Source organism: Zalophus californianus, chromosome 13 (genome assembly GCF_009762305.2).
Source record: "Zalophus californianus isolate mZalCal1 chromosome 13, mZalCal1.pri.v2, whole genome shotgun sequence".
Classification (NCBI taxonomy): Eukaryota; Metazoa; Chordata; class Mammalia; order Carnivora; family Otariidae; genus Zalophus; species Zalophus californianus.
Window position 1 is genome coordinate 67,245,354 of NC_045607.1, and position 288,358 is coordinate 67,533,711.

General features: G+C 45.5%; 1 protein-coding gene and 2 pseudogenes across 7 annotated transcripts; 2 read left to right on the forward strand and 1 right to left on the reverse strand.

The window, feature by feature from the left end:
• Positions 1 to 1,042, forward strand: part of LOC113934569 — a 1,630-nt pseudogene extending 588 nt beyond the window's left edge.
• Positions 1,043 to 14,079: 13,037 nt separating this feature from the next.
• Positions 14,080 to 15,933, forward strand: LOC118356178 (annotated as a pseudogene).
• Positions 15,934 to 38,020: 22,087 nt separating this feature from the next.
• DAPK1 (death associated protein kinase 1) lies at positions 38,021 to 213,851 on the reverse strand. Of its 7 annotated transcripts, none has more exons than XM_027615129.1 (27): positions 213,736 to 213,851; positions 212,270 to 212,439; positions 120,881 to 121,102; positions 93,059 to 93,197; positions 91,125 to 91,254; positions 90,896 to 90,944; positions 90,781 to 90,807; positions 90,132 to 90,284; positions 89,720 to 89,765; positions 88,484 to 88,573; positions 86,970 to 87,062; positions 84,448 to 84,567; positions 83,904 to 84,002; positions 82,996 to 83,094; positions 81,580 to 81,678; positions 80,440 to 80,637; positions 78,955 to 79,152; positions 73,824 to 73,922; positions 67,184 to 67,261; positions 56,506 to 56,728; positions 51,323 to 51,511; positions 48,962 to 49,159; positions 47,840 to 47,978; positions 46,438 to 46,558; positions 42,888 to 43,076; positions 39,325 to 40,553; positions 38,021 to 38,850 (listed from the first exon to the last, which is right to left on the reverse strand). In XM_027615129.1, the coding sequence occupies exons 2-27, from the start codon at positions 212,329 to 212,331 to the stop codon at positions 38,817 to 38,819; spliced, it is 4,323 nt and encodes a 1,440-aa protein (XP_027470930.1). In that variant the 5' UTR covers positions 212,332 to 212,439; positions 213,736 to 213,851; the 3' UTR covers positions 38,021 to 38,816. The 7 variants fall into 7 exon arrangements, with proteins under 7 accessions (XP_027470930.1, XP_027470927.1, XP_027470926.1 ...); XM_027615126.1 differs by lacking the exon at positions 213,736 to 213,851 and adding an exon at positions 213,558 to 213,652; XM_027615125.1 differs by lacking the exon at positions 213,736 to 213,851 and adding an exon at positions 213,265 to 213,536.
• Between the last annotated feature and the right edge of the window lie 74,507 nt (positions 213,852 to 288,358).

A 288,358-nucleotide genomic window follows, 5' to 3' on the forward strand; every position in this document is an offset into this window, starting at 1 on the left:
AGACCTGCAAGCTTCAGTATCAGATACGGCACAACAACCATCTGAAGAGCAAAGCAAGTCTCTTGAAAAACGAAAAAAAAAAAAAAAAAGAATCGCTGTTTCATGTGCAGGAAGAAAGTGGGACTTACTGGGTTTGAATGCCGGTGTGGAAATGTTTACTGTGGTGTACACCGTTACTCAGATGTACACAATTGCTCTTACAATTACAAAGCTGATGCTGCTGAGAAAATCAGAAAAGAAAATCCAGTAGTTGTTGGTGAAAAGATCCAGAAGATTTGAACTCCTGCTGGAATACAAAATCCTTTGACCATCTGCAAACTAAAAATTGACTTGAGGTTTTCTTCCCTAGTCATTGGGAATGTAGAACAATGTATCTTGCATAGACCTTCTAATCATGCATGTCATCAGAAGAATAGATTTTTGTTTTTGTTTTGAAAATGACTCTGAACATTTATTTCCATTGCAGTTTCTGTGGCTGAAAAGGCTTAAGTAAACTTTACAAGTATTATCCTTTTAAGATCATTTTAATTTTAGTTGAGTGCAGAGGGCTTTTATAACAAACGTGGAGAAATTTTGGAGGGCCGTGATTTTTCCAGTATTAAACATGCATGCATTGATCTTGCAGTTTATTTTCTCATTGTGTGTATACATAGCTTTTCTCTGCAGCACGATCTCTGTCGATGGCGCCCCTCAGGGCACAACCAGTTACCAGTCACTGAATGTATCTTCATCCTTATGGCTGCTTCTGGGTTTTCATTAACAAAGGTTCTACATATGTTAGCATATAGTTTCTTTGCACCCACTATTTATGTCTGAATCATTTGTCACAAGAGAGTGTGTGCTGATGAGATTCTAAGTTTGTGTGTTTTTAAATTTTTTTGAGCGAGGGAAGGAAAAGCTGTAAGCATTTCATTGCCGACTGCAGGTTTCTTTCAGATTACGTTCATTGGTCTGTGTGTATACAATATGAAGAATGATCTGAAGTAATTGTGCTGTATTTATGTTTACCCACCAGTCTTTGATTAAATAAAAAGGAAAACCATAAAAAAAATACTGACTTTTCCCCATGTATATTCTTACCTTCCTTGTCCAAGATTAATTGACTATATAAGTATGGATTTCTTTTTGGGCTTTCTATCTGGTTTCACTGATTTATGTGACTATTTTTGTGTCAGTACCATATTAATGTCGTTACTATACATTTGTAGCATATCTTGAAATCTGGAATTGTGATACCTCCAGCTTTGTTCTTTCTTACGATTGCTTTTGCTATTTAGGGTCTTTTGTGGTTCTATATAAATTTTAGGATTATTTGTTCTAGTTCTGTGAAAAATACTAGATATTTTGATAGGGATTGCATTAAATCTACAGATTGCTTTGGGTATTATGAACATTTTAACAATATTAATTCTTCAGTGCATGAGTATGGCATATCGTTCCACTCGTTTGTATTGTCTTCAGTTTCTTTCATCAGTGTTTTATAGTTTTCAGAGTACAGGTCTTTCACCTCCTTGGTTAATTTTTTTCCTAGGTGTTTCATTTTCTTTTTTGGTACAATTGTAAATGGGATTGTTTTCTTAATTTCTTTTACGCTACTTCATTATTAGTGCACAGAAATGTCACAGATTCGTGTATATTAATTTTGTATCCTATGACTTTACAGAATTTATTAGTTCTAATAGTTTTTTGGTGGAGTCTTTAGAGTTTTCTAAATATAGTATCATGTCATTTGCAAATAGTGACAGTTTTACTTCTTCCTTACCAATCTGAATGCCTTCTATTTCTTTTTCTTATCTGACTGCTATGCCTAGGACTTCTGGTACAATGTTGAATAAAGTGGCAAGATTGGACATCCTTGTCTTGTTCCTCATCTTAGAGGAAAATCTTTCAGTTCTTAACTGAGTGTGATGTTAGCTGTGGGTATGTCATATCCGGCCTTTATTATGATGAGGTATGTTCCCTCATAACCTACTTTATTGCAGTTTTTTTTTTACAAGTACAAGCTGTAGAATTTTGTGACATGTCAAGTTTTCTCATCTACTGACTTATCTTAAATGCTCATTGAGGGGCACCTGGGTGGCTCAGTCAGTTAAGCATCTGCCTTCGGCTCAGATCATGATCCCGGGGTCCTGAGATCGAGCCCCACATGGGGCTCCCTGCTCAGTGGGGAGCCTGCCTCTCCCTCTCCCTCTGTCCCTCTCCCTGCTTGTGCTCTCTTGCTCTCTCTCTCTCAAATAAATAAATAAAATCTTTTCTAAAAATTTTCATTGAATTAACAATGCTCATTAATCAGTTTCTCATGGTCGATGTCCTTCTTTGCCTGGTTTGAGGGTCTGAGTTTCTGTGAAGACTCCCCTCACTGAAGATGCAGCCTCACTAGGACTCTGCGCTCTTCTCTGTGTGAGGCTCCCCTGCCTTCCGGCTCAGGTTCCCACTTCTCCAGCGTCCTCACATCCCCGGACCTGGGAGCCAGCCATCCAGCCAGGGCCCTGTCCACCTTGGCACTGGGAAACTACTGGGGGACCTTATCAGTCAACACAGGCTGTAAATAGTGAGGACCCCACTAAAAACTCTTTCATGTACAGAACACTCATGAAAAACAGGTTATCTTGTGGAATGTTCTGATTTGTGGCTTTATCTAATTGCTTTCTCCTGGTGGCATTTAATTTATCCCTCCATAAAGCAGAGAAAAGTGGAATAAAAGCTTGATTAGATTTCCATTCATCATTTTGTCAAGAACATTATCCTGAAGATAAGAAATAAAAATAAATGTTACTATCTCTGCCCCCAAAGGCTGCAGCATAAAGCTGGTATCCAATGAAAAGTAGCTTTTCATTTTACTGATGCCTGAACCCTGAGAGCCCTACTGTGTGCCAGTGGTTCCCACACTTTGGGATGTTCATGGAATAGCAAAATTTCTTGAAGAACATGGGGGACTGACACTTTGCTTTGCAAAGTAAGGCCACTTAGAGCAAAAACTGCCCAACATTATCACGAGTCACTCCAAAAAAAATTTAAATATATCATAATGCCAACAACAACAACAACAACAAAAAAAAAAACAAAAACAAAAAGAAAGGAGAGTAAAAGAGAAAGAAAAAGGATAGAAAGAAAGTTAAAAAAAAGAAAATTAAGAAAGAGTCTTAGAATAATGGACATTATTTCAATTGAATAATTTAATCTTAAAAAAATATCCATTGATCCTTATTTCTCCATTTCACTAGAGTAATAACTAGTTCATTGTGGGCAGTGTGGCTTTGGCTTTAAAGTTATTGCTATTTCGTTTGTCCAGAAGCCTTTGCTCTGTTTTGTTTATAGGAGTGAGGGGCAAGCCCCATAGGCCTCTTCCATTGAAATATTTCATGGCCATGTGAATTCCATCCCCTGACACTACAAAACTCACCCCGTGTTCCACAGGCAGGGCGTCGCTTTGGGAAGCACCGTGACTCTAGCTGCTCTGGAAACACGGTCACAGATCTCAGTGGTCGGAGGAAAGCTGGAGTCAGACCATGAAACAATGTCAGTGGGTCTCTGCTCCTACACACCCAGGGACAGAGAATGGGAAGAAGAAGTTTTAATTCATGAGTGTGCTGACACTTGGACCTGAACTTCCCATCCCCGTCCTGCCTCCGGGTTACGTAGAAACCTGGATTCCTCATCCACAGTCACCATGTAAACTTGTGTTAACACAAATATGATGCCGCTGTGGATTCCCTCATCTCCTGAGGACAACACAGGGAAGACAAGGGATCGGGAGTCAGCATGTCCTAGGTGCCCACCCAGCTTCCCAGGAGTTTCTGGCATTTGGAAAGACCGTGTGTCTCTCTACAAAGTCTGGATTTTTATTGAAAGCCAGGAGCTCAAGAATCTGATTTTGCGCATTAAATCCTGAATATTTGACTCTTGTATTTTCATTTTTCCTTTATTACTCCTGACACTTCCCAAGGTAATGGATGCTTCTGGATGAATCAAGGCGGGTTGCATATAAGAAGGTCAATAAAAAATGAACATAAACCTTCCAAAAATATCATCCGTATCACAATTGAATTTGAGGGGCTGGGAGGAGAGGAGAGTGGGAACTTAGTGTTTCATGGGGACAGAGTTCAGTTTGAGATGAGGAATGTTCTGGAGATGAATGGTGGTGAGGGTTTCACAACAATGTGAATGCACTAAATGAAAATGGTTAAAAGGGTCAATTTTGTTACGTGTATTTTACTACAGTGAAATGAAATTCAGCTTGCTTCCCAGTGAGCAGGTGAGTGTGGGAAGCTGTCTCACCCCCTGCTGAAAAAAGCACAAGAAACCAGTTGGGCACAATGGCAAAGGGTCATCTCAGGAGGGCAGTGCTGACCACCTGGGAGACTGGAGGGAGATCAAGGCGTGTCCAGCTCCCTGGTACTGTCGTGTGTGCGTGACCACCGGCCGGGAGCTTCTGCGGCCCCACCTGTCTGGATCATGAGCTCTGTGCAAGCCGGGGTGGAGCAGGCTGTGTGTCTTATCTGCAGCGGCGTATTTCCTTTTGACCCCTGCAAACACTTGTGCACTGTGTAGACTGTCCCAAGGTGCCTGGAGGAGGGCACTGTGGGGTCACACTTCACCAGCATTCAACCAAACCCTGTGCTCCTGGGGGCCGGGCTCTCCTCCTGTTCAGGTGATCATTGACAGCAAACCCTGACTGTTCAGTAACAGTATTTGGCACAGCCTGGGTTGGATTTGTGCCCAACTGCTTGGATTCCTCTGAGATCACTGAGTGCTCCACTCTGCAAATTATGGGGCATCAGCTGAGAACAGTTCCCCTTTGCAACAGGAATGCACACAACTCAGGTGGAGGAGAGTGGGGCGTGGGGAAGGAGTTCCCCAGCCAGGATGCAGGAACCCGAAACTGAGCACACATGGCTGACGCGGAAAATATGTCTTAACCCATTTGAGAGACTATAATATTTTCTTTTTTTGTTTCTCAACCTTCATCTGTTTTAGTGGCTGAGTAGGATTGGAAGTTAAGTTGAGTCCACTGGAACTGAAGGATGAGCCTAAGGAGAAACTGTAAACCTCAGTTCCCCAGTTTTCAGCAACCCTCTGCATTTCTTTCCAGTTCTGGGATGTAATTAGCCCCTTTCAGATTCAACCATGATTATAACCCTGCCCTTGGGAATAATTATTGTCCACAGTGCCCAGAACTATCATATCCCTTTACCCTTCTTAAAATAACTGACTGGGAGCCACCCTGCTAAATCTAGTCTCTTGCATTCTTCAGGGAGCCTTTCTTGCTCCCCATGGTTGTGCAAGGGTCCTGAGGTCTTAGGAACAGTCTGTGTTTGTGGCCCTCGGTCATCCCAGAATCTGTGACCTGCTCCCCTCTTTGCTAAAGCTGTGCCTGAGAATTTTCCAGAGTCCACCCTCTCTCGACCAGCCTCGTATAGCATGAGTGCAAGCAGGCTACTGCCCTCAGCTTTTGAGAAACCCTGCCCCTCTCCCAGGGTTGGGGACACTCTTCTCCCCTCTTCTTCCCACTCCATAGGCAATGGACGCTTCATTCCTTGAATACAGCGACCTTATGGGAGGTTTTCAGATTGGACCCTGAGATTAGGAAACCTTATCTTCTCTCTTCAAAGCTTGGCCCTCAGGACCCTTGTGGACTCAGGAATTACGTTTGCGATGTCAAAGGCGAACGGTGACTCTTTCCTCTTTGCATTTCTGCTGTTCAAATTCCGATCTTTAAGACAAGGAAATCTCTAACTGTAGAGGGAACAAGTTCCTAGAAAAGGAACACAAACAAGAAAAGAACACTAACATTTTCATTAATTATCACTCCCCTTGTGTCACACGTGACACAGATCTGCAGGTGGCTACAGGACCCCCTTTGGCATCTGATACAGTCTCCCCTCCCGGAGCAACCCCCCCACCCTAGGACCTGCTCTCGAAGAAATAACTCAAACATGGGGGTCTTCTGCTGGAAGAGGGTGGTGGTTCCTGAAGGGGGAAGAGAGAATCTCCCCAGAAGTCAGTGCACAGTCACAGATAAGGAAACGCTTTCCAGAAATGTTTAAATGGACACAGTGGCAGAGGGGAGGGACTGTGCCTGGGGTAATGACTTTGGGGACAGGTTTGGAGAGGCATGTAGTCCCTTGGACTGCAGTATAAAACATTAACTATTGTCCTTCGCAATTCTTTCCCATTATCTTTGTTGACAGCCAGCCTTCAGTCCGGGGTCTGGCACTGTTCTGCAACACTACGTGCTGCCTTGTCTGGAGTTAACAGCTCCTGAGACCAATTCCTGGCTCCCTGCATACTGGCTAAAGAAGTTCCCAAACCTCTCTAAGCTTCAGTTCGTTCACCTGTAAGATGAGATAAGGGTTATTACGGTGCTCAAAGGCCATCAGTCAAAGCATAGTGTTCCCGAGTGAGCCATAAATCCCAGTTGTCTACTGGTTTTAAGAGATTATGGATACTGTCTTTTTTTTTCTCTTTAATTTCGCTTACCAGAACTTTCTAAAATTTTCATAATGATTACCTGTTTTTTTTTTTTTTTTATTAAAAAAACTAAGGAGTAACAGAAGAAATTGCCAAAAGGACAATGGCCAAGATCCCTCTAAGAATCCTTAAAAACAGCCACTACCAAGTTGTTCATGAAAGCTCTAACGGGAGGAGACAAGTCAGGGCAATGATGCATTACTGTCCCAACCCCAGGGGCACCATATAAACAACATGTGACATGATTGCTCACGAGCCAGGTAACTGTTCACTCATGTATGCTGGCAAGCCCAGTTTGCCAGGACCAATTGGAGAGTGAATCCACTAAAGTGGAGAAAGTCATTTTTGACTTGCCTATTATGTTTCTGAGAACATGCAAGAGAAGAGGGGGAAGAACACCAGCTTCCCAGATGGATCACCCATGAGCAAGGCTCACTAAGGTGAGTCCAGGAGGCAGCGTTGCATTTTGCTTGAAAATCTCCCCTCAGTTGAACCATTTCAGTGCATCGTGCACATCTGGGGGCTCAACAAGCAGGGAACACAGGGCAGAAAGCCATGATGATGGAAGCTGGTTTGGTTGAGAGACTCCAAGGTCACCTTAGTCCTTTACTCTCAACCGACATTGAGCACAGAGCACCCGTGAGAGCGTGTTGGAATGGCTCCAGCTGAGAGTTGTGGCCTCGTGACCCTAATCCTCTGTCCATCTCTGCTGGGTCCTGTGACCTCAGGTGCTCGGCCCTCCCTAGACCTCAAGGCCTTGTCACATGTTCTGTTATTTTCCTGTGTTGTCTGACAATTCTGACAAATCTTCAGTGATATATCTTAAGATATGACCCCAACAAGGGTGTTTTGATGATAAGGGCCCTCTTAAATTCCAGAACATCATTAAGAATAATAGTATAGCTACATGCTAGAGATTATATGCTGACCACCATGTAATTTATCTTCTATAATCTTTTCAATACTTTCAGAAGTAATCATATTAAATCCAAATGTCACTTCAACTGAGTACCCAAACTGGTTCTTAACACAGAACCTAATTGCAGTTTCAACCTATCCCACAAAGGTAATATTAACCTGTCAGCCAGGAAGTTTTCATTCTGGTCCAGTGAGTCTGCCACTTAGGTCCTCTCCATCCCTCAAAGAGGTGAGGTGGAAACCTTGCTTTGTCCCCTGGAAAGAGGCATTGCCTAGAAAGAGGCAAAGAAAGAGTCCTTTTCTTTGGCTAATAACTCTCTGGCCACCGCCTTCTTCTATAAAAGCCTTCCATGTTGTACATCTCCTGGGAACGCCTCTACCAGCTCCACGGGGCCCTGCCTGATCCATGAAGTATTTCATAAAGCCACTTAGATCTCCAAATTTACTTGGTTGAATTGTGTTATTTACCAGGAGAAGAATTTCCTCTGCCCCTTAAGGTCCTTCAAGTTGGACTAAGAATCTAATTGATCCAAGGCAGATTTACAGGAGAACATCAAATTTAGTTTTGTACATACAGGGAACCCATATAGGCATGAAATCCTAAAGACAGGCAGGCAACACAGGGCTCACAGGACATCCAGAGATAAGGAGAGGGGTCAGGGCTGGGGATGCAAAGACGAGGGAGACTGTTAGCCGGCCGGCGAGAGGAGATGTTGGAAAGCAAAGTTTGTCCTGTTGTACAGGTTAGTTTCTCGGGTAAGGAGGAATCTGTTAATGCCCTCTTCCTGCTAAGGCAGGCAGGTGAGGGAGAGGTAAAGAGTTTTTCCTAAATCAGCTGGGTTTTGGTTGCTTTTAACTCAAAAACAATCTTTCTGCCAAAGTGGCCCATCTTAAGGCAGCCTGCTCTTGGCCCCTACACAATTAAAAAAATTTACTCCAAAACTTGGTATTTAATCTACTTGTATTTGCAGTTATGTGCAGATTACTTATAAAAATCTTATTAAGCATTAGACAAAATCAATTTTATCCTAAGCTATTATGTTTTTTTAATTAGTGAAAGATCTTATTCTTATAAGAATCTTATTCTTAATCTTATAACAACTTATTTGGCTAGTAAACCCAGGTAAAATAAAAGTCTTTTTACTGTTGATAACTCTAAAGATGTGTTCGTGTTAGTTAAACCATCAACCTTAAAGTAGCATTTATATCAAATAATTTTCTAGATCATGTGAACTTGAAAAGCACTTGGGTTAGTTTTTACCTTTTGGAGTTTTAGAATGCCCCATGGTTACTGTCACTTGCCTTCAAACCAACTAAATAGAGGTCTTTACAAGTTAATTTTGGCAATGCCATCCGAAGGTAGAAGCATTTACAACACATCTGTAGATGCCCATGAACATACAGAGAGTTGCAGATGTTATATCTTCTATTGTAAAATTACTGTCATGAAATTGGTACAAAACACACTAGTTTTGGGGCATCTGGCTGGCTCAGTCGGTAGAGCATGTGGCTCTTGATCTAGGGTTTGTGAGTTCCGGCTCCATGTTAGTAATAGAGAGTACTTAAAATATAAAATCTTAAGAAACAACAACAACTAACTTTTATGTTTGGATCTGTTTTTATTTTTCTGGTAGATGGAATAAATTAAGGTTATTTGTCTACAGGGCTAAAGCTTTTTTTGTTTTTGTCTTCTTTGTGGAGAAGACACTTAAGATTTGTATTTGTTGTTGGCAAAACGAGTTTTAAATGGCCTTGTCTTCCATGTTTGGTTGGTAAGAATAATCTCCCTGGAATCTGCATTGTGAAGAGATGAGCCACATAAGGAGTTCCTGGAAAAAATGAGTAGAACACTGAATGTTTATATTTTGAAGGCACGGGGAAAAAATACAAGCACTTTCTAGAAGGACTTTTGATCTCTTTGGGCTAGAACTTTTACAATACTTATAAGCCTTTTGAGATAAATAAGGGAGGTTTAGGGATTGGCAAAAAGGACTGGCGTTCTTTGAATTGTTTTTGCAACCACTCTGTCCTGTAAAGACTAGATTTATAAAACAAGGACATCTGTTTTTAGTTTCTCAAAGAATGGACTTCTTGCTTTAATAATATAAAAGGACTGATGCACCCATCCACCTGTGAGAAAGCCTTCCTCTGAGTAAATTTTGCTTAACAGAAAAGGCCTAAAAATTTAAAAGAGAAAAACGAGAACTAAAAAAATTCTATCAGGCTCTAAATATCAGCTTTTAGTTTGGCCAAATTTTTTATTATAGTTATTAAAATTTTGAAAAATACATTGTCAAATCTTAGCCAGGAAAAACAGTAACACTTTCAGGCAATATTAAACAACATCATGGGCCCAAAAGACATCCTTCAAGAAGGTGTAAACAGTACTATTTTTACAAGATGTAGAACCACTCCCACAGATAGCCCAAGAGAGAGCTGAGGCCGCTGGAAAGCCAAGTCACATTTTTAGGATGTAAAACCAGAGGGATGCGAGGAAACAGTAATTCCAAGAGAAAAAGATCCATAACCAATGGGTCTGGACTTGGAAAGGAAGGGATAATGTGAATTTTTGTTTCTCTCTCTCACCTGGGCTCAGGAGGAATTGATTTAAAAATGAAACAAACAAAGAAACAAACTCTGGGGACCCTGCCCAGGTTGGAGAAATGCTTTACTCTGGCCCTCAGTTCAGTCCTTGACCAAGGATGACAGGCATCTTGGGAGGATCACCTGTCACCTCAGGCAGTTTCCTGTGAGGTGTAAAGGCACCTGAGACAGGAAAGTAGCAGAAGGAACACTCGGGGAAGGGAGGATGGAGGAGCTGTTGGAGACAAGTCAGTCTTATGGACTTTGGTCTTTTTTTGTTTTTTAAGATTTTATTTATTTATTCATGAGAGACAGAGAGAGAGGAAGAGGGAGAAGCAGGCTCCCCACGGAGCAGGGAGCCCGACACGGGACTCATCCCAGAACCCCGGGCTCAAGACCTGAGCTAAAGGCAGACGCTTAACCATCTGAACCACCCAGGCGCCGGTACAGACTTTGGTCTTAAGCACCTCTCGTGTTTCTAATTTTTCAGTACCTTTTTGTAATGAATTTTTCAATGTGACTATTTTGGAATGTTGAAGGCTTTTGGAGACTTCTTCATATTAATTAAAGTAGGCATCCCATTCTGTGTATTTAGATTGGGAACCCTGACTTTCATACACTTCTTAAATGAACAATCCTGTCTAACTGGAATATTCCCCATAATGGACACTGTAATTCTAGGTTATTTTTAATAAAATTTTTTTAATCTTGCTAGATATCTGTACCTTCTGGGACTATAGTTCTTAGGCAGAAAATAAGCAGGTGTGCCAGAAGGTAGCATGCCTGCCTAAAATTTAAGGATCCCAGTAGCTAAGGCTTTGGGTTTCATGGAGCCGAGCTAATACCTAAGAAGGAGGTGTCATGGGGTGAGGACTGTGTCATGTTTCACAGGGCACCAAGTTGCAAGGATATTTTCTTGAGGCTGACAGGTGACCTAGAGTCCATCGAACCTGCTCTGTGACCATCTTATCCTAACTCGGGAGTCTGTTTGAGATGGCCAGAGTTCTAGTAGCCTTTAAAATGCTCAACCCATGCCCATCAATTTGTGAGTCTTTTTGGCTTCCAAGATCCTGCTAGCAATAACCGTTATGAACACAAAATAAGACAAACAAACATGTACCTTCATATATCAGCAGAACTGCATCCTGGCACTTGGAAGGCCCTGTGAGCACCACTACCCATTCCCTTGGGGAGCTTGCTGAGGTTTTCCACATGGGGAATGTGGCCTGAAAGGCCTGGGTTGGCTCAGGGCAGACCCTTCTGTCAGCTCAGTGGGGCTCCGGGCAAACATGCCAACACCATTGGGCTCCTGGCATAACCTTCTGCAGCTCAAGCTGACACGCCCTGTAAAGGAAAGCCAATTAGATCCAGAGTTTCGAGGCAAAAATAGAGACAAAACAGAACTCTGACCCAGAGGAGCTTACCCCCAGTGCTGGGCAAGGGGGAGAAGACCCAGAACTCAAGGGTTCGTGGGCACCACCCCTGTGTTTTCCTTGTCCCGAATGCTGCCGGGAGTTTACTCCACATCTGGTCCTGCCGCCAAATCAAAATTCAGCCAAGGAAATTTGAAGATCTCATTGGCTTTATGAGAGGATTCATGAACAAGGCAGCATGCCATCTAGCAAGTAGAAGGGAACTCAGCTGAGCTAAACAAAAGAAAGGCTTTAAAAGGCAGAGAAAAAACATAAAAAGAAGAAAGGACTCTATTTGCAAGGAATGCATTGTTTGGAGCAGGTGGCCCTGCTCAGGGGAGCAGAAGGGTCTCTCAGTCAATTCCCCAGATGGACCAGGAAATTCCATGTTGGCTCTTTCAAGGTTACATTGCTGGGAGTTGAACCTGAAGTTCGGTTAGGTATTAAGTCTTGGTTTCCTGAATTGGGGCCTTAACCTACGTGACACCAATTTGGGCCTGTGGATTTCTTTCTCACAGCCCTCACAAGAAAGCAGTATGGAATGAGCCCTCCTCTATGCTAATGCCTGACATATTTTAGTGCATTCAGTCCACAAGACTCCTCTGAGGAAAACTGAATCACTGTCCCACGTTCTCAGTTCTCTATGGGCTGATGGCCCTGGGGAGCCTGCCCGGGGCCCCCAGCCCAGAGCTGCAGAATGTCCGTGTTGGCCCCGCTCCAACTCCCAGCCTCTGTATGGAATCCCTTTGACCCCTGCCCTCCCTGAGCAGAGAAGTGCTGGAGACCTGGTGAGAGGTCTCTACTCTCTGCTGTGAACTCCCACCAGCATAGAACATTCCCTGGGGGCCTCACTGGACAGCTCAGCTGTTACCAACCTCGTCATATAGCTTCCCGTGCGCCGCCTTCCACCGGGACCAGTGCGCATCTAAGCTCTGGTCGGGTTGTGGAGCAGCTGTGGTTATTCCCAAGCAAAGGGCAGCCAGGAAGAGAGAAGGATGCATGTTCCAAAACCCAGGAAGGGAAAACACATGAGTTTCTGATTAGACCAAACCACCCGAAAAGCCATGCTCCTTTCTTCTGTGATGTTAGAGCCACTAAGGTGGAGTACAGACATGGACTTTAACCTCCCGAGGGTTTCCAAGGGGCGGTGGAGGAAGGCTGAGGGTGTGGCATGTGCAGGGGGCCCGCTGCCCTGCTCCCCGCCCTGCAACCCGCCTGCAGCTTCTGGGGCATGTGAACAGGAACACGTAGCACTACCATCCTGTAGCCCGGCCGGTGGGGTGTACGATGGGGCCGAGCCTGAGGACAGTACCTCCAGGGAGCCCTGAACCTCTGACCCAAAATGTGGTGGCCAAACTGGTTTGGGGACTGGCCCCGTCCCTCAGGACCGGCCTTGGCTTCACCTGTGGCAGTTACAGCTATGCTGACCCAGTCACAAGTGAAAGTCTAGGGGTCTCCCAGGTTGGGTGAGGGTCCCAGGCTTTGCATGGAAGGCCCCGGTTTTCCCAGGGCCAGCCCTACCCCCTACGTGTCTACACTGTGATTAACTACACCTGCCTGTGTGCAGAACTTCTGCCTCTGGGCCTACTGGCAGGTGGCAAGGCACCTGGACAAGTGGCACGTGATCAGTTGACCCGGAGGAGGGGAAGCTGGGGGACCAGGGAGAGTGCTGAGGGGAGATCCATACCTTCTCTGGGGACCCAGATCAACTGATTACCCCAAATTCATGCTCTGGCAAGTGGCTCATGAATAGAAGTCACAGGGAAGCCCAAGTAGGTTTTCAGCCTCAGCCTGCATGTCCTTCAGTCCTAGAATTGTGGGTTAAAATCTCCCTGAGGATTGAGAACACCGTAATCTAGTCTAGTGGTCCCTGATTATTCCAGACAAAGGTGGAGGCAAGTGGAGGAAACAGAGCCCACAGACAGATTTATTAGCACTGTTTCAGGATGGGATGCCTCTGGGTTTTGGAAGAATCTGGAGTGGCCTGGCAATCCCCAGACACTTGCCCAAGTCCATGGAAAGAAAGGGGACACACGGAGTGGTGTCCAGGGAAGCCATGGTATTCTGTAATTCTCCTCTCCAGTCTCCATTAGGCAGAGATTCTTCTTCCTTCCCAAAGTCAACAGAAAAGCTTTATTTCCAGAAAAATGTGGTTTAATAAAATGAGGAAAGGTGGAATGTAGAAACTGCTTTTTCCTCCCCACTCTCTGCATAATGGATTATTATTTTCCTCAGTATCCAAGGTCCTTTTCTTGAGATTTAATTTAAATAAGTTTAAGAAAGATGTTATTTTAAACAAAAAAGTATTCATCAGGAGACCATGATTTTGCCCTCTGAAGATCAGTTTTGCTCTCCACACGTCTAGACAGTGGGTCACAGCCTCCTTCTCCAGGCCCACGCCCGTGAGACTCCCCCCTCCCCTCTGTGATCCTGCTCACGGGATCTATGCTGGTGGGAGTTCACAGCAGAGAGTAGCTGCTCCAGGCCGCTCTAACCAAGGCAGTAAGCGAGGCACCGGGACTGCACGACGGTGGGGGCCTATGTCCTGCTGCGCGGTTGCTGGAGAGCAGCTCCCGGAGCGTCAGCCCAGCCCTGGTCAAGGTTTCCCCTCCTCTCTGTCAGCACATCCATTTGGTGCAGGTGAGTTGGTTTTAAATAGAAATAAAGATGATAGTTTGTTTTTCTGCAGAATGAAAAAGGATGGAGGAGAGCAGTGTGGGCGAAGAATATGAAAATGATTGAACGGCACAATCAGGAATTCAGTCAAGGGAAACACAGCTTCACGATGGCGATGAACGCCTTTGGTGACCTGGTGAGTGTGGCAGGATTGCTGAGTGTTTCATGCGTCCTTCCTCAGTACTTTGCCAAAAAATCTCATGCTTGTCAACATTCTATTTCCTTTTCCTTGAAGACCAGTGAAGAATTCAGGCAGGTGATGAATGGTCTTCAAATACAGAAGCATGAGGAAGGGAACGAGTTCCAAGCACCTCCCTTTGCTGAGACCCCCTCCTCTGTGGACTGGAGAAAGGCTACGTAACCCCTGTGAAGGATCAGGTGAGACGGTATTCAGCAGGTCACCCTCAGGAGTGAAGGTGAAAGGAATCAGTGTCCTTGCTGTGGTCGGCTGAGAAACGTGTACAGTTGTCTGTGTTTTAAGAGAGTTTTCACATGTGTGGGCTGTTGTCAAATCTTGCTATTGGTTTTGTAGCCTGAGAGCTTTTTAATTTGGTTTCAGGGTTTTTGTGGCTTGTGTTAGGCTTTTCATGCAACAGGTGCCCTCCAAGGACAAATGTTCCGGAAAACTGGCAAACGTTGTTGCATTGAGTGAGCAGAACCTGGTGGACTGCTGTCTGTCTAAAGGCCAGGAGGGCTGTAGCAGTGGCCTGATGGTAACACCTTCTCCCAGTATGTGAAGGACAGCAGAAGCCTGGACTCAGAGGAAACCTATCCATACCGTGCACAGGTAAATGGAGCTCCTTATCTTATTATCAAAGTTGAACATTTTCAGGGAAAAGAGATATCATATTTACTATTCACATTCTAGATTGTAGCCTTTGTATCTGCAAACTCTGAGAACTGTCATTGAAATGTATTAGTCTTGCACAGTTCTCTGCTTCCATCCTTACCACATTGCTGTTCCTGCGGCTATGATATGCGCTGATATGCATACTGTCCCATATATAGTACAGATGTCTCCAGAATGAAAAATTTCTCAGGGACAGGTAGACCAAGAATTTCTTATTTAAATAGAAGCCTGCAAGAGGAGCGGAGTTAAGGTGGTGGAGGAGTAGGGGGACTGTAAGTTGGTCTCATCCCTCGAATACAACTAGATAGTTATCATTCTGAAGACTCAAGAAATCAATTGGAGATCTGAGAAAACAGATGCTGCAAGTCTATAAGTAGACAAGCGACCACTGTTTGCAAGGTAGGAGGCATGGAGACAGGAATCCAGGGTGGTATTCAGAGGATAGGGCGGAGGGGAGGGAGGTGGCTTAAGGAGGCTACTGGAGCAGAGCGCAAAATCGGGACTTCTTAGAAGTGCGGGACGTCCCTGGCTTAAAAAGCTCAGGTGGGGAAGCGGGACAGAATCGCAGGTGGAACAGCGTGGTCTCAGGATCCCCGGGGTCACAAGAAGAATGGGGCTGACAGTGCAGCAGAATTCTGAGCCATCAGGGCGGGGAAGCCGGCTGCAAACAGGGAGTCCAGGCTCCAGCATTCAGCTGTCTGTTGCCATAAACTGGGAACCGTGGCTGGTGGGGGCGACCGCTCTCTGAGCAGGGGCCCAGCAAGGGGCCCAACTGGGGTGAGACTCCCCTCCCTCCCCCGGAGGAGAGGCTCAGGTGTGCACTGTAGGAGTCCTGTGCCTGAGATAGAAATACTCAGTCACAGGCTGAGTGAGCACAGAGTTCTGATGGAAACCAGGGACACAAGAGTGATTGTTTGCTTTTCTGTGAGGGCTCACTGAAGAGTGAGGGGTGTGAACTTTGAGCTCCCTGGCTAGAGATCAGGGTGCCCCCGTTGCCCGCTCCCCGCCCCCCATCAGTGGTGAAAGCCTGCAGGGAGCAAAACAGCGCCGCCTTAGTGGAGTCTGGAGCCGCTTACACTGAACCCTGCCTCCCCAGTGCCCGGGAGAAGCATTGCCACTAGGGCAAGTGCACCTGAGAATCAGAGCAACAGGCCCTTCCCCAAGAAGACCAGCAGGAACAAATGGCTAGCACCAAGTTTATGCATCATAGAGAACTGCAAAGCTTCAGCTCCTCAGGGAAGTAGTATATAGCATTCTTTGAATTTTTGTTCTTTAGTCTTTTAGTATTAATGTTTCAGTTATTTTCTTATTTTCTCAATTATTTTTTATTTTTTTAAATTTTCATATATACTTTATATATGTAATTTTTTGTTTCATTTTATTTTATTTTATTTATATATATATTTTCTTTCTTATTTTGGGATCTAGTTTCTTTTAACAAGCAGACCAAAATATACCCAGTATACAGTGTTTTGGTTTTTTTCTGTTGTTGTTGTTACTGTTTTTTTTCTCTTCCTTCTTTTCTTTTCTGGACAAATGACAAGATGGACAAATTCACCCCAAAAGAAAGAATAGGAAGTAGTACTCACTGCCAGGGACTTAATACGGACATAAGTAAGATGTTTGAACTGGAATTTAAAACAGTGATTATAAAGATACTAGCTGGACTTGAAAAAAGCATAGAAGACTCTAGAGAATCCCTTACTGTAGAGATAAAAGAACTAAAATCTAGTGAGACTGGAATTAAAAATGCCATTACTGATATGCAGTCCCAAGTGCAAGGATGAACAAAGCAGAAGAGCCATTCAGTGATATAGAAGATAAAATGATGGAAAGTAATGAAGCTGAAAAGAAGAGGGAAAGGAAACTATTAAATCACAAAGGTAGACTTAGAGAACTCAGCAATTCCATAAAGTGAAATAATATCCATATTATAGGAGTCCCAGAAGATGAAAAGTGGGGAAAAGGGGCAGAAAGTTTATTTGAACAAATTATCGCTGAGAACTTCCCTAATCTGGGGAAGGAAACAGACATTTAGGTCCAAGAGGCACAGAGAATGCCCCTCAAAAATCAACAGAAATAGGGGAACACCTTGACATAGTATAGTGAAAATTGAAAACTACAAAGATAAAGAGAAAATCCTGGAAGAAGCTCAGGACAAGAGGTCCTTAACCTACAAGGGTAGTCACATAAGGCTGGTAGGAGATCTGTCCACAGAGACCAAGCACGCCAGAAAGACAGCATGATATATTCAACATGCTAAATGGGAAAAATATGCAGCCAAGAATATATTATCCAGCAAGGCTGTCATGCAGAATAAAAGGAGAGAGAAAGAATTTCCCAGACAAAGGAAAACAAAAGGAATTTGTGAACGCTGAAACAGGCCTGCAGGAAATACTAAAGGGGATCCCGTGAGTGGAGAGAGAGCCCCAAAGTAAACAAAGATCAGAAAGGAACAGAGAAACTCTACAGGAGCAGCGACTTTACAGGTAATACAATGGCACTAAATTCACATTTTTCAATAATTACCCTGAATGTAAATGGACTAAATGCTCCAATCAAAAGACATAAGATGTCAGAATGGATAAGAAAAAAAGACCCATCGATATGCTGCTTACAAGAGACTCATTTTAGACCCAAAGACACCTGCAGATTGAGAGTGAAGGAGGAGAGAACTATTTATCTTGCCAATGGACATCAAAAGAAAGTTGGAGTAGCAATCCTTATATCAGACAAACTAGACTTTAAACCAAAGACTGTAATAAGAGGTGAAGAAGGATACTATATCATAATAAAGGGCTCTATCCAACAAAAAGATCTAATAATTGTAAATATTTATGCCCCTACTTGGGAGCAGTCAAATATATGTCAATTAATAAAAAAATTAAAGAAACTAATTGATAACAATACAATAAAAGTAGGGGACTTTAACACCCCACTCACAGCAATGGACAGATCATCTAAGCAGAAGATCAGCAAGGGAACAAGGGCTTTGAATGACACACTGGGGAGCACCTGGGTGGCTCAGTCGGTTGGGCATCTGCCTTTGGCTCAGGTCATGATCCCAGGGTCCTGGGATCGAGCCCCACATCGGGCTCCCTGCTCAGCCAGGAGTTGGCTCTCTCTCTCTCTTTTTTTAATAAAGATTTTATTTATTTATTTGACAGAGACAGAGAAAGCGAGAGCAGGAACACAAGCAGGGGGAGTGGGAGAGGGAGAAGCAGGCTTCCTGCTGAGCAGGGAGACCGATGTGGGGCTCGATCCCAGGACTCTGGGATCATGACCTGAGCCAAAGGCAGCCGCTTAATGACTGAGCCACCCAGGAGCCTGTGAATAAATAAAATCTTTTAAAAAAAATGACACATTGGACCAGATAGACTTCAGAAATATATTGAGAGCATTTCATCCTAAAGCAGCAGAATACACATTCTTCTCAAGTGCACAGGAACATTTTCCAGAATAGATCACATACTGGGTCACAAATGAGGTCTCACCTGGTACCAAAAGATTCAGATCATATTATGCATATTTTCAGACCACAATGCTATGAAATTTGAAGTCAACCACAAAAAGAAATTTGAAAGGACCACAAATATTTGGAGGTTAAAGAACATCCTACTAAAGAATGAATGGGTCAATCAGAAATTTAAAGAAGAATTAAAAAAATACATGGCAGCAAATGAAAATGAAAACACAACAGTTTAAAACCTTTGGAATGTAGCAAAGGTAGTCCTTAGCAGGAAGTATACAGCAACACAGGACTTCCTCAGGAAGCAAGAAAAGTCTCAAATACACAACCTAACCTTACACCTAAAGGGGCTGGAAAAAGAACAGCAAATAAAGCCTAAATCCAGCAGGAGAAGAGAAATAATAAAGATCAGGGCAGAAGTCAATGATATAGAAATAAAAAAAAATAGTAGAACAGATCAACGAAGCTAGGAGCTGGTTCTTTGAAAGAATTCATAAGACCAAGGGGTGCCTGGGTGGCTCAGTCGGTTATGTCCAGGTCATGATCCCAGGGTCCTGGAATTGAGCCTTGTGTCAGGCCCCCTGCTCAGCAGGAAGTCTGCTTTTTCCTCTCCTTCTGCCCCTCCCCCACTCATGTGCGCGCGCACGCGCTCTCTCTCTCAAATAAATAAATAAAATCTTAAAAAATAAAAGAATTAATAAGATTGATAAGCCCTTAGCCTGATTTATCAAAAAGAAAAGAGAAAGGACCCAAATAAATAAAACCATGAATGAAAGAGGAGAGATCACAGCCAACACCAAAGAAATACAAACAATTCTAAGAGAATATTATGAGCAGTTATATGCCAACAAATTAGGCAATCTGGAAGAAATGGACAAATTCCTAGAAACATGTAAACTACCAAAAACTGAACAGACCCATAACCAGCAAAGAAATTGAGTCAGTAATCAAATATCTCCCAACAAACAAAAGTCCAGGGGTGGATGGTTTCCCAGGGAAATTCTACCAAACATTAAAAGAAGAATGAATATCTATTCTTCTGAAGCTGTTTCAAAAAATAAAAATGAAAGGAAAACTTCCAAACTCATTCTATGAGGCCAGCATTACCTTGATCCCAAAACCAGACAGGGGAATTACAGGACCAATATCCCTGATGAATATGGATGCAAAAATTCTCACCAAGATACTAGCTAATAGGATCCAACAGTACATTAAAAGGATTATTCACCATGACCAAGTGGAATTTGTTCCTGGGCTTCAGGTGTGGTTCAGCATCCACAAATCAATCAATGTGACATACCACATTAGTAAAAGAAAGGATAAGAACCATATGATCCTCTCAAAAGATGCAGAAAAAGCACTTGAAAAAAGACCAGAATCATTTTCTGATAAAAACCCTCCATCATGTAGGGATAGAAGGAATATACCTCAATACCATAAAAGCTATATACAAAAGACCCACAGCGAATATCATCTTCAATGGGGAAAAACTGAGAGCTTTCGCCCTAAGGTCAGGAACACGACAGGGATGTCCACTCTCACCACTGTTGTTCAACATAGTACTAGAAGTCCTAGCCTCAGCAATCAGACAACAAAAAGAAATAATCCAAATCAGCAAAGAAAAAGTCAACTTTCCCTCTTCTCAGATGACATGATACTCTATGTGAAAAACCTAAAATACTCTACCCCAAAGTTGCATACAGGAATTCAGCAAAGTCACAGGATATAAAATCAATGCACAGAAGTCTGTTGCATTTCTATACAGTAGCAATGAAACAGCAGAAAGAGAAATCAATTGCACCAAAACCATAACATACCTAGGAATAAACCTAACCAAAGAGGTAAAAGATCTGTACTCTGAAAACTATAGAACACTTATGAAAGAAACTGAGGAAGGTCACAAAGAAATGGAAAAACACTCCATGCTCGAGAATTGGAAGAATAAATATTGTAAAATGTCTATGCTACCTAAAGCAATCTATACAATCGATGCAATCCCTATCAAAATACCACCAGCATTTTTTACAGAGCTGGATCAAACAATCCTAAAATTTGTATGGAACCAGAAAAGACCCCGAAGAGCCCAAGAAATGTTGAAAAAGAAAACCAAACCTGGAGGCATCACAATGCCGGACTTCCAGCTCTATTACAAAGCTGTCGTCATCAAGACAGTGTGGTACTGGCACAAAAACAGACACATAGATCAGTGGAAAAAATGAAGAGTGATATTCTTCTGGTCATGGATATTCAAGAAGAGAAAGAGATACTCTTCTGTCCAAGATTCTTCCAATTGGACTAAGAATTAAATTTACACGAGACATTAGTAGGAGGAAAAAAACCCAGTTTTATTATGTGCACACAGAGGCAAAATAATGAAATTGAGACCTAAAGAAATGACCGAGGCCGGCGCATTTTGTACGTTTTAGATGAAGAGACAAAAATTTGTGAGGAATTAAGAGGATAAAGAAAACAGAGGTTTGGAAGCTTTAATTAATAAGGAATACAAGTGGAGTTTGGGGCTGAAGTTGTAGATGAGTAAAACAGTAACAAGGTTTGTTTCTATAGCTTTTCTTGGCTTTGGAGTTCCATCTCTGGTGATAAGAATGTCTTCTTACTTCTTGGTATAGGGAGGTTACTGTTCATCTGGGTGATTTATTTTCTCCTTTTAGAGGAAGGTCCTTGTACTGGTTTTTCCCAAGAAGCTTCAATTAAAAATGCTCACTATGCCATTGGGTCATATTTTGGGCGCCCTGCCCTTGGTCCCTGCAATATTATATCTTGCTGTCCATCCATCTCTCATACTCAGTCCACCAGGTGATCACATGGCAGGAACCAAGACCAGTTCGGGTTCTTTTGCATTACCTAGGTGTTGACAAGGCCAACAGTCCAATGGATTAGTTAATGCGCCAGGGTTTGGTAAACTGGCACAAGGGAATGTTCGGCCTATGCATGACCTGTTGAAAAGAGAAGGTTAGCAAAACAAGAAAGGAGCCCATAGTGGGAACTTGAGAAGAGAAGCAGCATAGGTTGAGATAAGCACTCTCTAATCAGCCTTGTATTAAATGAGTTTTAAATGTGGGAAAAATATTAAAAATAAAGTGATTTTTCTTTTTTTTTTAACATCAGAAATCTTGATAAGAAAAAGGTGGAGTAGGTGAAAGAGAAATTTCTTGACCTGTGATCCTGGGAAAAGCTGTTCTCATTATTGCAGGCCAGAAAAGAGGTGGAGAGATGCTCAGGAGAGACCCGTGTCAAGACATGAGACAGACCCATGTCAGCAGGACAGACCTCTGGTTTCATACACAGAAAATGTGGTCCTTCTGGCGGCCTAATGCAGCTGTTTCAGAAGTTTCAATGGTGAAGACTAAAGACTTTACTAAAAAACCTTCCACTTTTCTGAAGATCCTTAAGAGCTCATGCTTTAGAACTGTGTTTCCCAAACTAGCATGCCTCAGAATCACCTGGAAGCTTTCCGGAGGCCCAGAGTTGCTGACTCCATAGGTCTGGTTGGGGGAGCAGTGGGGGAGACAAGAATTTGTACTTCTAACAAGATCCCAGAGGATGCTGATGTTGCTGGTCCACTTTGAGAATCTGCTACAGGGCCTGGTTCTCAGAATCCATATGTGGCAGGAATTAGAAATAAGGCCAATTTATTGAACACGTCTAAGTCAAATAAAAATGTAATTAGTTGTAAAAAAAAAAGCTATTAGAAACAATGCAAGACTGTGAAAATAAGGACAAATTATTAGAGGGAACATGACACTTTTAAAGAAGGGTAAGGTTTCGTTTTACGGTGAAATCATTAGGATATTACTCACCAAGGGCAGATGGCCCCATATTCCGTGACAGTGTTGAGAAGGACATTGTTCTGATTCCTATTTACATAATCACCAGTGTGTCTTCATAATTTTAAAGGTATTTCCTTCACCTCCATTACTTTGCAATTCTCTGGAATTTTCTGCTCAGCAGGGAATCTCTATGCGATATTTCTGGACTGGACTTTTAGCCAAAATCCACTGGCATCTAGAGAGAACAAAGCATCTAATTAAACAGCAGAAGTAGCTGTGCTAGAAAACAGAGAGTGGGGAATCGAATGGCTCAGAAGCAGTGAGGCCAATAGTTCGCATTTAACCCTTGCACACCGAGCACCACACTCCTTGGGTATAACGGCTATGGGAAAGTGAGTTTGGAGCCTCAGCCTGTCACATTCATCATAGCTATTTGCCATGGTCTGTGGAGCTGCATCCATCTGGCTCTTCTGATTTGAAAAGAGTTGATTGAAGTCTGCCCACTCGCCTCTCCTTCCAAGCTCCTGTCACATCTGCCGTCCATAGTGATGTTAGGGTCCAGAGCCAGCCCCAGTGCTTGTCCAGAATTCTCCCCCATCCCTGAAGGCTTTGCTGTGAAGTCAGAACCCCAGATGAGGGTGGGGAAAGAACGGAGTGTGCCTCCTGTCCTCCCCCCTCCCCAACTCAGCTCCTCACAGCCGAGCCCAGAAGTTTGCTACTCGTTTTTCCAAACTAATCAGATTTGATTAAGTTGCCTTTTAGAGCACAAGTAATTTCTGTCACAAGGCAAAATTTCACACATGGGAGGGGCAGCCTGTTCATGAGCCCTCTGTCCTGGTCTATGGGACTCTGGGTAAGGGGCTCGGGGGCTCGGGGGTGAAATGCAGAGCCCATGCCCCTTTGTCCGGGGCAGCCACCCTCCTCCCCACTAACCAGCCTCAGGCAGCAATGTGACCCCAGTGTGGCCAGAGCTTCCAATTTCAAACAGGAAGCCAAATATCCAACTATTTGGGGGAAAACTGTTGAGTTTTGAATGTTGGCAGCCAATCCAGTTTTCTCCCCCCCCCCCCCCCACGTTATGTCTCTGAGCCTCAGGTCACTTCTCTCTGAAGTGAGTTTATGGCACAACCTCATAACATTGTGAGAATCCAGTGAGATGACACGTGGACAGGACCTGAACCCAGGTCAGCAGCCTCCCCAGGGGACCCGCTGTGCCTCTGTGCTGACCGAAGCTGGGGCAGCTCCTTTGGTCCAGAGCCGACATCCTCCTGACAGAATCTTCCGTCATTGACCAAGTCTCCCTAAGTAGGGGCTGGAGGACGCTGCTACACATCATCACAGTTATGGATAATCCCCACCCCCAAGGCATGTTTTATTAAGAATCTGCTTCCAGAATCTTCGAGTTGGAGAAAATTGACCAGAAGGAAGATGAATGGAGAAGTAACTTCTGAGGGGTGAGGGTTGAGCAGCAAATAACATTTCTCTCTCCCGGGAGCCATGTGTCACTTGATGTGTGGCTGGTTATGTGTAGCTCCTGAGTTCCTGGGGCATAATCTTCTTCATATTTATGAGGACTTACAAAAATTCCACATCACAGATCTAAATAGATTTCCTTGTCTGTCTCTCATTGTCAACTTCTGTCCGTCTGTCTGTCTCTCTCTCTCTCTCTCACACACACACACACACACACACACACACACACACACACACACACACACATGGTCTCATTCCCTGCCCCCAGCCCCAGTGGTTTAGACAGGAGGGACCTTAAAATACAGCAGGGGAGAGCTGGCTCCCTTTAGCGGGGTGACCAGGAACTGCAGGGGAAGTTCACTGAACTAGAAACACTGGCCTGGTCCATACACGGAGGCTGACCCTAATCATTCAGTTTGGAAAACTACTGCCTTCAGAGGAGGTGCAACCCATCTTACAGCTCTAAACTGAGCCAAAATTACGGAAGACAATGGAAGAAATGCCTTTACTCAGAGTTCTAAGTGTCATCACTGAGCACTGGCTGCAGAACCAGATGTGTCATGAATTGCCAACTGTGAGACACTGGGCAGCCCATGTGGCCCCTCAAGGCTTCAGCAAAATGTGGAGAAAATACCCTGTAGGCTGTCATGTGGATTCAATGAGGTGTCATGCGTACCATATTTTGTCCCGTGACTGTCACACTCTCAGGGCTCAGTAAGGGTTAGCAATATGTGTGAGCAACCCTATTGTCATAGATCCACTTCGGTTATTATTTCTTCCCCAAGGACCAATTCTTCTCTTGTGTTCAGAAAAGATAAGTGGAAAGGGGCATGTTAATCTCAGCCAACTGTCCCCCATTCTCGACAAATGTTTCCCAGATACCCTTCCTCATGGAGAGGAGGATCACATAGAAACACAAACTGTAATACCACCATTTTCAATGTGAGGGACAGATAAGACACGATTGTATTAGGAAGAGAAGTGAGTCTTACCCACAAAAGTGAAACCGCTAAGGAAAATCTTTGAGAGGCTATATCTTTATTTCCCCAAAATGGATTTCCCTCACTCAGGGGGATTCCGGAGAAACAACATCCCAGATGGCAGAATTTCCTCATGCTCACTGTACGTAGCTCTCCCTGGGAATGGAGAGGCACCCTCAGTTTTGAGTGTGAATCTCCCGAAATCTGTCTGTAGAAGGTGGGGGAAAACAGCAAAGTCTCCCTCCCAAAGAGGCTCCGTGTGAGTGCACCATCCCATCCTGAAGCCTCATTAAGGAGCCTTCCAAAACCGCCAACCAACACTGCGATGCACAGGGATGGTGCTTCCACGGGAACCCAATTTTGCTAATCTCTGCTCTCGAGGTACTGGGTGAGCCCAGCTTCTTTCTTCCAAGAAGAAAGCCTAAGTGGAAGGGCCCACCCTGGGACCAATATTGGGTCTGTGCAATCTGGAACCTGTGCTCGTCCAAGCTCGTTGTGTCTCCAAGGGCTGAGTCCCCCAGTAGAACACGACACCATTGTGTTGGATTGGCACATTTGCCATTTGGAGCTTTGCCACTGTGACCGTGATTTCGGTGAGGCCCTGGCCTTGCTACTGCTGGGCGATCTGCGAGTGCAGACCAAGAAGGGGGTGGACACAGGGCCCACAGCTGGGCTAGACACCTAAAGCCAACAGGGCAGTGAGATCAGGTCAACACAGCCAAAACCCAACACAAAGCCACCACTCACCCTAGACCTTGACACAGGCCAGCACAAAAGCCAGCACCTCGCGGAGAGACAGGGCCCGGGGCGGGGGCGCCTACCTGCGGGCTTGGATGCCAGGGGTGAGGGCAGGAACCTGGTGCAGTTGGTGGAGGAGAGTCTGGGCCGGCGTCTCCTGAAGAAACTTCTCAGCAGCCCACACTTGAGAGACTCCACCAGGGTGGTTTTCCCAGAGCCCGAGTGGCCAAACAGCTTCAGTTTGATTCTGGATTGGAGGTTCTGCGTGGGGCGCAGTTGATGGAGGAAGAGTCCCCGGTGAGCATCCTAAAGGCAGATGAAAAGGGGAGAATTCGTCACAGAACAAGAGAAGCCTCTGAGCAAACTGTCAACGCGGGTTCTCGCAGTTTGGAACTCTCGCCGTGTCCTTCCTGATCTGAGATTTCCTTGTGAGGAGAAGTTTTAAGAGCTGACAAGGCACTTTCAAACGTGCAGTGAACGCAGTGCTCTTAACTGCGGTCTCGTCCTGTGCATCTCAGCGCTTATTTTGTAACTGAAGTCTGTACCCTGGCCTACGATTCTTACCCATGGTGCAGATAGGTTTTGGTCTGTCCCATTGTATCTACAAAGGAAAAAAAATTCATGTAAAGTACAAATAACACGCAATTCCCTGTTTTAGCCATTTTAAAGTGGACCGAAGCTCCGAGGCGTGACTACATGTACAGTGTGTGCCACCAGCCCGGCTCTCTGGTTCCGGAGCATTTCCATCACCTAAGGAAGCCCCGCAGCCACCCGCGGTCACTGCTCCTTCCCTGCCAGTCCTGGCAATCACCAGTCTGCTCTCTGTCACCAGGGATGTGCCCAGGTCTGTGGCATTTTGTGCACAAGGAAGGATGGGGCAACTCCTGTGAAGCTGTTGCTTTAAAAGGGGACCCGGGGCGGCCTGTGAGACGGGCCCGGGGCACCTGCTCCCCTGCGTGGAGGGGTCCTGCTCCCCCCGGCACTGTGATGGCACCGGATGCTGAGAAGGAGGGCATCATGAGGTACAAACACAAATGCTGCGGCGGGGCCGGGGGCCTGATAACCTTCCCGCTGCCCTCTCTCAGCCCTACAGGGAGAAGCAGGAGATTCACAGATTCACTCACTCATCAACCAGCATTTATGGAGGGCCCCCATGGACTAAAAGCACAATGCATGGAATGGGAAGGTATAGACGGCCCAGATCCGCGTCCTGAGGACACACAGACATGTGAGCGCTGACACCAAACATAACAAGAATGCTTTGGATGGTGTGGGCAGGTGCTCTGTGCACGCAGAGATGCCACCTCGAGGCTGCACAGTGGTGCATCACTCCCACTCTCCTGGCTCAATGCAGCCTCATTTCCCACCCCCAGCTTTCTCCTGGCTCCAAAACAGGGGCCCACTGGAGCTGTGGGGTGCAGTCTCAGGGGGATTCCTTCTGTGACCCAGGATGGTCCCACTGCTCCAACCTGTTGACTTCCATGCATCCAGGGGACCCCTCCTGCTGGGATCCCTCCGGGAACATTCCTCCCCCGGAGGCTCTGGCCCAGGTGGGGTTCTCCATTGTGACCCCACCAGACTGTAGGGTGATGTGGGACGCTCTCCCCCTCCCGACTGGGAGCCAACTGCAGGGAGAGACGGTGTCCCCAGCACCTGGCAGGGAGAGGCTCAATAAAGAGGTGCGCTGGAAATGACTAGACTCAGGGGGACCCTGCAGGAGCCTCTCAGAGGGAACTGTCTGCTCTGAGTCTCCTGTGACCTCAGGCCTGGCAGACACTGCGTCCACGTGCAAACTCGGGGAGGGGGCTTCCCTGCTGCTCTCTTCCCGCTGAGCCACTGTGGCTTCCTCCACCGACCACCCGGCAAGCTCACCTGTCAGACACAGCTCTGCTGAAGGCTCCCTGTCCTCCCCCAGTTGCTGTGTGCGACTGTGACCGCCCTTCTCCACGCCGCAACACTGCCCCCTGGTGGGCATGCTGGCAATGGGCGGCTACTTTTTCAGTTCCTGGGGTTAGGGGTGCTCCTGGATGTGGGTGCTGCCTGTTCAAACAGGTTCACAGAGTGTCCTGCATAGTGACAATTGCCTGGGTCCACCTGACCTCTGAGTGTCTGCTGAGCATTTATATAAGAGAAAAACCTAATGTTTATGATCATCTGACCTTGGGATTTAACTGCATTTTCCATGTGACACACAGGTTTTGCGGGCCGGGGAGCACTGAGGGTTAATACTGCCGACCAGGCTGAAAGAAAGGGGTCACTCGCTCGATTTCTCCCGGATGCCGGCTACTGCTGCCGATAAGCCTTTGACCCCCTGAAGCAAATCTGCCTCCCTTCATTCTAGGTTAACTCTCAAGGCTAACCCTTCCTCTCCCTTCCCTTTAAATCAGGCACGGCTCCCACCTCCCCTGCACGGGAAGCATCAGAACTAAAGTCACCCCATCCTGTGAGCATCACCTTCCACGAGTGTCTCACCGAGTAGATCACAACATTCGCCACCTATTTTGTGATGCACAGCTTACTAACACACTAATGCTTCTTTTGAGTGAAGCCTCTGTCTCCTTCTCCTGGGACAGGGGAGAGGCAGAAAACCTGCTTCCGGCTGTGATCCAACTGCTGGGTCCCGGGTGCACTGTGCAATTTTAATTGGCTTGTGGCTCTTTTCTGCTTCGTGCCCCGTTGATCTTGGCACTTGACCTTGGACACCACGTCTGTCCTGTGTGCAGGACTGAGGGTGTGTTTGTCCCCTCTGCCTGAGCCCCTCAGGCCCTTGCGCTCTGCGGACACTTGAGGCATGGTAACCATGGGACACTGCTGCTGTCCCAGCGTGCTTCCGGAAGCTTCTCTGGCCCACGGCTGGCTTGTTCCTGGCAACTGAGGGGCCTCATGCCTATGCCTTGCTCAGCATTGCCCTCGACTGAGTACAGTTCACTCCTATGAATTCCACGCAGGGTAGCGGGGGCCAGAAGCCGCTGACAAGGTGTTTGCCTGTTTTCCTGGATCAGCCCCAGAACAGAGGCAGCCTGGGACAAAGACACACATCATTTTCACCCAAAGTCCATAGTTCACATTGGAGTTCACACTTGATGTTGCACATTCTATAAATTTGAGAAATGTATAATGATGATGACACATATACACCATTATATTATCATACAGAAGAGTTCCACTGCCTTAAAAATCATTTATGCTCTGCTTATAAACCCTACTTTCCTTCCAACCCTTGTCTAAATTCATTATTTTAGTGTTTCCATAGTTTTGCTTATTCTAGAAAGTCACATAACTGGAATCCTATGTAATGTAGTGTCATTGGATTGGCCTCTTTTACTTAGTAAAGTGTATTTAAGTTTCTCTATGTCTTTTCATTGCTCGATGGACCATTTCTCTTTAGCCCGGATGCTATTCCATTGTCAGATTATAGCAGTTTGTTTCTCCATTCACCTACTGAAGGCCATGCTGGTTGTCTCCATGTTTTCTCATTCATGAATAAAGCGGCTAGAAGCATCCACCTGCAAGCTTTGTGGATGGAAGTGTTCAGGTCATTTGAGTAAATACCAAGGAGCGTGACAGCTGGACCATATGGTAAGGACGTGTTTAGTTTTGTAAGAAACCGCCTGTCTACCAGGTGCTATGGCATTTTACGTTCCCAGCAGCAACAAATGGGAGCTCCTGTTGCTCCACATCCTTGTCAGCATTTCATGTTGTCAGTGTTTTAGATTTTGGCCATTTGAATGTGTGTAGTGGTATCTCATTGATGTTTTCATTAGCAACTTCCTAATGACATATGACGTGGAGCATCTTTTCATATACTTCTTTGCCATCTATGTGTCTTCTTTGCTGAGGGATCTGTGAAGGTCTTTGTCCATTATTTAACAGAGTGTTTGTTTCCCTATGGTTCAGTTGAGGGGTTTTAGTATACCTGGATGCCAATCCCTTATCAGATATGTCTTGTGAAAACATTTTCTCCCAGTCTGTGGCTCTTCTTCTCTGTCTCGTAACACTGTCTTTCACAGAGTAGAAGTTTTTAATTTCAATGACGCCGTGGTTATGAATTCTTTCTTTCATGCTTGTGCTTTTGGTGTTGTATCTAAAATGTCATCACCATACTTAGTGTCATCTAGATTTTCTCTTATCTTATATTCATGACATTTTATAGTTTCACATTTTCCTTTGGGCATATGATACATTTTGAGTTAATTTTTGTCTAGGATGGAAGGCTTGTGTCCAGATTCAATTTTTGCACGTAGTTACCTAGTGGTTCCAGCATGGATTGTTGAAGTGACTGTCTCTTTCTCTTGTATTATCTTTGCTTCTTTGTCAATGATCAGTTGACTATATTAATGGAGCTGTTTATGAGCTCTCTTATATTCCATTGATGATTGGTCTTTCACCAACGCCATTCTGTCTTGATTACTGTAGCTTGTCGTAAGTCATCAAGTTGAGTAGCATCACTCCTCCTACTTTGTTTTTTCATCAAAATTGCATTGGCTACTCTGTCTTTAGTCTCTTGATACAAACTTTAAAATCAGTTTATCAATACCCATAGAAGAACTTATATAGAATCTATAGATTATATTGGGAAGAATTGACATATTGACTTTACTGAGTGTTCTTATTGATGACCATGGGATATTTCTCCATTTACTTAGTTCTTCTCTGATTACTGTCAGCAGCATTTTCTGGTTTTCACCATAGAGATCCTGCACATATTTTGTTAGATTTATACCTACATATTTTACTTTTGTGAGTGTTAATGTAAATGACATTGTGCTTTTAATTTGAAAAATCCATGTGTTTATTACTAGGAGGAAAGTAATTGGCTACAAAGTTGCTGTAATCACTTATTATTTCAGGTTTTTTTTGTTGATTCTTTTACATTCTTACATAGGCAATGATGTCATGTGTGAGCAAAGACCGTCTATTTCTTCCTTCGCCTTCTGTGCAGATTTATTTCTGTTCCTGGTGTTGCTGTATTAGTGAGGACATCTCGTACACCGCTGAAAAAGCGTGGTGAGAGTGGATATCTCTGCCTTGTTGCTGATCTAAGCATGAGTGTTTCTGCTTTCCAGCCAGTAAGTACGAAGTCAGCTGTCCTGTGTACAGATGTCCTTCATTAAGTAGAGGAGATGCCCCTCCATTCCATTCCACTTGCCTTTTGTTGGGAGTTAGCATTATTTTGAAACTTTCTTCGACTTCCCCTCTCTGTTTCTTGCATGTTTTCACCTTTTCCATGAGAGCACATACCTGATTACTCACAGTGGCTTTGAAGTAATTTTGGAATGCAGGTGAGGCTCAGTGGGGTGAGGCCCGGAGCTGACGAGCGAGAAAGAATTCTTGAGACATCTTTGGTGCAAATGGTGGTCTTAGTAAAGCATGGGGACAGGACCCGTGGGCAGAAGGAGCTGCTGCACCAGGGTTGTGAGGGGTGGCTGATTATATACTTGGGAGTTGGGGGAGGTAAGGAAAAGGGAGGTTTTCAAAAGAACTTTCATATGCTAAAGAGGACCTACAAGATACTGGAGGCCTTGTCTTGGTCAAGTTAAGGTTGTTTTTCCCTCTAGCAAGGCATTAAGAAAGTTGGGAGCTTCCTGAAGGAATGTCATGCATATCCCACCCAGGAGTGTGTGTGTATGTGGGGGGCGGTGGGTTGCTGGGTGTCAGCTTGTGCTTTGTCCTCAGCTAGGCTCCTGGTCCCTCATCAGCTTCATATATCGGATCAGGTATGTCTAACATGCCTGCCACAGCTGAGTCTGGTTCCCAGACTTGCTTACTCATACCCTTCAGACTGTGCTCATTCCAACCAATATTGGCTTGTAAATTGCTTTTGAAGTCGAACATGATGTCCTGGGTAAAGGGACCTGCTGTGAGTAGGTTTTGAGTAGTGAGGTGGAAAGATGTGGGGGGAGGGGAAGCATTCCAGAGTCCTGTGATTCAGGCTCAGGCTTCTATTGAGGCTGTGCCCCTCAAGAGAAGGGGCTGTGAAATGCACAATGGCTCTGTCACCCCCCTCCCCACCTTCACCCCCCTTAGGTGAGACAAGATGGCTGGGGGAGGTTGGAGTTGGGTATTTTTCATCCCCCAGTTTGGTTGGGCCCTGCTACAAACTTGATAGCTTAGGCTCTGGGAAAATAGTTTCTCCCGAGGGCCGGCTTTGTTAAAAAGTGCACGGTGTTCTGGCAGACTTCAGAATTACCATTTATCCCTTCTCCCCTCCAAAGCAGGGGGATGTTTTTCAGATATTCACTGTGAGAATCTAATAGAATTCCTGGAGGGAAACGTCACAAAACCGGGCAGTGGGGGTGGGGACTGCTCTCCTATGACTGGACCCTGTAAAGTTTTCATTCGGACTGCTCCAAATTTCCCGCAGTTTGTCAGCGACAGTTAGTGTCCCTGAGCTAGTCCTGCTTCCCGGGGAGCTGTTGCTCCTGGGTGCCCGCCCCCGCAAGGCTTGACTCTCTGGCCTCTCTGCACTTCCAACTTTGAGGGGACAGGTTTGCCCTGGACCTTACTTTCCAGATGAATGCAGGAAGAATTGTGAGATTTACAGTTTGTTTAGATTTTTCACTGGTCAGGCCAAATGATAACATCCAAGCTCCTTACATGTTGCACTAGAAACCAGAAGGCTCTGCTTATAATTATTAAGAACAGAATTAAGAGTCCAAAGGCAAGCATTTGTTTTTTGCTCCTTCCTGTACTAGAGTTTCCCTTTAATGCTGTGTGATTAGCAATCTATTGCTCTTTCTGGATGTGGAGGAAGAAGAAAGGGTGTAGAAATCAGGAGAGGACAATTCTTCTGACATCTCAACATCCCGCCCCACTGTTGGATCCAGGGTGTGTGCAGGGGCTGTGCCGGGGGAGCAGTAATAGAACAAAGGTTCTGGAATTCTGACCGGAGCTACTAGGCAGTCTCACTGAAGGCAGTCTTGTGGGCACATCATCCCTTGCTATGATCCCTCCATGTCCATCTGTCCCGTAGCTGTGGTCCGGGTCCTCCCCCTATTTCTCTAGGTTGGGGGCCGATGACTTCGAGTCAAAAGCCATGACTCTGAGACAAACCCTGTGTGGCGGAGACTCGTGAGGACAGCACCGGAAGCTGCCCAGGGGGAACATGAGCCCAGAGGGAGGGAAGAGCACCACGCGCCCCGTTCTCCTGTCCCCAAACCCGGCACAAAAATGCTGCACTTAAGGGGCCCGGCACGCTTTCGACCCCACTTGAAAGAATAAATGACAATAACTTTGGAAATGTGAACTATGAAATATTTTTAATGTAGTCCTGGAGACAAGAGGCCATGGAGCAGCTCTTTGTAATGCTTTTATTCCCTCACTCATTACCAGAAAGAGAAGGTGGTGAACATTTGTAAGGTTCAGGGAAAAGTGAGGGAGTGTGAAGGATATATGAATATAGATATTTGGCGTATTTCACACATGTGAATAGACTTGTCAAGACTCATCTGTGTGTAAGATATGGACATTCTACTTCAATGGAAAGTGTACCACCATGAAAAGAAGATGGAACCTAGATTCTTCCACATGGAAAATCTTTGGGAACATTTCTCATAATTCAGTTTTTTGCTCTGGAAACAAAATTAATATATCCTCTCCCTCTCTCACGCATACTTGGGGAAAATAGATCAGATGATGTATATTGATTCCCTTTTAGAGATGAACAATGAATATGGTGTCATTAGCTTCTCAGAGAGGAGCTTTTCAAAGCAAATAGCTGCAGAAAAGTACTCTTCGGTGAATCTTCTGCTTTTCATCCAACCTGGAAAAGAAGTCAGCACATGCAGAACACAATCTGAAATGATGTTTGAATTTGTGCTTGTATGATACAGAAGCTATAACTTTGGGGTGTTCTATGATAGAGGGCTAACAAGTTGGGGGCCACAAAAGCAAAACAGAGTTCTTGACCATGAAAGCCTGGAATGGCAGGAAGGTGTGGGGTCAGTGGCCCAAATCCCTGTGGCCACTCCCACCCTGCTCCACCTTTTGCCACAGAAGCCTTCCACTGTCTTTGGCCTTATGGGCCAGAATGAGACTGGGGCCAAAACCAAGCAGAGTAGGGCAAGTTCCTGGGACTCGGGGGAATTGAGGAACACAGGTTTTCTTTCTTTTTTTAAAATTTTATTTATTTGAGAGAGAGAGGGAGAGAGCGAGAGAGCACAAGTGGGGGAGGGGCAGAGGCAGAGGGAGAGGGATGAGCAGACCCCCCACTGAGCGGGGAGCCAGATGCCGGGCTCCATCGCAGGACCCTGAGATCACCACCCAGGTGCCCCAGCAGGTTTTCTATAATTGGAGAAATCCTGTCACAGTCTTCTCACTGGACAGAAAGGACAGAAAGCTAATCCTGTGGAACTTTCTGGTCTCTAATCTTTCGTTTCTCATTCCCACCGCCCTCGATGCCTCATTAATTGCTTCCCTCCCCTGGAAGATTGTCCCTGCTATGTTTAGTACTCACTTCCTGCCCATTGATACCAACATTGGCTGTTGGTTCTAGAGTTGAAGGGTGCAGGACTTGGAGGTGCTCCTTTGAACAGCTCAGATTTTCCATGGGGGGCTTTGACCTTGCCCGGTCCATTGGGATTTCCCTAATGGGGAGTGTGAGAGAAATACTAAGATAGTCCCTCCTTTCTCAGCACAGAGAGGCAGAGAGATGAGCAACAGAGAGAGGTGGCATGCCTGTAGCCCCTGCCTGGCTGAAGAGGCAAGGAAGCTGGACTCTGGCCCTTCTGCTGCCTGGAACACAGTCCCAGCCACGATGGTGCCGCATGACCCTGTTACTCATGGAGGAATCAGAAAAGGAGCCTTGGGGATGTTGGCTCCAGAGCTGGAAGAACTGGGTGCTCCACCCTGTCTGAATCGGCCACCAGGCTGGGCCTCGGTGAGAGTGGCTGTCACAGCCTCTGGCACCAGGTGAGGCATTAGGCTCTGCATACAAACACCTGCTGTGAACTGTGAGCTGTCCTGCCCCCTGCCAAAGTCAGCCCTTTGATGCTTGCCAGCATCTTGCTGGGTAATACACTAACACCAGAAGAGCTCAATGACCCAGTGGGCATAATGGGACCTAGGCTGAACCTGGAGGCAAGAATCAAGGACATTATCAAAACCCAGAGCTTGAAGAAATGGAGCCTTGTCTGAAAGACCAGACAAATTCCTCCATGTGCTGGGACTCTAGCCCATGGGGGGTTCTTCTTGCTTCTCCAACCTCCTCCCACAAAGGCGCTGGTGTTGACAGGCTTTGTTAAAAAGTGGATTCACTCTCGATTTGGTCTGGCAAACTGGACTTGCCAACAAATATGAGTGAATAGTTGCCTTAAAATTTCAGTGGGTTGAATGCAGGTGAAATGTGACCCCATGGCGCCATCCTCTAGGCACCCTGGGACAGTCTACACAGTGCACAAGTGTTTGCAGGGGACAGACAGGAAATACACTGCTGTGGATAAGATACACAGCCCGCTCCACCCCGGCTTGCTCAGAGCTCATGATCCAGACAGGTGGGGCCGCAGAAGCTCCCGGCCGGTGGTCACACTCACACGACAGTACCAGGGAGCTGGACATGCCTTGATCTCCCTCAAGTCTCCCAGGTGGTCAGCACTGCCCTCCTGAGATGACCCTCCGCCATTGTGCCCAACTTCTTTCTTCCTTCCTTCCTTCCTTCCTTCCTTCCTTCCCTTCTTCCTTTCTTTTTTCAACTTGTTTCTTGTTCTTTTTCCAGGAGGGGGCAAGACAACTTCCCACACTCACCTGCTCACTGGGAAGCAAGCTGAATTCCTTTTCATCGTGGTAAAAGACACATAACAAAATTGACCCCTTTAACCATTTTCATTTAGTGCATTCATGTTGTTGTGCAACCATCACCACCATCCACTTCCAGAACGTTCCTTATCTCAGACCAAACTCTGTGAAACACTAACTCCTTAAAATTGTGGTAAGAGAGACATAGCCCAGGATTGTTCATTTGAGCCGCATTTCCCTGCACAGCGCTGGGCACCATCACCTCCCTCCATCCCCAGAGCGTTTCCATCTTCCAAGACTGGAACTGTCCTTTTACTCTTCAGGAAGGCCTTCCACTTCCAGACTCGGATCTGCGGATGTCCCTCTGGGTTACAGCCTGGCTGCCATCATCGGCCGGTTACGGGGGATCAGCCAGGCCGGCCCTTCCCTTGGGACCGGCTTCTCCACGGTCGCAGCAGGAGGGCCGAGGGGCCAAGGGCGGCTCACCCGGCGGGGTGAGGTGCCTCTTGGGCACATTGATTGTGATAAACAAAAGTTGCTCGAGAGACACTCAGACACTCCCCCACACCCCCGCCGAGAGCAGGGGAGAACTCTCCCTGTGGAGGGTGCCCTCCCTGTACCCAGAGACAGAGACGGGCTCGGCACCAGAGACGGGAGCTCCGGAGCCCAGCACGTTGGGTAAACAACCCTGTTCCCTGGTCCTCATGTCCGTCCCAGCCCACATTCTGTGCAGAATTCCTTCCTGAGTGAAGCTCCCGGAGTTAGGTTTTCCCGGTCCTGTCAATTCCCCACAGATCCGTTGTCTCTCTGCCTAAAACGTCTGAAAAACGGCAGCCTCGGTCACTTCCGTGCGCTCCATCTCATTACTGGGCCTCGCCGCGCACGTGAGAGAACTTCGGTTTTCTCTCCTGTTCATCTGTCTCATGCCAATTTAGTTCTTAGTCCAGCGGGAAGACCTGGAGGGTAGAGAAGAATTTTCCCTTCCCTTCAGGGCTCAATAAGACCCGCGAGGACTCGGGACATGGTGGGGACGATCCATTTCATCATTTTGAGGAATCCTATAGTTGTAATTATACCCCTTTCTGCCCTTTCTGCAAACTGTCCACCAGAATTCCCACCCACGGTTCTGATTCCTTTTCCAACGTGGGGAATCCAAATTTCTGAACCAATCAGAACCAACAAAACCCCTTTAGCCCTCTATAAAAGTTTTGGGTCAGGCATCACAGGGCAGCCCAAGGGTGACTTTGTACGCCGGGCAGCACCGCCCAGAGGGGATGAGAAGCCTGTTCCCGAGTGCACCTTACGGCAACACTAAGAAAAAGATCCCATGAGGCTTGTCTTTGTGGCTCCCAGGACCTTGCGCCATCTGAGTCTCTCTGTGGCAACAGGAGGGGAGCCGTGTTCTGGTTTCTTCCCTCCTGCAGGAGGCGGAGCCAGCTGCCCAGGATGGGACTTTGCCAGACACTTCCAGCCTCACCTGAGGTCATGCTCTCAAGACCCCCAAAGCCCCCCAGGATGCTCCCCATGATCTTTCCCAGGATGGGGCAGGGAGCTCCGTGGTCCTTAAGCAATTCAGATTTGGATTGTAATGATTCCCATTATGGCTTCAACGTTTCGGGAGCCCAGGTGGCCACGTCCTTCGGAACATGTGCCAATCCCGGCACCCGCATCAAAGACAGGACAGACTCCCGCAGTCCTTTGCTTTTCTTTGCCCAGCATCCTCCCTCCACCCCTTTCCCCTGTTAAGACAACTCCCTTCTTAGGGAGAATGGCTCCTTTCCCTACCAGAACCCAGGGTCCCTGGGGCCAGACCGTCGCGGACTCCACCACCCCACCCTCCATGTTCTGAGCAGGGCTGCTCCGGGACCCATGCGGGACCAGATCCTCTCTGGGATTTACATACAGACCCTGCCAGAGACCAACGCTCTGGGCCCCAGCGTCCTGGTGCCGCTTCCCTCCCCTGTGACGCTCCCTTTGAAGCAGGAGAGAGTGAAGTGACACAAGACAGCGGAGTCCCCTCTTGTGAGGCAACCACAGCTTCAGTCTCAGTGCTGCCCTTTCCAGGCATGTCTCCGTGTGGCTTTTAGTTTTGTTTCATTTATGTTTCTTTTTCTCATTATAACATAGACTGTGTTTATTATGGGCAGTTTGGGCAAAACAGAAGTGGACTGTATTCCCAGCCCCACGGAGAAAATCGTTACCATTTTAGTCTTTTCCTTCAAATTCTTTTTCTTTCGTTTAAAACCTTGAGATTTTACTAAATGCAGGTGTTTTTTTTTTTTTTTTAAGATTTTATTTATTTGTTAGAGAGAGAGAGCACAAGCAGGGGGAGCAGCCGGCAGAAGGAGAAGCAGGCTTCCTGCTGAGCAAGGAGCCCGACATGGGACTCAATCCCAGGATCCTGGGATCATGACCTGAGCTGAAGGCAGACGCTTAACCATCTGAGCCACCCAGGCGCCCTCTAAATGCAGGTTTTGTCACTGAGCGCTACCACGCAGGTCAAAGCTGATTTCCAGCGGGGCCGGGGCTCTGAGAGGAAGGAAGGGCGGGAGCTGGGCATTTTGTGTGGGAGGTTTGCTCTCGCTCCTGCGGGCCGTTCCCCGCACGTCTGTACAGACGGAGAAGGCTCCCCGGGTGCCCGCGCGGGGCCCTCCAGGATTCCGTGTGTGTTTGGGTCACGCAAGGACAACGGAAGGGGCTCCCTTCTTTTGAGTGAGAATAAATGTGAAAACCCTCTGGGCTCTTCCCACTTCCCTGCACTATTCCCAATTTTAGTGACAACACCCCCCAGAGAAGCTGGTGTTTCCATACGGGGGTTCAGGTTCACGGACCTTCTGGACTTCAGTGTGGTTTGCCTGCTCTGTGGGGTACTGCTGGGTGAAAACCAAGCAGAGAAAAAGGAATTCTTTTGAATGAAAGACTAACAATCGAATGCAACAAGCAATAGTTTATTTATATTAAAAAAAGGGAAAAGAAAAAAAGAGAACAGAAAAGAAAACCCAACATCTTTTTACTACATTGTATAGATTAAGTAAAAATACCTGTATTCATATATATGTATATACATACTCCATATATATATACACATATACACACATATACACACATGTAATGTAACATTAAAATTACATGCTTCCCAAGACAGAAGAATTAGGACACGTTCCCTCATATCAACTTAATACTCTATCACAATTTAAAATCACTGCAAGGAGACTGGCTCCCTTCATCTTGTTAGACTTCAAGTACATGAAGTTATGGAACCAGGATCTAAATGTGAAAATCATCTACTGTGCACCTGTGACAACGGGCTGTCACACGTCACGGGTCAGGGGTGTTCTGAGTTCTCCCACAGGCCTTCCTCACCTACAGCTGTGTCATCTTCTACCTGAGATGCGCGGGAATGAGGCAAGCGGACAGTGTGCAGGTGCCGCGTGGACGCGCACATTGACGTTTAAACAAGAACAACAAAGACATGTCTTTCCGTGAAAACAACACTGGCTGTAAAATGACTCTAGAGGAGGATTCCTCCCTCCCCTTTCCTTGCCAAGTGAAACACAAAAATTACTGGGGGGAAAAAAAAACTCAGGGTGAAGCACCTCTGGCGATGATCAGCAGACAGCAAGGGACAGAGAGGGAGCGTCTCCTTCGCGACAGCTCCTGGCTGACCTGGATGGTCTCAAACACACCCTCTTCTGCAAAGGCACTCACATGTTGTCTGTTTATCAGTCATACAGCGGGATTCCACACATAGGAGTCTTTCCTACAAATATCAAAGAGAGAAGCTGAGGACATGGTCTAACAAGGCAAAGAGGGTAACAAATACACATTTGGATAAATGTGTGCTTTTTTTTTTCTTTAAAGGACAATCCGTACAGTAGTTTAAAAAATTTCATTGAAAGTTAGGAATTCCAGTAAAATTATCAGCAAGAAGCAAGGTGCTGGAGATAAGAGTGGATCCAGAACGCAGAGCGGAGGGACACTAGTTTCTCAAATGGCCAAAGGACAGGGTTATGTATGGTCTGCTCTGAAACTAGAAAGACCATTCACATACAGTGGAGGGTGTGAGTGGGAGGGAGGTAGTGACAGAGAAATTGGTAAAGCAGGAGGGAGGGTGGCGTCCTTCACTATGTGGGCACAGGGAGGATGCACCCTGAATTTCCGATGGGAAAGAGGGGCCACGTCCCCCTGGTCTGCAGTCCAAAGAGACCCTGCCCAAGCCAAAGGCTGCCCTCACCGGGACACGACGGAGCTAATGGAATTATAGGATGTGCCGCTGTTGCAGCTTGAGTCATAGGCCTCCTGGCCATTGCCGTCGAGGTTGATCTTGAACACGGAGGACGCCTTCAGTAGAAAGTCCGCCGCGTCCCGACGCCCCAGCTCCCGCAGTTTGGACATGAGGATGCCCACCGTGCTTTCGGGGTAGGAGGCCCATTCCCGGAGCAGGGCGTGGACCGGGCTTGGGAGGAACTCCTTGGGAGCCCCGTTATTGGTGTTGTACTTCGCCACAAGGTCCGGGAGACCCAAGTTCATGGCGAGAAGGCACCAGTCCTTTCCCATGGGATCAGGGGGGTCCAGGAGACGACATAGTTTCCTCCGGGTCAGGAGGTTCAGATCTGAGGCATGGATGTCCATCCCTAGGCTGGCCTGCGAGTACACATCGTGACACCCAAAGCACATGATGCTGCTGAAGCTCTCTTTGTACCCACCCATGGTGTTCGTCAGTGAGGTCTCCTTCAGGGTCTGCGCCCGGAAGAAGTCCCGCGGCTGGTAGATCATGACGGGCTCATGGTGCTCCCGCAGCTGCTGGGGGCTCAGGTAATGCTTCACCGTCAGCAGCCCCGGGAGCGTGGTGGCCATGACGTTCTCCATGGTGCTGCACACGGAGTCCAGCAGGAGGCAGCACTTGATCTTGTCCGTCTCCAGCCCTCGCACCTGTACCTCAATGCCCTGGCCGTGGTTGACGAGAAGCACCAGCAGCTCGGCCCCACGGTTGGCAATCTTGCAGCCGTTCACCCACAGGCGGATGTCTGCGTCGCCCTCGGAGCTCTGCTGGTGGATCCACCGGCAGAGGTTCACCTGGACCTTGTGAAAGATGCCGCACGGGAAGGGGGTGAGGTACTCCACGGGGACAATGCGCACGCCGCCGTAGACCCTCCCCTCGTCCTCCTCGTCCGTCCAGGAGCGGTGGAGGTTGTCTGTCTTGATCAGGGCAGGGATGTCCACCATGGTCCCGCTGCTCATGTCCCGGGCGCAGATGTCCATGGCATCGAGGATCTGCAGCAGCTCCTCCACGTCACTGTCGGGCACCAGGCGCTGGACGTCCTCCACGGTGTAGCGGCCCCGGTAGTGGTGCAGGGCCCGTGGGGTCTCCACGGAGAGCAGCTTCCCCAGGACATTGGTGCAGAGCCAGCGGGGGTCCAGGAGTAACACGTCCTGGACCGTTTCACTCTGCATGATGTTGATCTGCCAGAAGGGACAACAGGAGGTCACACATGGGGACCGAGATGGCCAGATGCACCAGCTGTTCAGAGCGCTAGAGGACCCGAGCAATGATAAAATCTGTGCACATGTTGCAAAAACTGACCCAGAGCATTGATGTGGACGGATCTCGGAAATCCAACACAGACCCAAAACAGCAGCTTGAGAAGGTTGTGAGAGAAACTGAAAAGCCTCCCTTTGACAATTTAAAAAAAAAAGGTCAATGTAATGAATGAAAGACAAAAAAGAGAGAGAGGCGGTGGCCAAATGCAATGAGTAAATTTTGACTGGATTCTACATCCCCAAATAAACACATGAATGAATAAAAACAGCTACGAAAGAAATGACTGGGGTAAGTGGCAAACACTCAAATGAGGACCATATATTCAACAATACTATTACATCAATGCTATGTTTCTGCAACATAATTAATTATATTGTGGTAACGTGGGTGACTCCATCCTTAGCCCTCTGTCTTGTTCACGTCCACTCTCAGACGCCTTCAGCTACGTGGTGTCCAGAGACTCCTGGAGATTAATATACGAACCTGAGAAACAGCCACCAAGGCCAAGGGAAGCTTGCTTTGGCCCTTTGTAAATTTGTCAAAGATAAAAAAGTCTCTTCCCTTCCTCACACACACACGTGGTGCTGCGAGACCTAATTCAATGTTAGATGTCAGTGAGGGGCACGTGGACCCTTTGCTCTCACTGCACTGCCCTTCTGTGCATCCCCCTGTGCTATAAAATCCGTAGACAACAGTCCAGACTTTGTGGAGAACCGCAGTGCGGTTGGGTCGTTGCCTGCCCCATCTCCCCTGCTCGTAAGCTACCCCGAATAAAAATGTGTAAACTATAAGGAGTCGCCTGCTTCATTTCTTTGATCTCAATTCGGGGACTACTTTACTGTCCCTCCTCCACCCTGTACTAGTGGGAGAGGACCCCACGGCTTAGGAGCTACAGGCTAAATTATTTGGGGGTGAAATGTCCTACTTGCAAAATAAATAAATAAATAAATAGAAGAGAGAGAGAGAGAAAGCCAATGGAGCAAAGCGTCAGTCAGGGAAGACAGACTGAGACACTGGCCCCACCGGAGACTTTGTGCGGTGAGGGGTCCCGGAGCAGAAACAGGCACCGGGACAACCGGTGACATGTGCCTACGAGCTTCGTTACCAGCGGTTAGTAACAGGACTGGGGGAGGGGCTGGTGGCCGAGCAGAGCGGGGGCACCTGACAGATGTCCCTTCCTTACTCCTACCATCAGATCGTCACTTACTCACTCACTAAAGTCTCAAGGGCAAGGAGAATGAAGAATAAAGTGGATTATACCCTTGATCTAGAAATTGCTGGTCAGATACCAGAAGGCAAGAGAATACTGGGCCAATGGAGTGAGTTTATTATTCTGGTTAATCTTAGCTTGGATCCCAGTCCTTGGATTTAGTCACTTTAAAGTACGGCCAGAGGGGCCTGTAGATTACCGGTAGTCTCAGCGGAGTTCAGAGGCTCCTGCTCTCACTGCTTGATGCTCTAGTTTTCAGGGTCACTGGATTCAGTTGTAATGTCAAGCCTATCTGATCCACACAAACGGGCCTCGCGTCAGGGGGGCACTGAGACTGCACAGGAAGCTTCTGTTGTCTAAAATTCTCAGAACCGCCTCTGGGTTTTCATGTTCGGAACTGCTCTTCGTGGCCCAGCCTAGCCTCAACTGTCCCCTGATGTCACAGGACGGAGGAACAGGAAGGCAAGGCCCCCTCTCTGGGGACAGGCAGAGGGGAGAATTAGAACAGCATTCCCAAGCCGCACCCCAGCGCTGAATGCCATACAAGCGGGAGCAAAGATCCCCATTTATTGGTCATTTCTGGGGACACTGCTTGCTGGGTTGTGGTGTCTCCGGACATCCTCTCGTCACTGCCCTTTCTTGATCATCTGTGAACCTGAAAGTCTGTTTGGAGCACATAACAGCCCATGCCAAGCTGCATCCAGAGGCTGCAGGAATCACAGCTAAGCACCAGGTGCCCCAGGAGGAGAGAAGAGAGGCCCGGTGGCCCCGTGCGGTGGGAACTGTGCTCCCTAACTCATACAAGCTGGAAAACGAACAAATCCGAACACAACCAGGGGACAGCTCTAGGGGGTAATGGGGGAGCCGAGAACTGCAGGTCAGAAAATCACCTGGGCCTCTGTGGGATGGCCCCGTGTCTGGATAGATTATGGGTAGTTGGGCACTTTCCACTCTGCCTCTCCAGGCTCAAAGCACCTTCCGAGCGGGGACAGAAACACATCCGTGGGGCCCCTCCCACACCCCCGCCTGGGCTGCAGCCCCCTACCTCGCCAGCACTGTGCAGCTGCTGGGCTATGCGCCTGAGGTCTCCCTCTCTGGCCAGTGGGTTCAGCTGGTCTTGCACATCGTACACGAACTGCTGCAGCGACATGAGCTGGTTGGGCCCGTTGAGCTTCCTCCAGGAAGGCAGCGTGGACATGATTTTCTCACACAGGTGGGTCATCGGAGGGCATACCTAAAACATGCAGGATAGGACAGGTCAACCTGCGGCCGAGGGTCTCCCTCGGAGAAGCCCAGGTAGAGAGGATGGCGCTCTTTTCTGCATCGTTGCAAGAAATACTCGGGCGAGTTAGTGCTTTTTTGTTGAGCATACTGGGCCAGTTCCTTTTTTTAAAGTGCTGCCTCTCCGGAAACCCATTTACAAGTGTGAAATGGTATGGATGCTTCCATTTCTATTGCTAACAGTTAAACAGTTGGTGAGGCTTTGCAACAATGCTTTTGGAATAGCGACTCAACCATAGTGCTCCTTTAACCCCTAATGCTGTGTTCCCTCCCTCCCTCCCCTGGAGCGACTCTTTCAGCCAGAAGATGGTCACTTTATGAGCAAAGGGAGAGGAAAAGAGATGAACTGTGTCGTTAGCAATACTGCAGTGGGTTTTTATCAGTAAATTCGGTATTCGTGGGACTGCTGTGGACATACAGTTTAAATTAGACTAATTCTTGGTCATGGGCTTGAAGTGGATTTCTTTAAAAAATTTAAAAAATATCTCTAAAAAATTTTATTGGAGTATAGTTGACCCGCAATGTTACGTGAGTTTCAGGGGTGCGACGTGGGGACTGGACCACACAAGTGTAGCGACTTCGGTCACCACACACTAGTACGATACTATTGATTATACTCCCTATGCTGTGTCTTTTATTCCTGTGACTTATGCCTTCCACAGCTGGAAGGCTGTATCTCCCACCCCCTTTCACCATTTTGCCTATCCCCCCATTCCCCTTGAAATAGGTTTTTCATCTTTTAATTTGATTAAATAAATCATTTCGGGACAGACTCCGATAATCCGCACACCATCCTAATTTAAAAACAACACCAGCCATACATTGCTGGTGTAGGTCTGGGAAGGACCCCAGCCCCTCCCCACCAGGGGGCGTCAGGGCCTCTGAAGCTTATTCAACTTAAGATATTTTATTAATAACATTTAGAGACTCAAAGTCAGCTTTTGTGAACATTCTTAAGGAATAATAGAAATGACTCAGCAGAGCCTAATTTAGCTCTTGATGGAGCTTTATAAAGGCGAGCAAAGATAGTATTTGCTTAGAGTGGTTCATGGTCATGTAAGAAGCAGGAAGCAGGGGAAGCCTGTATTTATTCCATACTGCTCTGTACCAGAGGCATCACACATGTCTCTTTTAATCCTCGGAACAACTCCTAGAGGGAAATGTTGTCCTTTTTATAGATAATGAAATTGAAGTTTCTGAACAATTGAGTAGCTCACTTCGGGTCACCCTGCTGATAGGTGGCAGAATTAGAATTTGAGCACAAGGCCTGTCTGGTTGCAAAGTCAAATGCTCTTTTCACCAGTCTGCCTTGTTCGAATAGCTTTCCTATGTGAATGAGATTTATGTCACTTGCCCAGAAGTGATTTCATGGGATTTGGCCATAAAAAAGGAAAGAAAATATAATGAGCATAGGGAAGGCCCCCAAGTTTATTTCCTCTCTTTCTTTGTGTGGAAGATCAGGAAGTGAACTGGTGAATCCCTCACAAATACCTATTTCATACTTAATTATAGGTTTTGTGGGAGCATGTAAAAAATTTATAGGACCTTTGACTTGGAGGTAAACTAGGCCACCTCCCTTATGTCACAGAGGAGGAAACCAAGCTCGATCGCTGCCCACTGGTCTCTGTGATCGGGTTCCTCTGAGCCCCCTCGGACTACTCCCCACTCACTGACTGTGCCTTACTGGGGCCCCCATCAGAAGGCAAAGACTGGGCTTTAGGAAAGTCCGGAGTTTTCCTGAAGATTCCTACAGCACATCTGGAACCGGAGCCTGGTGTTGTGAATGGGGGCATGTCCCAGCTGGGAAGCAGCAAGCTCTAACTGGAGGGGCCACCCGCCACCAGGGGAGGGAAAGACACACGCTCCTCATTCCCACCCAGGCTGGGGCAGCAGGAACTTTCCAGGAAGCATTCTGCCCTTGGGATGTTTACCCTTTTGTGTCAGCTGGAGAGAACTTTTCGAATATTATAGAGTAGCAGCCTTTTAGGGGTTAGAGGCACTGAGAATATTTTTTCCAGTCTATTTTACCTTTTAACTTTGTTCGTGGAATTTATTTGCCAGAAAATAAATTTTAGCTTTTATGTTGTCAAATAGATACACTTTCTTTGAAAACTCCTATATTGCCTAAAAGGTCTTCCGAAGCAGTACCAAATTATTTTAAAAACACATTCAAGATATTGCGGTTTTTTTCTTCTTCTTTTTCACATTTAATAGTTTTAATCCACCTAGAATTTCTTTTTGGGATTCGCAGTGAGTAGAACTCAATCTCATTTCATTCTAGACTAATAGCTAGTTGTGTCAGGTCATGGATGAAATAACATTTTCCCCCAAATTGAAATAACATCTTTTTTTTCCTACTGAATATTTGTAGATGTTGTGATTTACTTCTACACTAACTTATTCCACTTATTGATTTTTTTGATTTTGGATTTATTAACTACACAGCCCTTATAATACGTTTTATTTAGTCTTCCACTGAAATTTTAAAATGAAAAACCCAACCCAATTGTCTCATTCCCATAAGATATGTGCTGGAACTGTACTAACTCTAAGAGGCGCCCCTCTTTTTTTTACATTTATTTATTTATGGAAGCACCTGGGTGACTCAGTTGGTTAAGCGGCTAACTTCGGCTCAGGTCATGGGTCCTGGGACCAAGCCCTGCATCAGGCTCCCTGCTCAGCAGGGAGCTTGTTCTGTCCCTCCCCCCCGTTCATGCAAGTGTGCGTGCACTCGCGCTCTCTCTCTCTCTCTCTGTCGGTCTTAAATAAATACATAAATAAAATCTTAAAAAAATAAATTTATTTATTTTAGAGAGAGAGAAAGAGAGCACATGCACAAGGGTGGGGGGAGGGCAGAGGGAGAGAATCCTCAAGCAGACCCCGGGCTGAGTGTGGAGCCTGATGCGGGGCTAGATCTCATGACCCATGAGATCAAGACCTGAACCGAAACCAAGTTCGGACACTTAACTGACTGAGCCACGCAGATGCTCCTCCGCATTTTCTAAATATTGCACAATAAGTCACTTCTGGGTAGCTTCTGTGATTTGTAAAAGGCCATGTTACTGAAACTGTCAGAATCCCATATGCCCTAAGGTGCCCCTGCGCCCACAGCCCCCCTCATCTCCAGGCCACCTCCTTGTTCTCACCCTTCCTTCTTCCTCCCAGAGCAATGGGACACAAACACGGCCATGCAGCTGCCTCGTCCTGGGGCCCCTGAGGACTGAACCTGACCTGAGGACAGCACGAAGCAGCCGGCTCCAGGGTGACCGGATGGTCTGGGCAAACGTGGGCCTGCAGCCTCCCAGCTCACTCACCGACACAATCTGGCTCCGGATGTCTTGCAGGTGACTTCGAAGGACCTTCATGTCCTTAGAGCCCGAAGCGCCGGCATCCAGAACGAACAGCTTGTTTGAAATGTGAAGATCGTTCCCAAACCTAAGGGAAGAGCAGCGGCCTCCTCAGGGTGCTGTGGTCCTACCAGGTATCCCCCCAGATGGCAGCCTCCTGCTGGCCTGAAGCCAGAAAGTTCTCATGACCTTGCAAAGGCCGCCCCTCCCCACCGGCTGCTGGCTTCTGTCATGTGACACGGGTGCGAGGGGTAGGGACCCACACGCTCCGAGTCCCGCGGATGGCAGCGGCGGACAGGTGAGGGGCGGCTCCAGTCCCACAAAATGGCAGGGACACAGTATGGGAAGATTTTAGGTCCCCTGACGCAGGACAGATGAGGCCTGTGCCCTTCCCTTGCACGCTAGGATGGACACCATTGCAGGGTGACAGCGTAAGAGCAGACAATGGGCCTGACAGCCACAGCTTCGATGGAAAATATTAGTGCGAGCCCTCTTTTTCCTATCAGGAGGACCACAGGAAGTGTCGGCAGCCGATCAATCGAGAATTCGCATTACTGGCAGATTACATAGAGCTGCAGCTTCAAAGTTTTTTTGACAGATGCTACGTAAAAATACATATTTCTACACTGTGACCTGTGTGCACGTCCACACTGATCCATGAACCATAAGTTTCACAGAAATACGTGCCAGGAAGGTCACGCTGGTATTTCTCCCTCCAGGCCTTCCCACTTTCCAGACCAGGTCAGGACCCCCAAGTCATGAGCCCCTAAGGAGCAGCGACTTCGACGGTGAGCAATTCTGCTCAGTGGTAAGAAGACAGTCATCAGACCCGAGGTTAAAGCAACAGAAAGAACTGAGGTCTACATCAACCGTGGTGACAACCGTTGATGACACTGTGTTATATGACAGACATTCGCTAAGGGTTGAACTTAAACATTTTGGGGTGAGAAACATTCTCACCAAAAACTAATAAAAGAAATAAGGAGAAAGGGGAGAGGGATGGAAGGTGATGGTTGTGATAACTAGCTAAATGGGCGCCACGGACGTCAAATCACCACGATGTGGACGTTAAGTATCTGATAATGTTACCTGTCAACTAGAGCTGCCTCCAGAAAGTGGAAGTCAATGCATGAAACCCCTACCAGAAGCTCCCCCTGGGCAGTGGTACCAGGAGGTGAGGAAAGAAGTGCATAGTTTGTTGTCTTTTATCCCGTGCTCTTTACTTCTGTTGCATCTGTTATGTTTTCAATGTTTTGATAAAAATAAAAACGATACCACAAAAGCCAACCAAGCAAAGGAGGCCTCCAGTCCCTTCCTCTGGTGTCCGTGAGCTCTGCGGGATGGCCCCTGCCACCAGCGACACCCTCACCTGTTCCTGATCTCCTTGAGCAAGGACGTGTCCTTGTCATATCCGAACTCGCCTCCAGCCGGCCGAGGCACGTTCATGATGTCGGCGTGGGTGGCCACCAGGACGACGTGCAGTGGGTTCTTCAGCTTGCCGCCGAAGGCTGGGGGCAGAAAGCAGGCGTGTCACAGGTGGGTCCTCCTTCCTGGCTGCCTCGAGTCCCCGGGGGAGGGGGGCCGTGCTGGCCGGCCTCTGGATGTGCAGCCTGCCCACCGTGCGGGCTCACCCCGAGAAGGCCCAGTCCTGGCCAACATCAGGGTGAGCCTGTCTCCTGGGTTCAGGCCACAGAACACGAGGGAGCTTCTCAGCTCTTCCTCCAAGGGGGCCCTGCTTGCATGGTGAGGGGAAATCGAACTCTGGGCAGGTGCACCCTTTACAAGACAAAGAAAGCCCTCTGAATGCAGCGACACCCAGAAATGGCCGAGCGGATGTCCTGCGGTGCACACAGACAGAGAGCCTCTCCTCAGGGGAGTGTTTAGGAAGAAAACATCAAAAAGAATGAGAAAGAAAGAGGCAGAGGAGAGGTACCCTGAGAGGATTAAGTCCAATTATTTGATTATTCTATAATTTTTGAAGAAAAAAAATGGATAGCCCAGTGTCCACCATGGAAGGCTGCTCCTTTTTGTTTTGTACACAAAGGAACAAAAGTGTATTCCACGCTGTCTTCTGCTCTAGGAATAAAGTTAAGATAATACGTTCACTCAGTATGGTCCCGTCCGCTCTTGACAGAACGACAGAATGGAGGAGGGCTCATTCTGCTTATTCATCACATACCATTAGGTAGAGGCACAGAGGCCATCAAAGGACGAATTCCACTCCCACCCAACCAAAGTGACCCCAGCTCTAACGTGTAGGGAGAGAGTGAGAAACGGTTCCCAAGGAATTGCTCAGACTTGGTCTCTGAGGCAGGAAAATGTGATCCTGTAATAACTCCTTGCGAACAAAGGCAACAGCTGGGCCTCAGGAATCGTCCAGTGTGTGACTCTCATCACAGGAAGGACAGACCAGGGGGGCCTCACCGTTAGCCCAGAGCTGTAGATCCGCCCAGCGGGAAGGGCACTCATGCACCGGGGCATGCTAGCTTACCGATGGGCTCTTCAACTGGCACAAGAGACTTCAGGAAATTCAGCCAGAAGATCACTTGGTTCAACTGGATCTCGTAGGGTTCTTCCAGACTGAAAACAATGACGTGGATGGATGTGGGGTCGTTTGCGGCAAAGTAGTCATAACAGCAGAAGTATACAGGATTTCCAGAGAATTCCCACACGCTGAAATCACCGACTCCTACAGAGAGAAGAAAGATTACTATCTGAAACACCACCAGCAAATGCCAATCACAGTTTTTCTTAGCACTTTAGGGACTGCCTAGAGAAAGAGTGTTATCCATAGCATCCACCTGTTTATCTGTGCGTCTTCAAGACACACACACCCCCCCCTTTCCCCACACGAATGACCCCACACAAGGAAAGAGTCAGAGCCAACTGGTGACTTTGGGTTCCCCATCAACAAACTCACACCGTCAGAGAACGTATGTTAGTAAGATTCCCTAATCTTCAAATAGGTATAAATTCTTTTTGGAACATGACAGGGGATACAATGTTGAATGTAAAAGTCCCTAAGATATGTAATTTAATTTTGGTTCAATAATGACTACATTCACCTGCCGCAGGTGAGTAAGCGACCTGCTCAGGTAAGTCAGAAGTGAGCAGGCTGTCTGCACAGGTGAAAGATGCAAAAGTTGATTAGCAGTTCTGCATCTGAAGGAGGGGGATGGAACTGTGAGGAGGTGGGGTCCATAAGCTCACCCAGTGTGGGGGGCAGTAGAAGGGTCTAGCAGGGTAGAAGGCTGTGTGCCCTAGTGTTGGGGGGGCAGTTGCGTCCTCATACCTGAGCAGTGGGTATGGAGGGTCTTCTTGGAGGTGTCTGTGAGTGAGGCTCTGATTCTAGTTCCTAAGGCACCTAGAGCCTCCCAGTGACCAACCAGACATGTGGGCACCCCCAGCCCTACACGGCCACATTCCAGCAGGACGGTGACCACCCATGCACTGGCCTCTGGGGCAACCACGCAGGACCGCTTATGTTGTAGGATTTCAAGCTCCTTTTCACTAATTCTTCCCCTCGGTGCTTATTTGGGTCAGAAATTCTGCAGTCAACAGTTAATTCTGGAAGATCCAAGGACTCTTCTGGAGCTTCCTCTTGGAGCACAGGCACCGCCGGGGACAGGACTTTCTTTAAGAGTCTGGCAGCTGAGGCGTTAGCGGGAAGGGTTCTGGAGCAAAGGCATGGGTCCCCTGGCACGGGGAGAACTGGGAGCACTGGGAGCCAGACTTGGGGCGGGGGAGGGCCCGGGGAGGAGCCGGGTCAGTGAGGGGTGCTGAGGACAGGCTGCACGCCACCTCCACTCCGGGATCTCAGAGAACACTCAGCGTTTAAAAGGGAAAATGCCCATGGACTTAAATTCCACTTCACTGGATCCAGTGGTTCTCCTAGTGGGGCTCCCAGACCAACAGCAGCAGCAACACCTGGGAACCCCCCTGACCTGCCGCATCAGCAGCTCTGGGGGCAGGGCGGCAGTCTGTGTCTTCACAGGCCCCGCAGGGGACCCACCTGCACACTGAAGATGAAGAGCCACAGCTCGGGGTGACACACACTGACATCTATTGTTCACGGGGTTCACGGTGATAACGGATTCCTATGTGAAGATGCCCCCGATTGGCATTTTCTGAGCGCCTCCCCTGTGCCAGACACCCTGCCAGGCGCTCGAATCAGCCCATAAGGTCCTCACAGATGGGTCTCAAAGAAATCGCTTTATCCCTGCTCTAAACTTCGCCTCCACAAGGCAGGGGCTGGTGTTCAAGTGCCGTGGGACAACTGGGGACCCCGGGAGCTCCAGGGGCTGGGGGGGAGCGACACACGGGACACAGCGGTTGCTGGAGAAAGTAACCTTCCCTGGTAACATCTGAAGCTTCACCCCCTTGGAAATGTTTGAGGGCAAAGAACACACGTGAAATTTTGCCTGTGGAGAAAATCGCCCGTGCCTGCAGCATAGCATCAGCCACGAGTGTCGATGTATTCAAGAATAACTCTTCTCACGCTTGCATGAGTGAGATCTGCTAGCGGGATTGTATTTTATGAGGTTTCCAATCCAAGTGTATGATTTGCTCTGCCTAGAGAACGATTTACTCAACAGTCATGTATTAAGCGCCTACTGAGTGCCTGGGGCTTTGCTAGGTGCCCGGGAGGGCAGGGGGTTTAGTTTCACTAGTTAGGGGTATTAACCAGCCTGGCCTCACTGGGTCACTCCCAAGGTCGCTTTGTGCGGCTCTTCCTCCATCCTTGTGGGGCTGTGACAGGTGCAGGGGGACAGGCTCCCGCAGGGGGATGACTCACAGTCCTGGTGAAGGGAAACAGGAGGTGCTCCCCTGTGGGGTGGGCGGGCTACTGTACCGTTCAGATAAGCGTTCTGGATGTCGATGGCCTTAGTGGACTGGTCGTCAGCTGCACAGTGCGGGTGCTGGGGTGGGGCCACCAGCACCTCCAGGGTCCCTCGGGTGAGGCCCGGCTCGAACATCATGCTGCGGCTCCTCACACTCACGTGCTCACAGCCCGGGTACAGGTTGCTGATGCTCACAGACACTGCAGGTGGACAGGAGGTGGTGAGACCAGGGCAGCCTGTGTGCCTGCTCCCCTCCCGCCTGGCCCACGCCCTGTCCCTTCCCGGGACACTCTCGTCCCAGCCCCTGCTGCTTCGGGCACGGGTGCTGTGTGGCAGTGGGTCAGGGATGCTGCCCTGATTCTTCCTGTCTGCTGCACCTTCCGTAGCCCTTTCCTGCGCTGCTCGGTGCCCCAGAGGCCGACCCTGCTCATCTCCGGGGCACCCCTGTCACTTGGCATCTGGTTGGGGTCAGCCAGCGGGAGGCACTGGACAGGCTGGGCGGGGCGAGGAGAAGGCCCAGGTACTTCCTCCCTCCTCACTGCTTCTCTGACACCAGTCGTGTGTCCATGACTCTAGACTCCCCCCGCGCCCCTGCGGGCGGCTTCACCCCTGGGCTCCAGTTTTCTCAAGAACAGGATCTTCCTTTTGTCCTTCCGCCCCAGGGAGGAAATGGCTTCCTTCTGTCCCAGGCCTTGGATGCTTCACCGCGTCTGGGATGTTCCCCTGACTTTTGCCCATGACACTGTCCTTCCATTACTGTCCCCACCTGGACCCTGACTGATGCAGATGAAGTGATCCCACTCTGGTCCATGAGATTGTGTCAGGTTGACTGCAAAAGGATTCTACCCAGTAGCAGGTCAGCTTGTCCAGGGAGAGCTGACAGGATCTGATAAATGGCAGGCATTCCCGAACCTCACGGAGTTCTCATTAGGACAGAGCGTGCGTTCAGTCTCATAAAAATAATAATTTCACAGGGAGACCCTGAAATCATAGCGGCAAATCGTGGATTTTGCTGACTGCTGACCCCTAGTGGTGACAAGCGGCAGGCCCGGTGGAGGTGCCACCCCTGCCCCTGAGCTCCTCTCTGGGGACAGCAGGCCGCCTCCCCTGCAGCGCTCCCCCGGACACCCGCTCCCCCTCTGCTCCGGGCATGTCCTTCCTGCTGCAGCCCCACAGTGCGCCAGCCACGACCCTCCACTGGCCACAGAGCGCGGATGTGTGTGGCCGCAGGACAAGCGGCGGGGGGAACCCCTGCCCCCGGGGCCCGGAGTGGCTGCACAGGGAGGCAGCCAGCGTCCACACGGGTCCCCCAGCTCCTGTGTCCTGCCCGGTGGCTCAGCCCTTCTCGTCCTGCATTTTCAGGAGACGACAGGGCCATGGGCCTATGTCTAAGGCACAACCAGGGCCTGCTGTCAGAGTGATAGAAATGTGCCGCCGGGGGCATCTGTCCCGGGAAAGGAGCCGGTCCGGGCCATTCTCGCGGGGCTCAGCGGGACCAGAGCTGTGACGTGGGCGGGAGCAGAGCACGGCCCCACAGGCCCTGGCAGAGCCACAGGGCAGTGACCGTGTGGCTGTGTTTGGAACCAGCCCTCCTTCCCTGGAGGCCACAGCTACCCCATCCATCCTACCCCTCCCAACCCCATCTCCCCGGGGAGGCTCTCATGGCATCTCCTATGCGCCATGGTCTGCTTTCCTGAGGACCGCCTTAATACTGCTCCGGGAGCAGCAGGAGGTGACCGGTGAGCCGGCCGCTCTGGACTGGCAGGCTCCACATGGTGCTGCCTCCAGCCGGGCGCCCCCTCAGCCCAGGGCATGTGTGCCCCTCGGTGGGCCAGACAAGGACCTGCTACACGGCCTGCAGGCACAGCTCCCGGCTCTTCCCCGACCTCAGGCAGGACTACATTTAACTGGGGCTGAGTCTTGTCGCTTCAGGGACTGTTTGGAAGGAGACTCTCCCCGTCCCTTGGAGCAGACTGGCCACCTGGGCATGAAGCCACACGGGCCCCTGTGGGGTTTCCCATCCCTCCCCTGCTTGCCTAGGCCCTCCAAGACCACCGGGCTCTTGGCCTCAGATCTGGGACTGAATTCCACCTCTGGGATAGACTGGGGGTACCTTAGCCCAGGGTCACACACTCCAGTGCATCCCTGAGATGTCGTTTCTGTCACAGGACAAAATTTCACACATGCGGTGGGCAGCCTGCTTCTGAGCCCCATGGCCTGGTCTATGGGACTCTGGGTGAGGGGCTGGGGGGCAGAGGGGGTGAAATGCAGAGCCCGTGCCCCTCTGTCCGGGGCAGCCACCCTCCTCCCCACTAACCAGCCTCAGACAGCAATGTGACCCCAGTGTGGCTGAAGTTTCCCATTTTCCACAAGAAACCCAATACCAGCTTTTCAGTGGCATCTTCTGAGGTGTGAATGTTGGCTGCTGATCCTCTTTCCCCACCCCCACCCCTACCCCCCTGCACACAACACACAGCCTGGGCCCTGGGTTTCAGCCTCGGCCTGAGGCAGACACACGTTATGTCTCTGAGCCCCGGGTCACTTCTCTCTGATGTGGGTTATGACACAACCTCATAACATCGTGAGAATCCAGTGAGATGACACGTGTGTGGGACCTGAACCCAGGTCAGCACAGACCGTGTCAACCACACGCGTTGCCTTCCCCGCTTCCTGGCTTCCAGGCTTTACTGCAGTTTCCCCAGAGAGCAGCCACTTTGCCAGCTGCACATCCTTTTGGTGTACCCTTGGCCTTCTCTTGGGTCTTTCTGGCACTTGTCACTTTCTTTGGTCTTGCGAATCCCCGAGGGGACTTCCTTTTACACAAGTGACCATGGAGAGCAGAGCTGTGCCTCCCGAAAGAACAAGGCCATCTGCTCCCAGGAGAAGGGAGTACATTTTGAGAGGTTGCTCCTTCTGGCAGCAAAGCCAGCATCCTCGGGTATGCTGGGAGACCAGGAAGATTCTGGAACGGACTCACGTGGGACACAAGAGAGAGCAGTGTTTACTTCCTAACAGTCCTGTCGGGGAAGCCCGGCCCCACTAACCTGTTATCTTGACAGAAATTTGAGGGTTCGGCCTGGAGATGCAGCTCCGAACCAAGGGTGCCGAGAGAACAAGAGAAGCAGCCTCCCGGGGGGACCCACTGTGTCTCTGTGCTGACTGCAGCTGGGGCGGCTTCTTTGGTCCAGAGTGGACATCGTCTGGACAGAATCTTCTGTCACTGAGTCCCATGACCAAGTCTCCCTAAGCCCTGGCTGAAGCCCCTACACTCGTGACCTTGGCTGATGATCTGGGTCTGATAATCTGGCCTTCCTGAGCCACATTTTATCAAGAATCTACTTCTAGATTCTTCCAGATGTGCAAGATGAATGGAGACATTACTTCTGAGGGGTGAGGGTTGAGCAGGAGATAAAATCTGTCTGTGGCCGGTTCAGTTTAGCTCATGGGTTCCTGGGGCATAATCTTCATGGCCAATGAGGACTTAGAGAAATTCCAGATCAGAAATCTAAGTAGATCTCTTTGTCTCTCTCTCTCTCTCTCTCTCTCCCTTTCCCTCCCTCCCTCCCTCTCTCTCTCATACACACACACACACACACACACACAAACACACACACACACACACACTCAGCAACACTGGCCTGATCCACACACAGAGGCTGAACCTGATCATCAAGTCTGGAAGACTGCTGGCTTCAGAGAAGGTGAAACCCATCTTGTATCTCCAAACTAAGCCACAATTATGGATGACAATGGACACCGTGTGCCTGAAAACGCCCTGACCACAGCTGGAGTTGTAAGCATCGTCACTAAGCACTGGCTTATGAGTGAGACACGTCATGAATTCCCAGCTGGGTGACCCTGGGCAGCCCCCTGAACCCCTCTAGGCACCAGGAAAATGCCGGGGAGATGCCCTCTAGGCTGCTGTGTGGATTCAGGGAGGTGTCACACGTATCACATTTTGTCCAGTTCCTGGCACCCTGTGCTCAGAAAGTACTCGCACTATGTGTTAGCAACACTGTACTCATACTAATTATAAATCCACTGTGGTTATTTTATCTTTACCTGGTTCAGAGAAAAGAAGTTGAAAGGGGCACATAACTCTCAGTCCACTGCTGTTCAGAGAAAAGAAGTTGAAAGGGGCACATAACTCTCAGTCAAGTGTCCCTCAGCCCCAAGGCTGCTCCTCAGACACCCTCCCTCATGGAGAGAGGGAATCACAGAGAAACAAAACTTCACAATCACTGTTTTCAATGTGGGGAACCGACAGGACACCTTGTAATACCATGTAGAGAAAACGAATCCTTGCACAAAATTGAGACTGAGGAAACTCTTTGGAGGGTTATATTCTTATCTTTGCAAAATGGAATTCCCTCACTCGGGGGGACTGGGGAGAAACAACCTCCCAGATGGCACAATTCCTAGTGTTCTCTGTGGTGCTTCTCCCTAGGGGTGCAGGGGGCCGGGGAAGGACAGGCACACTGCAGTTCTGGACGTGAATCCACCCATCACCGTGCCTAAGAAGGTGGGGGGAAGACAGCAAAGCCCATCTCCCAGTCAGGCTCCACGTGAGTGGATGGACCAACCATGACATCATTAGGGCCCCTTTCAAAACCACCAACCAACACTGAGATGCACAGAAATGCAATCGGATTTTCTTGCTGTGTTCTCCAGTTACTATGTGTGCCCAGCATTCCAAGAAGTAAGCCTAAGGGGGACAACCCACCCTGGGGCCAATATTCCATGTGTAAGGTCTGCAACCTGTATCTGTCCATGTGAGTTTTGTCTTCAAAGGCTTAATACCCTGGTCGGCCACTGTTATCCATGTAGCAGATACGTTTGATCCCGTCCCAACGTATCTAAAATAAATTCATGTAAAGTGCACATAATGTACAATTCACCATATTACTCATTTTAGAGTAGAACACAACAGCATTCTGTGATGGGCACATTTGCAATTTGGATCTTTGTGTGATTTCAGTGAGGCCCTGGCCTTGCTATTGCTGGGCCATCTGCAAGTGTAGGCCAAGAAGGGGGTGGACACAGGGTCCACACCTAAAGCTAACAAGACAGTGAGATCTGGTCACCACAGGCCAGGTAACCAACACAAAGCCCCCACTCACCCTAGACCTTGACACAGGCCAGCACAAAAGCCAGCACCTCGCGGAGAGACAGGGCCCGGGGCGGGAGCACCTACCTGCGGGCTTGGATGCCAGGGGAGAGGGCGGGAACCTGGTGCAGTTGGTGGAGGAGAGTCTGGGCCGGCGTCTCCTGAAGAAACTTCTCAGCAGCCCACACTTGAGAGACTCCACCAGGGTGGTTTTCCCAGAGCCCGAGTGGCCAAACAGCTTCAGTTTGATTCTGGATTGGAGGTTCTGCGTGGGGCGCAGTTGCTGGATGAAGAGTCCCCGGTGAGCATCCTAAAGGCAGATGAAAAGGGGAGAATTCGTCACAGAACAAGAGAAGGCTCTGAGCAAACTGTCAACGCGGGTTCTCGCACTTTGGAACTCTCGCCGTGTCCTTCCTGATCTGAGATTTCCTTGTGAGGAGAAGTTTTAAGAGCGGACAAGGCACTTTCAAACATGCAGTGAACGCAGTGCTCTTAACTGCGGTCACGTCCTGTGCATCTCAGCGCTTATTTTGTAACTGAAGTCTGTACCCTGGCCTACGATTCTTACCCATGGTGCAGATAGGTTTTGGTCTGTCCCATTGTATCTACAAAGGAAAAAAAATTCATGTAAAGTACAAATAACACGCAATTCCCTGTTTTAGCCATTTTAAAGTGGACCGAAGCTCCGAGGCGTGACTACATGTACAGTGTGTGCCACCAGCCCGGCTCTCTGGTTCCGGAGCATTTCCATCACCTAAGGAAGCCCCGCAGCCACCCGCGGTCACTGCTCCTTCCCTGCCAGTCCTGGCAATCACCAGTCTGCTCTCTGTCACCAGGGATGTGCCCAGGTCCGTGGCATTTTGTGCACAAGGAAGGATGGAGCAACTCCTGTGAAGCTGTTGCTTTAAAAGGGGACCCGGGGCGGCCTGTGAGACGGGCCCGGGGCACCTGCTCCCCTGCGTGGAGGGGTCCTGCTCCCCCCGGCACTGTGATGGCACCGGATGCTGAGAAGGAGGGCATCATGAGGTACAAACACAAATGCTGCGGCGGGGCCGGGGGCCTGATAACCTTCCCGCTGCCCTCTCTCTCTCAGCCCTACAGGGAGAAGCAGGAGAGTCACAGATTCACTCACTCATCAACCAGCATTTATGGAGGGCCCCCATGGACTAAAAGCACAACGCATGGAATGGGAAGGTCTAGACCCGGCCCAGATCCGCGTCCTGAGGACACACAGACATGTGAGCGCTGACACCAAACATAACAAGAATGCTTTGGATGGTGTGGGCAGGTGCTCTGTGCATGCAGAGATGCCACCTCGAGGCTGCACAGTGGTGCATCACTCCCACTCTCCTGGCTCAATGCAACCTCACAAGCAGCCTCATTTCCCACCCCCAGCTTTCTCCTGGCTCCAAAACAGGGGCCCACTGGAGCTGTGGGGTGCAGTCTCAGGGGGATTCCTTCTGTGACCCACTGCTCCAACCTGTTGACTTCCATGCATCCAGGGGACCCCTCCTGCTGGGATCCCTCCGGGAACATTCCTCCCCCGGAGGCTCTGGCCCAGGTGGGGTTCTCCATTGTGACCCCACCAGACTGTAGGGTGATGTGGGACGCTCTCCCCCTCCCGACTGGGAGCCAACTGCAGGGAGAGACGGTGTCCCCAGCACCTGGCAGGGAGAGGCTCAATAAAGAGGTGCGCTGGAAATGACTAGACTCAGGGGGACCCTGCAGGAGCCTCTCAGAGGGAACTGTCTGCTCTGAGTCTCCTGTGACCTCAGGCCTGGCAGACACTGCGTCCACGTGCAAACTCGGGGAGGCGGCTTCCCTGCTGCTCTCTTCCCGCTGAGCCACTGTGGCTTCCTCCACCGACCACCCGGCAAGCTCACCTGTCAGACACAGCTCTGCTGAAGGCTCCCTGTCCTCCCCCAGTTGCTGTGTGCGACTGTGACCGCCCTTCTCCACGCCGCAACACTGCCCCCTGGTGGGCATGCTGGCAATGGGCGGCTACTTTTTCAGTTCCTGGGGTTAGGGGTGCTCCTGGATGTGGGTGCTGCCTGTTCAAACAGGTTCACAGAGTGTCCTGCATAGTGACAATTGCCTGGGTCCACCTGACCTCTGAGTGTCTGCTGAGCATTTATATAAGAGAAAAACCTAATGTTTATGATCATCTGACCTTAGGATTTAACTGCATGTTCAATGTGACACACAGGTTTTGCGGGCCGGGGAGCACTGAGGGTTAATACTGCTGACCAGGCTGAAAGAAAGGGGTCACTCGCTCGATTTCTCCCGGATGCCGGCTACTGCTGCCGATAAGCCTTTGACCCCCTGAAGCAAATCTGCCTCCTTTCATTCTAGGTTAACTCTCAAGGCTAACCCTTCCTCTCCCTTCCCTTTAAATCAGGCACAGCTCCCACCTCCCCTGCACGGGAAGCATCAGAACTAAAGTCACCCCATCCTGTGAGCATCACCTTCCACGAGTGTCTCACCGAGTAGATCACAACATTCGCCACCTATTTTGTGATGCACAGCTTACTAACACACTAATGCTTCTTTTGAGTGAAGCCTCTGTCTCCTTCTCCTGGGACAGGGGAGAGGCAGAAAACCTGCTTCCGGCTGTGATCCAACTGCTGGGTCCCGGGTGCACTGTGCAATTTTAATTGGCTTGTGGCTCTTTTCTGCTTCGTGCCCCGTTGATCTTGGCACTTGACCTTGGACACCACGTCTGTCCTGTGTGCAGGACTGAGGGTGTGTTTGTCCCCTCTGCCTGAGCCCCTCAGGCCCTTGCGCTCTGCGGACACTTGAGGCATGGTAACCATGGGACACTGCTGCTGTCCCAGCGTGCTTCCGGAAGCTTCTCTGGCCCACGGCTGGCTTGTTCCTGGCAACTGAGGGGCCTCATGCCTATGCCTTGCTCAGCATTGCCCTCGACTGAGTACAGTTCACTCCTATGAATTCCACGCAGGGTAGCGGGGGCCAGAAGCCGCTGACAAGGTGTTTGCCTGTTTTCCTGGATCAGCCCCAGAACAGAGGCAGGTGGGGATGAAGATTCTCCTTTTGTCCTAACTGTAGTTGAGGTGGTCTGTGTCAAGGTTCTGAACTTGGGCCTTGTCCTTGGTCACGTTAGTTCAGTCTTAGCAAGAATCCTGCTCGGTCAGTTTAGTAAAAATCCTGCTCCCTCCTATGTGATGAAATTCCTCACCCCTCTCTGATATCTGATCCCCTGGCCTGCCTTCAGCAAGAATCCTGTTGAGTAGCTGTATTGTGACCTTTAACACTCCTATTTTCCTGCTGCCTCAACATCCCCACAAACAGGCTTTGAGCAGTGGCCCAGGCATAGCAGGGCGATAAGGTGAGCCACGCCTCAAGTTTACCCCCAGATTTAACCCAGTGACACTCAAATGCTCCCAGTAACATTCCTGTAGATGATCCCCATCCTGTGGCCTTGTTGGGGAATGACTCATCCACCCTTCACCTTCTCTTTGGGAGATGAGTCTGGAAGCGGTTCTCTCCATCAAGCTGGACAGATCTGCCATAAGGCAAGAAAGCAAAACAGGAGTCTTCTCCTTTCTAAGGAGACCTAACCTGGTTCTGCAGGATGATCCCTCCTCCTGCTCACTGAGAGCCTTGGAGAATCTGAACACAACCGATTTTGATTTAGAAGTATAAAATAAGGTCCTGAAATCTCTCCCCCACTGCAGGTGGGTGGCACATTTTCTCTCATCACCACTAGGTGGCGGCACAGGGACTAGAGTGGGCCCAGACCAGTGTCCTGGGGAAGGCCGCAGCATCAACCTGACCATGTGTGCTCTCCAAGGGTGACTGGGCCTTTGATGCACAGAAGGTCTCAGGAAGATGGTGAGTGGCTCCAGGCTAGCTCTGAGGGCGGCAGAATACTGATTTCTTTGGAGGGAGCCCACAAGTCCATCCGGGGTCTCTATCTACCAGGAGCTCCAAGACCACCTGTGTCCCGGCGGGCCACAAAGCCCCACCTGATCCGGCCCTCCCAGCAGTAACACCTGGGGAGTGAGGAGCTGGGACCATGGTGTTTCCTAAATTCCGGCTCCTGCACTGAAACAGTCTCCTGTGTGTCCCCCGCTCCCCAGGCAGGCAGGTGTGGCTAGCAGCAGGGGTGAGGCCTGGGGTGGCCCTGGCTGTGGGCCTCTCGCAGGCCAGCCTGCCAGGCTTGGGAAGAGGAAGGGAAAGCAGCAGGGAACCTGAGGAATCAGAATTCTAACCCAGTGCCGCCCTCCAGGGGGTCAGAAAGTATATTTGTGTAAGTGGGAGGCAGGATATGTACTATTTCCCTGTTTATTCCCTTTAATCTTATACTTTAAATATTTACCCAGAGATGGGGGCCTCTGTTTGCGTTCCTGCCCATGGCTCATGAAGTAACTGAGCCTGGAGAGCCCATCCAAGCGCCCTCAGATCTCGCCTGGCCACCACGATCACCTTCTTCTACCTGATGTCTTGGGCAGTCAGAGGGAAAGTCCCAAAATTGAGTCAGATTTTGCTCCCACCTGCTGAACACAGCCGGACCAAGCCCACTCTCCTGACCTAGGTTTGTAAAGCCGCCTACCTCTCTGATCAGGCACCTCTCTGATCAGGCACTGCTCTCCCCCAGACCACCTTGCTCAAGCCCCAGTGCAGACCCCTCCCCCTTCCTTTTGGTCTGGTTCCTGGGACACACCCAGCTCTCTATTGCCCCAGGCCCTTTGCACTCACTATTCCCTCTGCTATTCCCAGCCTCTCCTCTGGCTGCCTCACCTCTCCAATATTTCCTTGTTGGTTTAAATGTCACCAGCAAAGAGGTGTCCCCTGAGCAGTGGATGAAAAAACCCCCACCTCCCTTCTCTTATTTCACCCTGTTTGGATCCGTGCACATCCAGCAGGGGCCGCAATCCTCTGTGAAGGGCCAGGTGGTCTCTCCTGTGACTGCCATGTACCCAGAAACCAGCCAGTGATAGACAGTAGGAAATCAGGGGTATGGCTGTGTTCCAATGAAGTTTTGTTTACAAAAACAGGTGGTGGGCTGACTACGGCTCTCAGGCCATTGTCTGTCAACCCCTGAACTTACCCCATCTGGCATTTTTCTTACTTGTTTATAGCCCGAGTCTTGCCTCTTGCTCACTGTGGTCTCTCCCATGCCTAGAACAGTTCTTAGCATATCTAGACACTGAATCTCTTTTAAATGAACATTATCGGGTAACAGCATTGCTCTTTAACACCCTGGTGAATCCTGGCTTCTAGTTAACTTTCTTCCTGTACCTTTAGCTTTCAGCTTCACTTTCTCATCAGCAAAGATGACTAAACATCAACAGATGGACAGGAAGACCATGAGCAATCTGGCAAAGCCAGGTAAGAGCATGGGGAGGTGACATGGCTTTCCCCTGTGGCAGGATGCAGTCAGACCCAGCAGGGGAGGGGCAGCAACTCTTAATTATGCAAATGTAGCTTACTTGTGCTGAATTTGAAATTCTGGGCAAACTCCACACTTCCTCCTAGTTTCCAAAGTATTCTCAGGCACCTTTCTTCACTGTCTCATCTTAGGCATAAGAAAAGCAACTATTTTAAAATCAGCTTATGGAAATATAACTGGAAGGAAAATCGAGCCCCCAGTGTGAGGGCACGGAGCACGCAGCAGTTGGGAAGAGACCCCTGTGGTGGGCTCTGCAGGACCGGACCAGAGGCTCCCGCACACCACCGCCCCCAGTCACTTCGTGGGGAAGAGGGTCAGAGCAGACCTTGCCCGGCTCAGGCCTGCCCCGTGTTCTTCCTGCCCCCACAAGTTCTGGCCTCGGCCACCCTCACCCCCCATCCTGCCCAGAGGCCCTGGCTGCAAGGTCTCCTCTCCCCAAGGTCAGCCCCCCCTCCCCCGCTAAGGACCCAAGGAGCCGCTCCCTCTGCTCTGGCCAGTGCTCTGCTGCCCCCTGCAGGTGAATGAGATGACTGCGGTTGTATTTCTGAAACAGCAAGTCCCATGGCTTCTCTAGAGCACCTTCTTTAAAAATACGTTCCCAGGCTCCTCAACTGATTAGAGGTGCAAACAAGGCGGCGTTTCTGTTGCTAATCTAGCCCACTTGCAAACCTATGGAATGACAAGGCAATTTAAGTCCCCCCCCCAACTCTACAGACACAGACTTCTCCCCAGGAATGTGTTCAGGATCCACATGAGGGGGTCTAACAGAGGGTGGCTCCCCCAGGGGTGTCAAGAAATATGTAAGAACAGTTTCTGATTTCACAATGAGTGGGGGAGGGGGTGCTATGACATGAGCTGCTTGGGGGGTCCGCAAGGCCTGCAAGAAGAGGAAGTCCCACCCATCCCGAAATGCCCGCCCCATCCTCGAGAGAAACAGGGGGAACATCAAGGAGGAAATGACATGGGAAGGACATGGGGACCAGACGCTCCTAAGTAGAAACTGCCCTCTTCCTTTGCCCTCTCCGGCCTCACTGGTTGTGACCACTCTCCTCCGCCCCGTGACGTGAACTGCAACAGCCCTCGAGGGAACGACCGCGGCAAACAAACTCGCGGGTCTCAGGAGCTTCTGAACAGAGCAGGCCCTGGCGAGCCCGGGAAGCAGATCGGGGCTCACCACACAGCCAGTGAGCCCAGCTCCGGGGAAGGAGCCCCCGTGCCCATGGCTGGAGAGGAATCAGCACAGATGCCCTGAGCCCACTGAAGGGCCCAGGAAGCAGACATTTCTACTTCAGGACTGAATCTGGGCGCTGCACTAATTCGCATCTGCTTAGCCTCAGGCAGTCCGGCTTTCCTGCAGAACCAGCTCCATCTTCGGGATGTTGTAAAATGACAGCACCTGCCATTGACGACTGAATGATGGCTGTTGCTAACCATGGCTCTCCAGGGTGACCTGCCACAGCTGCCCAGGGCCTTGTGGGCACGCCCAAATCTGCTCCCGGGCACGGGACCACAGGGAAATCTTTGTTTCCCCAGGACTCTGGGAGTGGTTTGCAGGATTCCAACAAGAGCCAACACAGGGTGCTTACGGCGTGCAGACACTGTTCTAAAGACATCATCTACATCACCGCCATACTATAAGGGAGCACTATAAGCACGCCCTTTGAGAAACAGGAAACTGAGGCACGGAGCTGCTAGACAGTAGCAGCACTGGGATTTGAGCCAGAGCCATCTGACTCCCGAGTCTGTGCACTCAGCCATCACTTTATATTTTGCCTCTCAAAGCAAAGATGAGAGAGGAAGCTTTCTGTGGATTCGAGGCACCAACAGGAATGATGTCCTTTGCTCACAGGAATTAAAATGATTTTTCTTTGCCTTGACCTTTCCTTAGAGAACAATCCCAGGATAATGGTTTCATACTAGACACTGGAATATTCTCTCTCCCATCCTTCTTTTAAAAATCTAGGCACCAAAATACAAAGTTGCCAATCGGTGAGAGAGAATAAAGGAAATCTGAAACTGGGACAGTGCGAGAGCCCACATACCTCAATTTAAAGATTCTTGACTGGAAAACAGCTAGCCACCTCCCCTGGGCGCAGGGGGTCAGAGTAGCACCACACAAGCTTCTCTGGTGTTTGTATTTCCAATTACAAAAGCAACACAAGCACAGGGCAGGGAATCTGGGATCAGATGAAGGGAGAAAGCACCTTTAACCCCATCAATCTGATCCCACCTTGGCTGTCACATCAGGGCCTGTCCTTCCTGTCGTCTGCCTGGGCTTTACTGTTTCAGACCCACTGGCTTTGCAGCCAGCCTGGCAAATCCACTTTTAAATAAAAGAATGGACCTCTCCTGAGGGGAAGACGGGCAGATAAACACAGCACAGCCTGAGGAAAAGCTGTGTCATTCTGCCCAAGGATGATGTTTCCCCGGTGACCCATCAGACGAGTGGGGCCCACAGTCTGCCATTGATTTCTGCTTAAAAATGAGTGGCTTCACCTTCCCAGGGTCAGGGTTCTGTGAGAAGTCTCTGAGATGGTGAGCAGCACTCCGAGCCAAGAAAGATCTGCCAGATGCTTCATTGTGAGAAGCATGCTGGTTGGGACTGCTGAGCCCACACACACAGCAGGGGCGACCCTGGGGCTCAGATTCGGGTGGTGGCACCGATGGGATGTGGGTCACAAACGTCCTCTGTGGAATGTGAGAAACCCAAGAATCCCTGACCCAGCATGTGTGTCCACTCGTAAGGTGTTCAGCCTAATGAAATCGCTCCCTCCCCCAGTGGACTAATAACAGAAAAACTGCATCCTCATCGAGCCGTCGGGAAGGCCAGATTTGATGTCAGGTTCTTTTCACTGTAGGTGGACACTATCACGAGTAATTGACTTAAAACTGCCCTTATATATGTGACATGTAGCCTATAAACATAAGGCTCTATGGGGGCACCTGGGCGGCTCAGTCGGTTAAATGTCTGACTCTTGATTTTGGCATAGGTCATGATCCCAGGGTCTTGAGATAGAGCCCTCTCCTCCCCATCAGACTCCACACTCAGCAGTGAGTCAGCTTCTCTCCTCCCTCTGCCCTTCCCTCTGCTCACATGAGCATTCTCTCTCTCAAATAAATAAATAAATAAACTAAATAAAATAAAATAAACATAAGGCTCTGCCCTCAAATGCAGGGCACCTTGCTATAAAATCCACCCAAAGTCAAAAGTTGCAAACACTTGAGCCAATGTGGCCCGTTGCAGGGTTGCACACTGCTCCATTCTTCCATGTGCTGGCAGACGTACTGCTTCAAGATAAGAGAATTTAAAGATTAGGAGACTTTATGTGAAAGTTCCTTGTTGATTTGCTGACAGTGACTCTCAGGCTCCGCCCCCTCTCATGTTGCTTGTAAACAAAAACACTTCCCCCTTGTTTTTCTCGTCCAAATTCTCCTCCACAGTGAGAGTGTGCGGCAGTGAAGAGTGGGAGAACACTAAGTCCACAGTGAATGCACACATTCCCTGCAAGAACGTGTGTGTAAGGCGAGGGACATTTTTTCCAGCCTGTTCTCTTCCTGGAATTTCCAGAAGGAAGGGCACATTGAATCCCTGCCTTTGTGGCCAGTCCGTAGACTCTGAATCACAAAGGTGTGAAGATACATTATCTCCAAGCTCAACTCCAGGCACTGGGAAAGCACCTATTCCCACCCACGTCCCCTCCCCCACCACAGCCAGACCCTGGGACCACTAGGAAAATTCAGACTTTCTGTAGCTGGGGAGGTTAAGAGGCGATCATCCCTCCCAGGGCACTTTCCAGTTTATATGGCAGGACCTCTGTGGGATACCTCGAGCTGATTTTGGACAGTGCCTTTCCACTAAGCACTGTAATCGACTGGATTGTATTTTTATTTCTCAAAAGTTTGTTTTTGAAAAATTGTTACATGATTATGGTCCTTGAACAATACAGGCATTATGAGTGTTGAACCCCTACGCAGTTGAAAATCCAGATGTATCTCTGACTCCCCCAAAACTTGACTACTAACAATCTACTGTTGACCAGAAGCCTTCCTGATAACATAAACAGGCGATTAACACGTATTTTGTATGTTGATATGGACTATAGACTGTATTCTTATATTCAGGTAAGTTAGAGAAAAGGAAACATTAGTAAGAAAATCAGAAGGAAGAGACAATAGGTTTACAGCACTGTACCGTCCTTATTGAAAAATATTTGCAGAGAGGCAGACCTGCAGAGTTCAAACCTCTGTTGCAGGAGGCTCACGTGCATAGTACCAAACTTGGAAAAAATGCAGTCATGTTAAATGCAGGAAATTACACTAGCAAAGTCCCAAAACACCGCTGTTAATATTTTCTTTTTATGCACTTTTTAAAAACACAGGCGGGATTATAATGTACATATATATAATTTATCTTCTGCTTTGAAGCCCTAGAATATCCTAAGCATTAAACTCTTCTTGCTAAAACCTCTTCAAAAATATTTTAGTGGTCAAAAACAGTTCTATCCTATAGATGTACAGCAATTTGCTAGACATTATTGTTGCTCATCTGATGTTTCTGATTTTTATTACTATATTATAAATAACACTGCAATGAACATCTGTGTGCATAAAACACTATTTCCTGCATTTTTTTCATTTCTTAGGATAGAGTCCTAGACATGGAGTTCCTACCTTAAAGGGTGTGACTGTTTTGAACACTCCTGATACACACTGTTATGATGCATTTACTTTTGTCCTGTGTCCTTAAACCTTAGAGCAACAGTGTTTCCTAGACCAGAGCATATCGTGTGATGTCTTGGAGTGCAAAACATTAAGAAAGAAAGAAGCAGGGATGCCTGGGTGGCTCAGTTGGTTAAGCGACTGCCTTCGGCTCAGCTCATGATCCTGGAGTCCTGGGATCGAGTCCCACATTGGGCTCCCTGCTCAGCAAGGAGTCTGCTTCTCCCTCTGACCCTCTTCCCTCTCGTGCTCTCTCTCATTCTCTCTCTCTCAAATAAATAAATAAAATCTTAAAAAAAAAAAAAAGAAAGAAGGAAGCAGTCAGCTTTCTCATTTCCTGTCTACTTTATGGGAAGAGTTATTACAGAAGGGGTGGGAGGAGGGAAACCAGGCACAGAAACTGTAAGGAGGCCAAATGATTTCCAAGTCCAAACACAGAAGAAGAAACTGATAGGTAGCTGATGCATTTACGCTAACTGTATGCAAACCACAGGGCAGGGAGAGATGCCCTTCCTACAGCCTGTGTGTCCAAAGCCTCATTTTGTTCATCTCATTGTTTACCAGAAAAAAAAAACAAAACAGACGTTTTCATAGAAAACAGAGCATTTCAGACTGATAAAAGGAATTTCTCACCTTTCGGAGTCTTGCAAGCAGACCTGCTACATGTTCGTGCTGTTCTGATTTAGCAAGCTCTTCTGCTGTCTTCCCATCCTGTTGGAGAACAATGGTTAGTGTCTTTCCTTCACAGGAGAGCTGTTTGTTCCATGCACTGGTTCTGCTGTCAGAGGCAGAAACAAGAGTTAACAGGCCTTAGAAACAAAAAAGGTGGACAGAGGGTCCTGGATTCTTTTTCTTTCTGCACGGTCCTTATTTCATTTCCTTATTGGTTGCCCAGGGAAGGAAGGTGAGAATTAGAAAACAATTGTGCACTGGTGTGTTGAACTCCATCGGTGAGACGTCTCAGACCCACAGACTTTCATCACATCTGGCACCTCGTTGGTGGGAGGATTACCCCAAATGCTGAACCTCTCTCCAATAAACCAGACAATGGAAGACTTTCATAGATGCCAAATTCTAGTTAGTGCTAGCTAATGTCTTCAAATCCTTCCATGGACAAACCTGAGCACTCATATAGGAGGCTAGTTACTGGTAATTACTGTGCATTTCGAAGAAAAGCCTTAGTTTTACCGACAATTTTGATCTAAAGATTTTCAGTGAATAATAAGAGGAGGAAATCAGAGTTCACAGCACCTTTTAATTGGAGAATTTTCATAAGGCTGCAGTTTCACAGTGAGCAAATTCATTTCCATTTCTGTGCCAGCAATAAGCAGGACCCTGGCTAACACGTATTGAGTACCTCCTAATCTCATGCGCCTGGTCCAGTTGTCTGTGCTTTGTGCACATGAACCCTCGGAGTCCCTCGGGGGAGGTGGGGACTATGGCTGTTCATGTGCCACCAAGGAGGAAACAGAGGCTTAGGGACTGTTCTGCTACAGTTTTAAAGTCATTACAAATTTGAAGTAGAAAAGGCGAGAAGCAATTTTCGTGCAAATAAAAGCAATCTCTTTTCAACAAGATTAAGAAGCATTTTGGATCCATCTCTCACTCAGGGTTTATCAGTACCAGTTAAAGCTCCATTCCCGTGGAAGCTCAGAGATGCCCGAGTCTGATTAGCAGCACAGCTTCCAACCTCTCCACTCAAGTCATCATCCGAGCCATGCGTGGGGTTTCCTGAGACTAGTGTTTCTCAACATTGGCACTGTTGACATTTTGGACCAGATAATTCTCTACTGTGTGGGGCTGTCCTGTGCACTGCAGGGTGATGAGTGCATCTCTCTCTGGTCCCTGCAAGGATCGCCTTCCCCAACTCGTGACAACTCAAAGTGTCTTCAGACATTGCCAAGGGTTCCCTGGGTGGCGCGAAATCACCCCAGTGGAGAACCACTGCCTTAGGTTGAAGCTGGAAGCTCACATGAGTGCTCCGGGGAGGAGGCTTTACAGTCATGCTGCCCATCTCGCTCTCTCTTAGGGTCCCCAGATGTCTCCAGGGGGCAGGGGAGGGCTTCTAGTTTGCTCTGGGGAGAATCAGGGATCTTGTCAGACACCACATCCCAAGCAGGGATTCGTGCCAAACTGCCTGGATCCTTACTGACATGATAAGAAAAGGCCTCAGGTTAGCCATTCCCAAACCTCCCCACACACTGGAACCCCGGGGTCTCTAAGATCTCCTGCGGGCTGCACGCGCCCACTCCCTTCCGGATGCTCTGCTTCCCTGAGTCTGGGCGTGGCCTGGACACTGCGGTTGTAAGCGCTCCCGGTGATTCCGGCATGCAGCCAAATTTGGGGACCACTGTCCTGGTTGGAAGAAATCTGAGCCTTGACTAAAGTGTCTGTCTTTTGGGGTCTTCTGGCCACAGCATTTCTCTCGGAGACCCGGGATCGGCACGTTACACGGGCAGAGGACCCTCAGTGACAAAGGTTACTGTCCACCATAGAGCCTTTCAAATGACAGGAAAACCACCATCAACCAAATGTCCTACAGTTATGCAGCGCTTTACAGTTTGCAAAACACTTGGCCCTAAGAGACACTACTCAGGCTCCCAAAAGAAAGGCCTGCCAGTGTCATGGAAAGTTTGACCTTTGGAATCAGAAGGACGAGGTTTATGTGCTGAATCTGCCCCTCACCAGCTGTGTGGTCAGTCACTGGGCCTCCTGGAACCTGGGCTTCATCTGTAAAGGTGGAAACCGGGACCCTCACCACACAGGAACTTGAAGCAGATTAGGGAACACCAAATGAAAAGAACCAACAGTGTACTGGTCATGGAAAAGGGAGGCAGCAATAATTACTAATAAAAGAGCTAAGAATTCCCCCAAACTCCCTGCGTTTCTAGGAGGGAACGGGGTGGGAGCTGGATGTTTGCATTCTGGCCTTGCCCTACCCTGTGCCCCTGAGCCAGGTGCTAATTCCCACAAGCAATTCTGACACGCAGTGTCCTCCTGGTTACAAACAACGGTCTGGGAGGGCCTCATTGAAAAGATGATGTATGAGTCAAAACCTGAAGGAGAAGAGAAAGCAAGCCATTTGGATACCTGTGAAGAAAGGCAAGTGCAAAGGCCCTGAGGCAGCAGGATGACTGTCATGTTTGAACAGTTTCAAAGAAGCTCATATAGCTCATGTGGTGCGGGGGCGGGGGGGTCAAAGGGAAGAGATGGAATAAGAGATGGGGTCAGGTAGGCAATGTGAGGGGCCAATCTTTAAGGGAGCCCCCCTCCTAAGGACTTCTAACTTGATGGAGGGTCTGAGCGGAGGAGGGACATGATCTGACTTATATATTTCAATGGAGTCACACAAGCTGCTGCCTGAGGAACAGACTGGGCAGGTGAGGTTAGAAGCCAGGAAACCAGTTACAAATTGCACATGATCATGGCCAAGGGCTCACAGCCTCATGGGGGATCAGCAGTCAATTCCAACAGAGCAAGAAAGGGGAGCAAATCATAACTGCTAGAGGGGGCTGAGAAAGAGGAGGCTGTCTGGGGCTCCAGCCGAGTACTGAAAGATGAGAAGGAGCTAGTGTTCCAGAATCTTCCTGCCACTAATGTCATCTGTGACTACGTGCCTGGGTGCCTGCTATTAGGCATTAAAAGTCTCTCACACGGAAGGAAGGAGCACATCACGTCTTACGGCAGGGGTGTGTGTGTGCAGGCACTCTGTGCAGGGGAGGGAGGGAGGAGAAACAGAGGAGCCTCCAGACAGAAGAAGAGCATATGCCAATTCGGTGAGCTGGGCGCCAGCGAAGGGCTTCCCAGGACCTTCAAAGAGCTCTCTTCTGCCAGGTACAGCTGAGGGGGACCGGGGTGAAGGGCGAGGCTGGGCACAGAGGGTGCCAGGCAGCGGAGGTTGGAGTTCATCGGCTTTTCCAGAACCACAGATGTGGTGATGGAATGGAACTGTCAGGAAGGCCACAGCTACAATCAAGGGACCAGATCTGAGGCTGAGCTGGTCCTGGGAGAAACACACACTGAGGTCCTTAACCAGGCAGAGGCCAGAGTGCTATGAGACCAAGAAGAATCTGGGATGAGGCCCCCGGGAGGATGCAGGGGAGAGGCAAGCAGAGCTTCTCCGTCCCTGGACCTGGCGACTCTGCAGAGGTCCGACACTGACAGAGAAGGTCGGGGAGGAGGAGGAGGATGAACGTGGAGGTCTGGCCCTCCGAAGCTGGCGCCCACCAGAGGGCATGCGAGGGGGCGCTCCGGGGCAAGCGGGGCTGGAGCCAAGGACGTGGGCCTGAGGCCAGGGGCAGCCGCAGGCCACGGTGGTCAGAGGGCAAGGGCGGAGGGATGGACATGGGGCTGGAGGAGGTGAGCAGAGGCAGGAGGAGAGGCAGGACCAAGTGGGTTTTCTTACCCAAGGCAGGAGGGAGGGGCAGGAAGTGCAAGTCTTGGAGAGACAGCTCATGCACCAGGATTCGGAAAAGCTGCTGCCTCTTAGGTGTGGGGGACAATGAAGACAGGCAGGGGCATGGTTACCCCAAAAGTCAGAGCGGGGTTACACGGTGCGGAAGGAGATGCAGCGACTGAGTCAGGCTCCGGGGGGCTTTTGGGGTGACCTCGAAAATTCTATTTCTTGACCTTTGAGTGGGTTATAAAGGTGCCAATCTTATAATAATTCAGTGAGCTTTACTTTTGTTCATGTGCTTTGTAAAAAAAAAAAAATCTGTGTTTTATCTTATTATAAAAAAGTTTTGAAGGCAAGAGCTACCAAGAGGTGACTGGAGACTTGGCAGAGAGCAAAGCGTCCAGGAGGGACTGTGCGGAGGCAGAGGGGGCGGCAGTCCAGGAAAAAGAGAGCAGGACTTTCAGAGGCTTTTCCAAGTAATTGGGGCTGAGACCAGAATGGGACGGCAAGCGACCGCTAGGGGGCGCCGCAGGGTCGCGAGCTGGGGTTCAGGACGCGGGACTCGGTCCTCTCAGGCGGCGGGGAGAACAGCACAGGAAAGGGGCGGGCACTGTTTCTGCCAGTAAGGAGGCGGCCCCTCCCCACCCGTGGCTACTCGGTGCTTGAAAGGTGGCCCAGGTTAAGATGCCTGTGGGTGTACAACACACACCGCATTTCCAAGACAGTACAAACCGAAGAATGGGAAATATCTCGATAGTTTTAAAACACTGATTGCAGGTCGAAATGATAACATTTTGCATGATTTGAGCTAAACAAAATATATTCCTGAAATTAACTTCTTCGTTTCTTTCCTTTTTGGATGTGGCTTCTAGAACATTTAGAATGGCACCCGCTGCACGTGTGATGGCTCTGTTGGAGATGTCAGCTCGCAGCACGGGGTCTGGTGATCATACCGCCCCCTGCTGGACACCTGGGAGGCTTCCCCTGCTCTATCTAAGAGTGAGACCTCGGTCTCCACCGCACCTGCCTTGGAGGCTGGGCCAATCGGGTCCTGCTGTACATTTACTGCGGTGGCTCATAAGAGCCCCGTTAGACTGGAAGTTTCCTGAGGGAGGGGAGCTCATCCGCCCAGGCCCCGCTATGTTCCTGGGTCTCAGCCGAGCCTGGTGCACAGTATGTGCCCAGTATTTGGGGACTGAAGAAACGAGGGAGGCTGGTGAGTGGACTCCCAGGTGCCAGGGAGGCACAGTCGTAAGCAGAGGATGAACGAGGAGATACACCTGAGGGCCGGCTGGAGGGGAAGATCCCTGGCGGGAAGTAAGGAAACAGCTGCTGTGGGCAAGGGCAAAGGGAGAGGACCCAGGGCTCAACAGAGGTCGTGGGGTGGCACCAACCACCCAGCAGAGGCCAAGGGCCACACGTTTTACTGTCCCCAACCTGACTGTGGGGTTTGGCAGAATCAGCATCTGGTATCCTCAGAGCCATCCCTGACAGTTTATTTTTTATGAGGCAACATTGGTGACAAAAAAAAAAAAAAATATATATATATATATATATACATATATGTACACATATGTATACTTTTCCTCATAAAAATGCATAGAAATTCTGCACTGTGGAGTAATTGAACTGAATGCCAAGACATGGCTGGGCAGGGTTTGATAATGGCACATCAGGCCTAGAAGCCCATGCATGGCCATGTGGGGTTTTGTGATGGGTGGGGAGGTGCCCTAAGAAAGGGACAATCCCATCTACAGCACTGGCATTCCCTGGGCTTGCAGAAAAGCCCAGCTCAGGGCTCAACACTACAGAGAATGGGCCCAGTACTTGTGGGGACAGAAGCCATCAAAGGAACATCAGTGCATTCAGGGAGGCAATGTCCTCCACCAGGGGTCACCAAACATTTTCTGTAAAGGGCCAGAGAGTAGATACTCTGGGCTCTGTAGGCCATAGGATCTCTGTTGCAACTGCTCAACTCCGCCTTACAGCATGCAGTGGCTATAAATACGTAAATAATGAGCATGGCTGGGTCCCAATAAAACGTTGTTTACAGAAACAAGCGGGCTGGATTTGGCCTGTGGCCCCTAGTTTGCCAACCCCGCATGCCTCTCCAGGAAATGAGGCCTCCCTTACAGCCTCAGGGCCCTGATTTTCCCAAAATTGGCTGCCATATTTTAGAACTCCAATGGCTCTCCTTGGACAAACACTTTATGTCAGCAAAGCACTAGTGAGTTTCAGGAGTCTCCCACATAACAAGAGTGGGAGACTCAACCCACCATTAGGCCAGAAGCAAGTCAAATGATAATATTTCACTGTAAGCAGTAAAATGACTACCTTATCTCATTAGCCCCGGATTTTTCCTCTTTGGTATTTCCCGAATTGTAAATCAAGCAGGGCGGTACCTGGTGTGGAATGGGGAGTGGGGAGGCCAGGGGAACTGAAGCATCTCCTGTAAAATCATTATGCGGGCCTAAGAGCCAAGCCAGATTTCTTAAACAGGAGAGAACAGCTCTCCTAAGCGGTTCCCCACCCCACCCTCACCCCAGGATCCTCCAGAGCCCTGTAGGGGAGGGGGAGCATTGAGGAAAGGAAAACACACATGTCTAACCACACACCCCAAGACGCTATTGTGGAACGCGGGCCACGGCAGCGCGGGCCACGAAATGCGCAGGGGAGGCGGCAGGGTGAGCCCTCACCCTGGCTCTGTTGTGGGCAACTGTTTCCCTAACTGCAGTGCAAGAGCAAAGCTTCAGAGCGGCTTGTCTGGCTTGTCTGCAGAGATGCAGTTGCCAAGAGATACCTTTCCCCGCATGCCCTCGAGGCCTGAGACGTTTTCTCTTGCTTTCTCTGGCTTTCTCCAGCCAGAAGGTGACTCACCGAGGTCAGGGCCTCCACGTTGGCGCCCGCCAGACAGAGGTAGCGGACCACGTCCAGAATCCCGTTGTTGGCCGCAAGGTGCAGAGGCGTTCGGCCGTACTGGAAGACACAAAAAAGCCCAAAGAGAGTCCTTCTCACCATCGATGCTGAGGCCGGCCCTGACTGAGAGTCTACCCCACGGGCCAGCGCTGTGTGAGGGATCTGGGATCCCCCTGAAGACGCAGGAGGCGTGGGCTCCCTTCTCCAGAAACTCGCCCTCTCCTGAGGGACGCCAGCCTGGCAGAACGGGTGCAAGCATTTTCCAGTGAAAAGAGTAACTTGGAAATAAAACTCTAAGGGATTTAAGGGTAGGAGGCTTATAACTAAATCAAGTCTCCCGCTGTGCGGGCAAAAAGGAGGCATGAGTCAGGGCTCTTACAAAGGGTCCCAAAGTTCCAGAAAGATCTGCACCACAGTTCAAATATAGACACTGCAAGGGACAAAGGAATAGAACAACAGCTACTGAAGTCACTCTAAGGAGGTGACACTGCAAGGCCATGTCCACCAGGCTCCCTGTTGTTTATGTCTGTGGTTCCCAAACTGTGTGCCCAGGCACTTCAGGGCATTGCAGTGAATTCATGGGCTACTGAGGAATATTTTACATTTTTGATGGCACCAGCAGGTTCAGACACGAAGTGAACTACTAGCTCCAGGCAGTTCAGGCTCTCAGCATGAGATTGCACTGCCTTCCCTTGGATGTCAGCACAAAGGGTGTTTGGAGGTTCCTGTGACAAGAGACCAGTATCTTGAGGACATCAGGGTAGAACGGGAAGGGAAGTAAGGGTGGTAGCGTCCAACCAAGGTCTCAGGGGCTGTGAGGCGCCCGACAAGCACACACACCCCATCAGCACGCCATTGCGGTTATGAAAGACGGAAATAAAAATATTCACTTTCTTTCCATTTGTGTGGATCATTTTTTCCCACAGGTACTGAGTCGTTAGGACATAAATTCTTACTAGGTCATTTGGACCAAACCACTTAATAAACAGAGAGGTTAGGTATTTCTTTTGCCCTGGAGGAACCACAATAAAAGTTCTGAGACCCTAGGACAAGAGAGGCTGAGGAAGTTCAGGTACCAGGCTTAGGCTGTTTATTTGCAATTGTAAGCTTTTGTTCTGAAGTTAACATATGCTGATTTAGAATATGCAAAGGACAGGGCGGGATGGGCTGGAAAACAGAAGTGCTCCTTTCCTTCTGTCCAGTGCCCCGGGTTCCCTCCTCAGAGCAGGTCCTGCTGATGATCCCTTTGGTGCCTTTCCTTCCAAGCTTTTAGCTCTGAACCCGTAAAAGGAAACAAATAATTTGAAAAGTCGGGGCAGGATCATACTCCACTTTATACGTTCACCTAACAACAGTACACGGCAGACACTTTGCCATGCCTGTCACTAAATCTACTGCGTCCTTTCCGATACCTGAATAATACGAGGCGTGTGGATATGTCATAATTCACTCAGCCAGCCCTCTGAGGACAGACACTTAAGGTGGTTCCATTCCTTGCCCTTATAAATAATGCTGCAATGGGCACACATGTCTACGTTTTGTTTACTGTCATCTAGAAAGCTTTAGAGAGCAGATATGAAAATTTCAAATACCCTAGAAATGAAGTGAGAAGAAAAAGAGGAGACTGTAAAGATGCGATGAAGTGTTTGGATTTATGTGGAAGGAATGGAAGCTTGGCAGTGGGAGGTATCGCTTTACGGAAGGGAAGAAGGACAACAAAGAAAAAGGACTAGGAAGTTGATGCTTTTGAAGGCTCCAACCTTTGAGAGAACCAAACCCAAACTCCTGAGCGTTGGAGTCAAGGTCTTGCGCCATCTGGGCCCAAGATTCCCTTCCACCTGCATTTTCTCTCTGTGCCCCATTGCCTGCCTCCCTAAATACCTACACCCCATGTCAGCTGCAGGTGCATCCAGACAGTCGTCCCCAAACATACACGAACACTTCCCTCAGTCGGAAACACACGCTCCCCTCTTCTTCATCCAGCAAAGCCCTAAATGTCTCCGAAAAGCTCTCCCGGTTTCTCTAATGTGCCAAGGTCCGCGTTGCCATACACCTGTCTGCTTTCACAGCAGAGACTGTAACAGGGGACATGGCTGGAGCGAAAAGCAGCCTGAGGGCAAGAGCCATTCCCTCTGCCATCCACAAGCCCCTCAGACCTCACCGGGCACAGTGCCGCCAGAGAAAGGCGTTAATACACACTTGGCTGGCACAGCATTCTCACTCATGCACTTGGATATGCATGCGTGTGTGCGTGCATCCATGTGTGCATGTGTGTATGCACGTGTGCCCATCTGTGTATGTGAGTATGTGCATGCGCGTGTACATGCATCTGTTTGCATGTGTGCCCATGTGTGTATGCGAGCGTGTGCATGTATATGCATCTGTTTGCATGTGTGCCCATGTGTATGCGAGCATGTGCGTGTGTGCATGTATATGCATCTGTCTGTTTGCATGTGTGCCCATCTGTGTATGCGAGTATGTGTGTGTATGCATGTATATGCATCTGTTGCATGTGTGCATATCTGTTTATGTGCGTCCTTCTGTGTGTTTGGGTGCATGTGTTTGTGCTGGTCTGTGTGCATGTGTGCACATATGTGTGCATCTGTGTGTGCATGTGTGTGCACGTGTATGTGTGTATGAGCACAACATGCCTTCTGAAAGCCATCCCAGAGGAAGAAGGGTAAAGGTCCATAGGCTCTGTGCCACCCAGCTCTTTCCTACCTGTGCTCCCCAACACAGCCCATTTACACAGCTACTCTCCTGATTTTCCCACAGGATGAATGAAGACTGAGAAATATCTATTTCACTTTGATGAGCATCAAAGATAGGGACAAATTCCTGTCACATACTGAGGACAAGGGTAGGATCTGAATGGCCACTTTTATCTCTGGGGGAATTGAATCCAGGTAGGGAAAAGGCCAGACACACCACGAGAAAGGAGTGACCGTCTGCCTGTGGGACATGGGCTGTCATGTGCCATGTTCATTTGGACAGTTGCCTTCGAGGGTGAGGCCAAATAAAGCCAGATGTGCTTTCCAAGCAAATAACGCCTTCCTCTTACTAATACACATCATTCAAGCTCCTCTAGAGCTCCATCATTTTCCTAAAACAAAAAACTAAAAAAGAAGGGAAAAAAAAAACCAAAGATGTTCCCAGTCATCTGAAGAAGGCGTCACGGTGCGCTGAGCCCCTGAGACACCAACGGCAGCCCAGGGAGCTTGTCTGCAGGTCCAAGCGTGCAGAGTTGCTTAACAGCAGCTGCTGCTCTGGACAGGTTCCAGATAACCACCTGAACTAGGCTACGGATTCCAGGAGGATGACACTGTGGAGCTTCAGCTGAGCTCAAGTCCATGACCAGATCACCTACTGAATGCCCTCTCTGAGTGGCTGTGTTGCTATATACAGTAAAAACAAATCTAAGGGGGCAAATCTGAATTCCCATCCGCAGCATCAAAAATGGAAAGGCTTTCCCATTCAATAAGCCAGTTGTTTTTAAATACGAAAGTCTAGGATTATCTTGCTAGGTATTTTATTTTATTTTTTTAAAGATTTATTTATTTGAGAGAGTGTGTGTGCGAGAGCAGGGACGAGGGGGAGGGAGAGAGAATCCTCAAGCAGACTCTGCACTGAGCACCGAGCCCGCCACAGGGCTTAATCCCATGACCGAGAGATCATGACCTGAGCTGAAATCCAGCGTCGGCTGCTTAACTGACTGAGCCACCCAGGCGCCCCTCTTGCTGGGTATTTTAAAGGGCATATTTAGCAAGTGCACTGTTTGCACTTAGGCATGGGGTGAGCACCCATTCCTTTCTTTAACTTAGTGCAAAGTACTTCCACCTTCCCAGGGGACAGCTCATCTCAGATGCTGTGCACATAGTAGCAAGCTGTGCATGCTATGGCCAACTCCAAAGGTATTCAAATAAGTGCCACAGTGTTCCTTGAAGCCACTCTTTATTTGTTTAAAGACTCCTGGAAGGAAAGCCAAGTTCTTGATGCTGCTTAATATTACATTTGGCTTTCCCTTTAAGCCACTTACCTAACTGACTTGGCAGGATTAGAATGGGATAAACGAAGAAAGCAACCATCATGGCAGCTAATGGCTAAGACCTACGATGTTGTGTTTTCAAATTTCCAGAATGCGGAGATTGCCAATTTCAATTTTCATTAGAATTAAACACATAATAGGCGAGAGGAGTAATTTTTTGTAGGAGTATAATTTTCCTGCTGTTTCAGATATTAATTCTCTTACCTCAAATAAATCATAATAAAATTCTGCTAGCTTCATGTCTGCCATTTATAAACAAACACTTCCCACATTCAAAAATTTAATGCTACCTGGACTTTCTTTTTAACACAATCACAAAAGAATAGTGTTTGCCTTTCATACAGTTACACGGCTGAAACCACAGGAATATCCCAACTCTTCTGTCTTATTTGGTAAGGAAAATCTAGATGGTGCTCAGGGAAAAGGGAAGGTGTTTGCTAAACTTCTAGAAGTCAACATCTGGGGTTTTTGGAGCATGTAATTATTTATTTCCATTTCTTTATTTGCCAAATGATAGTATTCCCTTGGTCTTACCAAATTTATTTAGCACAAAAAAGGGTTGTGAATGCTTGACCATAAAACTCTCAATGGGTGAAGCTAAGAACAGAAATCTGGTTCTCAGATTCTCAATGAGGTGTTTTCCTGAAGACTTAGTGCTCCAGAAAGATGCTCTCATTTGACCCATGTTCTGGGATTCCTCTACAAGAGGTCACACACACACACACACACACACACACACACACACACACACACACACACATACACACACTCCCTTTTTCTCTCCCCCTCTCTCGACGTTCGTAAGCGACAACCTGGCTAGGTAGGAAGTACTTATTAATGTAATAATTTTCTGTTACTTCAGGACGTTATTCAAAAGCCAAATGTAAAATATAGCGTTAAGTGGAGAGTCCTATACGACGGAATAGGTTCCCATGAGTAACAAAGACTTTGAACAACGACGAGACGCAAAGAGAAGGCTGGCCCAAACCCAGAGGCAGGTGGGTGGACGCACATGCTGGTCTCTGCAGAGATCCCCGCCGGCATTACCTTGTTGGAGATATCCAAGTTGCAGCTGGCTTCACAGAGGGCCACCACAATAGGCACGTTGCCATCTTTGCAGGCCACGTGGAGGGGGGTGTTGCCGTGCCTGTCTTGGAAGTCGACAGAACATCCCTGGCTGATGAGAGTCTGGATGACCTCCATCTGACACCGTCTCACGGCAAGATGAAGAGCGATGTGTCCATCCTGCAAGAAGCACCAGGGGCCGTGAGCACATTCCCTTGGGCATGCGGGCCTGGCTGCTCACCTTTCCAGCTGCCACTGGGGCAAGATGAATTGGTAACTGCATTGCTAGTGCAAAGCCCAAAGGAGGCTTACAACACAGACTTTCCTCCTGGTGGGTGGGTGAGAGGCGTCGTGCACCCCACTCTGAATAACCACAGACTAAGCTGACCCTCAGCCTGACTAATCCGGGCGTGGACAGTACAATCAGATAGAAACAGCCAACACTTCTTCTTGTCCCTGACTTTATAGAACTTAAGTAATTGTTGGTACTTCAATGGCCTGTTTTATCAAGCACTTGAAAACCACTTTTAAAAACATTTGCTCAGCAGTCTTTACTAACTTCCTAAGCAGAAAGACTATTCTTTTATCTTACCCTGGGAGAAACTGAGGAAAAAAACATGGAAAGTGATGTGCTCAAGGGCTGTCGTATATATTAGGGGCAAATATAACATGCTGAACCCAGGCATCCCAAAAAGACCAGCCTGATAATTCCCTCCACTTGTTACCGATTCCCTGGCGAACAGACATGTTGAGTTCCCTGAGCCAGGGAGGGATTTTGGGGACATGTCTGTGTGGGGACTCCGGGCTGTGACAACCAAAAAAGGTCTTCAGCCATTACAAAATGTCTCCTGGGGGCAAGCTTGCTCCCAGTTGAGAACCACCTCTCTGTACTAAGAAAATACTCCACAAACGGCAGTTGCTAACTTAACTACATGTAGCGTCCCTAATCTTACTATACAGAGTAACATCACAGCCTCACGTAAGTACAAACTCACAATAAAAATAGGTTATGCTGAATTTGCATCATTAATAAAAGAAAAACTGGTCTAGAATGGCAATGATGAGACAAATAAAGGTGGGTTTTGTCTTTTTACAAAAGAGCTGGTGATGAAAGTAAATAAACTACCTATTTCTTTGTTTATCTATGAAGTAATAGTGAGTTGCCAATTTTCTCCTAACCGAAGATAGTCTTAGGCTCACTGTACCTGCTCCAAAGCGAAAAAGGCTAAACATAAAATAGATACCTGAGTCATGTGACTGTAAAGTGTTATATACCCCGAATGAATATTAATTATTAAACAGGATCTAGAAAAGGCCATAGAAATTCTGAAACAGGGAAGACAAAGATCACTGTAATTTGCTACATTCGAGTTTGTTATTTTAGGTAAATTAACGGAGGAGGCTTGTGGTCCCGCCAGCCCCCTAGATCACCTGCTGGGGAGTGTGATACGTTTCCCCACAAAGCACCTTGTCGGAGGCATTAAGGTCGGCTCCGTGTTCCGACAGACACTCCACGATGTCGTGGTAGCCCCGGGCAGAGGCTGTCAGGAGGGGCGTCTCTCCTTCTCGGTTCTTAATGTTCACATTGCAGCCGGCTTCGCAAAGGGCTTTGGCCACAGAATAATAGCCGTGCCAGGCAGCACAGTGCAGGGGGGTTTCTTCTTCCTGGCCAAAGAGATACACACATAGAGGAGACGGACACAACACACGAGTGCGCACACGCTGAGTTCCAGCCATCGTCGGCAGCCACGTCCCGGAGCACGGAGAAGAAAGCTCGTGGCCCCTGGAGCAAAATGTTCATCTGCAATAATGGATGTGGGTCTGACGTCTCTCCTTCATTAGTCTTCTTGCCTTCCACACTTGTGTGTTGGACAGATTCGGTTTTCCCTGCAGGTTACTAACTGACTTCCAGGAGCCCCCTGGAACCGTCAGCTCGGCCCATCTGAATGAGGGAGCCCCGGTGTGGGTAGGTTCCTAGCATCTTTCTTGTGAAAGTGCCTTCACTCACTTCATCTGAGACTCCTCACAGTAGGAGAGCACTTATCCAAGCAAGCATTCCTGCAACTCTCTTAACCCCTCAAGATGTCTGTCATGGATGTATCATAAAGATGAGTCACATAATTTACTGTTGCTCTGGCAAAGAAGTGCTGAGATAATCGGGCATTAACAAGTCACTGGAAGGACTGGCGGCCAGGTCTATAGGACTGTAAGGCCTGTATATTCACCATCAACATCATTAGACATGTATGTCTGTCTACAAGAGGTTGTTACATTGTAGTGCTTACGCACGACTCAGGGAACAGACTGTGTGGGTTTGAGCCCCGGCTCCACCATTTAGGAGCTGTGTGAGCTTGGGCAAGTCACTGACCCTCTCTGTGCCTCAGTCTTCTCTTCTCTAAAATGAGGATGATAATAGTAGCAACCCACTGGTAGCGCTGTCCAGAGGAATAAATGAATGAATGAATGAATGAACGCTAGTCTTTCTGGTTCGAGGCTGCCCTCTAAAATCAGAGCAGAAAACCCAAAGGACCCGACTATATCAATCGGCTATGTGCACATCCACGCAGCAAGCAAGCAAATGGAAGGACATCGACTACCATGACCCACCTTGTCCTGGAAATTGGGATTACAGCCAAAGCTGCACAGTAACTGAACCACATCGGCGTGGCCATAACGAGCTGCCACATGAAGGGCTGTCTCTCCAGACTGTAAAAGAAAGAGCCAAATTCAGCAGACTGTGGAAACTAAATGCACAGGACTGGAGGCCACATCCCACGCATGCCTGGCTCCAGGTCTTCCCCTTTGGGGCCCCCACCACCCTCAGGCCAGAGTCCCCTTTGGTGACTGGGCCCAGGACCCTGGGGTAGGATGTGTCCCACATAGCTAGTGTTAAACCCACACACATAGCTCATCCTGTTTGTCACAAAACCTCCTAAGCAAGAATGCTTTCCCTTTCTGTGATGGCGGTTCTCAGTCCTCTTTATATATTGATGCTCATAGCCATGTGATTTCTTTTTAAAAAACACAAAACTCCCTTTTTAATAGTACGTTATTTAAACAGTTTTATTTATGAGCAAGTTTCTGATTTCACTGTCTATGTTTAGAATGTTATTTCTTACATTCTCAGAGATTCTAAAAAACATCACTGTTAGCCCACAATCGCATTCTGTGAATTTGTAATACGTGCAATTTCCTCAGGATATTTTACTTATAACTGCCCAAAACTTGTGAGTATAAACGGATTTAAAACAAGATATTTGATGCTACCTGGCCCAAAACTGCCATAATATATATGTGTGTATGTGTGTGTATGTGTGTGTCTTTTGACGTGAGCATCATCCCTTAGATACAGAGCAGTGCACAGTCCATACAACTGTATGCAGCAGTCCTGACTGAACATGACAAACCAGGCTACAAGTATCAGGAGCGGAGCGGGGTTGCACAGTAGAATGCATAATGGATGAGGAGGTACGAATGCTACGTATGTGTTCCAGCCCTGCCAATGAACTCACAGGACTGTTGGGTGAACCGAATGAAGTAACAGATACATGAAAGTAAGGTTATCCTGCTAAATCAATAATTTTTATATCTTTGCTCCCAAAAACCTTATTTTCCATGCAGTCTCGTGAATCGTTCTAGTGCCCGTGCTTGTAAGATCTGCACTGGCAGCTACTTCAGAGAGGAGGAAGAGGAGAAAGGTACGTACACACGGCAATTCAATAAAAGAATCAGGACTCGGGTCTGTTTCTGGTCGTCTGTCTAGCAGAACCTTGAGTTTCCATGTCAGGGGGAAGAAAATTCACTGCTTGCATATTATGCCAACTACCTGGCAGATTTCAGCTCACTGCAGATTTTAATATTAGACCAAGCCAGCAGCAGAAAGAAACTTCTAAATTAAATTCTCTGCAGGAAGATTTTGATCATGAGCCCTTTTGCTTTGGGTCCTGATGCATATGGCAGGTCAACACTCATATGCAGCCTCTTATCACTTCCCACGGTCCCTAAGAAAAGAAATGGCCTTACCTTGTCTTTAACATCCAAAGGGCACTTGTTCTCATTGAGAAATTTCAGGGTATCGACGTGGCCATGCCGAGAGGCCCAGTAGATGGCATTGGATCCGCCCTGTATAAAAGCCAACGTGGAGTCACATTTCCAGATCCAAATGCATGCGTCACTCAGACTCACTCTATTTTCCTTCGCAGGTGACAGCAACTTCAAAAGAGCAACTTCCAAAAGGAATAAACTCCTGTTTTATTTTTTAGTTTTGCCAAAAAGACCAAGGTTACGTAAGATGTTAACAATCTGGGAAGCTCTCTGTCCTATCTTTGCAACTTTCTTGGTAAATCCAGAATTATTTCAAAATGACATTTTTCTTTTCTTAAAACCTTCGTTTCAATTTCTGGTTAGAACTTGCTTAAGAATCAGATCCAGTCCACTTACAGTTTTGTTGAAAATCTACAGAAGCTGATGGCAGACCCACTGTAATGACTATTCGCTGTTAAACAATTGTGTCTATCCTTCCGATGTGACCTATACCTCAAAGCGTATGTACTGTCCTTACTTTGTTGCCCTAATAAACATGGAGGCAAATTATTTCTGATGAGATTAATTAATCTCATCATTAATGAAAATTTTGCCAAATGTGACATCTAAAACCGCTGTTGAGTAAACGTGATTAGTCAGGAGTGAATCTGGGGTAGTGCACAAGGTTGATGCCCAGCAACAGAGCCAAGGGGAAGGGAAGTGTTTGCCTTTTTCTTTATAACACAGGTTAGATTGGACCAGCCTGTTAGGCGCACTTCATCCTCCTTTATAGGAAACGGAGAAATGAAGTCAGGGGCCCATGTTATTCTTCTCTGTTACCTCTAACATAAAGAAACAGTTGGAAATACTTGAAAGCTAATTCAGTGGCAATAAAACAAAATTCGGACCTTATCCTGGACATCGATTCTTGAGCCTCTTTTAATGAGCAACTGTAGTATTTGAATATTCCCACAGCCAGCAGCAATCAGTAACGGAGGCGTCCCATGCTGGAAGAGGCAAGAAAGAAAATTTGTTTCAGGTTTGGTGGGAAAGGGAAAGCAACTATCACTGTGGTCCCACGCCACACAGCTTCCTATGCTCGCCAGACACACATCTCTGCTGCATCACAGGAATGGGGAGAGCCAGGAGAATACACAGCCCTTCTCTGCTGGATTCACAGTCAAAGGTGACATGTGCCTTTGCAGGAGGAGCACATTTACAATGTCATGATTAGAGGTGCTTGCGGGGGGCGGCATGAAGAAAGGCCCTCAGTGCCCTTGACCTCATTTCTAACTCAATTCACTCTCAACACAGAAGTGATTTCCCCACAGGCTGGCATTTGTAACAGCCAGGGGGAATAGAGAAGTAGAGGGATCCTCTCCACCTCGGACTTGGAGGTGTACAGTCACAGTGACGCCCCCGCCCCCTCCCCCTGTTAGAACAGCATCAGACCTTGTTGGGTTGGTTAACGTCGTAGTTGGACAATGAGCCCAGGAGGTGCTGCAGGCCCGGGACGTTGTCGTCATTGATGGCATGGATGATGGCTTTCATCACAAAGGAGTCCTCCTCATCCTTGAGAGGGACCGTGAAGAGGGAAAAAGAGTTAGCTTGCTGGCCATGATCCTCTTATCGACATAAGAGAAATCAATGCTCATCTGTCAAGAGAAGCATTCGGAGGAAAGTAAGCCACTTCCTCCCCAAATCCACTTGGTCATGAAGGGAAGCAGGAGGTTTCTTTTGGCTCCTGCCATGTTGGAAATTAACACCGCCTTCTGTTTACCTGCCTTCATGTCACTTGCATTATAACCCACATAGCACACAGCTTTCAAGACTCAGATTTAGAACAACGACTGATAACCAACTACCCTCTGTGTATATCTTAGCAATCTTTCAAAATATATAGTCCCCAAACCATGTAGAATATAGCAGGCATAACCCAGACTCTTAAAAACCAAAGAACCAAGGAAATGATACCTCTGATTTCTACAGTCTTTTTTTTTAAGATTTTAGTTTATTTTTAAGTAGGCTCTACCCCCAATGTGGGGCTTCAACTCACAACCCCAAGATCAAGAGCCATACACTCTACTGACTGAGCCAGCCAGGCGCCCCTGAATTCTATATTCTTAATTTGTAATTCATTCAATTATACAATTGTTATTTTCTAAACACAGGAATTTCTTTCTTCTCTAGGTATAGAATCACATGGCATTCTCTGAAACCTGGTCACAACTAACACACACACATATATAAAGACCCTGAGGGGAAGAAGTATGAAAATAAAGGTCAGAAAAAGGAAACAGATGCATTTCTCATTACAAAGAGAAAATAACTAGAGAATATTAACAACAACTTCGTTAAATCTTTGACACTTTGTCAAAGTTTTCTTATAATAATAAGATATTTACCAAATATGGCACATTAAAACTAAGGAATAAGCCAGAAAAATCCCAAACAAAATCTCTGCACTTACAGGGGTATGGCTTCTAATATTTCAAATCTGGAAAAGCATATCTACAGAGGCTGAGTCTCTGCTTTTGGGGCAGAATGGAGAAAGCATTTCTCTGCACTCTGCTTTCTCTTCTCTATGGATCTGAATCCAGACAAACTTCATGAGGGTTTTAATAATATTCGTACAGGGCCCATGTTAAGAATGTCACTGGTTTTGCTTTTCCATCACAATTCAAGTTGATGACTAAGAGACATTTGCATGAAAGTGACAGTCAAGAGAAATGGGGTGAATGGGAAGAAGAAGCAGATTGTTGCCACAGGACATCAGGACGATGAGGGAACCTGAGTTGAGGGAGGGGTCATCCCACCTGGAGCCCCCCACACCCCAAAGCCCTCTCCTACCCTAAACTTTGCATTGGACACTTAGATTTTCCCCTAAGTGATTATTCAAGATGATTTTAATTTATAACATTTAATTGTTCTCATCTTACTTAGATTAATAGTTTTTGTCTTGTCCCTGGTTCCACCGTTACCCTCAAACAATTCCCGAACCCGAACTTTCTCTTCCACCCCCTCCTTCTCCGACCTTGCCTTTCTCCCACTCCTATTTTCTTCTTAACACTTCCTATCTCTTTTTACTCTACAAGGCTACGCCTGGAGTCTCAGTGAAGCAACTAGCGTCAGGGGGAAAAGAAGAGCTGGTGTCTGCTGACGTGTGACCCTGCCCATGGAGTCCCTGGAGCGCTTGGGAAAAACTCACTATGTAGTAGTCCCGGGAGCAGGCTGGTTCTCACAGAACCACCCTTTCTGCCTTCTCTGAAGTTCCCTCTACCTCCACGGCTCCCAAAGCCCTGCTGTCAGGGGAGAGTCTTAGTGAGTTCAGATGTGTCCAGTCATATCTGAAGAATTAATCTGTGATTAGGTTTCAGTGTGGATTATGGGAAAAAAATTATGGAGTTGTTCTCAAGGGTGTTACACATGCAATACAATGTCAACAGAGGAAGTGGGTTTAGCCATCTGGTCTACCACCAACTCCCCCAGCAAGCCCCACAGTATTTGCCCTAATTTGTGTGTGTGTGTGTGTGTGTGTGTGTGTGTGTGTGTGTGTGTGTTGGCAGGAGGAGTGTCTGCCCATTTTGTACTATTACGACCCAGTATTTTCCAAGGTAAGTGGCAATAGAGGACTCTCATTTTATTCATGAAAATTAGAATAAACTCTTTCTTCTTCTGCTGGCCAGTCACTCCTCAAACGGTGAGTGTGGGAGGGATGGGGTGGCGGGTGGGAGTGTTAGAGGTGGTGGGTGGGAGTGGGTGTAGTGCCAATACAAACAAAGAGAAAAAGAACAAGAGAAGCAACAGAGAACATCAAATCAGCCACCCAGCTCCCTCCCTCGAGCGGAGGAAGAACAGGCTTGACATTTCCGGGACTTCACGTTTTCTGGGTTGTTGAACAAATCAAACAACCTGAACATTTGAAATACACAGTGCTAAGAAAGAATCTCACCAAGGCAAACAGGTTTGCTTACCAGAGTATCATCGCTTCTGGCAACACTCATGTTACTTCTGGACAAGAACGACCTGGATAATCTTTGGCACAGTGATATCAAGCGAACGGATTGCTTTAAAAAAAAGGCAAAAACAAAAAACAAAAAACAAACAAAAAAACACAAACATAAGATGGAGGGGGAGAGGAAGAAAGAGCGCTTATATAAGGATACGCAAATTAGTGCAAATGGCAAAGTCTCTGAGATAGCATTCACTGCTGACGGCATGTTCTTTAGGGGTGGGAGGTCCTATAAGCAGGTTGGATCATATTTGCTTAAAGAAATTTCTAAAGTCTTATAAGTCAAGACAACAGGATAGAGCTTCTCCTTCCACATTTCATTATTAACTACACAATTGCATAGCCTTCATCCCTTCTCTTAATATGTTCCTCTCCACTTTCTGAGCAGTGGAATCTTACCCTAACAAACCCCTTGCACATCCCCACTCAGAGAAGCATGGTATGCAAGGGTCTTGTCCTGTGTCCTTGTGCCCAGGCAAGCTGGTAATGGTAGCAGTGTGACTCTCAAAATTCATACAGTTGTTGAAAACAAACAGTGGGGAACTCCCTAGCCTATAGGACAAAAATACCCCTGCATTTACTCTCAACAGCAACAATAAATAATTGTGTATGTGTGTGTGTGTGTGTGAAAAGGAGAGAAAAAAAGAGAGAAACTTATGGTGGTTCTCTCTACATTTTAAGCCTATTCTCAGGGCTTCCTTCAGACTGTTAAGTCTTACGTAACCTAGTGCTGTGGTCCTCCTCAGCCCTCTCACGTCACCCCGAACCTGATGGGTGTGAAAATGAGGTACATTTCTGGCCCGATGCTCAGAGACATAGCAAGTACCTGCTTCCTCTGGGCTTCGCATGACCCTGGGCATAGGAAGACATCCTGTCGTCTTGTTAACCTTGAATTTTTATTTGTTCAAGGTTGACTGGAATGCCTTTTATTTTTTTATTTTTTTATTTTTTTTGACTGGAATGGCTTTTAGAGCCATGCCCCACACAGCCCCTGCAGAGGCCATCCACACTGTTGAAAAAGTACAACAGACCACACTGCAAATGCTCATGGCCCTGCCCCACTCCCATCTCCACCATTCACAGACCAAGGCTGGATTTACACAAGTTCTGCTATAAACACAATTCCATGCTGCTTACCACGAAGAACAGATTTATTTAAAATGCGGCTTGTTGCATTTAGGAAAAGACTGCACTATAATTTTGTTGTGCTGATTTAAAAATTTGCCTTGGGAATGGTTTTGATTTTTTAAAAAAATTCAAAATTACATATGAAAATCAGAGCTAAAGAGGATTGAAATATTATTTTTGCTTATCTTTTGAAACTAGCCTAACAGTGCAGAAAACTATAGAGTAAATTTAAACAGACCAAAAAAGGATGCACTTTTGTATGGCCAGTATCAGAAGAGATGAGACTGGCCAGAGGCAGTGCCGCAGAGGAAAGAAATTGGTTAATCCTTCCCTGTCAAACACTCTTACTTTCCACTTTTTCCGGGCTGCGAACTTCTTGAACTTCTCCATGTTGACTGCCGACGCCTTTCTACTAAGTGCTTGCTGGGTATCTTTAGGCTACAATCAAAGTCCAAGAAAGCAAATTTAGAGCACTCAAATGATGGAAATGTGTGCCATGACAACTTTTGGAAACCTCTAATTATTTGGGATGCACACAGACTCACCTTGCCGAAACAACAAAACAAGTTGGGATAATATGCAAGAGCTAGGAACCTAGTCTCCGGAGGTCAACTCTTGTGGCTAAGGGTTTGATAAAATCCACAAAGACTGGATCTTGGGAAAAGTTGAAGAGTTGAGCTTGGACCAGGCTGAATGTCAACTTCCCACACTGAGAGTTTGGGAATGGCAAGATTCATGTGATGAGGCATGTGAACTTAACATCATCAAGTAATTTAGAGTGGGTAGGGGACTCAGAGGTTAGCAAATCTGGCCTGTCTGACAGCATTAGAATCCCCTGTACTGCATCTTTTTAGGAGGCCATTAGCTCTACTGCCAAGAGAAGGAGACACTATTGCCTCCTCAGGGAGCCCAGGCAACTGCTAGGAGCTCACACAGCAGAACTCTCTGGATGCCCAAAACCTACTTCAGCAATGCAAGTTGTTACACTGCAATCCCCTTTACCAGTTTCATGATTTTATTCTGTAACTGCCATATTCCCCACCCTCAGTCCTTTCTGCTCTAGCTGAACCAACTTCAGTTCTTTAACCCAAATGCCAATGGGTGTCTCAGGGAATGCAGAGGTATATAATATGCCAGGGGGCGGCCACAGGCTCAGGCACCTAGGCAGCTGTGCAGGGTTTGGAAGCCTTACAGAATGAGGGCTCAGTATTGGTAGACCTTCAGATTTTACAACAGACACTGGAAATCCAGGGTTGATATGATATTTATGCTGGAAATCAATTCCAAAAAATTTAAAATATTCTCTGGGCCACCATCCGACAGGTCAAACCAAAAATAGCTGTAGAGTAGCCTTGACCTTCAACTCCCCGTTTAGAATCCTGCATTGTGACAGCTCACTCTTCTCCACCTCCATGACCATTAGGATACTCTCATCTGTGAGCCGTCTTGAAATACAGCACCAATATCAAAAACAATACTGCAGACGTGATCTGTGGTGAGACCCCATGGTAACTAGTAATACCCTAGGGCAAATGCATTCCAGGATGCCCTATAATACCAAACCAATCACAACAGGCAACTTACCTTGATCCAGGGATGCTGCAAACTATCTTGAATTGTCATTCTCTTCCTTTGCAGGGGGAGGGGAAAGAAAAAAAATGCTGTGACCATAGAAGCAAACACTAAGGTTGTTTCCATGCCGGCTGGGCCTACTAAGCAGATGCTCTGGAAAATGCAGTTCAGGGCCTGCTTCATGGAAGAAAGCTGGAAAGAACGTTGGTCTTTCTTCGACTATTTTACTGTATCTGCAGGGACTGACTGAGCAGGGCCAAAGGGCCCTGCCTGCATTTTCTGAAGCATTCCACATGGCATGCTTTCCCTTGCCACGCAGAACCAACCAGGCTCTTGTAAATGTGGCTGCATGCACAATCCAGGTACCGCTCCTGGTCCAGCTGAAGCCACAGCCGGGAACCCTTCAGGAATAAGGGACACTCACTTTGGATCCTTGACAAGGAGTCTTCTTATGAAATCTTTGGCTAGGGCACTGGTATTACTGAAGTATTCTTCCTCAAATTCGTAGTTGACGGCCGATACGTTTGCTAACGTTTCTTGCTTAGAGTCTCCAAGAAATGGGGAGGCCCCACTTAGGCTGTTAATAAAGTGGGGTGCAGAACGTGAATAATTACCTCCTGGGTTGTCATGTAATTCCTATAATAGCTAATAAGGGGAGTGAGGCATCAGATTATAATCTGGTGCTTGGGCAGTTAGTTCAGAATCCAATTATATTTTATAGGGCATTTAACTGTCATGCAGAAAAGCTCCAGCTTAATGCCTAGGATGCATTTAAAAAGTTAACTTGGAACAGCATCTAGTAGTTAAAAAAACACCCCTTTCCTATTTTCTCAGCAGTGATGGATAGCCATGCTTGCTTTCAGCGATTATGCGGCAGTTTCTGATGACTCACTGGGAATTAGAAGAACATGTTTAATTAGTATAAACTAAACGTGTTCTGGGGGTGTAAAATGAATATGTTTACATAAAAAGCATGCATAAACTGAAGAGATCAACATGACACATAGATGGTTAATAAGACATATGGTCTCAAAGAAAGAGGAAAAATATGAGACATGGATTTTGATACTTACAGAATATAGGTTATTACCCCAATACTCCTAGACACAAAAACAAAACCAGAAGCAAATGTCAGAAGAATAGTAAAATAAATCAGAAAGATGACAGCATCAAGGGCATGCTCCTTACCACATATCTGCCTCAAGACCAAGAGGTTCATAGTTGACTATCTCAGGAGCTAAGAGGAAATAAACACATGCTTAGTTTTGAAAGAAAGTGAGTCAACAGATTCTATCATCAGGTATAAACTAGAAATATGTACCAGGAAAACAGATGATGTTACAGCAGGGAACATTCTGTCAGTATAATTCATTATATTTATGAGAAATAAATGAGCACAGGAGTAAAAAAACCTTACCAACAAACTCTGGTGTCCCAAATATGTTTTTGAATTCATTTCCAAAGTCAATTTTATGGGCCAACCCAAAATCAATGATCTTGATCCGAGGTTTAGGGACATTTCTATCCAAAAGCATTATGTTTTCGGGCTTAGAAAAAAAAAAAAAGAGAGAGAAATAGTACACCAGTGTTCACAACAGTGTATTCATATAACCAAAAGGTGGAAACAACCTAATGTCCATCAACTGATCAGTGGATAAACAAAAGGTGGTATATATGTATATATGTACACACACACACACACACCTATATTAGAATATTATTCAGCCACAGAAAGGAAGTAAATTCTGACACATGCTACAACATGGATGTACGTGGAAACCTTCTGCTAACTGAAGTAAGTCAGACAAAAAAGGACAAATACTATGATTTCACCTATCAGAAGGACCTAGGATAGGCAAATCCATAGGGACAGAAAGTAGAAATGTGGGTGCTAGCAGCTGCGGGAGGAGGGATGAAGAGCTAGGGTTTAATGGATACAGAGTTTCAGTTTGGGAAGATCAATTCGTTCTAGAGATGGACTGTGGTGATGGTTGTACAACGGTGTGAATATACTTAGGTGTGGATATACTTAACGCCACTGAACTGTATTAAAATGGTTATTTTTATGCTATGTTTACTTTACCACAATAAAAAAAAAGGGCTATAATGTATTATGCTGAAGACAAAGTCGCAGAATTGTTCTCCCCTGAAAAAAAACCACCAAAACTAGGGATGAAAGGGTAGTTGCAAGAGAACACCAGGAAAAAGAAATGTCTTGGTCTAGGTTCTCCCAGGAGCAGACCCGTGACAGGGATTCAGGTGCAAGTGGCTTATGTGGGAGGGGCCTCCAGGGAATACTTGGTGGGGGATGGGGAGACAGGAAGCAGAAGGAAGGAAACCCACACAAGGTATCTTGTCAAGGTGCGGGGGACTGGAGGGCAATCGCTTTGGGGAATGTCAGGAGGAGCAGCACTGAGTTTTCCAACTGAAGCAGGAGGGAGTCGGGATATTTATCCACCATCTCCCCATCCTCCATTGCTAAGAGTGGCTTCTGTGGGCATTTCCTCTGGCATCTGCAGCTCCCAGGCCCAGAAACCAGACGTCAGGCAGAGAGCCACAAGTGCGTGTGTTAGTGAGTATTGGGGGGATCCAGATAGGGTCTCGACAGCTCTGCTACCATAAATATGGAGAAAGTCCTCCCTCCTCTGAAGTCTCATCCTAGCACCAATGATCTGAATCATTCACTTGACAATTGATCATACACTGCTTTGTGATCACTTCTCAGTACCTTGGATTATATCTTGAATCTTGTATCATCATTGCATGTTGCTTGTGTATATGTATACGCCTTCCCTTCCTAAAGAGGCCATAACTTCTCTGACAGTTACAAGTATGACATGCCTTTTTATCTCCCACAGTGCTTTGCCTCCAGGCAGGCAGAGACCCCAATTAGCCAATCTCAGAGTTTGTCTTGATCGATTGCCGGTGACAGAGTCAGGCGTTTGCATCAAGAGGGAGAGGAGAGATCAAGATATCTTCCTCCTTACATGCCCTACAGCTACAGGGGCTGGAAACTGGGCAGCCAGTGGCCACTCTAGGCTGAAAACACCCCATAACCAACAGCAGCCCCCTTGCTTAGGGAACCAGCTGGTAAAACCCTTTGATTCTTCCCCAAGGATTCCTGAATGTAATCATTCATCTTCAGGCTCTATCCCACAAAAGGTTCGGAATCCTTGAGTAGGTATGCACTATATACCTGCTGATTTATCTTCCTAATTCCATCTGTTACACCCATACAGGATAAAAAGAAAAATGTATGTCTTTCAGATGCCCCAATTTTTCTTAACAAACAACCAACCAATGCTGTGATTTGCATAACCTTCTCGCCAGCTTACACTCAGCAAAACATACCTTAAGATCAAAATGGGCAATCTGAAGGGAGTGCAGGTAGTAAACACCATTAAGAATTTGTTTGAGAAACTCGGTTGCTTCCTCTTCAGTCAGAGATTCCTTTTCAGCCAAGAAGTCAAACAGCTCGCCGCCTGCAACTCTGAAAACCAGGGAGCAGAGGTTACTGGGGACAGTTTGGTTTCCCTTGTGTAGACCACTGGTGTGCTCAAATTTCAGGCAAGAGAACGGCATAAGAACAAGATGGAACTAAGCGAGGAATCAGAATTCTCCATGTTTCTCACCAGTAGATGGGAATTCTGCCTTTAGGTACATTTGTGCTGGAAAGCACCTGGGTACCAACCTCCTCGTGTGCTACGTTCACGGGTGAGGGCAGGGAGCAGAGGTGTGATGGGGGGAGGAATGTATCTTTAAAACATCTTACTTACACATACATACAGGTGAAGTCTTAACTCACTGATTTAAAAACAAAACAAGGGCGCCTGGGTGGCTCAGTTGGTTGAGCGACTGCCTTCGGCTCAGGTCATGATCCTGGAGTCCCGGGATCGAGTCCCGCATCGGGCTCCCTGCTCGGCGGGGAGTCTGCTTCTCCCTCTGACCCTCTTCCCTCTCGTGCTCTCTCTCTCTCATTCTCTCTCTCTCAAATAAACAAATAAAATCTTTAAAAAAATAAATAAAAAAATAAAAACAAAACAAAATGATAAGCCAGCTTTGTGCAGAATTCATAGAACATATCTTCCTCGTGCAGAGTGTGCCTGGAAAGTTCATAATCTGTGCACTAATCCATTCTTTTAAGCCCCAAATCACAACATATGGCCTACAAGGGCTTTCTTATTGTTGTTTTGTATCTGTTTACATATAAACCCTTATATATTTATAAAAAATCACATTTAGTAATGAATTTAACTAATACCTTCCTTAGTAAGAATAAACATACGCAAATTTGAAATGCACGAGGGTTGTTTAGGGATTTATGAGTCAGTCTCCCTGGCCAAATTGTAAACCCCTGATGGACAGAGGTCAGCGCACGGCTGTCCCCTGGGGCTCACACAGTGCCAGCCACACAGCAAGAGCTCAAAACTTTATTAGCCGGTGGATAAGCAAACAAACTCCCTGAAGAAATCCACAGCAGTAATTAATGGCAAATAACAGGGAACTTTTAATAAGAGTTTTTATAAGTTCATCTTTTCTCAAGTTTAACCGTACATTCACAACATAATAATTAACTGCAATTATGCACATAAATGCTGTGTTCATTATCTTTCTTTTGGCAAGACAGCTCCATAAACATACCTACCACTTCCACATCCAGAAAAGAAAACCGGTACTTATGAGATTAAACTCTAATGACAAGAAAGCCAACATCTTCAAGAAAGGGGTCAGATCCTGCCCCTTCACTCTCTAAGTTGTTTTTCTTAGCCTGGCCCCAGGTCCACTAGCATCAGGATTACTTGGGGTCTTTTAAAAATGCAGATTCTGGACCTCCATTCCAGCCTGCTGCCTGAGAGTTTCCGAGAGTGGGGACCGAGAAACGCAGAATATCTAACCAGTGCCCCAGGTGATCCTTAGCACACTCAAAAGTGAGGACCATTTTTCGAAGTTTTAACTGCATTCTCCTGATGCACGGCATCCCTCTGATATTTAGCATTTGGATGTTTATCTGGAAGGCAAGGTGACTCCTGGGACCTGAGCAGAGGACTCATACAGACCTGCCACGGGCCCCAGAGCATGAGCCAGCCATGAAGGCCAGGAGCCCCGCCTGCACTGCAGAGGTCTACAGGTGGCACCGACACTCCCACAGTAGGGGCCTCCCTGCCTGTACCCTGGGGCCCTGCTGCCCTCCCCTCTCCACGGAGCCCTTGGCCATGAATTCTGCACTGGGTGCCCACCACGCCTCACTTTTCCATCTTCTTATTCCTCTTAAAACCAACAAAACAGGAGACGGATTCCTTCAACTCCAGGGGGGGAAAGAGAGGGAAAAATGGGAAATGATGAACCAAGTAATTTTGAGAACGATGCTCTATCATCTAGGTGCTTCCTTATCTCTGTCCGGCACCGCCGTGGGCCGTGGGGTGGGGTAAGGTCCAGAGTTGGTGGCACCAGGTACACACCTTAACTCTGCAGCTGGAAGCTTACTCCTTCAGTCTGGGCCTCATTTGCTCACCAGACAGGTATCATAGGACTTAGTCCTTTGAGGATTTGCCCAACGGAAGGTAATATACATGAAGAAGCTAGCAAGTCCGGCAGGAGGCTGAGGTCAGTAAGCGGTATGGGTGCCATTTGAAGGAGGGTCACCACCGTTCCTGTCGAATGCCCTGCCACCTGCCCTAGGGGTCCAACACGAAAACCCCCTTCCTGTCCTGCTTCTCCTCCCCTCTCCCGGCCCCTCCATTGTCTGGCCCAACCACTGTGCTCCCGGGAAGGGGGTGCTACTGGGACTGTGAGGGCCGGCCCAGCCTTGCCTCGCCCTGTCCCGCCTTCAGGGGCGTCCCCACTCCCACTCGCTCACACAGACCACTTGTGCCTCTGGACACATCGGAAGTTTCCTGACAGTGAGAACTGGCTGGGGGTTGGAGGCCTGGAGATGGGGTGAACCTGCTAGTACTCAAAACCGCAGTGCAGGGCGGGGGCCTGGGTCCCACTGAGGCTCCAGGCCAGGCCTTTGTTCCTTTGCTCTTAGGAAGCTTTCCCCACCTCACATTGGACGTGAGCTTCCTTTGGGTCAGTGAAGAGCAACCCGTTTCCTTCTCCTGAGGGCTCTAGGCTCTGTGGGGCAGGACAGCAGGGGCTGAGGAGACCCCAGTTCAAATCCTCCCCCATTACCCAACCTTGCTGAGCCTGGGATTGCTCTTCTGTAAGATAAGGGACAATCGCACACCACAGAGTTGTTCTGAGGTGCCAGGGCATGGAGAGCCCTTGGCGCTCAATAAATACTGTTTTTCTTCTCATCTGGTTTCAAACTGAAAGCCCTCCCACGGCGGCAGTGGTGTGCTGGTCCACGTTTAACAATGAGCTCTCTGGGGTTGGGGGTGGGGACAAGGCCCAGTCCATTCCATTCCCAAGGTGTCCAGTTCCTCTCATGGCCATTTCAAGCCACCCCAGGGATGATGGTGACCACGGGGTTGGGAGGCACGAAGAGCTCTGTGACCTGGACGAGCCAGCTACCGGCCCGCTGAGGCATTCCGTATTGTCCAAGGATGGCGCCACAGCATGTCCTGCCACACGCTCTCCTGAGCTGTGATCGTGCCTCTGGGGCTCCGCCACCTTGAATCTCAGCAGATCCTGCGGCCGCTCTGACCAATGACACAGCAGTGACTCTGCGCCGGCTTCAGTGTGGGTCTTCGTAGGCCTGTGGCTACCACATGCTGAAGCCCTCACGAAGAAGTGTGATGATCCAAAAACCACCTCATGCGGTAAGAAGAAACCCTGGAAGATGGGACGCCCCATAAACAGAGAAAGCCGAGGAGCATTAAGCAAGGAAGACATCTTGGAAGTGGATCCTCCAGGCCAGCTGACGCCATGGAAGACAGACTGTCCATCTGAGCCCTTCTAGAATTCCTGACTCATAAAATCATGTGCAAAATAAAATGGTCATTTCAATCTGCTTTGGTGGACACGGTGAGCACCACCCATGCTCCCCGTGGAGGAAGGACCTGCTAGCTGACTACTGCGGGGACACCAGAGCTTGCCTCTGCGGCAAGCTGCTGCCCAAGGTCATGCCCAGGGGCTGCTGAGCATAGGAACGTAAAGCTGGGCTGAACAAACGTCTATGAAGGGCTAGATATAATAAAGATTTCAGGTTTTGGGGGCCGTAGAGCTCGGCCACAACTACTCAACTCTGCCCGAGTAAGGTGAGAGCAGCCTCAGACAATATGTAAATGAAGAGGTGTGGCTGGTCCAATAAAACTTTATTTATAAAAATAGGTGGCCACTTGGATTTGGCTCACAGGCTATAGTTTGCCTACCCTGACATAAAGGTCAGGTCATCTCAACCTGGGGCAACTCTAAGGGTCCTTCAGAACTTTCTGCTGGGCCAGCTGGGGTTGTCACTGAGCTGCAAGGCAGCACGGCCTCTTCTGCACACAACTGCTCCTTCCCCTCCGTTCCATGTCTTGATCCTAACGGCAGTTCTTAATAAACGTCTTGCACACTCTTCTCCATCTCAAAGTCTGCTTCCTTGGGAACCTATCCTGCCTCCCACCAGATTTGGGGGTAGTTTGTTACACAGCAATAGACGACCAGAACAATATCTTGAACTAGGTCTGTTCACTTCGTTCGGCCAACAGAAACCAGGTTTGCCTTTCCCTGGGCCTGCTCACCTCCTGCCCTATTCAGTCTTCCTGTCTTGAGCAGCTCAACTCCCACAGTGCTTCCTGACCACATTAGTGAGAGCCAGGAACAACCCTGGAGCCCCCAGAGTGAAGGAGAGTGAGGGACCAGCCTGCAAAGTGGCGGTGCCTGACCAAGACTGAGGAAGGAGGCACGAATCATCTCTGATATCTCCGTCACCCTTCTCCAGGCACTGTTCAAACCTCATGGTGTTCATGATAAGGTCCATGCTGTGGCTCATCCAGGGAATCATTCAGCTGCTGGGCTTCAGCAGTGTTGGGAAGGCCCCCATCTCACTGTGCCTGGACCCATCACAGGCTTCGTGGTGCCCTGAAGGCCATTACAAATATATACATTCTCCTTCACACCAGTACGGGAAGGCAGATGTTCTAGCCATCAATTTTAAATATAGCTCATCAAATATTTAGTCATTAATCAAGGCAATCAACACTAAATGACTTCAGTGAAGGTTTGGAGGCATGATAAGCATCATTGGATAATTTACCCCTTTTGCTCCCCAAATCTCAGAAGGCTGAAAGTGACTGGAGGATTTTTTTCCGTATACATGCTTAGAACCAGAACGCAAATGCTTACGATGTTGTTGGCGAACAGCAGGATAATGTTAATAAGATCAGTCAAAACCTTGGTATTTCCACCCTTTGTTCCAAATTTTACATTTTGCTTAGGAGGAGGAAGATTGATGGGGAGAGAGAGATGAGCAATCTGTGCAGCAAATTGAGAAAGCAACTCTAACCTCCTTTATTAGATCTTTGACTCAGAGTGTTTGAAATTATAGCATTATCATGGAAATGGTGTGAAATGCATGCTAATAAGCATTGCTGTGTTCACCAAGAAAGCTGGAAAGTAGGAAGGTTCCTTCTCCTCCTCATGCCTTCCTCTACCGCCAATGCGTCCCCTAAAAGGTAACCGTCACGGAATGTAGTTAGGATACATTAGAATTTTAAAAACAAAGGGGGCCTTCAGAGTGACAGAGACATGATTACAGAATTCCAATTTCTAAATTATAACACTATTCAGGGTTCCTGAATTTGGCTAGTAATTGTCCAAGATACAGCAGGACGTGTTCTGGACTCGATCTGGTCATAAGCTAAACTGTAAGGGACTCTTGGCTACAAGCTAACTACACCTGATGTGGTATCTCAAGGCAAATGCTATGATTCATCAGTGTTGGGCTGGTTTCCCCATTTGGTGAATGGGGAGCCACTGGAACAATTCAGGGCACACTCTCGGGGTCCTGGCCTGCTACCACACCGGCCCTGGGAGGTGGCACGGCAAGAGGGAGGGCTGGAGGGACCTTAGCACACAGGCCCCCAACCCTGGCTCTGGCCCTAGGCTGTGGGGGACTTGGAGGAAAGTATGGAGCTCCCAGCACTTCTCTGAGCCTTAACTTTGCCATCTGTAAAATGAGAGGGCTGAACAATTGGGCCAAGTGACTCTCTGACCTTCCTGTGCATTGTAACTGGGGGAATATGGCAAAAATACAATTTCCTAGAATCTGCTTCCTACTTCTTTCAGGCCTCACCTCTGTAATATCCTGTACTATCCTCCGCTCACTCTCTCCCCTCTCTCTTTGGCTACCTGAACACTAATGACCCAGCAGAGGACCCCAAGGGGGACCAGGGGCAGCAGAGATATTAAGAAGAAAGAATACGGATCCCTGAGTCACTGTCTGGAGGACAGCCATCCAACCTGCAACATCCACATTGTACTTTGAGTGAGAGATAAATCCTACTACGTTAAGCCACTGGTATTTTGCAGTTGTGTTCCATCATTTCTAAATACAAATCTATTTAATCAGAAGTAAGAATACAATGTATTTTTTAAATTAAAATTAGAGGAAAGCAACCAATGCAAAGCACAGAGTATGCTAACTATTCTAGTTATCTAGTGCTGGGCAACACATCTCCCCAGAACTTAGTGCCTTTAAGCATGATAATCATTTTCTTATCTCCTGCGGTTTCTACGGATCCGGAATCCGGGAAGGCTTAGCTGGGGAGGTCCAGCTTCAGGTCTGTCACAGGGGTGGTAATCCGACAGGAGCTGCAGCACAGGGATGCTGGACTGCCTGGGGGACTGTCTGGACACCTGTCTCCACGTAAACTCAGGGCTCCATGCGGCCTCTCCACCGGGGCCAGTTTGGGCTTCCTCACAGCATGGCGGACTCAAGACAAGGAGACTGCTGACCTGGAAGTTCCGGTCTCCAGGACCAGTGTCCCGGCAAGCAGGGTGGAAGCTGCTTCAGCAGCCATACAGCACTAAAAGCAAGTCAAAAGCTCCTCTGGATTCTAGAGGCGGGGGTTTAGAATTCATCTCTTGATGGGGGAACTTCAAGGCTCTAGACAGCATGGAGGACAGGAGAGGATGTTGCAGTCATCTTTGGAAAATATGTCACATTACCTATGACTGATGAACTGAAATTCTAGATCTTACTTCACCTAAATGTATATTTTATGGGGAGGAGGTATAGTAGTTGTATCAATTTGCTAGGACCACACCAACAAACGGGGTGGCCCAACTAACAGAAATTATTTGTCTCAAGTTCTGTTGGCTCCAAGTCCAAAACCAAGGTGTTGGCAGCACTGTGTTCCCTCTGAACCCTCTAGAGGGATCTTCCTTGCTTCTCCTAGCTCTTAGCAGTGTGCCAACAACCTCTGGCGTCCTTGGTCTGGAGAAGCACCACTCACTCCAGGCCTCAGCCCTCACACGGCCTTCTCTCTACGCATGTCTGTGTCTGTGCCTCAATTTCCCCTCTTATAAGGACACCAGCCCGACCGGATGGGCACCCACCCTAGTGGCTTCATTGTCCCTTGACGACATCCATGAAGGTGCTATTTTCAAAGAAGGTCACATTCTGAGGTGCTAGAGGTTGGGACTTCAACATATCTCTTTTTTTTTTTTTTCCAGGGGGTGGGTACAATCCAACCCCTAATAGGCAGCAGCTGCTCATAGGCTGCAAGCAAAACGTTACAGGATGGCTAGAGCAAGTGAGACTCGGTGAGGGTATTTAGAATCCGCTAATATTTTTTATTAGCCTTACTTTCAGATTCTCCTAGGAAGGAAGGGTTCCTTCACGCACTGTTACAAAAACTTTTAATCCAAGTCTGAAAAATGTGGGGGGAGAAATGCATATCTGGTCCTGTCCCAACGTAATCCCCCCAACACTCTTGAGATGTGGTGGACCTCTCCTGGAGGACGTGATGTGAAGGTCAAGGGCAAGTGCCCAGCCACTTCCTGCCTCTACTGTCTTCACTCCCTGCAGAATGTTCTTTCTTGTTAATCTAGAGGAAGCCCTGGAGGGTTTTCACACTCTCACCTCTCACATTCCAACTGAATTCCCCTGGGTAACTGAGGACTTTGGGGAATGCAAAACTGAAGCTGGGAATCCGAAGGGAAAGGTGAACACAATATCCTCCTTCTCGATTTTGCGAAATAGGTGTGGATTTAAGGCCTGTGGTAGACTGGGGGCCTGAGAACACCATTCTCTGCTTATATACCATGTTGCCCCCGAGGTACCTTATAAATAGCATCAAAGGAGTTCCTAATCTTCACACCTCCTCTGAATTAGCCCTGCCTCCTTTGAATCCAAAACATAAGCTGTATCTGAAAATACATTTTCTGTTTTCACCTCAAATTCAAGTTCAAGGAACAACTTAAAAGGAGTTCTGGGGATTCTCACAGAACAACATGCCTGACACTCAAAATTCACTGGGGGGGAGGGAGTGATCTTTCACTCTACCCACAGAGGTGGCGCCAAAAGCAGGGAGGAACCTTCTGAGGGTTTCTAGAATGAAATCCCTATGGGAAGAACATCACTCCAAGGGTAAAAGGCGTTGGAGGCAGGCATTCTGGGTTTCGATCTGGGCTCTGTGATGTCAGATGGGTTAAGTTACTTCGAGAGACAGCTTCTTTGTCTATAAAATGGGGATAATAATACCTACTGTTCATTATTACTACTAGGGATGAAAGGTGAAAAATATGACTTAGGATATGAGCATCTGGCACCTGGCACTTGGATTAATATTACAGGCAGCTGTCCCTGACCTCCACTCCACTTAGTCACGGGTGTCTGGGTGAGGAAAACCCATGGGCTACCCTCTGTGTCTCCCGTCCAGACACCTGCTTATGGGGTGGGATTCTGACGTGGCCGTGAGGCTACTCACTGTGGTTAAAAAATAGAGTTTCGGGGCACCTGGGTGGCTCAGTCATTGAGCGTCTGCCTTCGGCTCACATTATGACCCCAGGGCCCTGGGATCGAGCCCCACATTGGGCTCCCTGCTCCGCGGGAAGCCTGCTTCTCCCTCTCCCACTCCCCCTGCTCGTGTTCCTTCTCTCGCTGTCAAATAAATAAATAAAATATTTTTAAAAAACCAAAAAAAGCAGGGTTTCCCTGAAATGAGACATTCCCGAGGCCACAAACCTGGGGAAGAGGTGGGTTCTTAGACATTTAAGTTGGAAGGTGGGCCTCGGCTCCGTTTCCTTGGGTCTGGACACAGAGGAGTCCAGATGTACTTGAGGGCAGCGAGGGGGACAATGGGAGAAAGTGCGTGCTGAGGGGGGAGGTGGGTGCAGGGAAGCAGGAAGAAGTGCTGGCAGTCCCACCCCAGCACCATCCGCTCACTGTGACTATTTCTCTTCTTTAACATGGTCCCATCTAGACAGTGCAACAAGAGATTTCAGACAAAGTGGCTCCTTGCTTAGTCAAGAGCAGGAAGGGAATACCAAGGCCTGTGTGGAGGTGAGAGAGGCGATGAGGGACAGTCCTCAAGGGAAGTTCAGTCTCATGGGACAAAGTGACCCCCACACCCGGACACTGCCCTGCCCCGCCATGCAGCCCCCCCACATGGCCAACCTAGCAGGTGCGTGCTCACCCAGGGAGCTGGCACATTCTCTTACAGAAGCCACTCCATTTGGGCAGAACGGAACTTTAACTTGGTCTCTCTCTTTTTTTTTTTTTTTTAAGATTGATTTATTTGAGAGAGGGAGAGAGAGAGAGAAAGAGCGTGAGCACGGTGCAGGGGGCGGGAGGAGAGGCAGAGGGAGAGGGAGAGTCTCAAGTAGACTCTACGCTGAGTGCGGAGCCCAGTGCAGGGCTCGGTCTCACGACCCTGAGATCACGACTTGAGCCAAAACCAAGAACAGGACACTCAACCGACAGAGCCACCGCCAGGTGGCCCTTTAACTTGGTCTCTTAAAAATATTATAGAAGAAATACATAAATATATTCTCCTTAAGAAAAATTAAAACAGCATATATAAAACTGAAGTCCCTTCTGACTATTGCCCTCCTCTCCAGTCCGGGCCCTCTCCCTCTCCACCTCCTCCGAAGTATACACTACTTTGAATATGCTGAGTAGCCCCCCAGAACTTTCTCTGTATGTTCTGTGAACTACACAGCACTACATTTTAAGGACATAAATGGTATCAGAGTATATGCTCATCATTCTGCAATTTGCTACCTCACTTTGGCAATGCTCGTTGGTACGGAGCTCTTGCGTTCTCCTTTTATGTGCTGCCCAACAGCCATGGGGATGTCAGACCCGTGTTTACTTGGCCATTCCCTGGCTCATGGGCTTTATGTTTTTTCTAATTTTTCACAATCACAAACTACGAAGCAATGATTTTTTTTTTGTGTGTGTACCTGCCTCCTAAAGATGTTAAGAGTTTTTCTAGACCCTCAGATGCATAGCCTGATTTGGAATTTCTAGGTCATAGGATATGCTTGTTTTTATTTTATTTATTTTTAAAGATTTTATTTATTTATTTGAGAGAGAGTGTGCAGAGCAAGCGAGAGAGAGCATGAGCGGGGCGGGGGCGCAGAGAGAAAAGCAGATCCCCTGCTGAGCAGGGAGCCCGACACGAGGCTCGATCCCAGGACCCCAGGATCATGACCTGAGCCGAAGGCAGATGCTTAACCGACTGAGCCACCCAGGGATATGCTTGTTTTTAGTCTCGGTTTATGTTCCTCCAGCTGTAGCTGGTGAAAGTGATGCAGCTTGTATAATACCAAGCACACAACACCTGTGCTTAGTATTATTACTTTGGGCCAATCCAATGGATGACATTAATGACTCACTGCCATACCCTACATGTCCCTGCTAGCAGGGAGACAGACAGCTGCTCTTTCAGATTGAAAGACTGCTCATTTTTCACGTTGATCAGCCTTTTGTATCTGCGTGAGTGTAAACTGTCCATACTCTCTGCCCATTTTCCTACTGGACTGTCAACTGATTCTTAATTTTACTCAACTAGTAAGTGTTCCATCGTCCTCTCGACTCTAAACCTCGATCTCTTCTAGATTCCCAGTGTTTTCTCCCAATCTGTCATTTGTCTTCTAACTTTGCTTGAAGTGATGCTTTAAACAAGTTCTAAATTTGGATGCACTCAAACTTATCACTCTTTGCAGAAATCAAGATTTTCGAAACCAAATGTGCAGACAATGAAACAGCAGGTGGAGCTTAGCAGCTAGGGAGCCAGGGCAAGTCCTCATCTTTCTGCGTTTGCAGATTTTAACTAGGACTGCCTGTGAGCCCAGAGAGGCGGGTGGAATTTCAAAGGCTTTTCCAGCACTGATGTTCCTCCCCAAACCCATGTGTGTCCCTAGCCTGGGAGCTCCCTGAGGGGCAGCATGCCATGCTGTCGATCCCCTGAGCAACTTACGTGCATCTCCTCCCCACTCTGCCTGGAGTGACATCAAGTTGGAACTGGAAACTGGCCATGGTGGGATTTGTACCATAGAAACAGACAAACATTACAAATCAAGGCTTCCCTTGCCTGGAGAGCCGGCTGTTACACATTTTTTTCCCAGCACACCACAGATCTATAGCATCCTCGGCTCTGCCACCTGCCTGCATAACCTTCAGCTGTGAGCCGCTATTCCCCACGGACGACTCTAGTCAGAAAAGTCCTTCTCATGTAGACCGGAAATCTAGCTATGGTAACACAGGTTCCGATTCTGCCTTCTAGAACAGGGGTCAAGGAACTTTTCTGTCAGAGGCTTTGTGGACTATTTGGTCTCTGTTGCAACTTCTCGACTCTGCTATATAGTCTTCTTGATTTTTCCTTCAACCGTTTAAAAATGTAGAGCCATTTTTTTTCTCCTCCAGAGCTGTGCATAAATAGGCAGCAGACTTTGGCCCAGTGGCTGCAGTTTGCCAAGCTCTGCTCAGGAACAACATGGTCACAGAACACAAGACACTGTGACCTACACATCTTCGTTCCCAAATCTAAAGATGGGTCTTATACACCCCTGGGTCTTTTGTTTTCAAGCCTAAGATTCTGCTGGGGTTGCTCCTAAAGTCAATTCCAAATCCAAGTGAAGTGATTTAGGAATGTTTCTAGAATGTGCTTTCCTGGGCATCTGTAGCTATGGTGAGGTTGATACACAGGCCCAGTTAATGGCAGGAAAAGGTACAGAAGTCTGGAATGAGGTCAGTCAGGCACTCTGGCCAACTCAGGAGTGTCACAGAATCCATAATAAGCGGAACACAGGGACTCTACCCACGTACTAGCTGTGTGATCCAGGGTAAGGGACTTCACCTTTCTGGGCGTCTGGTAGAATAAAGATGGCTGCAAATTCTTACACGACCCACTGAGAGCTGGTCTCTTTCTCCTCACCTTGGACCCGGGCAGGCTCTGTGTCTGCTTGACCAACAGGAGATGGAAGAAGTGATGCCGTGTCAGTCTTAAGACGCTGCGAGCTTCTATTTCCTGTTTGGAATACTTGGCCTAGGAACCCAGCTACCATGCTATGGGTGACCCCAAGCGGCGCTGGGGGTGGTGCACACCGAGCGGAGCCAGCACCCCTGCCTGAACTCCCAGCCGACAGCCAGCACCACCCTGCCGCTCCGGTGAGGGAGCTGCCTTGGAAGGGGACCATCCAGCCCCACGCAGTAGCCCAGCTGATGCTCCAGGGAGCAGAGATGAGCTGGCACGATCCATGCCCACATCGTAGATCCACGATCAAAACAAACGGCCGTTGCAATTTTAAGTCATTAAGCTTTGGAGTGGTTTGTTATAAAGCAAAAGACACCGAGAAGGGTGCCTTCAGAACCCTACCTCCTTGGGCTTCTGTGAGGATTAAATGACATGCCATTTATAATGTACTCAGCTCAATGCCTGGCACATAAAATGTCCTCCATGAATGGCAATTATTCAGACAAAATACAGTTGCTTGAGTTCCCTTCCAGGTATACGGGAAACGGTTCACCTCCTTATCTTACGGGTTTTGCTTTTCAGACCAAGCTTTCTAAAGAGGCTGATGTTTCTTGTGGCTTCTTCATTAAACGAGATGAAATGAAAAGCACTTAGCACAGAGCAGGGCATACCGTAGTTGCTCAGGAAACATCAAAAATCCTTCTGCTTTGATGTCCAAAAACCTCCACAGAAGCCCCAACTTGTCTCAAACCTCCACTCCCAACCCACCTCCAGTCCACCATGTAACCCCTCCATCTGGGCGGCTCTGTCTGATCCTCAAACTCTCCAAGAACTACAAATTTTATTTCAGTTCCTTTGTATCCTGGCAGACATGGGGCTTCCATGATTCAAGGGGGACAGACAGTTGCCCTTGGCAAGAAAGCCTGAAATGGTGTTGAATAACAAATAAGAGAGTGGGTCTATATGCTTTTGGGGATGTATGCTTTGTGTGTGAGGGACCAAACCCATGACTTCTGCCGGCTGTGGCAGGAAAAGGAAGGTTCCAATCTTGTAGAAAGACCCACATTTTGGAATTAAGTCGGGATCTCCAAGGTCCCTTGCTTCAAAAATTTGGTCTTCTATCATCATGAGGGACTAATCCGTGAAGCTGGATCAAAGCATGGCCTCTATTGGAAAATGCAGATTTTAAAGCAATCACTTTCATTCACTGATGAAAGAGCAGAATCAGGACTATTTTTTTTAGTACCCGAGACAGAAGGAGAATGCTGCGTTGGTAACGAAAAAATGCATCAGGATTTATCAATACCAGCAGGCAGGAGCAGACTGCATTTCCCAGCTGTGAAGAAGGTGCTGGGGGCTGTGGCCACAGCCGAATGAGCAACTGTGCTCCAGTCGGAGTGCTTCCCTGACAGGATTATCCACCCCTCGCTTAAATGACAGCATGCTCAGATTCAAGGCCGGAATAATGGAGCCAGAGTGTGCTGAGGCAGATTTTCAAACAGGAGGCTGTGGTTTTCAGCTAGACAAGGTACTAAAAAAAACAAAACAACCCCCCCCAAAAAAACCACTTTTTTTAATTGAAGAATTTTTATGAGGAATATAATGAGGCATTTATAAAATAAGCCAACAAACCAAAAACAATTTTGTTTCTCTTCCTCTTTCAGGGAACAGGATCGACTTGCCCTCTGCCCACTGACTAGATCAAAATGATTGCAACTCGTGAAAACAAGCTGTTGGTCCGGAGACGTGGTTGATTAGCGTGAACTCTCTGGAGAAGAAAATGCTGATGGTTGTTTTTTGGGTGATTGGGCAATGGGGTGACATGTCACACCTACAGGATATCTCATGTAGGTGGTCATCACTCCTACGGTGAATTACCGCGTGCCACAGCTCCCTCCCCACTCCCCCAACTCTGAGCACTTGCTTGTTTTCTCATTCCCTACTTGCAGTTTTGTTTCCATACTGAATAGAGAGAGAAGCGACATGGGAAAGAGGAACGGATAGATGAGAGAGCATACAAGTATGCCAAAGTGATAAAACCAGTTTACAGCTTCCAGAAAACTTCTAGAAACAAACAAAAACAATGGAGTCCATCAGTTAAGGAAGGGAAGGAGGAGAGAAGTGGAAGACCACAGGCGTGAAAACCTTTGTAGAAAAGGGCTCAGTGTGCTTCCCAAATAATTCCATGAAAGCAAAGGATGCCCTTGAAGAGAGGTAATAATGTGCAAGAAAGGACCGTGTTGGGAGCGGTGTGGACGCTTGCAGAATCTCAGGTTTCTGGGTTTGAGCGATGAGGAGCCACCCAGGCCTCCGTTCTGATGGGGGTGGTGGGGAAGAAGAAAGGGAGGGTAGAGCGGGAGAGTCAGCAGTGTCCACGCCAGGTGCAATTACAAGCAAATTCAGACAGGAGAAAACAGATGCTGGCATGCCAGAGAGGGGGTGCAGGGTCAGAGTAGACCCTTAACACAAGTGCAAGAAATGCAGTGTGGACTTAGAAACTCAAGCACAAGGCCTATCCCCCACTGACCAACATCCTGAGGACCTCAGACAGTCACGGGCCCTACATTTCAGGAGAGATGTGGATTCTGGAGAACATTCGGGAAATGCCACACTAACAATGAAGGTGATACGCACAAGGCTGACTGTAAAGACGGTCCCGTCCTTGGGACGTTTACGGTGGCCAGGAGATGCAGGAATGCTGGGCACACTTGGCCTCGGGGAGGGAGGAATCCCTGGCTGGGCTGGTGCAGGCAGGGAGCCCAGGAGACAGGCCACACGTGGCCTTCTGGTATGGTGTCCCAGAGTTCAGTGGCCGAGCCTGCCGACCTAGGTACCACAAATAGGGTACAAGCGTGCAGAGGTGCAGGGGCCCCAACCCTCGGGGGGCTGGCTAGCGCCCAGAGGTGCCTGGCTGGACCTTCAGGGTGGCCATCTCCAGACACAAAGAGCCTCAGCTGTCTATCCGCCCCCGCCCCATGCTCTGAACAAATGACCACGTGCAAGGCACACTGGCATGACATGACAAGGGATGAGAAGCACTGTCATGGGCAAGACGCTGGGGATGTGGGTGGGAGATGAAAGGCTGAGGGAGAAACCAGTTCCACTTCCAATTGGTCCACACAGATTGCTTGCATAAAGGGAAATCAACTCAACAGCATATACCCATCCTCTTTTTACTTAAATGGCTTCAATCCAAGCTTTGGAGACCCAGAGAAATCATGAGGCCAATCAAAATGGGGGCAAATGGAAAAGCGGGGGCAGCCAGACATCTCTTAAGCCTGGTCACTGTAACAGCTGCTGGAACCAAAGGCCAGTGGGAAGTCCACCAAGCCGGTACAGCCATAGATGGAGGCTTATTCCAAAATCAATCAGTCCCATCTAGTTGAAAACAAGGTATGGCTATTACCTACGGAAGCACAGGGACCCAGCGCTCCTCCCACTCCTGGACTGGGTTTATCCTCTCTGACAATCCAGCCCAAAGGCCTCAAACGAAAGCTGCTGATTGTTGTTAACGATGTGGAAACCCCAGGATGTCAGATCAGGGGTTCCTGAGCCACCTCCCAAGACACGGAAAGCTGTGACTGAAAACGGGCTTAAAGCAGAGTGGTCCTTCCCTTGCGCCCGGGGATGGCTTTGAGGAGGAGGAGGAGGCAGAGTTGGAAGAGGAAGAGGTGGGAAAGGTGAAAGAGAGGACATTCGCTCAGCAGGTAGAGAAGTTATCAGACCACCTCCTGCCTCAGTTTCCCTCCAGGAGCACTAAAGGTTCTAGCCACTGGCAGAAGCCAGGCACGGAGGTGAGTGCCTCCTACTGAACACCTTGGCGGAGGGGGGAGCCTGGAACCCCGCTCTCTGGGAAGAGGAGGCAGAGAGCAGAGAGCCGCCCCCACCTGAGGCCTCTAAGAAAGATGGAGCTGAGATCTGCATCTCTTTTTCAACGGCATAGTCAGCCTGGGACCATACCAGGGTTTGAGCAAGGTCGGCTCTATAAGGAATGCTACGCTGGGCAAAGGTGACTTCTGATCGTCTGATGAGCTCGCCTCCTCTTCTCTTCTTTTTTTTTTTTCTTTTCCGTTTGCATAGATGTTGATTGAGTCCCTGCCATGGGATGGTCATCATACTAGATGCCAGTGACAATCTGACATCCAGCATCATGATGCCAGGCACATAGTAGGTTCTCCGTTCCTGTCCCTCCGAACCCCTCCAGCTATCCTTCCCGTCTACCCCTTCTTCATCGCAGGCACCCCGCTCACACAGATGGCCCAGAGCTCTCGGGCCCAACGTGGTAATCAGGCAGCACGACAAACTGTTCTGTTCTCAGGAGAGAGGCTACTTTCAGCAGATCACGAATGATGCAGAACTTGCAGCTTCGTTCCCTCTCGTCATTCCCACTCCCTTTACTCTACCCCTCACTGCTGTTCATCAGGATTTCCCGGTTGGCCTCCTTGACTAAATCCAACTTCAACCACTTTTACCGGGCATGGACTGTGTGCGAGTATTCACGCCCTCCTCCAGAGGGAGGTGAGACAGAGGCGGAGAGACAAATAAGTAAAATGCTGGCATAGCCCCTGAAAAGCTCACAGTCCCCTGCAGGAGAAATACACATAGACATTTAAAATACAGTACGGTAAGTGTTATAATCAACATACTTCTAAAAGGTGATGAAAACACACATTAAGGAAACAATTAAATCTAACTGGGGTAGGTGGGTAAGCCAAAGAGAGAGAGGATAATGTGTGAGCTGGGCTTTGAGAGATGAGAAGGAGTTCTCCAGGTGGGCAAGGTTTGGGATGTCAGGCAGAGGTGAAACATAAACAATGGGTTGGGGGTAAGAACATGGAATAATCTAGTAAAGGCAAGAGCTTCTCTGTGGGTTGAGCATCAGGGGCAGAGGTGAAAGGCGTGGAGGAGAAATGGTTGGATATAAGGAGGAGGCTGGACATGGATTTAAACATCCTACACCATTCTGTGGATCATGGCCTCATTCTGTGGGAAGTAGGGAGCCATCAGAGACGTCTTCTAAAGTTCTACTGAGATAAAACTCACCATACAACTGACTCTCTTCAAGTGTACAGTTCAGTGGTTTTTAGTGTATTAACAGAGTTGTGCAACTATCACCACCATCTAATTTTAGAACATTTTCACCATCTCAAAAGAAACCTGGTGCCCATTAGTAGCCACTCCCATTCTCCGTCACCACCACCCTGTCTGCCCTTGTTAACCACTAATTTATTTTGTGTCTCTACAAATTGGCCTATTCTGGACATTTCATATAAATCCAGTCATATGACATATGGTCTTCTGAGACTGGCTTCTTTCACTTAGCATAACATTTCCAAGGTTCCTCGATGTTGTAGTGAGTATTTGTACCTTATTCTTTTTTATGGCCTCATAAGAGTCCACTGTATGGATAGACCACACTTTGTTTATCCATTCATCGGTTGAAAGACATTGGGTTGTTTCTACTTTTTGGCTATTGTAGTCTGGGATTTATTCCTTACCCTCTTGAAGACTTAGTCAACAGTAGGTTTCCTGAAGCCCAAGCAAGCAGATCAGCAACTCAAGAATAAAAACATCTATATCAGGGGTCAACTGGCTCTTGAGACACCCATGACCCTTGCCTTACATCATGATGTTCTTCTTGCTCTACTTGGACTCTCACACATTTATTGGACCACAGTCCTAAGTGCTGTTGTGTGCCAGAGGCGGCCACGGTCTTGCCCTCAAAGAAACATATCGAGTGGGACAAATACACACACGCAGCTATTAATACCAAAACTGCCACAAAGCCATCCGGCTTCCTGGACTTCCATTATTCCCATAGCTACACTAGAACATGTTCTGCCTTTTCCCAGCATCATGGAAATGCTAAGAAATGAGGGGCAAGAACAACATGGCTGCTGGAGAAGCAGCGCTGGAGAAACAGAAAGGTCCTCCAAGTCCAAGTTAGTGGCCAAAAGCTACAACGTCACTGCTTGGAAATTGCGAGGAGCAAATACAGCTAGCTCTAGATCCACTGAAAGTTGAAAATCACTGCCCTGGGGGTAACGGTCAAGGTGACTGGCCTAGCTCTAGATGAGGAGGAGAGTGAGTGGGGCAGGCTTGGAGAGCCCTCAGTGCTCCAAGGGGATCTTCTCTATGTCCTTCACCGCCCCCACCACCTCCAAAGATGACAGCATTTAAAAGATGGGCAGTGGGCCTTATAGGCTAAGTCCTATAGGGGCTTGGCAGAATTTTAGGACCCAGACAAAAAAACTTCCTCCCCGAAAAGCTATTGTCTGAGAATCAGAATCCCCCACTCCTGGATCTGGACAGGAACAACCCAGCTTCCTGAATCTGCAGGCTGGTGACGATAATCTGGGGCTGCAACCAAGGATTGAATAAGGTACGACCAGGCAGGGGCCCCACAGCGGCTGACCCAAAGAGTCAAGTGAAGCTCAGCTTCCCTCTCTTCTCCAAGAAAAGCCTCTCTCGTCCTTCACCTACATCCTCTTTCTCCAGACAGTTGGTGAAGATCCACACCAAACTGGAAGGACCTTAGAAGAAGTGAACGTTCTACCCTATGTTTCTGAAGCAATCAGTTCGACTTGAATTTCCCCATCCGAATATTGGGTGAAAAAAGCCACGGACAGCTCTGTCACCAAGGGAAGTCCAGGTCCGGAAGCCCATGTCTCACGTCTAACTTTGTCCACACAGCAACATTTGGGTCACACGGCGGCCATGCGTGGGAACTGCATTGGTTCACAGATGGCAGATGAAACTGGCATCTGAGGATGGCATGTGCAAATACCGACCACCACGCCCCCGGAGTCCTGCAGCCCCTCATCTGCAGTTACAGTGACTCTGACTGCATTAAAAACAAGTCCCATTCATGGAAAGAAAAGGAGCCACTAAACATGAGAAGGTCAGGTAATATTCGGTTACTTAGAAATATAAATTAGGAGAAAAAAAGCAAATACCAAGTTGTTTCAGAAGTATTTCCCTTTGTTTTTAAGCAACATTTTGCAATGACATGAGGCAGAAAGGAGGCTCTAAGAGGCTCAAGGATGATCGGGAGCAGTTGCTATGCCTGCCGTAGACACTGCCACCCAGGTCCTGGAGTTGGGGTGCTCTCCCTTTTGGGGATGAGTCCCCCCAGGCTACTGTCTCCAAGCTGAACCCAACCACCATCCCAGAATTCTGAGCACAGTGGGTGCCATACGACTAGCAGGGAGGAAAGCCAGGTGCAAGGTCTGGGCTGAGCCTGGAGCACCGAAATGGCAGCCCTTGGCCTGGGAGGGACCTGGGCTCTGGATGCAGAGAGAAAACCAAGCAGGACAGGGAGCCTGTGACCCGTCCCTGGGATGGCCCAAGCCACACAGAGAAGAAACCGGGCCCGCAGGAAGACGGAACAGGACAAGAGAGGAGATCAGAATGTCTGAGGGGCCAGTGAAGCCACAATCCCACAGAATTCCCCTCTGTTACATCCTCTCGAAGTGTTGGTTAGGGGAGGGGGTGACCAAGGCAGGAAGAGTAAGAAGATTTCACGCCATGGGCTTCCAAGAGGAAGGGCGAACCGTTCCCGGGGATGTGGATTACCCCAGAGTGTCATAAAGTAGTCTGTGGTCCCTGGGGAGGGGTCCACGAAGAGCCAGCCTGTCAGTGGGGCTACGGACGTCCGTTATTCCGGCTGGCAGGCCGTGGTGCTACCCATCTACCAGACCTCAGCGGCCACAGGTCTTTCTTGGAGGTAAGCAAAGATTGCAAATACCGATTAACTCACGCATACAGCACAGAGAACACCAAGCCAGATACTCAGATAACGAATATGTGATTAAAAAAAAAAAAAAACCAACACATCTTTGAGCTCAGATGCCACATGTAGTTTTTATAATTTCCATTTTCCCAAATTTTCTAAGACCTTCCGGCAACCAAATACCCCACTTACATGAGCGAAAATGCCCACTGAATAAACACTAAGGGAACACTTTTCAACGGCGCTGGCAAGAAGTGAGAGTGTGGGGGGAGATGTATGTACAGGGTTTTGTTTCTGGAGAGAGCGCCAGAATGGAAGAGAACCTATTTTATGTGATTTCGTTCTGTCGTGAAAGGTAAGGCTGCCGCCAAATGCACTTTGGTTCTCTGCTCTTGCCTAACAGCAGATATCTGAGGAGCAAGGTGCCAAAAGTGCAACCCAGCACAGTTCTCGAAATTACCTCTCTAAATAAAACCAAAAGTTCAAAAAGTCAAAAGAGCTGGCGTGAGCTCAGAGAAGAGGGAACAAAGGTAGCCAGGGGGAAAAGGGAAAAAAAAAAAAAAGCACTGAAGAAATCTGAGTGTGCTTTTGTGTCTTGTGAGGACCCGGAGAGGAGTGGAGCCAAGAGCAGGGGTGGGGGTGTGGGTTGGGTGGGGGGCTTGTAGGCCCCCCAGCATCAGAGACACCTCACTTACCAGCATCACACATGTCCCTATAACTGCAATCTGCTTCACACAACTTTGCCCCGTTTAAGGTAGCTCGAGACTATCACTCCAATCACTGCATTTTCTCCTTGAAAAGCTCTTGTGATTCTAGACCCTCTAACATCAATGTGGCATGAATTCATCCCCACAGACACCGTGCTGATACATGATGGAAAAATTCATCTCACCTTGGCTATGAAAGAGAGAGGGAGGCAACTTCTAACAATGATCCTGACTAAAGTGACCTAAGATTGCACAAATGTTTGAATATAACTCAGTGGTTGTTTGCAATGAGCAAACTGAATCCCAGCAATTATTAACCTGGCCAGAGTCAAAAAGTAAGCTCCTAAGGGGAGTTGTTATTCCAAAGGTATAGACTTTCAGTTTTGAAAGATGAAAAGGTTCTGGAGATCTACTGTACAACAGTGTGCAAACAACACACTGTACACCAAAAAGTGGTTCAGAGGGTCAATTTCATGTGTTTTTTTACCACAGTAAGAAAATAAGTAAATAAAATTTACATTTCTAAATTGAAAAAATATTAATAACAGAATGCCTTAGTCATTCCATGCCCTGCGCTTGGCTACAACCACAGTATACTAATTAAACTGAATTTCCTATCACAAAAAGAGAGAGCAAGTGAGTGCACAAGCGAAGAAAAGGGCTACTCTGATTTCAGGATCTGCTCTAAGTTCCAAGCAGAACAAATAAGGAGAAAAATGTAAGACTGGAAAACCCAAAGAGGTTTGATTTCCCTGTCACATCCCACCGTGTCACTACTTACATGGCAATGAGAGCATTTTTACTTGATAAATCTTCACATGATAACTTTCAGATAGGTGATTCAAAGCTAAAGAGATGACTATCCCAAAGCAGGGGGGGATGGCGTCATGTCTGCTCCTGCCTTCAGTTAAGACCTTGCCACCTCTTCTGCCCAGGCCTTCAGCAGAGAGTAAGATTTACGCATCACATCGTGGCTCAGTTGCCTGGCGGAGCTGCCGTAATCAGGTATTTTGTTCCAGTTCTGACTTGTTTACAGAACTTTAGACTAGCATGTGAGTGGGCTCCCAGTCTAGGAAGTACAGTTTTCTATTCAACTAGCACTTGTGTATTAGTTTGCCAGGGCTGCCTTAACAAAGTACACATATCGAGCGGTTTAAAACAACAAACACTGACTGCCTCACAGAGGTGCTGAAGGCCATAGTCAAGGTGCTGGTGGTCTTGGTTCCTCCTGAAGGCTCTGAGGGAGAAGCCGCACCATGCCTCTCTCCTTGTAGCTTATAGACGACACATCATTCCAATCCCCCATCTTCACACGGCCTCCTCCTTATGATGGCACCAGCCAGAGTGGATTAGGGGCCCGCCTCACTCCAAAACAACCTCATCTTAATGAAACCCATCTGCACAGATCCTGTTTCCAAATAAGGTTACATTTTGAGGTCCTGGGAGTTAGGATTTCAACATATCTTGCCGGGAGGGCCACAAGTCAACCATAACAGCTTCTCAGAAGACGATCACCAGACCACCATCAGCAGCAGCATCTGTGGAATTTGTTTAAAATGCCAATTCTTGGGTGCCACTCAGACCCACCAAATAAGAAACTCCGGAAGTACAGCCAAGTAATGTCCACTTTCATAAGCCTTCCAGGAGATTCTGATGCATGCTGAAGTTTGAGAACCACTGTGTTAAACCATACTATACATTAAAAAAAATCACTTTCCACGCTAAGTGTGCGTCTTGCCCTTCTGGGCTGTCTGCAACTGTATTTATCACACACTGCTTCTCCCACAGCAGTCATCAACTAATACTTACTGCTATAATAAAACAGACTGGAGTCTCAGGTCTCTGCAGGTATGGCCTTCAGATAGGTTTTATTTTTTTCTGTTTATGAATACTATGAACTGCCAATGTTGAAAGCCTAGATTACAGACTTTTCTTGGAAAAAATTACAAGATTTGGCAACACTAGATCCAAATTTGCACATGGCAGCAATCAACTGATTGGTCTGATGTGGGCCATCGGGATTCCAGCTGAGCCCCAGTCCCCACCGCTCCCCGATGCCTCCCCAACCCTGAGGGCTTCATGCAGACCACACCTGCTCACTTACATCACCTCTCTGACCCCTGCGGCTGTTGGGCTTGAACCATGTCTGGACAGAGGAGAGTTAGAGAGAAAAATGCATCACTATCTACAGCCTAAAATACGTAGTTATTTCTAAGCAGGAAGTTTCAAGAATGGAATTCTAGAAGCTGGTGGCTCTGATTAGCACTGACTTTAAGTTCTGAGAGCTTACCTTCGCTTTCTACGAGGTAACAGGTTATGAAATGGGTCAAGTTAATGACCTCAAGGTTTTGTCGTGGCTTGCCCATGGGACAATGCGCAGGTGAGTGACAGCAGAGCCAGAGGAGAGTTCCGGATTGGCATGGCTTCATGAGGGAACAGTGGGACGGGGAAGACATGAAGTCGTGATCAGACATCACGTACGCCTCCTCTGTGTGCATGCTGTGCTGAGCTGCAACAGCAGATCAGCTGGGAAACAAACGATTCTTTCCCAGTAGAACAGGTTTGCGGGGTGGGGGACTTCATTCTTTAAAGCTACTTTCAAGGCTTACAAAATTCTTAAAGGGCAGATCCTAGACTAGGATTTGATAACTTTGCCTTTGACACAGACACCAGGTAGTTTCTTCAAAGGACAGAGAAGACGCCATTTCCGTAGCCCGCCCAGGTCATGGGAGGCAGTTGGTGACAAAGGGAACGGAGTGGTGGCTTGGGGGGTCTTCACCTCAGCTCTAAGGCTGGGCCTGGAGTCTGTCGGTGACAGCTCACACATATAAGTGGGAGTCAGGCACAAATTTTCAAGGAGGGGAACACGTTTCATCAGAAAGCCTGAAGGAAGCTCTACTTACCAGGGAGTTCATCCCAAAGCAATAAATCAGACAAGTATATCCACTGAAAGATTACTGAACCCAGGGATTCAGAGAAGTGGCCACTATACCATCATAGGGTTATTTTCTCACAAATTCATACATTTGAATCTCTCCTGAACCACCACTATGCCTCAGCATTCTTTTCTTAAAAAAAGATTTATTTGTTTATTTATCAGAGAGAGAGAGAACATGAGGGGGCAGCAGGCAGAGGGAGAAGCAAGCTCCCTGCTGAACAGGGAGCCTGATGTGGGACTCGATCCCAGGACCCTGGAATCATCACCTGAGCCGAAGGCAGAAGCTTAACCAACTGAGCCACCCAGGCGTCCCTGCCTCAGCATTCTTAAGAAAGAAAAGAAGAGATGGAATGTGTCACTGGTGACTAATCTTCCCTTTAAAGCTAACAGAACTTCGAACAATAATTTCTTCCAAGACGAAGATGACTATCTCTCCCAGGCAGACCTAATATTTTCAATTGTCTATTAAAAATTAAAACACCTCTGTATACATATACCACATCTTCTTTATCCATGCATCTGTTGATGGACATCTAGGGTCTTCCCATAGTTTGGCTATTATGGAATATTATGCAGCCACCAAAAAAATGAAATCTTGCCATTTGCAACGACGTGGATGGAACTAGAGGGTATTATGCTAAGCGAAATAAGTCAATCAGAGAAAGACAAGTATATGATCTCACTGATATGAGGAATTCGAGAAACAAGACAGAGGATCATAGGGGAAGGGAGGGAAAAATGAAACAAGACGAAACCAGAGAGGGAGAAAAACTGTAAGAGACTCTTAATCTCAGGAAACAAACTGAGGGTTGCTGGAGGGGAGGGGGTGGGAGGGATGGGGTGGCTGGTGATGGACACTGGGGAGGGTATGTGCTATGGTGAGCGCTGTGAATTGTTTAAGACTGATGAATCACAGACCTATACCCCTGAAACAAATAATACATTATGTTAATAAAAAAATTAAAACACCTTTTCATGGCAAAGTAATTATACACCAATGGGACACGCTTGTGATGTCTAAACAAGGATATACTTTCCCTCTGACTGTATCAGTCAGGGGTCTCCAGAGAAACAGAACCAATAGGAGGTACGTGTACATATGTGGAGAGAGCAGGGATTCATTCTAAGGAACTGGCTCACATAATCATAGAGGCTGACAAGTCTCCAGATCTGCAGGGTGAGTGGGCTGAACCTGGCTAGAGACCCAGGAGAGCTGATGGTTCAGTGCAGTCCTAAGGCAGGAAAAAGCCAACGTCCTAGACTCCAAGGCCATCTGGTAAGAGGAAATCCCTCTTATTAGGGGTAAGGTTCCATTTTATTCTACTGGGGCCCTCAACTGATTGGATGAGGCCCACCCACCCTGGGGAAGGTGATCTGTTTTATTCAGTCTGATTCAAACGTTAATCTCATTCAGAAACACCCTCACAAACACAACCTGGAATAATGTTGGATCGAACGTCTGGACACCCCCAATGACACATAAACATCACCATCACAACTCCCCACATGCCCGGTGGTTGACAAGACAGAGACAATCAGCTCAAGGGGTGCTGGAAGCTGTGAAGGGCAAACACTCACGGAGGAGAAAGATGTGGCTGACCCCATGGGGAAGGGACATCTTCTCGGGTCTCTCTTGTTCCTTCCATCTAAAGGCCATTCTCGGTGGGCTCCCTCAACCTTTAATCAAGGTCACCACGCAATGCACGATGAAGGCTGCATACCACTCTGCATCTCCCAGAACAGCTACAGTTCTAGTGCTGACCCTGTCAAATACCGACACTTCCAAGTGCTGGTGGGGCACCTGGACCTCCCAGCCTTTGCTGGAGGGACCGCTATCCTGTGCGGCCGATTCAGGAAACCGCTCAACAGTTTCTCATAAAATTACACATGCAGTTACACACTCATGGGTATTCATCTAAAATAAATGAAAACTTGGGGCTCCTGGGTGGCTCCGTTGGCTCAGCCTCTGACTCTTGGGTTTTGGCTCAGGTCATGATCTCAGGGTTGTGGGATCGAGCCCCGTGTTGGGCTCTGCACTTGGTGGGGACTTTGTTTCAGATTCTCTCTCCCTCTCAAAAAAAAAAAAAGAAAGAAATCAGAACTCGAGATTGAACAAAAGCCTGTAAGTGAATGTTTATAGCAGCTTTATTCATGATCACCAAATACTAGAAATAACCCAAATGTCCTTTGGGGGTAAGTGGACAAACACAAATCCATGTAGCAGGATCCCACTCAACAATAAAAAGGAGCGAAACACACATGTATGAATATCAAAAGTAATATGCTGAGTGAAAGAAGCCAGTCTCAAAAGGCTGAATATTGTATCATTCTATTTATAGGACATTTTTGAGAAGACAGAAGAACTTAGCGGTTGCGAGGAGGTAGGGGGCCGAAGGTGTGTGTGACTATAAAGCAACGAGACAAGGGAGCTGGGGGGGAGGGGATGGGACTATTCTGAATCCTGGTTTAAACGTGTGTTAACGTCCTGAGACTTGCACACCCCTCCTCCAGCATCAGATTAACTACATATTTTAAAAAATTGTAAAAATCAAGTGGATAAAAAAATAGTTGTATGTCACCCAATTGACGCACAGGATAAATGGACCTAAGGGGAAATGTCTATGGTATGGGGTCAGGCATCAGCAGCTGAGTCCTGAACATGCCCAGGCAAGGGGGAGCCAGAAGGGCAGGAAGGCACAGGCGTCACCCTACAGATCGGGGTATAATGAGGATAAGCGACATTCCTGAGTCACTGGGCACAACCTAATAATTCTCTGAAAAGGCAAAACAGCTGTGATCTGTAACATTTCTTCCCCAGGAATTTTGTATTCATTAGCCTCTTACAACAGCCTTAAGACAGGAAATGCAGGCTTATGGACAGTAAAGGATTGGCCTGGATTTTGATCTTGGTTCTGTCTGGTTTGCAAGTCGCCACATAAAGCAAGGATTACACTGTGACACGTCTCTTTCCTTGGCTGTACCCCAGCAAGCCCCTTAATCCCCTGTGCTCTTAAAGCCCGGCTCTTCCTGAAAGCAGGGGTTCTCAATGGGGAGAAGGGGGTGTTCTGCCCCCAGAGGACACGTGGCCTTGTCTGGAGACAGTTTTAGTTGTCACAGCCCGTGGGAAGGGTGCCACCAGCATCTAGGGGTAGAAGCCAGAGATGCTGCTAAATTATCACACAAGGCACAGGATGGCCCCTGAACAAAGAATTATCCAGCCCCAATGTCTCTAGGGCAGAGGTTGAGAACCTTCTGGTTTAAAGGGAGGAAGGAAAGATGTCCACGAATCAGACACTGTGCTAGGTACCGTCCAGTTCTCAAGTCACTTATTTCCTCCAAGACCCTGCGGGGGTAGTTATCATAACCCCAATTTATAATTAAGCAAGTTGCTGCTCAGACCCATAAAAAAAGTACCCACAACCCCATGAGAGACAAGAAGCTGTGGGCACCCTCAGGCCCCTGTGAGGGCAAAGCCCAGAGTGCCTGCAGTGTGGGGCCCCTGGGGCTAGGCTGGGCCCTCCATAAAGCCCCCTTCACTTCCTTCCATCCCATCTGGTCTCAAAAATCATCTCCTAACCCTAAGAGATCTGCAAACACAGGGAGCTGTTTGGCTGGCAGAAGAGCAGATCTGAATTCCGGAGGCCCCAGGAAACAAGCAGGGCCTATCAATGCTTAAGAACCACCCAGGACTGGTGTGTCACCCTGGCTTCTTCTGCTCCATCCGTGGTTCCTGCCCTCAAGGCCCTGATGCCTCCCCTCCATCCCCACAGCCCAGAGGCAGCCCCAGCCAGGTGCTCCTGGGGAGCTTCCTCTCCTCCCCGCCAGCCGGCTTCTTTGCGAGGGGTGGGATGCTCAGACAGGGGCCTGGGGACAGAGAGACGCATCACAGAACAACACGCTACAGTCCGTTGCCCGTAACCACATCCGACAGGCAGGGCCTGCCCAAGAAAATAAGCGAACGGCTTTAAAAACAAGTCCTATTCACCTCTGAGTGATGCTGGTTCAATTTTACGCTCTCATGTAATTAGAGCTGACAATTCCAACAGCTGAGAATGGAGGTGGGGCGTTAAGATGGAGGCAGGAGGAAGAGAAGTAGAAAAACCGAGGGAAGGCAGAGGAACAGCGAGAGGAGAAAAAGAACATAAGCTTAAAGTTGACCAGACAGCTCAGGAATCAGATGACGTCATGACAAAGGAAGAGGAGCCCCAAGATTTGGGGACCCTCTTCCAAGTCGGGTGGCACTACATTCATGGAAGCCGCTCTTCAGCATCATTCTAGAGAACCTCAGGCGGGTCTTGGGCAGGCAGCACGCGGTTGTTCTCGGATTTGGCAAAGCAGAGTTAATTCCTGTCCCGCCACAGGGCAGCCGTGGGCTGACCTCAACGGCCCTGAACCCCCAACCCCGTGCCTCCCCGGCCCCACCACAGCCACGCGGACAGCACTCACAGTTCTAAGATCAGGATGACATCCGTCTTGTTCTCGTAAACCTCATGTAGGGTGATGACGTTGGGGTGCTGGATCTCCTTCAGGATGCTGACCTCCCGCTCGATGTCCTCGCGGCTCACGCCCCGGCGGCTGGATTTCGTCCTCCTTTTCTTGATAAACTTGGCGGCATACTGTAGACCGGTGCTTTTCTCCCGGCATTTCTTCACGACTGCAAACTGCCCACTGCAGACAGAGGATGAGAGGTTACAGGTCATTTACACATTTCTTTATTGCTCCCTACAAAACCCAGGATTTGAGCACAGATGTGGCAAGGATGTGGCATGGTACGAGCAAGGAGGGGCCATGGAATGGTGAGTAGGAAAGTCCGTAGTGTGGGAAATTAACAAATCAAGCAGGGTTATTTCTTATTACATTTCCATTTCACTAAACCTGTTTCTTTAAGAATAATGTTGCAAGCAATACAGATAATCTTGTCTTGAAGAATATTTTATTGAAGGGGGAATGATGCCTCCATTTCTGTGCTTCTTCCTCCCTCCCATTTCAGACTCTGGGATAGCAGGAAGGAGCTCCCCAACCCAACCTCCTCCTGACAAGCCTTTCTCCTGTATGTCCAGGGAAAACAAGGGATCAAGATGAGCGAACTGAGAAAAATACATAGAGCCCTGCTTTCGATGACCTATTTCTAGCACCAATACTTATCGATTTAAACATCCAGAATTTAAAAAAAGCTATGTATTTTGTTCACACCTCAGGGACTGGTTAGCCATATACACTTGACATTTGTTGGTGGCTTCTCCGGCATCACCTCCTTCTCTCCTTTCTAGGGATCCTGCACTTCTGAGGAAGCTGACTCCACACCCCACCCACAGATATGCACCTTGTGACCTAGGCTAAGCCAGTGTACTGTATCTTCCTGGCTCCAGTGACAAGCACATGACCTAAGTAAGACCTTTTGGAGAATGCAGAGACAAAGACCTTTTCTGAGACTCTTCTCTCTTCTGGATGTGAACACTTAACTACATGACCCCAGTCGCTGCTTCCAGCCATCGTGGGACCAGGGAGAGGTCCACTCTTGGTTTAAAGCCAACCATTGCAGAGGCAGAGCCAGTAGAAGAAAAGGAACCAGGTTTGTGGTAACACTGTGAAATGGCTGGATCAACCCTAGCCTGAAAGCCATCTGCCTTTGGATTTTTCAGCAACAGAAGCCAATAAATTCCCTTTACTCCTAAAGCCAGTTTGATTTGGGCTTTCAATTTCTTGCAGAGGAAAAGCATCCTCTACATCCTATGCCACGGCATGGAACCCAGAGCCTCCTACCTATACATGAAAGAATAACAGAACTTAACACTAAATGATAAAATGAATACATAAGCAGGGAAAGTCTTGAGAGGTCAGTAAGCTACCCTGAAAGTAAGTGAAACACAATACAAAGGACCCTTCCTGTATTAATGCTGGCACCTCGCTTCTTCCCCAGAGCCCAAAGCAGGCTGGATCCACCCATCACAGGATCTGTATATTTCTTGGCAGATGCTGGAGAACTGCTATATAGAGAATTATCACAGTTATTTTTATAGCTTTATTCTCACATGAAGACAAAAGGGGGAGAGAAAATCAAATGAACAGTAACATTTCAATGTTAAACAATGGATACTTGAATACATTACTCATTTATGTTAGCAGCAGAGGTCAGTGAAGAAAAACACATAGTAAATTTCTTTGGCACTGCCAAATTTTCGCAGGACAGGTTATTAAGACTCTCTTTCCCCCTCCAGCAGAGTAGAGAGGCTGAAGATAAATCACACCAGAACAATAACACCAATTGCCTGTAAACTCACGACCTTAAAGAGCCATGGGATCTGTTATGACTGTATTACAACATTTTCCGTTTTTTTTCTGCAGAGCAAAGAATTGGGCTTTTTCTCTCTTGGAAGGTGGAATTGGGCAGCAGAGATGGGGCTTATGGGGAAGGAAAACAGCCTGACTATAGAACAAAGTTAGCTACTACTTTGCAGAGTCTGATGAAGCGGTACTTACATTCCCCCTTCTCACAAAGAGGGTATCATGTCCCAGCTGAGAGCTCCCAAGGGGTCCCAGGATGCCAGGTGGGGCAGTGCCCTGGTCCAACCCAGGACCTCCGACCCACACACAACCCATGCTTCCAGGGGCTGGGCCCATGAATGCCTGTCAGGCAAGCACTGTAACTTTTCTCAGGGCTGTAAAGATTCAAGGCAGACTCAATGGTTTGAATCATATTGCTTTAAACAACAAAACCAAAAAGCTAGGAGAGACTCAAAGAACATAAAAGTACGCCTAAATTCAAAGACTATCCCAAACTGTTTTTCCTGCCAAATGTTCCTTGCTGACCTTTCCCCTTTTAATTATGGGAAGGTGAAAGCATCAAGGCCCACCCATCCTAGCGGCTGGGCCAACGGGAGGCCCTGCACACCCTGTTCGTCAAGGCCAGGAGTTTGTGCACAGGCCCAAGCTGACTGCATTGCCCACATTTGCAGTGAAACATCTGGAACCCACTCCTTCATCAGTCAGTCGACCTCACTCACACTCCCGGGTCCCCACGAGGGGAAAGCAGGCAGGAATAAGGGCCTGCAGGTGGGATAGAACCCCCTGCCCAGGAGATGTGTTTCTAATGCCCATGGTTGTGGCTAATGTCCTGACTAACGTTGGCTGCAGATGGTCGAGAAGGTGTAGACTAATTTCAAGGGCCACTTTTCTAGACCCATCTCAATGCTATCTTTAAAGACATCTTTCCTATTTATCTCTGACTATCCAACATCTGCCCCACCTCCTTGCTCCGACCAGTGCTCTTTCCTGCACCTGAATCCACCAAGCACCTCAGATGTTTTCTGCCTATTTCTTGCCCATTTCCACTCCTCCCAAGACTGCAGCTCCATGAGGACAGAGGCCTGTCAGGCAGATCTCTCATCCCCCGAGGCACGGGATGCAGGGCTCCTCCAGGAGCCCATGCATGATGCCTATGCGTGGCTCCTGACTTCTGGATCCTAAAAACCAGAGGTGTTAACTGAAGACACTTCACTGTAATTCCGTAGCTCTGTGTGGGGCTGAGGGCACAGGCTGCCTGTTGGAGCTGGTGCCCTGCCCCACCTACTAGCTACATAACTGGGGGCTTACAACCTCCTTGACCACTCTCTGCCTCAGTTTCCTTATCTGCCAAGTGGGTAGACAGTGCTTACCTGGGAGGGTTCTTGGGGTGGAAAGGATAGATTAAATGAGCTAATAATACATGGAAAGTGACTGGAACAGCACCTAGCAGTATTATGTCTTCAACGACTATTCGCTATTACTCATCTTCGGCAATGGGAGTCACCGTCACGAGCTTACAGTCTGTGCGTCAAAGCTCAAAGTGCGGCAGTAGGCCTCCAAAGTATCAACCTCTCAAAACTGCCAGGGGAAAAGAGCCCTAAGAAGAAAAAACTGCAACAGGGCTGTAGTGTGTTTAAGTGTGTAAAACTCAAGCCAACCCTGGCACCTGGCTTCAACTTTCAAACATGACATCCCTGCCCCCGCCCTGCTGGCTGGGCTGGTGGTGAATTGCTGCTCCCATCCTTTCCTTCCTGAGCAGCTGGTCCTCGGCCCCCCAGCTCCCTCACACCCATGTCGGGGGGCCATGTCCTCTTTCACGATCCCCCTCCCCCAGTAATAACAACTGAAAAAAAATTATTTAGGCTTTTTGGGGCAAGAGCTTCTAAATCATGGGATCCCAGAGAAACAATCCAATACTGCTGCTAGGGTGAGCTCATTCAGGGCAGGGAGGAAAGTAAGTGCCCACCAAGAAGCAGGGCCACCATCGCCACGCATGGGGGGCGGGGTGGGGGCTGCCTGAGCTCCAGCCTCCATCCTGTTACAAACACCGGAGGCTCCCCAGTGACAGACACTCCCATGGACAGCGGCAGCGATGGTCCACGGAGGGGGGAATGCAGCTTCATCCCTGGAAAATAGAAAACGCACTGTATACCGGCACATTTAAAGGGACAAAACAGAATACACATGACCTTCACTTTTTGCAGGATCCATATCTGCAAATTCACCTACCCCCTAAAGTGTACTTGTAACTTCATAATCAACATTGGCAGTGCTGTCATGGTCATTTGAGGATCCAAGTCACCTGAGGTGCACATGCCCAGCTGACACCGGTCAAGGCGACACTCTGCCTTCTACGTCAGCTTCCGGAGAGTAAACAAATGTCCTTTAAAGAGTCCATTTAGTGACAGGCTTTTTTCATTTTTGCTTTTTTTGGTGATTTCACTATTTAAAATAGCCCCCAAAGGGTGAAGTCCAGTGCTCATAAGTACAGAGGCTGTTATGGACTTGTGGAGAAAACAAGTAATGAATAGATAAGCTTTGTTTGGGCAGGGCTATCAGAGCTGTTGGCCACGAGTCCAATGTTAAGGAATCAAGGATGTGTATTACATAAGACCCTTTAAACAGAAACATACATGAAACAAGGTTATGCACTGATCTGATGATGGAAATGTTATAAACAGAGGCTCATAGAAACTTAACCCTGTATTTTCTCTAGAACTAATGGTCCAGTATTCACTAATTCAATGTTTGCAGTGAAATCATAGAACATAACTACACCACAAATAATGAGAATCGATTGTTGTTTTTTAAAAATGTACTCATGTTTTCTGTCACCTAATAACTGACAGAACAGTTTGTTGGACTAGGTACAGCCAGCCAAGTTCATTTTGACACAGAAACTTTCAAGTAAATGTAATAAACACGTATTAACCACTAATGGCCAGATCTATACAAAGCCAAGGAGACACATCCCACTTTAAGGAGTTTTATACTAACAAAATTTTTTTTGATTCAAAAATAATCATAAATGTTATCAAAAAAAGAAAACTTTGGATAAAAGGAGCAAAACTTCATAAAGAACAACCTGCCACCTAATGTCTGTCTAACTCATTGATCTAATCAGATCACCTTGTAGTCACTCAATGAACTGTAACCAGAATTCTATGCAAGGAGTTTTACACATATGACCTTCTTCAGTATCACAACGCTATGAGATTCACAACACCTTCAACTCTTCCATCAATGAAAAAAACCAAGCCTTAGATTTTTTTTCTCGTTGCTTCAAATCTTTCCTGCAAGTAAATTCCACCCTTGAGAAGTGAATCCCAAGCGCATTTGCCTCCAATGCTCCAGTCACTGAATCCCGTTGCTGTCCCAGCCCTATGTCCATTTTGTCTGAAATACAAGCCACACCCCTGTGAAGTTACAGACGGGTTTAGGAATCATTTCAGGAAAAAGCTTTGTGAGGCGGAGGCACAGAGAAGAGGGCTGTGGTTGAATGCAGTTGGGCAGTATTGCCTTCTCCTGCCCACTGAAAACTCAGGAAGTGTTTTAACTAATTAAAACCACTGTGTCACCATGCTCTGAAGTTCACTGCAATAAAGAGTAAGTCATGTTTGTGTGTGTGCTTCCGAAGCACTATACTAACAATTAGAAAGAGCCACAAGAGATTCTCAAGGTCGGCGCACAAGGATGGCATGCACACATTTGTGAAGCATGTGGGCTTTTATAGGTCCATTATATTTCTTAATGCATTACAAGTAAAGCTGTTGAATGAACTCTGTTTAATCCAGTAGGATTTTATTTTCAAATTCATTTATTTGTGGGACTTTTGTTCACTTGGGGAAAGATGGGATGAAGGTACAGTGTCAGAGGTGTTGCATTCAGAACGGAGGAAGAGCAATCTGACTGAACGTAACAATGTGTTGTACCTTTGTGCTGGCACCTAACCTAGGGGCTAAAATTTTCATTGCTGACCTTGATCTAGACACCACGTTGGAATAAGCTCCCACCCGGGAAGGTGGGTGCCAATTCAAAAAAAGGGGGCTAAGACAGTATACCATTTTTTTCGTTGATTTTAAATGTCTCTTCCCAGCATATATAAGTTAAAAAATTATTTATGGTAACTATTTATTGTTATGAATTCCCTATATTAATGCTGGAAACAGATCTGGCTTCAAATGATAAGCTCCATCTCTCCCTCCTCCTAAACCTTTGCAATAAGGTTTCTAATTAAAGCAAAATAATTCCTACTTTTGAATTCATGTATCAACCTTTGGCACAATTTGAGTGCTGGTTATGGGCCATTTATTTTTCTTGAAGATCTGCACTGAAAGAGTATCAGTGGCTTGAATCCTGCCCGAACACTGGAATTACAAGTCTTAAGTAAGAGATGAGGTGACAGAAATGATTTTTCAAGGATGAATTCACATTGACGGCAGGGCAAATGACCCCAAAGGTTTTACAGACTAATGGGAGAGACAAGCACATAACACCATAGTATGGGATGGGCCATAAAAAGGACACGGCCACTGTGAAGCACCCCAGGGGACAGCATGAGGTCAGGGGACCCAGGCTGTCCTGAAGGTTGAACGCCAGCTGGGAGGTGAAGAAAGTGTGTGGAGGAACGGTGTCCAGGAGGAGAGAGTGGGAGCCGACCTGGAGAGGCATGGAAGAGCTGCTTTGTATTTCTGAGAAGAGGGAGTGGTGGAGAACGGTGAGGGCCGGCCCACAAACAGGGCCCTGCCCAGTATGGAGCAATGACAACCCCAACTTGGCCAACAATGTGGGCACGCAGTGACCTCCCTGAGCCTCAGTTTCCCCATCTGTGTGAGAATGATGCCAACATAAAATAGGCCATGCATGTGTGCTGGGTTCTCTAAGCACATGGAGCTCACGTAAGGGATGAAAATTAACAAGCTGTCTCAGCTTGGTACTTCTCAAAGAAGCACAGGGGACAGTGTGTTTCAGTGGCTGAAAAGCAGCATCAAATTTCTGCAACAACTGTGAAAGCTCCGTATTAAGTCTCTACACTTTTTCCCCCCATTAGGACCCAACCATTTTGGATGAAACCTATTTGATTTGTCCCCTTTGGTCCCCAAAAGACCTTATGGCTTTACTTAGATGCTGAAGTTTTAGTCTGCGGCTAAGTGAGGGGAAGCAAACCATCCTTTGCAAAGATGGCCTCAGTCACTTGTCTTCCAGCTCACATGCTCTCCCGCAGTGTGACCTCATCTCTCCCAACATGACGTGGACTCTCATCCCGGTCTCCTGGAATCTGAGCCTTATTTGACCAACAGAACGTGGCAAAAGTGATTCTGGGACTTCTACCTGGTTCTTGGGGCACACGTTCTTGGGCGCTCCCTCTTGGAACCCCGCCACCAGCCTGGGAGAAGCCTGAGCTGTGTGGAGGTATCCCCATCCACAGCTCCCTCCAAGCGAACAGCAGCTTTAACAGGTCAGCCAGGCGAGTGGACCTTAACATCTCGCCCATCAAGTCTTCAGATGGCTCCAGCCCCAGCCGACAGCGTCGTGCCACCTCGTGAAAGACCCCAAGCAGGAACGCTCGGGCAACCCACGGAAGCATGACAGAGGATGGTAAACTGCTGCTTTGTACTTCCCCACTTGGGGGTGGTCAATGGACAGGTAGAACAGCCACGGAAATATCTGGGATGGTGGGTTTGACCCAAGACCTGGGAAGCTGTGTAGGGGAAGGATTCAATACGGAGGGTGAGAGGCCAGCAGGTGACCAGGGGCACAAGCCGGCATGATGGGAGGGCATGGGAAGGAGCAAGAATGCCCAGGCCATCTTGAATGTAGCCTCTCTGCCCCGCCCCCCGCCCCCGGGGCTGCATCCACATGTGGGGCTCATGTTTCAGGTTCTTTGCTCCTCATCTTGGCAGCAGTTCCCTATCTTTCAAGGAAAGCTCTGCAGCAGTTAGGAGGGATCTCTGTGTCAGAACCAAAACCGAAAACAAACCCCAAAGGCTCGCACTGAAATGCTTTCACAGATCCCTGGCTGAGCTGTGCTCGCCACTCGTCTCCAGGTTACCTTCTCCGGGCACTGTGGGGAAGCCGGTCCCCACCCTGAAACACAACACCCGCCGCCCCAACAGGACTCCATGAACACGCTGCTACCTAATCCTCACTCTGACTGGTCCTCACGCCCAGGGCATTCCCACGGCGACAGTGACGCCGAGGAGGAAGCACTTCAGCCCACCCAGTGCAAGCCTCCCCTCCCATCCCCAGCCACCAGCACAAGGAATTCAGCAGACGATGAAGGCTAACCCCTCCGGGGACTGGGAACTTGAGCACCAAGTTCAATTCCCTTGGAAGGCTTCCGTGGTGCAACCCACACTCCAAACTGCCTCTCTCTGCCCTTTGAGAAGCTACACACGACAGGAGGGCAAAACACCTTTTACAAAAACACCAAAGCCAGTGATGATGATGATGATGATGATGATGATGATGATGATGATTAAAAACACATAACCCCTCAAAAATGATTTTAAACTGCTACCAAACTCAGTCAAAATGGCACATGATTGGTGGCTCAGTCGGTTAAGCATCCCACTCTTGATTTCAGCTCAGGTCATGATCTCAGGGTCATAAGTTCAAGCCCTGCGTCAGGCTGTGTGCTGGGCGTGGAGCCTACTGAGGATTCTCTCTCTCTCCTGCCCCTCCCCCCTAAAATAAAAATAAATAATCAAAAAATTGGCACCTGATCTGAAGAAGAAGGGTTCCCCCACCAATAAGAAAGTAGCGCAGGTTGCCAGGGTATGGACAACGAGAGGCAGGGTTTACCAAGGGCATAAACACCAGCCTGTCACCCTGGGAACCAGAACAACACACGCGAGTCAGGAGTGAGATGCCGAGTGAGAAGTGCTGCCCAAGGGCGGCTGGGAGACGCTGGAGCAGCACGCTGTGGGGAAGAACTGAGCAGAGAGTGGACCCCTTGGGGAGAGCAGCCTCCTGGAGGACAGGACCGCACAGAGAAGTCCACGCCCAGGAGAAGACAGCAAAAGCCAGGACCCAAGGCAAGGGTGGGCAAGGATCTGTCTTCTCACACAAGTACGGTGTTGCCAGTGGGTCAAAGAAACCAAACACACAGAGCATCAGGAAGCTCGAACAGCCTCATTACAATTAAGGAATTAGCAAACCCCAGCAGGTGAGGACTCAGAAATAAGGATGATTAGAAAGGTAGCAGTACGTGCCTTTGCTCATTCCACTTGTCCCTGGGCTAGCTCTTTGGACGGGGACGGTCTGAGACGTATCTGGAAGTGCATTTCCCAAATAAACAAATGCTACTTGGAGAAAGGGTGTCATGGGTCAAGGAAGTTTAGGGAAAAGTCACACAGGTCTCTGTACGCAGGACTCAGCAGACTCTGCCTTCTCCAAGAGAAGGGACAGCATTCAGTGTTTCAGAGGGTTTCGGTTATTAACCACAAAACCCTTTTCTGATTTTTGATTTTTTTTTTTGCTTGTTTTTTGTTTTTTTTTTTTTGTCATGGAGCGTTTTGAGATTTTGAAATCCAGGTTTTTTTTTTAGGAAAGTCTGCTTTAGTCTTCTCTCCCAGTTAAATTCTTCTTCAGAGCTGGGGCTGGACTCTGTATGCCCAGTTTCCCTTTAATTTCCAACCCAGAACTGCATTTTGAGGTTACTGCCTAAGGCACACCCCCTCCGGGTGCAGCTGGGTGGAGTTGAGTGCAGGGCTGGCACTGGGAGGGTTGAGACCCTTCCGGACTCTGGCCCATTAGAAGGGTGGGGACCAACTGAGTCAGGCCAGGGAGAGGAAGCTACCTGCTGTCTTAGGAGAGAGTGCTCCTCTGCCTCTTTCTGGCTATTGGTCTGGCTGCTTAGAGGAGATGGGGACGTGCACGATGGTCTTAGTCCTGACACAAGCCCAGTACCACTTGAGACTAAGTTTTCTTTTCTTTCAGATGGTCAGCTGGGTCGGGTATTGTGGATAGGAACTGAGAGCCGGCAGGGTAGGTGTGGAGAGAGGAGAACCCAAGGCAGAGTGCAGTACTATTTGCTGGTCGGTTCACAGGAGAACTCTTGAGCCCTACTGCCGCCTGGGACCACGAGAGCCACCACTGAAAGCATGTGGCAATGATGAGAAGGAGCCCGGACCCTCAAACCCCTTAGAGTGAGTCCTCAGCAGCCTCCTGGGCACTTGACTTATGCAAGTGTAGAAGCAACATTGCCATCTTGTTCTGGGGGGATGGGGGGACAGTTCCTTTGGTTACTGTCACTTGTGGCCATATCTAATCTTGCCTGATGCAGACATTGTGATGACTTCAGAAATTTACAACCCACAGGGCTTAACAAGACATTTCCATGTAACAGATCTGCAAGTGCTATATATGAGGGATGGAGGTGTGCAGAGTGAGTGGGGGTCCTGTGCTAGCTGAGGGCTGGGAGCAACTCCACCCACCCCACTCAGCACCACCTGGGCTACCGAAATCAGGGCTGGGCACAGAACACGTGCTTGGTGTCTGGTTTTTTTTTTGTTTTTGTTTTTTTTAAGCCAAAGGGAAAGGAAAAAAGAAAACAAGTATTGGAAAAGTGTCATTTGATGCAATCTAAAGAGGACCTTCAACAGACAGATAAAACAAACAACAATACTCCAAATATTTTTCTCCAAATATACCAAGTCCCACGTTGGAATCCGGACTGCCCTTTGAGTCCAGTATTACGGAGAGTACAAGGCCCTTATAAGGAAGGGTGTCACACCAGGATCAGCCCTCCCATTTAACCAATGGTGATCTCGACAGGTGACTGCAGATCTGGGCTTCCTGCCCCAAGACTGTGTTTGAAACATGGGGGAGGGGGGTTGGGTTGCCCAGCTGAAACTCAGACAGGTAAGTCCCTTGTTCACTCATTCCGACTTCAGCATGCTATCCCTTGGGCCAATCCCATTATGTGATCATCCTGATTTTGTCATATCATCCCCTTTCAGCTTCTGGGCTAAAGTTAACTGGGTCATAAGGTAGGATCTGTCCTCCACTCAGCAAGCTGCTCTCAGGGGAAAAGAGCTGAAAAAGAGAGCAGGAGGTTCATATAACTTCATGGGGCAAGGGAAGACAAACAGGAGTTGAGCTGAAGTCCCTTATCCCATGACCAAAAAAGAAAGTCAGATTCATTCAAGGTGCGGAGATTCAAGATGGGGAAAACTAGTCAAAGGTAACAAGAAAGGTAAAGTTGAGCCAAGTCTAATGGGTACACATAATCATGCAAATACTACACCGAGCTGCATAGATTCAGTGAAGCTTCTAGAAACTGTGTGATAATCCTCCCTGATATGTACTCTGCCCGGTTCTGGAACGTGAGAGGCACTTCACAAAGATGCTTGGATGTTTGCACATCTCAGCTTAGGTAGAAATACTATTTGCTTGTGTGTTTTCATGGGCAAGTTTGGTATATGTGCTGTTAAGGCGAGCACATCATGGGCAGATTTGGGACCCTCCGCCATGCTTTGTCACTGGAAGGATTAACTCCACCTTATCCCAAGAAGCCAGGTCTACACTGAAGGGTTTGGACCTGAGTGCCTCTGGAAGAAATGCAAATATGCTTGGTGTGACGTGGCTTCCAGCGCATTCTGATGACCGATGTGCTTGGGAGGCACCATACACAGGCCCGTCTGGCTCTGGAGACTGAATACAACTGAGGGGAGGGGCTTCTTCACGGTTCTTCTTCCCAGGGCTTGCAAGAATCACGGTCCCAGGTCTCAACAAGGCAGCTCGTGGTTATCCGGCCATCAGCCAGGCCGGGAGGAGTCCTTTACACGGTGCTTCTGGCCAAGTCCTTTCCCGTGATGCCTACAGATCCACCACCTTGGCTCCAAATCAGGTGGGGACTCACTTCACAGAGGAAGTGTGGGGAGAGGAGAAAACAGGTAGAGAACCGAGGGGGTCACCTCAGGCCAGGCAAGGGACTGGCTGGCAGGGTAAGTCACTACTGGAGTTACCTGAAGAAAGAGCCACGCAGATAAAACCGAAAGATGATAAGTTAAAGAGAAACCCAAGCTCCCGGGAAGTCTGAGTCTTCCCTCGGTGGAAGCAGAAGTCCCTGGAAGCCTGCCATGTGGGCTGGCCTCACCCCTGTGACCAGACCTGAGCAAACCTGCAGATTATCGTCAGAGGCAGGGGAGGGCTGTGAATCCCTCGGCTGGGAGACAGAGCACCCAGATGACGTGACTCCTCCCCGGAAGTGGGACTTCTGAGGAGAGGGTGGTACCAACCAGGTCTTAGGTCAAACACTAGAGAAAGTGAAAAGCACCTCGGGTGCCTGAGGGATGAAAGTGAGACCGCCCAAAGCAGGGACTGCACACCCAACCTCCTTTTTGTGGGGCGTCACTTCCTAAGAAACTGTGGAGTCTGAGTTCAGGGAGAGTCGGAGTGATCAGCCCCAGAGCTTCAGAAGCTTTATCTGATGGAAACACAACTTTCTGGTGGGAGAGGCGGGCGGGAGAGGCATCTCGGCAGAGAAGGGGCGCCGACCTCTACAAAGGCCCCTGTCAAGGTGTGGTGGGAAGCCCTTCTGCTTGTGGGTGCCCACTTCCTCAGCTGCAGGGTGGGGGGTGGAGGGCCCCCGCACTCCTCGCCACCCGGACGGCCTCTGACTGTGCAAAGCTGAGTGAGGCCAAAACTCCTTCCCCGAGGGCCACATGGTCCTGCCACTGGGATCAAGGGCTTGTGCTTACCTGCCCTCACATGGAAACACCTAGGCCAGGCAGGCCACCCCATTTACATCCACCACAACTCCCAGGCAGACAATAAGGCTCAAAAGAAACCAGGGCTACAGGCCCAGGGCAGCGAAGAATCGAACACACACTCGTGATGCCCCAAGGCAGGTGCACCACCTCAGGCGCACCACCTCAGGCTGCTTGATTAGGTTTTCCACTCTAGGTGCTGCCTTCCACGGCTTCTAGATCAACCCCCGAAGTGAGGGCCACTGGTCTCCAGCACCGTTAGGTGGCTTCATGGTGATGCTGAACTCTGGGAGGGAGGTGGTGGCTAAAAAGCTGTAGGAAGCCAACACATGGGATTTGCAGCTTGTTTTCCACTGAACAGGCGAGTGACTGGCACAGAAATAGAGCCCGTGTTTCCAGCTACTTCACAATTTGTCTGGCACTTATAAGGGATACGCTACCAGTGACCCTGTTTAGAACTACAAAGAAGTAACACTAGAAGAACCAGCTTACCAAATGTGAGTTTTAATCCCCTTCCTAACACTCTACCAATAGATTAGCTTTCCCAAAAAGCTAATGTTCGTATCATACCTGTACATAGGATTCTTTCTGAAAATTAACACCCAGGAACCTAATATGGTGCATTCAATAAAATTTTTTAATTAATACAGTTGACCCTGAACAACATGGGTTAGGGCAGCGACCCCCCACGCAGTTGAAAATCTAAGTATTAACTTTGACTCTCCAAAAACTTAACTACCAATAGCCTACTGCTGACCAGGCCTTAGATAACATACACAGTCAATTCTCACATTTTGGGAATATTATATGTATTATATACCGTATTCTTATAATAAAGCTAGAAAAAAGAAAATGTTATTAAGAAAATCATCAGGAAGAGAAAATATATTTACAGTGCTGCACTGTACTTACTGGGGGAAAAAAACCCATGCATAATGGGACCCACAGAGTTCAAATCCATGTTGTGTAAGGCTCAGCTGTCCCTGTTGACTCTATGACCTTATGGGTCACCCTAAAACTATATGCTGACTACCTATCTGTTTAAATGTTTCCATTGACCCTCTACACTTGGAAGAACGGCTGCTCCAGTAATTAGAAATGTCACAAAAGACGTCTCATCATTTGCTTTAAGAATATTCTAGCTCTGGGAAGTCTGTGTGCATTCACTTTTCTCCATCATTTATTTACTAGGCTTCGGCCATACGCTCAGTCCCAACGGGCCCCCTGGCAGTTGCCTACCTGCCTCGGAAGCTTGTCAAGGGGACAGTGTATTTGATCTTGTACATTCATTTGAAAAGCAAAGGTATATTACAGTCCTCATATGGACTATTGACACTTAAGGGAATTCTCCTAGTCTCCTTGGAGCTAAGGTCTCCTTGGGCCTAAGTGCTTTACGTAGCAGATACCTTAGACCATAACTTTAGGTAAGTGAGCACGACCTAAGTATTTTTTAAATAAGAATTGTCAATAGTCATTTAGCAATCACTGGCCCTTGAGAGGCCAATGCAATCGGCAAACTCTATGAGGTCAGATTCCTAAAGAATGGAAAACAGGAAGACAAGACCCATGATCTTGTAGGAATACAACAGAAGAGCACAAATTATTCAGGAAGCCCAAATGTACTAAGATTTGAGAAAGAAAAAAAAATCAACATGTAACAGAAGATAGACAGAAAAGGGCTAATAGTGGACGGTATCATAGTACGAAACAAATGAATTCTTTTGAGCTTCCATTTTTTCCCATGTGAGGTCCATGATCTTTAATTAGGAAAGAGTTGGGAAAACACTGGTAAAGTGGAACCATCTGAGGCTTCAGTTAATAAAAGGAATAATAAAAGGTTGCCTGGCTGGGCATTTAAAAGAAATTCCAGTCTGCAGGTCTGAGAATGTCAAACCTCGGGTGGCTGCAGCAATCTCAAATTATTGCTGGCCATCTTGGACCAATGTTAAGGAATGACGCTATACCGATGTTCAAAAGAAGACCAAGCCGGCTCGGTCTCTAAGATCAATTAGGTTGTTATTAGTCTCCAGCAAAAACTGAGAATCAATTATTGATCAGATGAATTAAAAACAGCAGGTCATCAATAGACAGCACAATCAGCAAGAACATTCTCCCTGCCTCCGACTGGGTTGTAAAATGAGCAGGAATAAGAAATGATATAGACAAAGAAAATGTTTTGATTTCAGCAAGGCCTGTGACATAATTTTTCATGATATTTTTGTTGATGAAATGGTGAATCACCATGCGGCAGGCTAGAGAGCTCTTGAGTTTAGCACTGTCCTAGTAAGACGTTTCTCAGTACATCAGATGAAGGCATACTTACTGCATTTTTTAAGAACTAGTCTAAGAGCAATGGCTATAATCACTGATAGAACCTAGGATCTGAATTATTCCTACTGAATAAGAAAATTCATAACAGAGGTAAACAGAAATCCCTGTATTTAGGTTCAAAGAAATTAACCTTATGACAACAGCTCATACAGAAAACAACGGACAGTTCTAGCTGATCACAAATGATACAAGCCACATCACTGCCAACACCAGTTGGCGTGGCACCAGCATGTTTAAAGGGTGCAATGCTCCTGCACTCAGTCTGAGTCTGGGCCCCAGGCTGGGCACTTGCACTTGGTAGGAAAGATGCTAGCAGTGTAGATGGGCAGGCAGGGGGTGGGGGCAGGGCAACAAGGGGGTTTGGCTTCTGGGCAGGAGAATTGTTGTTTTCTGAAAGGTTGTCAAGAGGAATTAGGCCATCAGCCAGGAATGAGTGGAAGGTGGGACAACAGTCTCTTAGATGCTTTCTAATCTTAAGATGCTCTGCTTCTATGGGCTGCAGAAATCCAGGCTCTGCTGTACTGTTCTCCTCACTTAACTAAAAGAAAACATATCATTGAGTATAGTTGAAATTCCACGACAGAATGTCTTCTCTATGCATTTTCTGAATCTCTATTATCCTCATGATCTCCCCAGACTGAAGCTCAAAGTACAATCCATATTTCCATCAACTTCTCTAGGCTCTTTTTAGAAATATATTTTATGCACATGTGCCTTAAGATTAACTTTGCAAAGTGACAAGAGAGTACCCACAACCTGAGCAGAAATGTATCTTGGGGAGGGTTGAATGCTAAGCCACAAGATAGCAGTACTGGATGCTGACCCCTGTGCCATCTAGCAGTGGGAATGCTAATCTAATCCTTCAGTACCTCTTCTGAGACTCAACATGGTCATTTAGGAAATTAAAAAGAAATTGAGATCAATAATGCTTACCTTATAGGACTGTCCTAAGACTCAAAATGGTAAAAAGATGTAATTGTGTCTTATATATTCCATTCTATCAAACAAATATAACATTAATATTTGGAAGTATTTAAGTGATATCACAGCTGGGAATAAAACCACCATGTCTTTGTCCAAAGACTCCTAATGGGTCTCAGGTCAGTCTCTAATACAGGATGATGAAAGAAGGAAGGAAAAAAATTCTTCTTCTTCTTCTGTTTTTTTGTTTTGTTTTGTTTTTGTTTTTTAGAGAGAAAGAACACAAGTGGGGAGGGACAGAGGGAAAGAGAATCTTAGGCAGGCTCCACACCCAGCGTGGAGCCCTACATGGGGCTCAATCTCACAACCCTGAGATCATGACCTGAGCCAAAATCAAGAGTCAACACTTAACTGACCGAGCCACCCAGGCACCCCAGGAAAGGATTCTTTTAAACAGGATTTAGAAACAGCCAATTCAAGTCTTCCAAAACTCAAAATTAAATATCTAGACAGATTAATCTTCTGCATGACATTTTGACTCATAAACTCTATCGGCAGAGGGCCTGGTTTTGAATCCTGGCTTTTCCACTTAAGAGCTGTGTATTGTTGGGCAACCTCGCAACCTCTCTGTGGCTCAGGTTTCTCATCAGCAAACTGACCATAACAACTGCACCTACATTAAATAGTTGTTATAGGGATTAAATGAATTAAACATGTCAAACTCTTTCAATACTGCCTGACTCATAATAACGACCAAATGCTTGCTACTGTTATTAGAATTATTATTGCATATAATTGCTTAAAACCATCTACATCTCTTAGGCACACATCAAGACTTGTATATTGTCCTATTAGAGAAAATAAGAGAAGGAAAATCCTATCAAGTTCTTCCCCACCCTGTTCTAGAAAAGCCATCTTGAACACAGGCTGCTGAGTGTACCTTCCGTGAAGACCTCTGGCTTTAGAACACCTTAGCATGAGGGTATGGTGCTAACTGCTTGCACTTATAAAATACTGAACTATTCAGGGTAAAGATAAGGGAAGTCTGAGAACAAAAATGGCAGATTTCCACATCCTGGGTCCTTAATTAATATTGTGAGGTCTTTCTGGCCTAACTGCCTCAGGAGAGGATCGTCAAATTCTATGAGGTGACCCTGCCCCAAGGCAATTATAGGCCGTTGGTCCATCTCTTGGACAGTCATGGAACAAAGGGTCTAATTGAGGCCATCTGAGGCTGTCACTAACTCAAGTTTGCATGTGTTCCAAGAAGCCTCATATTTCTCCAATTAACTTTGCAACCTTGATCATTCAAGTCCAACATTCATCATGCGTAAGAAAAATAAGATTAGCATCCTCCAGAAATGCTCCCTGTTGGAAAACAAAGTGTTAAAAGGAAAATTTAAATATTCAAAGAAAGTAGAGAATGATCTAATCTTGTTTTTTCTTCCATTATTATTTTGTGTGTGTGTGTGCACCTGTGTGTTTATTTTAATTCCAGTGTAGTTAACATGCAGTGTAATATTAGTTTCAGGTGTACAATCTAGGGATTCGACACTTCCATACATCACCCTGTGCTCGCTTAAATGCACTCCTTAATCCCCATCACCTATTTCACCCATTCCCCCCACCCACCTCTCTTCTGGTGGGCCTGGTAACAATCTGTTTGTTCTCTATCATGAAGAATCTATTTTTTGGTTTGTCTCTCTCTCTTTTTTTCCTTTGTTAGTTTGTTTTGTTTCATAAATTCCACATATGAGTGAAATCATATAGTATTTATCTTTCTCTGACTGACTTATCTCACTTAACATTATACTCTCTAGCTCCATCCATGTTATTGCAAATGGCAAGATTTCATTCTTCTTTATGGCTGAATATAGATCTGTGTGGTGTGTGTGTGTATGTGTGTGTGTACATGTGTGTGTGTGTGTACACCACACACATATATATACGCACCACATCTTCTTTATCCATTCATCTATCAATGGACACTTGGGCTGCTTCCATAATTTGGCTATTGTAAATAATGCTACAATGAACACAAGGCTGCATATATTCTTTTGAATGAGTGTTTTCCAAAATATATAAATAACTTATACAACTCAACACAAAAAAAAACCCAAATAATCTAGTTCTTCCATTTTTATTAAAGTAAATGTGAAATACTATCATCCATCTGCTACGAAGGCAAGAAACATGGCGGAAAGCTTCATGCCTGGTCACTAGCTTTGAAACTGTCCACATGAGCCTGACAACAATGAATCAGGCAACGTGAGCAGCTACTAGAACAACCCACGTTTCCTAAATCCACACCTTTGGGTCTGCCTACAAACCCATGGAATTCACATGATGAGGACAAGGAAGGAGTTCTGACCCTGACGCATACCTTCCCACCCTCTTCCTCCAGCAAATGTTTGCTGAAGGGATGGATGAATCGATTTGTTCTGCCTTGGAATTCCAAATTTCTCTGGTTAATTTTTGATTCATTGGCCCAATCACTAAAAAGAATATTAATTAGATGTTTTTCATCACTAGATCCATAGAATTTGATAAAGACGTATGTAAACAAACTGAAGAAGGTGACTTTTATGATGCTGAATTAACTTTAGAAAGGTTGACTGACATGTCACTATACAGCTGGTTCAGAAGAGTTAATGTTAGTGGTTCAGGGTAAAGGAAACGGAATTGAACTTTGCACTGGTTCCAAACATACGTACTGTTTAAACAGAATAAAATTTCACATCGGAAAGCTTTGAAAACTTACTCTCCGACTATATTAAAGGTCAGTTCAATTTCCATTAATCTATTTAAGTGCTAGTGTCAATTATTTGTTCAGAGGGCGTGTCTAATAATTTTCTGCTACAGGAAGTGAATTATAAATATGTAATCTTCATAATTAGGACATACATGTACACTTAACTTTTAAGCAATGGACATTTATAAACTAAAACAATGACTTATTTAGAACAGAGCTGTCCAAAAGAAATACAATGCAAGCCACAAATGTAAATGCCACGTGCAATTTTAAATTTTTGAGTAGCCACATTAAGTAAAAAGAAAACAGGTAAAATTAACTTTTAGAATATATTTTATTTATCCCAGCATGTCAAAATATTTTTTTAAAGATTTTATTTATTTATTTGAGAGAGAAAGGGTGCATGAGCGGGGCGTGGTGGGGAGGGGCAGAGGGAGACAGAGAAGCAGACTCCCTGCTAAGCAGGGAGTCCGACATGGGGCTCGATCCCAGGACCCTGAAATTATGACCTGAGCTGAAGGCGGACTCTTAACCGACTGAGCCACCCAGGCGCCCCCCAACATAGCAAAATATTCTTCTAATAAGGTCAGCAGTATTATCTTTCATCTTCCAGTGATTAATGTGCCAAATTAGCAATGGCTCACCTCCCAGTGACTTCTCAAGTATCTTTTCCACTTTCCTTCTATAAATAAAATAATCAAGCTATGTCCCAGTTTTATATTTTAGCTGTAAAATTAGCATGAGGCTGTACCGTTTGTCACAACAGCCACGAGCCACTTGCGGCTGTGGAGTCCGTGAAGTATGGCCAGTCCAAACGGAGATGTGCTATGTGTATAACACACCCACTGGGGTTTAAGCGCCACCCTTCCCCCCAAGAAATAAGTAAAATACGGCCTCATAATTTTTAATTATTGACTACATGTTGAAATGATAATAAAGAGACCAAATGTCTCTTGGAAACCCAGACTGTGTATTCTAGTTATGTTATGTTAATCACCATACATTACATCATTAGTTTGTGATGTAGTGTTCCATGATTCATTATTTGCATATAACACCCAGTGCTCCATGCAGAACGTGCCCTCTTTAATACCCATCACCAGGCTAACCCATCCCCCCAACCCCCACCCCTCTAGAACCCTCAGTTTGTTTCTCAGAGTCCATAGTCTCTCATGGTTCACCTCCCCCTCCGATTCCCCCCCATCATTCTTCCCCTCCTGCTATCTTCTTCTTTTTTTTATCTTAAAACTATGTAATTACACTTTCAACTCTTCATTTATGTGCACTAAAATGGTTTTCTTTTAAAACTGTTTTTTAAAATAATGTTATTTATTTATTTGAGAGAGAGACAGTGAGAGAGAACACAAGCAGGGTGAGGGGCAGAGGGGGTAGCAGACTCCTGGTTGAGCAGGGAGCCCGACATGGGGCTCGATCCTGGAACTCTGGGATCATGACGTGAGCCGAAGGCAGATGCTTAACCGACTGAGCCCCTAAAATGGTTTTCTTTTAAAACATACTCTGCTGTATGGAGCACGTTAGTCAATTGGACAACCCACATGTTTTAACCAGCATTTATGTACTTGAAGGCATTTACCAAATCTCCTTTCAGCTTCTCTAGTAAATTCTTGTCAGTATAACCAGTGGTTCATGTAGATGAGCTTATGACTCCAAGAAGGATTTCTATGCAGATTTCTAAGCAAATAGTATTCTACAGGAGGCTACAATGTATCCTGCCCCATTTCTATGACTCCAAGAAGGATTTCTATGCATATTTCTAAGCAGTATTCTACAGGAGGCTACAATGTATCCTGCCCAAGGGAGCAATACTAATTCCAAGTCAGCTGATTTTAAAAGTTTGATCCCATTTGGTAAATTGATAGTCTAGGTGATATTTATTTCAGTCATCCCCTCCTCCTCTACAGAAAGGAGAGCAACGCTAGATAGCGAAAAAGTGGTGGATGGGCTGGAAGTTTCTCATGAGACCACAGAGTGGTCATGGAGGAAGGGGTGGAAGGAAGTTGGTGGGAGCAGGTGCTACGTGAACGGCTGCCAGCAATAAAGATTTTGGTTGTTTGGGTGGTGGCTGTGGAGCAGAGGAAAAGTTCCTGGTAATGAGGGGGCCCAAAACTGGGAGGCAGGGTAATAATTACATCATCTGCAAGGAAGTAAAAGTTGCTGACAGGATGGTGGGTGGGGGGGTGAAAGAGAAGTCTGCGTGCCCAGATTTTCACTGCTCCCAGACATCTGCCCTCTCTCTGCACCATATTTCTTAAATACAGGGCTGATTCATTTCTCCCTCACTTGTGAGACATCAGAGTACTGATGCCCATTATTTGTCCTTGTTGGTGAAAGTCGTAAGAATCAACAAACCTATCACCTGGGACTCAAAGGCACTTACGCATAGAGTGCCTAGTGTTCCCGCCAAATGGCAAGTTTAAATATGCTGAGGTATTTATTAACAGGGGTCTCTGCCTGAATCCAGGTGATAGCTACTTGCCTCCATTTATTCTTTCACTCAATGAACATTTCTTGAGCGCTGTCTCTGTGTCAGACACAGTATGGTGTTTTGGGTTCTTTTTTTCCTAAAATAGTTCCTAAAATGGCCTAAAATAACCAAAATATCACCAAAAGGCGGAATCTGTAACAATGAAATAGTCTTCTTCTCTCTCCCCGCTGAGAATCACAATCTCTAGGAGTCTTTCTCCCTATTTACCATTCTTTTGCTTCCTTCCTTCTCCCTATTAAATAATAAAGGTGAGCGTCATGCCATTTTAAAAGCGGCCAACTGTATCCACCATTGCCTTGGAAAAAACAGGTCCCATAATCCTGGGGATCAGCTACTTCTTGGAAGAGCGGGAACATTCTGTGCCACGGCTGCTGTGGTTCTGATCAGCAATAACCCTTTTAGCACGGACACCCCATTAGAAGTGGGGGCAGTCAGCAAAGTGTGACCATGGTAGGGAGAAAATCTTCATGGTCAAGAACGTGGCAGAAGCAATCGAAGTGGAGTGGCAGGCTCAACAATGTGGCTGGCCACTTCTGGCCACACTTTAGGATTTGTCCCCTGTACTGAAGAGCAGAGAAGACTGTCATAGGATGTCAACCATTACTGGGCCCCAAAAGGCTAGATGCTATAGTCCCGGAGACTCTAATGATGGTTGTTTCTCTACTGGGTTTTTTGGGACACATTCAATATTTTAAATCACTCCACCGTGTTATGGACTGAACTATGCTCTCCACCCCCCAAATTCATGTATGGAAGCCCTAACCCCCAGTGTGATGGCACTGTGAGGTGGGGCCTCTGGGCCTCAGAAGAGGTCATAACGATGGAGCCCTCATGATGGGATTAGTACCCCTAGTAGGAAAGACCCCAGAGAGCTTGGTCTCTGTCTCTCTAGCTCTCTCCCTCTCCCTCCCCCTTTCTCTCTCTGCCATGTGAGGACACAGCAGGAAGGTGGCCATCTGCAATCCAGGACCACCCTGCACCCTGATCTCAGACTCCCAGCCTCCAGAGCTGTGAGAAAACGTACTTCTGTTGTGTCAGCCTCACTATGGTATTTCCTTATGGTTGCCCAAGCTGACTAATACACACCTCCAACCTCCCTTTGCTTTAAATCATTTGGTACAATCAGAAAGGCTGCCAAGATTCTAGCAATCCCTTCACTATTACTTTATGTACACTGAATTCAGATCTCACTAGATCCTCCAGCTTATTAACAAAGGAACCGGAGAAGGATGTACCTGGTACAGGGTCACTTTCCAACAGGGCACAAAATCCATCTTTGTGGAAAACATAAAGTTGATTATTTTAAGTGGTATAGCTTTGAAGGCCTAATAGAGGGTAGTTATTTTTTTTTTTTTTTTTTAGGTTACCAAACTCTATGTGAGGTCCTGTCCAGATTAAATTTCGGTTAAAATTTCTTATTACATTATACCCAAGAGTTTCAAATTAAAGAAAATGAGAGGGAATGAATGTTGTAAAATACATATGACCTCCAGGCCCTTGATCTACTCCAGGTGAAGGGCATGAGATGAATGGCTGGCTTGTTCCAATGCCGCAGACCCTCTCCCCACCAGTGAAGTTTCTCCAAGTTTCCAGGCTGGTTCAGGCAGGCCAGTTTTAAGGCTGGCTCTGTTTTGCAGGCTGGTCATGTGAGCACATTGCTTCTGACCCACATTTTCCACATGGCCAAAGGGAACTGGAACAGTTCAGGAAAAGAATCCAATTCTAATTTACATCCCAACCTAGCCACAAATACACACAGAAAACATGGGCCTCACAACTGAAATGGGCTTACACACCTCCAGAAACAACCTCCAGAGTCAGCTTTCTTTATTATTGATAAGAATAACTGTGCAACTTTATATCCATTTTGATTTCAGGATATCATTGTAAGTAAAATTAACTGTGTTCTTTAAAAAGCCACAGCGTGGTTCCATTATTATGGTTCATGCTCAGATGAGCCTGAGTCTATCTGCTACAGACGCAAGAACTCTGAGGATGCTAATGAGGATGCGTGGAGGAAAATCCCACCCAGACCACTACTCATGGCTATTCCCAGCTCCTCCCCTTGGATAGAAAAAGGGAAATAAAGGCACAATAAAGCTATGCAATTTTAAGAATATAGTTTGTGCCCAAGCACTAATAAATATGTCTGTGCATCTCCAAAAGCTACGTGTTTATGAAGGCGGGTCTGAACAGCAGTGAGAAACAGCCTACACCACAATGTTACATGATGAGTTTGAAAGAAGTGGAGAGAACCAACTGGGATAAGTTACCTGATTTTTATCTAACTGGGGCACGCGTTCACTCTGCACCGACTCTGGACCTAGGGGAGTATGTGTAGTGGCCCCCCGGGGCTCTGTGTCATCTACATTGTACAGCAGAGTCCACATCCAAGTTGTATAAAGGCCACACACCAAAATCATGATCAAGTGTTCACATGAAATGTCCTCACGGGCTGTTCAAACCACACTCCCAGCCCTGCTTCTCCTTAAAAACTTCAGAAAACCTCTTTAGAAGTTTAACCTCTCAGTCCTACCTGGGAGATCCACCTGATCACTACTGAGATGCCATGGAGAGTCAAAACAAAGGAAGTCTTAGATCAAGAGCAGATATCAATCCTGTGGTCACGCTTACACTAGCCCTGTATACAGTAAATGCTCAATAATATCTGATGAACGAAACTCTGGAGTAAGAAATCCCTCCAAAGGTAAAGGGATAAAGGACAGAATTCATGACTGTGTATATACTATGGAGATTTCATTTTCCAAACCCGAACTAGGGCATGTAGTCTAAAAACCAAATTATATTTATGAGGACAAAATATCTGAGATTGCTTCTGCACTGGATCCCCCGCCCAACATAGTTTCTCCTGCCATCTCTGCAAAGTCCCTTTTGCAGTATAAGGTCACTGTTTACAGGTTCCAGGCCTTATTAGGCAGAGGACATCACCGAAGGCCTTTATCTAAGCCTACCACACAACCCTCCAGTGATAATCACAGACCTTCTTATTTATTTACTTTTAAAATTAAGAACTAAAAGGAGTTATCTAGAAGGAGGAGCAGACTGGACCACTATAACCATGAGGTTCTGGCCCCCAGGTAAAGGTTTTCCCTGCCTGCCTCCTCAATAGCTAATATCTGCTACAACCACCATCTCTGAACAGATAAGGGCTTATTATTGGCTAATTCTGTATTTGTTGGTCATCTCGTCCAGTTTAAATGAAAATAAAACAAAACAAAACAAAACACAAAGCAAAAAAACCTCTACATATACCAGTGAGTCCACACCAGGTCACCACTGGCTTTTGGATGCTTAGCACACACTCACATACACACACATTATCGCTATGCTTTAGAAAACCATGGACCCAAATGGCTGCTTTCTAGTTGTAAGTGTTCAATCAAATTTTATTGGAAGGATGGATGGACACACTCAGGAGCCACAGAGATAAAAGTAAGCCCATCAGTTCATTCCTGCGGCATTAGTCTGTCGATTTCCCCAAACTGAAGATGTGGAATCACTTTTGCAAAGACATAGAAGAGAATGTGTAAAGCTGGGCCTTGACCCTGGAGGAGAAGGGTTCAACCCTTCTTGTTGCCCCCGTCCCTCCCCAGTTCCCCCACCTCTCTAGTAATACCAATTTCTTGGAAGTCACCAACAGCAGTGCCTCTGCTGTTATTCTCCCAGGACCCCAGGAGCTCTAAGCTAAGGATGAATCTAGGCTGGCAAGTAGACATCGACACTTTCAGAAGTAGAGCACACAGGATAGGAAGATGCCAGAAGAAGCCTCATGGATTAGAACAGTGACATTCCACTACTTCTCCACTGGCCTTCCCGCACGAAGTTTTCCTAGGAGCATCCCAAACGTGTCCCTCAAGACACGTTATCTTGGCTTGATCAATATGGCTTAACCACTGTGACAAGTGGGGATGGCTGCAAAATGTTAAATGTGGACAATGGAAATGTTCTCGACCGCTTCCTCTACCAAATTAACCAATGTCAACAACAGTACAAGGGAACAGTACAATTACAAGTCATTTGGTGCTTCAATCAAATATCATTTGTCAAGGAAGGCTAAGGAAACAGATTCTCTGACTATTTTAGTTGGGAGTCCAAAGAGACTTCCTCCTTGATGCACTGAAGAAGTGCACTTGAGTGTGTGTGTGTGTGTGTGTGTGTGTGTGTGTGTGTATGTGTGTGTTGGGTGGGGTGCAGTATCACTTCGATAATAGATGACATACACCTTGGGATCTAGGATAACTTAGCTTTTAATTGTAATGATATGTGTGCCTTTGCTACAATATCTCAGAGCATTTATTAAGGGTCTCTTGAGGTTGTTGTCCTAAGTGTCCTCCTCGTAAGCACTGATGTGCATGGCATATGAATGATGAATGGGTTAAAAGGTACAAAGGCATTAACGATGAAACCCAGATACAATGAAGATTGGAGTTACAAGAGAGCAGAGCTGAAATCCCAAGATAAGATGAATATCCCCAAACTAGAGCTGTCAGATATGAAAATATAAACATGATTCCAAAAGGATGAATGAAAGAAAGATAAAGACACAGGTAGAAATCCCACCCCCAGGCACCTGGGTGGCACAGTCAGTTATGTGTCCAACTCTTGGTTTCAGTTCAGGTTGTGATCTCAGGGTCCTGAGATGGAGCCCTGCATCAGGCTCCACACTCAGCCTGGAGTCTACTCTCTCCTCTGCTCCTCCCCCCCCAAAAATAAATAAACCTTAAAAAAAAAAAAGAAAAGAAAAAAGAAATCTCCCGCCCCAAGAGCTACAAGAGAACAAGGCACCACCACCTGGGTCAGCAAAATGATACATTGTATTTGTTTGTTAAGATAATAACCAATGTCAACAACAGTACAAGGGAACAGGCAGCTCTCAGAGCAGGAGTGAAAATGGCAGGGCTCTTCTGGAAATAATTGGGGCACAATGTAACAAGAACCTCTGAAACATTAACTTTTGGCTCTGTGATCCTTCTAGGAATCTATCCTAAGGAAATAATCAGCAAAACAAGGATTTATGTACAAAGATATCTGAACTTTGAGGAAAGGAGACTGGAATTAACCAGAGAAAAATGACTGAGCCAATTATGACAAATCCACATGGTGCAATCTGATGGAGATTTTGAAAATGGAATTCAAAGAATATCATGTGAAATTATCATAAAGTAATGTTAGGTAAAAAGCAAGATATACAACTATCATTGTGATCCTAATTTTATATTAACAATGACATATAAGTGCAAGAGATGAGGCTAACACAGCAAAATGTTACTGTTCCACGGATCTTTGGAGGAACAGGATTATGGGAGATTTCTATTTTCTCCTTCAAAGTTATGGAGGTTTTTTTCAAACTTTACATAAGCATGTGTTACATTTAAAATTAGAAGACTGCCAGTAAAGGGTACCAGAGCACTACAGGAAGGAGGCAAAGGCAGTGGACTTTCCTATGGCCTGTGGATAGCATCTCACCTCGTCCCCAGGAGCCCCTCTGAGCTCAAGTCACAAGAGAATCCTTCCCCTATTTCTAACACCCAACCCCAAAGACTAGATGAAGGAGGAGAGAAAAGGAGGAGGCAGGGGAAGAAGGCAGGAGGAAGATAAAACAAGACAGAAACACTTAAAAGCAGAATTTTTCAATCCTGGGTGCACTGGGAATCACCCACGGAAATTTTTTAAAAATCTCCAAGCCTGGGCTCTGTCCACGACTTGCTGAATTAAAGTGTCTCTTCGAGCAGGGCCCTGATGTTAGTATTTTAAAATGCTCTCCAGGGAAATCTAAGGTCTAAGAAACCCAGATGTAGATCTAGTGGTTTTCAAATGTTAGTATGCATTCAAATCATCCAGAAGTCTAGTTAAAACACAAATCATGGGCTCTGCACCCAGTTTCCAATTGCTAAGTCTGAGGAGAGGCCTGAGAATTTGCATTTGTACCAAGTTCCCAGGTAATGATGCTAGTGCTGGTCCAAGGACCACACTTTGAGAATTTGGATTTGCCCTGGTGACCTTGAGTTCCACAACAGGTTCTCAGATAAATTTTAGTGACAAACCAGATTATTATTTCTGCCCCTAAACACTGACTTCTTTACCAAAGATGGCAAAGGGAAAATCAAGACAGAGAAAGGAAATGCCCATTCTGTGAGCAGCTGTAGCGAACCAGGAGTTCAACAAAATCCTTCACGTCTTCTAGAGCTCCTTTCATCTTTTCGTGAGGAGGGAACAGCCATTTCTATCATAGGAAAATGACAAGTGAGATCCAGAGTGATGGTAATTTGCCAGGGATAGGCAGCTCATGACGGGTGGAGGCCAAGATGAGACCAAGGCTTGTCAGACATCCAAGTCCTCCTGGTTTTTGTCCTTCTGAAAACAGACACTCACTTGACTAAGAAAAAACCTTTCCTATAGGCAAAGATCATGCTGCCTGAAAAGACAGCACTTAAATAATATGGGGAAAACATCGGAGCAGATATGAGGTCATTATGCTTTTTCTTTTTTATTCTTATAATTCTTAGTCCAGGGAAAGAAGCAATGCATTCAGTACAGGAAAACAGGAAAACATTTGCTCACCCTGGCTTTATCACAAATCCAAACATATTTTCATTGCATCTGGCCAGTGTGTGTCTATGTGTGTGAAGAACGAACCCTTCAAAATCCAGTCAAGTTTAAAACACACTGAATGCTAACACTGAAGAGGATTACACTAAAACGGACATCCTGAGAGAGTTACAAAAGGCCAAGCACCCAACCGTGGAAAGCTTCTGTATACATGTGAGATTTGGCTACTTCGATTTCAGGACTTAACTAGATGCACACCCTCCCTCCCAAAGCATGGCTGAGTCCGCCTCCACACCCCCAGAGTACACATCCTACCCACACCTTCTGTTCTGCCCTAGATTTCACTTGCCAGGGGAGCTCCTTAATGCCTGTGAATGTGAGGGGTGTTTTGTTCAAGTACGGGATGATTAGGTGGAAGAAAATTCTTCTTCTTCTTCCACCTCTCTTGGCAAATTCTCTTCTAAAAGGAGAATTCTGTGTTTGCTGTTAGGCAAAAAAAAAAAAAAAAAAAGGTGGGGGGAGCTCCGGTGGGGGAGGTGATAACCTTCAGCCCACTTATGAGTCTTCACCTGTACAGAAGTTATTCTAGGTATTTTCTAGGAACAAGATGGAACATTTTAGTAAAAACACAGACTAGCCCTGTCAGCACTACACTAGCTCTAGAAATCTATTTCACTATCATCGTTCTAATAATATGGATGCCACTCCTCAAACTGCTCCTTTGTAACCCCATGAAGAAAGACTGACATGCCCGGTACCTCCAGCTCCAGGCTTTCTTTTTACAAAATAAGGATCTCAGCACCTGAACACTCCTGAAGATTCCTAGGCTTCATCATGTCCCAGAAAGCCCTCAATGCTGACTCAGGACCAACCATCCTTCTAGCGCTGAGAGGCTTTAGTCCATTTTTCTATTCCTGCCGTGGTTACGGTTGTTCATCTCTTTGCCTGGCTCAAAACACACGTACAAACATTCCCAGCAAGCTTAAAATGGCACCAGGAGAACAGCCATGAATCTATGTCTTTCCTTCTGCCTTTAAGCTTTGATTATAGACAGCAATTTTCTCCTTCTTTCTGCAATCCACATCAGCCCTAATTAATTAAATTATTAAACCGTAATTAGTTGAGTACAGTCTGTAAGGGGACAGCTCCAGCTCCTCTTGGAAGACTGCTTAAGAGATCCACCATGCCCTCAACCCTCCTGTGGCACATAAAGTGGCTTGGAAGCATCAATCTAAAATATTTGGGCTTAATCCAAACATTACCTGGGTTTGAAAAATGACCTGAAGACCCAGGTGAGGCAGGAACAGTTGTGTATTCCATATTTGATCTTTCCCTTGTCTTGAGTCTTAGAATTACTCATCTTAAGCTGCAAATCTGGCCACTGATATAAAGACTACATTTTCTGGGCTTTCTTATGGCCACATAACAACCTCGGGGTGGCCGGGTAACTATGTTCCTGGCAATAGGATGTAAGCAAAAGTACTGTGCACAACATTCAAGGAATGTCCTTATAAGAAATGGCCTGCCCTTCTTCCTCTCTTCTTCCGGAGTAGAATGAAGATGTGATGGCTGGAGCACAAGCAGACACATTAAACCATGAAATGAAAGTCATATTCTCAGGATGGCAGAAAGACATCATAAACACAGGCAAAGGGCGCCTGGGTGGCTCAGTCGGTTAAGCGTCTGCCTTCGGCTCGGGTGGTGATCCTGGGGTCCTGGGATCGAGCCCCATATCTATGGGCTCTCTGCTCTGTGGGGAGCCTGCTTCTCCCTCTGCCCCTGCCTCTCTTCCTCTCGCTCTCTCTGTCTCTCATGAATAGATAGATAAAATCTTAAAAATAAACAAACAAGCAGAGGCAAAGTCTAAGGACTTTTTATTAAGATACCACAGACCTGCCCCGTCAGCTCAGGACCCCTCTATGTGATGTAGAAATAAACTCCTACTTTCTTTAAAGCCATTATTATCTTGGGTTTTCTGTCACAAGCAGCCAAAACAAATCCTAAGAAACATCCAGTCATGAAAATACTTCCAAAGAAACCTTCAAAACCTCAAATGGCCAGGGGACAACCTGGGTTGGAATCACAGACATTAGGGACATGAAGTGAATCCTGTGGGACCATTCCCTACAGCTTGTTGAGATTCTGGACACTTAGAGAGCCTGGAGCTATACAGAAGTGACTACAGAAGGTCTGAGTCCTGCAGCCACAGAACACCAAGATGAAGTCCTGGCTGGGGTTGGGAGCACTTTTGAAAGCCTGAGCCTTCCTGGTCAGGGATGGGCAGCAATAATGCAGCTGGGTCGGGAGAAGCCCCCAGCTGTGCTGCCCACCTCTGCAAACACAGCAGGCCTCCTTCCGAGCCACACAGTCCTACACCAGACTCACTCCACCTTCGCCCTCTCCGTTCCTTCCTCCCCACAGCTGTGTGCTCAGGGAGACCTGTGCAGCAGGTGATGGGCCTGCCAGGGAAGAAGACCAGCTCAGCTTATTCAGCAGGAAGGGAGGCTCATTCCCCTCAGGCAGCCAGGGTGGTTTGTCAGTGTCTCAGACTCGGTGAGGAGGAAAGACGTGGACGTGTGTGCACCTTTCATTCAGCACGTGACACCAGTCACAGGTAGTATGAGGAAAGAGTGCGTTCTCACTGCGTGATCTTGTAGAGATCCCAGACGCTCTCACATGCTCTCAGGGCCTCCACTTTGCTGACTGTTTTATAAGAGGGAGGCTGGTGTCTTAAGAATCAGCATCTTGAAGGTGGAAGGGAAGCTGTGCATTTCAGAATCCTTCCAGGTGATTCCAATGATCGGCCAGGTTTGGAAATCTCTGACTTAGAAACTTGTGTGTTCTGTGGACCTGCAGCCTTACACTGACTAGAAATGCACTTTCAGACCCTGCTTGGACTGACTGAATCAGACTCTGCATATTAACAAGATCCCAGGTGATTCACTGGTTTACACCTGTCATGACTTTAAGAATATATTTAGTCATTGTCCTGGGACCCAATATAAGTACTTGCTTTCCATTTTGCCCCCCCCTCCTTTTTTTAAGGATTTATTTATTTGACAGACAGAGAGAGAGAGACAGAGAGAGGGAACACAAGCAGGGGAGTGGGAGAGGGAGAAACAGGCTTCCCGCTGAGCAGGGAGCCCGAAGCGGGGCTCCATCCCAGAACCCTGGGACCATGACCTGAGCCGAAAGCAAATGCTTAACCGACTGAGCCACCCAGGCGCCAATTTTGCTTCATTTTAAAAATAAAAACCACTGTGGTGAGGAGATAAGTCATAATGTTTATAAAGGGCATGGCATGAAGGGCATGAATGGCCAATCAATTCTAGCTTTGCTTTTGCTACCACTGTTACTGTTAGCTGCCATATTCATTGGCCTCGACTTACCAGAACTCAAGAGAACCACTGGGGGAATAGGAATTTCAAATTCTGAAGCAACTCTTTTTATACTTGAAACATTTTATTTCCAACCCCTAGCACGCCCACATTCTTCCCAATGAACAAAAAGCACTTGAAGTCTTGTCTTAACAGATACTCCAAAAGGCAAAAGAAAATACAACAAACAGCCTGGGACTCAAGGTCATCAACCATGGCACTGGATCAAGCCAATGGCAAAGCCAACCCCTTGACCACTTTCAGGAGAAAAGAGGCTTCTGACCCTGACATCACTGTTCAAGGAAATAGACTGATATCACATTCATGTGACAGAAAAATCAAGGGACTGCCCTTATCCACCTGAAGTGCTGAATGCTCCCCTAATCCTCACACTGGCATACACCCATGGCCTGCACATATGGAACAGTGGGTAACTGCTTTTTAAAGGGATTTAACCAAAGCTGAACTGCGGGAAAGCAGACGGGCAGCCACGGGACACAGCCATCAGTCCGTGTCATTGGGGCTTCTGCAGAGAGGCGGATTGGGTGGGGGGGACCCAACTCCTTCTTTTCCCTTTCCCATCTCCTCCTTCTGCTTCACACCTGGTCTTTGGGGGATGGAGGGCGGGGTGGTGCTTAGGGCCTGGACTCTCGGTCTCCTCCGAATAAGCCAAGCCCCACTTTGGCACGTTCCTCTCCTCTGTAAGTGTCAGGAGAAATGAGTCCATGGATTACAATTTCAAACACCAGCAACAGTTCGGATATTTGCTCTGGGGTTCCTAGCAATGCTGCTTTTATAAGAGACTGAAAGAGGGTGATCCGAAGCGTGGGGTCTCCCATCCTGTCCCCAGGTAATAGCTTTTGTTCTCAGGGCACAATTAAGTCACTGTTCCCTCTGTGTGTGTGTGTGTGTGTGTGTGTGTGTGTGTGTGTGTGTACCCAGTACACAATACCTTCCATTCTCTAGGACTAAAGAAAACAGGCGTTGGCATGAGGTGTCCACATTTTCCTTAATGAAATGAACAGCCTAACCCGAAATTCAAGTGCTAAACTTTCAATAGCAAACAAAAGGCTCATGTTCCAGCCCAGTCCCCTGAAACCAAGTGACTTTTCTATCAGCCTCGAACCCTGAGAGTGTTTACTTACTTATTCTTCTGTTATCAGCACGTTTAGGGGTCAGTTGCACATGTAAGCAAGGAAAACAAATTGAGCATATGACCCTCTGGATGAAAAAAAATCGCTGAGACTCATACCCAAGACCCTATGTGTTCCAGAATGGTTTCTCTCCCTGGCCTGTCCCCAGGTCCAGAGAATCAGGCATTTCAGACACTGGAACAGGAGATTCAGTCTTTGGATTCAAATCTCCTAAAGGGCTGCCATGAATGGTGACTGTTTTCCATCAAGAAACACAGGGGAGGCGGATGTGTTACACAAGCTTTTCAGTCCTCACCCCAAAGCCCTCAGCCTGTAGGTGCAGTGTGAACCACAGACAGCCCCGCAGAGGAAATCCTATATTATTTACGCTCTGTGCAACTGGCTGTTTATTTGCATAACAAAATAATAACAAGGATGGAAAAGAGCATGGCCCAACTAAAGGATATGATTATTGGCATTAAAGCAAAGTGTTCGACAATATACAAAAAGATGCACGTGGCAGATTTACATCAAAGCCACTTTTGAGATATAACAAAATCAGTTCCCCAAATGTAAGTTTTCTCTCCTTTTCTAACCACCAACTTGTAGTATTTCTCAGTGTTAATAATTAGACAAGGCTGCAATCAGAAGGGAGGTTACACAGAGAGGCCTACACAGTCAGAATAAAGTCTGTCTCCCGCAAACACAGGAGAGAAATGAGGTCAGGAGTCCATACAGTCTGGGGTACTATTTGATCCGCAGTGTTTACACCTGCTCCTTTCTGGACTGCCACCCCCCAAAAGTTCTTCTTTTATCACAAAACAACAACAACAACAACAATTATTAGGAAGTGACTCAAGTTATGTAAGGACCAACACAAAAAGTACGATGCAAACTTTCAAGAGAAGGGGCAAAAGAAGCAGATGCAGGAAAAACAAACTGCTTTTATTTCATAAGTTTTCCTAACTCATTAAGACCCAGAAACACGAACATTCTATCGCCGGAACTGAAAGCATAACTTTCAGAGGTCTCCAAGCTGTATTTTACGGTGATTTCTTTAATCCAAAAGAATAATCACAATGCGACTTACCATATTGGTCAAAGTTGTCTGGAGTCTTAAAAAGAACAAAGCAAAGGACTAAGTAGCTGTCAGGCTTGTGTTTACAGCTGTTTGGCACTGTGTCTATAAAGCACCAGGCAGGAAGCGAGGACACAAGGCCAGTGAGCTACAAAAGCTCCCACAGGGAAAGCCTCAGTTTAACCAGAAAGCGTCTGCCACACGCCCCGCCTGATCCAAGCTGCGCCCACCCCCCACCGCACACGCCTGTCGGACCCCACTCCCCCCAGCGGGGAAGAATCAGGGCACCACAGCCTTTGTACCTTACTGACACCTGTTTCAGGAACTCTGGTTTCCCCTCCAGTATTTGCCCAAAGACGGACCGTCAAGAATTTCTATCTATCAGTTGTCAATGGCATGGATGGGTGTTTGCGGGTGGGTGCCCACTCCAACGAGTACGAAAGGCCACTCACGACCTAAGCCCATGATCATCTGGGCAAGGCTGGAGGTGGGGCCTTTAAAAATATGGATTCCAGGGCCTCCCTCAGGGGCTGATCCTTGGACCCAGCACTGGGCATTTTCACAAGCTCCCCAGGTGCTCTGACGTGGACTAGAGGTTCTCAACCAGAGTTCCGGGGAGCCGCTGAGAATGCAGGTGCCCAGGCAGGCCTGGGACCAATTAAATCCTAATCTCTGAGGCTGGACCCAGGGAGCAGTGGCTTTTAAAGCTCCCGGTAGATTCCCAGCTGAGAACCACTGAGGCTAACACAAACTTGCACTGTTTATGCAAAACAAGGATGGCCTAAATGTGGTCTCTCCATCAAGAGGAGCCCCCTCTCCTCAAATGTTTTTCTCATCACTTCTGCTAGGTTGACACCTCCCTTCAGGAGCTGATGTGTGTTCCTATAAAAACTCCTTTCTTGGTATGATGCCTGATCATCATCAGCCCACAGCCTCGGCCCAGGATCAGAAGAAGCCCCCTTCCTGTGGAGAGCTCCTCCTTCAAACACAGGGCATAGACGATGAACAAACTTCAATTTAAAAGTGCACCTGTTTTGTGACAACCCCAAAATATAAACTATGGCTCAGACAGCTCTTTTCCCCCTTCCCAAGGAATTTTGGAAAATGGTTTTTAAACGAGTTCTGTGCATCACCCGTAGTACATTTAGAGAGCCTCCCCTCCTGTATCCTGGCAGGCTGCCACCTTCAAGGTTCAGACCCAGGAGCAGACAGGATGGGGGAAGCACAGTTTAGCTGCAAGGCACCAGGCACCGCCATGCACGCTGCGCCTCATTTTCCCACTTTCTTTAGCCAAGATTCACTGAAGCTGGGAGACCAGAGCAGGAACAAGAAGGTGCCACGCATGAAAAAACATCTCCCCCATGGACTGGATTAATTAGAAACTAAATTGCTTCAATAAAACTCTTTGAAAATGCAAGTAACCCTCAAAAGAAGCTAAGCTTCATTCACCAGGCAGTGTTACTTTAACCCATTGACCAAAACTGGACGGTTATGTGGATGATTTTCGTTTTGAGCCACGGTATTTTGAAAAGAACTGAATCCACTCTCAACATTTGAAAATCTAATTCTCTGCATTGCCTAGACTTGGAAGAGCTGGGAGAATAATCACATGGTGCAAAATGGCTGCCCCTCCTTTGGATGGCCCTGTGCTCTCCAGCTGGATGCAGGCCTCACTGTTCCCTATTGCCTTATGTCTAGTCTACTTTACTACAGGCATTTGAGTTTGCAAACTCTTCTTTAATCAATGACCCTAAAAGGGCAGAACTGGTGATGGGATTTATAATCACAGTTTTGGTCTTCTATTCATTAGCCATGAAACCCTGGATGGCCACTGTCCTCCTGGGATGGAGCATCTGTTTCTTTAGCATTACTATTCCAATTGAACAGTGATGGCTTCTCAGGGTGTTTAACGAGTATTAAAAGGAACTAAATGTGAATATGAAAGTGTTTGGAAACTATAAAGCAGTATGCACACGTAACTGACAGCTGTTTAATCCGTTCAAGGCTGCCATTTTGAAAATGTGAGTCATGTGTGGGCAGGAACACCATGAGGGCGGTTCCAGTGGAGTGGGTCACAAATTAATGAGAAGGCAACCTGGGTACTCTAGGTGGTAGTCCCATGAGAGCAGAGATTGTAATCCCGTGCCTAGAAGAATGCAAATCTGCTGAGCGCAGGCAAACCCACCAGTGGAAATCAAGAGGATGCCCACTCTTGAGCTCAAACAAAGAAACTAGTTTGGGAGGCTGCAAAATGCATTCTCACCACCAAGCCTCCTAATTCCCTCATTACTTCCTAACTGATCCGGCATCTCTGATTGAGACAGGGTCTCCTGAACCACACCGGGTCTTTCCCCAACAGGAAGAAACACAGGAGGAAGGAAAGACGTAGAAGAGCTGAGAAGCTAGTCCCTTATTCCTTCCCCTCCCCCCAACAGACCTTATCTTTCTCTATATTATCAGTTTAGTAGGTTATTTGCATTTTGGCAGGATTTCCCCTTTCCAGGGCCTATCAACCGAGTCTGGAGGAGACAGCAGATGGCCTGCTACACAGCTAATTTGAGTACATTTTCAAGACAATAATCAGCTACAGATTGACTTGGCACCAGCAACCACTGGAGGAGATACCCAGCATTTCTAAAGTCCGCCATGTGCCTTCCACTTTGCCTTCACTTGCTTTGCCAATACAAAGAGTATATCTTAATCTCATAATAATTTGTTTTGGAAGGAACTCTGTAGTCCATCTGTACCTTCAGATAAACTACCAACAACATGAATTCTGGGCACTTCTCTTTGCATTGGTAAACCGTCATTAACCAGCTTTCTTGCTATTTTGCTTTTTAACCAGTCACCCAAGTGTACAGGTATCAGCTCACATGCTTTCCATACAAGACCACAAGGATCTGTCCCAGGAAGGATGCTGGGTCTAACACCTTACTGACACCCTCTGTGTGCCAGGACAACTTTTCTCTATTCAGCTGTCCACTGCTGTTTGCAAATAAGAAAATGAGGTTGGGGACGCCTGGCTGTGTCAGTAGACCATGTGACTCTTCAACTCCGGGTTGTGAGTTTGAGCCCCACACTGGGTGTAGAGATCTCTTTAAAAAAATAAAATCTTCAGAAAAAAAGAAAAGAAAAGAAAATCATGTTGGCCTGATATGACCACTCCTCATGTTCACTGCTTTCCTTTCATCCTTCTAAGACCCCAGCCAGTGTATCGATCTGTCCCTCCTAGTTCCTCTTGTTCAGAACATAGGTCTACAAACTCTTTTGTTTGTTTCTGTATTTATATTTCTCACCATCAGCCAGGTATCATCTAGGCTAGTTCTACAGTGAAGAGTACTTATATAACTGATGCTCCCCACTTTATTTTTGGTAGACCCTTATTTAGAGCATTCCTTTCCCCCCAAATATTTATCTCCTTCCACCATGTCTCTGCAACTGGAGCACCCTTAAAATGATCAGGCTCCCTTTAGTCATCATATTCTGTACTGTGTGGCCATGGGCACTGCTGTCAAGGCTCATCCCTATTATTTTTCTCCAAGAACCACTGAAGACCTATGTTAACCACTGATCATCTTTCTTGGGCATGTGAGTTATCTTCTGTGGCCTCGCTACTGAAAAGTGTGGGCTGTGGGAATTTGTCAGACATGCAGATTCTCAGGCCCCTCTCCAGCTCTCCTAAATCAAACCCTGCATTTGACAAGATCCCAGGTGATTCGTGTGCACATTCATAAAGTTTCAGAAGCACTGCTGAATGGTCTCCATTTATACCCAGGACTTGACAGCCATGTCCCAACACCCAGCACAGTGCTCACCCTCACATAGTAGTTATTCCCCACACCTTGTCACCCAATAGACCCCCATGCCCATGGTGTGCCAGGAACTGAGGAGGGGCCCAAGAGTCAATGAAGGACAGGAAACAGCCTCTTCCCCTAGGATGTTAGCATCTCACGGGAGATACTAACCTGTAAACAACCACAGGGCCATGGAGAAAGTGCCAATAATGGAGATGTGTCTCGAGGACCGTGGAGAGTCAGGAGAGGCACCTGGGTCTCGAAGACAGGAAGAAGAAGTTCAAAGGAAGGAAATTCTAGACTGAAGGAATAACATGGGCAAGAAGATGCCAAGAATTCACGATGTACTGGGAATGGTAAGAAGGTAAGAAGGCCACTTGCCTAGAGTAAGTCGCAAACCTAGGTCTAAAACCCAGGCTGCTTTCCTGGGCCAGATCCTGCAGACTAAAACCACTCAACTCAGTGGCCCAAATAACAACTGTGACTGGCTCCCAGTCCTAGGAGTGGCAGCATGGGCTCGGCTCAGCTGGGCAGGTCATCCACACCCTGTGGTGCTATCTGGGCTCATCCGCGGGTCTGCAGTCCAGTGGGACTGGCTGGGGCTGGTGGTGCATGCTGGCCATCAGCTGGGCCTCTTGCCCCACATGTATCTCCTCCTCCAGGGAGGCTACTCAGATCATCTTTATGTGGTGGTGAAGTGTTCCAAGAGAGCAAAGCCTAGCCTTAGGAGTCCCACAACATCCCTCTGCAGGACTCGGCTGGTCAGAGCAAGTCACAGGCCTGCCTGGATTCAAGGGGTGGGGAACAACAGCGGAGCCAAACTGCCAAGGGGTGGGGCACGGGGAGGCATGGCTCTTTGGGGACTATGAATATTACAGTGCACCGGAGTGGAAAGATATATGATTAGTGCCTGTGTTCACACTTTATCTGTGAGCCCCTTAAATTCAGAAGCATTCAAGGAGCTTAAAGTTCTGTTTGCCTTTGTACCCCCAACGGCGATTCCCATGGTTCTTTCTAGTGGGTGCTTAATAAACTCATGTGGACTAATTAAATTCTCACAAACGCACATACTCAATAAACTTAGGAACTGGAGTTTACCAAGAGAGAATGCTCAAAGGTACAGTTCATGAAGAATAAAAAGCCTCTTTTGCTTATAAAAAGTGTCAAGAAGACTTAGAAGAAGAACATGACCATTTCACAAAAAGCATCTGACCTGAAATTCACCAGGAACAAGTCTCCAGGCAGACTGCTGCTCTCCTTACAACCTTCACTCCAAATCCCATTATTTGTCAGGAAGGACGTAACAAAGTTTAAGAGGTCAGCGTCTGCTTTAGGTTCCATAAAAAAAAGCAGAGCAAGTCATCATGTCCAGGCAGAATCCTCTTTAAATCACTCTTTAAGCTTAATATAGAGCAAACTGTCTTTGCTCTGCAATAGGAGCAGGCCACTGTTTCAATCTGTCTTCCTAATTTGGGCACCTGACAAGCTATCATTTTATGAGTTAGACTTGGCAAGATTTATCTCCTTCTGGACACCGTGCCTGAGATTAAGTGAAATAATACGGTAAGAGGTTATATGGGCAATCTCAACTTTCTTCAGGTGTAAATAATGTAGGTTCTTGGGTTAGCAACCACCCAGTTCCCGACCCTTTTTCTGTAAAAATTGAACTCTTTACAAAAATAACTACTACGGCAATGCTATCCATCACTATTCAGAGTCCTTTCTACCATCACATGGTAGGAGGGCACCTCCATGTTCTTCAAGTGAGGTGAGGCCACGTGACTTCTTTCGCTCAATGAAATGGGAGCTGAAGTACCTGTGCTGGTTCCCAATTAAAGCTTCAAGAGCTAGTGCTCAATGTGCCACACGCTCTCCCTTCACCAACACGACTGAGATTTTCCAGAGGGTAAGGGCTCCATTAGCTGTGGTCCCAGAGTCAGAATACGTGAGACAGAGCCGCCAACTAACTCACTTTAGCCATCGGTGTTGTGTGTTACACAGCGGCATGACTTTGCCCATCCTAACTCACTGTAACTACAGTGAACATGTAACTATCTTTAACTGCTATGTTTTAGAAAGTGATGGGTCATTTTAAGCAAGATGACTCCTGGTTTTAGAGTAGCTTAAATGCTAGTAACTGCTCTACTCCTCACTTCCCTCTGGCTAGTCACTCCTCCTTCTCTCTTCTTGCTTGCCTTGAGTTTAGGAAACTGCTTTCTTTCCCTTCTTTGCAAGAAAGCCACGGAAGTTATGGGGTTAAGGGAGAGAACTTGGGGCATATCAAGTTCCTTCCCTACAACAGGACGTTTGCCTTGACTCCTTTGATAGCCATCCCCAAGTCTGGATCACGGGACCAGAGGACACTGACCTTGCCCGCTGAGGTCATCTCATTCATAATCTTGACCCCGACAGGCAAAGGGTAGGCCACTTGCCTAGAGTAAGTCGCAAACCTAGGTCTAAAACCCAGGCTGCTTTCCTGGGCCAGATCCTGCAGACTAGCCCACCCCCCACCACTAGTGCATGCACTGTGTGGAGCCCCAGTTCTTCCTCCCTGCCTTCTTCCTCCCCTGGAATCTGAACTTGGCCTCTTCTGCCTCTGTACAGTTGGTCTGTGGGCTCCTGGGCCTGAGTCTCCCCAGCAGGTTTCCTTTCGCTGGTCCTACAGCTTCATCTCCTGAAAGGCCAGCTCCTGGGTGGCCCTCTGCTTCCAGCCACTCAGAAACAAAGCTGTGACTGGATTCTCCAGGGTTCCCACGGGGCACTCAGGGACTCGGCCCAACCACTCAGTTGCTGCTTCGCTCCCATTAGGACCCAGGACTTCCTACAGTCCCATCAAGCCCTGCGCCCCTTCCTTCACAGGCCCACACTGAAGCGCACAGAAGGATTGAGTTACATGTCTGCTCAAACCCTGGGTATCTGTGCAATCACAGGCTCTGCAAACCAGCTCCAGTAACTCTCCCCCATCCTTTCTCACGAAGGCCTAACTACTATGAATGAGGGTCTTTATTAAACTGCAGTTTGATGAACTATCATCTGAAATAGACTTCTTTAAGGGGCCAACTCTTTTTTCCCCTTTTGCATCTTAAAACCCATTTAAATGGGAGAATTTTTAAAACAGACCCATGCAGAGGAGTCCTCACAGGCCGCGACTTTATCCCACACTTCTCCATGACCAGACACACAAAGAAACGGAGACCGGACAGAGATACAACACACCCCTTCCCTCTATTTTTGGACAAAGTTAGAGCCTGCACTCACAAAGGGAAGCTGGCACGCTCTAGCACCAAAAGCAAAGCAGTCAGAAGCCTCCAAGTATCAAGGGCAAGCCATTTGAAAGGGGCCTGTGCCCCAAATTCTTGGAACCATCACTGAAGAGGTCGGATGGTGAAGACCACCAGGACAATGTGGAGCTGCCTGCTGGCTGCCTGCCCCGGGCTCCCCTCCTGCTGACTTCCTATCAAAGTCAAACTGCTTTCGGGGCAGCAAGGTGCTTCTTCTCCCACGCTCTGGGGTTGGGGTCAGGGTGCGTGGTGACACAGTCCGGCTGATGAGAAGTGAACAGAGCCCCGGGGGCACTTTCAGAAAAGTCCATTAAGGGGGCCGATGAAGCAAGCTTGCACCCCTCCTTGGTCTTCGCACTTCTCTTCCTCTTGCCTAAACCGTGGGCACAGTGAATGGAGCTCTGGTGGCCACATGGAACCTCACAGATGCCAGTGACGCCTAAGGACGGCAGGCCAGAAGCCCAGGAGGAGCCCAAGTCTCCAATGGCATAAAGAGACTGCCATGTCACACTGCCTCCCCACTCCTGTAGAGAGAAAATTTTAACTTGACTAAACTACTACTACCTAACACAGTGAAGCATTACCCAAGTACAATGCCTATCCAACCTACCGTCCAAACGGGGGCATCCCCTAGGCAGGCCTGGGAAATTTCTTTTTTCTATGGAAAGTCAATGATCCAGAGAACTTAAAAGTCAATGAGCAGTTTCATTAAACTAAAAACCCACTCTGGGTAAACATATTTGGTACATTTTGGGGTGATGATGGGAGAAAGCATGTAGGCTTAACTCTTGTAGCTCTTAAAATAGGAAATAAGCACAAACTGCTCATCATCAAATAAAATAATATCTAGATACTTTAATTACACATTATATTTCGGGGAAAATGGGAGGAAAAGGAAGAAAAGGTAGAAGGGTACCCAAATGTCCACCAGTGTGTGAATGCATAAAGGAAATGTGGTATATATACATAAAATGGAATATTAGCCTTAAAAAAGAACATCTAGGCCACCACAGTGGACAGCACAGAACATTTCCATAATCACAGACAGCTCTACTACACAGGCCTGCGATGGACTCTACACTATTTACTATACCATGACGAAAAGAAGCTTCCCTGGGGCAGCGGGAACCTGGGGAGTATTAGCAATGACCTACGACCTTTCTCAGCCTCCGTTTCTTCTTTTGTAAAATAAGGATAGCATTAGCACCTAACTAAGTGGAGTAAATGAGATCATCCTTGCAGGGCATGCATGTCTGGCCCACCGTAAGGGCTCAGTGCATACTGGCTCTTATTTTGGGGAGAGGGAAGGGGGTGCAACTGGTGCATGCATGCACACAAACTCAAGTGCATTTTTGACTACTGACAAAGCGAGAACACGAAACACTTACCTGCACCACCATCCACCTTCCCCATCCCTAGGATGTGCTAGAGAAGGACAGCACCTCTAGGGACCCCACCAGGCACTGTGACCTGGCTCTCAGTGGTCCGGCCTCCCTTCTCCCACCTGCCTGTCTGATAGGAACCAGGCGTGAGAACCCACATGGGTGGGTGAAGCCCAGAACAGGCTCTGAATGAGCCCCCTCATGGCTCCAGCAGGCCTGTCAGTGAGTCAAGTGGGGGATTCACAGAAGGAAAGTACTGCCCATATCAACAGAAACCTTCAGGGTCCCAGCCTTTCCCCACAAGGACTCTGCAGGAAGAGACGGCAGAAACCCAGGGACCAGCTGGGACCAGGAATTGCTCATCTCTGTCAGAAGGGGTGTTTATGTACAAAGTCAGTCCTGCACCTTGCATAGCTAAGATCCTGCCACATACATGCACGTGTGTGTGTGCAGACATATACACACGTATCTGTGTGTGGACGTGCATGTGTATGAGCATACTGGTCAGTGTCTTTGTGTGTGGAAATATACGCGTGTGTGTTTGGGTGTACACAGAGCATATTCAAGAGATTCCAAGACCCTTTATTCATTTAAGAATTGTTTTGTGATTTATTAAAATATATCTCTTCATTTCTTTTTCTAGGCTAACTTTGTTTCTCCCCTGGGTCTCTGGGTTTATCCTCGAGCTTTGCTGCCTGATGGGTTGCTTGTGACAAAAGGGCATGACCCACTTTGTTTCAGGTCTTCCTGGGACGCTTCAGGGAAGGTAGTGACAAGCTGAGACCCAATGTGCAGACAGGACACCAGCCATCAGAGTCTGTGACCATGACATGAAAGCAGACAGATCGCGTGCCTCTTGCATCTGGCATCTGAGGGGCGGGCTATGCGATCAGCAGACGCGGGACGGGCTAACTACCAGTTACCATGCTGGGCTCTTCCTCACAATTCTGGTTGTTAAAATTTAAATGAAAAATTGATTATAGCCAGGTAAGTGAAGGAAGGAAAACTCTCAAAGGATGGCTAGCTGACTTTTCCAAGACATACACTTGGCTAAAAGATAGGTATTTTTAAAAACCCAATACATTTTTCTTTAAATAGGTTATTTCACAAGAAGTAATGATTCAAAAGTAATAAGTAGCAGATTCTGTAGGAAATAGAAAAAAAATCTAATGACTTTGTCCCCCAAATCACTTGTCGATAAGAACTATGGACATTCACTGTTATCTTAAATTTACAATTTCTTAATCTGCATGGTTTTAGAGCTCACAAAAGAAGATTCTTTGAGCCATAGAAAGAAAACTGTAATTTTCTTCATGAGAGGAAGGCTCTGCATTCAGACGGACGAGGAAGTGGCCTGTGGCCTGTGGAGTAAGTAGGGAGCAGGACGGGCAGGGAAGGGCAACGAGTCTCCCCTGGCTCAGTCGTGGTGGAAAAGGCAGATCCCAGGGTTCCCGACTCTTCTCAGAGGAGTTTTGCTTTCCTCAGAGGTCTGCCCGGCCGATGTGAGGCTGCCGGGTAACGATCTCTCGGAATAAAGGGCTCTGGGACCAGAGAGGGGGTGCAAACCACTGGTCTCACAGAGCCAGACACTGAGCTGGAGAAGGCACTGGCCCTCCCCGCGGCAAAGCGCTGGAGGGTGGGGAGAGTGGCCGTAGAGACTAGGCCTAGGCCTCCACCTTCCTCTTTTCCACCCCTTAGGGGAGGTGAGCAGCTGGAGGCCGGAGGCCATCCATCATCCGCCTCCTCCACCAGGCTCAGGGAAGCTCTTTTCGCCTGCACCCCACCTACTGCGCTGGGCCCTGACGGAACGGCAACTCAGACGTGGCCTGAGTCAAAGCCCATGGGCCCTACCAGTGTGACTCAGCCCTATTTCACGCAACCAGACAGAGGCAAGTCATTTCTGCTCCTCGTCCCTTGTTGAGAGCAATGACAAGGAAAAGCACTTCTGCTGCTTCTTTAAGTAAAGACTTCAGTAGGCAATCCCTCCTCCTGAGGGGATGGGCTGTGGAGCCACCTAGGCCTGGGGTGGAATCCTCCCCACCGGTGTTCTAGGTATCCTGGCCTTGGGCAAATGACTCCACTTCTCCGAGCCCAAGGCCCCCCCCCCGAGAAAACGCAGTTGAGGCGACTTCGCAGGGTGTCAAGCAGGCCCTCCCCACCCCACCCCCTCCCAGCGACCTCTGCCGCCCCAGACATGAGCACCATGGGGTCAGACGGTCTCGTCCACTGCTGGAGCCCCAGGGGCTGGAATACTGACCAGCGCGTGGCTCTGTTCCACCAGCATCCAGTGAATAAATCTATGAGCCGGAGAGCAAACGGAAGCCCGTTATGGTAGCAGGAGAAGCTACACGCACGGGGGCCACTTCACCCACCGAGTCCTGCCACCTTTCCTGAGGAAGCCTGAGCAAGCACTTCACCTCTCCATGCCTCAGTTTCTCAACCATAAAATGAATACTGTTCTTCACCTCAAGGGCTGTTTTAAGGATTGAATGAGGTAACGCATGAAAAAGCACTTAGCACAATGCACAACCCACACAGGTGCTCAGCCACTGCAGTCAGTGTTGATGAAATAAATGTCTATCCCAAACTGCCTTCTCCTATTTGAGGGTCCTGCAATCCAAAAATGATGAGTCCGCGTGACTAAGATCTGAATGCAAATACACAGCCCCTCATCTGCTCCTTTGCAGTCATGATGATCATCACTAACAGCTTCCACCATAATACCTCATTTTCTTTATTTGTCTTTTTAAGAATAAAACAGTATCTCCCACAGTGGAGCACGGTGACTACCTCCATTCCTTTAAATAATTTCCCTATGCAGTGTTGAATTATATTGATATGGAACTCACCTACCTTTGAGTTGCCAGCAATTTTCTAATAGTGTGCTTTTGCATGATTGCATATTTGTGCTTAACAGTAAATTTTAAGGTGCTGCTCGTGCTTGTTTTTTTAAGTGTGGGGTTTAAAATTTTTTTAATCATCTTTATTGGTTTTTGTTTTTCACGTTACTAATATTTCCTGAGGAAAAGTATCAGATGATCCCCGGGGGTCATTCCCATGTTCTCCCTGTGTCTGTGAGAGAAGATACAGGGACAAAAGGAAGGACAGATCCATTGCTTTAGAAGGTTAAGACCAGGCTTAGCTCTGACCTAAGTGCTTCCTGACTGAGCATCTCCTCAAGAATGTGCGCCGTGTTACGGAAATGCTCTAGCAGGGCAGCTAAGACCAGGAACCGCGTCTTCTGGGACCGTGAGGTTCAGAAATAAGGAACTTGCTTTGCTGAGAAAAGGGGATGTTATGTAAACCCCTCAAGTCCTTAAAAGTCATAATAGTGAGGCTGCCTGAGCGCACAGCTCACCCCACCCACTCCACCGTGGGGGGGGGTGGGCGCTGAACCGATGCGGAGACATCATTACAACCTCGCTGCAGGCTGTGGCAGAGAGCTTGTCCCCAGCCAAGCTGCCCTTTAAAGGCCTCCTGGAGCACCAGCTGAAGCTGAGAACAGAAGCCTCCTACTCTAGGTGTCCGGGGGTGGCGGCCCAGGAAGCCAGGGCAGGACCCGCGGCCTCCATTCCTCCCAAAGTAGTCAGCAGGCCCCGTATGGTCGACGGGCTTTGCTTGCTTGGGCCCAGGCTGCCAAGGAGTTCAGCGGTGTCCCTGGGTGCCCCCGCTAAGGACCACCTGGTCCTTTCCTGATGAGGGAGCTAAGTGGGCGCCCCTAAGTCCCGTGGCCATGGGGGGCTTAGTGCACAGAATTGGTAGGTTGGGCCCCCCATCGTCCTGCTGGGTCAGAGGGAGCGTTCTGCCTTAGTCAGTTATGTCTAGAGGGGAAGGGTTTTTTCCCTTTAAATTTTCTACATGAAGTTAAGATGCCTTTTGGGGGGGGGGTATTACATTTTCTTTTTACAGTTTCTTCCAGTATTTCACAATTGTTTAAATTAATGATTGCTACTGAGCTAAAAAAAATGCCTTGAGGCATTGCAAAAAATGGGAATAATAACTTAAAACACGGAAGTCAGCACCAAGAACCCTTCAAAGCATCAGTGCGGCTGCATTCAAGAATAACTTCCTTGGGCTTCCGTATGCTTGCTGAAGAGATTACTGATGGTAAAACCAAGTGTGAGATCTCAGTGAATCAGCAGCTCTTTATGAACTGAGCTACTTAGATAAAAATAAGCATTTTGCCTATATTTTGCACCTGGGCACCCGATTTCTGACCTGGGGGGGGGGTGTCTGTGAGTCGGCTGAGATCGTGGGCTATGTGTTTGAGTATCTGAGGCCAGTTTTCTGAGAAGGGGGTATAGAGCTCTGAAGTATTCTTAAAGGCATTCCCCAAAAGTTTAGAGTTCAATTAACGTTTAGCTAAGTTTCTCAATCCAAACCTTTTATTCCACTGAATGTGACAAAACTCGGTGGAAGGCACAAACTGGGGATGTTTTCCTGTCCCCCCCCCGCCTTTCCACCCATGGGCTGCATGGCTCATCCTTTGCCTTCCTCATTCTCTCCGTCTCCCTCTCCTCTATGGAGCTTTAGAAAAAATACAAAAATATCGAGCACCGTATGTTCCAGACACAGTGCTCCCTGATGAAGATGCGAGGACAGCTTAGACAGGGTCCCTGTTCTTAAGGAGCTCAGAGTCAAATGGAAGAAAAGGCCACATAAGTGGATAATCTACCCTGTGTTACAATTATTGAGATGCATACGGACAGAATGCTGGGGGAGGTCAGAGATTGCTGTGTAGACGTCAAATAGTCCCAGTCCCCCAACCCTACCCTATGTCACGGACAAAAGTCAAGAAAGAAGGTACTTGAAGAGTCTGATGAAAAGGGTTTTGCTTGGCTTTAGTCGACCGGCTGGAACTTAAACATCAGTGTCAAGAACAGGACGCATCTTCTCAAGAGTAGTCTTAAATTCAGAGGCAGAAAGTGGAATGGTTGTTACCGGGGCTGGGAGGGACTGGTGTGAAGAGGTAATGCTTCATGGGCACAGAGTTTCAGTTGGGAAAGATGGAAAGTTCTGGAGACGGACGGTGGTGATGGTTGCACATCATGAATGAACTTCATGGCACTGAACTGTATACTTACAAGTGGTTAAAATGATCAATTTTATGGAATGTACATCTTACTACAATTTTTTTTAAAAAATTGTCTTGATTTTTCTAAACGTTTCTGGCAAAAAGAGATGTTATTGGAGCCCCTATCTGACTAGGGGAACTGTCTGCTGGGGAAGAGTTTCATAAACCCTAACGGTACACTACGTTCTTCCTCCATTTGCCAGACAGGGGTATCCCTGTCACCGTCCAGCCAACACACCCCTCTCCCCTCTCTTCTCTGGGATGGTGGCAGGGCTGGGAAGAAAGCCCTGGGCGTCCCTGACCAGAGATGTGGTGGTCCAGAAAACTTCATCGAACCAACTCCCTACAACTCAAGAGCTGCCACTAACCTCAGTATCTCCTGCCTCCTCCCTGGCTCCCTGCCTGTCCCAGGGTGTAGGCCCCAGACGGTGTCATGTTTCCATGACTAGCAGGCAGAAAAGTGAGCCACCGGGTTGGGGGTGGGGGGGGGGGCTTGGACAGAAGAATTACACGGCCTCTCGGTCAGCCCAGAACTTGATCATGGTTATCACAGAGACTCCACGCCCAGGAGGCCCCAGGCTTACTGGCAGCTGAGATTACCCTGAGTGCGGTTCATCTAGATTCACCTGCAGATCGCCGTCCCACAGAGGCATGCGAAACCCTGCGTCTGCTTCAGGCTCAGGCTCGCGTGTCTATCTACAGCGCACCCCCCGGCGTGTGACAACACATGCTGATGCTCATCTTCAAGATGCTCCTGCAGTTATGCCTCTGGTTTTGTTACAGCTTCTCTGTGCCCATGTATCAGGGCCTGAGCTGCCCTGAAGGAGTTCCTGGTGCTGATCACTTTCCCCTGGCAGGTGCCAGGAATGCCCAGGGTTCCTCATGCCCCCCTTTCCCCCCACAGCTCTGGGGGATTGTGGCTGCTTCCCTTCCTTCATCAGTTGTCACCACAGCCCTGGGGACCAGGACAATCTCCCGAACTCCCTTCATCTTTGCTGTCCCAGATAACAGGCCCTCAGCCACTGGATTTTTAAGGATCTCATCACTAACCTTACAGGGAGACCAAGAGGTCCTGGCTTAGAACCTAAATAAAGTCATGGAGACTCTGCACAGTTTTAAGAAGTAGGATCTATGGTTTGTAACTGCCACCCCTTGACCGGACTCTGCACCAGCAAGTGCTCGAGGCTGCTGGTCAGGGCAGGTGGGGGCCCACGTGCTGGGCTCCTCTGGCCTGGGAAGGAACACCCTCCCACATCTGCCCCAAGATAAGCCCCCACCCCTGGGGCCAGCCCCTCTGGCTTCCATGTGGGTGGGAGACCTTCTCACTTAGGCTCCCCAAGATTTCTACCTTTGTCTTTGCCTTCCTGAATGCTGCTGCTCTGGATGCTGGGACATCTTGCCCTTGCTCCTGGTCCCAGACCTCTGAGATGACCCAGGGGTTCAGACTCTCCTCTGCTGGTCTGGAAGTCTGGAGCCCCTGGCAGCCCAGCCTTCTCCCCTGGCCCTGCCCCCTTGTGGGTCCTGAGATCCCCCAATCACTCTCTGCTCATCTCTAAGTTCTGCTTATCTCCAGATGAAGCTGGACATCTTCAGCCCCCCTCAGGTTCTGCTTACTTCACACCCCAGCTCAGATCCCTTGCTACCACCACACCTAGTCCATTTTGTCTCTCCTTTCCCTGGCTCGAAGGGCTCTACCTTACCTGAATTTCCATTTCAGAGGTGAGAAATAGCTTCAGTTCACAGCTCAGTGCCCCTGCTGTCCTGGCATTCACACCAGCCCCTCCTCAAGGTCTCAGGGATGGAATATGTGCACAATCCCCCACCCTACCCCACACGCCTGCCTAGTCCTGAAGCAAGCACTGCTTCAATCCAAAAGAAACTCAAATGCATTTAAGTTCCTTTATGGAAAGGACACAGGTCATTTTGGCACACTTCCCCCCAACCCCAAACCCCCCATGTTTTATCTACCTGGTGCTTTATTTACCCGGCAAAATTAACCCTCACTAAATACTACACATATCACCCACAGGCCCATCAAATCTGTTGAACCTCCCTCACTGCTAGTCAAGTAGAAACTGACCTTCTCACTATTTTATTAAGTACCTCCCATGTTGTTTTTTTAATTTAATTTAATTTAATTACGTTATGTTAGTCACCATACAATACATCATTTGTTTTTGATGTAGTGTTCATGATTCATTGTTTTCGTATAACACCCAGTAATCCATGCAGAACGTGCCCTCCTTAATCCCCATCACCGGGCTAGCCCATCCCCCCACCCCCCTCAAGTACCTCCCATGTTGTAAAGAAATATTTGTGGCCAAACATCAATCATTCTATAGGAGCCATTTTTTGGCAAATGTGAAATTCACTTGTTCTTCCATTTTCCCTTTGTCTTCACAGCAAATATTCAAGGATTACTGTGGAGATAATTAATTGATAGGACCTGACATGCTGGGAATTCTCCATCTCTTCGTTATAGTTACAGAAAAATATACAAGTTTTGAGCTATTTTCTTAGTGATTATTTAGTCTAATAATCTTCATTCCACACATATAGAAATAGAAGCGCAGAGATTTACCACTGAATCTCAGGAGGTGACAGCTGGAAGGGGACGAGCCAGCCATTCCACACCTAGGGATGTATCTAAGAGAAACAAAAGCATGTGTCCACTAAAAGACGTGTTCTGGAACGCTCCTAGAAGCTTTATTCACAATAGCCAAAATGAGTGCCCACCAACAAGGTAACAGCTAAACAAACTGTAGTTTATGGATATATGAAAAGAATGAAAGGATGAAACTGGGCCACCTTTTAACACCAGAGACAAAAATAAACTCAAAATGGACTAAAAACCTAAGTGTGAGACCTGAAACCATAAAAATCCTAAAAGAGAACGTAATTTTTCAGACACTGGCCATAGCAGTATTTTTCTTTTCTTTTTTTTTAAGATTTTATTTATTTATTTGAGAGAGAGAGACAGCGAGAGAGGGAACACAAACAGGGGGAGTGGGAGAGGGAGAAGCAGGCTTCCCCCCAAGGAGGGAGCCCGATGTGGGGCTAGATCCCAGGACCCCGGGATCATGATCCCAGGTGAAGGCAGATGCTTAACGACTGAGCCACCCAGGAGCCCAGCCATTAGCCGTATTTTTCTAGATGTTTCCTAAAACAAGGGAAACAAAAGCAAAAGCTATCGGGACTACATCAAAATAAAAAGCTTTTGCACTACAAAGGAAATCATCAACAAAACAAAAAGGCAACCTACCGAATGGGAGAAGATATTTGCAAATGATATATTCAATAAGGGGTTAATATGTAAAATATACAAAGAATTTATGCAACTCAACACCAAAAAAAAAAAAAAAACCAATTAAAAACGGGCAGAGGATCTGAAGATATATTTTTTGCAAAGAAGACAGATGGCCAACAGATACATGAAAAGATGCTCAATATCACTAATCAGCAGGGAAATACAAATCAAAACCACAATGAGATACCACCTTGTACCTGTTAGAATGGCTAAAATAAAAAAGACAAGAAATAACAAGTGTTGGCAAGGATGTGGAGAAAAAGGAACCCTCGTGCACTGTTGGTGGGAATGATAAACTGGTGCAGCCACTCTGGAAAACAGTATGGAGGTTCCTCGAAAAATTAAAAACAGAAACACCATATGATTCAATAATTCCACTATTGGGTATTTACCCAAAGAAAGCAAAAACACAACAAAACAAAATACAAAAGGGTTCAGGCACCCCTATGTTTACTGTAGCACTACAGAGCAGCTGAATACGGAAACAAACCAAGTATCCATCAATAGATGAATAGATGAGGAAGGTGTGGAATATTACACAGCCACAAAAAAGGATGAGCTCGTGTACAGCATGGCTGGACCTAGACAGTATTACACTAAGTGAAATAAGTCAGACTGAGAAAGACAAATACCATATGATTTCACTCAGAAGTGAATTCTTAAAAAAAACGAAATAAACAAAAAGCAAAATCAGACCTCTATATACGGAGAACAAACTGATGGTTGCCAAAGGGGAGGGTGTGGTGGGGGTTGAGCAAAACGGGTGAAGAGGAGGGGGAGGTACAGACTTCCATTTATGGAGTGAAGAAGTCATGGCCATAAAAGGCACAGCATAAGGATCACAGGCAAGGATAAGGTAATAGCGATATATGGGGACAGATGGTGGTGACACTCAGGGTAAGCATAGCGTATAATGTATAAACTTGTCAAATCACTATTGTACACCTGAAACTACTGTCACATTATATGTCAACTACACTCAAAAATTTTTGAATTTTAAAAAGCATAAAAATTAAAATAAAAACAAACTGTTTACTCGTACAATGAGAAACTACTCAGCAACAAGGAACAAATTATGGACACAGGCAACCACCTAGACAAATCTCCGAATCATTTGTTGGTATTCTGGGTTGAATTCTGTTCCCCAAAATTCCTATGTTTAAGTCCTAATCCCCAGCACCTCAGAATGTGACCTCATTTGGAAACGAGGTCACTGCAGATATAATTAGTTAAGATGAGGTCACACTGTAGGAAGGTGGGACCTAATCAAATATGATTGGCGTTCTTGCAAAAAGAGGAGATTTGGACACAGAGACACGTGCACAGGGAGAATGCCAGGCGGAGACTGAAGGTGTGCATCACAAGGCAAGGAACTGCCAAAAGGTAAAGGAGAGGTCTGAAATACATCCTTCCCTAGTGCCTTCAGGGGAGCATGGCCCTGCCTGTACCTTGACCTTGGACTTCTACCCTCCAGCACTGTGGGACAACAATTTCTGTTACTTAAGCCTCCCACTCGGTACTTCCCTCAAAGCCAAGAAAGGCTCAAAAGAGGTGATGGTAAAACACCACGTCTGTTGCCAAGCTGCCTGGGTGTGAATCCTGATTTACCAGCCATGTGACCTTGGGCAAGTGACTTACTCGGTGCTCCATTAATGTTTCCTATAGAATGTATAATGACAGCTCTTATCTGATGGAGCCCCAGTAAAGCTCTTAGAAAAATGTCTGGCACTCTACGGCCAGATTGTTTCTACACTTGCACTGTCCACACTGTGGCCACTAACCACGGGTGGCTACTTAAAATTTAAGTTTACATGAGCCAAAATTGAAAATTTCGTTCCTGGGTCTCACAGGTTACATTTTAAATCCTTAATAGCCCCACGTGGCTCGTGCCTGCCAGACTGCACGGTGCAGCCTGAGAACATTCCCATCATCACAGAAAGTTGCACTGGACCATGCTCATCTAGAGAAGGAAATGAACCTCTTCCCGAGGAAGCCGCCAGGGGTTCACAGGTAAAAAGTGTGTTAGGAAGCCAGTGTGGGCCTTGGCTTTATCATCATCATCACCATCATCATCATCATCATATTAGGATTTTAATACCCCCTGTGAATTTTTTACTTATGAAAGGAAAGTGGAATGCAGATTGCTCTAGTCAGTGCTGAGTCCTCTGTTAAAAGGAAGGGCAGGAAAACAGAGATAAGGTGGGAGGGAGAATGGGCAGGAAAAAGGAAAGGGAGGTGCAGAGACAGAGGATGTGGAAAGAGAGAGGGGACATGCATTTTGTCATCCAAAGTCAACATGTTATCTGTCTGCATTACTCATGCTTTTTAATTTTATATTCTGACACTTTGGTCTCTGGGGACTTGCCAACCCCAGAGGCTCCTAGAGATAAACACCTCACCTGCCAGTGTACCTTTCCCATGCAAAACCCCAACCCAGAGCTCAGACCCCTCCTCTCCTCTACCAGGCTTTCACACCTGGGGCCACTATTCCTCTGTCTCAATTACCCCAGGGCCAGGGATCAGACAACTCAGGACCTTCCCTTTGCCCCCGAGCCTTCAGAAACCATTCAAACCAGCCGATTCTAAATCTGCTCACCCTGCTTGCTCATTCCTTCCTTTCTGCAGTAATCACAAGAGGCTCTTGCCCACATTTCCCCCTCACCCCCTCTGCCTCCTGACCGACCCTAGGAGGACGCAGGTGCTTCCGGGCGTGGCCCGCGGGGGGGGGGGGGGCGTGTGCCCCTCCTCTCAGGAATGGTGAGTGACAGACTCTCTTTTCAAGGACAGTCATCTCCCCACCTGCTGGCCTCACTATACCTGAAGAATAATAAAATCTACATTTTATAAATGTTTCCTTGATCACACCCAGTCTCACCATGGGGAAATCTCAAGTTGATTTAGCTGAAAATCAATTTCCCAGCCAAGAAGCCAGATGGTGTTATCTGTGTTGTGAGAGGTACTGAGGATACATAAGTGCCACAAAACAAAAACAAAAAACAAAAAAACCTCTTCTTTCACACTTTTTGGGAATGCACCACAATGGTCCCTCTTAGGGACCAAGTGGAATCAAACTTAGCTCTCAGATAAACAGCCTCACTTCACAGCTGAAATGCCTAGCCCCACGTCACCTTCACAGGCAGGGGCAAAGCTAGGATTTGAACTTAAACCATTCTGACTGATGTCTATCTCACATGTTTTTTTCAGCCGATTCCACATTCATCTAAAATTCGAAGAAACTAATAAAGGACTTAGATTCTTGCTTGTGGTCTGCTGATCCTCCAGTATCATGTGTATTTTAATTAAATCAGCCATTAAGATTTCTTCATCCCAAGTAACTACTGGAGTTGACATTCTTAATAAACAGTTCAGCTGTTGCTTCAGGAACCATTTCTAAAGTTAAACACTTCCTAAGGCCTCACCAGGGAGGCAAGAGAGGCAGGGAGGCCAAGCTACTGGAGACCTCTGATTTTCTGAAGAAGAGGTCTTTGGCATGTCAGCAGTTGGTCTGACCACCCCTGCTCTTCAGGAGTTCTGTCCTTGCATGCAAAGTATGGAGGCAGCTGATACCATCTTTCAGAGAGGAAGGCAGATTGGAAAAGCAAGCAATGGGATGCTGAAAATAACCTAGAGTGTGTGGGGACACCGCCCACAGTGTGGGAGGCTCAGGAATGGGCTGCAAAGGTGCATGAAGTCATTTCCCTGGAGAGGCAGGGCTGTACTGCCAATTCTACTTCCAGGGCGGGGGGTGAGGGCTGGCGCAAATTAAAATCTTCATTTTTCAATTTCACTCTATTGAAAAATGCCTTTCTTCCTGCAGTTTGAACACCAGTGGGGAAATTTGCTTTGCGTCAATCTTAAACTCTCATTTAAAAGTTACCATTATCCTGAGTTGGTAGGACATCCTGATCTCAGAGTTGTGAGTTCAAGCCCCACGTTGGATGGAAATTACCTAAAAATAAAATCTTTAAAAAATTTAAAAAATAAAAGTTACCATTATCCAGTCCTCCCGCCTTCCCTGTTTGAGGCAATACATACATAATCCATCACACCCGGGAGAGCTTGGAGGACAGTGCTATTTGCAAGGACCACCCAAGTCCTGCCACTAGAAATAAAGGCTAGCATCACTAAATAAACTGCAAAACTACTTAGTTGCAAAAGGTGCAGATTGTGTTTTGGAAGAACATTAGACACATTTTCTGAAATGCAGATACACACATACATGTACATACACGTACACACGCATATATCTCAAGTACCATATAGTCTTGAGTATGATGGTACTTACAAAATTTCTTCCTGCTCAAGCACGCAATATTTAACAATGAAAATGTGGTGAGCTCACTGGTTTATCTTCATTGTCAAAAAGCATTCACTAACCCAAAATCATCACAGAAATTTATTGAAATAATGAGGCTACAAGTGATTTCTCCTCTTTTTCCAAAATTTGGATAATGAATTGTTACTTATATATTTTTTTCTGAAGCTAATAAATTTATATACTTAATCATGTATATTCCTCTTCTGAAACATTACCTTAAATACTTCTACGGACAGAATCCTTGCCTTCCGGGGGATTATGTATTTACAACTTCTACCTTCATTATCTCAACACGAGCTTATTTTTAAATATGGTAAATTGCCAATTAAGATTACATGAAATCTTCCAAGTTCTCGGTCCTTAAGCCTACAGCACAATGTTATAATAAATAAAACCCAAACACACAAGACAATCATGCATTTAATCTGGATATTTAAAAAAATGAGGCTTTTACATTTTTCCCAAGTTTGCAATCAGCTCACAACATCTTCTACCAAACAATGCAATACTTAATAAAGCAACTTCAAAAAACCCCGGATAAGGACAAATGATGAAATCGCAGAAAGTTCCATGAATTGAACAGATAATCAATCCTTGGCTGATTGTGTTGTTTTTATAAACTATGTCAGAATCCACTTAACTACTGCCAGAAAACATTTATCAATAGCAATGCATTTTTTAAAAACCAGGTTCTAAATGATTAACAGTTATACTTAATTGGTGAACAATGGAAATTATGAAAACTGATTTGTAAGTGAGGAGCACTGAGAAAGACTCAACCCTATGCCCACTAAGGAGGCCACCAACATTTTAATTTATTTTTTTGGTAAAAACTTTCTCTCTCTGCCCCCACTTTAGAGATAAGACATGTTCCTTATCAGATCAGTTGTTCTAGACAAACAGAACTAGACAGCCAAGCAGTACATATTTTGTACATAAATGTCAAATTTTAAATAGTACTTTTTAAACCTCTTTTATGGGGGCGCCTGGGTGGCTCAGTCGATTAAGCATCTGCCATCGCCTCAGGTCATAATCCCAGGGTCCTGGGATCAAGTCCAACATCGGGCTCCTTGTTCCGCGGGGAGTCTGCTTCTCCCTCTGCCTGCCACTCCCCCTGCTTGTGCTCTCTCTCTCTGACTAATAAATAAATAAAACCTTAAAAAAAAAAAAACCTCTTTTGTGTTAACATTCCCTAACTTGTTCTCCACAACCTATGCCATATTTTAAATATTTAATTATTAAAAGAATTCTTACAAAATGTCTACATTATGTCTACTGTAGAAGCAATAAACATTTATTTTCTAATTTGTCATCCTTATGGTCACATTAAGATATTTAATTATAAAAAGACATGCTAACAATGACCCAAGTCACTTGAACACCGATTCATGACCATGATGCTATTCTGCATATTTCAGTGAGCGCTGGGGTGGGGAGAGCAAGGGAGTGCGCACCCCACATGGAGAGGCTCCCCAGGACTCTGCACCTGGGCAGCCCTGGGCAAGGACAAGCGTGTTGGCATCAGTTGGACTTGGTTTCACTTCTCACTGGCCATCTCCCTTTAGGCGACTTGGCCTCAGTCACAGTGTCTTCATCCTTAAAATGGGAAAGATCCTTCTTACCTCAGAGGGTTTGCTGAGGCTTCAACAAATCAGTGACTATAAGCCAACCAACACAGTAGGTGCTTGATAAATACTGATTTCACTTACGAAAGAGAGAATGGACATGGCTAGGAAAACCTGGTGGGAATCCCTCCAGCACAGGGTGGCTCTGGTGAGGTGATGACATGCACATGCTTGCAGTTTCCTGCAGGATTGTTGACACAGTTGGCAATGGTGGGGCGAGCACAGTGCCAGGGACCAGGATGTCAGGCACTCCTCGGCTCATGGCTCGGCTTTATCCCTTGTTCTCTGTGTGACCACCAACAAATCCCTTCACCTCACCAAGCCTCTGTTTGCTCATCTGTAAAATGGGCAGAACAGCCTAGACCCTCTGGGATTATTGTAATGACACGTGGGACAACCCACAGAAAGCACTGCTAAAACGAACACTGACTTGTCTTACGTGTTCAGGAAATGTTACCTATTATATTTAATAAGTAATTTCCAAAACTTAGAAAACACAGTATTAATTTTTCATTCTTGGTCCATGATTATAGGATGCCTGGGTGGCTCAAGCGTCTGCCTTCGGCTCAGGTCATGATCCCAGGATCCTGGGATTGAGCCCCACATCGGGCTCCTTGCTCAGTGGGGAGTCTGCTTCTCCCTCTCCCTCTGCCTCTCCCCCTGCTCGTGCTCTCATTCTTTCTCTCTCTCTCGCTCTATCTCAAATAAATAAATAAAATCTTTTTTAAAAATCCATGATTAAAGTGAACTAAATCACTATGAAGTCCTATAGACGCAGATTAGTATGAAACTTTGCTGACCAACCTTGTGAGTCACTGTTCTGTAAGCCCCTGACTCTTTTGCAGCAGAGCTGAGGGCGTATGATCAATGTTGTGTTCCTTAAGTTTGAGGCCCTAAAACAATCTGCTGGTTGCTGTTTCTTCAAACATTCATTTAATAACTAAATGTTATCATTAATTAAAGTTTAAATTAATTAAATATCAACTTAAATGTATATTTAAATAAAATTTAATATTAAAATTCTGTAGAGCTATCAGTACTATTTTAAAGAGCAAAGACACCCAGACCTGAGACACAAACAGCAGCAGAAAACCACAAAATCTAATTGTAACAAACAGGAAAAACATAAGTACATATGGACTGCACAGATAAGTAATAGATACATAAGAGAAAAATGGACCAATCACATTAGTACCAGGAATGGCCACCTGTTGATATGTAACATGTAATAGTGGTTCACAAAATAACAAATCACAAAGAACACCTTTTGAGATGTAACACAGACAGTAGTTCACCAAAGTGTATCCTGGAGAGGTTCTAACTCTTCTCACTTCTACTTTCAATTTGAAAATAAATCTCACATTTCCTCTTCTGCCATTTCTTCAGTGGTTAACCTCAGTGTTTTGAGGAACTTTTCTGCAAGTCCTGTGTTTCTTCTCGTGGGAAGCAGTCTGTTCTGACGCCTTACAATATCTTTCTCCATCATTCTCTGAGTGTTGGAAGAAGAACCCCTTTTACTTGAGCTGGACATAACTACACAGGACTAGATACGCACTCACCTTGAATCACCGGAGTAACGAATATTCAGGTGGAGGAAAGGGATGTTCTCTTTGAATGTCTTGATTTTGTCTTTTCTAAAAATAGTTTTCATAATTTATACATAATAAATATTATTACTTGTAGGAAATCTGGAGTATTTTAATTAAAATATGGTAAAGTACGAGAAGGCTCTTGGGAAGTCTTTCAAATTACTCTCATTTTTGAATGAGGTTTAGGTGGGTATGGAAAATGGAAACAGATTTTGCGGTATCTCCGTCATAGTCCAAAGGAATTTGGCTCAAGAGAAAATAGTTCAATGAGATGTTGTTTCATTAACTCAACCATTATTTATATCTCAAGTACATATCCGCTCTAGGGGTTAAAAGTGATTAAGACATGGGTTCCCCTCAGAGGTTCAATGTCCAGGAAAGACAGGTAAGTGAGTATCGGCGTTGGGGTATAAATATGTGTAATAATGGAATTCTTTACGGAGGTCTCACTGAATCTATTATCAGCTCCCATTACTTGTCTAGTTAAACTGATTTAATGGCAGTCGGGGAAAGGTTATACTTAGCTTTCCCCACCACACATAATCTATACATTTTAAACTATGCATCTATGCATCTTAAAACTATGTAAAATCTATATATCTTAACGTCAGTAAAATCTATATAAAACTATGTAAAATCTATATATCTTAAACGTCAGTAACCATCCTAAGAGAAGTCTCATCGCTTTTAGAAGACTTAATGTTAGCTAACACACAAAGAATCTCCATAAAATGTGTCCAAATATATATACAATCCAACTTGGGTTTAGCCCCTTCTCAGAGTTCAAAACGCATTATCTAGCAAGTACAAAGATCTGTCACAGCTGAAGACTCAAAAACACCCAATTTAAAAAATGGAGTTAAAATTAATTAAAAACAACAACAACAACAAAGCCAACAGTGAATAAATTGTTTTGTAATTTAAGTTTTCAATACTACAGATACGGTTAAATTTTTAATTAGCCAGATGGAGGTTTTTGTTTTTTTAATCTCTCAAAATTTCTTTTTTAGTTACGTGGGCAGCGGCTGTAGAACCAGCCAGCAAGAAAACAGCTGGGCAGAGAGGCATTCTTGCTTAAACACTGGGTCTCTCTTTATTTCAGTGTTTTAAAAGAATTCTGCTCAAATTTTTGTCCTAACAGCAGGTCTCCAACACATGTGACATATTGAGGCTTTCAGTGGACTTCAGATAAAGGCCTTTTAAAGTGAGGAAATAATATAATCTTAAAGTGAATGGAAACAAATTAGTCTTTATACATAAAACATGAACCCCAGATCTGAAAATTAAACCAACATGCCCACCCACACACCTACACATACACAGATATCTACATATGTGATTGGGAAACTGATATTTACACTGATTCTTTTAAGAAGTGGGGCGGGCTGGCTGGCTTTCTTTCTTTCTTTCTTTCTTTCTTCTTCAGTGAACATGTATTACTTTTATAATAAGGGGGAAAAAACCTCTTCCTTTAAAAAATATGTACTCCAAGAGAGGAGATCCCTAAGTCATTCTTTAGTGTCATTATTTGGATCAATTATTAGCACACCATACTTCTGTGGGCAATTAACATCTTAAATTGCCTCTAAAAAAAAGTCCACAACTATAGTCTTGGTGAATTCATTTAAACAATGACACTGAGATCGTAGCTTTAGCTTTAATTAGAATCCCTTTGACCTTAAAGTAAAGATGGGAAGATACTGACTTCTTCAAGCCATCTGCTGAATTACAAAGCATCCTAGAGCAGTAAAACAACTGTAATTCCTGTGGGATTGTGGATGAAAGCTGGCAGCCACTACTTTTGTGAATGAGTGCTTGGTTCAGCTCCTCTGAACCCCCTGGGTGGCCCCTGGGCTCTGCTTTCTGATTTTATAGTTTTCAAGGGTTGATTTTATGAGGATACTCCTTCCTTGGCCTCAGAAACAATCTGGTCCTCACCAAGATTTTCTTCTAACTTTACAGCTGCACATTTCATACCATCTGCTGCTTCCAGAAAACCTCCATTAAGAGCAGAGATTGAGAAATGCTTCTTTTGTGGCATCTTCCACGGCTCCTTCCGAAAACATGTGAATGTACACACACCATATATATCACATACTACACACATACACACTGAACCCATTCTACCTACACATACACACACCACATTCCACATAGACAGGTGCACTCCCCTTGTACATCACATGTACCACATACACATCCCATATGTATCACAAACACCACACACACAAATAGTACACCTGGAAACATCCCCTGGGCACCAAACCTGTCAAGAGGAGTGAGCTAAGACAGGGTGCTGATGTAATATTTAAATAGGGCTTCCAAAACATGTTAAAACCTCATTTCTCCAATATCAAGTTTTTCAAAGTAAAAATTAATTTAAAGCAACCATTTTGTCCAGATAATAAAGCTAACACTGCTACTCCTTTACAAAAATATAAAACGATCAGGTAATTAAAATTCTCTCCTATTCTTGAATTTTGAATAAATTTATTGTTATTGTGCCTATTCAATACAATTCAGAATTTAAATAAGAATAAAATATTCACAAAGAGATATCATTTGCCCTAAAGCCAAATGGCTCGGAAAGAGTAGCTCTAAATGCAGTAATTTGCAAAATGAACTGAATAGAGCATAATACTAATTTCATCCAAAGCTGACAAGGACAGGGAGCAACAGGAAGGTAGAGTAATAGGAAAATCAGGTATCGATTATTTTTTTACAACTCCCACATGACCTGCAGGTTTGTTTTTTTTTTTTTTTAATTAAGCTGTCAGAATCTTAGATTCTTGGTTTTCAAAATCAGGACAGACACATAAAAGCTTTAATTATTTAGCATTTCTCTAGAGAAAAGAATCTGTATTATTAAACAACCTTTGGGTCACACTCATTCACACAGTGACTATCTTAAAAATTTACTTGTAGGCGTTATGATTTACATCTCCTGAGGCGCATCTTGATAACACCTTTGCAGGAGAACCAAAGCTGAGCTCTCTGCACACTACAGTTCCCAGAACAAACCAAAAGGGGTTCGTTGACTTAAAACCCAGTGAGCCTTGCAGCCTTCTCCACACTGGTGTCTGCCCCTGGGGTCACTTTGGTGACACCAAACTACTGTTACTCCTGACCTGCCAGAGCACCTGGGGATTGATCTGAGCAGTAACCTAACCTAGAGACAATGAGGAATGTAAGTTAAAACCCACGTGGTGACTACAGTTGATAACACTGTATGTATAATTCACTTTTGCTAAGAGTAGAACTTATATGGTCTCATCAAAAAATAAAAAAAATTAAAAAGTGTGTGTGTGTGTGTGTGTGTTTGTGTGTGTGTGTAGAGTGATGAATGGAATTAACTAGATGGGAGAAATCCTTTTACAGTGTATATGTATGGCAAATAATCACAAAGGTAAACTTTAAATATTTTACAATCTTGCCAATTGTACTTCAACAAAGCTTAAAAATACACACCCAAACCCTGACTCACCTGGGAGGGAAGAGAGGCTGAGGGCTGGCATAAATGACTTTACTTAAAAGAACAAACAAGTGTCATTTTGCTTCTTATTACCAAGATAAAACATCCACTGTGGAAATTTTAGAAAACTGATGAGTAAAAGGGAAACAAAGATCACCACACTGTAATTTTCTGCCAAAAGATAACCACCACGGGCCTGTGTAATATTTGTCTAATCCTATTTTTTTCCCTTTACATACAAACATATTAGGTTGCCTTAACTGTATATCTTAGGCAAAGGGCATTTACTATACCATCATCTATTTTACTAAAAATGAATAATAGGGGCACCTGGGTGGCTCAGTCTGTTAAGTGTCTGCCTTCAGCTCAGGTCATGATCTCAGGGTCCTGGCATCGAGCCCCACGTCGGGCTCCCTGCTCAGTGGGGAGCCTGCTTCTCCCTCTCCCTCTGCCTCTCTCTCCTGCTTGTGCTCTCTCTCTCTCTCAAATAAATAAATAAAATCTTTTAAATAAATAAATAATTTTGTAAAGAAGTGGTGAGGAAAGTTTACGGATCTGGAAATACTCTAAGATACCTATAATTATGTTCCTATGATATAAAAAGAAATAAAACTCTAAAGGACTATATATTTAAATGAACTAGAACAGAATCTACTACCTTTCCCAGAGGGGAAAAAAAATCATATTTATAGACAGTGTTATATTAAAAGAACATTACATATTTCACATCAAAGGGGACCTTCACACATGAGAACTCCAAGTTAGGAGCAACTAAACCCTGTGAGTTATTCTGAGTGCCTGCAATTTACAATATAAAATGCTGATCCCATGTAAGTTTCAAATGTACAGGTTTTTTTTTAACCCCACTCAAAATTTAGTATGGCTTATAATTTTTATGTAACTCAATATCAAAAACAGATTAGTTTCATATAAAATACTAGAACTGAAAACTGAAATAAATCTTAACACTGGTGATGCAGCATGTTCATAAGCATCTCTGTGCTAATTTTCTGCTTGAAGCTGCTGAGGGAACAATAATGTAGGGTCAAGTAAGCCCAGGAAAGGGGGAGCTAATGGAAATGCAGTTCATAAGCCATGGTGACCACAGAACAGGGGCCATTATAATAAGCCCAGCCCACAGCAAGATTTGCCTAGGGCTAGAAACACACAGAGAACACACACAGAAAATGGCATGGTCTCTGTGTCATCTGTTTATCCATTTACATCACATGGTTTCCACAAGCTAAGAACTGATGAATAGTTTTTATTTTTCTTGTGTGTATGTGAGAACATTTAGGTTCTACTCTTAGCAAATGTCAATTATACAATACAATGTTATCAACTATAGTCACCATGTGATACATTAGATCCTCAGATCTTATTTATCTTATAGCTTAAAGCTTGTACCCTTTTACTAACCTCTCCCTATTTCCCCCACCATCCCCCCAGCCCCTGGCAGCCACTTTTTTACTCTGTTTCTATGAGTTTAACTTTTTTTTCTTATTTTTTTTAGATTCCACATATAAGTGATACCATGCAGTTTTTGTCTTTCTGTGTCTGGTTTATTTCACTCAGCACAATGCCCTCAAGGTTCATCCATGTTGTTGCAAATGTCAAGATTTCCTTCTTTCTCGTGGCTGAGTAATAGTCATTCATATACATATAATATTCATTCATGTATATAAACAATACAGGTTTGAACTGCATGGGTCCACTGATATGAGGATTTTCTTCAATAAATAACAGTTCAGTACTATAAATGTATTTTCTCTTCCTTATGATCTTAACATTTTCTTTTCTCTAGCTTACTTTAAGAATACATTATGTAATACATACAGCATACAAAATATGTGTTAATCAACTGTTCATGTTATCAGTAATGCTTCCAGTCAACAGTAGGCTATTAATAGTTAAGTTTTGGGGGAGTCAAAAGTTATATGGAAATTTCTTTTTTTTAAGATTTATTTATTTATAGTTTGAAAAGATTTATTTATTTTAGAGAGAGAGAGAGCACGAGCAAGAGGGGCATAGGGAGAGGGAGAGAGAATTTCAAGCAGACTCCACGCAGAGTGTAGAGCCTAACACAGGGCTCGATCTCATGACCCTGAGATCATGACCTGAACTGAAACCAAGAGTCAGACACTTCACCAACTGCACCACCCAGGCGCCACTTATGTGGAAATTTCTGACTATATGAGAGGTCAGTGCCCCTCACCACTGTGCTGTTCAAGGGTCAACTATATATACCACCTCTTTATTCATTCATCCAACAACTTAGGTTGTTTCCATACCTCAGCTACTACAATGAACATAGGGGTGCATATATCTCTTTGATATCCTATTTTCATTTCCTTTGGATACATACCCAGAAGTGGGATTGCTGGATCATATGGCAGTCCTATTTTTAATTTTTTGAGGAAGCTCCATACTGTTTTCTAGCAGCTGCACCAATTTACATTTCCACCAACAGTGCACAGGGGTTCCCTTTTTGCCACATTCTTGCCAACACTTGTTATCTCGTATCTTTCTGATAACAGCCATTCTAACAGGTGTGAGGTGATATCTCATTGAGGTTTTGATTTGCATTTTCCTGATGATGAGTGATGTTGGGCACCATTTCACGTACCTGTTGGCCAGCCGTATGTCTTCTCTAAGAACATGTCTATTCAGTTCCTCTGCCCATTTTTCAATCAGATTGTTTTTTGCTATTGAGATATAGGAGTTCTTTATATATTTTGGGTATCGGCTATATGATTCGTAAATATTCCCTCTCATTCCTTTGATTGCCTTTTCTTTTTAGTGTGATGTAGTCCTACTTACTTATTTTTGCTTTTGGTGTCAAATTTAAAAAAAAAAACATGGCCAAGATCAATGTCGAGACACTTACGACCTATGTTTTCCTCTGGGTGTTTTGGGTCTCAGGTCTTACTTTCAAGGCTTTAATTCCTTTTGAGTTGATTTTCGTGCTTGGTGTAAGACGTCTAGTTTCATTCTCTTGCATGTGGCAGTCCAGTGTTCCCAGCACCATTTACTGAAGACACTGTCCTTTCCCCACTGCCTCATTTGTTGAAAACTGACCATAAATGGGAGGGTTTATTTCCGGGTTCCCTATGCTGTTCCACTGATCTGTGTATGCACTGTCTGCCAGCACCATGCTGTTGTGATTATGATAGCTTTGCGGTATAGCTTGAAATCAGGAGTATTTTTACTTACTCTTTAATCTTCCAAATAACCTGGCTTCTATAAAAGCTTTCTTTCATATTAATACATTTGTGCGAATTGAATCAATGATAGAAGATAAACCAAGAAAGAGCACAATACGCTTTTAAAATAAGGGCATCCAACAGGAAAGCATTTCACTTGTCCACAACAGTATCTACTGACATGAGCAGAGAGTATGCCTGAAGTTGTTTTGCTGATCCTTGGGTCAGAAATGGAATCAAAGCTAAGGCATCCTACCAATAACTCGAAATAAACGCAACAGAAAGTAAACATTTACTGAGTATCTGCACAGGGATCAGCACTGGTTCAGGGCCTTGGAAGATCCAATGAAATGTCTGCTCAAATGGAGACTGCAGGTCCAAAATGGAGTCTCTTGGGCCAAGCCCCACATCAGCAAACCAAGACTTAAAACCTAACTTAATTGCATATTCAACTCCCCAGGAATGTAATCTTTAACCAGGCAACCTGGAATTAGCTGGTCAGCACTAGTGAGACACTGCACCCGAGAACCCCTACCATTCCCCTTAGGAGGGCGACCTTGCCAGAAACAATGCATTCTTTGCTAATAATTTCGTGTTTCCACCCCTTCCCATTTCTACAGCTCAGCAGAGCTCCTTTCCATTGCCAGATGGGATGCTGCCCAACTCACAAATTGTTGAATAAAGCCAATGCATGCAATCTTTAGATTCACCAACATGGTACCCTTGCCCTCAGGATCAAGAATTCGGGGGGAGGGGGCAGAGGGTAGAAGTGCAGCAAAAACTGTCAATTTAAAAACTTGCAAAAACAAAAAACAAAAACCTTCCAAGCCAAACTAGTGGAGCAGCAGTGAAGCCTTGAAACACAAAAACAAAACCAAGCCATCTGTATTCTGGCCACGTGCAGCAAAGAGCAGTGCGCACATCAGACAGATAGGACCCAGTGCCTGTGACCTATGTTTTTTCCCAAAAATTCAAAGCAGTTTGAAAAATTAAAAAAAAATTCTCTTAAGAAACTGGGATAATAACATCCATGGGATCTTAGCGAGGGCCAATACCACCCACAAGAAATGCTTTAACCACACAAACATGCGTTTAAATAGGCCTCTGGGACGGGGACTCTCAGAACAGCTAGAAGAAAATGAGGAACACAATGGGTCAATTGAGGATAAACTGTTCCTGTCATAAAAGGACTCTGATAAGCAAAGGTTCCTCACTGACCCTTTAGGTAACAGGCTGCCTAATAGATTTCAAACATTTTTCCCAGGGACCAGGCTCACACAGAGGCCACTCCTCCTGCCCCTTCTCCCTCCCTCCCTCCCTCCCTCCTCAGACACTCTCCTGGAGGGGAGCCAAATAGGTTCAGGGAGCCACAGCACAACTGCCCTGAGCTCAAGCTTCTCTCCAGGATTCACCAGCAAAGAGCAAGAGACTCAAGGTTGCCCTGGTGAAGCCACACAGCCCGGCCAGAAACGGGTTGCTCGTGGACAGGACTGTAGCCGCTTAATTTCCCAACACTGCCCTGGTGAGGCTCTCTCCCCTGAATCTGCTCCCCAAAGACCCCCCTACTTTATGGACAACTTTCTTCCTTTATTTGATATAAAGACATACACACACCCATATACATACATCTACGTACGCATAGATGCATATGAATACACACAGAGATACAAAATTTTACAATGTGCATGCGCATACATATGGACACACACACATATATTTTTTTAAACCCAGGCGTTAATCACATTATATTTTTCTTTTGCTCCCAGCTGCTTTTAACGCTTCCCTCTTACCCCATTCAGGCAGTACAGATATTCCACAGCCTTTGGGCTATGCCTAGTCAACAGTGGAAATAAAAGTAACCTATGGTTCAAATGTAGTAGCATCTACCACGGATTTTGAAATGCATCACAAATGAGCTGGAGGATGGGTAGACATGTGACAGGTAAAACAAAGCAAAATGTTAGCAATTATAGAACGTGAAGGGTGGGCATGTCGGTGTTCACTGAAAAGTTCTTCTCAACTACTGACTTCTCCGTATATGTGAAAAGTTTCAGGACACGTTAGAAGAAAAGGAAAAGAGGGTAGTAATGGAGAGATGAGATTTTTTTTTTCTCTGAAAGCATCAGAAATTACAGATAGATAACTTTAAAACATATACACCAAATACAGGTGTATTCAAGAGTTTAGACATTCTTTCACTGACTAGCATTTCTGGATTCTTACAGGGGGTATGACAAGGGCTACCAAAATAAAAACTGTTACATTAGAATATGAATGGAATTAATTTAACGTTAACAAGATCAGCATAGGATAAAGATACAGCACGCCTCCCCACCCAGTGATTTAAACCATGGACTGGCAAACTTTTTCTGTAAAGGCAGAAACGAAATATTTCCACCTTTCAGGGCTCCAGGTTCCATCACAACTATTCAACTCTGCTCCCATAATGTGAACGCAGCCAGAGACCAACCATAAACAAATGAGCGTGGCTGTGTTCCAATAAAACTTTATTTATAGTAACTGAAATTTGAATCTCATAGAATTTTTACATGTCACAAAATATTATTGCTCTTTTGACTTTTTTCCCAATCACTGAAAAACGTAAAAGCCATTCTGAGCACGTGGGCTGTACAGAAAAGGCCATGGGCCAGACTTGGCCTGAGCGTCATACTCTGTGACCCCTGATGTCAACACGGGACCCTGACCCTGAGTGGCACCAGTGAGTCATAGTATGGAGAGGATCAAAGGTGTCATGAATCACAATTTGGCCAAAAGGGAGCAAGCCGACCTCGGCACTGCAGCCTGTTGAGGAAGGTGCTGGTAATGAGGATGGTGCCTCACAAAAGGAAAACCAAGAGCCAGCCCTGAAAAGTCTCAGCATTACCGATAAGAGCTGGTGAGCACAAATGCCCACCCCGGGGGCACACAGGAGGAAAACTGCATCAGTAAGACAGTCTGTGGGGATTTCTCTAAGCTGACGGCCATCTCTCAGACACCCGGCCCTTCCGACGTCCCACAGTGCCCAATATTCCCATACGCCGTAGGGAACAAGATAGAGCTGAACTTCCAAGCAACTAGGCTTTCAAATTATATGCAATATACGTCCCTGTATGGAATCCTGAGGGGTTTCCTGCCCTCTGCTGGGGAGGGGTGTCTTTCTGAGCCTTCAGCTGAAGGGGCAGGCTTCTGCATCTGTCTCTGGTCGTGGGTCACTCCTCAGAGGAGGTCTGCGCTGGTCTGAAGCAGAGGTGAACGGTGCTCACCCCAGCCTTCCCACTCACCACTGACAAAAGCCTTCACACAGTCTCACCTCGTGACTCTTCCTTCATGCGTTTTCCCCACTTACAAAGCAATCCATGCTCAATGAAGAAAATGCAGGAAAGCCCACAGAAAAAAAAAGCAGGCCTGTTTTCAAATGTTGTTTCTTTTTGAATGACTGGCCAGAGGCTGGTGGCTCCACCCAGCTACTGGCAGTGGGCTGAGGGGCCCAGCTTTCCACTCAGAGGGGACCCTGCACAAGAGGCGTGCTCATAAGCAAGCCCAGATCCATCGTAGTGTAGAAATGCAAAGCACACTGAACCTAACCCACTGCATGCAACGTGAAAAGATCAGACCATTCTTTTCCCTAAATAATGTTTTTGACAAAGTCTCTCTCCCTCTTTCTTTCCCTCTCTTCCCTATCCCCACTCTTCCCATAAATGCATACCTCCCTCCCCCACCCCACCCCCACCCGCCCCGGCTGTCTCCCTCTGTTTCTGGCTCTCCTATCTCCCTCATTCTCCTCTGTCTTTGAAAGAGAGGGATGGAAGGATGGATGGATGGATAGGCAACTTTTTTTTTTTTTTAAGATTTTATTTATTTAACAGAGAGAGACACACAGAGAGAGAAGGAACACGAGCAGGGGGAGTGGGAGAGGGAGAAGCAGGCTTCCCGCTGAGCAGGGAGCCCGATGCGGGGCTCGATCCCAGGACCCTGGGATCATGACCTGAGCTGAAGGCGGACCCTTAACAACTGAGCCACCTGGGCGCCCCAGATAGATAACTTTAAAACATATCCGTGGCTCTACTTCACTTTCCAAAGGCTAAGCATTTCTTAAATTCATTACTCTCTATTTTTAAAAGGCCTGATGCTAATCCTTGGCGCACAGCTGCTCCAAACCCCCTGGGGAAGGAAATTACTTAAAAACCTCCTTTGAAGGGGAGACCTGCATGAATATGAAGAGGTCACTGGTCTGGCCCCAATGACTACTTTGTTCCAGGGATGCTGACCTTTAAAAGGGCCCCTGGGGGATTTCCTTGGATGTTTGTTCCCACCTGCCACGAGAAGGCTTCCCTCTGCACATCCTTTTCACGTGGCACCACCCAAACCCAGCTGAATAAAGGGAAACTGGCTCATTCAGTCTGTCCCCAAATGTCAGACAGAATTCATATGAAGGTTGGCTGAAAAATTTAAGAGCATGTTTATCTTTTTAAAGAGCCAATTTGCTATTCCTCAGACAGAGGAGAATCATTCTAGAATTTTTGAAGAAGCACAGTGGATGAAAGAACTTTTCATCCATTAATTATTAAAACAAAAATGGAGGGCATGCAGCTGAGCGGAATACAGACTTTCTCTTCCAATTTCAAAATGGATGCAGAAAAGCAGACATTATTTGCCCCTCAGAGGGACTGAGATTGGTAACGTGCTTCATATAAATTGTACAAACTTGAAATCAACTTGCACATTTAAAATCAAGCTACCCTGTGAAGGACCTGAATGCATAAACTGATGATATAACCCGGGCTGGCAACAGTGTCTCTGGGGCTGATGTCCAAAGTTACAAGAGCTCTCCACTGCTTCCTCTGGACTTCTGACACTGCCTGAAAGTGACAGGCTCAGATGCTCAGCTTACTTCTCAACATTCTGGAAAATGCTATGTTGCTATGGTGTAAGTTGTGCTAAATGTAATAATCACAACAGAACATGAGAAAAACCATATAGGTTCTTGTTGGGACAAAGAGAGGGGGCAAGATTAGGCTGTGCTTTTTAATTCTAAATACCAGACAACAGTGGGGAGAGAGGGGGGGAGCTTCAAAATTAAGAAGAGCACTGCAGAAAAGAAGTGATGTAGATTTGGGCACCTGGGTGGCTCAGCTGGTTAAGCAACTGCGTTCGGCTCAGGTCATGATCCTGGAGTCCCGGGACAGCATCGCATAAGTCCCGCATCTGCTTCTCCCTCTGACCCTCCCCCCTCTCATGCTCTCTCTCTCTCATTCTCTCTCTCAAATAAATAAATAAAATCTTAAAAAAAAAAGAAGTGATGTAGATTCTCTGATGTAATGTCCACAGATGTCTAAGGCAGTTCCCTTGATCTTTGCTTTGCAGATGAGGAAGCAGGCGTTCTGAGAAGTTAAGGAGCCATCAGATACTCCCCCACACCAACATTTCTCATGAAACCCTAAATTTAAAGGGCCAGAGATGATTTACAGCAGAAGACCAGATCCCAGCAGGACAGAGCGAGCCCGACGTGCACTGAGGGCCAGGTGACCAGGCACTCTCCTCCTGGGCTCTCCCAGACCAGCCTGAGCCCGATGGAACTGGAGGCTTCTTTGCTCCAGGCAGCCTCAAGGCAGTCAGTTGTGCCCACAGGAAAAGGGATGGGAGTGTAGGCCGCAGTCCATGTGCTGTGGAACTCCCTCTCCCTCCAATGCAACCTGTGCCTTCCCTCCAGCTTTGCAGTCAAGAAATGAAAGGAAACTAATAACCCAAGAACTCCGCTACGCATCCCCTCATTATGCACACGTTCACTCCCTAACTTTCTATGGAGCACCTACTGTGTGTGAGGCACCGTTCCAGGTACCTGGGATAAAACAGACAGAGATCTCTGATGAAAGAGCTGCACAATAAATAATGCCCTTTACTTTTTAAAAAACAAGATAGTTAGATTATGTTAGTAGCGTGCTAGGAAGTGCTAAGTGCTGGGGAAAAGTAGGGCAGAAAATGGGGTATGATGCGGGGTGAGAGCTGATTTTTAGAAGGCATTCACTGAGAAAGTGACATTTGAGCAAAGGATGAAAGAGGTGAGGGTTGGTGTGTAGCTCTCTGCGGGACAAGTACACCAGGAAGAAGGAACAGACAATGTATTCTAACAATAGGCTTCTAACTGGACAAAGCATTGATATCTTAGGCATGCTGAAGTTCTCAAAAATCTGACTAACTTAGGTGAGTGTCCAAGCCAGGATGTGACATTGCATGTCAGTTATCAGAGCTACCAGCACGGGCTCTGTACAAACATGGCTTGATGTATCCACGTACACAATTCAAACTGTCTACAAGTGTACGAAATAATGCGGGGATGCACTGGTGCCATGGGGACTCTTCTGAAATCTGACTTTCCATTTCCAAGTCACTAGGAACGTCGTGGCAAAGGAGGAGTAATGATTTCGCAGTCTGGTTGGCAAATGATCACTCGCAGATAAGATCTTGGCCAAAAGACCCCGTTCCGTTCTCGGATTTTTCTCCTGGACTCACATGCGTGCTTCAAAGGAGAAGTGTTTTAAATGTCACTTGCAAGACAAAGAGGATATGAAATAACCACCTGAGGGAAGTCCCACTAACGCAGCCAGTAACGGTTCAAAAGGAAGCTCCGTGTCTGGTCACACAAACATTAGGTTTGTGTTTTGATATATCTGCTAATGGAAGACAGTATTGCATCTACATAATGGGCTTTTAAAGGTCTTTAGGGATATTTTGCCAGATCGCCTTCCTTACAGGGCTGGATTCGGAGAAGTTTCCCCCGAATCTCACGCTGGCAGGAGCATGCTCATCTATACTCCGCTAGGGCGGCTCAGCCAGCTGAGGCTTGTCCTGCAACAGAGCACGATCCCCCTTGGATGCGGGGTGAGCAATGAGGGTGGCTCAGCAACCCCGAGGTTCTGGACTCACAGACCCAGCAGATGCAGAGAGCCACCATATGCTGGGATCTGAGAGGGTGAGATCGGCGTCAGAGACCCAAGAGGCCCATCCTTTCCGAGGCCCTCATCCTAACATAGAGAAACTGAAGTACACACAGTGCTGAAGACGACACTGTCAAGGTCAAAATCCAAGTTTCCTCAATGCCACTCTTGGGATGTTTTTCCAGCCACTGGGAGACAGAGGGTCACTCGAAATGACACAACCTGTCAGTGAAGTATGCAGACATCAGTTCTCCTCCCTGGAGTGTGATACCCAGGATACCAGGCTTTGCTACAGAATTCTATTTCTATCAGCTAAATAATTATAACCAACCAACAAAATCTTTGGCCCTCTACCCTTCAGGTGTCCACTTCCCCAGGCTGCCTGAGACGATGTCCTCAGGGGCTTCTTTCTATCCCCTCCTCCTTGGCCCCACGGCGAAGAGCCTTCCCCTCTTCTAAAGGAAAGAAATTGTGTCAAACTATCCTCCAACTGTCTTTGAAGTAGAAAACAGCATATGGAGATGGTTTAGTTTGGGTTCCGAGTTTTCAGAGAAATGCTTTTATAACATTTCTAATTGGCCCCACATCAAAGGAGGTATGTCACTCACGAGAGAGAGCAGGAGAGAATAATGGAGGATGGCTGAGGTGGTGAGGTGTCAACCGGTTGGGGGCACGGCGACGTCACTCCTACCACCATCATTTTAAAGGACCATTTAGTGCACATCACAGAGGGTGTCTTGGGGGATGCTGCCCAAAAAACTTGGCCCTGAAGAAAGATACCAAACATAATTGGAAGAGGGGCACCTGTTTGTCATTCACCCAAAAGCTTTCTCTAGAAAGCTTCCCACCCACTAACAGACAGAAACAGTCAAAATACTAAAAATATACTGGAAAACCCTGAATGTCCTTCAGGGACATGGATAAACTATGGCATATTCATCCAGTAGAATACTGCTCAATGATAAAAAGGGCAGAACTGACATCTCCACAACACAGATGAATCTCAAATGCACTACATAAGCCAGACTTACAAGGCACATATGCTATGCATGACTCCATTCCTAGATCATTCTCAAAAAGGAGACTACGGGAACAGAAAATTGATGAGTGGTTGCCACGCGCTGGGGGAAGCAGGGTGCTAGCTACAAGGGGCAGAAGAGAATTTGGGGAGATAAGGGAACCACTGTACATTCTGACTGTGCTGGAGGTCACATTTGTTAAAACTAGAATGGCACAGTAACAAGTGTAATGTCACTGCATGCAAATTATACCTGGGAGAAAGGCAAAAAAAAAAAAAAAAAAATCTAGTAATCAGGAAAAAAAAGCAAAACTCAACAAAGAATTTAAATATTTAATGTTTCCAGGTAAATCTCATTTTAATATTTCAAAATAAACATACATCTCTCTGTACAGCTATGGCTCAACTGACTGGTCATGTCCTTCAGAACAACCGACTTCTCACCCCGTGGTGAGAGCAACAGGGACAGGGAATTAAGCTCCTCAAACATTCAAGCTTCCAGGGGTGCCAGGCACAGTGGGGAGAGAGCTGGGCAATGAACGGAGCAGCCACAGTACCAGACCTTGGAGAGCTCTTGGGGGGAGGAGATGAAAACACACTGAAAAGGAGGTAGACCAGAAGTCCCCAACCTAGACCCAGCTGCCTTGACAAAAGAACTATTTCTGCTTTATTTTGGAACTTGGCATTTTGTCATTCATTAATTCAACTCATTTCTGAGCTAAGCACAGTGAAAAATAGAGATGCAGAAAGTCCTAGAACTCGCTGCCCACACAGAAAGACATAGTCTTCCACCCCAGTTGCTTCCATAGGGCACCCACAGGCTCCCATGGGATAAAAGGCAACCCCAGGGAAACCACAGGACGTACCAGTCACACTGTTTGGGATGTGAATGGATTGTGACTGGTGTCCCCTGGAATTCTTTGACAAGGTGCTTCTATCAGGGCACCCACCCCTGCTTCACCTCAGGCTTCTGAGAAAGATGCACATTCAAGGCTTCCCAACCTTTCCTACCCCAACTCATGAAACACACAGAAACGAAGTCTCTGCTGCCTGCCGCCTGAGATAACCAGCCTGGGGGCTCTGATGCCCCAGTCCCGCCAGCTACCCTGAGGGTGAGGGGCTCAGCAGTCCAGCACACCTGGAATGCAAGGGTGCTCCTTGATGCTCCTCTTGAGGAGCCTGGGAGAACAGATCCAGAAGCATACTTGCTAGTGGGTCTAGAGACTCAGGCCAACTGGCTTCTAGGGTCAGGGCACCTCTGGCCTTTTTGGAGCCTTTGGGTGAATGACAAACAGGTGCCCCTCTTCCAGGCAGAGGCCCCTGCGCTTCAGCTAGATTTCAGCCCTGATGCCCGCCCCTTCCTAGCCTCCTTTAGAGTCTCTGGCAGGACACGAAGTGCTCGTCCTTGCCTGAGAGACGGGAAGTTCTGTCCTGCGTGCTACACAGATCCTATCCAACTGTGTCAGCAGGGATACAAATAGACTGTCTTTCAGCAAGTTCAGACGAAGTACTGACGAGTGTGTCTGTGATTCTATTTGAGGTTAGCAAACATAAATACCCAGGAGCTCGAATTTTCCTAGAATGAGATTTCCTCAATCTAGGTCAGGCTTATTTCTGAAGCCCCCCGCCATTCACATGGACTACTCAAAGTGGCTTCTTTGCTGTTTCCCGATAGCTACCGAGGTGCCAGACACCATCTCCTGCCCCATCGAATACGGTTTGTTCTCAAACCATGTTTGATGACCAAATGACAATCAAAGGGCTCACTATCTGGAAAAAAAATATTTGGAATGATACTTCATCCTTTACACCCAAATGAGTTCCAGATGGATCATGTATTTAAATTTAAGTAACACACCACAAAAGTACTACAAGAAACCATACAGACTATTTATTAATAAACTCAAAGTGGGAAAGGACTTTCTAACTGTGACACAAAACCCGCAAAAGATGAAAGAAACAATTTGATAAATTTGACATGTTAAAAAAAAAATCTGTTTGAGATGATAAAAAAGTTCTGGAGCTGGACAGTGGGATGGCTGCACAACCAGTGTGAATGTACTTAATGATCTGCACACTTAAAAGTGGTTAAAATGGAAAATGTTATTTTATGTAATTTTACCATAATACAAAAATGTATCCATGGGAGGAAAAACACTAGAAACAAAGTCAAAAGACAAATGACAGCCCAGAAAAAAGACGTACAAATCATGTCATAGACATAAAGCTATTTTTTTTTGAGGGAGGGAGAGGGATGGAGGGAGAGGGGGAGAGGGAGAGCACAGAGCGCAATTTGGGGCTCGATCTCACGACCCTGAGATCCCAACCTGAACTGAAACCAAGAGTCGGACGCTTAACCAACTGAGCCATCCAGGCACCACTGAAAGCTATTTTCTATATATAAAGGGCCCCTACAAATTAACAGAGGTCTACAAACCTATCAAAAAATGAGCAAATAGTATGAATTGAAAGTTCACAGCAAACACAAACAATTCTTAAACACCTGAAAAGAAGCTTACATTCCTTCATATTTAAAAATTAATCAAACCATGCTCAACAAATGGCAAGAACCCAACAGTTGTGGGAGACAGTACGGAAATCGGCTCTTGATTGTGGGTAGCAGGGTAGTTTAAAAGAACAACCTGGCAATATCTACCAGAATGACAAGGGCTTATAACCTTGGACCCAGGAATTCCACTTTCAGGAACTTATCCTACAGATAACTATAACATTTTACACAAAGATATTCATTGCAGCATTATTTGTAATACAAAAATTAGGAAAGAACCCTAAAAGTTCGTAGATTGGGAGACAGACAAATTATGGTAAACCCATAGAACAGAAAAGAGGCATTCCTTTTTGTACAGTAACAGAATGATTTGAGATATGTTGTGAGGTTAAAAAAAAAAGTGCGGAACAAAGTGAACAGCATGATACCATTTCAGTGAAACACATGAAAATATTTATATGTTTATTGACTTTAATATGCAGAGACTGCATCTGGATGGACCCCAAAAAGCCGAGCTGCTGGTGCCTGGAAGACAGACAGACGTACACTACCTCTCCCTGCCTACCCTCTCAGAATTCCGTGCCATGTGAATGTACCAGCCATTCCAGAAGACATAAAGGGCTCTAACTCTCTTGTTCCCCATAACTGGTCATCCCCACTGGCTACCGATGACTAACGGAAGTCACCACCCTCCTAGAAGAGAAGGCCTTCCCTTTCCTAGAAGATGGGGAAGAAAAATGTCAGGTTACATGAGCTGGAAGAAAGAACATGGGAGACGCTATTCTCTCTCTTCCTGTTTACATCACGCTGCTCGAGCGCTGACATCCCACCAGAGGGCAGGACTCTGTCAGCCCGTTCCCACCACGGACACACTCTCAGTTCCTGCACCCCCTTCTTTCCTGAGTTTTCTCATTGCCTACCAAGGACAATGGGGTACAAACTGGAATCTCATGAACTGGCTCCCAGTCCCAGCTTGGAAACCTCACTCACTCAAGCTACCAATACTTCCTGAGTCTCTAACCAGACATTGAGCACCATCCTGGGGACTGAGAAAGACAGGCGAGAACATCCTTCTCAGATTTTAACAATGGAATAGGGGAAGTGTTCCAGCCTGCCTTTGCCAGCTCACGAGAGCGCCCTGTTCATTTCGCAGGAATCTGGAGAGCTGCTTGTTAAACACAGCCACTGTTATAATAATATAGAATCAGAGTCCCAATCCCTGCAAGGACACCGAAAGCTAAAAAGACAGCACAACCGCAACTGGCAGTGAAGTTGAAAAACGGTTCAGTTTAATGAATATAATTTGTCCAAGGATGAGAGAGAGTCCAACAGGAGATCACATGTCAGATTTAGTGGTGATAAATTTATTGGGAAAATAATTCGCAGACAGGGAAACTCCATTTGTCAAAACACTGTGGACCATAGGTCAGCCAACGCAAAAATCAAGGAAAGCATTCCGTGAGATTCAACGGAATTTACAATACACCATGCATATTTTATAACTTGTAAATTGTGTGTTATACATCCTTTATATCAGTCAAATTTATAAGACATGTATGCATGTGTATACGCATACGTGTACATATATTACACACACATGTGTGCCTATACACATGCCCACATTTCAATTACCACTGAACTGAACTCTGCTGTTTCCCAATCTGTAAAAGCAGCATAAAAACACACTTCCCACCTACCTTCAAGGGTCGATAAGAAACAATAAAGTTGAATTCCAGTTGTTACCAATATCCTGATTCTTCCCACCCCACAGCGGCTGATTTTAAAAATACCTGCTCTCAACCACTGCCCCCTTGCCGTGGGGCTTGAGCGCCTGTAATCTCTTTATCACTGCAGAGGAAGCGCAACCCCAGGAACAAGAGCTAAACCCTATCCTTTCAGAACACATGATACACCTTCCTACACATACTAGAATCAATTCACATGTACTGAGGAAGAAGTCAATTCTAGGTTAAGACTTCCTTTTTCCTTTGTGAAGCCCCAATTTTCAAGCATTATAAAAGAGAGAGCAAAGCTGACAGAACTGACTGACAGTCGGGCAACTGCAGACTGCAAGAAGGTTTACCACCAAGTCCCTTAGGTTTCCACTCGGAAACTGCAAATATTCCAGGGCACACAGCTGTGCTGGAAAGGCTCTGTTCCCAGGCTCGGCCCAGCCGTGCGCTGCTTTCTCCGAGAACCACACTAGCTGTGACCGGGGATGGATGGGTCGCTGGTACTGCCTCTGCTTCATATCTCCCCCTCTGTCACTGAAATGGGGTCAACCCCATTTTATTCCCACTAGACGCCCCTCCCGCCCCCATGCTTTAACATTTTTAAATATATATGACACTGAGAATATGTGACATGGTCAAAAGCACCAGCAGAGTTTGGGGACATCATCACTGCACTACAGTAGAAAAGACATAGCTGCTCTGTCCACAACCTCCCCTGCAGGGAGTGGTGTGATATGGGGACCTTTACGGGGCTTTCACCTGTCAGTGTTATCCCAAGGATGAAAACACACAATGCATCTTAGGGAACTTTTTAGGGATTATTTGTCCACCTTCAAAACTCAGGAACTATGGCTGCAGTCCTTCATTGCAGAATTTCGTGATTATGACCAGCTAAGGGAATTGATCATCAAACTACAGATATTTCTAGAATATCTTCTTGCAAGATGCTGGGAACAAAAGAACTGTGACATCTTGAAGGGCTTCCAATCCAGGGAAGATATATGATACACACACACACACGGATAGCTAACAATGTAATGGTGGGGAGTCTAAATGTTTTATGAATGTGCCAAAGAGGAACTGCCCCAGAAGTTCCCAAGAGGAGGGCATCGCTTGGAAGTGGGATGCTCAGGATGACTCCCTGGGGGAAAGGGAATATAAACCCAGCATCAGGAGGAGCTGAGGAGGGTCCTCCATGTTGACAGGGCGGATTCTGATCACCTACACCACAGACAGGAACAGTAGCATACAAACCCAGCATCAGTTCACCACTGCCACCAATGGATGCCCCTTTCCTGATTATTCTCCATTGCCTCCATTGGTCCAGCTCCACCCCGCACCCCCACTCTTCTCTGCCCGGCCAGGTGGCTGCCCCCCAACATACTGCATCTCTATGTCTCCCTGCAGGTGGTTAACAGGAGTGGCTGACAAGAGGCTGGAGGGAAGGAGAGGGAAGTTGGGGTGTTTCTTCCCTAAAATGACATGTGCTGCTCTCCTCGGGGGCTCCAGCTCAGCCTCGGCAGGTATCAGATCCCCAGACTGCTATGTACCTGGCCAACCTGTAACCTTCGCCCGAACCCTTGGGAGCGGACTCATTTCCTGCCAGCACCCTGACTGACACATTTGACACATTTCCCTTTTCCACAACAGCCCCCAAGCCAGAGGCCTTTCACACCCTCCCCCACTGGCAAGCTTCCCCAATCTACACAAGTGGCCTGTCCCCAGGGCACTGGGAGCCCGGGCAGAGCACTCTTCACACCTCCTGTCGAGGAGGCCCCCAGACCTGACCTTTTACCTTTAAAAGCCCCTGCTAGGAAGAAGGACTTAGGAGGCAGTAACTCAGCCATATGGGCTCCCCACAGTCTCGCAGCACGCTGTACCAGCCACTCTGCTAGAGAGGCAGAAATCGGGGGCTAAAAGAAATGAAAAGAGAATAAAAAGTAGGAGTTCTCCAGCTTTGACTTAAAATTAGCCATCAGTATATTAAAAAAAAAAAAAAAGCCAACACCTATTAAGCAGGTTAAAAACAGAGTCCTCAAGACAGGAGCAGAATGCCACCCTGGGGAGAGAGTGGGGCGGACAGTGGTCAGGCAGCAACAGGAGCCTGGTTGTGACTCCCAGCACCCTGGTCAGCAGGGAGGGGCACAGCAGAAACCAAGGTGTTAGCCACGGGGGGCTCCCATGCCCAGGGGAGTGACATCTGGAAGTCTGGCCGGCAGCCTCTCTAGGTCTTCCTCACTGTCAGTCCCACGCCAGGCCTCTGGGACATGGCAGACCCATCCACGTCAGCCAGCACCTGCCCCAGACCTCCTGCTCATACCACCTGGCTGCCCGTTCTATTCATTCCCCAGCTCTGGACACCAATTCCAGTAGCTTCCTTCAAGGGCATTTTCTTTGTCCACTGGGTGCAGGATCTTGCTTGCCTACTACTAGCTCCAACCCTTAGGCCCATTAGTCAATGCTTCCCTGTCTTGATCCTGGAGCCCAGTCATTCTCAATGGGCAGTGGGGAGGGGCTGCCCCTCAAGAGACATGTAGCAATGTTTCTGAACATTTTGGGTTGTCACAACTTGGGGGACGGAGGGCGCTACTGGCATCCGGTGGTGGGTGGAGGCCAGGGGTGCTGCTAAACATCCCCCGGTGTACCAGGCAGCACCCACCACAAAGAAGTATCCCAACCAAATGGTCACCAGCGCCACGGCTGAGCAATGCCTGGTGTAGAAGGAACAAAGGAAACCTGCACTGAACGCATCAGAGGAGCTGACACTAAGCTGGCTGTTTTAAAGTTCTTTAAACCTCCCTTCCAAGACAATGACCAAGAAATAGGACACAGTGAGCTGCATCACCCACCAGCCAATTTCCAGACATGGATTAGCAGTGTGGGCATCCAGCAGTTGCCTCTGCCATTTTGTACACATTATCTAAGGCCGATGTCTTCTCGAACCTCAGTTTTCTGATCTGTAAAATGTGGATAACGATACATACCTCCAGCCCCCTGTCTAGATGGTTCCCAGCAAATCTCGGTTTCCTTGTCTCCTGCTTCATGCCTGATTCCCACTAGCTACCAGGGACTGGACAGAAACACACACACACATAGCTGATCAGGCACCCACCTGCTTACATTTTTACATCCCCACAAGAATCTGAATAAATGAATGAAAAAAAGCAATGACCCCTCGAGGGCAGAATGACCTTTCCCTGCCCAAACTCCGAAAACAGGTTTCCATACTTGGTTTCTCTCACTTCTTACTTGGGCTTTCTGTTATCACTGGCTGTGCAAAGTCTGTCTACTCTGCATGATTAGAAATTTGTTGAGATAAGGGGTCCTACCAAACACCTCAGCAAGTGCTGGGTCATTCACATGTCCGGCCAACCCTGGATGAAGGAATAAATGATGAACAGATAGTATGGCTTGGCTCACACAATAGTTTTGTGTAACGGTCCACGTACGTTGCCTGTTTATAGTCAGCTATGCCATTCCCATATATTGCAGCTGAACTCACCTTCTAGACCCAGTTTCCAAGTATTTTTCTTTTCAAATTCTAATGTCACTTTTAGAAACTAAAGCTATCTGCTCAGTGGGCCTGAAGAATGAGGAAGCACCCTTTAAAAGTGGCCTCTTGGGCAGGAGCCCTGTTCCCTGCACAGGCGAGACCCCCACCCAGGGGAACAAGGACAGGCACTCCCGGGTTTAAGTGGGCATTCACCCCCAGCACCTGGCAGAGCCTCCTGGTCATTAAGTGAGTCCTAACAATTCAGTCTTTCAGCCACCAACCTAATAGGCTTTTCCTGGCACGGGCAATTTGGGCTTGGCCAAACCCTCATTTTCACATCTTAAATCAGTACGTGTCACAGCTGAATGGAGGCTCGGCTCTGCCATAGGTCTGGTGTTCTGTAGCAAGCTCGTCTTGCTCAGGCACTCGGGGGCCCTCATTTCAGACCTCTTTTTCCATAAAGATCTATCACAAAAAGCTGTGCTTTGTGTCTCTGATCAAATTCCTGAGGTCTTAACTGGCTGCTCAGGACAATTTTTAACTTAAAAAGCAGCTAGAAAAATGAAATAGGCTTTTCAGGAACTCAAGGACAGCACAGGAAAGCTGAATTTGCCTGCTGACATGTCCCGGGTCCTCCACAATGCCAGGAGGGCTACCCCTCGGAGCTTTTCTGAGCAGCTGACTCCTGGCTGACTTGCCGCTTTAGTGACCCTGGCTTCCCTGGACACATCTCTTTCCATCTTAATAGGACCTCCTTAACAGAAGCTTCCCCCTCCCTCTTCCCATGGCGTCTGGTGGACTTTCTTTTTTCTTTTTTTTTTTTTTTTTAAGGATTTTATTTATTTACTCAGAGAGAGAGAGAGAGAGACAAAGCGCATGAGCAGGGGGAGGGGGAGTGGGTTAGGGGGAAGCAGGTTCCCGGCTGAGCAGGGAGCCCGATTCGGGACTCAGTCTTATGAACCTGAGATCATGAGCTGAGCCAAAGGCAGACACTTAACCAACTGAGCCACCCAGGCTCCCGTGGATGGACTTTCAAGATGGCATCTTATCCCCAGCAGCCCATTTTTGAATGCACAGCTCAATTCCTAATTTGCTTCTCAGGAACTCGAAGAACCATCTACCACAACATGAGGCAAACTCGCTGAGGGAACCCAGCACAGAAACCGAGTCCTGGGTTGGCGCCCACTGGCATGGGGCAGGCATGCCTATAAGGATGGATCAGATGAACAAAGTAGAACTTGGCAGAATGAGCCCACCCTGCAGGCTGAGCCAAAGGTAGAGGAGAATGGAGAAGAGAAGGCAGAAGGATGGAACTAAGGAGTGAGCCCTCACCCCTACCCTACTGCTAGGTGTTCAGGCCAGAACCTGAGCAGGGAAAGACGGAATGAACGGAGACAAGGTAGGGTTCTGTCACATAGATTCAGAAGCGTGTTATACAGTCCCCTTCTCCCTCATTCCCTCTCGCTCTCTCCATCTTGTTAACCAGCCACCACTTCTTAAGCATTTACTGTGTGCCTGGTACCAGACCAAGCACTTTACACACATTATCTACAACCTCACAACGAACTTATGAGATAGGTATGATTACTATCCCCATTTAACGGATGAAAAAACTGAGTCAAGTGAGTTTCCCAAGGTAACAGCTGGTGTGCATTGTGGAATCAGGGATTTGGGTCCAAACTTCTGAACCATATTCTAATTTCTGCATATGTACCTTCATAAGGCAAATAAACAAGACTCACTGTGTGCTTAGCTTAATCCCACCCAACGGAAGAGACACAAAGAGCCGTGTTCTCTACTCTCAGAAAATGTGCAATCCATAGCGAGAGCCGAGAAGCACATGCAGAAGCCAACTACAAAATTACACAAAGTGGCCAATGCTTCATTCCAAATTCTTAAGGAATATAAAAACTAGGAGCACCTGGGTGGCTCAGTCGTTAAGCGTCTGCCTTCGGCTCAGGTCATGATCCCGGGGTCCTGGGATCGAGCCCTGCATCGGGCTTCCTGCTCTGCGGGAAGCCTGCTTCCCCCTCTCCCTCTCCCCCTGCTTGTGTTCCCTCTCTCGCTGTGTCCTCTCTCTCCATCAAAATAAATAAATAAAATGTTTGTTTGGTTTTTTTTTAAATATAAAATATTTTTTTAAAAAATATATAATATTTAATATTATATATAAAAAAATATATATTTTTTTAAAAATATAAAAACTAAGTCTTCCTGGTGGAAGAGCCAGGAGCATGCTCTGGAGAAGGCTATGGGCTGACACTGGCCAAGTCATCTCCTATTTGCCTCTATTTCTCCAGGTGATCACTTCTCTCTAATGTAGGTATTTTTTTTTAAATTATCTTCATCAAAGAGAGAAGACTGCTTCTGAAGATGAGACCTACTGAGGGTGGTCCCTACTAATCAGCAATACTCAGAAAACAGGGCATACTCATTCAGCGCCGGGATCACATTTGGCAAAACCCAGGGACTTCGTGCTTCCACACACATGCCCCGAGGCCTACCTCGCCTGTCCACTGCTGGATTTGCCAAGCTCTGCTGTCTCTGTGGCAAGGGAGGGGTGGGGAGGGCATGGACTGCTGGAAAATATTCCACTTGTACTCATTCACTTCCTCTCCCAAACAACTGAATCAGCCGCCTGCAGCTCTACATGAGGGAAAATACAGGATGGTACTCAGAACCAGCCCTCATCAGTTCTAGAAGGGAAAACTAAGTATCTTCCAGCTATCCCAAAGCTTGTTTGAATTACGGTGCAAAGAAATGCCAGGAACAGAATCCCAAGCAGTCACTTGATAGGCTCATAGCCCGATGGGATGACAGATGAGGAATCTATTTCGTTCCAACGGCACAATGTGGAATAAATGACATTCGGGAGAAAAAGGAGCATTAGTGCCTCAAGTCAGCCCGGTCTGGCACTGAGCACCCCGGTGCCACCGCACTCATGGTCTGCAGAGCGGCACAAACAAGCGGGGAAAGGAGCTACTCGTACCCTGCCGTGGGAAAGAGAGCTAACCCGTGATCATCAGGAGCCAGAGGAGCTCCTGAGGACAAACTCAGTAGAAGTTTCTGGCTTCACGAACAACAGCTCACATGCTGATTCTAGGTACTCTGAGTGGCAAAAACAATATTTAGAGAGACAGCTTTGTATATTCACACCCCAGGTGTATAAAAGAAACCGCTGGCAGGCTCTGTTTTCAATTATACTGATTTATATACCAATAAAATGGTATTTGTTAGGTAGCAAGGGACCTCTTAAGTGTTTTTGGGTTTGGTTTTGCTTACCAAATTTCTCCAGACAGCTCCTCCGTGTATCATGTGCAAGTCAGCATCTCAGACGTAGGCAGCTGGCTGTAAAAGTCTCTTCTCAACAGCATCTACGTACCTGCAGTGGCCCTAGCTTAGTTTGTTGCTGTTGTTGTTTGTAAAGTGAAGCAGCTTGTAAGCAGCTTGTAACTCCCAGCCTGTTAAAAACTACGCTCAAAAGGTTGTGGTCTTTTTCATCACTTTCCCAGAGACACACACACTGCTTACCCAGAAACCACAGACGCCAGCCCCCCCTCCCCCGCCAAAATGGAGCTCCAAACAGAGGAGGCAAAGCAACTTCTCAAAGGAGAACGGGAGGCTGGCCTCAGTCAGCTCCAACTACTGATCTTTTCTGCTCCAAGCCACTCCCTCTCTGTCCCAACAGATCCCTCTGTCGCTCTTCCTTGACTCAGCCGTCCGTCCTACCTACCTTTTGCATACACAGCCTGATCATAGACAGACGTGCAGCTCAGAGGAAGAGCTAATCCTTTTCATGACAGATCGAAAAAGGGGGCATTGATTATTTTCCCTACATTTATTTTTCAACTGGAAAATTCTACCCTCAAGGGCCTCAGACATGAGCATGGAAGATGGAAGTAAGGTCTCAAAGCTCCTGACTTTTTAAAGTACAAAGGCAAAGTATGCGTGGTTTCAATGGCAGGAAACACCAAGCTGCAGAAAGAACTATTGAACAATGGGAAAGAATGGAAATTAGCTCATTCCTTGCAGGTGAACACTTAAAATATCCACACTACTTGAGATAAACCAGCCTCGTTCATCACATTAGATCTAAATAAGAATAATTAGGTAGTTTTGACAGAAAATATGTCCCAAAAGAGAGGCCACACTCAGAGCCAAATTTCCCAGCTGAAAACCACCAGGCTTATGAATATAAGCACCATCAATATAAACTTTTCAAACACCAGAGATCAGCAGTTTCCAGCATTCATTTGCTCAAACATTATGTTCCTCATCCAAAGTTGAATGTGTTTATAAAGGGAAAAAATCAACAACGTTCACCCCACCTCCTCTCCTGACATCTCTGAATATACATTAGGTTGCTGAATAAAATTCCTCAAGCTCACACTGGAAATGTCATAAGACAGAGGGGTGAGCCACATGGTCATTTCTCAGGGGGAGGCAACATTATACTTAAATGGCCATAGTGTGATCTGTAAGCCACACTAGCTTCTAATGTCCCCTAAAAAAGAGAGAAGCTATAAACAAGAGTCACCAAGGATCACACCGGTCAACCTACTGCCCGAGATTAGTGACTAGCACAGGACTGCTTTTGTTTTGTTTTGTTTTGTTTTGTTTTGTTTTGGACTGGGATTGAAAATAAGACACTAACCATCTTAGGTTTCAGACTTTGTAAAAATCCTCCTGGCACATTAAACCTAGAGAGGGGTACAGCACTTTTTGGTTTACCTAAGAAAGATTTATTACTCAGGCGCAGTTGTTTCAATCCCATTTAGATACCGTAGAAAAACCGAATGGCAATTTTTTTTCCTCCTCTCACATTTAAAGGAATTCATTCAGAATGTTAACAAAGTGGATTTACTATAAATAATATAAAATAAATTGGATTTACTATAAATAATTATACTGTCATATCACCTCTCTCGAGGCTGAGAGGGCTTTCTGTTGTGATAATTTACCTCAATAAACCAAAGCAAAACAACCAAGTATGGTCTTCCACATCTCAGGCAATCATACAGCAGGCCCTAAACCATGCAGACTAGTGCCACATCATGAAATGAAAAACTGTTTGTCATTTAGGGGATGGCCCACCAGGCAGAGCCCTGACTTAACATGGTACATTACTCAAAGGTTAAATAATAATAAGAGTGTTCTGTGAACTTTCTAAAAAGCTGAACTATTAACTTTGGAAGTTGGTTCAAACCATGCCACACACCAACATCATTCATAACCGTGGAGCCCAAGGGAAAAGGAAAGAAGTTTCTGTGTGCAGGAAAGTGCCAGGGGAGTTCTGAGCTCAGAGTAAGCCTCTGGCTTGGGGAAAGGGGGTGAGGGGGATCAAACCTTCAGTGAAGTTGGCTTCTAGCTGTTCCTAACCACACTCTCAAAGGCAGATAATTAAAAACAGATTGGCATTAGCTGGCTGCCCAAATCACCTCTCTTAAATATCTTGCCAAACCCTAACTAGTGTAAAGAACGCCCGAAGCAGGCCTGGCCAGGTTTCGGGGCCCACCTCTTGCTACCTACTAACCAGCTGCTCGAGACACCTGACCTGTCTAAGCACCGACTTAGATGAAATGGAAAGGGAGGACCCGCTGATTATTCCAGCTTCTTCCAGCTCCAGGTGCCGAGGGATCTTCCGGCTGCTCTTCCCCAAGGCAAGCCCCTCCTTTCCACCAGTAAGCAGATTCTTTGTCTCATGATCAGTAATAACTTTCTAGGAAAATCATCTTTTATTGCATTTAGACAAAATGCCTGGTTAGCATAGGTACACACAGCATCTGGCTAGAATTCTCAGGGTGAGAGTTCGTAACACATTTCCCTGCAGGAAGACAGGGGGTCTTCAAAGAGGTCAGACAATGTAATTGACCCTGTAGCTCACAGGGCTGAGGCCTTGACCCCCACACCACCTCCAAGGATATCCACCCAGATGCCCCCCCCCGCCCCCACTCCACCTGGGAGGAAATGGTCTTTGGCTTTAAGGGGTCACAACTTTGCTAGAAGGTAAGAGGACATGTTGACACTGTCACCTCTCCTGATATAACTCCCATACGTAATTACTGAAATTAATCTGAGCATCCATCTCTGTAAGCCTACTGTGTGTTTTCCATGGTTTTGTAGAGGCAGCCAATGTTATGGGGCCTTAGGTTCCCTAGTGGCTAGGTAAGATACAGGCTTGGGGGGTAACAAGGCATAGGGGGACCAAAGAGTCCGCTTCAATGCTTCTTGGCTCCTCATCAATAAAACCTCAACCCCCTACGTTTCTGGCCCCATCGAACCTAAATTATGCCTGCCTGGGTGGTCCAGAGATACCTTCCCAGTGCTGGCAAGCAAGCATCCAGCCAAACTGCCACTCACCGCCATCACCGTGCCCTCCCTTCACACCCTGCAAGACCATTATTGGACCTTCCTAAAATGCACAGAATTCAGAATCACTGAATGCAGAACAAAGTCAACAATAATAGTGCTGTACATGGGTGACAGAGGGCAACCACACTGTGGGCATACCATCAGTCATAGAGCTGTCAATCACTATGCTGTACACCTGAAATTAACCTAACATCGTGTGTCGACTACATTTTAATAAAAACAAATCACTGAACATCACCTTTAATATGTATATTTTGAACCTTATCTCTCTTAAAACTTTGCAGCCTCTCCTATCAGAGGAAACATCTGAGGGAACACAGAAGCAGAAATGCAAATTAAAAAAATCACATTCAGCGCCGTCCTACAGGATGATCTCACTAGTCATCCAGGTGGGCCTGGGATTCTCCCTCTAAAGGGAAAACAGGCCAAGAAGTCTTTCCTCTTTCCACCCACACAGGATTGCCCTAATTCTTAGGAACCACTCTGTGGTCCGCAGTAAACCAAATGAAAGATGTATGCTGACTCTTGGAGTTTAGGACAAAGCCTTACATCAGTTAAAATGCCTATGGATTGTATGTCAGAATGAGAAAGTTTTCAATTTGAATCATTAAACTTCCAGCCACCATCTGAACCGATGTAAATTATCTAATGCTCCACTTTGTTTTGTTTAAAGCTGATCTTGTGCTTGGACATTTTGGCTACTGTGCATGTAACTGTCCAGTCACAGAGAACACAAAAGGAAAAGCAGTTTTTACTCTTATAAGCTGCAGCCCTTAACATCCCAAGCTCATCTCCACCGGGGTCATCACTCACTGGGGGCCATATGTACGTGCAAGCGTGTGTGTGTGTGTGTTCACGGTGCTTTACATATATCAATCTACTCATCCAATCAGCGAGCATTTATTGAGCCTCTACCAACAAGTACCTAAGTGGCTTTAGAGATACAAACTGATGAGCAAGTCCAAGGTCACAGCCTTGTGACAACCTGTGAGGAAAGCAGGTAATCAAATAAACAATGACTCTACAGTGTGGTAAACGCTGGGATGGGGACAACAGTTATTAAAAATAATACCTTAAGCAGTGACGGCGTGTCAGGTGGTTACAGCCATGCTCTCTCATTCCCACAACACCCTATAAAGGTCGGTGTCTCCCCACTTTCCAAGTGAGTGTACCGAGGCTGCCTCACACCACACATTGCCTCTCTATCAGCATCAGCATCCACATCATCATTTAGGTCTTAAATCCCCATGCTGGTCCCAATATCGCACCTGCCAACCTGCATTAGCTTGCCCAGGCACTGACGGAGTTTTTGCCTGGTGTTACAGGGCACAATGCATGCCCTGGGGAGAAAAGACCATGGAGCTCACCAGAAGGAAGGCTCAAGCAGGCTACAAGAAGCAACACAAGAGGGGTGCCTGGGTGGCTCAGTCACTGGGCATCTGCCTTCGGCTTGGGTCATGGTCCCGGGGTCCTGGGATCGAGCCCTGCATCAGACTCCCTGCTGGGCGGGAAGCCTGCTTCTCTCTCTCCCACTTACCCTGCTTGTATTCTCTCTCTGGCTGTCTCTCTCTGTCAAATCGATGGGTAAAATCTTTAAAAAAAAAAAAAAAGCAATACAAGAATAATGACAGCACAAAGCAAGGACACGGCATGGCATGACACAGTCTGCGGTCATGTTCCAACAGAGTAGAGTGCTTCAAGAGAGCAAGTCTGAAGGGAGAAATCACTGTGGAGGGAATTTCTTCAGGAGGTAGGACCTGGGTCTTAAGATCATGTAAAGTGAGACAGCGGGAGAGGAAAGAAGGCCAGTTCCCCGGGAAAGTGGTGCTCAGAGAGATGTCCAGAAGGCTCACAGGTTAGGCTGGACCACGGCCAACCACATAAGGGGAACCCGATGGTGGGACAAGTCAGCATGCAGCCTCCCAAGCTCCCACTGATAAGAGTGTCTAAGGCATCCCGGGGCATTAAAAATGAGCCAGATATAATGGCAGATGGAGAAATCTGCACGCATAAGAAACCCTCCCAGAAACACTCCATGGGATGGAAAGAGGGCTTTGTTCTACCTCCTGAGATGGACAGTGAGACCCCAAAGGGCCTCCCAGAGTCAACACAAAAGGTCACCAAACAGTCTTTTAAAGGGAGGGGTGGCTGCTCACAATGGGTTCATGGCCTAGTTCAGAGATGCTTTATTCAGACTCAGAGTGGGGAGGCCAAGGGCACAACATCAACGTGCCTCCCCCATGCATGATCCTTTTCCCGGAAGGCCTCCCTTCCCCAAAACTGGTAAACAGATACCTGAACAAAAATTGACTTGCAGGCCAAATTATTAGCCTGGCTGGAACACCCACATGTCTCAGTCAGTCCTGCAAATAATATCTGCATTGGTTTAACTCTTTACTGCTGATTAAAATACTTTTACATGTGTTAGATTACGTGATTTTCACAACAGCTATGACATAAGCATTAAGCCTATTTTTTCTAAGTCTTTATTTATCATTTATTTAAGTAATCTCTATACCCAACATGGGGCTCAAACTCAGGACCCTGAGAACAAGAGTCACTTGCTCTTTTGACTGAGCCAGCCAGGCACCCCTAAGCCCCTTGCTTTAAAAATGAAGATCCTGAGAGTCAGAGAGGGTGAGGGACTTATTCAAGGTGATTAGCAAGTTGCAGAGCCAGGTTTTGAACCAGGATGTCTGTCCAGTGGTCTGTCTGCTGGATCACTACTGCAATAATCAGAATACTTTATGAAGTTCTTTACAGGGACGGAGAGCTTTTACAGCAGTCCTGGGCAGTACACAGACACACACTAACACACACAAGCACTCATACGTATGTACTCTATTTTCCTAAAAGTAAAGTAATAATAGTAATAATACTGAGTGCACCCATCTCCCCTCCTCTGGCTATGGACTTGGTCTCAGCATATGCATAAGTTAAATGAGTACCTATTATTTAGATGACTCCTAAAGACATGCAGGTCAAGTGTAGCATGTTCACACTGGTCTGTGTATAACTCACTACTTACAAGGGTCTTGCATTTGTGCTCAATTATCTGCCCATTTCCATTTCTGTGACACATGAAGCAGCCTCTTTCCTTCATATCTATCTTAGGTCAGGACTTGTTTTCAGGAAGTGGCTATTTCCCAGGCAGATGTAAAAATCACACGGCTTGGGAAAAAAACTTCCCCCTCAAATCAACCATTTTCCCCATTTTTAGGCAAAGCAAAAGAAGCTATATCAGATGGATGGGCATATATACTTTATTTTAAAAACCCCCAACTCCCAGTTTTCAGAGCCCTTCTCTCAAATCCATAGGTCACACAAATTAAATCAGCCCATCAACCAGGTGTCAATTAGTCTTGCACAGTGGGGAGAAAGTTCTACACAGAAACGGATACCAAGACAAAAATCAAAGCTAAATGTAGCGAGAACTGAGCAAGCCACCTCTCAGCTCAGAGGCAGAGGGCCTGTCATCTCGCCCACGAAGTAAAGATCACAAACTCCCCCACCAGCCTCAGGGAGGCTTTGTTTTTTTTCTTTCTCATAACACACAGTTTTACCAAAAGATCTTACTGAAAATAAGATCATATACTTAATCCATAAAACAATCGGCTCACCTAATTTTAATCACCCCTCTTTCTAAAAGAATTTATATAATCAGGCCACACGACACAAATGGAATTAAAATACATTTTTTCACCTTTTTTTCCCAGTAGGGAAACTCAAAGGAAAACTTCATATACCACTCGTCTTGCTGAAAACCACAGGAATAAAGTGATTTATTTCTAGTTAAACCAAGTACTTCAACCACATACCCTTAAACCTTAATCTTAAACATATCCATGAAGTATGATTTTTGAGAGCTTTCCTTCTTCCTTATTCCCTCAGGAAATCTCCAATAATATAGCATAAGCTCCTCCTAAGTGCATTCTCTCAGTGATGTCCTGAGTTGATACTAAACACATACAGAAATACTCTCTTACAGTAACCTTTTAAAAATGGCTTTTATTCCCCACTCTTACTGGAACTTGTAAAAAATTTTTGTTAAGCTCCACACTGGAAATTCCCATTAGGTAACTCAGGGTGCTTTTGAATTTCCTAATTAAAAAATAAAAAATAAAAAAAAAAGCTTAGGATCAGGACATCAGGTGAACATGGAAAAATACATACTTTGATACAGGTGTAAGTAAATACACACTTTCTCTTTGTTTCAAGATCCTTTACTCAATACAAATCCACTAAAATCAAATTCTTACTTTGAATCTAAATTTAGGTGTGAAAACTGGGCTTTGTGCTACTTAGACCAGAGCTCAACACATCCTGTCAAATACCCAGTCAAGGGGAAACTGAGCCAGTGCTGAGACGCCTCAAAATAATCATTCTTTGTTCACCTAGAAACTGAACAACTTTGCACTCAGAGTCACAGCTCCCACAGTGGTGGAAGTATGCTCTGGATCCAGATAGCCGTATTAGACTCTCAATCAGTTATTTGTTAAAAATTTAACATGGTAAACGAAACCAAAGCAACCACTAACACCAACTGGGTAATTAAATCCCTGGCTGGAGGAAGTTTCAAAATCCAAACCCAACAGCAACATCTGGCAAGCATGCTACCAATACTTGCTCATGTTACTCTGAAAATTCAGAAAGAAAGTATTAAGATTTTAAAAGCCTACTAATTAGTTTGTACTCTGCTTAAATCACATAGAAGATCTAACACCAGATGCAAATATATCTTAGCTTTTGCCTCATCTCCGAACGGCAAAAGCTGACAAGAATTACTGCAGACAATTAAATCTGTTCCTGTCCAGGGCTCTTGTTCAATACCCTTTGCAACATAATCTAACACTGAAATTGCCTATCATAGCCCCTTGGATTAGGTGGTTTATTTCTGGACCCCAGCCCGTGCTGGATTAGTAACTCTTTTCTCTATAATTTGCACATCTCTTGGAAGGGAGAGGGAGCCTCCTGATTCAAACTGCATTTGTTTACCGCCCACTGCCCCCAATATTATGCATTCCCACAACCCAGTAGCATGCGCTTCCGGCACCCCCTGTACCTGCCAAGTTCCTCGCCGGTGTCGTAGTAATCATCCACGTTTTCCTGCCTGAACACAGTCATGATAAACTGTCACTCCTCACCAAAGCCCAGCGCACTTCAGCTCCGCTTCCCACACCATCACCACCGCTCCTGCGCCTCCTTGGGCCCCTCATGCATCAGTCTCCAGTCCTTTAAAATAATAGCAACAATAATAATAAACTGACAACCCGAAAAGGAAGGAGTCCTCCTCAGCTAAGAGCCGCTCGCGGAGGACCCTCTCTCCCCAGCTGCCCCTCCCCGCCGGGTGGAGAGGCGCACCCTTTGTTAAACCCGCGCCAGGGACGTCCCCAGCCCTGCATCAACTCGCGCGCGCGTGGAGCCGGGTACAACGGCACCTCAAGGTCCGCGTCCCCAAAAGCACTGCGCTCCGAGCGGATCAGAACCGGCTCCGGAAGTGACTGGCCTTCCCGCCTCCCCTTCCTCCACACACACGCCCACCCAGCTCCCCACCTCCGGGGGCGCCGCGGAAGAATGAAGCCCTCGCCCGGGCGAAACGCGCCTCGCTGGAAGCATCCCCCTCCAGCCTGCGGCGGCACGGCAGCCCCCGCGCCACCTCTCGGCTCCCGCACTCCCCGGCCACCGCGGCCACCGCGACCACCCCCTCCCCCGAGCCAGGCAGTCCCCAGAGGCACATTCCTGGTGACTCCCGCTCCGTTACCCGGCCGACCCGGCGTACGGCCGCCCGGGGGAGCAGGGGAGGAAAGGGAGCGGCCGAGGGAGGCGCGGCCGCCCGCTCCCGGTCTCCGCGCCCCGACACAAAGCGCCCGGCCCGGCCCGCGCCACCTGTTCCCACCCGGCCCGCGGGGCAGAGGGAGCCTCCTGGCTGCGACCCCACTTCTCCCCACAGTCCAGCCGCCCCCGCCTCGGCCTTCCCGGTTGCCCTGGCCGCGGCTGCGAAAGCAAAAGCAGGCGGCGGGGCCCGGGAGGAGCCGGGGAGCGCGCGCGGCCACTCACCCGGGCGCCCGGGAGCTGCCCGGGTCCCTCTGGCGCTGACGGAGGCCGACCGTGGGCGCCAGCGCGGGAGACGAGCCGGGCGGCGGCGGGTGCGCGGAGCGGCGGCGGGTGCGCGGGGAGGGGGCGAATGGGGGACGCGGGTCCCACGCGTCCGCCCCGGCGTCGGCTCGGTCGGGCTCTCCCCCTCCCGCTCGGGAGCAGCCCCTCGGCTCCTCGCCGCCTTCCTGGCGGAGGGCGGCCGGCAGGCGGCCAATGGGGACCCCGCGGGCGGGCTGGCGGCACGGCCCACCCACCTCCGAGCTGCCCGGCCCGGCCCGCGCTGCGGGTTCTGCGCCGCGCTGACTGCTCCTCCCCGCTCGGCGCTCCCGGCTCGCTGGCGCGCTCTACCGCGCACACCCCCGCACACACCCACTCACCCACACCCACCCTGGAGCCGAGGGAACGCAGCCGCGCGCGTCGTGGGCGCCCCACCTGTGCACGCCACTCGGCTGCCCCCTTCGGCCGCGTTCCAGAGAAATGCGATTCCTTCGTCCTCAATGTGTACTGAGCGCCCGGCGTGTGCCAGGCACGGTGCTCGGCACCGGGAACTTGGAGACCAAAATAGATTTTTAAAAATCCCTGCCCTGGTGAAACTTACATTCTGGTGGAGAAGCTAGAAAAGAAATACGTAAGCAAATGAATAAGACCATTTTAGAAGAAATCAGTTCTATGGAGACAGTAACACAGAAGAACGGGATAGAGAAGGGAGGGAGGGAGTGGGTCGCATTACTTGCCTTTCCTCTCCAGAATAGGTGTTTTGAGCTGAGATCTGAAAGATAAGAAGGTATGCAAAAGAGAAGAAAAGATTGAGGTCTCAGAGGACCAATGAGCAACAGAAAGGAAGGGTTTATGTGTGCTCTTCAATAAGTATTGGCTATTGATGACTTGAAACGTGGATAGTCTCCAAGTGTTCTAGAAGTGTGAAATGCACGTGGCATTTCAAGACTTGGTATAGAAATAAGAATGAGGGGCGCCTGGGTGGCTCAGTCGTTAAGCGTCTGCCTTCCGCTCAGGTCATGATCCCAGGGTCCTGGGATCGAGCCCCGCATCGGGCTCCCTGCTCCACAGGAAGCCTGCTTCTCCCTCTCCCACTCCCGCCCCCCTCCCCCGCCTTGTGTTCCCTCTCCCGCTGTGTCTCTCTCTGTCAAATAAATAAAATCTTAAAAAAAAAATTCTTAGAAATAAGAATGAAAAGTATCTCATGAATATTTTTGTAATAACTACATGTTCAGATGATAGCATTTTGGACACACTGAGTTAAATAAAATCTATTATTAAAATTAATTTCACCTTTTACTTTATAAAATGCAGCTACTAGAAAATGTAACACTACCTTTGGGGCTTGCATTATGTCTCTGAAGAGTGTGCTAGTCTACACAGAGACCCCATACCTCCTGGAGACTTTATCCACTCTCTCTTCTTACCCCGTGCTCCCACCAATGCTTTGGGTCTGGGAGACAGAAAAGATGGTTTCCCATAGGGACTCCTGGAGATCCCCAAACAGAAAAGTTCCTACAGGGAAATCTACCTTACTGCTTAGAATTGTAGGCACTATGTGAGCCCTCTGAGATTTCAGAGTTATATCACTGTTCAAATAACCCAGATTTTCTAAAATGAGGTTTAAACTCGCTTTGGGTCAACAGAAGTTTGAACAGTAGAAATGTTGCCCTACTGCCAAAAAAAAAAAAAAAAAAAGAATGCCCCTCAGACCTTATATCAGACTGTCCTTTTTTTTTTAAGATTTTATTTTATTTATTTTAGACATAGAGAGAGAGAGAGGGCACAGACACACAAGAGCAGGGGAGGGGCAGAGGGGGAAGGGGAGGGATTGAAAATCTCCAGCAGACTCATTGCTGAGCAGGAGCCCAAGGTGTGGCTCAATCTCACCACCCTGAAATTATGACCTGAGCCTAAACCAAGAGTGGGATGCTTGACCAACTGAGCCACCCAGGTGCCCCTCAGACCATCTGCTTAAAGAACATTACATTTAGTGGCCCAAAGGAAGAGCAAGTGTTCATGATGATAGAAGTAAGGGAAGGTTCCAAATCAGGAAATGCTATTAACCTAAGTGGTGGGTTTGAGAATTATACCAAAGGATCTTAAGAGGTGAGAAATACAGTCAAAAAATAACAACAAAAGAAAAGGTGACTCATCTGGGGGAAATGTAAATGAATATATCTGTTAGGGGGGAATATTTAAAAACAGATGTTTGGGAGAAACTTGGAAAGTGCTCATGGACGACTGCTTTCTGGCTAATATTTTTCCTGCAAAAAAATGTAAGTGTCTTTTCCAAGGCAATGAGGATTGGCTCTGTTTGGGGGCTAGCATGTCTTGCTTACCATGTTCCGTGTGCTAATCACACGACATTTTCTGGGATCCTGGGAGGTGCATGAAGGTGGGTATCACAAAATTGGATCTAATATTGGTGGAGCCATTTAAGGGCTGAACGACCTCAGATGTGTCCCTTACACTCCAAGCTTCATGTCTGCGTTAATTTAGGCAAGCATTTTAGAGGAGGAAAATGCGGTAGTTAAAAAAACATGGCCGAAAATTCAACCAAGAAGTGGAGTCTAATTTTTCTCCCCATGACCATGAGCTGGCCCTAATGCTTCGCTTCTCAGAAAATGTGACGGAAATGACACAGCATAACGTCCTTCCAAGGCTAGGTCATAAGGCCTTTACGAGCTTCTGCCTCACCCTCTCCTTCTCTGTAACTCACTCTGGCTCTCTTTTTCTCCCTCTACTCTCTCACTCCCTCTGCCTTCAGCTGCCATGGTTACCCTGGGGCTGCCATGTGGAGAAACCATGTGGAGAGACCACAGAAAGAAAGAAGCCCAAGGAAGCCAGCTGTTCCAGCCCCACGCCCCACCCCCACCCCCAGCTACTCGTGTTTTCACAACCCAGGCTCTGGGAGCAGTATCAATGACTGTTACTGTTTTAAGTCATTCTTTTGGGGTGGTTTGTTACAGAGCAATACATAACTTATCAGAGAGTTAGGAAGAAAATAAGAACTGTCTTAATGTGTACCAGATGCCCAGTAGACTAAATTATTCTCTTGCTTAATCTTCAAAGAACTCTGTACATTAGCTGTCTCACTTTTTTTTTTTTTTTGCTTTATACTTAACCTTAGTGTCATCACCTGCAAAATGGGGACAGTAACAGACCCTTGAATATTCCTCGGACTTGCTGGGAGAATAGAGAGAGACACTGCATGAAATAGGGCTTTGTACATTATAAAATACATCAGGGTGTTGGAGCAAGAAGGGCTCCAAGAGGCATCTCTCAGATGGAAGGCAGCAATACAGTAATCCTCAAATCATGAGATTTAAGCTGGAAAGGACGTCTGTGAAAATAAATGATTATGAATATGGACAATGGATTATGATAATCATGATGCCAGCATTTAAAACGGACTCAGATCTAGAAGTTAGAACATTATTTCATATCTGTATTAGGGTAAAATAACTACTGCTCTAAAGCCCAACAAAACTTAGAGTTCTAACAAATTAAAAGTTTATTTCTTACTCTCAGCACCGAGGTTTGCAGGAGATAGAGAGGTAGACAGAGGGCTACCCCCCGCCCCCATAGTCATTCAGGGAGCCAAGTTTCTGCCCTCTGATGGATCCGTGTTCCCTCAGTGCGCGCGAGCTTCTTCTTGATCCTTCTCTTCTACTGGCTGATAAGAGAAGAGAGAATCCAGAGAAAACTACACTGGAAGCTTATTAAGGGGGTCGTCAGGTTTGAAGTCTAAGGCCTAACCATTTGTGGGCAAGATATTCTAAGACCTATCAGAGTGGACCACATTAGCTCTGTTCACCTTCCAATTACTTTTTAATAACAAGTCTTTGGCTTTTATCAAGGGCTTTTTTTTTTTTTTAATTTTAATTCCAGTGTAGTTAACATACAGTGTTATGTAAGGTTCAGATGTACGGGGGCTTATATTTTAATTTTTTAAAAGATTTTATTTATTTATTTGCCTGAGAGAGAGAGAGAGAGAGAGAGAAAGAGCACAAGCAGGGGAAGCAGCAGGCAGAGGGAGAAGCAGGATCCCCGCTGAGCAAGAGGCCAGAATGTGTCCCGGGACTCAATCCCAGGACTCTGGGATTGTGACCTGAGCCAAAGGCAGACGCTTAACCGACCAAGCCACCCAGGCATCCCTTAAATTTTTTTTAAAGATTTATTTATTTGGGAGAGAGAGAGAGCGTGCGCACGTGAACGTGAGCAGAGGAAGAGGCAGAGGGAGAGGGAGAAACTCTCAAGTAGACTCCAATATCCGGCACAGATCCCAATTCAGCACACAGTCCCACGACTCTGGGATCATGACCAGAGCCGAAACCAAAAGTTGGGCGCTCAACCAAGTGAGCCACCCACGCACCCCCAAGGGGCTTATATTTTTAAACTGCCCTGTGAAAAATGTCTCTGTACCTGTGGCTTCCCTTGGAGGGATTGACCATTATGCAGCCGAGTATCTCTTATGTAGGAAGTCACATGACTGCATCCAATCCCTCCCAATACTGAGCACTAAGATAACTCATCTTTTTTTTTGTGAGACAATGAAAATCATAAAGCTCATTCTGTTTTCCATTTTCCCTGGATTCCAAAAAGCATGTGGCAATCTCAGAAAGTATCATCCTCTAAGTAATGTCCAATTCACCATATTATCTGAGTCAATAAATAAACATGTGTTATCTAGTATACATTAGATACTGAGGATGCCGAGATGAAAGAAACATTCTTTATCCTCAAGTAACTCAGTCTAATGAGGGAGCCCAAGGAACAAAGAAGACTGTTCCATTACAGTGTGACTCTGCTAGATATAATCCATTCACTCCTCTAGAGCCAATCTCGATCCTTCTCCAACCTTACAGATTGGCAGACTGGGCTGTGAGATTATTTTCACTCATTTTCTTGTCCTCTTCCTGCTGGTTGGTTTGGCCAGTGGGGAACCCTGGTATGAGGTCAAGAAGGAGGGAGGAGAATGAAGCCAGGAGAGTTACTCTCCTGTTTTCCTCGCAGAAAGGTTGCCTTGGTCACTGTCAAACAAAGGTCTACTGCTCTTCATCAGATAACCTCTTCCACATGATTTTCTCTGTCCAGGCTGTTGGTAACCAGTCTATCACCTTGTCTGTTTGGACCTAGAGTTAGTGCCTGATCAACTGTTACTAACCTGGGTTCCTACCCCATCCCTTATGGGTCCCCTGCACCCCTCCCACACCTCTCTGAATCATCCTAATTAGAGTGCGCCATCTCCTTCCTCTGGGACCCTGATTGCTAGTGTAAGGAGAGCGGAATCTCAGACTGCTGTGAAAGCACAAAGGGAGGGCACTTAATTCAGATAAAGGCCAAAGGTGGAGGGTGATGATGGGGGAGCCTGGGGTTTTAGGGAAATTTCCTAGAGGAGCTGACATCCTAATAAAACATGAAAAAAAGATTAAGAATTGGCAGAATAAAATGGTAGGTGATGGGGTGGTGGATTGGGGGGGGCGCCACGGGTGGGAGAGAAGGGCATCAAGACAGAGGAAAATAGTGAAGGTAAAATCATAGATGTGAGGTAGATAATGGATCATTCGGCTCTAAGCAATAAACTTCAGGCAGTGAAATGGCAAAAAGTAAGAGCAGAGAAAGGGTCTTTTCCACCATGCCCAGGACCTAGATAAGAGCAGAGAGGTAAACCAAGGTAGATTTTGACAGCCTTGTCCATAATGTCATTAATGTGGCACATGCTCAGAGATGGTGGGTAGAGAACAACAACAAGATACTTTAAGGAGGTAGAAATCACAGGACTTTGTACTTGAGGAAAAGGACAGAATCAGGGCAATATCCAAGCTTTTGGTTAAGTGATTAGAAAGATTGCTGTTATGTAGGCTGAAATACAGGTGCACAAGTTACATGGGGAAGAGAAGATGATGTCAGCCTTGGAGATATGAAGCTTGAGGTGCCCTGAGCATCTAGATGATATCCAGGTGAGTTGGGCACCCGTGGGATAGACAGGCTGATTCTGGCGTTCACCAAGGGGACCAGCGCATGAAGTAGATGGAAAACAGGATGCAGGACTAGAAAGAGCCCTTGGGGCAGAACTCTTGGGAACAGAAACTATCAACCCAAGCAAATACAGAGGGGTAAGTATGCTTGGTCAGTAGCTATAAATTGCCAACTAACCTGATGAGCAGCTATGAGTTTTACTTGTGTTTCTTGGGGCCAGAATGGGCACCACCAGTGGGTAGTGAATTAAGACCTCATGAATCCTGAGTGCCTTACACGCCTGTGTATATATAGTGCACCGTGAATATTTGCCCTCTTCTTGGTCTAATAGGTTACTAACTTCCTTATCTATGCTAATACATCTTGTGAATTTCATCCATCTCATTTATTTTCTTGTTTTCTATAATAGAGTTGAATATGCACAAACAAAATACCAAATGCAGGTTACACACGTCCTTCCTGTGAGTTATTCGAAGCACCTTTCTGACCCCTTTTCCCACCATTGCTCCAGACTCACCTTTTTTTGTACTGTATGGGTATAAAAATTAGGGCTTCACAGTGCCTCCCTGGCCCTCTGAGCTGGAGTATGTGACCTCAGATTTAAGAGCCCATAACATGGATTTTGCTTACTTCTCTACCCCTACCTCCCCTCTGACTCAGCTTCTTTCCAATTTTCATTTATTGTACCCTGAGGTATTGAATGCATTTCTAACCCCCATCAAATCCTTTGTGAAGACAAGTAGGGTGTACATAAACGCGTGCAAATCACTGACCAGTATCTGAAAGGCCACAGGACATTATAAACATCTGGGACTATAAAGTTTACTCTTGCCCTTAGCCTGATTTCTTTTGTGCCTGGCCCAATTTCTTCTAGGTTCTGACACTACCTGAGGCAAAGGTTGGTAACACTGACAACACTTATAAAACTCATGGCCCAGAATGTCAGTCAGGTCCCTAACTAAAGGCACACAGGGCTGCCTCTACACAGCATACACTTGACTCACTTGATTATTATATGCAAATGTGGAATTTGTGGGACAAGTATCCTTCTTTCCCCATAGAAGTTACCCACTGGTGGGTTTTAGTGTAGTTAGCTACAAGATTCTATATTTCTCTCTTGAGATTGTGTGGCTATAATTGGAAAGAAGAGTACAACATTCAAAGGAGTTTCTCCTTTGTCAAACAAATTCAAAGCAAGACTAAAAAAAAAACCAAAAAACCAAAAAGCCATCCAGAAAGAAACACTCAAGATTATTCATCCATTAGAACTGGATGTACCAATCATGATTGCAGATAAAATCTGAACTTATAGTCACATCGATTTAGTGAATGTAGTTATACTTATTTTCTATTGCTTCTAATTTTTTTTCCTCTGCTGGTGACTAATAAACCTCTTTAAAGCCATCATACTTAATACCATTGATTTCTATTTATTTTTCCTTTCAGCAAAAATGATGGTAAAAAATATTTTTTATCAAAATTCATCTTTTTGGGGGCAGATAGGTATTAAATATTACAGAAGATTCAATATCAGTGAAAGCCTCTGGGTTTCTTGGCATGGTTTCATGCAATAAAAGTCCCATTACTCAAGTCAGTGAAGTGATTTACAGCCTTATTCACGGCAGTTTGGTAGGATTTATAGAAACATCGCTTTTTTAAAAAGACAAACTTGTCATAAATCTTTCCAGAAGGTTCTGTCAGTTTGAAGATTTGCAAATAGAGCAATAATCTTTGACCCATTCAATGTTGTATTCTCCCACCAAGAACTTAAAATTTATACACCTATAAAATTGGTGTTTTCTGCTTATATACACTTAGTGAGTCTAAATTTACTCTTTTTAAAAAAACTATATAAGAGTAATGGGTGTAATTTAATTTGCTGCTTAAATATTTCTACAATTTTCTCTCAATTTTAAGAAATTCTGAGAAGATGAAAATTTCTGAGAAAATACCCTTCAAGAACACTACACTGGGTTTATAGCAGCTTAGAAATCCAGGATTACCTCTCATAGTCTAATGCTCATCATTAACTTAATTATTTATTGCATGGTAAGAGTAATGGTCAGACAGACCCTGGGATTGATGATTTAGAAGGAGTCACATTTTCCGTTTCTTTAGAGTTCTCTTAAGGAAAGGATCTACTTGGGTTTTCTGTTATTTCCTGCTGGTTTCCTAGAAGAAGTCCCTGAATGGAACTTTCCAACACAATCAGTAAAAATAGTCCCTAACCAAGGTTACCCAAAAAAGTCACAATAGTTGAAAATGCATTTCCCACCTCTCCTGCATGCCGCCCCCACTCCCTTCCATCTACTTCACCCTCTTAAGGTTTAAACAACATAGATCCCCCATCCTATACTAACTTTTTGCATAGGTGATTAATTTTTCAAATATTAACTAAAGAGATTCTTCCATATATTAAAAAAATTACATTTTAATCGACTTAAATATGTCTTAAGTGACTTTAGCATGTCTTTTAAATGGTTTTTGATTAGGTACTTGATTATAAGCTTATTATATACAAGCTGCATTTATATAACCTTTTAAAATACTTGTAGGCTCTGGGGCACCTGGGTGGCTCAGTCAGCTAAGCATCTGACTCATGGTTTCTGCTCAGGCCATGATCTCCTGGGCTGTGAGACTGGGCCCTGTGTGGGGCTCCATGCTGAGCTCGGGATTCTCTCTGTCCCTCTACCCCTTCCCCCGTTTGCACGCGAGTGCTCTCTCTCGCTCTCTCTCAAATAAATAAATCTTTAAATAATAAAATAAAATACTTACAGACCCCTTGACTGTTAGAAGTCCATGTTTTATGTCTTTTAGAATGTCTCAAAAGGCTAGGACTAGAAAAGCATGGTAGTAGGTACATGGTAGCACACAGTGAATATTTTCTCTTGGATTGATTGCCTTGTAGTATAATTAATTAGCTACAATAATATTCAGATATGCGGACAGTGTTTGCTTTTAACCAAAATGCATTCCAGGGAACTGGAACATCATGCAGCCCGGGGTAAAACAGCACTTTTCCATGGGAAGAGCAGGATAATTGGAGGTTGTCTTCCTGACCAAGGGTTTGGCATGAAATAAATTGTGGCAGTAAACAAAACTATGTTATAAAAGCCAAGACTCAGAAACTATAACCCTGAAAATACAAAACAGTAAAATTCTGCTCCAAGCCTAATAAAATGGGCATAAATGCACTGCACACATCCACCAGTACTCCACTGTGATAGGTAGGTGAGCGTGTGTGCATACGCATGTATACAATATCGCATAAACTGCACTGTTATAGTAAGATAAATTCTAGATAAAATTGTATGTGAGTAAAATAAGCATTAAACAGTTCATCACTAATAGTTGTGTGGAAGGGACAATAAAAGTCTAAAGGACTTTTGAGGGATAATTGACAAGAGGCAGGTTACCAATATCTGTCTGAGAAGGTTTGAGCTCATTCCCCTTTCTCTCTTAGAGAAGTTCCTAGGGTGCCTGGGTGGCTCTGTTGGTTAAGTGGCTGACTCTTAATTTCAGCTCAAGTCATGATCTCAGGGTCTTAGGATCAAGCCCCGCATCGAGCTCTACGCTCAGCAGGGAATCTGCTTGAAGATTCTCTCTCCCTTTCCCTCTGCCCCTCCCCAACTCACCCGCTCCCTCTCTCTCTCTCAAATAAATAAATAAATCTTTTTAAAAAAAGTTTCTTAAAGCGGGGCACCTGGGTGGCTCAGTCATTAAGCATCTGCCTTCGGCTCAGGTCATGGTCCCAGGGTCCTGGGATCGAGTCCCACATTGGGCTCCCTGCTTGGCAGGAGGCCTGCTTCTCCCTCTCCCACTCCCCCTGCTTGTGTTCCCTCTCTCGCTGTGTCTCTCTCTGTCAGATAAATAAATAAAATCTTTAAAAAAAAAAAAGTTTCTTAAAGCAACAAGAATCTTTGTAGTTCATCAGTGCTACTTCAAAGGATGGCATGAGGTACTCAACACATGTTATTTGTTGACACTGAGTGTTGCTGCACAGAGAAGTCTTTTTTTTAAGGATCTCAAATTTAACCCAAAATATCTCCCTTCACTGTTTGCTGCTTCCTCCATTAACTTACAAGTGCTTTTTATTATGACATATAAGAAAAGTTCCCAGAAAAGAATAAGCAACAACTTTTCCCAGTTCGTTGGAAAACTTTGAACTTAGAGTAGTTGTATGTATTCTCACAGAGTTGCCAAGCAAAGGTTACACCAAAATCCAACCAACTTGAGCTGTTCCCTCGGTCTCTAACAGAAGTCATGCAGTGAAGGCCAAAGGGCATTTGAACCTGGCAGCATATAGAATAAGGAACCCCAAAACCCTCTAGCGGTGAGCTTCTAGAAACACTAATAACGTATAACAAGCATCATTTAAATGCACATCTGCACCCAAAAGAAAGGAAGGAAGACACAACCGAAGGAAAAAATTACAAAGATATAAGTGGATCTTGACAGCGCTAGGGACTGGTATCAGCTTCAGGAATATAAGGCATTGGATTTTTAATACCTAAGTGAGACAGGAGATGAGACTTTTGGCAATTCTGGATAAAACACGCTCCAAGAGTTCAAACCTTCAGTAAGAGATGGACTGGATAAAAATCCACCATTTACATGGGCCAGTGACAAAAAGCTGATCTGCCATAAAGTGCACGAGAATTTGTAACCTCAGGCTTCCTTCTCAAATGGAATTGAGTTTGAAACGGATACTTCATGTTAGTCCAGTGTCACCTATAGCAGAAAAGTGGCCCTGTACAGGTAAACTCCTCTGGAGGGACTTGCCCTTGTCCCATGCCACGGAGAACACTGAAAACTGTAAAACCCTCAAGAAACCAAAGCAGCAAGACTCCAAATCATCAGATTTAATAAATAACGGGGATAGCTTCCTTCCCGAGAACTTCAGATACCCGGACAATTGAATAGAGGCTGTAAAACAAGAATATTTAAAATGATTAAAGACATTAACAAAGGAATCAAACTTAAATATGATCAAAGACAGAGGCACCTGGTTGGCTCAGTCGGTAGAGCATGCAACTCTTGATCTCAGGGTTGTGACTTCAAGCCCACCTTGGGCCCAGAGTTTACTTTTAATAAAAAGATCAGAGACACACATTGAGAACGGTTGTTGGTGACAGGCAATATGGAATGCAAGGACTTCAACACAAGAAGAGATGAAACATGGGAGGTGTGTGTCTTATGTATGTTTGACTAAGTTGGATTTTTCTTCATTCTCGCAGTTCAGTCACATTTCTTTAATGTCTCTTATTTGAAGGGAAGAATGGGGTGGAAGTGTCGCAATCCTTAAGGAGAAAACACAGATTTACAAGGTTAAAAAGTAGACTAGAAATCCTTATAGAATTAATTGGTTAGTGATTGTAAATTCCTATTGGAACCATCTCTATGCCTTTGAACAATTCTGACATTTTTGCAACCATAAGGCATTTTTCTTTCATCATTTAAAAAACTTATATTTGGCCACATTTGAGTAGGTTGAACTTTAGGCTTCTATTTTCTTCCTCTTGAGATCAGTTGTGACATTGTTCCAATCTGTTCATCAGTCTTTTTGAGGGTTTCAGGATGTAGATAAGGATGCTTCCGTAAGATAAAACTTTGTAGGATAAGCACGAGAGCAGTTGAGCAGATCTGGGTTCTACCACTCACTGGGCCATTAAGACAGCCATATAATAGCTCTCAATACCAATTTCTCCTTTTTTTGTTTTGTTTTGTTTTGTTTTGAGTATTAGATAGGTAAAGTAGGGAAAAAAATGTGTGCGGAGCAGATTCCACCAGAATGCAATGCCTGCCTGACTGGATTGCATTTTTTTAAAAATAGACTTTATTTTTTAGAGTATTTTAAGGTTCACAGCAACACTGCCCAAAGGTACAGAGATTTCCCCATACCCCCTGTCCTCACCACATGCGCAACTTCCTCTATTATCACCATCCGTCACCAGAGTGAAGTACATTTGTTACAGTCGAATCTACTGATATATCATTGCCACCCTAAGTCCATAGTTTGCATTAGGGTTCTTTCTTGGTGTTGTATGTCCTATGGATCTGGACAAATTTATGACGTATCCACCATTATAATATCATACAAATAGTTTCACTGCCCTAAACATCCTCTGTGCTTCACCTATTCACCTTCCCACCCCCACAGTCTCTGGCAACCACTGATCATTTTACTGTCTCCACAGATTTGCCTTTTCTAGAATGTCATGAAGTTGGAATCCCACAGTACACAGCCTTTTCAGATTGGCATCTTTCGCTTGGTAATATGCATTTAAGCTTCCTTCTTATCTCTTCATAGCTTCTTAATGCATTCTATTTTAGAGTTGAATAATATTCTATCGTCTGGATATACAACAGTTTATTTATCCATTCATCTACTGAGGCTCATTTGGTTTCCTCCTCATTCTGGCAACTATGAATAAAGCTGCTGTAAACATCTACGTGCAGGTATCTGTGTGGAGATAAGTTTTCCACAACGTGGGTAAATAGCACGGAGTGCAGTTGCTCAATCTCATTTAGTTTTGTAAGAAACTGTCTTCTGAAGTGGCTGTGTACCCTTTCACATTCCCACCAGCAATGAACAAGAATTCCTGTCGCTCCACATCATCACCAGTATTTGATGTTGTCTGTGTTTGGGGTTTAGGCCATTCTGATAGGTGTGCAGTGCCATCTCAATGTTTAGTTTGCATTTCCCTGATGCCATACGACGTGAAATATCTCTTCATATGTTCACTTGCTGTCCGTATGTCTTCTTTAGTGAGGTGTCTGTGAAGGTCTTTGGCCCATTTTAAAAAATTGAATGGTTTGTTCTTGTTGTGGATTAGTATTTCCCAATCTGTGTCCCGTGGAGTTCGGTTCCTTGACATGTCTATTCTGTGAGAAAGAACATTCCATGGTCAGGTGAGCTTGGGGAATTTTAAAGTAAACAGAGCTAAACAGTTTCTCTTCAGCACAACTTCTCAGACCTTTAATATCCTAATGTGTGGGGTGTGCTCCAAGTCAGAAATTTGGTAAGCCAGGTCTCCCTGAGTGATTGGACTCCCATTTTTGCTCAGGAACTTGAGAACATTGAGGAACACCAGATGCTGACAAACTACTTTTTATATCATTCAGTTCCATTGTTTTGTATGTAGCCATATGGAGACATTTTTATTTATGTTATTTCTGAGTCAATTTAGGTGGATATAAATATAGGTTATGCCACTCTATCAAAATTATGACTGTACATACCAGAGTATTCCCAAATTTGGAAACTTTCTGTTAAGAATTTTAACCGCCCCCTAAGTCTAGCTCATGTCTGGTTACCTCCATGAAACTTTCCCTGATGTTGATGGTCTACATTGATCTCTCTCTAAACTGCTTTGGCCCTTAAGTTTTATCTGTGCAAATTACCTCCAAATATGTGTTCCCTTGATAGTCTTCATTATCCCATATTTGATGATCTCATCTCTCAGTAGTGTTCACTTCTTCAGGAATGTGCCTTATATTACTTGAATGGTCATACACATGGCCTACACCATGGATTTTAATTAAAACTGTCAAATAATTGTTTCTTTCCTAGTCCTTCCCTCCCTCCCTCCAACCCTTTCTCCTTTCCTACCTTCCTTCCTTCCTTCCTTCCTTCCTTCCTTCCTTCCTTCCTTCCTTCCTTCCTTCCTTCCCCTTCTGATTAAATAATCAGAAAGCATCATGGTTGTATCTATTTTCCAAAGGGATCACAGTAGTGTAAAATTAGATCAGCTAGCTTCTTATACGCATTACAAACTGTGTAAGCACACCAATGCACAGGTGTTCCTAAGGCACAAACTTTACAACACCTTCAAATTATGCCTCATGGCCTTCTTTGCCAATGACCGATAGGCTGTATACCAGCCAAAATAGCAGAGACAAATTGATTTAATGACAACTAAATGCATTGTACTTGGACAATGGAATAAACCATTTTAAAATGTGATCACACAAGACAAACTGATATGCAGCATTGCAAATGTTTACTATATCACGGCCTGCCCTTTGAGTGTTCTGTGATGTTCAGTAGCATGAGCCAGGCGGATTTTTCTGTATTCCCGTTACAATACAGATATAACAAACCAGATATTTGTCAAAAATCTGTCATCGGGGAAACCCAGGACTTTCCCTCTCCTAGCTGGCAGGAACTGTGAGTTCTGTAAGAATGAGTAACCTAGGTACCAGTACCACCAAAATACCTGAATTGGAAATGATTCACATGATTGGAAAAAGCTCAATGATTGCTTTTATCAGGGATAACCACTGTTAAAAGGAATCATAAAATGTGCTAAACATCATTGAATTATACTCTGAAAACAAGTGAATTTCAAATATGCTGTTAAAAAAAAGAATTGCACAATGTTATCCACAGGGTTATTGAGAGTACGGGTTTGATGTGACCGACCATACCATCTTGCACTCAATTTAGAGGACAAACACCTTCTCAACATCTGCTAGATAGGGCTGAATTAGTCGTCAGAGAACGGACAGCATTAACATCAATTGTTATACAATGGTTTTGTTTAAAGTAATTGTTCATGATTTTCTGTTGAAGGACAATTTCAAGTATAATGGCATGCAAGATACATTTTTAAAGAAAGCTTTCATCATCTTACTGAAAACACGATGTGTTTATCCTGGAGCAAGGCCATTAATTAAGTGCCTAAAAATAGATAGCTCGATGCTGCTGGGCAAGGACATTCCTCAATAGTTATAAGCGTGAAATACCTGAATAAAGCATTTGTTAAGTGGCATTGAAGTGTTATGTTTCTCCTATTAAGATAATAAGGATGTGAACCTCAAAGACCCACTTGTGAGCAACTAGCAATGGAAGTTTCCCATCCGTCCCTCAAGTTGTGTGTAGATAATTTTCATCATCCTGCCTTCCCTGCAGGTGTTCAAACCGGTCTATAGTGACAGGGATGTGGCCCACCCCTTATTTTTAATAGGCAACCTGATGAATTGCCTTTTACTTTATGCTTTGACCCCACAACAAGAGGACATGAGTAGGCATTCAGTTTCTGTTCTAACAACACCTCTTGCAGAGTCAACATTTGATCAGCAGTAGGACTGCTGAGATCTTCTCTTTCCCTATTTTATGTTTTCTACCACAAAATGCTTATTTCAGTCCTGCAGGCTGGACATGAAGGGAGACATCAGAGGGTTGTCATGAGTGCCTGATGGCGCTGTGGCCGGTGTGGTTAAACATGAAAGGGGTGTCATCTTTGGGATGGTGACATGACCTTGTCATCCTCACAGTTTAGGTGAGTCTCCAAAGAGTGGCGATGCCATTTAACATTGTGAACAAAAGAAGGATGAAGAGAGGAAAGTCTACTAGAGGTGTCTTCCTGGACAAGTAGGGTCACTTGGCCAAGGAGATCTACAGTGGTTCAGCCACCACGAGAACCACATGCTCCGGGGTGTGGCTCATACCTCCAGAGGCCTGAGAGAGGGAGTGAGGGGTGGGGGTGCATTCTGATTGGCTTTGATACAAGCATTTATCACATTCATTCACCGTGATTTTTTTGTATAAACATTCTAGGGGCAGAACTAACTAGCAAAATGGGATCTCTCACACACAGAATTTTGTAAGATGTAAAATATCTTGCATATGTCAAGTATTATCAATTACTTATTTTTCCACCCCCCCGATTTCTCCTGCCTCCCTGATCTCTTTAAAGCTGGTGAGACTGAGGTATACCCCCGTCACATCCCCACTCATGCCCTCACCCCCACCAGTCTCACCACACCCCACACCCAATGTGTCAGAAATCACCTTGCACCCTTGGATTTAGCTGCCCCACCACCCCCCCGCCCAGCTATGAGTCTGTGGCCCAGACAGTCCTACCAGGCTCCTAGGGACTTCTGTGTGTTTCCTTATTACCAAGCTGGCCTAGGAGAGAGGACACCAGGGCCGGGGACCCATGCCATACCTCTAGCACTTACATAGCCCCCAGTTGGTGCCCTTCTGTCTGGGTGGGCCCCATCACAGGCCTGAGTCTAGTGTGTGCTCTGTTGTGAAGCCTGGATTCATTTTCCAGGCCCCAGGTACCCTGACCCCTCTCCCATCCCTTCTCTTGAGATGGAAGTTGTACCCTGTCCTCTGTCTTGGGACAGCAGCCCTGGTGCCCTTACCTCGTCTTGCAAAGCCCTTCTCCCGGGCAAGGAACATGTTCATGACCCTGGGATAGCGCTGTGATGCACCCTGCAGCGGACTGAAGGACTGCCCTTCCCAGCTGCTGGGAGAGCTCCTGGCAGAAAACCTTCAGCTGTCAGCCCACTGGGGGACTTTTCTAGCCTACAGAGAGCCTCCTGGCCCTAGCTGGGGTGGACTGCATTCAGGGGCCCCTGGACGTGGGCTACAAAGGCCCATTCCCTTTGTGGGAACTTGGGACAACCCTAAGCGTGTCACCCCAGCTTCAGACCTCCTGGAGGGGTTGTCTATGGCCTCTGCCCATCTTCTCCCTCTGCCAGTCTTATCTCCTGCCCTTCCCTTCCTCAGATGTTGATCTTAAGAGAACCACTCACTGACCTCCTACAGGCCAAGCTCCTCAGCTCAGGGCCCAGGGAAATGCAACGTGCCCCACCCCCTACACCCAGGCTTCTGGGACTTCTGTAAGGACAACCTCCACTTCTCTGGCCCCACGCCTTCCAAGCCACCTGGATTCTCTTGCAAGGTTCTGGCCACCTTCTTTCCAAGTACTTCCCAACATGGGACTTGGTTCTGCAGCTTTACTTTTGTGGAAGAAGGTAAGTTTCCTGAGGTTTCAAGTAAAAGCTTCAAGAAGCTCTCCCCCTGCACCAAAGCACAAATGATAATATTTCCTCTGCTGGGGAGATCTTGATGCTGTATTACAGCTATTTTCTCTCTGTTATTTTGCCCCAGTTTTCTTCCAGTTATACTTAGAATCTTCTGACTTTTCTGGAGCGGCTCTGTCGACTTTAATTCACTTCTGTTGGGGCGCCTGGGTGTCTCAGTCATTAGGCATCTGCCTTTGGCTCGGGTCATGGTCCCAGGGTCCTGAGCTCGAACCCTGCCTCGGGCTCCCTGCTCGGTGGGGGGCCTGCTTCTCTCTCTCCCACTCCCCCCTGCTTGTGTTCCTCTCTCACTGTGTCTCTCTCTAATAAATAAATAAAATCTTAAAAAAAACCAAACAAACTTATAAACCACTTCTGTTCAGCCACGCTGCTCTGGTTAATAAGTATATTCTGGAGTTTAGGAGATACAAAATAAAATGCCATATGGAGAGATGGAATAAAATAGATTGCATAACAGCAAAACAGCACTGACCACAATTTTATCTTTCCTGTAATGATCCAAAAAGCACCGTGCGAGCTTGAAGAATTTATGAGCGTCTTTTATAGAAGTTCCAGTTGACAGAGATTTGGAGGTACTGAGTTATCACTGCTCTAAAGCCACATAGAAAGTGGACGTCTGGAACATTGCCGTTCTTGTCTCTGTGTTATACTTGAGCTGCAAGGTATAGAGACATTGTTTACCTGGATAAATGGTTCTAGTTTTATCAAAAATCGTTGTGCATCTGGGTAACCCCTCCATGACTTTAGACTCTTGTTGTCTCTTTGGTAGAAAGGGGGAATTAGGTGCGGTGTTGCTATGGACTCAAATTCGTGTCCCCCCCACCAGATTCATATGTTGAACCCTAATGCCTACTGTGGTGGTATTGGGGGGTGCCTGGGTCATGAGTGGGATTAGTGCCCTTATACAAGTTTCGAGAAAGCTCCTCTGTTCTGCCAAGTGAGGACACAGCCAGAAGTTGGCACTCTAAAACCCGGAAGAGGGTTCTCACCAGAACCCCACCATGCTGGCACCCTGACCTTGGACTTCCAGCCTCCAGACCGTGAGAAATAAATTCCTGTTGCTTACAAGCCCACCTTCCCCCAGTCTTGGTATTTTGTTAGAGCAGCCTGAACGGACCAAGGTAGGTGTCAAGCTCTGTATCTATGATTTTTCATGAAGTTTGCTGCACTAGAGAAATGCTGTTTGGGTCCATAAGGTCTGGAGGTTTGTGCAAAGGGCGCCCCCCCCAAGTTTGCACCTTCCACGTTATATCATATTCTTAGGGGTAGATTCACTGCTCACCTTTTAGCTGGCATCTCCTCTGAATGATGGACAAGGCCGCTTACTTGATCACAGTATTTTCCTTTGGAATATTTGTGTTTATTTGTCCTGCCTCTGTAGAATGTGGTTTGAACTCCCAGGAAGGGAGAGTAAAACCAAAAAATAAAACCTTATCATTTTTAGTGGGAGTTGTTTACACTGTTATGACCACAGATGGTCTCTGCAGTTTTGAATCTCAGCCCCATCCCTGTGTAAACATGGGCAGAATACAGGAGTCCTCCATGCCTCAGATTTCTCCTTCAACAAATCGGGACAACTATTAGCATCTAACTAATGCGGTGAATGGGAGTCTTAAAGGTATGGATGGCCCCTTTTTTTTAGGGGCCCTTTTTTATTAAGCTAGTCAGGCTTAATAGATGTAGCTTTTATTTTTATTATTTGATCTGTGATGTCATGATCACCACATAAAATTATGTGGGGTTGGATGATTGCTATTATAGAGATATAATTAAAGTAAAAAATAATATTTACAATTTCAGGGCATCACTTAGTCTTAGACAATAGCTAAATTTGTATCCTCTATCTCATGTTATTGTTACAATCACAGGAAGAGGAAAGACCGGGCATTGACTTGGGTATAAAGGTCTAGAGAAGGAATAACAATTGAGTAACTAACAATTTCTGAGCTCAAAACTCATTCCTCAGCAAAAATAGAACAGTACAGACTTCTCACATACTCTACGTTCTGACAAGGAAAAAAAATAACTCACAGAGGGGAAAGGATAAAATAGTGTGGGAGTATTTCAAAGTGGGCTAGGAAGGAAAAGTCTTCTGGCTGCTCCTTTGAAGTTCGATTGAAATGAATCTATTCCCTACCCAAGAAATGAAGGCACGATTTGCAGTGTATGTTTAACTTTTGCTAAAAATATGTTTCTAGGAAGAAGCCAAGGAAATATTTTCATTTAAGGGAAGCCAACTTTGCTGTTGTTTTCTGTGTGGGTGCAAAGTGCTGTGTTTTTATTCTTGCCAATCAATAACCAAAATTCAGTCCCCACACACATTCCTAAGAAACGAAATCTCTCTGGTCTGTGGGGCGGTTAATGTTGAAAGCAGCAGGATCTCCAAGGAGAAACGTATCTTTCTCCAGCTGAGGGACGCATTTTTCTGATGGACAACCAAGAAGTTCCTTCCAATGTTCTCCCAACACTTTTTCTTCCTTGAATTTAAGCCCCTTTTGTAGGTCACATTTGAACACAAACTAGACCCTTGACAGACACGTTCTCCTTTGTACAGTGGGAGCTGAGTAGGGAGGTAGGCAGTATGCTGGGCATTCAGAGCACAAGGTCACAATCAGATACACTGGCTTCCAAAACACTGCCGGGTAGTACTCCAGGCCCCATAAAATGCGGCTTGATGCTCCATATGTGTTTGTTTAAAAAAAAAAAAAAAAGAAAGCAAGAAAGCAAGAAAGCAAGAAAGCAAGAAAGAAAGAAAGAAAGAAAGAAAGAAAGGAGTGACTGGGTAATTCATTTCTTTTTGTCATATTTTTATTAGAATATCTAGTTTTGTTTTTAAAGTTGTGATGGCCCAACTATGGGCAGGACTCTAAGATTATCTGTCCATCCATCTCTCTCTCTCCATCATCTATCTAAATCAAATAACCTACTTATTTTTAACCTAAATGCTTAATTAAATAAGCTGGATGATTAAATATCACCTTAGGTCCAGAGAAAAAGGGAATGCTAGAATCTCAGACTGGGGCAAGGGCCCTGAACGTAGAACACCAGCGGTGACCGGTCCGGAGGGGCCTGAGTAAATCAGGGTCGTGACTGAAATGGACGGTTCCTGGGGAAACAGATACATTTGTGTGGCATCAGGTAGAGGTGAAATTACTTTACCAAGTCAGGACTACTTTGAGCTCAGTGCCCCCTGGAACAGAAGAGCAGCAACCGTTTCTGGGTTCCATTCTTTATACGACTTCTTCCGGCTTATTTGCCTTGCTTCACTGTGCTTAATGAAATTATTCTGGAGCCTCTCCCAATTCATTTCAGATTAGAACCAGACTGAATGAACCTCCCCAGACAGAACCACTGTGGTCTGGTTTCTGTGAAGTGACTTAATATGAAGTGAAGTTATATTTTCTGAAACTAGAAATATGAGGTGCTTTATTCAAACCTTCAGGGGCCACCATGTCAGGCCCATGTGCGTGTGTTTTGAAGTCAAAGACAAGGGTCAGCCACATCCCGGGGTGCATTCGCATCATCATGGGGAAACCAGAAGACAGAAAATTGCCCACTGGCATCTGCACAGGGTTAACTAACAGGAGATGAGGGGTAGAACAGTGACGTTGGTGACAGAGGAGCTGAGACCACCTTTAATCAGTGTAGGCAACTCTAAGCCACCCTGGGCTGCTTGCTGGAAGTCTCTTCCCCATATCCTCTAGGTACATAGGGTGGGAGAGCGGGAAATGGGGTCAGCAAGGAAGGAGCTAGCAAATAATCCCAAAGGGTTTTCCTGACCACCTCGAGGGATGTAGACCTATGTGATATAGTGCCATTGTTAGTTATTAGATGCGGGAATGAATAGACTTGCTTAGAAAGGAGCTGTCATTAGCTATCCCTGGCTATGCCCCTGTCCCCTCGGCCATAGCACATGCCCCCTACTTAGCACTGATGTCTCTTTGCTAGCGGACTTTGTCTGTCTGCCCCATACGGAGGCGCAGAGGTGCCTGGGATTCACACATGCAGCCCTCCCAGCAGACTGCAACTAAAGACCGATGGGAAATGGTGCACAAATACCCTGGCTCTCTCACTCTGGTGGGGGAGATCACCCTGAGGCACAAATTCTGTATCTTTCCCTAAAATTCTCCCACAGGACCAAGCTGCAGTTGCCCACAGTGGCAACTGGCTCAAGAACACACCCTATTTTGCACCCTCTTCCCACTTCTTCACTCCGCTCTTGGTGTTTTGGAGATCCCTTCCCAAATACATCACTTGCATTGAACCCTTGTCTTAGGGACTGCTTCTGGGGGAACCTAAACCAAAATAACATCTATTCTCCAAAAGCTTCTCCTTTGTCTATAGAATCGCATTGTGAATGCCTGGACTGCCATATGTCTGGGTTCATTCATTCATTCATTGAATCATTCTCCGGTTCAGAAACGTGTTGATGGAGTGCCTATTTGAGGCAAAATCACTGAGCTCCGTGCTGGAAAGACAGCAGAGAATAGACATAGGTCCTGTCCCCTAGAGCAGCCTATCACATAGAAATCTCAAGTGAGCCACATGTGTAATTTCAATTTCCTAGTAGCTACATTGAAAATAGAAATAAAAAGAAAGGAACCCAATGCAGCCAAAACACTATGATTTCAGTGTGCACTAAAGCTTCGCAATCCAGTGTTCCCTTTACACTGGCAGGACCTCTCAATGTGAACCAGCCAGTTTCAAGTGTTCCATAGCCACACGTGGGTAGAGGCTCCCGCCATTGAGAAGAGCAGCTCCTGAAGCCTATAGTCTGGTGAGCAGGAGGGAGGAGCAGGTCACCTAAGAGGTAATCACACAATAGGAGATGGGTCACCTAAACGGATGGTTCTCCAGGTTGGTGTGTACCTGAAGTGCCTAGAGAGCTAGTGAAGAACCCAAGTCCAAGGCTCATGGAGGTGGGAGCCAGCCAGGGACTGGGCAGGTTTGCCAGGTTTCCCAGCTGGTCCAGATACACGGCAAAGTCCGACAACCACTGCCCTACCTCGCCCCACACCTGATCTTCTTATCTCAGTTTTTCATGTGACTGTAGGGGAGGAAAAATAATTCTGCCCCCACCCTTCTAGGTTCTTGGCTGACTACCCCCTGTAATACATAGGTTAATGACAGAAAAACAAACGGAAGTTTATTAACATGCGTACCTCACATATACGTGGCTTAGACCCAGGAAAGTTGAGTAACTCTCCCCCAAATGGCCCAAACCACCACCTTCAATACCATCTTTGGTTAAAGACAAAAGAAAGATGTTGGGGGTGGGCAGGAAGGGAGCTGGTTATGGGAAGTTACCAGGAAAAGCACAGTAAAGGAGCGCAAGGTTGTTATGCAAATGTCAGGATTGCCTTGTCCTTTATAAAAGTTTCTTGTGACTTAGGGTTAGCCAGTTCTTCCTGGTGCAGAGAGGGAGTCACCCCTACCTACAAATGGAGATGTTTTTTAAAGATTTTATTTATTTATTTGGCAGAGAGATAGAGAGAGCACAAGTAGGCAGAGCGGCAGGCAGAGGCAGAGGGAGAAGCAGCGGGGAGCCCGATGTGTGGCTCAATCCCAGGACCCTGGGATCATGACCTGAGCCGAAGGCAGCAGCTTAATGACTGAGCCACCCAGATGCCCCTGAAAGTTAACTTCTAACCTGTTTTCAAAGCTTCTCCTATGTCTGCACTTTCTCAAAATAATCCTTATGCCGGAGATACATATGCATATTTAGGGGTGGTAAAGTGCACTATCCTTCTCAAGACCGTTATTCTCAAACTTTTTTGTACCTTGGATACACCTAGAGAGTCTTAAAAATATTGAAGCCTGGGTCTCATTCCAGAAATTATAATAATTTAGTGGTAAAGAGTGAGGCCTGCCTATCAAGGTATTAAAAGTCCTCCCAGGTGATTATAATGTGCAGTCAGGTTCAAGAATCACTGACCTCAGTTGTGGTAACAGAACAGCACATACTTCAGATGTCCAGTTTCGTAAAAAATATGATCTATATATATGTGTGCCCACCAGGAGAATCATGAAGGACACCTACAAATTTGCCATCCCAGGAGATGCAAGTAGTGAATACAAAGATGTTCTTTTTACTTGTCTCTGTTTTCTGAATTTTGGATAATAAGTGTGCAAGGCATTTGAAAAGCAAGCTAATAAAACAAAGCCCAATTAAAGAAAGAATATAAGAGTGGGATCTAGACTTGTTTGGAGGGTTTTTTTCTGCTTTTGATTTTCAACCAATTACATCTACTTTGGTCTTTGGAAATGTTTTCCTCAATGTTTAACTTGGCCTTGAATTAAATGGTGGGTTGAGTGTTTTCCTGTCTTTGCCCCTAGAAGGCTGGCCCTGGCAGCCCGGTAGAACCTGCTGGAGGCTGGGGGGGGGGGGGGGGGGGGGGGGCGGGGCGCGGGGCGGGGAGCAGAGAAAACCAGAAGCTGGTGCTCAGTGAGCAGGCTTTCCATGATGGGGGTCAGATATGAGGGTGTGCCTTCCTACCCTGCTCCTGGACCCCTCTGGCCAGGTGGGCCCTATGCTTGAGGCCCTGAGACCTTAGCACCTGGGAAATTGCATGATGCTTTTTTGCTGGGTTGGCCTATCTGTGACGGGGGGAAAAAAAAAAAACCCGAAATGTCAGGCCTTGGCTTCAGGCATAAACCAACTTGCTTTTAAATTAAATATTGAATGAATTTAAGGCTATAAACATTGATCTTCTCTGAGAACAGTTGCATTTATGCCTGAGTGGTCAAATTCAGCGGTGCTAAATTTTGTGTGTTTGCGTAGATAATCCTGGTGCTTGAGATTGATCTGAGTGCGTTCGCGCAGGCCCAACCGTACTTAATCAGAATAGAGCCTGGCCTTCTCTTTCAGCTGCTGCAGGATGTGCTCAGAGCGCGGTCCATTTGTGGAAACCCCGGAAGGCATTTTTTAAGTTCACTTTGAAAATTGAAATAAAATTAAGCTTAAACTGTTGCTAACTTTTTAAGAGTTGTCTAAACAGTGATTTGATCTGCTCTGACAACTGTGACAAATTTAAGCCAAAAGACAAAATTGAGCAAAAAGGAAGGGGTGACATTTTCATTGTCTGGTTCTTGTGTCTTTCTTGGTTGGCACATTCAAATATTTACGTGTTTTGCTTTGCATTTCTTTCCCAATGAACTTGACCTGAATCAATAGACCCTTCTAGAGTAGTCAGATGCTAAATTTCTTTTAGCATCATGGAAACTGGTTTTATTTTCCCCAAACAGGCTTTGGCTTTTCAATATAAAACGACAACGGAAATGTAAGTAGCCAAGATCCCTACTTGAGCCTGTTACAAGATTCAGACTTATCCAGACCTATCTGAAGAGCAGAGGGTGGGTCTTTAAGGGGTGATTTGCATAAACTGATCTGCATTGGGTCTGATTTTTGTTTCAGGGAGGTAAGGCAGATTCTGGTGTGCCCAGGGGAGAGATAAGGGTATGGGGAGTGTGTCTGGCACCTGTCAGGCCTCTACCTTGCTGGTCCTGTGTAGTCATTGGTAAGAGAATCAGCTCCTTTCAGCTCCCGGTGATAAAATGTGGCCCAGAGTCTGTGATACTTTCTCTGCAGTCTTCAGAGAATATGCCACCAGACTCTCAGTGAAGTTGGCATATTAGGCAGCATCCAGAGGAAGCCTGAGAATAGACTCTGACCTTCCTCTGATTGAGGCTAAGAGTAGGGGCAAGGGTCTCTGAAACCAGAAAGCGTCAGAGAAGAGACCAGGCAGAGGGGAAGAAAGTGAAGGTGGTCTTCCTTGGGGGATGCCGAGGGTCAGGTTTGGGATCCCAGAAGAGACACCAGCCAGGGACCCTCAAATGTAGTCTTTGACTCTCTTCAGTGTTCTAAGAACAGGTCAGGTCAAGAATTGGAGAAGCGTGGACTTTCCTCATTAATATGACTCCATTTATACTCATCTCTTGTATTCAAGACGACCAGACTGGAATCACTTGGATTCAGAAATGGTGATTGACACTAGCAATGGAAATGCTTCCTTAGCCAGATAGGTCCCTCAGTGGGGCAGCTCAGTGGTGAGAGACTATGCACAGTGGTAAGTCTCTGGTTCCTAGAAACATTCCTAGAAGTCTTGCACTGGAGCATAACAATAAACAAGCAATGTTTGGATTTTCACAGAGGAAATGCCCGTGGCCAGCAGTCATCCGCAGGAAATCTTCAGAAATGCATGTGATGCCCAAAGAGGTGTTGTTTTGGGAATACCTTGTAATTAATTCCAAACTCTTACCAAACAGCCGCACAGTCTATAATTTCTACATAAACTCAGCTCACTGAGTCATGCTATGTCTTTCTTTGTTCAAGATTTATCATTGGATGAAAAAAAAAATCTTCTTTTGCTATACAAAATAGGCAGTCACCTGAACTTGCTGGAGGACGCAGGCAGTTTGTGCAGTGGGGTTGGCGTGTGGGTGGGGGAGGGGAACCAAGAGACCCAGAAAGGAGAAATCTGAGCTCTTCCCTCCCTCATTGTGGGAATGGGAGCAAACACCTTTGCCTTTCTGAGCCTGGGCTTCCTGTCTTACAAAATGAGGGGCTAAATCCAGGTTCTTATTCAATAACTACTGGTTGAGTAACAGATTTGTGCCTGCATTTCCACAAAACTTCCCCAACCCAATCATCATTATTTCATTTTTAGGGCCGTTCATTTCCAAAGCCCGTTCCAGTCCTAACAGCCTCCCTGTGCCTGGGAACTTAAGTTTCAAAAATTCTGTTAAGAAACTTTCTTGGTGTGTGACAAAAACACACACCTCTATTGTTTTCTCCTGATTTCAGCTTGCCAATTACAAATACTCATACAACACAGAAATTTAGAAAATCAAAATAGCTTGAAAGCGTCTGTCTCAGCAATAACCACAATCCATGTTTTGGTGTAGCAGTATCTAGACCTGTTTCTGTGGCGACTCACACACATTTATTTTTCTTAGGGTATATTCAGAAGTCTTCCAAATCCCCACTTTTTTTTTCACCATATGTTATGTGGCTATCTTTTCATGTCAATATGAAAACTTTTCTTGTCAAGAAATATAGATCTCCACCATCACTTCCAGTGGTTTCAGCGGACTTCATTATGTGGTTAAATCATGATTGATATAACTATTCCCTGTTGATAGGCATTGAGGTTGATTCCATTTATTGTAGGAAAACAAAGCTAAGATGAGTATCATTGCATATACATCTTTGTGAATATATATCCCTATTTCTCCATTTTTCCCCTTTTTAGATAAATTCCTGAGAGTAGAAATCCTAATTCAGAAGATATTCAGAAAGGCTGTACCAAATTACGTTCTTACCACAGTGTACAACAACGCCCAATTCTCCAATAAACTCCACCTATGTTGGCAACTATCATCTTTTAAAATTTTTACCAGTTGTGAGACAAAAGGTGACACATTGTTTAATTTTTACTTCTTTGACTACTAGCAAGATGAAACATCCTTTTACGAGCTTATTGAGCATTTTGTTATTTTCTTTTGTAAAATGCCTATCAATATCTTTCCCCTATTTTTCTATTGGAAAACAATTTCTTATTGCTTTGTTAAGAACCTTTCTATATTAAAGATAACCTATAAATTCAAGTACAGACCATACACCTTTATTCTCAAATTACTCTCATTTTAAGTTAAGACTCCCTTCATCTATTGGCATGTCATTTATAAAATGAAAATTTCAGAAGATGGGAAGAGTACATTGCTGTATGGAGAAGGTCAAACCTTATTGTATATGGTAAATTAATTTATTTTCAAATTTCATTTTTTCCTGTCACTTCACTCTCACTCTCCATACATAACTCTTTCCTAACCACCCCCCCAAACTCCCACTTGAGCTCCCCAAAAGTGAGGCTCTTAAGGTGCTCAGAGATTAGAGGATTTGAAAGAGAAGTGGGTGTTGACAGCATGTTATTGAAACTTGAAAGAAAGCCAGTGTGATATAATTTCACATTGGGAGCTCATCACTATGGCAACAAAGAACAAATTTTGAAAAATAAGATTCTATATAATAGAATTAGAAGAAAAAATTGATTAGGATCAAAAGACTGTCTTTTGTTTTAGTCTGAACTTGTTTATTGCGTGCATCAAAACTGTGCTTGAACACCCAAGAAACATATTTCTGCTTTCAAAAGTGAACACATTTTAATTATGTTTACATGGTATAAAGCCACAAAAAGGAAATGCTTTTGGTAATATTGCTTTTGTTTGTGATAATAGTGACAGCATCTCTTTGGAGTCTTTTATTTGAGAAGAAATAATATAATTTGCAATATATGCATAGTTTTGAATTCTTTCTTTTTTCACTTAATATTTTCATCCATCTATTAGTTCATCCAACAAATATTCACTGAGCCACTGTGTTAGGAATTGGGAATACAATATTGAGCAAACTCAGATTTGGTCTCTAGTCTCGTGGAGCTTACCTTCTTCTTCTTTTTTAAGATTTCATTTATTTAAAAGAAAAAAAAGATTTCATTCATTTATTTGACAGAGAAAGTGCACAAGCAGGGGGAGAAGTAGAGGGAGAAGCAGGCTCTCCGCTGAACAGGGAGCCCAACTCGGGGCTTGATCCCAGGACCCTGAGATCATGACCTGAGCCAAAGGCAGAGGCTTAATTGACTGAGCCACCCTGATGTTCCTGGAGCTTACCTTCTATAGGAGATACTGTTTCATGTCCTTAAATAGTCTTCAAAAGATGAATTCCACAGTACCTAATATTCCAGTATATGTATATGTGATAATATAATTATTATACTATAGTTTGACAATTGAACTGATTTTAATTTTTTATTAAGATAGATGATTAAGTGGTGAGCATATCTGTATTTCTGGTTGTTTCCTTAAAATTGTTAGAAAGAGAATTACTAACTTGAAATACCTAAACTTCTTCCTTTAAAAAAAAAACAGAACTTGAAAAATGATAAAAATCACATAGCCCTTCCAGTGAAAAAATCATCTTACTAATAACAGTATTTCTAGAAATACAGCACGGATGGGATAGGGCAACAAATTCTTTTATTGTATTAGTTTCTCCTAAAGGAGGTGTTAGCTGTTGAATTTTGCTTTAGAAACCCAACCAAGGTTTAATAAAATGTCAAAAATCAATACTACTTGATGAATAAAAGCTTTATAGAGAAAGTCAGTTTTTGATCAAAAAGCAAAAAGATTCTGTATCTACACATGAAGGTTATGTTTCGGAGGAAAATAGGATCCAGTTTTGAAGTTAATTTGCTTCTTCAGGAGATCAGTCCCAAAGGTCAACAGACAAATTAGGAATGTTGGAGTTGATAGTCTAAGAAACCAGTTAGGAGTTAACTGCCTTTTTGGTGTATCATCACTTAGGACCATAATGATTCTCTGTGACCAGTGATGGCTTCTTGCCAACCCATTTTTATTTCAATGAAGACCTCTTATTATGCTATTTCCAAGCATATAGAGTATTCATAGAGAATGTATTTTATTTGCTCAAAAGGCATGTCAATTACATTCTACAAATCATCAGACCCACCAACTTAGTACTCTACAAAACCAGCACTATAAATACTGCTTCCTTTTATTTGGTCCCAAACATATCTGCTCCCGTGAGTATTTCTCAATTAACCCCATTTCTCCCTGAGGATAAAATGAGAAGAAAAATGTACAATGTTGAGTCTGGGAGGCTGGTCTTGGTTCTGAATATGTGGGACTTCAGGCAAGTCACTGTGTCTCTCGGCGTCTAAGTTTCTGCAACTATAAAGTAAGGAGGTGGGAGTCCGTGATTTCCAGCATGTCTGGCGGTCCTTCTTTTCCTTCCCATCTTCCCGGCACACCCCTCCACTCCCACACGTGATTATCACCATTTGATTTTTTTTTACCATTTGTTGCTTTGTAAAAGATGTTGAGAATCAAACCGACGTATATGCTATTTATGAATGTTGCCCATTCAGATCTGAAGTTAAGCTCCTGCAGAAAGACTGCGGCCCCTCCTGCGGGTTCTTCTCTTCCCCTCTTCCCCCTCCTCTTTGACATATAGCTTATGTGTTTCTTCTTCCAAACTGGGGCTCATGCCCCTCCCCGGGGTTGGGCTCCAGTCCTTCTTCATCTCTTGCAGTCCATGGTCTCGGGCCCAGTTCAGCGGGCATCCTTAGGATGCCATTTTTGGTACTCTTGCGGGTTAATGTAGCACTGTGATTTCAAACACCCACAATCCCCTGGCTTTCTGTCTCCTTCTATCTCTAGCTTCAAGTGCACATCTGTGATACATGAAAATAGCAAACTATTCAATATAAAAATAAATAATAAAGGCATGCCTTCCCCCAGACAAGACAAAGACCTCTCTAGATCTGAACACAGGACAGATATATAAAGCAGTGAGCAGGGCTGAAACTATAGGCCAGCTGGTCTGTGGGCGTGAGAGAACAGTTTAACGTCAGTGGAGTAATTGCAACCAAAATACCCCATGAAAAGTGAATCAGGCACAATGCCTACAACTGGGGAATTCTGTCAAATCCCTGGCCTACAAACAGAGGATGAAGGATGTGCTGATACTGTCTGGAAGGGCAGTGTTTATATAAAGTTATGCGCCTTAGTGGCAAGAGGAAGCAGATTCAGCCTCACTCAAGGAAGGGGTCCAACTGCGTGTGGGAGCCTAGGTCTATGCCTCTACAATATCCTCACTATCATCTTAATGCAGAAGCCCTGAGATTGTCCAACAAGATCTGGCTCTCCCTGGAAGCACAGGGGTGGCTTGTGGAAGAAACCATAAAACTGTTAGTAAGGGAGGCCAACTCAGAAAAAAGAAAAGACAAATACAAAAAAAAAAAAAAAAAAAAAAAATCCTACTCCTAAGTTGCTCACAGACTCCAAGTTGAAGGCACATGAAGAAAGCGGACACTAAAAAAGATAGGGAATAAACTCAACAATTGGGTGAGGAATTTGCCCCCAAAGAAATGAAAATAGTGGAGCAATCTGAAAATGACCTTAAAGTAAGTATGTCTCAAATTAAGAAACAGAGGAAGGAAAGGCATTTAAACCTTACAATAACTGGGACAGGAAGTGTCATTTTGTTCTTTTGTGAATTAAGGATCTGAGATTTAGATTAAAAAACTAGCTCAGTGTGCCACAGCCAGTAAGTAGGAGAGCCAGGTTTCACACTCAGAGCTGTCTCCAATGCCAAGCACTCAAGCACTGTGGGGGTTTTTTTGTTTGTTTTTTGTTTTAAATTTTGTTTTAAGATTTTTTATTTATTTGCGAGAGAGAGAATGAGAGACAGAGAGCATGAGAGGGAGGAGGGTCAGAGGGAGAAGCAAACTCCCTGCTGAGCAGGGAGCCTGATGTGGGACTCGATCCCGGGACTCCAGGATCATGACCTGAGCCGAAGGCAGTTGCTTAACCAACTGAGCCACCCAGGTGCCCTCAAGCACTGTGTTTTTATTACCCCTCCCAGTGTCTATAGGGCAACATTTCTTTACATGTTTCAGACTATCTGGAAATATAACAGAGCACTTCTTTAAAAATTATGTGTGTGTGCATAGATTTGGCCTCTCTTGTATGCGGGACTAGAAAACAGTAATTCCATTAAATTCCAATCAGGTGCTATGAGGGTGGGTGGTGATGGGGGCAGGGCCAGGGAAGCGGGGGAAGAACCACTAGAATTTGCAGTCTAACTGGGGGGAAGGACTTGGATCTGAGCACCAGGTTTCTGGAAATATTCAGCAAGATGTGCCTGTGTAGGAAAATAAATGGTGCAACCAGTAAGACAGTCAGGATGCCAGAGAAAGCAGTGGCCGTTGGAGGCATTCCAGTAGAGTATGGAAGCATGTGCATGATTTGGACAGGGTGTTCTCAAGGAAAGAGAACTCTAAGGAACAGGACTAACTTGCCCAAGAGAAAGAGGCAGGGGAAACAGAGCCATTTTGGGGGGCCCAGGAAAGGTACCAGGTTAGAGGTGAGAGAGATTCCACTGAGGAGGTGCAAGAATGCATTTATATAGACTAAATTCAGACCAGGTTCCACCTATCCCTCCCTTAGTGAGTGTCAATCACTCCTGCAAATCTTGCTGTTAAGTGAAAAACAATGAAATGAAAAAAATTTTCCATTAGTTTTAATAGGAAAAATTAGAGTGTGTTCCAGACCAGTGCCAAGGTGCCCAAGGTGCATGGATAGAAAAGCATTTCAATTGAACAAGGATACTTTTGTATAAGTTTTAAAGAATAATTCCGAGGTTATTGATACAGTTTGTACATAAAGGTTTATAGTCCCTCAAAAGGAAGAAAAGGTGATGGCTCATGGTGATTGATGGAGGAGAGGCACCAGAAAGTTTTCCCTGGAACGCTGGAATGCACATTCTTCTTTCTGCCCTATTTTTGACACCAGCTTTTCAACCTATTTGAGGCCCATGACTATCCTGCATAAAACAAACCATCAAAGAACAAAAAGACAACCTACTGAATGGGAGAAGATATTTGCAAGTGAAATATTCAATAAGGGGTTAATATCCAAAATATATAAAGAACTGGTGCAACTCAACACCAAAAACACAAATAACCTAATTTAAAAATGGGCAGACGACCTGAAGAGACACTTTTCCAAATAAGACATACAGATGGTCAACAGACACGTGAAAAGATGTTCAACATCACTCATCAGGGAAATGCAAATCAAAATCACAATGAGATATCATTTTATACCTGGCTAAAATAAAAACCAGAAGAAACAAGTGTTGGTGAGGATGTGGAGAAGAAGGAACACTTGTGCACTACTAATGGGAAAGCAGACTGGTGCAGCCAATGTGGAAAACAATATGGAGGTTCCTCAAAAGTTTAAAAATAAAATTACCATATGATCTAGTAATTCCACTGCTGGCTATTGGCCCAAAGAAAATGAAAACATTAATTTGAAAAGATATATGCATACTTATGTTTATTGCAGCATTATTTCCATAACCAAGATATGGAAGCAACCTAAGTTTCCATCCATAGATGGATGTATAAAGTAAAATATTACTCAGCCATAAAAAAGAATGAAATTTTGCCATTTGCAACAACATAGGTGGACCTAGAAGGTACAAGGCTAAATGAAATAAGTCAAAGAAAGACAAATACCATAAGATCTCACTCATATGTGGAATTTAAGAAACAAAACAAAGGAAAAAAAAGAGAAAACTCCACCCCCTCCAAAAAAAACCCAGGCTATTAAATTCAGAGAACAAACTGGTGGTTGCCAGAAGGGATGTAGGTAGGGTTTGGGTGATAAAGGAGATTAAGGGTATACTGACCTCTGGGAGCACTAAGCATGTAGAGAATTGTTGAATCATTAAACTGTACACCTGAAACTAACATAACACTATGTTAATTACACTTCAATTTAAAAAACTGCACAGGAAAATAAAGTGATAACTGAGACAAATGTCTTAGCGGCATAAAGAAGACTAGATGTTAAGTGCTATGAAGAGACAGGGGCTGCACACCGCAGGTAGAGGAGGGCAGGAGATACTGCTTCTTCATCCTTGTCGCCTGACATGTCCACACAAAGCAAAACATCTTGAGGTCACCCAAAAGTGAAGCACAATCCTTGATCATCCCACATGTGAGTCTCTGGGTAAACTCACGATTATGGCTTGGCCCGAGCTGTAATGTTGAGCAAATTTGTTAGGAAATAGAGGAATTGCTTATTTGAAAAGTGAACCTTTTCAAGAGCCTTAACTATGACGAAAGGTCATTAGTGAACACTCTTTAACCCGGTGAGGTTGGTCTGTACTTGGGAGGGAGAAAGCGAGGCAGAGGTTTCAGGGGAGGTAACTCAGCTCCCGCTCTCGGAGACAGACGCCAGTACCTAGAAATACCCTGCTTCCACCTGTGTGCAAATAATCTCTCGTGGTACCCAAGGTAAATGGGGGCAGCAGCCTCAGTCCTTAGGTGCACTGTGCTTGTCTTTTTCTGTCAACACGTAAAGAATGGGATGTTTGGGTTGCAGACTATTATGCACCACATATTCTTAATACTTGAGATCTTATGAAAAGGGTATTACTTCCGTCTGTTTGTTACTTCTTTGACACATACCTTCTGGGGCCCTACCCACCCCTATCAAAATAGTGTAACAAAATTACCAAGACCAACTCACTTGTTATAACAAGAGTTGTTTGTTTTATTTTCCAGTTTGACATGTAAACTAAGATAAATATTGACTTCACTGTTCAACTTGATACCTCCAGCATATATATTACTAACCTCCTAATGACAGAGCATCTGCTTTGAGTGGCCATTATGAATTATATCTGGGTAACTGAAAGGACAGCTCCATTAATAATAATTAACATATTCCTCCTCGCTTTGAGTTAAACAGCATTCTGCTCATCAGAGACTTCTTTAAAATGAGAAAAGAGAAATCTCCAAATACAAGGCTCCTTGTTGGAAGCGTTCCATATCAATGTGGCTTTAATCTTGTTTAAAAAAAAAGGGTTAAAAAAGAAAGGAAGCAACCAAAAAAACCAGCACAGGAAACGAGGAAGTCCTGGCACAATCTGTTCTCATTCGCTATTCAGAGGTGATCCCACTCAACCATCTATTTTAAGGTGAACGTTCTGACTGAGTCTTTTTCAAAAGGTGCTCATAAGCCCCACAGGTGTCCCCGAGAAGGAGGAATCCAAGAAAATACAAACATGGGAGGGAAATTCCAAGTACCTACCATGACTAAAGGAAATAGATAAGCTAGCTGTTTTTTAGGAATCAGTGTTTTCCTTTGGATCATTTTCAGTGTCTCTCTGCTCTCCAGTTTCTCAAATGCAGAAATAACCAGGTCAAACCCCATGCAGCTTGTACAAAGGCTATTGCTCAGGAGGAAAGGCCTGGTCCTATCTCTAATTTGGGCTGAATTTTTTTCCCTTTATCGCCATCAAAATGTGAGGTTGAACTTTATGTTCGCTGCTGAATCAAATCATATTTACCAAGGCCTGACAACTCTATTAAATAATTAAGTCAGTCTTTGTTATTTTATGGTTGATAATAGGGACGATGATAATAATTAGTTATGCAGGAGCGATGTGTGAAACTTAAGGCATCACAGGTCATCCTTCCTGCTGAGATAGTAAATAGCTTTCAGGATTTATCCAAATTAAAGCTAATTTAGCCTGAAATAACCATGGGCAGTGGAACAATTACATCAAAGGTATTTGTGTCCCCCTACAAATTATAGCTCTCAGACGTAGGATCCCTTGAGATTTACATATTTTTCGACCTTAATACAGATCACATATTTGGTCCAATTTATATTCAGGCAGATTCTGATTGAAGAATTCTTTTTTTTCTTTTTTTTAAAGATTTTATTTATTTATTTGACAGAGAGACAGTGAGAGGGAACACAAGCAGGGGGAGTGGGAGAGGGAGAAGCAGGCTTCCCGCTGAGCAGGGAGCCCGATGCAGGACTCCATCCCAGGACCCTGGGATCATGACCTGAGCCAAAGGTAGCCGCTTAACCAACTGAGCCACCCAGGCGCCCCCTGACTGAAGAATTCTTAATAATTAATGTATGCAAGCCAAGACCACACATGTATATTAATGGATAGACAATTATGTTAATGGCTAAATAACATTCTATTACACATTTTAATTATGCATTCTATTGGCAGGTCACTTTTAGAAGTGGTTTTCTCCATACAGGGTTGAACTTGTTATCCCCATTTAACAGAACAAGGAGCAGAAGGCTTGTGGAGCAGGTGGCTTGCTCAAGATCACAGAAGCAAATTGAAAGGTGCCATCCACAGCCCCTGAGCTTGCGTTGTTTGCTTCGTCCTGTGTTGCTGTGGTCTGTTGCCTAGGAACAGCGGTGCTGGACCTCCTTTCCCAATAGCACGGTCTCTGCAGAGCACGCTTCTACCAGTGCAGGGTTTGTAAATGGAACTCAAATTCTTGTTAAATCAGTCCTTTGAATTCTGTCAAGATTTGAAAAAACAATGTTTCTCCCAAGGACTCATTTAGTGTTACCTTTCTCTTGGAGTTCCCTCCCCCTTCTGTGGTGCTCTTAATGAATGTGTCTGTTTTTAAGAAGTGATCTCCATCCCTTGGAGCTGAAAGGAATCTGTTGGTCCCAGGAGGAAGCAGTAAGGAAAGAATTTGGGGAGCAACAAGAATAATAGCTGATAGTAATTGGTTGCATACTAAATGAGGACGCTGTTTTCAAAACTTTATTTGTAAATGGTGATATCAGAGTTTGAACCTAGGACCCTGGCACCAACGTCTGACCATCAGGCTCGTGACACGACCATGGAATAGCAGAGGGGTGGTAAGTGTGAGCTCCAGGGTCAGCCTCCACCTCTAGTCCTGGTTGTAGTTTTCATTACTTTGGGCATCTTAAGCTAACATTCTGGTCTTTCTTTGGTGCAGAACGAGGAGAGTTATCTTGTTCACCTTTTATATGTTAGTTGGGAGGGGTCAAATAACAAAATGCTCGTCAGGCACCTAACACCGTGCCTGGCACATAGCAAGTGCCCTGTGGGTGTTAGCTGCTGCTACTTTTATCTATATTCTTAACCAGGAAGGATTTTGACATGAGAGGACCTATGTACAAAGTATGGCAGCCTTTCAGAACTGGAAGGCATCTTTAAGTTCAACCTCATCATTTTCTGATGAAGAACCTGAGATGGGCAGCACTGAGCGATTCATCCAAGTTCCCCCAGTTAGACAATGCCAAAGTCAATACTGGTCAATGTAGTCAGGCCTTCAGGAGCGGGAGGGGGTGTGTGAGCAGAGGTAGAGCCATGAGGTAGGGCGCAGAAATACAAGGCTAGATTCAGGCAAGCTTGCAGAGCCAGAGCAGGGACCTGGGCATTTGTGTTTGGGTGGTGGTGGCGGTATGTTTTTCTGGGAAGCTGCCAAGGGGCTGTGGCTGCAGAGGTGTAAATAAAGACCGTGGAACCTGTTGGGCATGCAGAGAGTCTTGTTTATGCATACATCTGACAGACAATGAAGAATACAAATAGAGCCCAGCCATGGAAACAGGACTGTCAAGGTCACCAGAAAGAGGCCCTCTCACAGTGCCAGAGATCGGGACATCGGGGAGGATGAGGAGTGCAGAACACCAGCTACCCGAGGGACCAGTCCAGCTGCCACCCAGTCCTCCATTTTCGGGGGCATCTGCTCCTTGTGTAGGTCGGGCTCTCTCTGGAGCCTGTTGGCTGCTAGGTCAGTGGCTGGGTGCTCATTTTCCCAAATGCTGATTTCACAGCAAGAGCTTCATTTATAGAACGCACTTCCAGCACTAAGTTTTTGGAGAGGATAAGTCAGCTCTAAGGCATGACCACGCCAAGTTTTTCTTGCTGAAGACTGTGCAGGTTTTGTGCCACAAGTAGCGGGAGACCACTCTCTCCGCGAGGATGTCGGGCTGGCCAGGCGCTCAGGCCAGGCTGCGTTAGTGGTGGAGCCAGGGTGGAGAGGAACAGCCAGCCACACCTGCAATGACGGTCCGGAGCTCCAGGTGAGAGTGGGCTGAGAATGACCTGTGGCATGGGAAGTGCCGGCAAGGGGTGGGTGGCCTGCTGGGGTGAGCCTGTCCTATGCCTCGGGTTGGCCATGCCACAGATAAGAGGCCACGGGCTGCTTTTACTTTCCACTTAATGGAAATTTTACATTCTTTTTTCATACATTAAGACTTTCAGAGCCTTCTTTTTGAGAGCCTTTCCTGAAAATGTGTGCTTTGGGCATAGGACTGCAGTCCAGATTCTCTTCTAGGATTCAGTGACGTGCATGGAACTAGAAATGCCAGTATGCAACTTAACAGACCAGAGGTTTGTTTCTCCCTTACGTAAGAAGGTTCTGGAGGTAGCCAGGCTCCATCATTCCTTCTGCTCCTCCATTTCAGCAATCAGCCTCCATACTCAGATAATTTCAGGGCTCCAGATGGCATCCAGGCTTCAGCCCCTAAATCTGAGTTCAGTGTGGTCTCAAGAAGAAGGGGTTGGCTGGAAAGTGTACACCTCTCGGCTGAGTCAGTCCCCCCATGAAGGAGCATGGGACCACTCAACAACTCCATATACATCTCACTGGCCACCTCTAGTGGCAAGGAAGTCTGAGAAATGTAGTCTTTGGTTATAATGCAATTCTGTTAGTGAGGAGGAAGGAAAAAGGGATATTTACTGCCTGGGCATCTAGTGCTCCCTGCCACACACCACCCGCACCCCGGTCATAGGCTTTCATTCCTGCCTCTCCTTACCCTGTATCAAAGGTTTCCTGACCTGACCTGTCTCTGATTCCCAGCTCTTTTTCTAGACCTCCCCGCCCCTCCCCCACCCCCCGCCTTGGCTAACATGTTAGGGGGTGGTAGGGCTTAGTAGAGAGGGTTACTTCTGGGAGAAACTATTAATGACGGTATGTTAGCTAACGGTGATGGTCCGAAGATGGGAGGAGAAGAGAAATTTCGAGGTAAATATACTTTACACGTAGAGCCCCACACTATGTATGTCACCCCCTCTCCCAAGTCCAGTGGATTTACTCTTTCTTTCTCCCTTCCTATGATTTTCAGAGCTGGCTCAAACAGCATCTCCTCACCTCCAGGCTTCGGCCACTCCTATTTCCAAGTCAGTGTGTTTTAACTCTGACCGTGCTTGAGGATCAAAATATTCTTCTGTTCAAAATGTATGTATCTGGGCTCCCTCACAATCTCTGAGGTTCTATCATCATCACACATATTTTTAAAAAGCATCCCGGCTCATACTGGCAGGCATTCAGTTTTGAAAACTACTGCTTTTAGGCATTTCTGATTAATGTGGGAAGTTTTTTTAGTGCTTCAATCTCATCTTTAAAATAACCAAGGGGGATATAGTTTTAATAATGCTGCCCATCCCAACTCCTACTAACCCAACCAGAGAAGCAGCCCGCTGGAAGATGGGATACTGGAATATATGGATGTCCACTGGTGCCTTCATCATGGAGCTCTGTCATCGAGGAGTCTCTGCTCTGAGAATGGGTTATCTGTCTGAGCTGCAGTTTGCGGAATCAGACTCTTTCTTGAATCCTTCTTCTAAACTGGGTGGCTACCCTGTTTACAATTTACTGTGGGGAACATCTGTTATTTGTGTCTGGGGAATATCTCTTCCTTTGGGACGTATTTCTCATCCTGATCCATGTGGTTCTGATAAGGTTGCCCATCAAAAATCCTGTGACCAGGTGCACCAGAGACTTGGCACACTACATTAAGCTGGGTCAATTGGACTCTTTGTCATAAATTTGAATCATTAGTAAGTATGGCTGGAAGAGAATCTTCCAGAGAGAGTCTACCACATTCCCAAAACTGAGGTTTCTGAAACTTACTGTTCCTACTTTCTCCAAAGTTTAGTTGTTATGAAGTTCTTTTGATTTCATGGTACCGAGTATGCTCTCAATAAACCTTTTTTTTTTTTTTTTTTGAGAGAGAGAGTGTGTGCAAGTGGGGGGGGAGGAGCAAGGGGAGAGGGAGAGAGAGAATCTTTTTTTTAAAAAAATATTTATTTATTTGAGAGAGAAAGGGAGAGAGCATGAGAGGGGAGAGGGAGAAGCAGGCCCCCCCACTCAGCGGGGAGCCCAATGCAGGGCCGATCCCAGGACCCTGAGCTCATGAACCGAAAGCAGACACCCAACTGACTGAGCCACTCAGTTGCCCCAGGAGAGAGAATCTTAAGCAGGATCTGAGCCTGACATAGGGCTTGATTTCACAACCCTGAGATCATAACCTGAGCCGAAATCAAGAGTCAGATGCTTAACCACTGAACCACCCAGGCTCCCCTCAATAAACTCTTTTTTAAAAAAACTTATTTATTCATTTGAGAGAGAGAGCCTGAGCAGAAGGAGGGGCAGAGAGAGAGGGATAAGCAGACTTTGCTGAGTGCAGAGCTGGATATAGGGCTCGATCCCAGGACTCTGAGATCATGACCTGAGCTGAAACCAAGAGTCGATGCTTGTAGCCACCCAGGTACCCCTCAATAAACTTTTTAAGTTGAATTAACCAGAACTGATTTTTGTTATTTGCATCCAAAGAACCCTAAATCGTACGAACATTGACAAGAGAAAGAATGGTTTGCACGATCTAGATCCTCAAGGAAAAGTGATTTATTAGAATTAGCTACTGTATCTAAATGGGGAAAAATATGGTGAAATTCCCGTTTATGTGCCAAAATATACAGAGGCAAGTTATGGCCTGGTAAACTGCTAGTCTAATTTTCATCTGTGCTCCAATAGGAAAACACTGTAGCACTGAAGGAGTAGCTCATAGGAACTAGGTAGCTAAGGCTGGAAATCAGTTTGAAGTGAGTGAGAAATGCTGGGAGCGTCTCCTAACACCACTGGATATTTTAGCAGCTGTATCGAACTTTGAAATAAACATAAAACTCAGATTTTTTATTAGATTGTGGTTGAAACCCATTATTGTGTAGTTAAAACCAACAGTTTAAAAATAACGTGATCGAAGAGAAAATATCAAAGTACACTATATGTAGTTGCAGTAAGAAATGTTTCATGTAATTTATGATTCAATTGTATGCATAAGTGAATTCATTTGTGATATAAAATTTACTTTATAATGTAGTTTATGTCCAAAAATGCTTTAAAGCTATTTATAGCTTGCTTTTGTTTTATAGACATGGAGCTAAAATAAGTAAAAGAAATTCACAGCCTGAATTTGCAGGTTGCTAAGTTATGCACCAGTTTAAATAATAACCTGGCCAGGTCTCTAACTGAAAATTAAGGCTTTGACCAGGTAACTCAGTGATAGGAATGGGATATATGACAAGATTTGATGGGCTTTTCAGATCCTTAAAACTTTCTAAAATGCTGTCTGCAGAAGAGGAAGCCATATCTCCTATGTAGAAGAAAGAATAATTTTCCATGTGCCCCATGTACTATTGATGATCTAAAGATAATCAGAATTTAAACATAATATGGCCAGAAAGATGAAGTGCAAAATTCAGATATCATGAACTTGAAAGGATTTAGGAATTTGTATTATTAAAAGTCTAGAGAAATTTTTTGAAATCAATTTTGAGCATATTTCACCAGGGATGGGATTCAAATTATTTATATGGGTATATTTACTAGATATTCAGCATGAACTGGGCTAGGTTTAGCTAACCAGGTGTAGTTCTACCATTTTTCTGGATTAACTCACATAATTTTGGATTAAATTTTGGCTCATACTAAATGACAAAAGACCAGTACGTTTTTATTATAATGCAGGAGTAATAATTTCAAGAATTATTAAACAAGGGCACGTGGGTGGCTCAGTCAGTTGAAGAACAGACTCTTGGTTTTGGCTCAGGTCATGATCTCATGGGTCATGGGATCCAGCCCTGTGTCAGACTACACACTTATCATGGAGTCTGCTTGGGATTCACTCTTCCTCTCCTGCCCCCTCTTCCCCTCTCCCTGTTCTCTCTCTCTCTCTCTCTTAAATAAATAAATAAATCTTTAGAAAAAGAATTATTAAACAGATGCTGAACTGAATCTATCATGTTTGCCTTACCTGCCCACCTACTGTATCTTCTTATATAACCAAGAAGACTCTCCCTTTACTCTTGCCATAAACATATGTTGATGAAAGAAGTACCACAGTATTTACAAAGAGCTTTACAATTTGTGCTTAAGAGATCAAGAATGTTGATGGAAAATCCTATAATTGAAATGGGCTCCTTGATCTCAGTTTAAAGAAGCCCAGAGTGCCTGAGTCTAAATGACAGCAGAAAAAAGTGATATAATCATTTTATTATGCAGCAGGGCAAACATGGCGTGAAGACTATAAGTGATTATCAGACATGCATAAATATCTGGCTGTGGTTTTTTACTTATGGGGTCCTCAGGAATGAAATCAACATGGAGCACATGGACTGAAGAGAAGAGAAATTTAGCTCAAATTTTTATATTAGAAAAGAAGACTCAGGACGTCTGGGTGGCTCAGTGGGTTAAATGTCTGCCTTCGGCTCAGGTCATGATCCCAGGGTCCTGGAACTGAGTCCCGAGTCGGGCTCCCTGCTCAGCAGGGAGCCTGCTTCTTCCTCTGCCGGCCGCTCCCCCTACTCATGCACTGGTGTGCTCTCTCTCTCCCTGACAAATAAATAAATAAATAAATAAATAAATAAATAAATAAATAAATCTTTTTTTTAAGAAGTGATAGATATGTTAAAAAAAAAAGAAAGAAAGAAAGACTTATCCAACTTCACAGTGTGAGACAGTTAAAAAATCTAGAACTTCTTGAATAAAGGGGAAGCTGAGTACCATAGATGAAAGGCTGGGCTATAGTACTACATGCGTCTAACAAGTTTCTTCTGGCTTTCCCTCAAGGTAATCATGGCTATTTTATTGGGAAAACTATTATATACCAAGATTAAATAAATTCTCAGTGACATAGAATGACATTGTAGTTTGCCGATCAGAGTAATTGGCCAAATCTACTGAATAGTAAAAGGGAAGCAAAATTCTGCTTCTTGGGGAAATTCAGAGATTATGATATAATCACACATTTGAATATGAACGGCTAATGTTTTTTATTGCATTCTGATGCATTTCTCAGTGTGGCAAATTAAAAACAACAAACAAACAAAACCAAAAACAGTCTGATCCTGTATAGTAACAGTAAATTATAAATGTAACTAGGTGGTAATTTCCATTGTGGATGCTCATCCACATGGAGTTTTATGACTGGAGCAAATTAATACATTTATGAAGATCTTTTACTTAATGGACAGGTATTCATTTATTTCAATAAATGGAGAACATCAGAACTATCTTGCTTTTACCTGGCAGGGCCAGCAATATACATTTGCCATCTTGCCTCAGAGCTATATGGACTCTGACTCTGTACCACAATCTCATCTGTCAAGATTGTAACAAAATCATCATTCTGTAGTATATCACTACTGCTTGCGCTGATGACATCATGCTGACGGACGCTGGAGAATAGGAAGTAGCAGACTCTCTGGTTGCTCTGGCAAGACACATGAATCAAAGGTATGACAAAATAAATTGTATATCATTTCTGGAGCTCGTGGTCTGGGGAGTATCAGGTTATTATCTTTTTCAATAGGAAATACATGTTGCTTAATATCATGTCTCCTACCACCCACAAGAGACAGGGTACATAGTGAACCTTTCTGGATATTGAGTGTCCTACTTGGGCCAGTGTACCATGTGGTCCCCAAAGCTGTCAACTTTACATGGAGCCCAGAATAAGATATGACTTGCCAATAAGTCTGCTCCTATTTTTCCCTTCTGGCTCAGAACATTCAATGGTTCTTGAAGTATCTGTGTCAGAAGACAGATTCTCCATTGAGAAATAGCTCCTGACCTGCTACTGTGCTTTGATCTAAATGACCTGGATACTATCTGATCCATCCAGCCATGAAGTCAGGCCTGCAGTCATCAAGCATAAGAAGCCATTATAGGAGTAGCCGAGGAGTTCCTGGAGGCATAACTAGGTTGCATGACCATGTGGTTCACACTCTCATTGTGCCTACTCTTGCCACTCATTAGTCCTTCCTTCAGCCCACACTTGTAACCACATGGGATGCTCCCACGACTGAAGATTCTTAAAAAACCCAACTTGACCCTTTTCATGACGTTCCTTCCTGACTTGCCAGCCTCCACCAGAAGTGGATAATTAGAGCATTCTAACTGAGGGTAGTGAGGAAGGGAAACCTTCCCAGTGGGCAGAATTTTGAACAGTGTATCTCTTTGTCCGCTTTCCTGGAAGGGAGGATTATTTGAAGTAATAAGGATCTATTCCAATTTCTAGATGGTGATTCTGGCCAGATGATTTGCAGTTTGAAAAGAGAAAGATCAGATTTGGACAAGGATGTCTGGAGAAGCACATCCTTCTTGGAATGAGCCCAAAATGTGAGAATCTTTATGTCTCATTTGGATGGTTGCAGAGACCTTAGGGAAGTGCACCGAGCTTCCCTGGGTATAGGATAAAGAGTACCTTCATTTGAGAAGGCCACCGGAGACCCTCAACGTCAGGGAAGGGCATGGAGGTGGAGGCAATAATCAGTGAAGGTGCCCTGGATAGAAGGAGCTGCCAAAAGTTTCAGGAGAGAACAAAAGAGTGAGAATTTGCATTGGTAGAGCACAGTACAATGTAGGAGACTCAAGGCTTAAGAAGGGACTTATATTCTGGGTTTTGACCAAAGGTAACCAAGAGGCAAGACTTTGTGGGCTTATTTATCTGAGGGAGTACTGAACCAGATAAGAGTACCAGAAAAGGGTTATTTAATAACTAGGACTGCAGCTGGAGAAGGGGACTCTGATCCCTAAAGAAGGACTCAGGGATGGTCAGGGCTGATGGTCAGGGCTCCAGGGAAGGACTCCAATCTTCAGACTGACACTACCCAATATCCATTTTCTCCTTTTTTCTTATTAACATAACTCAGCTTTTGCTCAGAATGGCATGTGACTGTGCCCCAAATCATCTGATTTTTCAGGCTCCCTAGTGATGGCCATGGATATAAATCTGAAAATCCACTGATATGGTTTCTTGAAAGCTATCCTTTTCCTGATGAAAAGAAAGATTTCAAAGGCATGCATTTTTGCCCATTGACTGTCCCCCTTTCTTTTGCCTGAGCACAATCATGATGTCATCTTGCAACTATAAGGATGACTAGTTCATGCCAAGGATGGTGGAAAAGAAAGGGAGATCCTCGTAGGTCTTTGGTGATTTTCCCAATCCACTACATCCACTCTAGACTCCCCACCTCCAGACTTCTTATTTGGTGAGAAAAATAAACCCCTTGTTTGCTTAAGACACCATAGTCAAGTGTTTGGTGCATGCAGCCCAATGCAATCTTAACTGAAAAAAGCTCTTTGGGTGGGGGGGAGGTAGGCACATGGATAGAAGCTTAAAGGATTAAAATCTTGTCTCCAAATGTTAAAACAATTTTCCTTCTGAGTGTTTCATTGTTGTACCTGGAACAAGATGAGAATGTGATATTAGAGCATAGAGGAATTGAAATTGTTTGATGAGATATGTGCTTATTTTTATGTAATCAGTATAACAAATAATTAAATGATAGCAAAGCTTCTTGGCAGCAAGCACCCTGGAATCAGGTACATCTATATGTTCATGTACATTCTGGACTCTGGGTACATGAGAATCTCCCCAAGAAGATTTATCATGTGGAGAAGCAGAGGAGAACCGATGGGCAGAACTACACATGCCCAGTATTTCCAGCTAAGTCACCTCACCTCCTCAGGGCAAAGTGGCTAAGAGTCAGAGAGACACCTGTATTATGCTTTGAAGCAAGGAGAAACATTGAGTCCTGCTGCATTCCCTCTTAGACTTTCTAGAACTCTGCCAAATCCTTACTTATGACTTGGCCAACATGTTATAGACCTAGGCCCCCTCGGGGCCCATGGCTTACTCCATTCATCATGTTTATGAATGATAAAATGTATGTGAGTCATTAAATATGCAGAGCTTGGCATATGGGAAATGTTCAATGCAGTAAGATAGCATTATTATTTTTCTGTTGTTATTATTAGTAAAGCATGGGAAGCAGTTTGGTGAATTTAGAAAGATTCTGATCCAGAGACCTGGGATGTAATCCTGGTTCTGCTAGCAGCTAACTGAGCAACTTGGAGAAGCCTTCTCTCTGGGCCTTGCTTTCTTCATCAGTGGAGAGTTTCATCATTCTTGTGCCATGGACACTTCCACTAGTCACTATTGACATGAGTGACAATGTAAAGTATATTTCCTGGAGTTGTAAATTGTGGAAGGCCTGCAGTATCTAACTTCCCACCACAGAGGAGCCCAGGATGAACTGGGATGTTTTCGGCTTGGAGTCAATGTTGTCTGATGGCCCCACCCACAGTGAAGGTGCAATCAGTGCAGTCAATGGTTTGTGCTTAAAATTAGTGATGAAATGCCCACCGGGAATCAGCCAGCTCTGCCGTAATAAGCTTTATGCTCGTGAGAGTGTACTATTTGTCAAGTGAGAAGCAGCAAATATAAATGTAAGAGGAAAGCAGAATGCCTACACATGTCTGAAGTTCTAATCTCTGTAGGGGATAGCCAGGCAGGCTGACCACTAGCGTTCTGAACTCTGAACTTTGAGGACTCCCCCCACTTGGATACTTTCTGGCAGGCTAAAGGAACATCGAAGGAGATTGGATAGAAACAGGAGGGCCAACTGATGCTGAGAAGAACTTGAGGCTCTCATACACAGGTATCCCCCACTTTTTGCAAGTTCACACTATGCCACTTGGCTTGTATGGAAGACCTACACTAGTACCTGATTTTGCTAACCAAAAAAAATCCAAAAGAGGATTTTTGCTTTGATAAAAAAAAAGGCAAAAATTGAAAATAGTGTTCAGTGTTTGTTTTGTGGTGAGCCATTATAGAGGCAGCACACCCCAAGCAGCCATGAGAGTGGTCCCACCAAGCATCTTCTCCAGGAACCACGCTCAGCACTCAGCATCCAGCCGTCAGAGCTTTGAACTTGTCTGTGAGCATCTGGGTTTTATCTTGATTTTTTTTTTTTTTTTTGGTGCATCCGTTAGCAAGACATGCCTTAGGGTATCAGAAAAGCCTAAGAGGTTTTTTGGGGGGCTGGGAACGCTCAAAATTTTTTCCACATAAGTCAATGGTAATTGCTTCTTTGCTTTTGGCTTAAGAGGGTTTTATTACCCCCTGCCTGCTCCACACCATCTTGCTTATTGCCTTCTTGTGACATCCCCACTTTCCTCTTGATCTTCGCTCCATGTTTGGTCACTTAGATACAATATTTTAGGAGTGGTATGAAGCCTAAAAGGATAGAGAGCAAACTGATTTACTAGTGTTTGGAAAATATACAATCCAGGTAGGTCTTTAAAAAGCTAATGGCTTATGTTTGGCCATGTAACAAAAGTTTTGATTGGAAGAAGTTTTAAAAAAAGAACTACCTAAAAATCCTGCCCCTGATGAAGTTTCCATTCTCTGCAACCTCCGATGCTATCATATTCTTGGCAGCTGTTCAAGTGGATGTCTCTGATAGTGCAGGGATACATTGTTGATGATATGTTGCAGGGAGACATTATTTTTTAAGTTTTTCTTTAAATTCTAGTTAACATGCAGTGTGATATTAGTTTCAGGTGTACAATGTAGTGATTCAAGGCTTCCATACATCACCCGCTGCTCATCGCAAGTGCAATCCTTCATCCCCATCACCTATTTCACCCATCTCCCCACCCGCCTCCCCTCTGGTAACCAGCAGTTGGTGCTCTAGAGTTAAGAGTCTGTTACTTGGTTTGCCTTTCTCTCTCTCTTTTTCTTGCCTTTGCTCGTTTGTCTTCTCTCTTATATTCCACATATAAGTGAAATCATATGGTAATTTGTCTTTCTCTAACTTATTTTGCTTAACATAATACTCTCTAGCTCCATCCAGACCATTGCAAATGGCAAGAATTCATTCTTTGTTATCCCTGAATAATATTCGATTGTATATATACACTGCACCTTTTTATCCATTCGTCAGTTGATGAACACTTGCTCTGTTTCCATAATTTGGCTAATGTAGATAATGCTGCTATAAACATAGGAGTGTATGTATCCCTTTGAATTAGTAACTTTGTATTCTTTGGGTAAATACCTAGTAGTGCAATTGCTGGGTCATAGGGTAGCTCTATTTTTAACTTTTTGAGGAAACTCCATACTGTTTTCCAGAGGGGCTGTACCCGTTTGCATTCTCACCAACAGTGCAAGAGGTTTCCCCTTTCTCCAAATCCTTGTCAACATCTTTAAAATAAGATTGAATACAGTTTTATTTTGGTAAATATTTAACAACTGGTTCCCCAGAACAAGTAAAAACCAAAAACAATTCTAATTTACAGCATCTGCCAATATCCATGGTGTAAATACTTTCACTGTGGCCAATTTCAAGCTACCAAAATGCTATCCCTGAGTGCAGAATTTGGAACATACATAACTCATGAGAGCTGGCATGAGCTACTTTGCACCACTGAGAGAGTTCTAGAACTTACTGTTTAAAGCAGGAGAATTTCAGACATCTGCCAATAATCCTGCGAAATCCAGACGCCAAAAGGATTAGGTCTAAGGGTAAAGTCTTCAGGAAACAAAACCAAACCCAAGTAGGTTCATTTCCACTCACTCACAGATATGATTAACTTGAGCCTCTGAAGAAACAAGGGAGGGAGAAGAAAGCACAATCCTCCAGCAAAGTGTCTGGAACATAATAAGTGCCAAATTATTACTTGCAAAACTTCAGTTACATTTGAGTACTGACTGCATGTATTCTCATTTATTTAAATATTCTAATTGACTTTATTTAAATTATTCTAAAAAACATATCTTTACCCTAAACAACTATATTTATTAAAGCATGGAGTTGGTGAACTGGTTATGTTTTCAGATATACATTTAAACAAATATACAACTTTTATAATAACAAATATTCATCTGATAGGACCTCAGATCACTTTGTATACCACTTGTGGTATCTGGACAGGTACCTGTACCACACTTTGTGAAACAATATACCAAATAAGTGATGGTCATTATTAATATTTCTTTGTGGAGCCTGAGTATTGAAAGACTCCCTTTAATAATGCAGGTGGTAAAATTACAGTACTATATTTAGATGAATCATCAGGAAACTCGGCTCCAAATATCCTGAAAAACCTTTAGGGAAAATCTGTTTGACCTTTCTTTAAAGGTCACCGCTGCTAGGCAACACTATTCTGAAATGCTGACCACATTTCTTAGATTTTATTAAATTACCTGTCTTGGTTGGGGTGGAGGTGGGGGAAAACATTCTGTTCCTCTCTCACCTGTCAGTACGGTAAGAGGCTTGAGGAGGACCACGGGATCAAATACAGAGGTGTTCATGAATTTCCTCCCTTGCTCCCAAACATCCATGGGGGTCATGCACTATAGGCAGCAAGCAATATTGTGGATTGGAAAATGAGGAGCTCTGTGTTTCATCATTGAGCCTGCCACCTACTCGCTAGTGATTACTGGGCAACCACCCAAACTTTGGTTCCCCCATCATCAAATCAGTAAAGAAGAAGGCTGTCTCCAACCATGGGGAAGATCAGATTTCAGAAATGGAGACTACTTCGCCCCATCCTCCCTCCTGAGTTTATCAATGGCAATTATTCACAACAATAACACATGGTGGCTACTTTTCTTTTAATTCATTGATTTTTTTAACCATAGTAGAGAGAGCTCTCCCACTGTAAATCTGGAAAAGATGTTCTACACTCCGGGATTGTTATTCTTTTTCCTAGTTTCGTTAAAAAAATTTTTTTAAAGATTTATTTATTTAGCTTAGAAAGAGAGAGAGAGAGAGAGTGGGCACGAGAGGGAAGAGCAGAGGGAGAGGGAAAGAGAATCCCAAGCTCCATCTCACCACCCTGAGATCATGACCTGAGCCGAAACCAAAAGTCGGACACTGAATGGACTACACCACCTGGGTGCCCCTCTTTTTCCTTGTCTTAAAGGGGTTATAGCATTCAAATGCAAATCCGAATCAAAACCCAATTTCCTTAGGTTGTTAATTAAATCAGAATAAGAGTTGCTTCTAATTACCAGCTGTCTCCTGATTGCAGGGTTATCGATATTCATCCATGACTAGTAAACTCATAATTTATGAGGCCTTACACCACCACTCGCCTTAATAGCCCTCATTGTTAAAAAGCTGATGTCTTTGAGCCAAAGAAAGCCGAACACAATGTTTACTAATGTTGATATGCCTTGATCAACTGTTCCCCAAGTGAGTGAGTGTGGAAGAGGAAGGAGTTTCTAATTCATGTCTGTTTCTCCTCTGGGCCAATCCACCCCAGCTCCTTTCTCCCAACCACCGGAGAAGCATCAGGCTGGAAGGTACAGGAAAACACCCAGCTGCTGAATCTGACTTCACGGAAAAAGCTGAGACAGGTTGGTGCATTTTCAGCCTTGCAAATATCAGTTGGTGAGTGGCTGGTTCTCTGTTGTCTTACATTTTAGTGCTCAGTGATTCAGGCTTCTTGCTTGGCAACAAGTACTTGAACTTCCAGTTTCTCAAGAGACTAGTCGTGGGAAAGGGCCCATCAGGAAGAGGACTTTTGCCTCTGGCAAGGTTTGACCAGAAGTTCAGAGCAGGTTATAGTCATGGTTTCTGTGAAGGAGACTGTTCCTGGATCTGAGAGAAGGGAAGCATTGGCAAATTTGAGCAAAAAGGGCCAAATGCATCGCAGAGAAGACCCCCAAGCAAAGTGGAATTAACTTGTAGGCAACTGTGATCTAAGAAAAGACATAGAGTCTCAAGGATTCTGTCTCCAAATCCTCTTAGAGTGGGAGGAAAACGTCACAGTCTATGTGATGCACAGGGTTGGCGGTGACCTGGTTAGACTGATGCTACCAACTAGCTTTGTGGTATTAGGCAAGGCACTGAACTTTTCTGAGTGTCACTTTTTTTTTTAAGATTTTATTTATTTATTCATGAGAGACAGAGACAGAGAGAGAGAGAGAGAGGGGGGCAGAGAGAGAAGCAGGCTCCCAAGGAGCAGGGAGCCCAATGCGGGACTCGATCCCAGGACCCTGGGATCATGACCTGAGCCGAAGGAAGACACTTAACCATCTGAGCCACCCAGGCGCCCATGAGTGTCACTTTTCTAAGAGGAAATTAGTTAGACAAAATACTTTCTAAGAAAATACTTTCTAGAAGGTATCTAATAGTTCCAAGATTTTATGGCTTATTTATGTACTTTTGATTCCAGAACGCCACTTGTTCTCCTGGGTGGTCGAGTCACATTTCTAAACAGGACTGTAGTGTCCAGAGATTAATGTATTAAGATGAATGAGATTAAGAGTTTCTAGAGTGTGGTATTTCTCCCCTAAGGCATTTCAGTCCTACTTTTTATTTTGTCTTCTGGACTTAGAACCCACTGCCCAAGAATGCCATGGATCATGTCTTAATTCTCTTGTGCTTAGTCTCACCCATGAAAAATGGAAGCTGCATACTGGTATAGAAAGAACATAATAAGACTTGAAGCCACAAAGACTTAGGGTAAAATTCCAGCTCAACCACTTACTCTCTTGAGTGAGGTTAGATGGTTATTCAAGGTACTTTTTTCTGTCAACTAGGAATAAAAATGTCATGCCATGTGAAATTGTTGAGAGGATTGAATGCCCTCCACGTCCCAAAGGCACTTCATGGCTTAGCTATTCAAAACTCACTTTTCCACTCCATTCTTGGAGAATTCCACAAGCATGTAGATGATCCATCTTGCATTTTGAGTTTCACTTCCTCTACCTCTTCTCATTCATTATTTTCTTTTATCTCACCTGAGTTATTGGCTGCCATGCCCAAAACACTTTTCATCATCTACTTTTGTTCCAAGTATTTTTTTCCATTCTTTTACTTGTTCCTCATATATTATCAGAAGCTTTTAGAATTTTATGAGGTCAAATTTATCTATTGCTTTATAATTTTGCATTTTGTTGTCTTGCACAAGACCTTTCTTCCCAAAGCACACTCTTCCATTTACTTGTTTAATAACTGCTAACAGAGTGCCCACACTGAGTGTTCAGTTGTTGGCCCTGAGCATATTCATAAGGTAATCTCCTTTGGGCAGCATGCAATTTTAGCTTGGGAAGGGAGACAGTATCATTTGGGCTAATATTACTTGCAGATTGCCATGAAAGCCTTGCAGGACATAATCAGAGTGATATAGTTGACACCACCCAGGGAAAGGGGTAAAAGGATCACTTGAGATAGAATACCTGAGGACTAAAAAATGAAGAGGAGTCAATCAGTAGTGTCACCTACAGGGGGAAAAGTAGTTTGGCGGAGGGAACAGCAAAGACAATAGCTCTAAAGCAAAGCAAAGTGTGGTGGACAAGAGTAGCAAGAGCAAATCGTAGCAGAGAAAACTTTGTGAGCAAAGGGAAAGTGTGATGAGATGAGGTTGGTGGGGTAGACAGGCTCAATCATGTAGGGCCATGTGAATGCTGAATCAAATTCTAAGACCAGTGGAACATGATGGAGGGGTTTTAAAGTAGATGAAGGCACAAGAGCTTTTGGTTCCCAAAAGCTAAGAAGGCATCAGCCCTGCCTTAGTTGGAACCGGGGCTAAGTTCACTTGATGAAAATCATCAAAAAGGGTCAAGAAGGGGCGCCTGGGTGGCTCAGTCGTTAAGCGTCTGCCTTTAGCTCAGGTCATGATCCCAGGGTCCTGGGATCGAGCCCCGCATCGGGCTCCCTGCTCGAAGGGAAGCCTGCTTCTCCCTCTCCCACTCTCCCCGCTTGTGTTCCCTCTCTCACTGTGTCTTTCTCTGTCAAATGAATAAATAAAATCTTAAAAAAAAAAAAGGTCAGGAAAATTTTCCAGAATTTTTTTTTATTTGTTTGGGAACCCAGAGCCAAATCTTTTATTTCAGTACTTTCTTTTTAGACTGGGAATAATTACATGGAAGTATGTTATATTATTCCTCTGCTCTTAACAAAGGAACATATTTATTTTTTAAAAGATTTTATTTATTTATTTGACAGAGAGAGAGACACAGCGAGAGAGGGAACACAAGCAGGGGGAGTAGGAGAGGGAGAAGCAGGCTTCCCGCCAAGCAGGGAGCCTATGTGGGGCTCGATCCCAGGACCCTGGGCTCATGACCCGAGCTGAAGTCAGACGCTTAACAACTGAGCCACCCAGGTGCCCCCAAAGGAACATATTTAAGGTAATACACTCGAGGCTCTGCTTTAGGAAATGCTCTATTTTAAAAGTAAACTGCAATACTATTATTGATGTTTCATGAATTCAGAAGCAGGATTCTTTAAAAAAGCACATGTAAGTGAATATTATTAATGAGATGCTATCTAGTAAACATAGTTTTATAAGGAACAGTCTTGTCCTCAGGAGTCTAAAACTCATCAGGGAAGACAAGGCATGAACACATCTACAGTACGTGATCAGGCTCTTAGAAGAGCTAAAAATAGTCTTGTCCTCATTCAGGGGAGAGCTGTCCTTGAGTGCTGGGGTAACCAGGAAAGACTTCCTGATGTGGACAGCATTTGAGTTGGATTTCAGGGAACTCTACAGGAGATGAACTGAGGGGAGACCATCCTTAGCATAGGAAAAGGGATGCTATGAACGCAAGCAATGTTAGGCATACTTGGTGTAAGCTGACAGTGAATTTGGATGAAGCCTGAGGCAGATTCAGGCGATTGCTGAGAAGCATGGCTTAATGGTGGCTGGTTGATGACTGGAGCCCATTGGCAAGGCTGTGGACCCAGGTTGGAGTGGTACCCATGGGAAGGTATATTTGAAATTGAATACTAAATCCCTGATTCTACTGGGCTTTTTTGGTCTTCTATCCAGAAAACATTGTGTTTCTTTTGCCACGTCTGTGCATCTTTCTCCTGAAGGAACCTGTGTGCTTTGATCTTCATTGGTCCAAGTCTGCTTCTATTTTTTCAGAGAACTGCCCTCAGGCTACTGTGGCCAGTTCACCTGTGAAATCAAAAGAGCTAGTAGTTCGTGTAGTTTATGTCCTTCCCTGGCCCCTCTGGGGTAGATTGTGAAAGCTCCCTGACCTCAGGTCAGGATCCTGAGACATAACTTACCCTCCAGATTCCCTTGCAGGATCAGACTGAATCTACTCCCTGGGACTTTGCCTGAAATTGTGCCCATACTTAGCTTCTTCCTCTTCTTCTTCTTCTGTGTCCCCCAACTCTTAGCCAGGCTCCTTGGAGAAACTTCCTTAATAAATCACCTGGAGGGGCGCCTGGGTGGCTCGGTTGGTTAAGCTTCTGTCTTCTGGCTCAGGTCATGATCCCGGGGTCCTGGGATCAAGCCCCACATCAGGCTCCCTGCTCAGCAGGGAGTCTGCTTCCCCCCCTGCTCGTGCTCTCTTTCTCTCTCTCTCTCTCAAATAAATAAATACAATCTTTTAAAAAATAAAAATAAATCACTTGGAAATGAGTTCTTGTCTCTGTGTCCGCTTCTGGGGAAACTGTCCTAAGATGCTGCCAAGGACTACTTTCATTTCCTCAACTAGTGCAGGACTGATCCAAGGAGAAGGTCCATTGAATATCACTGAGGACCACTGAGGAACAGCTTTAGGGGAATAGTGAAGCAGAGGCCAAATTACAAGAATCAAAAGAAGTGGGAACTGTGGACAATTTGTCATTCTTTTTGGATGTCCTGTGCTTTTTGAAAGCCTTGCAATGTTTGGATATTTCTGGCCTTTTGCATCTTGCCTCACCAAAGCAGAACTCAGAAATTGCAATCCTCGGTCTTTCTCAAAGCTGCGATGCAAGACTGTGACCCACGCAGCCCTGACCAGACACACCCATGTTAAACATCTGTTCAGAAATGAACAACTTGCAAAAGAGACCTATTTGAAGAGTTCTTTATTTTTCTTTTGGGTGGGTGGCAGCAGAGGTTGTGGCTTTTTGAAGAGCAGTGGTTGTGAAGTGTGGTCCTGACTGAAAAAAAAAAAGTGTCATTGTTGGGGTGGCAGTGATGGTGCAGTCCCCTGTGGTGCTTAGTTCCCAGCAATAATAGCAGCCACGACAAGGGGCTGTCATCTCATTGGGCCAGTTCTGTGGCCAGGCTTTGGGCACTGTTCCTAGAAATGTAACTTCGGCCACCCTGGGTCTCCAGCCCTCCCCAAAATATCCTTTAAATAAATTTCTCTTCTGAATACTTAGAGTCAACTTCGATGGCTTGCAAACAAGAACTCTGCCAGGGGGAGTAGAGGAGGAGAAACTGTGGCCAGTGTGGACAGCCTTTCCAAGGCTGGAAAGAGGAGCGCATGAGGGTGGACTGAGGTAGCATCTAAGGGGGTCCCTCTGATCATTATCTTGCAGTGTTCAAGTGCTTCTGCTGTCCCGTTGCATGTTGAGTCAAGGCTGATATGTGGGGCCAAGAGAATACAGCAGAAATAATCGTGTGTGGCTTCCAGAGCTAGTTCAGTCAGGCATGATAGCTTCTGCATTGGAAGGTGATCACGCATCTAGGGACAGCCATGGCAGGGAGGGGGACCTTCTTTTCTTGAGATAGGAAGAAGAAAGAAGGAGGGAATAGATTGTTAGAGTTAAGGATGAACATAAAGGAAAGGGTAGACTGAGAATTTCATCCTCTCGGGAAAGTAAAAGTCAGGCCAGTTCAATTGTAAAGATGAGGGGACATGGAGAGAGGGGGTCTATGTGTTGAGCTTACATTTATTTAGTGCTGATTTTGTGCTGGACATTGTGTTAGCTCCTTTAATCTCATTTATTCTACCAACTCCATGAGATAGGAACCATTATTTTCTTAATTTCATATATGATGAAGCAGAAGCTAATGGGAGGTAAGGACCTGAGAAGGCAAACCCTGGTCTGTTTGGACACCAGAGGGCAAACTCTTCATGACTCTCCACACCCCTTAGGTGGTTTACTTAAGAATAACTGCTGTGAGAAATTTTAAAAGGGAGTCAATGTAAAATAAGCCAAAAGGAAAAGGAAAAGGTTTCTTCATGTTTAAAACTTGACTTTCACAATTTCAACCACAAAAATAGCCACGAAGAGGAAAGACTTTCCCAGCTGTTTAGAGCAGCTTTTGAATATCTCTGAACAGCCAGATGTATCAAGAAACAAGAGAGTAGACATTGTTTTGCATGGCAAAGTATAATGAAACTTCAGACTTCTCACCAAGAAGTTATGTATATTCCACTTTCTTTTTTGGAAATGCAAGGAGATTACCTTTATTAATATCTAATGCTTTATCTTAAAACAACAGATCACTGCTTCTTCACTGAAAATTTGGACCTGCATATCAGCCCTCAGGCTGGAAATTTGATTTATTCCATAAGAGGCCAACATTAGAAAGTAAAATAAATTTTTTAAAAAAGGACTCCTTTTGTGTCAGTTTGTAAACACTGAGCTGGCCAGATATTTTCAGGCTATAATATAGTTAGAATCATATGATATCAGACCAAGAATGGACAGATCAATGAGATAGGTCAGCTGTCAAACAGGCTCTTGAGTACGTTTTAGGAGGTAACATGTGATTAAGGAAATATCACAAAAAATGGAGATGGAATGAAGTATTCGGGAAGTGATTGAGGTAAAAGCCAACATCATGCTTCATCAGGAATGAGGTTACCTTAGTCACAATCAGTCCTCCTATTTCACCTTGTCCTGGAAAAATATATAGATTAATTATGCCCTCCTTAGTGGGGAGGATCTTTCTAACCATAAGCACTATGTAAGAAATCCCACAGAAAAGATTCATAATCTTGATGATTTTCAATTTAAAATGTAGAACACTTATATGACTTTAAATACTTAAATGGCAATTGGGAAAATGGAGCATATGATAAGACTGACAAAAGAATTAATGTGAACCTATATCAACACACAACAAAGAAAGATCAAGACCAAGGAGTATAGGGGATTCACAAGTGAAACCACACTGTTTATCAGAGAAATTCAAATGAAAACAATGCAACAGTAATTGTCACCCAGGAAGCTGGGGAGTTCTAAAGGCGGGTGAGGATGTGGCCCGCCTGCTGCGCCTCTGGGGGGATGCTCCGTATTATGATACATAATAAACTTCCATATTATGTATCAATAACCTGTAAAGTTCACGCCATTTCACCCACCAAGTGTACTTCTGAAAATCTATACAGAAGAAAAATCAGAAAGTCAGAAAAAGAGGGGTGCCTGGCTCGCTCAGTCAGTAGAGCATGTGACTCTTGATCTCAGGGTCATGATTTCAAGCCGCATGTTGGGTGTGGAGCCTACTTAAAAAAAAAGTCAGAAAAAGATTTATACACAAGAGTCTTAATCACAATGTCATTTATAAAGGTTATGTTTAAAGTACTTGAGAATATGAGAATATGTCAATAAAATATAATTTAGTAACATAAGAATATAAGGTCATTAAAATCATGTTGTTGAAGAATTTTGAGGAATAAAATCATGACATGTGAAAAAAAACAGGATGCAAACTCTATATACTTTACCTTCTCAGTTTTGTAAAATAAGGAATTCTACTGGAAACAGGATGTTACACTTGCATGTTAAAAAAAAAAAAAAAGTGCCCAAATAGTAAGTGTTTAACACTCAGAGGTAGAAAGTCAGGTGGTATTGATTTGCTTTTCCATAGTTCTCTAGATTTTCTGTAATGAGCATATTAGTTTCCTCTTGCTAAAACTTGATTTAAGTAAAACTTTCCATGATCTCTGAAGATGGGCCATTGACCTTTCTGCAGTGTTCTAATCTGGGCAGAAAATAAGCCTCTTGTTTCAGCTCCAAAACTAAAGCTTGAAATGGGATGGGATTCCCAAGACATCTAAGCTCTGGTTGGCGATCATTTGGATGAATGCCAAGGAAGTCTCAGCAAGTTCTTCCTTCACACACTCAAGACAGTGAGGTGAGAACAGACGCCAATCAAAGGGTCCACCACTGGTTTCATCTAGTGCTTCTCAACATTAAAGCGCACGTGAATCTACCAGGGATGTTGATAAAATAAAAATCGATCCCAGTAAGTCTGGGTAGGGCCTGAGGTTCTGCATTTTTAATAACCTCCTAGATAACGTTAATGCTGCTGGTCCATGGGCCACACTTTCAGTTCAAAGTTTAGAGTCTCTTCCCTAGAGGACAGCCCAGCATTCCCTGCTTGCAAATATAAAAGATTTAGAAACAAGTCCAATCAGCAGGTATTAATTAGATAAGTAATATACATCTGGTATCTGGGAGCCCACATCTGGGGAGACAGTTCTGGGATTAGCACGTCATTAGGACATTAACAAATGATCTCACGGTGCAAGTGCACTCACGTGGATGGGTGCAATGCATATATATCTGTTGATACATGTGTATTTGTGTGCATTTGTGGTGAACTTCTTGGAGGAAATTCTTGGGCATTATATTTCCTCTGTCCTGATGGAGTTGCTTTAGTGATCAAAAGAGCAAATCACCAATCCTTTCCCCTTGTCTTTTTCTTTTTCCTTTTCATAAAACCTCTGGTCTCTGCATGTGTGCTCAGTAATAAGAGAAGCCAAGGCCTCCTGTGGGTCCTAGGAAATGCATTATCTAATCTAAAAATAGACAAGAGCCCATTGTCTCATGCACAAGTAAATCCCATATACTAATCCAGCAGAAAGTGATCTAGCCTTTTAAAAGATTTATTAGCTCCTGATCTTTTCTCTATGCATGACTATTTTTCATCTCATTCTATGATGGATAAATTGAATTAAGTGAGAGCTAAAATAACTTCTTTTTTAAAGGCATATAAATCTTTGTTATAGAAACCTTGGGGTTTAGGAGGCCTCAAGGTACCTGAAGTATCAAAGCATTGAGTGAGAAAGGGAAAAGTAACTGTTATTATAGAAACAGATGGTTTCTCAACAGTGGTGTATTGTAAATGTTTAACAACCAGTTCTTTAACAAAACACACACACACACACACACACACACACACGAAGAAATAGTGCAGGGGCTAGGGGAGGGGAAAATGGGAAGCAATTGCTGAGGGGGATGGGTTTTTGGGGGAGTGATGAAAATGGTCTGAAATTGGGTATTTTGATAGTTGCACAAAGCAGTGAATACACTAAAGATCACTGACTTGTACAATTTAAAATGGGAACAGCAACACAAGACCCACTTCCTGACAACCTTCTTTCACACCATTTGCCAATTTCCATGGTATAAACCACTCCCATCATGGCTGATGCCTAGGTGCCCACGCGGCATCGCAGAAGGCAGCTGGAAGGGGCGCAGGCTCTGGTACAGCACTGGTTCCCAGTGTAGCAGTTTGTTTCCTAACCACCGGGGCTGAGGGGGACATTCAGGGGTACACAACTTTCCCTACGCTAGCTTTTGAATTGTCCTTTCTTGTTTTTATTGTTTCTCCCGTCTTAAAGTGATCGGGATATGGCGAAGAGTCTGGAAATGGAACCCTCAAGTTCAACATGTGTTCTTTTATTAATTTAGATTTTCAACAACACATTTATTGGGTGTCTCCTTGCGCTAGGCTCTGTGCTGTATGCCACAAATTCTAAGGTGTGTGGATGACCCCTGCCCATGAGGAGACTATGGTCTAGCCAGGGGTACAAACATAAGCATACCCGTTGTAGAACCCGAGAGTGTGTGTATGCTTTAACGGAGAAAAGTGCACCCTGCCTGAGAGAATTATTTTCCTTGGTGGATGGAGAATGGTGGTGGTATCTGTGAATGTCTCACAGAAGAGGAAATAATCGGACCTGGAATCAGAGAAGGACGTTGTATTCAAAAGAAAGGCACCAGCGGCGCCTGGGTGGTGTCTGCCTTCGGCTCAGGTCATGATCCCAGAGTCCGGGCATCAGGCCCCGCATTGGGCTCCCTGCTCAGCGGGAAGCCTGTTTCTCCCTCTCCCACTCCCCCTGCTTGTGTTCCCTCTCTCGCTGTCTCTCTCTGTCAAATAAATAAATAAAATCTTTAAAAAAACCAAAAAAAAAAAAACCCCAAAAGAACAGCAGGAGAGAAAAACATGGAGGCCTGAGGTGATGAGATGCTATGGAAATAAGCACTAATGTGCTGTGGCTAGGTCATAGATTCATCAGTGGCTGAGATGACAAGTGACCAGAAAGATGAGCTGATATACTTTTAACACCTTTATGGGCCACCCGAAGGAATTTGCACATTATCCCACGGTAACTGGGGAGCCACTGAGATTTCTTAAGCAAGGGAGGGACATACACAGACCAGCAGTATAACTCACAGAAATCAAGAAGCGTCCATGGGTAGGAAAGAGAGATGAGAAGAAACTGGAATTAGGGAGGGCAGACAAGAACATTGTGTTATTCCAGTCAACGGAGATGAATACGAGATGAATAAGCCAATGTGTGGGGGTATAGCGTGGAAGGGATGCAGTGGAGAAATACATCAAATACATCAAAATAACATTCATAGAGCTGAGAACACAACTGGATGTGCATGGGGGAGCAGATGGTGGAGTCAGGCTAATGTAGAAGTTTCTTTCTCGAATAACCAGATAAATGGTGTTGCCTATATAATGCCTTACACGTGGTAGACACTGAGTGAATATTTGAGGAATGTTGGAACAAATACCTGGACTATAGAGGGGCAGCATAGTGTGATGGGAGGTATTCAGTATGTCAAGTTATATCGGCTGTGCCTCAGAACATGGTTACTTAATCGTTACGGGACTTTGAGCAAGTTTCTCTGAGCCTTAGTTTCTTCACCTGTAAAGTGGGAGAATTATTTGACTTTAAAAGGACTTTAGTCAAGACTAGAATTAATACAACCCCTTAAATTATTATTTCTTAAAAGAGCAATCATGTTGTAAGTGGCACTAAAAGGTCAAGGGTCTCCAGTCATAGTCCACAGCCCATCTGTGAAGAAAGACCACTTGGCTCCTCCTACGTAGCTACCCTAGGCAATCTCTGAAGCCTCCTTGATAGCAACAGGACTGGGACATTGTTTTTGGCTCATAAATTTAGCTTGAATCCAGATTCTGAGAGTTGGTTAGTGCTGGAATTATTTCAGTTGGAGGGATTTAAAAATCTACAGCTATTTCTTGGGCTCCTAATGGGGACTACAACAAATTTGTTACACAAATTGGGAATAAAAAAAGCAGTGGCCCACATGCAGTCATTACAAACAATGACTCAGTCCCTATTTCTTGGTATCTGAAGGCTCCCCACATACCCAGTGACTCTTGTGTGTGGTTAAAAGGCAGAAGAAGAAAGACTCATCCAGCACAAATCTGATCTGAGGGAGAGCTCTATGTGCCTCATCGGCTGGTGTCCACGGAAGCCTGATACAACAGAAAGCCCTATGATCCCTGGGTGGTCAGGAGCCCAGAATACGTCTTATTTGGGAATCCCAGGTAGTCACAAACTACCAGACACGGAAAGGGAACCCCCACCGGTTTAGAGTAAAGTTGAAACTGAAGATGTTAAGGGAAGAGCACCAGAAAAATGGTGAATGCCTTTGAAATGAGCAAAGCAGGTGACCAGATATCTTCATAGGACACTTTTCCAGATGATCTCTACAGTCTCCTTGTCTTTGAGTGATTTTATAACTCTGTAAATTATGGATAACTGATAGCAATAAAAATAATTCATGTTCTTAGGCATGCAAATTAACCTTGTCTGGTGGAGAGGTAATTGATCCCCTCCCATCCCCATGAAAGAAACAAGTTTTGCATCTACTAAGCCAATCCATTTCAGCACTTTCTGGGACTTATACTTGTGTCTGCTCTTTGGTTTCTCCTTGAGCTGGTTATAATATCTTACTGGCTTCCTTATTAGTAAATGAGTTAAATAAAATGTTTAACATGTTTATTTTATATGATGATCATGATTTTACTCTTTAAAACATGATCAATTATTGATCATTACTATTACTTCCTAGACACTGAAAAACCCAGGTAAGGGGAGGAGTCCCTCCATCCTCAGGGCATCATCAGGGTGCTGGTGGGAACAAAGAGTGATCCAAAGGAGAGGAAATCCAGTAAGATTTCCTCTGGGGTGCAGTGGAGGTCCAGCTTCTACTTCCCCGAAGCAAGGGGAGTCCCTCCTCAAGCAGACCTTCGGATGGGTCATCAGATTTCTGGTCCATGGGAAATTCAGTGGATGCGTGCAGGATGGACACTACATTAAGAAAGAAAAGGTAAATGAATACTTTTAAGGGGTGGGAAAATCTCAGTCAGGATTCAGAAAAGCTCTCCTCTCTAAAAAGGACATTAGAAAATCCATCTAATTTTTGACTGCCCTAAAAAACGCTGGTTGTGTGTCTCCTTATATGTATAGCATAATGACGCATTAACAATATATAAAAGGGGTGGTCAATATTAGCAGGAGAGGGGTTTGTTTCTTATAGGTGATCCATTTAGAAAAACATGAGGATCCAGCTTTTCTCAGGATGGAGGGAAAAGGTCTCTGCGATTCATGAGAGGCAAGAGCAGTGTGGAGGCCAGCCGCCTAGAGGAAGCACAGAGAATTCGCAAAGGGAAGAGAAAGGTGGGTTGAGGAATGTGACTCTGGGCACTCAGATGTGATCAGTCTTTAATACGTCAGGATTTTCTTGGTAGTGAACTGTCACCGCATAATTCCAGATGTGGCAGGATGCAACGGTGCTGAAGACAGGGGGTAGATGTGAAGAGTCCTTCCCTTTGTGGGGGAAGCAGATGCAGAGGAACAGACATAGACATGATTAAGTCTCCAAATAGAAATCATGTAGGAAGTGGGCAAAGGAGTATTTAAAGGACGATGTGTAGTGTTACACATATATATTACAAAATGAGAAGGAAGCTGAAGAGTGAACAACAAGAAAAGAAATCCAAAGAAGGAAGAAAAAAAAAGGGTAACTAGAATTAATGAAATGGTAAACAAACAAACAAGAAAAAAACCACACTTGGGGCACCCGGGTGGCTCAGTATGTTAAGCATCTGCCTTTGGCTCAGGTCATGATCCCAGGATCCTGGAATTGAGTCCCATGTCAGGCTCTCTGCTCAGCGGGGAGTCTGCTTCTCCTTCTCCCTCTGCCTGCCACTCCCCCTGTTGTGTTCTCTCTCTCTCTGCCAAATAAATAAATAAAAATCTTTTTAAAAACCAGACACTTGGTCTTTTTAAAAACACCAATGAAAAAGGCAAACTTACAGCAAATCCTATCACAGAAAAGCATCATATTAGATATGAGAAATTGACATCACTGCAGAAAAGCAGGAAATTAGAAAATATATACAAGGGAATAGTTTGTATAAGTCAAGCCAACATATTTGAAAAAAATGCCTTTCTTGGAAATGAAAATTGTCAAATCCAAATCTATTCCTAATTAAAAATCCAGAAATAAATCTCAAACATATGTAAGACCTATACGAGAAAAATTGTCTTTATGGAAAGATACAAAATAGTAGTTATGGGTTGGAGAAATATAGCATATTCTTAATGGCAAGGTTCACTATTATAAGGATTTTACCATCTGCCAAATTAATCTATAAATTCAGGACATTCCCGATCAAATCCCAAGAGAATTTATGGGGAAAATAATTACAAAATTCATTTTGAAAGAGAAAACAGAATAGTCATGGATGCCGAGACAACCAAAAGAACAGTAGGGATGAAGGAAGACCCCTCAGCACCCCACTCTGCACCAAAATATAATATCAAGCGGGAGTAATTTAAAGTGTGCCATTAGATGCAGAACATATTGTTTAGTGGGGGCTGGCTTCCAGAGCCTGAAGGGAGAACACTTTTGTTTTTTTTTTTTAACAACCATGGGTCAGGCACAGGCTTTAGAACAGAATTCCAACCTTCCACTTTATAGAGGAAAATGCCCTGTAAGACGTGGTCTCTGGGCTGACCAGCTCATTAATTTCAGTTTAGCAAGGTCACGGCAACCCCCAACCCCCACAAAGAAAAACCCAAACCAAACCAAAAAACAAACAAAAAAAAAAATGGAAAAAACAAGTGGTGACTTGAATTTTAATTTTAGTATATTAACATTTTTTCCAAGTTTTTTGGGGGGGAATGGTGGGTTTTAAGGTGTTAATGAAAAAGAATTCTGATCTTTGTTTCTAATTATTTTTTTCATTCTCATTTGCATTTTATTTCTGAAAGTCCCTGTCAAGCTATATCTGAATAAAATAAGAATTTCCCTGGGGACAGGGAGTATTTACTCCTTATTTAAAGATCTTCTTGTGGTAGAAAGATACGGAACAGGGAAACTTGGAATTAATGTGCCTACACCTTCGCATTCTGTATCCCAAGGAACTCTTCTGGCTCAAAGCTATTTTGCGTAAATTTTGACGGCTGAGGGCTTACAATAGAGGCACAGAATCACTTGAAATTTATCCATGGCATTAGTAGATGGTTCCTTGAATCATTTTGCTACCTTCATTCAATTTCTTTGTTGATATCCTGGAAATTAGAATCTTTTCTTAAATCAAACTCTCTAAAAAAAAAAAAAAAAAAGAACCTGTAGATCATGTTTCCAAAGCTAAGGTAAAATCAACCTTTGAGGTCTGAAGTCTCTCTGCAGCGGCAACCAGGGGCCCAGAGAATTCTTTTCCTTTAGCTAAAAAGAAGCCATTACCTAAGTTCCCCTCAGGCTCCTGTGCCATAAAATGGCAGGACTTCCATGAAAATGTGTTCAGTGTTGCTGAAGCATTGCCTTTGGCTTTTTTAGTCACTGCCACTCTGTGTTTGTTCAGCTGGAGAGGTCAAATGATTTGTTCTTCTAGAAGTTAATCATTTATGACAAATTTGCTGGGCTGATACCTGCGTTGATACGTCGCAGACTGGCTGGAGAAGCACGGACGAGCGCATTTGTCTTTTTAAAAATGCTCATATTCTTCAATGTACTTTCCCCTCATTTCATACACTAGCCTCGGGCCACTGGTGTTTTGTTATCACTTTTTTTCCGTCATCTTCTATCCCTTTCTACTCTCCCCTTTTCTTCGGTTGTCAATTAAAGACATGGAACTTACCTTCACCTGCCAGGACGCATCAAGACTCAAAGTGGGCTTCTGGTTGATTGGAGGTGGATTTTCTGAGGAAGCTTAGCTTGGGGCCCGTCTTGCTTGCACTGCCTTAGCACTGTGTTCACATGGGCGTGTGCTGAAAACGTACCCACGGAAGATACCTTAGCCAGCACCGTCCAGAGGGTATGGAGCCTGAAGCTAGTCTGTGAAAGCCTCATCCGATTTTTTAAAGCTCACATGTGGAGGAAAATTGATAGAAATCTGCCCATATCTGACAACACAATGCCTTAAAAAACAATTCCTGAAACATTATTAATAACAAGCATGTTGCTAAAAGAATGTTCTAAACTATCAATAAGAAAAATTGATCAACCATGCTAGAGAAACTATCTTTGACCTTGTATTTGATATTATAACATTTGTCATATGAAGAAATGATAAGAGACCACAGCCAAAAACATAGAAAAGAAAGCATTTTTGAGATGTGTCAGGACTTTAATTTTTATTTTTTTATGTCTTGTTTTTACATTATTTTCCCCCGGGTTTTATGATGCATGTGATATTTGTCAGTTTTCCACAATTTGCATTTTGTTGTGATTTCTGATTTCCCTTGCAACGTCCCCAATTTTATATCCTTTTTTAAGAAGAGGAATCCTGAGACTGTTGAAGCTTTAGAGGCCTCAACACATAGATCAGTCCCTGGTTTTAACTATTGGAAACCATTGTGATGCTTCTGAAAAAATAATTTGTTCATTAAAGCTTCTAAATCAGGAAGTTTCAACTTGGAAGTTAAAATGTTGAAGGCAAAATTCCTCCTGTTTATCTTTCTAGTCTATTGTGTTCCAAGGCACTTGTAACCAACATGTATGAGCCTGGAGAGAGTCAGTCCATCAACATAGGAAGGTGCTCTTCTGAATCTGCACTCAGATTATTCTGGCTTCTGTAAAGTAAGATTTCATCTTAGAGAGCATCCATTTCCACATGTTCGACCAACACTCAGAAGTCTTTAAAAATATAAAGCAACATTCAGTAGGAAGGAAGCCATGTCATAAAAATAATTTGATTGGTTCTTAAGAACAGTTAGTAACTGGGCACAGCCAAAGTCAGTGTGTTTGTCTTCTAACAGATTATAATACCAGGTGGCATAGGAAAAGAAGGGAATGAGACGCGTGCAGCATGTTTCAAAAGGGATTGCTGTGTGATGCAAAAGCCATGGATCCCAGAGGAAGGCATGTGCCGTCCCTGCTGTTCAGAGATGGCTAGTCTTGTGCTTGGTACCAATTGACTGTGGGGGATAACAGACCGGTCAGACCTTCTCACAGGGAAGGAAACTTCTGGTGCCATGTATGAATAGACTCCAAAAGATAAATGCCTTTGGGACATAAGGTAATTCAGATATGATTATGTTATATGGTTCCCAGACTTTAGCCCCAGCATCACCTGGAAGCCTTATTAAAACAGATCGTGAAAATAAGCCCTGAATGGGCTATGTGGACTCTAATCCTTGATGAAGAAGTGTTCCAGACCCAAGGCCCATTCTTGTATGGCTGAGTGGGGGTCAAAAGACTGTGTACAGGAGACCTTTCCTCACCCTTCAGTCATGCTCTTAGTGGGCACTGTTGGCATGGGGAAGCTATAGGGGGGCTAACTAGAAGTGAGCATCCTATGTGGTTAGTTTGGGGTCCATATTTGGCTTTCTCCATCTGGGCCTAAGTTAGAAGTGGAGACAAAAATGAGAATTGCTGCCAGTTATTAATTAAGTCCTGGCCATTTGGGGCCTATTATTGTTATTGTTTGGCATGCTACCCTGTTTGGTATAGACAGTGGTCTGACTTCCTACTGTTCTAACTTATCGATTAATAGACTGGCTGGTTTCTTGGGCTGGTTACTGGAGATAATGGGTTGGTTTCCTGAATTGGTTGCTGCCGATTATAGACCAGAGTTCTATTTTTACATATTGTTTGGCCACTATCCATTTGTATATTAAGTCTCTTGGATGTTCAATAAAAGCTTATTGCCTCAATTAGCAAAATCATTTGACATTTGCAGTAGCTGAAAACCAAGTCCCTATTCATCCATTCACTCTCGAATATTGTTTAAGCACCTGCTCTATGCCATACACCATGTCAACACTGGGGATACAGTGGGGAACAATGTAAACTGAGTCCCTGCCCCTTTGGAGCCTATAGTCCCTATAGAAATAAAGAACTTTGAGTAATTATAATGAAATATGATGAATGAATTCATTGAGGAAACAGGAGATCTCCTGTGAGAGGTCAAGAGTCTTAGGGAAAGAGAGATTTATACTGAAATTTAAGGAGGAGTAGACATTAGGTGAAAATTGATGGTGGAAGGAGGCTAGGGTGGAAAAGTGAGGAGAGCATTTTGTAGGCTGAGAGGTCATGGGTTCATCAGTGCTTGCTGCTGTAGTAAGAAACTCCCAAATCTCAGTGATGTGACATAATAGAGTTATTTTTTAACTCATATTAAGTGCAAAGTTGGATGAGTTAGCTCTTCTACATGACTTTCTTCCAACAATGATGCTGGGACCCAGGCTCTTCCGTTTTGCAACTCTGCCACACAGATGGGAGACATGGTGACTTGGGGTATTGGAAATCTCATACCTAGTTCTTAAGTCTGGAAAGGAGATCACTCATCACTTTTGCCTATATATCATGGCAAAAAATCATCCTATGACCCTCCTAGAGGCCTCGGGTCTGGGAAATAGGAAGACATGGATGTGTAGTGAGGACTAGCAATTTCTACAACACAACAACACATGCAAGGATCACAGGCAGCAAGTAATGCTGTGTTTTTGAGAAGCTGTAGCTTGGCAGTAGCATGGGATATGAAGGGTCAAGGGACAGCTGTTATGACTAGAGAAGAAGATAGGGGGCCAGATAATTTGGGAATCTGGGAGCCACCATGAGGAATTCATGCTTCACCCAAAGGACAATGAGAGCCATTGAAGAGTTAAAAAAGGAAAGCGTTGAGATCAGATTTATGACTTTTAGAAGATTGCTTTGGTTTTATCCTGGATAATGTGCTGGAGCAGGGCAAGACTGGGAAGAAAGAACAATGCAACATGTTGATAGTCTATAAAAAACAATGCTAATGAATTCTTGATCTTTAGTTGACAGTAAATACTTAGAGTTCAATATTAACATGGTATTAAGCAAATTTAAAGTCATCTGCTTCGTTTAGTATTTCTTTTGAATGCTAGCTTAATCCTGGTTCCAATATGCCTCAAAAAACAAAACTGAATCTCACTTCAGAGGTTAGATATATGAGCATGATAATTTTTTCATTATGCAGTTCTGACATGATAGGGATCCATTTTATTTTGAGTGGAAGGGAAATGGAAGCTGTAAACCTGTATTTTTGGCACAGAAAGTGCTCACAATGGGAGAAATCAACCTAAAAATTTGGAATTTGAGTGATAATGTGAACTCAGAGGAGATTCTAGCTGCCTTCTGGCTCTGACTATTTTTGGGGAAATCACTTGCGTGCCTGCACACCCTCTTGGCTGCCCCCATAGGAAACACAGCAAGACCCAGCCTCAGATCTTCTCTATAGGCCCAGAAGGAAAGTGAAGTCATGCAATTATCTTCCAAAGGATACCACTGAAAGAAATACATCCTACATAGTCCAGGAAAAATAATAAGATCACTGGATGAGACTTTAGGGAACTGGTCTTTTTTTTTTTTTAAGACTTTATTTATTTGACAGAGAGCTACACAGCGAGAGAGGGAACACAAGCAGGGGGAGAGGGAGAAGCAGGTTTCCTGCTGAGCAGGGAGCCCGATGAGGGGCTCCATCCCAGGACCCTGGGATCATGACCTGAGCAGAAGGCAGACGCTTAACGACTGAGCCACCCAGGTGCCCCTAGGGAACTGGTCTTTTTTTATCTACCCATTTCCCTATCTACTCACCCTCCATGTAAGCTTTCATCCTCTCATACAGGATAATGACTTATCTGATTTAACCAAAGGGCATTGTATTGTACGAAAGGGTCTGCTGTATATATATATATATATGTATATATATATACACACACACACATATAAAATATATATATATAAATATATATACATATATATATAAAAATATATATATATACACACATATATATATATATATATTTTTTTTCCAAACCCAGCGCAGAGCTCGATCTCACAATCCTGAGATCATCGCCTGAGCCGAAATCCAGAGTCAGATGCTTAACCGACTGAGCCACTCAAGCATCCCTTCATTATTTACTTTTAAGAGTAATTTAATACAGTTAGTTTTGAGAGCTTCACTAACTGTATTGCAGTATGTCTTGAAATAACTCCCATGGTGGCTTATTTTAAAATAATGGGAATTACATATGAAAGCAACACACAGAAAACTGTTTCCTTCTCTTGTAGGCTCTTGCTCTCAACAGTCTCTTTACTCTTTTTCAGGATGTAGAGGAAACAACTGGTGAATGCCTGTGTGTCTTTTTGGTGTTGTTTGTTTGTGTGTTTATTTTTAAGTCAGAGAAACACAACCCATGGAAAAGATCCAGGCCTCAGCTCTGTTGTTCTCTGCTAAGGTCGTGCCTATATTGCCAGGTCTCGGTTGGAAGGGTTAAACTCAAAAACTCTGTTTTTGTTCTTGTTTTTTTTTTTTTTTTGCATTCTTTTAAGATTTGTTAAAAAGCCTAAATTTACAAGTTAATGGATAAAAACTACTATTTTGCCGATTCAGAAGGCACTCTTCGCACTTTGTGATGCTCTGTGTGGCTGGGTTGGAAGTCTGAAATAAAAATCATATATGATAGAACCCTTAAAATTTTTTTATACCAGATTTATACAAGTAGCATAGGCTCATGCGCATTGTCTTAGTCTGTTCAGGCCGCCATAACAAAATACCACGGGCTGGGAGGCTTATAAACAACAAACATTTATTTCAGGGTTCTGGCAGTTGGGAAGTCCAGGGTCAAGGTAACCGGCAGATTCAGTATTTGGTGAAGGCTTCTTGGTTCCTTTTCACTATGTCCTCACATGGCAGAAGGGACTCAGGAGATTTCAAGGGTCTAAGGGCACTAATCCAATGTAGGAAGGCTCCTCACTCATGACCTAAGCACCTCCCAGGGACCTCACCTCCTAACACTATGGTATTGGGCATTGGAATTTCAACATATGAATTTGGGATGTGGGTGAGACAAACATCCAGACCATAGCACCCACTGAAAACCAGCAATCCCAACAGGTAGAGTTAGTTTTTATAAAATGTTATCTATTATAGACTGGGCCATATATGGTTTTTTCCACTAACTTAAGTATAACCATTTCCCCCATGGCATTAATATTTCTTTGCAAATATACTTCTAGTGACTGCATAATATTCTGCCATGTGAAATTTTCATAACATACTTACCATCTGTCCACTGGTTGATATTTAGGTGTTTACAATTTTGATAGTTACATATAATACTTCAATGAGTATCTTGGTGTGTACACTTTTTATCTTTATTTATAATTTCCATAGATTCCACGAATTCTTAGAAGTAGACTGGGTCAAAAGGCATAAATATTTTCAAGGCTCTTTTTCAGTCACTAATAAGATGATTATATGGTTCTTCCTTATTTAACTTGTCGATGCAATAAATTGAATTCAGGTAAAAACTACTGTAGAGAAAATTTGAAAGAAGTGCTACCCACTTAATTGTATAGCAAGTTCGTAAAGTTAGATTAGGTAGGATACTGGTAAGTCAATGTAGGTGGGCACATGGATATTTAGTGAGCATTAAAAGCTTTTGCCACAAGCCAGCATGTGCAGAGTTCCAAAGGCATAAGAGAATGGTGGCAGAGCATGGCAGCTTAGGGTTGAAGAGCATCCATATTCTATGTTCCCCTGTTTTCTCTGACATCTAGTTTGTGTAGGGTCTTTTACCTAGCAGCATGACTCGAACTTTCAGTTGAGTGGGGTCTGAGACCTTGGTTGTTTTGTCTTTATTGTACGAACTCACTTTTTCATTGACCAGAAGTATTTGGCCAGGAGGTGTTAAGAGGTGCCCAGCCAACCCCCTGGGTTGCAGACTTAGCATTCCTTGCATCTCTTGATTGAGTCACAGCATCCATGTCTCCCGGTCAGTTTGCCAGTACAGAGACTCTTTCCTTTGCTTGCTGGATTAATTGTGTGAAGAACCCAGAATGGTCGTGGCATAGTCTCAGCTTCTAACATAACAGAGCCGAAACTTCATTCTTTGGTAGAAGAATTTCTCCTTTGAGCATTAAGACTACCAAATCCTTTGATCTCAAGATTTGGGCAGGAAGGGCGCCCGGGAAGCTCAGTTGTTAAGCGGCTGCTTTCGGCTCAGGTCATGATCCCAAAAGTCCTGGGATCGAGTCCCACATCGGGCTCCCCACTCAGCGGGAAGCCTGCTTCTCCCTCTCCCACTCCCCCTGCTTGTGTTCCCTCTCTCGCTGTCTCTGTCTCTGTCAAATAAAAAAATAAATAAAATCTTTAAAAAAAAAAAAGATTTGGGCAGGAAAATAAAATTTCCCCATCAAGTAATCTGGCCATTTCTACTTCCTCCTTTTGGTTCCCAAGCCCAAGAACACTCACTATGGGGAAAAGAGAGTAAACAGGCACACCCCCTTTTTAAACACTTTATTCAGAAGTGACACATTCCCTCTCATATGCTATGAGTCAAAGCTCAGGGGCATGCTGAAGCTAACTGCAAGGGAGGCTGGGAAATGTAGTCGAGCTGTCTGCTAAGCAGGAAAAGGAAACGAGTCTTGTGAACACATAGCAATCCCCACCGCACCTCCCTTCCCTTCACCAAATCAGTTTTTGTTGCGCTTTGCAGTCCTTCTTCCATAAATATGTTTCAAAATTATGACATAGTTCTAGTTTTGTTAAAGATGCAGTAAATACATTTTTTTTCTTTTATGTGTGGTTTGTTTCAAAGAGAAGACAAGTCACTCCTCTATTTTTAACCAGGAACCTAGACACCACTGAGTGGGCTATCTATTTATTTTTAGTGGCCACATTCTAGGCTGTTGTCAATTCTTAAAGTTGAATAATTAGATTTAGATTTAGAGTTAGATTTTAGATTTTTGTTCTTGGCACATAGAGTACTTCTTAGGTAATTAAATATAAATTGGTGCTGCCCATTATGTTTTGAAAATACCTTAGAAATGATTTTCTTTTCTTTGTATACAAAAGTATCCAGAAAAATCCAAGGTCAAACACTAAATTCAATATCCTAAATTTTGAATGCAAATCTTTTGCATTGATAACGAGAAAAACCACGAGCTATTGTTCTTTGATGAATTCTTAGTATTATTTTATGTAACATCTTCCAGGTAAAGCCCCTTCAGTGATAAGAATTTCTCAGCCAAATCACAGCTCAGTCAGAAAACCCAGTGCAACCATTTCTTTGCCAGGTGGTTGAGCACAAGAAAGGGTTAATAGGTGTCTCAATCCGTACCTATTTATCGAGTGCTTTGTATGGGTTCAGCACTGCTTGGGAGCCCAGAATCCCTGCTCCCTGGTATTAAGGATGGGATTCAGAGTATTTGAAGGGCCAGTAGCCTGTGGTGTAAGTCATTTACAAAGTTTCAAAGAAGTGTCCTAGAAAGACCTTACTAACAAAAACGTTAGCATTTGCTCATTCAACTTCTTATTTTTATAAATTTCAAATAACCCTTGATGCTGATTTGAAAGAGATCTTTCGAGATACAATGAAAAGGCTTTTGTGTATTAGAAATATGGTAAAGAAATGGCTTTATTTGGCATATTTGAAATAAAATAATTCATGGGATATAAATACCATGAAACACTGAAATACATATAAAAATAGATCAGGGGGAAAGGCTTTTTATTTTATTTATTTATTTTTGGGGTGAGAAAGGCTTTTTAAGTACAGATTTTTTTAAAAGAGCTTAAGAAAGAAAATACTTATTTTCCTGATAATTCACAGAAATGAATGAACTCTTTTTAACCAGGTAACCCCATCATTTCATCAAATGCATTTTTGTAGAGACAAAATTATTAGTACTCAGGCAAAATTGCTTGCCTTAGTTTATACAGATAGATATAAAAAATGTGATTGCTTAAATCATTATAAGGATTAGTGTTGAAACAATGCACTTGGGTCTTATGTTTGTGTGGTACTGTGTTTTATATGTTCACACATTGTTGTTGTTTTTTTAAAAGATTTTATCTATTTGAGAGAGAGACAGAGAGAGCAGGAGCAGGGGGAGAGGCAGAGGGAGAGGGAGAAGTAGACTCCCCACTGAGCAGGGAGCCTGACACAGGGTTCAATCCCAGGACCCTGAGATCATGACCTGAACAGAAGGCAGCTGCTTAACTGACTGAGCCACCCTGGCACCCCTACAGGTTCACACACTGTTAATTCAAAGACTTTTAGTCTTGCTTCTTTTGCCTCTTGAGATACCATAGTAACATTTGCACTGTGTCCAGAGTATGCATTCATGTTGGCTCATGATGAGATATAAGCTCTAAGATCCAAGGTTTCGTATTGTGGGTCTCTTCCATGTGGATATTCCTCTTCTGCCTTTTTTCTTTCTCCTCTACTTTTTCTACCTGCTCTGTGTTCTTTATTTTTCCATTTTTCTCTTTTTGTGAATCCATGAGCCACCCTTGCAGGGTCTGGCTGGATTTTAACTTGAGGAGAGAGTAAACTCTTGCTTCAGTTATTAGGAGAGTGAGTTAAGTTCTTGCTGGAGACTCACTCTTGGTATGGAGAGAAGTGGAATTCTTCACTGTCTTGTCTTGAAACTTTGAATTGCTGGAGGAAGGGTCTTGGGTGGGGGGTGATGGTGAGCTATGCCGACCTACTTCTGCCTCAGGTACCCCGCCTCCTCTGCCTGCACATACCTGCATGACTCACCCTCATACTTCCTTTAGGCCTTGGCTCAAATGGTGCTGATGTTTGTTAAATGAATAAATGTTGACAGTGGACCCATGACTGTCTAAGCTGACAGGATCCGTTAACAACCATGGGCAATGCCAGTTATGAAGCTACGCATCCAAGATGTCCCTTCAAAATCTCTCCCTGTTCTCATAAGGTGCTTCTCAGGTAAGGGGTAAGATATCAGTTAATAAGTAGGTGGATATATGTTATGTTTCTTAAATTGATTATGATTCGTATGTTTTGGCACAGTTTCTCTCCATGACTATTATTGGACTTGGGGTCGGGTTGCAGGGTATCTCCTGGCAGTGTGCAAACACCAAGTTTCCGAGGGAGGTTTGTGTGAAGTAGAGGAAGGCTCTGGAATGCAAGGGCAAGAAGAAAAGTTAAAAATCCCATAGAAGTGAGTGGTAATACCTGTTAACTCCCATTGTGCCTGTTGTCACACTGTTCTTTTTACATAATATATATTTTACCCTGTGAGCAAGAGTCAAAGACTTTCAAAACCACTTTTCTTACTTTAAATAATGAATTTTATGTATCATTAAATTTGTAATTATATAAAAGTCATAGCTATTTTATATCTAGTATGGAACTCTTAGCAATACCTCAGGCATCAGCTTTGCCTTTTGAAGAAAAAACTGTTTTTGGTTTCCTTAGAGTCTTAAGGATGAGAGGAAGATTTGAGCATGAGTGAAGCCCTCTAGAAAAGCAGAGAAGGGGAAGGAGGATTGCCTCTGCCAGCAGTCTACATTTCCTGAGGAGAATTCTGGAAAACTCAGAGAAAGGGCCCAGATGACAGCAGGACCTGGAGGGTTCTGCCCATCTGATCATCTGCCAGCCTGCATGGAGATGGGCGGAGCACAGTTTTGAGATGTACTGACTGGAGGCTCTTGTCAGAACTAGGAAAGGAGAAAGAACATTCCCTGGTTCCTCCCTTCATCATTCTCTATTTTTTTTCCCCCATGTTTAGGGCACTGCTGTGACACCGCAGAGGAAAAACAAGATAATTAGCTCAGTTCAACATTTATTTATTGAGCACATACGAGGTGCTAGGCTCTGAGGGTACAAAAATTAATAGTTCCTACCCTGAGCAGACTTAACAGGATCTCTATGTGACGTGCTGAGGGAGGGAGTGTGAGACTCTCTAGTGCTGTGGGTCAAGGAGGGCCACTCCAACTGATTAGTTGGAATGCCAGTTGTTAAAAGACATTGCTCAGCCCCCTCTTTCTCTTTTTTCACACTCTTGGCATCCTTCTCCTGTCTTCTCACTTACCACTTTTTAGGGTGATTTGCACCATTTCTTAGGAATGTCATAGCAGGGATTTGACCATGCAACTAAATAAAAAAGTCATATGATTGGCATTTACTGAGGCATTCTGGGTGACGCACCATATAAAGCCTTCTCTCAATATTTTCTCATGTAATCCTCATAAAAACCCTACTAAAAATGTTCTATTATTATCCTTCCTTTACAGATATGTCAAATAAGGCACAGAGAGGTTCGGTCACTTACTTCAAGTTCACACAGCTGGCACATGGTAGAGCCAGGATTTGGACCCAGTTCCAGAGCCCACATTCTGTATACTTCTGCTTCCAACTATACACCGGTGTCCCTCCTAAATCTTAAGATTTTATTGCTCACGTAATGAACTCTCAGTTTGACTGACTCATTCTGAGCAAGAATGTTGTGTGCCTGAAGCCTCCATCCATAGAGAGTCCCAGGTAGTGCTCAAGAGTGTTGCTCAAGGAAGCTGGGTGCGGCCTTATGCACATGAGGCGGAGCCCTCACCTTCTTAGGACCTGGAACAAGGGACCGAACTGTCTCCACTCTGAAGCTCTTAGGATTTTGGATTAGGATCCTTTTCTTTATAGCTGATGTTTAGATTTAATTTGTTCTCAGATGCCTGTTAGGGTTATAGTCAAGCTAGAACCCTCTCCTTTCCATGAGAATCCAAGCAAGCTTGATCCTAACTGGATGCTGGACTGGAGAAAATAAATTTAGGACAACCAAAATATATAGGTTGGAAAGCGAAGATTTTCCAAATGCTCTGCCAGGAAGTGTTCAGCATTCAGATATTCTGGGCTACAACAACGACAACAACAAAGTAGAAAGAAAAAAGACAAGAAAAAAGTTAGCAGACATCACTGATAGGTAAAGTTTTCAATTTTCTTTTAACTTTTCTTTTTATACTCATATTCAAATTCATTCTCAAAGACTTTTCCATCTTCTGGCATTTCTATATGATTGTATAATATTATGAAATATTAACCAAAGTTTTCTTTTCTTTGTCCTTTCTTTCCTTTGCACTTCCCCTTTGTTGCCTGCTCAGGCTGATCATGCACAAAGACCTAAATGTAAGATGTGAAACCATAAAACTCCTAAAAGAAAACACCAGGCAATAATCTCTTGGACATCAACTTCAGCAACATTTTTCTAGATATGTTTCCCTGCAAGGGGAACAAAAGCAAAAATAAACAATTGGGACTACACCAAAATAAATAGTTTTTGCACAATGAAGGAAATCATCAATAAAATAAAAAGGTAACCTACTGAATAACAGAAGATAGTTTCGAATTACTATCTGATAACGGTTGTATATCCATAACATATAAAGAACTTATACAACTCAACGCTAAAAAAGTCCAATTAAAAAATGGACGGAGGACCTGAACAGACATTTCTCCAAAGAAGACATCCAGATGGCCAATAGACACATGAAAAGATGTTCAATATCACTCATCATCAGGGAAATGCAAATTGAAACCATAGTGAGATATCACCTCATACCTGTCAGAATGGTTAGTGTCAAAAAGACAAGAAAAAACAAGTGTTGCTAAAGATGGGGGTAAAAGGAAACCCTTGTGCACTGTTGGTAGGAATTGAAATTGGTGCAACTACTCTGGAAAACAGTATGGAGTTTCCTCAAAA

Bases quoted from the DNA above. Each gene is read 5' to 3' on its own strand.
- DAPK1 (XM_027615129.1), bottom strand. From the start codon at position 212,331: ATGACTGTGTTCAGGCAGGAAAACGTGGATGATTACTACGACACCGGC. The intron at 88,574-89,719 runs GTAAGTTGCCTG...CTTTGATTGTAG, and splicing joins TGCAGCATCCCTGGATCAAG to CCTAAAGATACCCAGCAAGC. The intron at 83,095-83,903 runs GTCCGAATTTTG...GCTTTTATACAG, and splicing joins GAATCGATGTCCAGGATAAG to GGCGGATCCAATGCCATCTA.